At 39.8% G+C, this 280,568-nt stretch overlaps 13 protein-coding genes and 1 long non-coding RNA gene across 25 annotated transcripts in view; 3 read left to right on the top strand and 11 right to left on the bottom strand.

The window, feature by feature from the left end:
- The window catches only part of rorb (RAR-related orphan receptor B), a 30,043-nt gene extending 16,272 nt beyond the window's left edge, over nt 1-13,771 (top strand). For both annotated transcript variants that reach the window (XM_046841893.1, XM_046841892.1), the window contains exons 2-10: nt 1,548-1,633; nt 2,268-2,409; nt 3,019-3,408; nt 3,529-3,650; nt 4,257-4,389; nt 6,136-6,243; nt 6,348-6,458; nt 6,792-6,904; nt 7,686-13,771. In XM_046841893.1, coding sequence (XP_046697849.1) covers nt 1,548-1,633; nt 2,268-2,409; nt 3,019-3,408; nt 3,529-3,650; nt 4,257-4,389; nt 6,136-6,243; nt 6,348-6,458; nt 6,792-6,904; nt 7,686-7,844 — 1,364 coding nt within the window. In that variant the 3' untranslated portion in view covers nt 7,845-13,771. The remainder of the gene's footprint in view (nt 1-1,547; nt 1,634-2,267; nt 2,410-3,018; nt 3,409-3,528; nt 3,651-4,256; nt 4,390-6,135; nt 6,244-6,347; nt 6,459-6,791; nt 6,905-7,685) is intronic.
- Nucleotides 13,772-14,098: 327 nt separating this feature from the next.
- Nucleotides 14,099-45,288, bottom strand: trpm6 (transient receptor potential cation channel, subfamily M, member 6). 7 transcript variants are annotated; one of them, XM_046841888.1, is made up of 40 exons: nt 44,740-45,288; nt 42,155-42,404; nt 39,860-39,930; nt 39,727-39,783; nt 38,960-39,134; nt 38,660-38,873; nt 38,466-38,590; nt 38,182-38,353; nt 37,486-37,660; nt 36,032-36,155; nt 32,429-32,501; nt 32,219-32,310; nt 31,996-32,130; nt 31,370-31,426; nt 31,078-31,218; nt 29,075-29,167; nt 27,743-27,999; nt 27,413-27,641; nt 27,116-27,271; nt 26,847-26,978; nt 26,479-26,607; nt 25,520-25,771; nt 25,170-25,344; nt 24,973-25,087; nt 24,509-24,702; nt 22,915-23,047; nt 20,975-21,837; nt 20,722-20,798; nt 20,494-20,593; nt 20,338-20,384; nt 19,309-19,373; nt 19,183-19,208; nt 19,044-19,094; nt 18,845-18,910; nt 18,338-18,627; nt 16,683-16,765; nt 16,346-16,551; nt 16,194-16,245; nt 15,125-15,234; nt 14,099-14,563 (listed from the first exon to the last, which is right to left on the bottom strand). In XM_046841888.1, exons 2-40 carry the CDS (start codon nt 42,158-42,160, stop codon nt 14,502-14,504), a joined length of 5,580 nt encoding a protein of 1,859 aa, XP_046697844.1. In that variant the 5' UTR covers nt 42,161-42,404; nt 44,740-45,288; the 3' UTR covers nt 14,099-14,501. The 7 variants fall into 7 exon arrangements, 6 of the variants coding, with proteins under 6 accessions (XP_046697844.1, XP_046697842.1, XP_046697843.1 ...); XM_046841886.1 differs by lacking the exon at nt 44,740-45,288 and having other exon boundaries at nt 42,155-44,717; XM_046841887.1 differs by lacking the exon at nt 44,740-45,288 and having other exon boundaries at nt 39,727-39,765; nt 42,155-44,717.
- A 187-nt stretch (nt 45,289-45,475) lies between these two features.
- On the bottom strand, nt 45,476-50,592 carry wu:fa19b12 (uncharacterized protein LOC560551 homolog). The gene is made up of 2 exons (XM_046841896.1): nt 49,978-50,592; nt 45,476-46,712 (listed from the first exon to the last, which is right to left on the bottom strand). The coding sequence occupies exons 1-2, from the start codon at nt 50,386-50,388 to the stop codon at nt 46,545-46,547; spliced, it is 579 nt and encodes a 192-aa protein (XP_046697852.1). The 5' UTR covers nt 50,389-50,592; the 3' UTR covers nt 45,476-46,544.
- A 3,049-nt stretch (nt 50,593-53,641) lies between these two features.
- LOC124380345 (adenylate cyclase type 10-like) lies at nt 53,642-63,153 on the bottom strand. Of its 2 annotated transcripts, XM_046841225.1 has the most exons (19): nt 62,558-63,136; nt 61,149-61,196; nt 61,027-61,065; nt 60,787-60,930; nt 60,484-60,689; nt 60,319-60,394; nt 60,140-60,222; nt 59,792-59,977; nt 59,443-59,561; nt 59,269-59,342; nt 59,012-59,180; nt 58,561-58,613; nt 58,042-58,275; nt 55,960-56,278; nt 55,632-55,845; nt 55,406-55,537; nt 54,532-54,698; nt 54,262-54,409; nt 53,642-54,083 (listed from the first exon to the last, which is right to left on the bottom strand). In XM_046841225.1, exons 1-19 carry the CDS (start codon nt 62,676-62,678, stop codon nt 53,799-53,801), a joined length of 2,817 nt encoding a protein of 938 aa, XP_046697181.1. In that variant the 5' UTR covers nt 62,679-63,136; the 3' UTR covers nt 53,642-53,798. The 2 variants fall into 2 exon arrangements, 1 of the variants encoding a protein (XP_046697181.1); XR_006924666.1 differs by lacking the exons at nt 53,642-54,083; nt 54,262-54,409 and adding an exon at nt 54,862-55,001 and having other exon boundaries at nt 54,636-54,698; nt 62,558-63,153.
- A 1,189-nt stretch (nt 63,154-64,342) lies between these two features.
- Nucleotides 64,343-70,386, bottom strand: carnmt1 (carnosine N-methyltransferase 1). The gene is made up of 8 exons (XM_046841233.1): nt 70,199-70,386; nt 68,358-68,553; nt 68,011-68,177; nt 66,701-66,841; nt 66,243-66,421; nt 65,949-66,062; nt 65,771-65,874; nt 64,343-65,620 (listed from the first exon to the last, which is right to left on the bottom strand). Exons 1-8 carry the CDS (start codon nt 70,348-70,350, stop codon nt 65,462-65,464), a joined length of 1,212 nt encoding a protein of 403 aa, XP_046697189.1. The 5' UTR covers nt 70,351-70,386; the 3' UTR covers nt 64,343-65,461.
- Nucleotides 70,387-84,796: 14,410 nt separating this feature from the next.
- Nucleotides 84,797-150,101, top strand: wscd2 (WSC domain containing 2). Of its 2 annotated transcripts, none has more exons than XM_046841230.1 (9): nt 84,797-85,189; nt 117,469-118,065; nt 131,303-131,417; nt 136,040-136,224; nt 139,417-139,538; nt 140,879-141,053; nt 142,061-142,225; nt 143,074-143,274; nt 148,673-150,101. In XM_046841230.1, exons 2-9 carry the CDS (start codon nt 117,768-117,770, stop codon nt 149,023-149,025), a joined length of 1,614 nt encoding a protein of 537 aa, XP_046697186.1. In that variant the 5' UTR covers nt 84,797-85,189; nt 117,469-117,767; the 3' UTR covers nt 149,026-150,101. The 2 variants fall into 2 exon arrangements, with proteins under 2 accessions (XP_046697186.1, XP_046697187.1); XM_046841231.1 differs by lacking the exon at nt 84,797-85,189 and adding an exon at nt 111,728-111,845.
- Nucleotides 150,102-178,200, bottom strand: LOC124380352 (chemerin-like receptor 1). 2 transcript variants are annotated; one of them, XM_046841236.1, is made up of 2 exons: nt 178,146-178,200; nt 150,102-158,389 (listed from the first exon to the last, which is right to left on the bottom strand). In XM_046841236.1, the coding sequence occupies exon 2, from the start codon at nt 158,373-158,375 to the stop codon at nt 157,335-157,337; it is 1,041 nt and encodes a 346-aa protein (XP_046697192.1). In that variant the 5' UTR covers nt 158,376-158,389; nt 178,146-178,200; the 3' UTR covers nt 150,102-157,334. The 2 variants fall into 2 exon arrangements, with proteins under 2 accessions (XP_046697192.1, XP_046697191.1); XM_046841235.1 differs by lacking the exon at nt 178,146-178,200 and adding an exon at nt 162,555-162,825.
- LOC124380351 (chemerin-like receptor 1) lies at nt 163,147-166,550 on the bottom strand. Its single transcript, XM_046841234.1, has 2 exons — nt 166,220-166,550; nt 163,147-165,260 (listed from the first exon to the last, which is right to left on the bottom strand). Exon 2 carries the CDS (start codon nt 165,228-165,230, stop codon nt 164,184-164,186), a length of 1,047 nt encoding a protein of 348 aa, XP_046697190.1. The 5' UTR covers nt 165,231-165,260; nt 166,220-166,550; the 3' UTR covers nt 163,147-164,183.
- A 4,799-nt stretch (nt 178,201-182,999) lies between the features above and the next one.
- On the bottom strand, nt 183,000-187,745 carry LOC124380354 (chemerin-like receptor 1). The gene is made up of 2 exons (XM_046841238.1): nt 187,610-187,745; nt 183,000-185,407 (listed from the first exon to the last, which is right to left on the bottom strand). The coding sequence occupies exon 2, from the start codon at nt 185,375-185,377 to the stop codon at nt 184,346-184,348; it is 1,032 nt and encodes a 343-aa protein (XP_046697194.1). The 5' UTR covers nt 185,378-185,407; nt 187,610-187,745; the 3' UTR covers nt 183,000-184,345.
- Nucleotides 187,746-192,645: 4,900 nt separating this feature from the next.
- LOC124380353 (chemerin-like receptor 1) lies at nt 192,646-201,210 on the bottom strand. Its single transcript, XM_046841237.1, has 2 exons — nt 200,888-201,210; nt 192,646-194,329 (listed from the first exon to the last, which is right to left on the bottom strand). The coding sequence occupies exon 2, from the start codon at nt 194,313-194,315 to the stop codon at nt 193,275-193,277; it is 1,041 nt and encodes a 346-aa protein (XP_046697193.1). The 5' UTR covers nt 194,316-194,329; nt 200,888-201,210; the 3' UTR covers nt 192,646-193,274.
- Nucleotides 201,211-211,123: 9,913 nt separating this feature from the next.
- On the bottom strand, nt 211,124-272,029 carry LOC124380355 (C3a anaphylatoxin chemotactic receptor-like). Of its 2 annotated transcripts, none has more exons than XM_046841240.1 (2): nt 271,768-272,029; nt 211,124-212,351 (listed from the first exon to the last, which is right to left on the bottom strand). In XM_046841240.1, the coding sequence occupies exon 2, from the start codon at nt 212,335-212,337 to the stop codon at nt 211,345-211,347; it is 993 nt and encodes a 330-aa protein (XP_046697196.1). In that variant the 5' UTR covers nt 212,338-212,351; nt 271,768-272,029; the 3' UTR covers nt 211,124-211,344. The 2 variants fall into 2 exon arrangements, with proteins under 2 accessions (XP_046697196.1, XP_046697195.1); XM_046841239.1 differs by lacking the exon at nt 271,768-272,029 and adding an exon at nt 213,181-213,344.
- On the bottom strand, nt 248,071-250,408 carry LOC124380356 (chemerin-like receptor 1). The gene is made up of 2 exons (XM_046841242.1): nt 250,213-250,408; nt 248,071-249,432 (listed from the first exon to the last, which is right to left on the bottom strand). Exons 1-2 carry the CDS (start codon nt 250,245-250,247, stop codon nt 248,523-248,525), a joined length of 945 nt encoding a protein of 314 aa, XP_046697198.1. The 5' UTR covers nt 250,248-250,408; the 3' UTR covers nt 248,071-248,522.
- On the top strand, nt 254,175-255,273 carry LOC124380358. Its single transcript, XR_006924667.1, has 3 exons — nt 254,175-254,461; nt 254,635-254,838; nt 255,164-255,273. It is a non-coding gene; the product is annotated as an uncharacterized LOC124380358 (long non-coding RNA).
- LOC124380357 (chemerin-like receptor 1) lies at nt 257,976-260,352 on the bottom strand. Its single transcript, XM_046841243.1, has 2 exons — nt 260,235-260,352; nt 257,976-259,888 (listed from the first exon to the last, which is right to left on the bottom strand). Exon 2 carries the CDS (start codon nt 259,876-259,878, stop codon nt 258,958-258,960), a length of 921 nt encoding a protein of 306 aa, XP_046697199.1. The 5' UTR covers nt 259,879-259,888; nt 260,235-260,352; the 3' UTR covers nt 257,976-258,957.
- Nucleotides 272,030-280,568: the final 8,539 nt, after the last annotated feature.

The following is a 280,568-nucleotide window of genomic DNA, read 5'->3' as shown; positions in this document are numbered from 1 at the left end:
AGTTTTGTATCTTGTTATTTATCTATTGAATAAATTATTTTGGGAAATTTTTTGCAGTGCAACAGAATGTGCAGGGAAATTAATTGAGAGTCGCTGCATCAGATAAGCCTGTGTAGAAGAACGTGTGTAAGAATGATTTAGGATTAGAATGGGTCGCTAATCTCTTTATAGTGAGCGTGCAGCCACAGCATGCATCCCTTACTTTGTCTTTGTCTCTCTCTCTCTCTCTCTCTCTCTCTCTCTCTCTCTCTCTCTCTCTCTCTCTTATTCCTCTTTGATTTAATTTCCATTTTCCTGTCTCAGATAAGGTATTGTGTGTCTCTTTGTCATCGCAAGAGCCTGTCCTATTTCCTGTAGTTTTTAATATTTCCTCTTACTGATACGAATCATAAAAAATATATAATTTATTTAAAAAAATTTCAACCATCCATAGTGTAGATTGTGATTGATCATGATCAAATATTCATTTTGCAGACCTGACAGTTTTGGCATAATTTTACTCCAAAAAACCCCCCAAAAAAACAAGCTATGTATCTGTATTTATTAGTGTTAAACAATAAACAGCAGATGAATCATTAAACGGAATTAATCAAGAGCCATTGTGTCTAATAGCAGACTGGAACAGCTGTGAATCTTCCCATTTGCCCAGGAAATCACAACAGAACAAAACATTTCTGATGTTAGAAAGAAAGTGAGTAAGAATTCAATCTGGGTAGACCCACAAGGCAAAATCCAGTGATAATTAGAAAGAACATTGAACCCAAAAAGCTTACATTTGCCTTTCAAAAACACCTTGATGGCCTTTAAGGATGGTTAATATTTGGACTGAAAGGAAACTGCAACCTTTTGGAAGATCTTTTGTAAAGCCAAAAACAAGAATAATATTCCCATTAAGAACATAATACTAACAGGGAAACATGTGGTGGTAGTGTGATGATGTGGGGATGCTTTGCCACTTCATGGCTTGGGTAAATTGTATTCAACACAGCCTTGAGTTCTACAGTCCATGACCTGAAGCTCAGGCACAATTGGCTGATACGGGGGGGTTAATGTCATGGTAATGATTTGAAAAAAAGAAATTTTTGTTTTAACCAAGAAATTTCCTGTCCTTCCTGTCTTTAAATAAGGTCTGTCGTTCATAAGTACTGTACTCCATTAAATAACAAGTGAAGAGGTTTCTCTCTGTTCAATTTCTTTTAACAAAGACGGCCAACCGCGGCACCAAACAAGGAGGTGATCTTTGTATTTCCTGTAGCTTTTCTTTTTTTTTTTCACGGAACATTCTGTTCCAGGCGCGTGCTAGAGTGCTCGGCGTATACATGTGCAGGAAAAGCGAGGCGCCTTTTTATATTCTTCCCTGTCCTCGCAGGTTTAACGTCGACAGCTTTTTGTGAAATGGGCCACCCGTGTCAAAATTATTAGCGCAGCAGAGTCTCGGGTGTGAAGTGGCCCTTCATTATGTCAGTCTTTATCTAACCGCCGAGCGCTTGCGCAACACGTTTTTTTTACGTTGTTCTTTTTCTCTCTTTCTTTTTTTTCCCCTGCAGCCCAAATCGAAGTTATACCATGCAAAATCTGTGGAGACAAGTCCTCAGGGATCCATTATGGGGTCATCACGTGTGAAGGTTGTAAGGTGAGAAAGCATCGTTTTTGTATTGACGCGGTTTATGTCGCTTTATTGTGTTGTGTGTAGTGCATACACACCTGTATTTTGTACTTGCTCCGTTATTCAATAAGCCAGTCATGTAGCAGGATCACAACGCATCCAATCGGGTGGATACATCAGAATGAAGAAATAATGTGACTTTAGGGACTTTGACTATGGTTGTTGGTGGTCTGAATATTTCAGAAACTACTCATCTCCAATGGGTTTTTGCACACGGGTTCACTCCAAATGGCTTTCCTCCAGACTGAGAGCTGTCTTGGAGTGAAAGCTCAAAGCAAAATGACCATGTTGGGGTAACTCAAATAATCATTCTTTGCAAACAGTTTGAGCAGAAAAGCACCTACGAACACATTGAACCCTGTCCTGGATGAGCTACAAAAACACACCAACTCCAGATCACCATGAACAAGAAGCTGAGACTTAATCGGATGCTCTTGACATGAATCTGCACGGTTTGATGCCTTGCGCTGCTGCCACACGATTGGCTGATTGGCTAGATATGTGGACTATTTATTTCTTTTTGTTATAGTGTTGTTTTTATTGAACATTTCTTATTGCTGTTCTACCAATGACGCCTTTATTGTACTATGTGGCACCACAGGGTTTTTTCAGGAGAAGTCAACAGAACAACGCCTCATACTCGTGCCCTCGGCAGCGCAACTGCCTGATTGATAGAACCAACCGAAACCGCTGCCAGCACTGCCGCCTGCAAAAGTGTCTGGCTCTGGGCATGTCCCGGGATGGTAAGGCAGCCGCTTCTATCACTAAAACCTGCAATATTAATTGTACACAATAAAAATTATTTCTTTGCAAAACCCAAGAAATGTTAGCAAACTGGGGTAGGGCTCAGGTACAGCCATGATACAGCACCCCTGGAGGACAGAAGGTTAAAGGCTTTGCTTAAGTGGTCGTTGGTGATACTGGAGCTTGAACCCCTGATTTTCCGATCAGTAACTCAGAGGGTTCCAATGTATATTACTTAAGAGGTGTATATTACTAAAATAATGTTAGCCCACTGGTCAAAAATTAGGCACATGTCATTTCTTAACTTATACCCTGCTATAATAATGCTAATTGACTCCCTTCAAATCTTACAAGTATACTTTCGAGTTAAAATCCAGTGATTTGTTCATTCATGTCAAACAGATTTGAACCCTAAATTTCTACCACAGACTAAAGGAATCTACAACCCTAGAATCTAGGGTTCTTCTTAGAAAAAGCACAAAAAAGCTACATTTGGCCACCAAATAAATGCATTTCATGCAAAAAATTTTTTGGGAAAAAACAACCTTTTTAACCTTGTCTGGTGGGTGCATTCTTACTTTCTTTATCCTTTATTTTATCCTCTCCAGCGGTCAAGTTCGGCCGCATGTCGAAAAAGCAGCGTGACTCGCTGTATGCTGAGGTACAAAAACACCAGCAGAGGCTTCAGGAACAGCGCCAGCAGCAGACGGCCGATGTGTACTCATCCAGCCTGAGCACTCTTGGACACGACTTGGCCGGTGCCTACACCAATGGACACGTTATTGACATGGCCAAGACGCATGCCAACGGCACACCGGCTGCCTACTACAGCATGGACTCCACTCAGCCGAGCCCTGACCAGTCCGGACTGGACATGGCAGGCATGAAGCCCATCAAACAGGAGCCTGTGTACGACCTGACACCCGTGCCTGACCTTTTTCCCTACAACTCGTACCAGGACAGCCAGCTAGCCCCTGGAGTGCCCATGGGGGAGCTCGGTATGACAAAACCTCCCTGATTCTAACTTTTACAGTTGAATGAATGGTTTGGATGTTTTTTTTCAATTTGTCATCATTTTGTGCCCCCAAATGAGTGGTATGTTTCGCTCCTTTCTGCAGACCGAATTGCACAGAATATTATCAAGTCACATCTGGAGACATGCCAGTACACGGGCGAGGAGCTGCAGCAGTTGTCCTGGCAGACCCACTCGTACGAGGAGGTCAAAATGTACCAAAGCAAGGTGAGGTTTGATTTTTTGCATGCATAGGTGGGGCCACCAGAGGGCGTTGCACAAAGTGTATCAATTATGAATGGTCAGAAGGTGGTTTGGAAGATTTATTGACTATACCAGGGGATTTTTACAGTTCCACAGAGACTAATAGTAAATGGATTAAAAAAGATCAGGTATGGAAAGGAGTCTCCAGTGTCAGCATTTCTGTTTACCCCTAAGGACAAAGACATGCAATTTGTACCACCAACAAGACATTAAGTGTTTACAGCTAAAGAAATCGCAGCTTTGTTTGCAGCTCTCTTTTCCTCTTCCTGTCTCTCTTTCTCTCTCACTTTGTCTTGTACTTACTTTCTGTTTCTCCCCGTTCTGTCACACACTATTACTCTCTGTCTCTCTTTCTCTCTCAATCGTTCTCTCCCTTTCACACTCTTTCCCTCACTCTCAATTATTCCTTCTCTCTTCCACTCTCTTTTATTCTCTCACTCTATCTCTCTCCCCCTTACTCTCACTCTCTCTTTCTCACTCATACCTCTGTCTGTCTCGAAGTTCCCTTTCTCACTCTATTACTCTTTCTAAGATAATAACCAGTGCATGTGTGTATATGTGTGTGTGCAGTCACGGGAGGCGCTGTGGCAGCAGTGTGCAATTCAGATCACTCATGCCATTCAGTACGTGGTGGAGTTCGCCAAGCGCATCACAGGATTCATGGAGCTCTGTCAGAATGACCAGATCCTGCTGCTCAAATCAGGTCTGAACCCTCACCTTCAAGCCCACCAAAGACCACATATCTGTGTATCGTTTTTTTTTTTGTTTTTTTTATACCACTAACACAATGCTACAGCTGTTTGGGTGGAACATCTGGTAAATGTCCTTGTCTTAAATACTAGAGAGAAATGAAGTCAAAGCAGAAATCAGACAATAAATCAACCTACCTCTAGATTCAAAGCTGATTATTCTGCAACTGCAGTAAACAAGGAAGGTTGATATTTGTGAGGATGAGGGATGCTAGTCTGGGTCTGCCCATAGTTAATCCAGAAATGCTAGGACTAGATTAAACCTTTTTTTGCCCACGTTGCCAGGAAAGTGTTAGCCTGGTGGTTATGACCTTTAGACTTATGATCGGAAGGTTGCGAGTTCAAATCCTCACACCAGTAAACTTGGGCCTTTATACAAAACCCTTACTGTTCAGCTGCTGCTAGTTAGTGGTATAAATGAGTCGTTCTGGACAACAGTGTCCAGTATAAATAAATAAAAAACTGCAGATGTGCATGCTTGCTACATTAACTAGTGCTCTAATTAGAAGTTAATTATGTACTGTATTTACTATGTGGATTGCTTGCTACATTGTCTTGGGGTTTCAATCACCTTGAATAGATATTTTCCTTAAAGTTCCCATTAGTGAACAGTTGATACCTTAACAATGATGGAACTATAATAAAATAAATGGTGTCCCCCAGATTAGAATGGATTTTCTTTTGAGTCTGGTTCAAATCACGGATTCTTCTTAATGCTGACATCATGAAGTTTTCTCTAGACACTGTCACCACTGTCATTTCTATAGCTGAGCAGTTGTGGGGTAACGGCATTGCTAAAGATTCCAAAAAATGGCAGCTTGGTGTTTTGAACCTTTACCACTCTTATTCCACAGCAACGATCCAACTGTTTAGTTAAAAAAAAAACATAATTGGTCCCATTAATGTGGAATATCTGGAATATCAGGAATATTTGACAATTGATTTGCATGTGCAAAAAATCTCTCATATATTCTTCGCATGACTCGAGTATGTTGGTAGGAAGGCTAGACAGAAGCCATTTCTACACAATTAACATCCAGACTTAACTAAATCACCTCAGACTATGTGGCAAAATGTGTTGCCAATTCCAAATGGTACACGCTACAGCCGAAGGTTTGTGGCCACCTGACTATAAGATTCATATATTTTTATTTCCACACATAGTCCCCATTTGTTGTTATAGAAACCTCCACCTTTTCTGGGATAATGTTCCACTAGATTTTGAAATGAGGTTGTGGAGATTCATTTAGCTGAAAGGGCATTAGGAAAATCCGGTACCGATGAAGGGTGAGGAGGCACACACACTTGATCTTGCACTCCAACCCATGTTAAGCATATACTCATTGAGCTAGCTTTTAGTTTAAGTGAAAGAAAAATGTGATCATATCCAAAGACATCCAGAGGAACCACATATGGCTGTAAAAGTAAAAAAAAAAAAAAAGATTTTTGCCCATAAAGTTTATGTTTGGAGAAGAAAAAAAAGAGAACAATTGCCAGAAGAACAACCTAGGTTAGTGGCGGCATTATGCTTTAAGAGTTTTCTTCAGCCAGAACTGAGGCTTTTGGAAAATTGAATGGAATCATGAATAGCTACAATATGATGTGATATGGAGTTATACTAAATATTGATATCAAAAATATAAAAAAAAAAAATTAAGTAACCCTAAAGAGTAATAAACTATAATCTGTGTCTCTTTTAGGTTGTCTGGAGGTGGTGCTGGTAAGAATGTGCAGAGCCTTTAACCCTCTTAACAACACTGTTCTGTTCGAGGGCAAATACGGCAGCATTCAGATATTCAAAGCGCTCGGTATGTCTGGTTGCTTTTTTGTTGTTGTTGTAGTTGTTGTTGTTTATTTTACATTTCGCCCCTGCATGTGTCTGACCTTAGCATTTGGTTTCTCTCTCCTGTAGGCTGCGACGATCTGGTCGGCGCCATGTTCGACTTTGCCAAGAGTCTGTGCTCTCTGCAGCTGACCGAAGAGGAGATCGCACTGTTCTCTGCAGCCGTCCTCATCTCCACAGGTTCGTTTTCCTGCTTAAAAAAAGTTTGAAGATCAGTTTTGAGTGGATAAGGAAACTATCTTGGACTGGGCTAGCCAATGTCAGGATCATCAGTGGTGGAACCTATAGTGGAGAAGTTACTACCTTTGAATTCCAGATTCTCTGGATCAATCCTTAGCTTAGCTCTGCCTGGGTTTCCTCAGGGTTCTCTGGTATTCTCCTACCTCCCAAATACAATTCAGATGATTGATCGGCTCTGCTAACATCTCCTGAAGTTCACAGACTATGCGTACTGTTAAAACTACTTTATGAAGGAATATAATGCTGACACAGCTGGGTGTTTTTTCCACTTAGATCGGCCCTGGTTAATGGAACCAAGGAAAGTCCAGAAGCTTCAAGAGAAAATCTACTTGGCTCTCCAGCACATTATGCAAAAGAACCACATAGATGAGGACGCACTCACAAAGGTACCACTGCGCTTCACCTTTTTAAACCAACAAATTTCATACAGTACACAATTTATTTTATTTTTTTGCTAAATGTGTAATTGACATTTACTGTTCCATGTAGTCACGTAAACGGAAAATCACAAAAAGTCTTTAATATCAAAACAGACAAATCCAAATTTAAAGGCAAAACCAAATTACAAATGAACAAAAGGTCAGGCGCCATGTGGTCAGGCACTCTGTACATACAGAGACCAGAGGGTCTTATAAAATCCTACAAAAAATCTATTGGCACCCCATCCATGTTCATAATGTTGAAAACTTTGGAAAAAGTAAACCTCAAATTGTCCAAAATTAAAGAATGTTAATGGCATTGATTATTAACTGGAATAATTAACCAATGTATAACTGACCTCAACCTGAACACCTTTGGGATGAATTGGAATTCCTCACTTCACCTACACCAGTACCTGACATTACTAACACCCTTGTAGGGGTAATTGAAATCTCACAAATCCCCACAAGCACACACTATAATCCAATGGAACATCTCAATAGAAAAGTGGAGCTTTTTATAATAATAGATATTGGGATCAAAATGTGGAATTGGATGTTCAAAAGCCATAGCAATCTTATAGCCAGGTCCACACAGTTGCCAGATTTGACCATTTAGCTTTTCGAAAAGATTTTTGTTGTGAATTCATGGTTCACCCAAAACACATTCCATTCCTTACACTGTGTGCACCAACATTGAGTTCTATTTGTTGTGAAAGCAGCTAACCCTGTCGCACCTTCTTTCCAGCTGATCAGTCGAATCCCCACACTAGCAGCACTGTGCACCCTCCACACAGAGGAGCTTCAGGCTTTCCAGCAGTTACACCCCGAAACGGTTAACATGCTCTTCCCTCCGCTCTACAAAGAGCTTTTCAACCCCGATGCGGCCGGCGTCATGTCCAAGTGACAAACATTGTTTTATAGGAAGGGCTGGGCATGAGGGGATGAAGGGTAAACTTCCAGGTAGTCAAGTCACTGATCCCGAAAAGGTGGAGCTACCCATGACACGCGGCGATGTTTAACGTCCAGACTGCTGAGGCGACAACATGATGAGAAAAACATCAGGAACGTCCAGCACTGCGAAACTTTCACCGATTCAGTCAAACGAATGTACATATACATGCCTGTTAGTGAGGATCCGAGCAGAAATGTACAGACTTTAGAGCAATCATTTTAAAAAGCTGTCATTTATATGGGTAAGTCTTTTTTTGTCTTTACTTTTTTCTTAGTTTTCATTGTGATATGAAAACAGGGGTGGGGGCAAGGGTCAGACCAAGAGGAGCACATAGTAATTCCCTTAGTTCTGATATATTCCAGTATTAAACCACATTCTGTTTATGTTCTAGTCATAATTTATAAGCGGGAACAACAGGCGTTATCTTTTTTTTCTTGTTTAGTTTGTTTTGGAGTATTCACATGTACATAATTGGAGTATAGTAAAACTATACCAGAGACGATTTCACTTTTTGGGTACATTTAAAAATAAATAAATAAAAAAGCCTTGTCTGGGCCATGTAGATATGTATAGATGGTACAACAATGTTTTCGAAACGACGTAAATGTAAATGATTTTCTAAGAGAAAAACAATAATTGCTAATTGATCTTTTTTCCATAAGAAGTTATAGAGATATATATCTATATATCTATATTTTGCAAAGGCTTATGGTTGATCGTCACGTCATCAGTCAACGCTGCAATAAATGTCCATTAGCACTAGTGATTCAGTCGAAATTCCGTTTATGAAAGGCGTATGATTTTTTTTTTTTCCCTCTGAGGCGCAAGAAAACACTAAATTGGGATGTTATGCTGGTCCTCCATCACATGTAAGGCTGCTTTAACCTTTGTAAAAGTTCCCTTTAAAGATGCACTGCGGTGTTCTCCCACAAATGATGCCCAAACTGTGAGCGATTTCAATAAAAAAACTAAAATTGTCCAATTTAAGTTTAAAACAATTCTCAAATTAAACACTAGGTGTCACTGTTGACACCTGATCTCAGACATAAATGTAGGACTTCTTTTGCATGAGGAAACACCAAAACACAAATACAAGCAGACCAATATGACCAAAAGGTCTCTATAATCTGTTTAATATAAACCTTATCTCAAAGTATTACATCACAAATGCTATCAGGAGACAACCAAAAGTATACTATTGCCTTCTGTATTAACATTCTCAACTGGCTAACTAGCTGTCTATGTGCTAGTACCCCACCAGTTAGGGTTTCAGTCAACCAAATCAGAAGACTGGGTGACCCCTGGGTCTTTAACTTGCCCAGTAGTCTAGATAATGGCTTTAATATTTTATAATTTGTCCTACAATTAGATTTCCAACCACCAAGTGCACCAAATGTCTCAGGCTCTCAATGGACGTTTTGCCAATCAAACGGTGTAATGAAGGACAAATGATACCTGTAAAAACCTTTACACAAGTTTATCCACACAGCTTAAGGTTGACACAGGCCAATTACGCTGTGAATTACAATTAAAATGACAGTGATGCAGATCAATAAATAATTTCATTAATTTTGTATTATTGCGTTATTATTTTAGTCAAATTCGGACCCACGTTGTCGAGGAAAATCTGAAACATAGGTGTAAATAATGGATGCCTTTTAAAAAAAAAAAAAAAAAAAAAAGGGCTCCATAGATAAATATGTAGTAGCCATATGTAATCGGATTGATTCGATTAGATTGATTGGATTAAAATTGTACTAGAAAATGGAGCTGAATGAATAATGAATAATCCATTTATACGGGGGGGGAAAAATTCCACCATCTTGACTTGCAGTGACAGTGACAGCTTTGGAAACCTCATTATTTTAAACGAAAACCAAACACCATGTTTTCTTTCAAACGATATTCTGTAAATCTGGTCATCCACTGGAGTGGCAATATTGTAGCTCTGACAATCATGTACTGTAGCTTTTCTATTATTCTAGTACTACAAAACTGAGAGGGTCCATGTTGTCCTATTTTTCTCAGGCAAAAATGCAATTTTACAACAACCACCCATTTATTCAAAGTATATCTCATCAGATCATCAGGAAATATAAAGAAAAAAAAAAAGGAATCTCGCAGCACTCAATGGCAATTCCATCTTTTCCCCACATATACAGTCAGGTTTAACCTGAGGCAAACCGAAAAGCCATAACATTTCCAATAATTTCAAATAATTATCCAGGTTGTGTTTTGCTATTCGGTTCAATCTGTTTTCCGAACAGGCCACAAAGCCATAGTATCGATTTTCCAGGTTTTGGCGTCTGAAACTCTGCTCTGTTCACACCATAAGCAGATACTAGAGAACTAGTGCGTCGTGCAATCAGCAAATCTTGATTATAAAAAAAGATATGAAGGACTGAGGATAAGAAAGCACTTATATGAAGGCGATACACATTGAAGTGCTGAGTGTGTATGTATATACAGTACGGTATCTTACAAAAGTGAGTGCACCCCTCACATTTCAGCAATGATTTTAGCATATATTCATAAGGGACAATACTATAAAAAAATGAATCCTGGGTATAATTTAGAGTAGTCAAAGTGTCAATATTTTGTGTAAAGCACCATTGTTATCTAGCACTGCCTTAATCCTCCTGGGCATGGAATTCACCAGATTTGCACCAGTTGTTGCTGGTACCCTCTTTCACTCCTCCATAATGACATCACGGAGCTGCTGGACGTTAGACACATGGCGCTTCACCACCTTCCGCTTGAGGATCACCACAGGCGCTCAGTAGGGTTGAGCTGGATAGGTCTGGAGACGTACTTGTCCATTCCATCAGACTTCAGCAAGGCAGTTGTCAACTTGGCGGTGTGTTTGGGGTTGTTATTATGTTGGAAAACTGTTGTTCGACCCAGTTTCTAAAGGGAAGGCATCATTTTCTGCTTCAGAATGTCACAGAACATGTTGGAATTTATTTTTCCTCATTGAACCACAGCTCCCCAGTACCAGCAGCACTCATGCAGCCCCAGACCATGATTCTACCACCACTCTGGACACCATTTGAGCCAAACAAGTTTATCTTAGTCTCATTAGACCACAGGACATGGTTCCAGTAATTAATGCTCTTGGACAGGTATATTGACAATAATGGCTGAACGTAGAGTTATTTTCAGAAGCTATACAATCTGCACATTGACTACACTAAAATGTATCCAAGTTTCATTTCTATAGAATTGTCCCTTTAGAAGATAGACTAAAACGACTGCTGAAATGTGAGGGGTGCACTAATTTTTCACTGTGAGATGCTGTATTTATACATGATACACACACACACACACACACACACACACACCACTAACAACTTCTGAAACGTCCTGCATTAGATAGCAGGGGGGGTTTATTTTCCTTAAAAACAATTGAAGACAATCAACTTCCGGGTGCAGCAGCAAAGCATCCATCTCAGGGACTAAACCTTTTGTTAGTTTCAATAAAAAAAAAACTCCTATTTAAAAAAAAAAAAAAAGAAAAAAAAAGAAGAAAAAAAAAGGGAAAAATTTCGGAGACACACAAAAACAAAATAAAAATCATTATAATCTTTAAAATTTCTGAAATATTACCTGCAATGAGAACTACCCAGACAAGGCTTTGGTGTGTTTGTCTATATGCATACTGCTGACAGGTTTAATAATTATTAGGCCCTACTCGTGAAAGGCCTGCAGGCCTGTAAATACTGATAAATGTGATTAAAAAAATAGAATACTGTTTTATTATTATTGTTTTTCCTACGATCTTGATGTAAATTAGTTTATTTATAGAATGTATGATTATGCTGAATAAGCTCCAGATCCTTTTCCGTGCTCAATAAATGTGGCGACGAAAGTTTTTTTTTTAATTATTATTATTATAATATATATATATATTTCACGGTTTGAGACTGTGGACTGTAGGTGAGGACTGCAAGCGATCACACTGTTTTAGGTAACTGTAGCAATAACCGGACAATTACTGACTTTCTGTCCAATTTTGCATTGTAAGATTCTTTTTTTATTATTATAATAATTATTATTATTTTGTTATGATCCTGATTTTGATATTCTATTAACTCCTGTAGCCTGTTGTTCAGTTGTCCTTGCATGCTGTTTCACGGCGATGGGACAGGAAAAAAAAAATTGGGGTATATGTTTGTTTGGTCACGTGATACTGTCTGGGTGAGGGGTGTGCGTTTTTTTGTTGTTGTGATTGTTCTGTAGTAAGATTGAATACGTTACCCTGCTCAGTGTACTGTCACGCACACATGAACTGAAGAGCACAACAGGCACTTGTGTACGTTTATGAAGGATTTTTTTTTTCTTTAATGAATTGTAGTGTACACCAGGGGCCGGTTCTTCGTACGTGGATTAGCTACTTAGCTGGATTTTATGGCTGACAATTTGACATGATCCAGGATTGTTTGGGAGCTCATCCTGAAGTTATCATAGCAACAAGACCTTTGAGCAATATCTCTGACCGCTCTTTGGTCGTTGTACCGTTGGATAACCGATTGTAGTGTCGCTGTCCATGGTATCTAGTATCAATATATATAACCTTCTCAAGCAACATGCAATTATCTCAAAATCCTGCTACAGGATATATGAAACGTAAGATTAACGGGCCCCAGGAACCAAAAGTCATAATGCATTCCCAAGAACTGTTTCATCATACTCAATTGATGCGTGTTTTTTATTTAGTTTTCAAATGTTTTTTTTTTTTTTAATCAAGGCACCAATAATTTTGTCCCTGTTTCTACTGTAACATGGGTATGAATCTTAACCTTAATGGTTATTTATTTTCCAACACTCATGTGGCGGACAATTACTCCGCACTCATTGAAGGAATCTCCAGTTCAAATGCTTTCCATAAGTAAAGCTCTGGGGCTGCATTTTGTTCTCTATTATTATTCACTTTCAAAAAGAAATAATCAAATCAGGATCAGTGATTATTTTTCTATAGCAGCACAGCTGCCTTTATGTATTTCTTATATACAGTATATGACTTATTATTGGGCTCTGCCTTGATAGAACGATGTAAGCGTATCTGTAACTGCTGTAAAGATAAGTGGAGTCTTCAGTAACAGTTTATATGACATTTATCTGGCTGCTCCACTAACCGAATGCAAAGGGTACATGCACTTTAAACGGACCAGTGTTTCAACCATGAGAATATCACATTTATTTGAAATCTTATTTACTCACATTCAATTGATTGTGACAATTGATTTATCTCGAAGGATTACTAACTGCTGAAACCCCCCTCCAGGTTTTAATAATGCATTCTTGGATATTACTATTTCATTTATTAATATACAAACAGTTCTTAAACATTGACTTTTGGAGTCCACTCGAGTTCATTTTTAGCACAAATCAAAGTGACTGTAGTGTTTTAGTTTTTTTTTTACTGTTGTATAACTATTAAGATACTACAGAAGTATGTTATTCACTTCTATAGTGTAAATATATACATGTAAAGGCACACTCTATGGACAAAAGTACTGGAATATTGGACCTTTCCAGCAATATGTGCTTCTTTTGAAAACTGTTACCACAAATTTTTAAGGCACACAATTATTTAGCTTGACGATGTGCACAAATCCATCCAAATAAAGATATGGTTGGAGTGGAAGATCTCCTGACACATACCAATATTCAGTCAAATATCCACCAACTTTTGTCCATATAGTTTATATTGCACGCATATATTTATATCAGTTTACGAGGTAGAAAATGTTGCTCATCAGATTTTTTTTTTCCTTTAAAGTGCCATAAGTGTGGTACAACAAAGCAATGGCACTTATGGGGCGAATATAAAGAATGCATCGTTTACTTGTGAACCAATAAAAAAATTGTGTTTCTAAGAACGACACACGTCCTTGATGACACAATGCTGCAGAGACAGAAGGATGGCCGAGGACAGGGTAACTTGCCAAGTGTACGTGTGTGTGTTTGTGTGCTTGAAGTTTAAGATAAGAATCGTAAGTGCAAAACAGCGGATTATTCGTTCGCTGAGGTCTGTGGAATAAGGTTGTGCTGCAAATGTAGTCGAGTTCTTGAATTGTCTTCTCCGAGTTGTACATAGCAGGCAAAGGACTTTTTTTTTTGTTAAAGGATATTTTATCGCTTTTGTAGACAATTTTTTTTGTGTGGGGGGAAGAATTAAAGAATTTTACGGACAAATTTCTGTCTCGTTTTTTATTTTTTTTATTATTCACCCATGGCATTGTGTTTGGTGTTGGTTGACAAGTAATCAATGAAAAAGAATAATATAATACTACTTTTTTTGATTTGTACATCCTGGCCAATTTAATAGGAACACCTTCAAAACATGCTGATGCACACAGTTCTCTGTTTCAGCCAATCACGTAGCAGTGACACAGTTTCCAAACAATCATATGTTCAAGGTAGTCCACATTGCCACACCATTGTCCTTCAAGATTTCAAAACGGGCAGAAGATCAATCATAGATTTGGTGCTTGGTGAAAGGGGCAATGTGCTAGTGGGTTACTTTTTTTTGTGTGTGTGTTTTTTTATTTTAAATAATAATAATATTCAGCATAAACATAAAAAAAAACACTTCTGAGGCAAAGGTCAACCTGTGCTGATAGTCTCTTCATAGGCTTGCTTGTGAAGATTGTTGCTCTTCTGCAAATCTGATGAGACACACACACACACACACACACACACACACACACACACAAACATAATGGGCATGAATAAATGAACACCTCGAAACAAGATGCAATGCAAAGATTTATAATGAATAATTTGTTTTGATTCAGAGTGCTTCTCGAGAAAGAAAAAAAAAAAAACAGAAAAAGGAAAAAGCGTGAACAAGAACTGTGGCGTTTTTTTTTTTTTTTTGGTGTTCGTATATTTTTTCCAGGCACTTCTGAACAGAGTGCGCTCTCTTGATACGAGAGCGTCGAGTCGTCTCATTTTCGAGAGAATGATTAATAACTAATCAAAGCGAACGCACAAAGCCCTATTAAATATGTAATCAAAGAAGGCTCTTGACATGCCAAACATCGGAAGCCCCGCCTTTGCGTTGCGTTTGTATTCATGCTGATGCAATGATTTCCTGCTCATTAAGTTGTTTTTTTTGTGTTGTTGTTGTTGTTGATTCTCAACTTCTGGCTTGAACATTTTTACTTATTTGATTCAAAGTTTGCTGTTTCTTAGAAGTCTGAGACAAAGAGATAGAGAGAGCTCACCTGTAAGACCAAGTTTCCTGCAGCATGAGTTGCATGTGTGTCTGAGGACGAATCTCCGGATCGCATTGTCTCCCATATTGGCAGAGCCGAACGCCAAATTTCTGTATGAGCTACAAAAACAAAGGTCATGCTCATCCATCATAACCATACACATACAAAAATCAATTATATTTTTCTATTTATCAAATATAACCCCTGGACAGTTCGGGCAGTTCCCTGCCTAACCACCAGAGGCCACCATTGCAGTGTTATATACAGAGTATATATACCCCCTGCCTTGCCTGATTTATGCCTCCTAACTAGTCTTTATTGGATTTGGAATCCAAATTTTGATACCTGGTTGTTTTACCCTTGTGACTGTTTCTTAGCTCGTTCTTTGGATGTTCCAAGTCATGTAAGCTATATACAATATACGGATCAAAGTTTGTGGACATCTGACCAAAAGATTGTGTGCTTTTTAAACATCGGATTCCCCATTTTTGCTATAATAACCTTTATTCTTCTGGGAAGATGTTGCATAAGATAAGATTTTGATTGTGGAGATTTGTGTAGAGATTCATTCAGCCACAAGGGTGCTAGTCAAGTCAGGTACTGATGTAGTTGTGTTGAGGAGGCCTGAAGTGGATTTAGCATTCACTTTCTTCCCAAAAGACTTCAATAAGATTGAGATCAGAGCTCTATAGCTTGAGATCTTCCAGGCCAAATCATGTAAATCTTATCTTCATGGAGATATGGCTTTGTACACAAGGGAATGGTCATACTGTAACAGGTTTGGGTGTCCTAGTTTAAAAGACAAAAAATGTCATGCTAGGGACATCTGATACAGTTGTGTGCCACTAAGTTTGTGGTAACAGTTTTGGAAAGATCTAAGTTATTGGAAAAGTCAGGTGTCCCAATACTTTTCAATTTAATCTACATCTGGAATAGTCCCTTCAAGATCAAGGTGCTATATAAAACAACACATAAAGGACATGAATGTAGAGTGTATGTTGTAAAAAATTGAATACTAAATAAAGGACATGTAGCTTATTGCAAGAAAACTAAAATGAACATCTTTTGAAACACAAACCCTCTATCAAGCGTTCTGATCACAGCGGGGTCTGTCAGCTCCACCCCAACACCTGCGAGAACAGTAACAGTAACGTTCAGCATCGTTCGACATGTATATTCGACTTACATTGAAAAATGTGCTGGACATATAAATAAAGCTGGTGTATATACCTTGCAGGTCAAGTACCAGGAGCTCTCTGCCTGTATACTCGTATGTCCAGTGTGAGAAAGAAAGCACTGTCTCTTCTATGCCACAAGAGGGTGCGATTTCCTCTCCTGTGTTATTGTTGTATTTCCTGAACTCGCCGTTCATGCTCCTCTCTATGGTAAGCCACTGGCCTTTAGCCTGCCAGTACAACAGTGAGACATCCAGAAATCTGAGGAAGTGGCAGACACAAAGAGAAAGAGAAAAGAGAGAGAGAGTGAGAGAGAGGGAAAAAAAAAGAGTCTGAACTGTCAGAATGTGTCAGTACTTTTTCCAAAGCACTTCTGCTAGATTTGAACGAACCTGGGGGAATGAGGAATAGAGCTGGGTTTGACTTCGTTAAAGACTTGCATGAGCTTCTGGGCTGCTCTCTGCTGCTGGATTTCCTGCACGAATAGAATAATAATATATGATATGAACAATATTACAGATCAAAACAGATGTTATGGAAGAAAACTAAAGACAACAGAAAAAAGCAATAAAAGGACAACTGTACATACAAAAAAAATATAGAATACATAATTATGACAATGTAGGAGAAAATAACAATCAAAAACATGTTGCGCATTATTATATAATGAAGAGTTTTCGTTTTTCTGCCTGAGGAAAGAAGAAGGAGTGTGCTAGTACCAATTTTTAGGAGAATAGGGGAGATGTGCAGACCTGCAGTAACTACAGGGGAATAAAGTTGAATAGTCACACCCTAAAGTTATGGGAAAGAGTAGTGGAAGCCAGGCTGAGAGAAGAGGTGACCATCTGTCATCATCTTGCTTTGAGAATGTTGATGGAGAAGTATAGAGAAGGTCAGAAGGAGTTGCATTCTGTGTTTGTGGTATTATATATGAGGAAGTCAGGTGTGTCAGAGAAGTATGTGAGGGTGGTGCAGGACATGTATGAGAACAGTGTGATGGCAGTGAAGTGTGCTGTAGGAACGACTGGTTCAAGGTGGATATTCGACTGCATCAAGGGTCAGCTCTAAGCTCTTTGCTGTTTGCACTGGTGATGGACAGATTGACGGACAAGGTCAGGCAGGAGTCTTTGTGAACTTTGATGTTTGCAGATGATATTGTGATTTGTGGTGAGAGTAGGGAGCAGATGGAGAAGAGCCTGGAGAGGTGGAGGTACATGCTGGAGAAAAGGGGAATGAAAGTCAGTAGGAGTAAGACAGATGTTTGTGTGAATGAGAGGGAGGGCAGTGGAGTGGTGCAGTTGCAGGGAGAAGAGGTGAAGAAGGTGGAGGAGATTAGGTACCTGGGTCCACAGTGCAAGGTAATGAAGAGTGTGTTAGAGAAGTAAAGAAAAGAGTGCAGGCAGGGTGGAGTGGGTGGAGAAGAGTGACAGGAGTGATTTGTGATAGAAGAGTATTTGCAAGAGTGAAAGGGAAAGTTTATAAGACTGTGGTGAGACCTGAGATGTTGTATAGTTTAGAGACAGTGGCATTTAGGAAAAGACAGGAGGTGGAGCTGGAGATAGCAGAGCTGAAGATTTTGAGGTTTTTGTTGGGAGTAACGACGATGGACAGGATTAGAAACTAGTTTATTAGAGGGACAGCGCATGTAGGCCGTTTTAGGGAAAAGGCGAGATTGAGATGGTTTGGACATGTGCAGAGGAGGGACATGGGGTATATCGGTAGGAGAATGCTGAGGATAGAGCCACCATGAAAAAGGAAAAGAAGAAAACCAAGAAGGAGGTTTATGGATGTGGTGAGGGAAGACATGCAGGTAGTCGGTTTGAAATAGGCAGATGTAAAGGACAGGGGGATATAGAGATGGATGATCCGCTGTGGCGACCCCTAACGGGAGAAGCCAAAAGATGAAGAAGATGATGAAGTCAAGTCAAGAAAAGTTTTAGTTTTTCCTCAGGACGAAACCTGAAGCAGAGCCGTACAAAGAACACACATTGTGTGTGTCAGATGACATGATGAATTGATATCCTTATATTATTTACAGTAGTATTACCCTTAAACAGAGATGAAGCGTTGTGCTGTTGGGGAACTCTGTCTGCCACATGTGCACCACGTCCTCGTGGAAGGACTTGATGACGTACACACAGCCGGGCCTAAGCACGTCTTCTTCGGCCCAGGTGCACAGCACCCACTGTGCGCGTCGCAGCCCGCCGTCCAGCACTCCCAGCTCCGAAACGGGCTGCAGCACAGCCGCCTGACCTTTCTGACACCATGAGGAAACGCTGGAGAGCATGGAGTCTGGCTCGGCCTCCTCCAGGGTGTAGATGTACACTTCCTCTCCTCCTAGACAACGCAGACACCATTTGAACATTGATATCCACCAAAGACACAAATGAATAAAGCAGAGAAGCAGCTTCTCTTTAGATCTCGAGTGCAATCGGGTCAAGTAGACCCGCCAAAATGTAAAAAAAAAATATAGATTGGTATTTTTTTTGTTGTAATATTTGTATTCTCAATTCTACAGTGCATTTTCTCAGATAAACAGTATAGTGTGACTCACCCAGCAGGGACACTGGTGTGAACGGTATCGTATGTGCTAATCTCATCAGGTTGTTCCTCTCCATAGCTGCGGAATCAAATCACAGAAATGTTGGTCTATATGACACACTAAGCCCATAAGAGTCACATGAGGCCTCATTTGACTGACAGCCAGGAATGAAAAAATAAAATAAACACAACGTAATCCAAGCCAAACTTGCCCGAGTAATGTGGGTCCAAATCTTCACTCGACTTAAACACGGAGGCTCGAGCTGAAACAGAATAAAGACGAAAAGGGGGTGACTTTCAAAGTGGAGGGTTTTAGAAACAATTATGCTGAAGAATGGCATAAATACTTACATTCAACTGCTACCCAGCTCTGTACACTGCACAAGAATACAAAAAAAATTAGCAAGTGTGTTGTATTAAACAAAACTCTTAAATAGGTTTTTTTTGCTTTGTTTTAGTTGGCAATGTGCAACTTACGAAGAACGCCGGCTGACTGAGCGCGCCCAACTGTTCCAAACTGATTGGTTGGGGCTTCTTGTGTTCTAGTAAAGAAAAACTTTACTTTTCACTAATAAAATTTATAACTGCACTTTTATAAATCCTTTTGAGCAGAGGAGTAAAGAGAACTTGAAAATCTTAAAGATACCTTACTCCAATACTGAGAAAGTCACCAAGTCCAATATGATTTGAGTTACAGTACTTAACAGCACTTGAATATTTGACTCAATTAAAAATAGGCTCAAAGATGAACTAGTCCTCAACACCAAGACACACGTTAGTGCAAAGCCAAAACCAGTTGATTTGTAAGGTTTGATTTGCTAAAATACAATTCAAATTGTACACCTCAATACCGCATGAACCAAGACCAGAATTCAACATTCCAGAATGAAACAAAGATAAAAAGAGGAGGTTAAAAAAAAAAAAAGACAAAGTAGTAAAGCAAACCGTTTAAAAACATATCTTCAATTACCAAAATAAAATGACAGCATCACGTCACAAAGTAGAAGAACCGCTAGTATTTAATGAATAAATCAAATGAAAGTAAATAATTGTAGATAAAATAAAACTAAATATTCAGAGCTGACTAGGATTTAATGCAGCTCTCAGTCTCAGAGAGATTTTTATTCGACTTCAACAAAAGCAGGTTCTTAAAGTTTTTGGACTGAAAATGAGGCCAGAGGTGCTAAAAAATCGCTCACAGGCAGCAGATAAGTTGTCGGGGCGTGTTGAGACTTAATGACGTCCAACGAAGGAGCAAAATGTAATTGGTAACACTGATTTTCAGTTAAGATATAGTGGAGTAAAATATACATATATTGAATCATAAACAAGTTGAATGCAGAGTAAAAGTCTTTCGCAAAAAAATTGCTTAGGTACAGTATCGAAGTGCATTTACTCAAATACTTTACACCACTGCTTTTTAGTCTCATATCAAAACCATCTTGACCAAATCATTGTTTATGGTACGCATAAAGTACCGCAAATGAGGGAAAAAGAAAATCTCACCTGGCCCAATGTGAATGACTTCTGTAAGAGATCCACATGATCAGAATCTGAAAACAAAAGCATTGACATTTAAACGCCGTGCATCTCATGACTGGATTAGTTCAAATATTGGCATCATAGAAGAAGAAGAAGTACACAAATTTTTTATTGGCGTACTGAGCTGAGAAAGACTGACAGATGATCGGAATTTACGTCCGGCCATTCCCTTCCCTTTCCGTCGGCTCCTTCGGCTTAAATCTCTTTCCAGTCTCCTGACCTACATAGCCAACATTATGAAAGTTCATAATACATTACAGTTCATAATACAGCACGGAATAAAAGGTGTGATAAGGCAAAAAAATTAATAAAAAATTGCCATGTATCATACAAAATGTCTGTTCTTACATCAGCTGCTTCTCCTTCTTTGATTTTAACACACTTCCTGCCAAACGATCGCTTTCTTTCTAAGATCCTGTAGAGCTCTGTCAATGCCGAGACAAAGACACGTCAGTTAATGTTTGCTTTATCCCTATCCAATCTTATGGTAGGGTGTCTTCAAACTTTTGTCCATATAATGTATTTTGTAAGGATTAGAATTAAATTATGCTAATCATCACGCTTAATAGGAGAATACAGAGCTGTCAAATAGACACAATACCTCTATCCTTCTGGACTGGATGAAGTGGTACAGGTTCTCCAGATACACTGTGCCTTTTTGTAGGCGTGGCCAATGTCTCCACACTAGCAGACAGTGAGCGGCTATGCCCCAGCTCACTCTCTACAGCAAACGGCCACTTCCTGCCCAAACGTCCTTGTCTGGGCATGGCTATCTCACTGTCACCGCAGAAAGCCGGATTTACAATGCCCAGCACGCTGTTCCTTTTGGCTCTAGTGTCAATAAAGACATCATCGTCCTCGTCCTCCTCCTCCATAGACTCTTCCTGGCTGTGCAGATGTTGTGGTTCACGATCCCAGACGGTAGTGAGGGAGCTGGCACATGACTGTCCAGGTGACCCGTGCAGGTCTGACCACAAATTAGACAGAGATCCGTGCGAGAGACGGAATCCTACAGATGAGTCTCCTCCGAGTCTCTGTCTTGGTCCGATATGCTCCGCTTCCAAATTTCCCAGCACCCACTTGAGCTTGCTGTCAAAAAAGCTGCCCGTACCCACTGGTGAATGCTGTAAAGAGCTGCAGGACCTGCCATGGCCAAGGACACTTGGCATGGAGGGTGGATTGCTGTAGTAAGCCTTAGGAGACAGTGAGATGTGGCTTGCAGTGGTGTTTCCACCAATAGGAGATATCTGCGAGTAGGACTTAACTGTGATTCGGGGGCTGGGACACAGGTGGACAGCTTCCTGTTGCCTGATATCAGATGCTGAAAGGAGGTTAAGAGTGTCCACTGCAAGAGCAGACATGTCCTGCAGCTGACCGAGGTGGGCGTCCAGGGTCTGCAGGTTCTCCTGGATAAACTGCACCTTCTCAGATACCTCAGCTAATGTACCCATCATCTCCTCAGTCCTGATGGACACATACACAAGTTTATTCATTTTTGGCTGCTACCTAAATACATGCTTTGTTAATAATTAATAATTGGTGTTAAGACAAAACTGGAAAGAAATCTTGAAATGCGATTTTCTGGTGGATCACATTTTCCTAATGTATGTGTAGAAGAAAATGTCAAATTTGGAAAGTTGTAATGATTGTGCAGACACCCATATCCAAAGTGACTTATATTTTATCTCGTTCATACAACTGCGCAGCTACGGGGTTAAGGATCTTGTTTAAGGGCCCTGCAGTGGCAGCTTGGTGGTGCTGGGATTTGAACCCATTACCTTCCCTTCAGAAATCTACAACCTTATCCACTAAGCTTCCAGGATTTGAACCTATGACCTTCAGTTCCAAAGTCCATTGCCTTAACCAAAAAAAAATACAATATTCGAACAAAAGATTGAGGACACCAGACCATAAGATTCGAATGTGCTTTTTGAACATCCCATTCCACACTTTGGTCACAATTGGCTCTTCAAATAAGCTACACTCAACTAGAAAGATGTTCCACAAGATTTTGTGGTGATTTGTGGAGAGTCATTCAGCCACAAGGGTGTTAGTGAAGTCAGGTACTGTAGATGAGTTGAGGAGGCCTGGGGTGCAGTCAGAGTTCCAAATCAACCCAAAGGTGTTCAGAAGTCAGAGCTATGTAGCAGGCCACTCAATACTTTCTTACTTCAACCTATGTAAACAACTCCAACCCATGAACCATAAATGTCTGGAAAATTCAAATGTTCCAAAAAATGTGTCCCTATAGTGTATCTATCGTCTGTGTGGTTCATGCAAATACTAAAAAACTGTTTTAGCTTTTAATGTCGATTAGTGAGCTAGAGTGCCACATGTTCATTGACCTACAGCTCTCTTCGCAGACTCTTCTCTACCCTTGAGGTCAGACCTCCTGTCTCGGAGTCCTCTGTAAGTTAACCGTTTATGTGTTAAGTAAAGATCTGTATGTCTGTATGTTTAAGGTAAATACTCAAAATGAGTCAAGTCAGTGCCGAATGGCCGGGGAGGTTGGAGGGTGGGGCAGCTGGGCAGAATACATACTTGTCGGCAGCGAGGCGAATCCGGTTTAGCTGGCTGCAGTGCTGACTCTCATGTTTGTCACAGAAATAGCCAGCCACACATTTTTCCTCAAATTCAAGCAGCTTCTTCAGATCATCAGGAGCCAAGAATAGTTCTGCAAGAGAAATTCAATTCAGTCCAATTTGTATAGCACTTTTAACAATGGACATTAAGGCAAAGCAGTTTTGCAGAGATAAAAAGATTTAGGAATAAGTTTTAAAAGGTATTCCTAATAAGCCAACTAATGACAAAACTCAAAAAGATACAGTGGAACCCGGTTATGTCGATGTCCTAGGGGGTCGCCAAAAAGCATCGAGGTAACCGATGATCGAGATAAACGAAAATCAATATGGCGGCAATATATTAACGTGCTTGAAATTTCTTTATGTACATGATGTGCGTTAATAAAGGAGAATGTGCATGCACGTGTTTTTGGAGGGGTTTTTACACGACAGCGTTGCCGCGATTTGTTTGATGAAGGCATGCTATAAAAATGTACATACAGTACATGTTTGTTAACTGTCAGGAATCCCCCTGCCACGCCCCCTTCGGCGTGGCAGGTGCTTTCTCGGCCGCTTTCTCTGAAGCTCCCAGCTTCAATCGCGCACATATGGTGCTCGTTTAGCATCATCACCAGATCCTATTTAAACTTCCACACTCTCACTGTCCGTTATTGTTGGTATATGTTGGTTCACGGCGGTCGTTGTTATCGCTCATGTATCCCGCACGTGCCTTCCCACCGGCACTCTCTCAACGGCTGCTCTTTTCTTCCCAAAGCGCATCGCGGATTCCCCCCTCCCGATCCTGCCGTTATTCATTCTATGCTTTTGCTGCTCATCCCACGTTCTCCCGTGTGCTGTTCAGCGCCGCGCTTCTACTTTCGCCTCCCGTTCATCGCATAACATTTAACAACAAAAGGCATATGTGCACTAACTAACAGCAGAGATTCACCAGTATACAATACAACACCTGTAGCAGCTGTAAGCCTTGATTTTTCCGCCACTTTCGCGAGTTAATCTGCGGCTGCACCGAGATAACTGACGTTAAATGGCAAATTTTTCCCCCTCTTGTGCTCGAGATATCAGGGTTCGGCGACATAAAAAAGTCGACATAACCGATAAAAAAATGCTTAGAAAAAGCGAGAATTTGGCGGTTCCACTTCAAAAACGTCGACTTAATAGGGTTGTCGAGGTAACCGAGGTCGAGATAACCAGGTTCCACTGTATTAAGAGATATTCAATACGTACAAGAATGGCTCATTAGGCACTTTTAAAGGAGCTGTCTGTTGACATTGTGATGACCTTCTTATATTACTTTCTCATTACTCATGAACATTTTTTTTATTGATTTTTGTCTTCAAGAGGACCTTCTACTGGCATTATTACTTAAGCAGACAATTCATGCTGTGCCTACACCTAAATATAAGTTTAACCTTAGCCTCGGCAACCAAAAGGGAACACTTTGGCATGTTTCATTCCTTATTTTGACCACAAGGTAAATATTTTTGGATGTTTCTATTTCTAAAACATTATTTTCAAAAGGTTCAAATGCGCCCCCCTAACTACCCCACACTCACTAAGGCCAGAGCCGCTGTCATGTGTGGATGTCCGTCTGTATTTCTGCCAGACTGCTTTCACCCACAAGGCCAAATGACTCAGGATGATCAAAGGCGGTGGCAGGAACGGCTTTTTGTGATAGGTCATGATGTAACGATAGCGGTTGCACCTCCACAGCTGGTTCGATATGGTCTTCATGTGGATGTAAACATTACTGCCGGGCGAAAAGAGATGACGATGCTGTTTCAACTCTTTTTTTTTTTTTAAGCATTTTTAGTACAAAAAAAAACAGAATACTGAAATCTTATGATCTGGTTAATTCAGATGAAGAGTATTTTCAGGCTTTTATAGTTGTAGCCAAATCTTCTTTCTCCAGAGCCTCCAGGAAATAATGGTTTGAATAATTCTGCAAGCAGCATTTTTTGATCAATTCCAGGGGGTTTGAACGCTTTCCCAAACCACAGTATTCACAGCTGGCACATACTTGTAGAAAGCGATAAGGAGGTTGACCATGATGATGTACTGCATGAAGAGGTAGACAGCCTGCAGGAGGGGGTTGAGGAAGGAACCGGGAGGACAGTCTGGATTTTCCTCGCATGCTGTAACAACAGGAAAAAAAAAGCATAAAGTAATATAATCAACTCAGTTCTGGAAGCTTATATCTTTATTTTTGTTACCCACGATTAATCTCTGTAGCATAGACCTCCCCGAACATCATGAAGTAGGGCTGGAAGAGCACTTGCTTCAGCAAATTCCAAGACGGCTCCTCGTGTGGATTCAGGATGGACCATCGAGGTGTGCCGAAACTTACCAGCACAATGCCCATGATGACCACAATGTAGAACATGTTCTTCATCTGGAACATACACACAACCAGACATGTATTATTCTGAATTAGATTTCAAATGAACTGCTTTGACTATTTACTTTGAAATAATACTGGCATTGATTCATCCTTACAAAAACATATAGATTGTGTCTTTTGGTGTGTTTAAAAAATGGCCTTTTGGATGACGAAAATTCAAACATACCATGTTGGCGATAATGGTAAGGTAGGGTCCGGCTTGCTGGTTAATGGCTAACAGGTCTAGCAGACGCACAAACCAAAAAATGATGTCCAGGCAGTAAATGATGCGGCCCGATGTATGGATTAAACCTGTGTACCAGCGCAGAGCCATGCCCGTGAAGAAGAGGACGATGGCGACAAAGTCGTTCATGTTCCAGTATTCGCTGAACCACACTTTTAGCTTTTTGCCAAACTGTCTAGGCTCAGACACGCACACCTAGATAAGAATTATCACATGGTAGAATATATTTAGCAATTAAGGGCACAGCTTGGTGTGGAAAAGTGTGATATCTTCTTTTTTCCCTCTGTTGGTCACTAGTGTCTATGCTACGGGATGAAAAAAATGTCATCAAACATTGACAACCAGCTTGAAATTTTGCTAAACTGTGCCAGACAACCAGATCAATGTTTCATTTTCTTGTTACTTCTCACGGCTTTTCTCTCTACAAATTCAGACAGACGCATATTTAAGTTTAAACAGTCTCGGCATTCGTCACGTTTGAAGCGTACTGTAAACAGTTGCATTGGGTGAATTATTAGCAACACTTCGAAGATAATTTACACCTACGAGATGAACAGGCACAAGAAGAAAATGGTCCTGTTTGAGAAAACTGGTATAGAGATAAGAAAAGACCTTTGATTCCAGTCAAACAGATAAAGTGTGCCTATGGTTTATTTTTTAACAGCTATGGATATGAAAGGAATCCTGAATAGTCAAACCAAGTTAATTTACATGTAGCACTCAAAACACTATTTATTATGAATACCACTGATATATTCATATCATCAACACCGTTGTCATATCGGTCTACGTTCTCTTGCAGAATATGTGCAGAATATATATTGTGCATGTGAATTGCAAAATGAAAAGTAATAATCTCAGGCATCTAAAGGTAAAAACTGGTCAACTTTCTTCAGATTCACCTCCCTGATCTTGTCTATCGTCGTGGAGGAGATGTAGGCAATGACCAGCCATTCTGGGACGCTGGGTCTCGGCTCCATCCGGACCAACACCGTGTAGGAGAACAGTGCAAGGAATGTCAAGTAGGACATCTACAATGAACACACATGAGACACACTGCTTCTCAGAGATCAAGGAAAAGAAAGTAGAGAGAGATCTTGACAAAGAAAGGGACACAGATCAACAGTGTGGGTCAGAAAGTAAAGGAAAATAGACAAAAGGTGAATGAGAGAAACATTGGAATAAGTAACAGCTAAATGGACAGAGAGTTACAGAAAGAATGTAAGCAAAACAGACAGGCTGAGAGGAATACAGTATCTAAGAGACTTACGGTATGAGCCCAGAATTTGACCACAGGTGCATTATAAAATTCTAAAACCTTCCTAGACCAGGGTAACCACCATGCAACAAGGCCTGATCTGTGTGTCACATTGCTCCTCCCTCTCTCTGCATCACACTTATCCTTCAGAAAGAAAAAAAATGACGAAACATACATATTATGGTATATATTGTACAGCAAAGGCTTGTTAGCATAGCTTTATGTAATGAATCAGCTGTACATAAGAAGCAAGGCAATACTGAGTAACATAATTTGCTCACTGGTTGCATCACGTCCTCAGTTTCTGGCTCTTCTAAGCTTCCGGTATAACTCCCAAACTGCAGGGCCTCCTGACTCTGAGGCACGTGGGACATCTCGGCTTTGCTCTTAAACTCTAGCAGCTGGATGCCAACAGGAAGCAGGATACTCACAATGATCTGTGTGTGGAAATTTTGGGCTCTGACTTTGTATGTCACATCAACTTAATGATACCACTAATCAATAATTGTGCTAATAACACTAATCATATTGTGAACCTTATAGTCTTATAGAACCTTATAGAACACTATAGTCAACACCTTTAACCAGGAGTTCTTTCTCATGTTCAAGCGGCCCATCCACAGATCAGTGAGGAGCATCTGGGTGCAAGAGTGGGCCACAAGGGGCCTGTGGCCAGAGGCCACTGCCATTTGCAGGCAGGTGAAGTTGCTCCAATCTGTCATCTCCCAGGTCAGCAGCTTCATGGCCATGCGTTCATTCTCCTTGAAAGCCTTGTCCAGAAGATCCACAGCAATCTGGCCAAACTCTCTTGAAGAAAAGACACACACAAACATTGTACTTTGAATTTTACTCACACTTCCTGTGTTTAAAGTTTGTATTGTTGTATAGCCCCAAAAAGGGATACTGACAAAGAATATTTCTTCAGTTCATCAGTAATGCTGTCATCCATGTTGCTTTCTTTGGCTTCACTGGCCATGGCCTGGTACAACCTGCATGCCACCACAGCTCTGGCCATGGCCTGCATGCCATGCTGCCACAGGAAAAGGGCCAACTGCTGCCGCCGCTTTAATACTGCCCACACAAACAGGTCATTGAAACTGTAGACAAACAGGGATGAGTCGCTCTGCTCTGCCTCCACATTATTAGCCACAGATTCAGATTTCATCTAGAGCATAAAATAAAATAAAAAAGAAGTTTTATTTGCCTCAATTGGCATATTACTGATGACCTCTGAGAATCCTGCCCATCAGATAAAAGCCCCACTCAGTGCTGTTTTGTAATTTCTGTCAATTTCCCAGCATCCAAAACCGGACATTCTAACCCCTCTGCAGAAACACACTCTGATTTGGTTTGCAAGATCTCAAGTTGCCTGTGCAGATCTCAATCCCACTGATCACTTTTTGAAAGAGTTGCAATGGTGAATTCACCCTAGGCATCCTTATATGACATCAATGTCTGACCTTACTAAGTCTAATGCAAAAGCTTCCCAGAACAGTGGAAATGTATTAGAACAGCAAAGTTGGAGTAAATCCAAAATAGAAACAAGTACACATGAGTTTCATTGGCTAGGCACACACAAACCTTCATAGGATCATCGGATAGGATAGTTGTTGTTACCTACAAATGATCTATGGAACTTGTAATGTTGCCTCTGTAGACAAGAACTTGCCACTTAATAGCTGTAGAAAACTAGCATAAAATATTGATGTTGTAAACCTACAAACTTCAGATGCTGCACACTTCAGTCATACTGCAATCTCAAATGCAGTAATGTCTCAAACCTCTGTTCTGGTGTCTCGTTTAGCTTCTGCTTCAGTCTATGCTTTTTGCCTATAGTCAAAATAAGTGTCAAAATCTCCCAACAGCACCTTATTCTGTGATATATATTAGTCTCTGTTCCACCTCCTGGATTGATGTTCCCAATTCCTGATCTGTTGCTAGTGCTAAGTCATGTTCCTTCCAGTGTTTAAGCCCTGGCCCTCAGCCCATTTGTTTGGTGTCCCCAACCCTGTCTATATGTTAACCCTAACCAATCCTGTCTATATATAATCCCATTAGGTTATTCTAGTTCGAGGTTCTCTTGGTCCTACTCAGGTTGTAGTATTTTCTATTTTCTCAGTCAGACATATCATGTTTTATGTTTTTCATTAAACCAGGAAGGTAAATTATTAAATGTTTAACTAAATAAAAAAAAAATGTAATTTGATTTACAGTGAGGATTTATTTTTTATTCAACTCACCTTGCATCTGTATGGATCTGCAGTTCTGTAGAATTGTGAATTTGTTTCCGACTGCTCCGTTCTTCTGGATGCTGAACGCTTCTGACTGCCTTCCTAGCCAGCATCGCAAAAGCTCAATAAATCAGTTCTATTAAATCTACATCATGTTTTAAATCATTTGACCGGGGTGACTATATGACCCTGTTCGTAATATGTAAAAAAATCTAGATATGTGGTAATTAAAACAGACAACCGTGTGACTACAAACTTGATGTATGCTATTTTTTTTTAAGTCAGTTGAGAACAAATATGTAATGATCAAAGGGGTCAGATTCCTGAAAAGTCACAGCAGTCTAGAGTTTGATAATTTTTCTGTTTGAAGTTTATTAAGATCTGGACTTCTAACTTAAGTACAAAAGATTTAACAATAATTATTCAGGAAAGTTTGGACATATTTAAAGTTACGTTATGCTAATGAGTGTTTTCTGGGCTTTCCTTTTAAATGACATGCAATTTACTTGCTTGAAGTTCAAACTTTACCCCATCTGCATAACTCGTGTAACTGTTAGGAGTGATATTTTAACATCTGCATACCTTCTTCTATGTGTGCATGCACATGCAAGACCCTTTGACACTGGTGACAAGTGACATTCTGACCATACTATGAAAAACCACGTAGTGTGTTCCTCTTCTTGCTTTGTACATGTGTTACTGTTTGATTCTGCAATACAGCTTGTGAGGACGGTCTGAGATTGTGGGGACCACCTACAGCTTCATACTTTTTATTCTGCATTAGCCCTATTTCTGCTTTTCTGTCCCTGAATGGACTTGACCAATTTCCATGCACTAGCGAACTCTTTACTAAAGACCTGCCAAGCAATCTTTTCAAACTACTGCTCATGCTGGACATGGGCAATATGATGGAGAGAATGATAAATTCTGCTCTTTCGATATCCTAGCCAGTGACTGATATGGCATTATCAGTATACGAACTTGCAGTCTCTGGTAGTTATGGGGGATCCTTTTTAATTGCGATATTTGGAGTCCGATTAAACTTGTTTCTAATGAGCTATACCTTTTTTTTCTGGTTTGCAGGCTAAGAGCTCTTTAGCCAGCTACAAGAATAAGTTTAGTCTATTCAATATTTGCCCTGTAATTATATCCAACAACATGTCTCTCACAAGGTGTGGTGGGTTGGCACTGCCCTGGAAATTTTGATGATCATACAACTGAGTCACAATGCATGGTTGAGTACTAAGTTCACTATTATAAACTCATTAATGGTGGTATTGTCCTAGTAATCCTGCAACCATAAAGTCAGTAAGCCTTCAAATCATTGCCAATATGCTCCAACCACAGCCAGCTAAGTGAAGTGACTTCAGGTGTTGAATCAAGGAGCATTCACCATTTGGTCTCCAGACAAGAGCATGATTATATAGGGCTCACTTTTCTGGTCACTTGGAATGCACAGAATGCTGCACATAGAATATGCTAAAAGTTCAGACAGGAAGACACCAAGCTGTAAACGTGCAGGTATAATCAGAATTGAGGGTGAGGATAAATTGCCAAAATAGTATCCCTTGAGCTTCCTGAGCATCAGGTGTTTGAAATGATAGGAAGTGGAAGCTAAGTGGATAAGATGGTGGACTTCTGATCAGAAGGCCATGGGTTAAAATCCCAGAACCACCAAGCTATGTGCCCTTGAGCAAGGCCCTTAACCCTCAATTGCTCAGTTGTAGAACTTGAGATTACTAAGTCGGTCTGGATAAGGGCATCTGCCAAATGCATCAGATGTAAATGACTGGAATGGTGGAGCATAAAAAATTTGTAGTAAATTTAACACTTTCACTTATAAACCAGAACCTATTAGAGCTCTTGAGATGGTTCCAAAGTGGAATATCTGCCATTACAGGTGTTTTTAAATGTAAAAGTTAAAATATGTCCATGTGATGTAAAGGTGTAAATAGTGATCTGTGGAATTTCAGTATTAACTCCTAAGTGTCATGTGGTGTTTATGGATAGACCTTTGGTTCACCATGGATTCGGTTATATACAGCTTTGAAGCTCTTGCTCCTGTATGTGCTCCGATAAGCTCCTCCTATTAAATATTCAATCACCATGCCAATATCGATCAGAGAAATCTTATAGCTCCCAGGCAGACGACACTGGAGAAACAAAAGGATGACACGTTGAACAATACTTTCTGAACAAAAAAAACAAATGGCTTTCAACTCCATTCCTTATACATCACACATTGGTATCACAATAATACAATTACAGCATTGCTATTTTATTACTGTTTAATTTAACTCCTACCTGCTTGGCATCCTCAACTATATGGCGTAAGAAGTGATCTGTGCAACCTTGGTGCTGCTGTGAAGGGAGAAAGACAGTTCATCAAACAAATTTAATTTCCAGTTATAAACAACAATTAGATTTATTTATCTAATTTAGAGCAGCTTTACATGTAAACAGCTCTATTTTCTGTTTTCATTTTTAATTGAAAAAAGTAAGAGATTAGTTTTAGAGTCCTATGCAAGCAATGCAGCTACAATATCCTGTGAAATCTAAATATAATTTTATATATATTTTTATTTAATATTTTTATTTAAATAATATATAAGTAAATTATATATACATTTATAATGAATTCTGAAAATGAGAGTACACAACATGGCCTTCCTTAGATTTACATGGTGTGTCTACAGTAGTGTCAGTTCTTTTCAAACCGATAAATCATTCGATTTGTGAATTACCATGATCGAGTCTGGCATGAGTAGCATCTAAAAATGGAAATACATTTTCATCAGACACCATTTATCACTTTATACTAGTTAATCCAATTCTACAGCGATGCAATAACCCTGAACTGTCACTATTTACGTCTAGATAAACAGTCTATGGAGCCTATACAGACTAATTAACTGTAGCAAATGCGTTACCATGTTATAGAGCTCCTCCAGGCGAGACACTGTCAGGAAGTGCTTCATAGTCACGCCTTTCTCAATGAGCAGCTTTACAAAACTGACACGGTCCATCAGCAAAGCGTTCAGCATGGCATGTTCCAGGGCCCCCACCTTCAAATCCACCACACCGGCATTATATAAGTACAACCCTTATCACATGACGCTATTATTACATCATATGCTGTGTATCATACTGCACCTTCCAGTGGTGTCCGTAGACCAGTACATGTTGCTGAGCAATGTCAGCTCGGTCCCAGGCCAACGTTACACTCAATTGCTCTTCCGGGGTGCCTAGAAACAAAATGCATTATGAGATAACATCAGGATGAGTAGGTAAACCAGATAAAAGGCTGTTTGCATAGTTTTGCCAATAATGGTATAATGGTATAAGAAACTATGTTTCTTATACCTCTTAGTGAAGCCGTCAAAATAGCCACATCTGCTTCCACATGGTCCTCTGATTCTGAGTCAAAAATGGTGATCTAAAAACAAACAAACAAACAAAAAAGTTAAATTATATGTCAACCAAATCTTTTATCATTAACATTATTGCAGTGCAACTGTTAATGTTTATTTTTTCCAAGAGGACTTTGTTTAAAACAAATTGTGTTATTGCATATACACCGACGATTCACTTTATTAAAAAGATCTAGAAATCTGCTTGTTTGTGCAGATTTCCAGCCAATCGTGTGGAGCTTCAGTAACTCCTCACATTAAACATCAAAATTCATACCTCTGTGAGTTTAATGAATCGTGCCAAATGGGCTGTATTGGGTATTTTAGAATCTCTTGGAAATTTCTAAAGTTCAAATCTCTAGAGTTTACATACAACAATCCAATGATTGGACGGTCTGCAGCCTAATTTTTTACTAATGAGAAAAAAAAGAAAATTTTTATTCTAAATGAGAAGAAAACTAATGCCACAATTTCAGGTAGGTGACCTACAACAGTAGAATGTTAGATCACTACTAGACAGCTAATGACTGAAGAAAGAACCTAGGATTTTGTTTTCTTCATAAGATGGTAAAAGTACAGCAGTTTCTTGAGTGAAATACTCAAACCAATCCTGACACCACCAACCATGCCACAAAATCTGTCTCTATTCTAAAGAATTTAACCTGTATCTTCAAAATCGAATGTCTAGTGGTGCTGCAAAACGATTGGCTGATAAAAAAAAGCACGGGTTCCTAATAAAATAGATAGCAAGTGCAGTCAATGAAATAAATGCAATTGGTGCTTTTTTGTTCCATTTCAGCCATTTTTCTGTTCATGACTCTTATGACTGGATGGATAGTATAACAAAAACTCACAGAGACATTAATATACAGCGTTTTTTCTAACGGTTGCTGAAAACTCAGCAAGTTTCTTGAAACCAGGTATTCTGCTATGATGTATATGTAGACACCTGCATTCATAACTGAACCAGATACACATCAGGCATCCCCAACAACAGCTACTATTTACCAACACACACAGATTCGCTATCAAAAGGTAAGGGGTGGGGCAAGCAAAAACAATGATAAAGCACGAGAAACAGTGAATCTGAGAAGTGTGTGATGAAACATGAGACGTGTTGATCTGTTGCTTCAGTACATACGTTTTCAAGTCACTCATTACAGATATGAAATCAAAATTTGTATTCACATCGACATTAGTATTGAGAATCAATGTGATTTTCTGAACAACCCTGGAATATTTGAACCTGTAGCACTGGTAGGAACGACAGGGGAGAAAAAAGGACACGGTATGACAGAGATACGACCTTGTAGAGAAGTCAGACACGCAGACACAACAAGTGTTGCATATTAATAAACAAAATAAGAAAAGAAAGAAAGAAAGCAGACAGGAAACAATAGAAGGTAAACAGATAAAGAGAAGTGGTAGACGCAAGGTTGTAATAAGATGTCTGGGCATTTATACACGTAAACAGAAATGATTCAAAGCCTTGAAGCTAGAAAAGTAAAAAAAAAAGAGTCAAAACACTAAACCCATGTGTTTCAGGATGTGACATCAGCATATCACAATTGTTAATGAAACTAAAAAGTGCTTTTGTAATCATTTTCTAGTATCTGTCTGTTTACCCTCATTTATAAGATGAAAGATAATTTGGATTATTTCAAATTACTGGGATTGTGTCAGAAATATTCCTCACTAACTTTATGGTCAAATCGTCAATCTGATCTACTTTCGCGGTTAGGGTCAGAGAGAGTGATGCTGCCCGATTGAGAAAAAAGAATTGCAGTAAATTAAGTCCAATTTGAGAAAACTAATGTTAGAATTACAGGAAAAAGTTGCAAAAAAAACATTTTTATGTGATGAAAATGGTCTTCCATACAAACCTATACTCAAGAAGAAAGTGAAAAAAATATATACACATTTAATTTCTATACGTTTAATGGTGCAAAAGTCAATGTGTATTATTTCTTTCTTGGCAGATATCCTGGGAAATATGTAGATCATGAGATCAGATGTAGAACAGTTCATGTAGAACAGTTCAAACCTGAACCTGATCTTGCAATATCCCTGCCAAAATCTCTGATCTCCCCTTCAACCACTGCTTGCAACCTCGGAGTAACGACGGATAATCAGCTGTCCTTACATGTTGCTAACTCTTGCAGGTTTCTTCTCTACAACATCAGAAGGATTTAGCCATTTTTGTTCACACAACCTGCTCGGGTGCTCATGTGGAGTTTGGACACTGGAACTTTTTGAGTGTTTAAAGGCTCTAGCATGGAGAAGCTGATGTTGGATCTATGAGGATCGCAAGTGTTGGGCTATTTTATGAGTTGTTTAGTAGCTCCTGGTTCCATAATCTCAAATTACTTTATAAGACTGTAGAGTTAGTTCTCACTCTCCAGAGTTCTGTATTGTTTATAAGAGTACTGTAAGACTATAATCACACTCTTGATGTCACCCAAATGAGGATGGGTTCCTCTTTTGAGTCTGGTTCCTCTCAAGGTTTTTTCCTCAAAAAATCGAAGAGAGTTTTTGACTGTCACAGTCGCCATGGCTGCTCATCAGGGATAAACACACCGTTCACCTTAAACGTTAAATTCTGTAAAGCTGCTTTAAGATGTCTGCTGTGAAAAGCGGTATAGAAATAGACTTGACTCGACTCGACTCTTTCAGGCTCTTGTCATCTTGAGACTGGACTGCTGCAACTGAATGCACTTCTCTAAATGCAATTCATTCTCTGCAAATGATCGAAAACACAGCTGTGTGACTTGTGTTTAACTTTCCCAAGTTCTGCCACAGAGGTGGTGGAATTAATTTCTGAGTTGCTGAACAGCTGAGTCACTGCCTATCTTTAAATGATGAGTGAAGACCTACCTCTTCCTGTAACACCTAAATAAGCACTTATTTCCCTTTTTGTTTTATGTCTTTTTTTAAAATGTGCTATAATTCCTCCCAACAGAGTTTTAGGCTATTGGTACACTACGTTTGTAACCAGTAAACCAGTGGAAACCCTGACTATCTTCAAGCGACGACTGAAGACCTACCTCTTCCTGAAACACTTAAATTAGCACTTTCCAAGTTTGCTTTGTAAAATTCAAGCATTATACTTATATTAAATTTGTGATCTTGCGTACCAGTGATTTATTCATTGCTAGAGATTAAAAGCACTTTTTGTACGTCGCTCTGTATAAGCGCGTTTGTTAAATGCCGTAAATGTAAATGCAAAAGTTAACATATATATATATATATAAAACTGAAAATATAGCCTCAGTGTTAGTGTCTGAATGTGACTGAGAAAACACATTTGAACAATTGTGCTACAGTATGGGAATGTACAGTATGTTGATGTTTGGATGAGCCTTTAGTCATTTTTTAGACACCCCTATCATAATGTGTTTATGGTGATAAAACTTCAACCATACTGTTCGCAACAAGCCAGGTTATCTCCAAGGGTGGAGTTTTGTTGAGAATGGGGACACAATGAGCCCAAATGCTAAACTGAGTAAAAATTAATAGTTTAAAAACCAAAAGGTGCTTTGAGTAGGTCCATACTCACCGCCTCTCTGTGCTGCATGCAATGTTTAAGCAGAGTGAAGAGCTGATATGCCTTCGCTCTTGCTGCACCAAATACGTTCTCGATGCGCTGCAGGAAATCCTCCTTCATATTCGCATCAAGCTCCCTATAGGACAAAAAAGAACAAACACAAATAAAACCACGCTTTATCCAGTTCAGTGATGGTCAGGGATTCTCATTGTGCTGTTTTCATTTATTAGGCTGGCGTAGTGTGTTTCTCTTAAAAGCAGTTCAAATGTGGAAAAATGAAAATGTGGGTTGAGAACGGTTTATCTAATAAACGTGTAAATCTAAAGTTCTCAATGTTAAAAAGGCAGAAGTCAATTATTTAACAACCAACACTTATAGGCAAAATTATAACGTAAAAACTAAAAACAAGACCAAAATCTACAAAGAAGAACAAACAAAGGAGAGTATTAGTGTGTGGGAAATTAGAGAGAAACAAAATAATTTTCAGGATGAATGAAAACAAGTTTGGATACTAGAACGGAGGACGGAATAGACCAATGACAAAACAGAGCTGGAGACAAGACATAATGGATACGCATAAAAACATTGACATCAATGTGGACTAAGGGGTTAATCTTTAAAGAACAAGAAGAAGAATAGCCTTTATTTGTCACATATACATTACAGCACAGTGAAATTTTTTCTACATATTCCAGCTTGCTCAGATGCTGGGGTCAGAGCGCAGGGTCAGCCATGATATGGTGCCCCTGGAGCACAGAGGATTAAGGGCCTTGCTCAAGGGCCCAAGAGTGGCAGCTTGGCAATACAGTGGCTTGAACCCCCAACCTTCCAATCAGTAACCCAACACCTTATCCACTGAGCTACCACTCCCCTTCTCTGGTATAACTCCCTCAAATGCCTGCAAAAACGTCCCTTCCCACTCGTCTATCCCTCATGGGCCACACATCCACACTAGACCCTGGGTTTAGAGGCAGGCATTGTTTTTTTTTGTGAGACTGGGGTCCAGTTGCTAAAACAAGTGGTAGGAGCCCAGGCACCGAACCCTGGCAAGAGCAGTTAGTAAATGAGACCAAGTCACTGCTGCCCCGTGAGATGAGTAGATCATGGACAGTTAGACTGGAGGGGCACGCTCTAGGCCCTCATGCTTAGATTGATTCTGGGAGGCCACCACCAGCTGCCCTTATCCAGAGCGACTTACAACTGAGCAACTAAGGATTGCACAAGGGCCCAGAAATGGTAGCTTGGTGGTGCTGCCATTTAAACTCATGACCTTCTTTCTTAAAGTCTGATGCCTTAACCACTGAGCTACCACCTCCATTACAACATCTCTAACATTGCAACCTGAAACCAAGAAGGCTTTAAGCTCCACCCACTTTCGAATCCACCCAAATTTGATTCATACCACGTGAAACTGCAATTATTTATTTATTTTTATTTAAGGTGACATTTTCTTTTTCAAACCACACCTGTCCGCTGCAGTCTGCTTGTGGATGAGAGACAGCAGGTCTGCGGCACGGCCGGTGCCCTCGAACACGATGACTGGAACGGGAGGAGACCTGCTCACGTACTCCAACACTGTGGAGAGCACTGCAGGACCTCCCTCAACCACCACACACACCAGTGGAACTCTTTGACCCAGCCCTGAAATACACACCCACACGAAATTTACATCAGAAATCGCATACATTTGTAACAATCCTGCATTCGTGTCAGATGAATTTTATCAACATAACGTGAAGAAGATTACGATAAAGTGAGTTTAACTTGATAAAAATCATTTTTAATAAATGTAATCATATCACACTACTATGTATGATTTGCAGTGGAGAGAATTCTAGGTACAACAAACCATATATAAAAGAACTACTAAAAATGTACTATTATTTTTCTTTTTAGATCAAATTCGGTGACACAAACATCGATGGTAGCTCATAAATGCTCGCGCGTGATTATGGTATTTATGGGAACAATAGGAAAAAGCTCTTTATGTCGGGTGGTCATACCATCATGCATTAAAATCCTGTAATGCACCTGTAGTCATGGACTATCTTTAACTTATAGAATAGTACAACAGAGTGTTGTACTTTACGAGTGTTAAACCCTTAGGCAACCTGCATAGAGAGAAGATTTCTGTTTATACACCTGCACACAAACACACTCACTGGGGTGGATCCTCTGTCGGTGGATATGCCTCTCCACCTTTCTCCTCAGCTCCTGCTGACCTCCAGCTTTACCCAGAGTTCCATCATCCACTAACAGGAAGTGCGAGTGCATGCCGTTAAGACTAGAGCGCTTACTTAGTGGATTCCCCAAAGTCTGGTAGTGCCTCAGGACCTGGTGCACCGGAGGGGTATAAATAATACACAAGAGTGATTCTACGTCACGTATCATTTCTCAGGATTATTGTTATGAGGTAAATATTGTAAGGTTGGAATAAAAAGCTCACGTCTAGTCCGATGAGGTCAGTGTGGTTCTCAATTAGCCCCCATGGTGTAATCCCTATCACGGTTCTCTTTCTACGCTCGTATGTACCATAGGCTTTCACAGCATCTCCAACATACATCGAGACACCTAATTCAAGGAAAAGTGAAAATGAACCCAATTACATGCACGCATAAACGAAAGTCAGTAGACGCACACCTGTATTAAAGCCATCGGTGAAGATCCAGGCTCCTGCAGTCTCTGCAGCTTTAATGAGACCCTTGCAAAATGCTTGCCCCACTCTTGGGGGTAAGGCAAAGTTGTCTGTCCCTCCATGCACTGATATTAGCAGCTTGGGGTGTGCCATATTCCATTCTCTCAACATTAAACAGCAAAGCTCCTCGGGTTTGGCATCACATGACAGACGCACATACTGTAAAAATAAAAAAGTTATGTACAGTAGAACGTCTGTGTTTGAAGATAGCAAACAAACAACATCCATTCCTGTCCTTAGCGAACCTTAGCACGACAAGAACACTTGTTGCTGCCTTGGAAGTCGATGGATCCGAATGCATCAGTGGGGCTGGTTTTGGTGTGCTGAACAACACACCACACCTCTTCTTCCTCAGACAGAGGGAGCCAAGAACTGGAGTCGAGCTCTGAATGCTCGCCAATCAGTCTCCCGCAGCAGCACCTGAGAGAACGACAGATGGAAATCTGTACATAAATACTGCTTTTGTTTTATCTACTATCTTTATGATTTATCCAACAGCATATAAATAGAATTTAAAAAAACAACATATGCAATAAATAAAACTGCACTTGTATATTAAAGCATAGAAATCACCAGATTCTTTTAGTGTTTGTGAAGATTCTCAATCATCCAGGTGTGGATATCTGGAAGTTGAGTCATGTCAACTGGTTGAATAAAAATTTCTCCCTAATCTTATGCAGCTTCTTCAGTCTGAGGGAAGCTAGCAGGATTCCATAAAGTTGTATGCTCGAGGGTCGGCGATCATCCCCTCCCTGTATAAGCTCATTAAGGGACAAGGGGGAGTCAGGAGTAAGGGGAGTCATTAGGCTGTAACGAGCCCAGAGACAGAGAGTAAGGGGAGAGTGTATAGACCCTGGGGCATACAAATTTGTGGAATTCCCTCAGACTGAAGAAGCTGCTCGAATAAGTAGTGAAATATTTCGATCCAATCAGATAGAAGACAGTTGACATGGCTCAACCTCCAGACAGATTGTACTAGGAATTAAAAAAAGAAATATTAAAGGGTTCATACCGGACTAGGTTTTGGCAAACATGGCAAACAGGAAAACACCTGAAAATACAGGAAAGGCTTCCATTAAAATGTAATACAATTTCAACAAACTCTAAATGACTTGCCAGATATAGTGCACAACCAAGAAACCTACCTGTGATGTTCTCTTGATGCTGGTAAAAACTTTACACACTCCCGCTTATTAAAGGTTGTCTGGATCCATGACTAGAATAATGAGAAAAACGCAAGAATAACTAGAAAAAATGATGGCACTACTTTATTACCTTTATGGACTATATGGGCAAAGTTAGTATATGTGACCATCTGACCAATAACACCCATTGATGCTTGTTGAACATGGCATTACCATGACAGTCCCTCTTTGCTGTAATAATAACCTACTGAGCAAAAGACTCAAATTCTTCTACTCCAATCTTGAAAGACGATGTGTTCTGGAAGACTGCATTGTGTACAAGAAAATTGTCATGATAAAACAGGTTTGAGCTCTTAGTTCCAGTGAAGGAAAAATTGCAAATACACAGAAAACTCTTTGCGGCATCTGTTTAAGGAAGAACGACTTGTTTGGGAACGTACTTTTGACCATATATCAAAACAGCATTTTTGTACATTACAGCACAGGAAAATTAGGAAGCTGGGGTCAGACAGGATACAGTACCCCTGGAACCTTTCTCAAGAGCCCAACAGTTGAAGCTTTTGGGTTTCAGTTGAAGCTGATACTGGGCTTGAACCCCCAACCTTGCAATCAATAAAACCCTTTTGGCTGTCTTCCTTCTCTCATACAGCTTTCATTTATGTATGTTTATGGAACAGCTCTGAAGAGGTAGACTTCCCACATGCTGGCAATTTGTACAAACACCAAACTTGGCCTCATAGCTTTAGTTTATAGAATGTTCTGCCCTGAGTCTTAGACTCAAAAGAAAACAAAAATTCACTGTATACAAGACTCACTGTAATTATTAATACCAACAGCAGCAAATAATTATAAGAATTACATGCAAATCAATGTTGGCATACACTGATTGCTCAGAATCAGAATCTACAAAAAAAAATGTTTTAAAAAGAGATATTGCCACGTCAGAATCCACGGTGGCACAGAATCAGCACTAGGGACAGCAGCAGCGAGACTTTCTAGCCAGGTCTGTAACAAGTAGACATGTACCAAGATAAGGTCAGGGTTGGTCTGAGAAGGCAAAAACTAAAATCAAATTGGATAGATTATTCAGCATAAGAATAATCTATGACTACAGCTTGATATTTAGCCGAAAACCCCACAAAATATCACTATCCTTATTACATCCGGTTCTCAACCTTGAATAGTATGCAGTGCAGTGTGGTAGCTGAGGATGTGCGGAAAAGTGCCTTGGACTCTCTTAAATAATTCAACCAAATCTTCAGATTAAGCAGCTTTGACTGCTTGACATATAAAAAGAGGTCCACAATTGGAAAAATTCAGCTTGGAGATCTGGTCATGATCCACATGTAAGTCGTTGCTGACCTGGGTGACCATTACACCATTACTGGGTCTGGTGACCTACCAGTAAACTCCGACTGACCAACAGATAAGCACACACATATTGTTGAACCAATGTCTGCTTAGGACAATGTGGCTACTTCTTCATCTTCAGGAGGTCTTCATTGCCACCTTTAATTGTGGCTTACCATTTATCATTCTCTTTCACCTCTTTAACTATTGCACCATCAGTCAGTTTTAACCACTGGTCTTAAAAGCCAGTCTATAAGGTGCTTATTCAGTCTATTGTCCTCTTGGCATTGGACTACTAAACTTTACTACTGAAAAACACATCATCAGATCTCTGTAACTGATCCAGAATAAAGATGAACACATTTTTAGCAATTTAACTGACTTTGAAGAACCCACCAATTTATGAAAAATTCATAAATCATAAATAACTAAAACAAAACAATAATAATAATAATAATAATAATAATAAAATAATAATAATAAATATTATAATAATAAAAGGAAGAGGAATAAGAAGAATTTAATGTCATTTACAATATTTAAGAACATGATTTTGATTTTATACCTTTAAACATGTAAATAATAACTTTCTCAATGTCTCAACAGAAATGCAAGCACAATTAAATAACAAATTAACATTCATATTATACAAAAAGTGTCTAATATTAACATTAAGTGGTTAAGAGGTTCGTTTAAAAAACCTGCTGGAGAACTCAAAGGGAAACTCAAAAGATTTTTTTTTTATTCCCTTCTCCTTTAGATGTCTCAAGCAGCAAATCTGAGCTAGAAAATACATTATATATTAAATAATAATAATAATAATATGACATTATATATATATATATATATATATATATATATATATATATATATATATATATATATATATATATATATATATAAATTATTATTATTATTATACAAATTTTACATTAAATTTCTCACCTTCATCTTGTCAGGACACACGTGTGTGTGTGTGTGTGTGTGTGTGTGTGTGTGTGTGTGTGTGTGTGTGTTCAGTAGGTCATCTCTCCGGCCACAGCGCTGGCGATCTGCCTTCCCACAAGAGCTCGCTCTGCAGGGAGCAGGGAAGGAATAGTGGGTGTGGCTCTGAACCTCTGGTTGAAGGAAGCAGGAACTCTGCTGGAGTGTGTGTTCTGAAGTGGATCCTAAAATCTGGGAATTAGTGTCACATCTAATACAAAAGAAAATTAACATTTCACAATCACTACGTAGTTGCCATCTTAACACCTTTGCAAGCTTTTAACACGGTTTTTCAAGAAAACAAAACCCTTTCCTGCTTGACTGACTGCTCTATTGACAGTAGATGACTTGGGGTCAAAAGGACAAGTGGTGGAAAGGTGAAGATGTGCAATAAAGCATGACTGTAAACAAACCTTCTCGTAAGCTGATCCCAATATTACAGTGGTGATCATGAATATTTATCCAAAATAGAAAAAAAAAATGTAAAAAAAATTACAGCACTATTGTGGCTGGTGGTGATACTGATATGTACTTATATTTATCAATAGCTAAACTGTCAACCAATTAAAATTGAGCAATGAATTGTCAATGACTAGATAACTCTCAGACACACACATATACACATTAAACAATCAAACACCTGCGTACCTGTTTCAATGTATGTTTGTCATCCTCTCCTAAAAAAAAATACTTTAAAAACGCTAAACTTACAACGGTGTCTTCCCATTCGGATCTTTTTTGTTTTGATTGTATATTTGATGTTTGCTAATTCTATGTAGTTTCTCATTCAATGCAAATTTGGGGGGGGGGTCAGGATGAAAGCTATTTGTCCGAATGAAAATCGAATCTAGTTAACCGTATTTGTTCTGTGTAATCACTGTGTATTTAGCTAGTCTACAGCCTGGGCTAGAAAGAATTCAGTCCCATACTCAATTCTTCAAGTCTATAAGTCAACAGTTCCATTTTCAATACTTGAAATCTATAAGTCTATAGTTTTGGATAGAATGAAATCAGTTCAAGACTATAAGTCAACACTCTGGGCTAGAAAGAAATCAGTCCCATACTCACTACTTAAAGGTAAGCTATGTTTTTCATAGTTCCACATAAATACAAAATTAATATCTAGACAATTGTCAACTTCATATAATCTTCCAATAACTGAAATTATATGAATGATTTCATGTTCTTTCACTTATCCCTTAGCTTTTTAAAACTAGCCAACCTGTTGCTACTACTGAGGATACGTTCAGTTTGACCAGAAATTGGAACACTATCAACTGCTCGAATCTGCAACAAGCTCCAGATTCACATTCTCCACATTCCGAAAAATCCAATGTCTGAAGAAACCGTTTCGGCAAACGTCGAACATTTTGTATTGCGCGTTCTATTTGTACGGAAATCTAACAGTTAATGGTTCACCGACTAGTTGAACAAGTTAGCGATTAGCTAGCATATCAGATTCAAAATGCTTTGAAAAAGAAAAAAACTACTTTGTGGCAACTGGTGAAAGTTAAAAAAAAGAATTATACCCATGTTTTAGCACAGAAAATGCTACGACTGATGCAAACACTGTACAACATGCAAGTTCTTCATTGAGTGATGAAGTAATATAGCTAATCGCACATAATGAATTAGTTACAACTGATATCATTTGAACCTGTTATTTTTTAAACTTTTTATTGCCTGATATGGACTTAGATGTTTTCCGTTTACTTTTCATAAATAAAGAATTACCATTATGTGTCCAAAAATTTGACCATTAGTGTATTTTATAGATAACATTTGTCAAATATGACTATGTACCACAATGTCCCTTTTGGCGAATTGGGATTGGGATGTAAAAAAACCCCACCAAAAAGATGTTTGTTTGCAATCTATATCGTACTCTGCATTGCAGACTGAGCCTAATTTTTTTTTTTTACCATGGGCTACAGGATATGCAGAACCTTTTTTCAACGGCCCAACTAGGAATGTTCACCAATACAATTTTTGGAATTCAGTTTGAATCGACAAAAGTGTTAATGCCTATTGATATTTTCCCCTCATGAGAATAGAATTTTGTACATGAATGCTTTCCAAATAAATGATGTAACGCAGTCTATGCTTATATACGGCTACCTCATCTAAAATTGCTCAACATTTCATGAATTATTGGTAACTCGTTGGTCAAGCTGTTGAACTTCTCATGAGAAAATCATAAGTTTAAATCCCAGCACTACCAATCTGCCATTTCTGGGTCTTTTTAAGCAACTTGTATATATAATTTTAAGTTGCCTCTGCCAAATGGATATAATTACGGATAGTAACAATGAGCATATTTGTTGAAGATGTTGATGTTCTTTGCGTAATTGCACAATCAACACCAACTTCTCAACGTTATCTCTCATGTACTATTTTCATGTTTACCCTACACGTATGTATAACACCCGTACACACATGTGTGATAGGGTAAGCATTGAAAATGTTTACATCTATTACACCTCAGTACACACAATTTTAGCATTAACCTACAAGTCAAAATAACAAATAAAAGGAATTCAGCTTACCTGATCAATTTACTAAGGAGGTTTGTTCCGACAGTGTGACAGTCTCTATTGCCTGGTTTATCACTGGCTGTGCCTCATAAATGGAGGAAAAAAAAAAACATAAAATCTTGCACTTCGTTTTCCTGCTTTGCTCAGCTCAAAGGTCGTTGTGCTGCCTATTGTAGTAAACAGCTGTATGAATAAATCTGTAAAAGCCTTCACAGAACTATTCAGGAACCCACAATATTTACAAAAGTTTGTAGACAATTGACCATGTAGTCCCCATTTGTGGTTAAATAAGCTCCACTATTTGGGAAGATGTTTCACTAGATTTTGATGGAGATTTTGTGGAGATTTGTTCCATAAAATGTCATTCACCCACAAGAGTGTTAGAAAAACCAGGTACTGATGTAGGTACTGAACCTTCCCCTCTAGCCATACCTTCACAGAGCAGGCTGGAACATGTTTGGATCTGCCATTTCAAATGAATGAAAAAGTACATGCTACCACATCTATACATATCCTACACAATAGTGTGCCTCCAAATTTATGCTAACAGTTTTGGGGGAAGAACCGAATATTGCTGGAGTCAAGTACCCTCAATATTTTGTTTTATATAGTGTGTGTGGGTGTGTGTATATATTATATCTCAATAGCTGATTGGTGCTCCAGTCATGACCAGCAGGCGAAACGTTAAATCACTGTGAAACGTCTTTAAGATAATAATAAAAAAAAGAAAAAGGCAACGAAAATGGAATGAAGCTCACAAATTTATTGCAAAACAAGATCAGTAATGTGAGTCAGTAGGCTATAAAATGGAGAGAGAAAAAAACAATTAATACAAGAACTACAATATTTACAATTAACTGTTACATATCCAAGTGATAAAGAAAGTCTAAAACCAGGCTTTACTGAAAGAAAAAAAAAACCCAAACGTACACAAATCTGATTTCCTAACATCCAGAATTCCCAGCGCTCAGCAATCTGGACGTGAGGCAGGATCCGTGTAGAGCCGAGCCTCTGGAAACTGAAGCAACAGTGTTATGAAAAACCTTCCCTCGATCTCAAACATTTTGAGAAATTACAAAAAAAAAAAATTTAGAAAAGGAAAAAGAAAAACCGCACAAAAAAATAAACCCTAATCCCTTGAAGGCAGACTTTCCATTAAGGAAAGGATAATGTCGTTTGGAAATAATAGGATTGTGTACAAACAGTTCTGGGTTACTGTTCATGTGGAGGGCAGTGTGGGTTTCCTCCAAGGTCTTTGGTTTCCTGATACCACAATGTGGTTTAAAATAAAAACTGCCCCTAAATTGAAAAAAGAAAAAAGAAAGAAAAAAAAGTGTGTAAATGTGTTCAAGGTGCCCTCAAAAGGACTGGTGTGCCCCATCCAGTGTACTCCTGACTAATGCCCAGCATTTCTCCAATAAGTTCTTGGAGAATATGAAACTGTGATTCTCTGGGAGTTCTGGGAATTGACTGGGAATTGATCCGCTCATAAATCTGTGACCTTAGAATTATTCGAACAGAAATTCTAAGACAACAGAAACAATCAAGAAGTTGTAATCAGGTTTGTCCTGCAACAATTCCCCCGAATTCTAGAACACTTCATTATGCATTATTATGCAAACTCATAAAAGAGCTCAGAAATACGCAATGTTCGTGGGGAAAAGGGAAAAAGCAGTCATGCCGTATGACTTCTTCATTAGACAATATTTGAAAGCAGAACTGGCAACGTGGTATTGGTATTTCCTCTACATTTCTTCCCCCATCTACAGGATCTCGAATCCAAATACACCGTCAGTTTCTAATGATATATTGCTGCATCAGGTCTCCATATCCTCCGTGGCCTCTTTCGAAGAGCTGTCCTCGGTGAGCTCAGCTGTGTACGGACTGTCCAGGAGCGACAGATCTAACTGTGGCAGGGGAGTTCTCCAGAACTGAAAGGAGTTAAAGGCACAAAGGTCATCCTCAATGTCGTCAGGATGGGTCACCTGTAACGGCACAGGCGAAATGTAAATAGTCACCATAGAGGCTCACATACAACCCACCATCGTGTCATGTTTAAAGTTAAAGCGTCACACCATGGTCTGGAAGAATACTCAATTGTGATTGGCTTTACAGAGATCTAGTCAGCTTAATTAGGAGGATTTCAACCAGGGGTGCCCAATCTTTTTCCCCTAACAAGGCCAATTTGGGTGCAGGTTTTCATTCCAACCAGGAAAGCCCACACCAAATTCTCACTACTTTCAATGACTAGTGTAGCCCTTTATTGGTTGGAATGAAAACCTGCACCCACACCGGCCCTTTGGGGAAAAGATTTCACTGTTGTCTAATCGGACAGTCTCGAATGGTTTACATTTTACCCCTAAGAGCGTTCTAATTGGGTTCATTCGCCATTAAAGTTTGACCCTGGTTCACTTTGGATGAAAATAAATCCACATCGCAGAACTAGCCGAACAATGTGTAACTACCTTGCACGCTAGGGAACATGTTGCACAACGCAGAGTGGGAACCAAACCGACTGCAATCCTACCGCTGACTTAATGCCATTGTGTTTTCCCACCTTATTACACATAGTTGTGATTGCACGGTACATTTGTTTTACAGCTGCATCACATTGATTTGTACATTCAAGTGAAAGGGCCTTCTGGTAAACTCGGCACCATTTTCTTACCGGACTAATGAGATTTAATATTTTCAGCTAAAAGTTATGTACCCAAAAGTATTGTTTGTCACGAATACTGGTGTGAAAAGTGGCTACAGAAAATATAGGTGCGCTTTTCCAAACAAATCAGATTAATGGACTGGAACAAGCTGCTGTTTAACCCTAGAACTTCCCCATTGGTTGTGCTGCATTTAACCCAATTTTGACTTGTAGGATCAGTGGGAAAAGCTTGGAACTCATATGGGTTGAAAAGTAAAATCTGGGGTCAAACATGGGACATTAAGTAGCACTGAAGTTTTTTACCATTTCAATTGTTTTTGAGATAAGATCAAATCAACCATAATCTAACTACTGTTCATAAACTAATTAAAATAATGAACGATAAAGATAAAAGTAGAGATACTTTCCTGAGGTAACTAAACCCAGTGTATACAGGAAAGTCCAACGAAGAAGCACAACACAAGCAGATTATACGAACGTTTTAAACTTAAACTCCAGCACCACCACAAGGTCAAAGTGTGAACTGAAATATACAAAACCTCAGATTGGTTCATTATTTAATTCTTCTTCTTCTTCTTTATTAGGGGTCACCACAGCGGATCATCCGTCTCCATACCCCCCCTGTCCTCTACATCTGCCTCTTTCACACAAACTACCTGCATGTCTTCCCTCACCACATCCATGAACCTCCTCCTTGGCCTTCCTCTTTTCCTCCTACCTGGTGGCTCCATCCATCCATTCTTCTACCAATCTAACTCACATCCCTCCTCTGCACATGTTCATACCATCTCAATCTCGTCTCCCTCACCTTGTCACCAAAACATCCTACATGGTCTGTCTCTCTAATAAACTCATTTCTAATCTTGTCCATCCTCGTCACTCCCAACGAACATCTCAACATCTTCAGCTCTGCTACCTCCAGCTCCACCTCCTGTCTTTTACTCAATGCCACTGCCGCTAAACCATACAACATCTCAGGTTTTACCACAGTCCTATAAACGTTTCCTTTCATTCTTGCAGATACTCTTCTATCACAAATCACTCTTGCTATCACTCTTCTCCACCCACTCCACTCTGCCTGCACTCTTTTCTTCACTTCTCTAACACACTCTCCATTACTTTGCACTGTTGACTCCAGGTACCTGAACACCTCTACCTTCTCCACCTCTTCTCCCTGCAACCGCACCAGTCCACTGCCCTCCCCCTCATTCACACAATGTACTCTGGTCTTACTCCTACTCTGACTTTCATTTCCTTTCTCTCCAGCGCATACCTCCACCTCTCCAGGCTCTTCTCAACCTGTTCCCTAATCTCACCACAAATCTCAATATCATCTGCAAACATCATAGTCCAGGGAGGCTCCTGTCTGACCTCGTCCGTCAACCTGTCCATCACCACTGCAAACAGGAAAGGGCTCAGGGCCGATCCTTGATGCAGTCACACCTTCACCTTGAACCAGTCTATCGTTCCTATTGCACACTTCACTGCTGTCACACTGTCCTCATACATGTCCTGCACCACCCTCACATACTTCTCTGACACACCTGAATTCCTCATACAATACCACAACTCCTCTCTTGGCACCCTGACATACGCTTTCTCTAAATCCACAAACATGCAATGCAATTCCTTCTGTTCTTCTCTATACTTCTCCATCAACATTCTCCAAGAAAATAAGGCATCTGTGGTGCTCTTCCTCGGCATGAAACCATACTGTTGCTCACAGATGGTCACCTCTTCTCTCAGCCTGGCTTCCACTACTCTTTCCCATAACTTTATGGTGTTTGATCAACTTAATTCCCCTGTAGTTACTGCAGGTCTGCACATCTCCCTTATGCTTAAAGATTAGTACCAGCACACTCCTTCTCCATTCCTCAGGCATCTTCTCACCTTCCAAAGTCTTGTTAAACAATCTGGTTAAAAACTCCACTGCCATCTCTCCTAAACATCTCCATGCTTCTACCGGTATGTCATCTGGTCCAACCGACTTTCCACTCTTCATCCTCTTAATCGCTGCTCTCACTTCCTTACTAATCCTATCCACATCCTGCTTCACCAACTCCACATCATCCAACCTTCTCTCTCTCTGATTTTCCTCATTCATCATGGTTCATTATTTGATTGATTGAATTAATTAATTGACCAGTTGATTAATCGTTTGAATGACAATTCGATTAAATAATTAACTGACAGGTTGATTTATATATATATATATATATATATATATATATATATATATATATATATATATATATATACATTAATGGACTGTTCGGTTGATTAACTGGTTAATTTAGTTGATCGACTTAAATTATTTTGAACGATTGATGTAATTATTAACTGACTGCATGTGACTGATCGTTCAATTGATTAACTGGCTGATTAATTTATTTAATTAACTGGTCGATCGACCGACTGGTTGATTTAATTATTTGGTTTAATGTATAAGAAAATTGCTTGAGAGCGGTAGATGCAGAAGACTGTAGTATAGACACAAATGTAAGGGAGCAGCTGAAAGAAGATAATTGACTGTTTCACTACATGGTGGTTTAAATCAAATAAATAAATAAATAAATAAATAAATAACACACATTTGCGTGCACTTCCTGTCTGGACCCGCACGCGCTTTCTCCCGACGCGGTCCCGCGCGTGCAGACAAACTTTCCAGACGCGCGCACGTCCGCCGCGTTCACGCCGTTGGCGTGATCCTCGCAGTATCTCGGCCTCTTCCTGCGACCCTCACCGACTGGAGCGGAGAAGAGGGCAGTAGGAGCGCTGGCGGTGTCGGGGTCGGTGCGCGGTGTCGGTTCGGTGCGCGGCTCCGGCTCTCCATCCTCGAGCCAGTGCTCTGCATCCTTGAGCCCGGCCTCTGCATCCTCGAGCCCGTGCTCTGCATCCTCGAGCACGGCCTCTGCATCACCCCCCGGCCCACATTTCTTTTTCTTCTTCCTTTCGGGCGAACACTCGTGAAGTGATGGGCTCTCGGTTCTCCTCTTTCTCATCACGCTCTTACACACCTCGTGTTAGTTCCGGTGATCTCCAGAAATCCCAGTAAACACGAACACGCTGCGACTCCAACTTCGCACCAACTTCTACACACACACAAATGGCACGTCAGAAGTCCGAGCAGCGCCCCCGTGTGTCCGGAAGACCAAATAACCACAACAACATTGCGAACAGCAAAAATAAACGCCTCTTACAAATACTTTACAATTATTAAAATGAAGATATTCATCATTTGATAAATCTGTTTTATTGGTGCTGCACTTCGTTCATTCACTTATACGTGCTGTCAAGCAGCAGTGGCAGATTGATGGTGCTGGGATTTGAACTCATGACCTGATCAACTTCATGACCATACACTTGTAGTTTGAAAATCCCTGATTTTTTTTGTTTGTTTTGTTTTTGGCTGATTGGAATGATGGTGGAGCATTTGAAGATCTGCATGAAGATTCAGGACGTGCTGGCCAGCGCAGACATTCAGACAGGCACATAAAGCACCGCTTGAACCTAAAGCAAATTAAGTTGGCTTTTATTGTCATTCCAACCATATACAGTAAAGTACTCAATGAAACTAAACAACATTTTAGGGACCAAAGTGCAACATCAGACAACATGAGTAAACAACAGTAACACAAAACCAACTAGTTTACCAAAGCATGCTTTGCGTTGTTTAAGAGAACCCAAGGAATCAGAAATTAGTTTTAACAGACTCATGATTTTAATATGATGGTTATTCTTCTTAATAAAGATGTGACAGGTACAAATTTGGAGATAAGAAATAGTTTACTGAAGCTTCAAGTCCATACCTGGTTGTTATACCCATGTAAGGTTTCAGTTCTCAACTGCACTCATTCACAAACCATTTCTTACCCAAGGTACTAACATCCACTAGGTTCTGGCATTCCAGTAATGGCAAACCCATGACTTTTCTACAAATATGAACCAACACTATTAGACATATCTAGCCCATCTCCCGTTGTCGCCAGCAGTACCTAATGACCAAATTTCACGTTGTTATGACCGACAGATTGGCTGTAATATTTAGTTAAGGCAGCAAAATAGTGATTTGAAAAAAAGTTAAATCATAAAATAGACTGCAGTGTTTCATTGTCGCCATTTCAAGGTTTCTCTAGTCTTAAAAACAAAACAAAAAAAGTCTAAAATCTAAAAAGCCTTAAATTCGCTGTTCTGTGTCTTAAATATTTGTAAACAGGTCTTCATATTCTGATGTTTCTGTGGTGTTCCAAATATATTTCACTGTTTTACGACTACAAATCAGACCAATCAGCTTTCAATCCGCTTGAATCAGCCAATCAGCTTTCTAATTATTGGTGCAAATCTGTCTTGGATTGTACCACAGATGTGAAACAGATTTTATTTTTCAGCTATAGCTAAGTGTAAGTTTAGTAATGCTTAATTTGAAAAAAAAGAATTCAAAGCTTGGTTAAGGCCAGTTGCTACAGTAACAACGAATTTGTGTGTGTGTGTGTGTGTTTGATGTTTTGATATAGGTCTTATATTTCATTCTTAATGGTCTTAAAAAGTTATAAATTTGACCTTTGCACAACCCTGAAGTTACACACAATGCTAAAGCAACCCTTGATGAACTGTTCAGGTTTGACATTGCTGTCAGGTGTTTGCCCCAAACTGATTGGCTGATAGCAGTAACGGTTTTGAACTACTTTGAGTAGTACAACGATGCACCTGTAATAAAGTTCAGCTTGTTTGAACTTTTGGTGCTTGAAAAACTTGAAATGAACCTCTATTACATCTAATATTGTTAGGTTCCCTTCATGCTGCCAAAATGCCATTTGCACGTCGAGATATGGGCTCCACAAGACTTCTGAGAGTGTTCTAAGGTGTCTGGCACCAAACATATCCTTGTCTAGCACATCCTACAGATATCTAATGAATTGAAATCTAGGGAAGTGTTCTGTGTATGCAAGATCATTTCAATGCGCTTCTTCCAGACCTTGTCTGCGGAAACTCATATAACTGATAATCTACGTAACCCTGATATTTTTACTGAATGAAAGATAATTAATTGTCAATGATGAATTGAAATCTTCGGTGCTACCCAGATGCGGATGGGTTCACTTCTGAGTCTGGGTCCTCTCAAGGTTTCTTCCTCATGCCATTCCATGGAGTTTTTCCTTACCACTGTTGCCACTGGCTTGCTCATTAGAAATAAACTTAAAATTTTAAGGAACAAATGTATAGACACTAAACTTATACATTATTTACTCAAACTTTATATCGACTTTAAGCTGCTTTGAGACAACCTGCCTTGATAAAAACACTATACAAATAAAAATGTACTGAAATAAATTGAATTGGTGCCATTCATTGCTCCATAGTGCTGTAGGCACTTCAGTGGTGGACAGGATTCAACACAGGCACTTTGAAGCTCCCCACACACATCACTTAGCCTTGAGGACCTGTGACACTGGTTCATTAGTTGTCCTTCGTTTTGGTAGGTACTAACCACTGTATAACAGAAACACCGAACAAAACCTGCTATTATGGAGATGCCCTGACCCAGTCATCAAGCCAGTTATACACATAGCTGAATGTTACATTTGCACCCCAAATGGTTTCAGATTTTTTAAGGAACATTATACACTTAAAAAAAAAAGCTAGAACACAGATCATACAGGGGATCATTGTTGGAACCGTAGGCCAGACTCTGTTTATTGGAAAATGATCCTGTACAGGGCAAGTTTAGGAAGAATTGTTTATTTTCCAGGAGGCCAAAGCCCATACATCGAGTTCAGTTTCATAGACACGTATTTTCAGGGGACCTGTGAAAAAGGATGCAGGCAAACAGAATGGGAAGATTTACAAAATATTTCCGATCCAAGGGTTTATTGTGATATGTACAGGAAACAATGTTACAACATACAATGAAATTCTTACTCTGACTCCCCCAAGCCGCCTATGATATAAATAAACGCATAAAAAGACACAGGTAACAAATGTACAAAGTTCCGTGCAATTATAGTGCAAATACAAGAAGCAGGAGTATGCGCGTTTAGTGTGTATAAAGCATGTATAAAGTCCTGCAGAGGTAGATTGGGTCTATGTTGGTATTCCTGTTGTAAATATATTTGCAATGGATTTTTTTTAATCATCATATTCAAATTCGGCAAAAATCTGATTTAAATGAAATTGTTGTTGATACAGATGTTGATATTTTTCAAACCATACCTTTTTCTGTGCATTACTGCAAAAATTTGACTGAAACATTTGTTATAACTTTTGTAACTTTTATTGGAGTGATAACAGAATCAATAACAGAATTTTGTTATAATTGTGGGAAAATCTCTGATTATGTATTACATCAAGTCGAATGTGGCTGGGGTTTTGTAACTCGTGCATGCACACACATCGACAGCCCACTGACAGCTTACTAAGCAAGTGTATCTGAACACTTCAGCTGGAAGCTTTCGCTTGTAGAATACTTTGGGTTATTTATGTAACTTTCTTTTATGGACCCCAATTCTGTGATGGGTTCTCTGCACACAGCTAACCGAGAGCAAGTTTTTTGGGACAAGTAGCTGAGCAGCTTCTGTCCGTCAGGGTGGCCTGATAGGCTGGTACAAGTCCTGCACAGGAAGTCTTCAAGATGCCTGGTCCTGTTTGTCTCTCCTGTAATCTGATTGTACTGGAGGTAATCAATAGCAGAGTGGAGGATCTGCAGATAAACAATTAGACTTGTTACTCTTATGTCACAGGGGTTCAAAATCAAGTGATGAATGTCCACAAGATCAGAGTCACATCTGGTAATAGTGATTACCTTTGTTCGTATTTTAAAGGTATAAGAAGTGATTGTGACTCAATTTGTCTTTATCCTGTTAAACTTTGTCACTGACCTTGAACGGATCGCCACTCTGGATGGCCAGGTTAATCTCCATGATGACGGCCAGCGATGCGTTTTGGAACTGGCCAGAGATGCAGTCGATTTGGAACAGGTAAGACAGGCAAACTATACATTCCTGCATATGGGTTAGCTTTTCCTTCCTACACACACACACACACACACACACACAGAGACAAAATCGTCTTATAAAAATGCTCTGCATTTTAACACTCTTCATTTCTCATTTAATAAGAACATGAACTGTAGAAAAATGGACTCATACTCTGGGATCTTGAACATTCTTGACTGGTACGAGACTTTCTTAATCTTCTCTTGTACAAGCTTTAGGGATCGTGGCAAAAGTTTGTGAGGGAATTTGCACTTCAGGATCTTCAGAACTTTCATAAAGTTTTCCTCTGCCTCCGAATATTTCCCTTCTTTAAACAGAATCTGGGGAGGAAAAAAAAAAAAAAAAAAGGCATAATGGCGACCTGGTTGTCATCGCCAAGATCGGTTCTATTTGCATTCAATTACAAATTAATTTTGCTTTGTTTAGTCCATTTAACTAAATACAGAGCCGTGTGTTTCCCACGGACCATTATAACTGACGCACCAACCCGCTAAACTCTGGAGCGCTCTGGACAGGTAACACAGAAGAAGCAGCAGAGTAAAAAAATGGCAGGACGGAAAGGAAACAGCGATTCAGGCCAAAGTAAACGTCAGAAAATTTCCAAAGTTTGGGATCATTTCAAACTAAAACATAAAAAAGACACCATACAGTGCGGTTGCCATTTTTAAAGCCATTTAAAATCGATTTTTATTTACAGTATATACTGTGAATAATTGAGTTTCATTAAACGAATAGTTTCCCATAACCTGCTCTATGCGGCCACTGCAGCGGGACTTTTTAAACGCAACTGTATTTGTATTTTGATGTAATATTGCAATTAAATGCACTAAATGGGTTTAGATTTTTACCGATATTCTTGTATGCAATCTCAGCAATCAAAATGTACATTTTTGTAAAATGAAAAACAAATGACTTGTTCATTTAAAGAAAAAAGTGCTTCTTATCCGATTACTCAATTAATAGATGAAATAATCGTTAGAATACTTAACAAACAATCTCGATAGCAGCAGCCCTAGTCTTGACCTACCTCTCCTGTAAGCCGATACAGAAATACTTGCTGAGATTCATCAATCTGTACAGGTTTAGCTGATGGAAATGCAGGCATCACTTGTTCGAGATTTTCCAGAATGAACCTAGCTTCATTTAAAAACTCCAGTGCCTGCAACAGAAGAGAGCAGTTTCTCACAGTCATGCGCAAAGCTCACACCAAGGTCAGTTCCACATTTAAGTATGCGTTTACAATAAAAACCAACCCTTGCATTATTCTGAAGGTATACAAAGGCAGCTGCACACTCTAAAAGGTAGTAAAATGCCCTTCCAATGTCTCCTGCGAGTTTCCAGTGTGTCAGTCTGGGAATGAGCACTGTCTCCACTAGCTGCGCACACTGGCAGCTGTCTGCAGTCCTGCCATTACGCACTTTCGTCTGGGCCAGCATCACTATGGTCTGGAAGTTCTCCGTGTTGTTACTGTAGACATACATGCAAGCAGTGTTACTTCCTATATACTTTTGTATAGAATTGCAAATCCTATCTCTCTCCTAAACGTTCCATCTCTAGGAAAAGGGAATATTGCATACTTACCCATTTTGCTCCTTCTGAGTTCTCATTCTCAGACCTTCGCTCCAAAAGGCCTCAAAAGGACGTAACGTGTTGTAGATCTGGCGGAGGTTCTCGACGTTGTCCTCTGTAGCCGCTCGCTGTTCGAATATGAACGTTCTGGCTCTGCATTTACCGCAGCGGTAGCGTTTGCTCTCTAGGTACTTAGCACATCGCTTGTGGATCACCTGGAATGTCTTCGGGTCGGTCTGTGTCAGCTCGCGCACCATTTGAAATTCTTCTGCGTCGCAGAAACTCATCAGCCGACAGTCCCACACGGGATCCATCGAGACGATCGTGTACCCTGAGGGAGAAACATGTCTCAGTATCACTCAAAGCGGTACTCTTAGGGATGCTCTTAAACAATTCCAAGTACGTGGATTCCGTGCTGCTAATCGGGAATTTTCTTTCTTTCATAAATTAACTAAAGTACAGTATTGTTCAAAATAATAGCAGTACAATCTGACTAACCAGAATAATCCAGGTTTTTAGTATATTTTTTATTGCTACATGGCAAACAAGTTACCAGTAGGTGCAGTAGATTCTCAGAAAACAAACAAGACCCAGCATTCATGATATGCATGCTCGTAAGGCTGTGCAATTGGGCAATTAGTTGAAATGGGTGTGTTAAAAAAAATAGCAGTGTGGCATTCAATCACTGAGGTCATCAATTTTGTGAAAAAACAGGTGTGAATCAGGTGGCCCCTATCTAAGGATGAAGCCAGCACTTGTTGAACATGAATTTGAAAGCCTGAGGAAAATGGGTCGTTTGTTCAGGAGAACAGCGTACTTTGATTAAAAAGTTGATTGGAGAGGGGAAAACCTATAAAGAGGTGCAAAAAATTATAGGCTGTTCAGCTAAAATGATCTCCAATGCCTTAAAATGGAGAGCAAAACCAGAGAGACGTGGAAGAAAAACGGAAGACAACCATCAAAATGGATCGAAGAAGCAGAATGGCAAAGGCTCAGCCAATGATCAGCTCCAAGACAGTCTGGGGTTACCTGTAAGTACTGTGACAGTTAGAAGACGTCTGTGTGAAGCTAATCTATTTTCAAGAATCCCCCGCAAACTCCCTCTGTTAAAAAAAAGGAATGTGCAGAAGAGGTTACAATTTGCCAAAGAACACATCCACTGGCCTAAAGAGAAATGGAGGAACATTTTTGTGGACTGATGAGAGTAAAATTGTTCTTTTTGGGTCCAAGGGCCACAGACAGTTTGTGAGACGACCCCCAAACTCTGAATTCAAGCCACAGTACACAGTGAAGACAGTGAAGCATGGTGGTGCAAGCATCATGATATGGGCATGTTTCTCCTACTATGGTGTTGGGCCTATTTATCGCATACCAGGGATCATGGATCAGTTTGCATATGTCAAAATACTTGAAGAGGTCATGTTGCCTTATGCTGAAGAGGACATGCCCTTGAAATGGTTGTTTCATCAAGACAATGACCCCAAACACACTAGTAAACGAGCAAAGTCTTGGTTCCAAACCAACAAAATGAATGTTATGGAGTGGCCAGCCCAATCCCCGGATCTTAATCCAATCGAGAACTTGTGGGGTGATATCAAAAATGCTGTTTCTGAAGCAAAACCAAGAAATGTAAATGAATTGTGGAATGTTGTTAAAGAATCATGGAGTGGAATAACAGCTGAGAGGTGCCACAAGTTGGTTGACTCCATGCCACACAGATGTGAAGCAGTTTTAAAAAACTGTGGTCATACAACTAAATATTAGTTTAGTGATTCACAGGATTGCTAAATCCTAGAAACAAAAATCTTTGTACAAAATAGTTTTGAGTTTGTACAGTCAACGGCATACACTGCTATTTTTTTTAACACACCCCTTTCAACTAATTGCCCAATTGCACAGCCTTAAGAGCGTGCATATCATGAAGGCTGGGTCTTGTTTGTTTTCTGAGAATCTACTGCACCAACTGGTAACTTGTTTGCCATGTAGCAATAAAAAATATACTAAAAACCTGGATTATTCTGGTTAGTCACATTGTACTGCTATTATTTTAAACAATACTGTATATTATCAAAGAGAGACGTGTGATCTCCTAACCTTTGTAGTTCGCCTTGCAGTAACAGGTCTTGTCTGATGAGCTGTTGTCAGGCTTAAACGCACACTTAAAGATGCCCTCTCTGACCAGTACTTCCAGGGGGACTGCAAGATCCCGTTCACTTATAAAAGACATGATGTTCTGCAGCATCTCATATGTGAACGTGTGGCCAATAGCAGAGGCATATTTCACCACCAGCCGCTCATCTATCCGCATTGTCTGGATATGAACTAGAGCTAAACATAAGGCAAAGGTAAGTAAGGCCTGTTTTAAGACAGGGGCAAGGTCTTAAATTGATTTTACATTAACAGCATTTGGCAGACGCCCTAATCCAGAGTGACTTACATTTATTTATTTCATACAACTGAGCTACTATGGAGTTAAGGGCCTTATTCACGGGCCCACCAATGGCAGTTTGGTGTGGCTAGGATTTGAACTTAAAGGCCAATTCAAATTCAAAGGCCAATGCTTTAACCATTAACCTACAACCTCACACACACTGAGGAAAGTTAACCACTTACCCAATCGCCTTCTCTCCATCTGGCTGGATAAAGCTGCAGCATCAACAGCAAGCCTGTAATACAGTTCCAGTTTCTTAGTCTTTTTTTATATAATTATTTATGTCAATCAAAACCGTGTCCTGACGATTTATGTCATTTAAAACAAAAACGTAATTACTTCAAAACATTTACAAGAGTATTTTGTCTTCGTGCTCTATGTTGAGTACGGTTGCCCATGCCCGTGTCGATTAGATTATTAAAAACTTAAAAATTATTAATTTAAGGTACATTTGGAACAGATACAACAAATGTGCGATTAAGTTGCGATTAATCACAAGTTATTTCATGTTACGAATCGATTGACAGCCATAATATAATAATAATAATATTAATACATATATATATATATATATATATATATATATATATATATAATAAATATATATGTGTGTATTTTTCATAAAATATTTACATCTTATTGAAGGCGCACTGATAATGCACTTCCTCATACTCGTAGATCCCTTGGGGCATTAACTGTGACAGAGGCAGCATAGAGTAAAGTTTGGTCGGCACGTCACATGAGACAATCCCCGGATAGTCCATCGCCAACTTTGCAGCCAGATTCACTCTCTCTCCGTACACTGTTACAGAGAAAAGGTCAGTTTTCAACACATTTTTCGAGAACACTAAAGTCAAAGAAAGTCAGCTTTGCTGGAAAACACTCCTTACCTGCGTAATTTCCGAAAGTAGCCAGCTCTGTATCGTACATAACCCTTCCTGTAGTTACGCCCACAGAGATGCTCCTATAAGGCACAAACACGGCTAGACAAAATGCTGCTCCAAATGGGTGTAAAGTGTGTAAAAAAAGATGTTTGAGTTCGAATGCCCTGTGCCACAACTTACAAAATGCCTCTGACTTGGAGGCACATCTCATGTATCCTGTAGGCAGCCTGCAGTGCACGGATAGTCTTATCTGAGCTCCTATCCCCAGGTAATCCAATGATGCACAGGTATACACAGCCCTAAAATCACACAACACATCCATAGTAATGAGTTTGATCAATGTTTTGGGTTGAGCCTCACAGCAAGGGGGTGGATTTGGAGGTTGGGTGGCTCGGGTTAATAAGAGTTGTCTCTGGACATTGTTATTTGAGACTTTATCCATTCAATTCAATTACAATCACCTGTGTATCCAAGAAGCAAAGGGTTCTGTTTTACTCTTAGGGTAGCAACCAAGACCTGGAAAAATTACCTCTTTAAAATAAAAGTCGTTGCAGATTACCCCACGGCATCCAGCCACCTGCTTTGTAATAATTTGCCGGGTTTCTTGACGAGTGTAACACTGATCCATCTCAGAGGACCCGTATTGCAGATTTACACACAAGATTGTAGCAAGCCATAGCTGTGGCAGGTCTCGCATTTGCCAGGCTTCGTTTATCTAAAGAAGAGCAAAACGAAGGACTTTGTGAACATTTCTGGTGCTAGAGCAGTTGGAACAAAAGGTACTGTAAGCGCCTGCTTAATGAAAAACCAAGGACAAATCTGACTAAGAATAGTACGATAGCGAATCTGAGAGATTATTGACTCATGTAGTACTTACCTTGTCCAGGGATGTTTGCAGCATATATTTATTAAGGATCTTCATTTTCTCCACGCTTGTTATCAAGTATACTCTTCGTGTCGCTAAAAGAAATTAGACATTCGAATCAGTTTATGTAGAAACGTACTGTACATGAATAAAAGCTGAGTGAAATTGAAAAAAAGGAAAATGCTCCTTACTGGTCTTAATATTGTCAGGTATACACAGGCATGGGTCTGCTATTGAGACACTTTGCTGTTGCCTGAGGTACTGCACCTGATGGATCAACATTGACATCATTAAAACTTTTTTAAAAAAGTCAATTCGGACTTTGCCGTTCTGTGAAGATGAGCTTCGTGACTAACCTTGAAAGCTTGCTCATTTTCAAGAAGTTTAAAGGTAAGATTTTCTTTGTTGCAGAGACGGTGCGCTTCGGGAGACAGAAGGACGTCGCCGTGTTTCGCCAGTGCCTCGGCCGACCGTATCTCGTCCACAACCGAGCCAGTGATGAAGCAAACCTGACTGTCTTCGTCACCTAGTCTCATTTTGGAAAACCTCCCAGCTGATATTGCTACGACAAACAACAACAACAGCATATAAATCCGGTAATATGAGCCGCATCAAATATAAAGTCAATTAAATTACACACAAAAGCAATAAATGCTCACTTATTCTGATGGGCTCCATCTTGCCATGTTCTTTCCTTTGGTTTTTGCACACATCTATCAGTTGGAGAGCACAATTTACAGCCTGCCATACAATATCGCTCAGCTGCACTTTATCCATCAACCACTCGGCCACGATCGTGTCGCCTGCATGCAAGATTGTGTAGCATTCGTAAGTCCTGTCTTACCCCTGTACATATTTCCTAACAAATACATTTCAAGTAGGGAATGAAAAATAAATACCTGCAGCATGCAAGACGTAACCCCCTCCTGCATTAACACCTGTAGTAATGTAGATGTAAGTATCTGCTCAGGTTTAGAATGTACAATAAAGCTAGCACAACGGGGAGAAATCAATATCTTACATGCAACTCTTCTGTTCCAGCAATGACTGCATCGGTACCTCCAGAATCCTGAGGCAAAACAAAAGGAATAACAAAAGTTTAGCAGAATATATGAAAACTGCTTGAGTCAAATATCAAGGGATCATTTAAATGAGCATTGTAGCATGGTCCAGTGTTATATTAATATATACACCAATTTGTAGTCAACTTGTGTTCTTTATCAGCCAATCCTATTTCGTCCACAAGCGGACCAATGACACTGTTTAATGATTAAAGTGTGGAAATGACTAAAAGCAGTATTTCGAATACACAAACAATTGCAGTGTATAACTCTTATTATTTGACTGACACTTTACAAACACACGCTGAGTAAACTGCCAATTCAGAGGCTCAGTAAGAGTTTGATGGTTTCCAGTCCTGTAAGGATGTAAACAAGGCCATGATTTTGTACCAATTTGAGATAGTTAGTGTTCTGGAAGCAACCCAGCCATTAGGGTTGCACAAGCCAGTGCACTCTTAGTGCCGGTCCCAAGCCAGGATAAATGGGGATGGTTGTGTTAGGAAGGGCATCCAGCGTAAAAACGAACATGCGGATCACGAATAAGAATGGATGATCCGCTGTGGCGACCCCTAATAGGAGAAGCCAAAAGAAGAAGAAGTGTTCTGGAAACGTTAAAAATAGAGACATCCAGATAATTTCTGCCAGATGGTGGCGACAGAATGATGTGTTTTTGGGGTAATTCATGGACTGACCTGGTTTTGTTAGCTAAATAAAGTCTCATCGCCACCTAATGCCTTATAAGGGGTCCCGGACCCCCTAGCCAGCCCTCAATTTGAGCACTGTATGTAATATTACAATAAAGGGGAGGGGGGGGGGGGTCCCCTTATGCAGAATCTACTATCAACTAAACGTTTGTTAGTGTTATAAGGATAAATGGACATTGATAAGTTAGTATAAACTTTCTTTCGGCTTCTTCCATTAGGGGTCGCCACAGCGGACCATCTGCATGTTTTACGCTGGATGCCCTTCCTAACGCAACCCTCCCCATTTATATAAAAAAAAAATTATTTAGTATATTTATTTTTTTATTTATTTTTTTATTCACTTTCTATGAACGATCCATAAGTCATACACAAAACACACGTGACTACAACGGAAGCCTATGGCCACATATCTAACAGAAAAGAGATAGGATTTCAATATAGTCCAGAATTTTAAATGAAAATATCAGCTCTTTCGCCATCTACAGGCGAAAGGTCGCAAGTGCAAGGAGCTCGGAATAAAGCGTGGGTTTATGGACTGGCAGCGATCGCAAAACAAGACTTGTTGATGCTGGGAAACCAGTTTAGCGTAAATCCCCCAGCATAAATGTGCAGAAGTGTTTTGGTGCATTTTTCTCGAACCTTCTACTCCCCTGAACTTCACTCACCGGGTGAACACAAATACAGCAAAACACCAGTCTTCACTTCTTCCCTGTGAATTCCTTCTGACGATAAATACTTGTATATCTCATGAAGAGGGATTTCCGAATTCAAAATACTCGGAATCATTTTTGCTTATACAGAGAGGCTATTTTTCTCACTCTTCTCTCTTTCCGTACAGCTTAATTGTTAAAGTTCAGCAGCGCGGCTTTTATAGCTTCGGAAAACGCGTCATCAAGAGCTTTGACGCACTGTGACGTCACCGACCTGTGCGTTGTTTTTTTTGTAATGTTTTTTTTTTTTTTGCGATCGCACGCTTTAAACCGATCTCCGTGTACTTGCGCCCTTCCGCCTGCAGATGACAGTAGAACGCTGATATGTTGTTATTTCTCTATAGCATTGAGGGGTTTTTTGTTTTTGTTTTTTTTTACTTCAAATTCTACATCAAAACTTAAAAAAATGCCGCGCTGAAAATAATCGCATACACCCTTTTCTCTAACAACAATGTTTGCAAATATATTGCAGAAAATAGTGATAAAGACTAATTATCGGGGTGAACAGGAAAAAATCGGTCACTGGGCTGTATGGAGGGGATAATAAATAAATAAATAACAATTATAAGGGTTTTGCCTTATAGATATGTACAGTATATACTCACCTTCCTTAAAATTGGTTATCTCATTTATAATGCTTTCGAGACGTGATTTGAGATGTCATATGGCTGGCAGAATATCAGATGGGGTCTTGTATCGACTAGATTTACTTCACAATCTTATGTTGCAGCCTGATACTAGAATGGGTTCCCCTTTGAGTCTGGTTCCTCTCAGGGTTTCTTTCTCATAACATCTAAGGGAGTTTTTCCTTGCCAAAGTCACCATGGCTGGTCATCAGGGGTAAACACACTTCGTTCACCCTCACTGTTAAACTTGACTTGATACTACAATCTTTTTGATTTTTTCATCTCATTTATCTACACTCAGTAACCCATAATGACATTTAAAACATAATTTTATTAATGTCTTTAAATATAAAAAATATATATATATATATATATATATATATATATATATATATATATATATATATATATATATAAAAGAACGGCAGAAAATCACCCTATACAGGTGTGCAAAGCTTAAAAGGCTTTCCTATTCCTTATAATCAGTCCCTCACATTGTCTTCTGAGTCCACTTGTTATTCCTTCCAATCTTTCTGTACTACAAAAGCACATTTCCAGAACCTTAGCAACTGGAAACTGCTTTGCTGCTTGCCATGTTCACAACAGTGGAAGTAAAAGTTTATCTGTAGACCACACAGTAGTATGAACAGTCATGCTTTCAACCAAGCTGATTAAAAAAAGTTAAGTACGACTGTCTAGCTCTTCTTATATGTGATTTTATGTATTAAAAATCCTACCATTATGTCATGAAATCCTCTATAATTTCCCAATGGATTTCACGACATACTGGTTTTATTACAAATTTCATAAGTTTTATAAAATAGAAAAATTTCAAAGATATTTTTGGAGGAAATCATAACAATGGATTTAGCAATAAAATGTTCAGAAAATCATTAAAATTCATAGAAATTCTAAAAGGATTTTTTTGGTTTGATTCTCAAACCAAAAACCTCGTTGGCTTTGCGGAAAATACATTCAGATTCACGGTGTATATCGTTTCTAACAAGTCCCTCAACGTGCTCAAGAACCCCCTCTAGAACGGTTGTGTGCAGATTAAGACCAAAGTTGTAGTAACCAAATCATTTTATTAAAATATATCTTGAAAGAAAAAAAAAAAAAGAACTTTATTACAATAAAAAAAAGAATGGCGCACACACGTGATTGTACATGAAGTTTAAAACAACTTATTTCCTTTGAGCTGTGTGAACTGTTTCGCATTTAGCCAGCCAAAATGTTCTCAAGACAGCCATCACACAGTACCAGGTCAAACAGAGGAGTGAAGAATAAATAATAAAAAATGCAAACGAGTTGCCTGTTGCAGCGCTGAACACGACTGAGAAAATCAGATACTTCTGGATCTGAAAGCGAACAAATCGCTGAGGATATACTGAGGTATAATACGTGGATATTCAAAGGGTTGAGATGACCGTTCTTGTCTCTGAGCATTGCCGGCATTCACAATCTTTAGTCTGTTTGTTTGGAGCCTTGAATAGGTTTTCCGTTGAGAACACACTCGCGGAACGAACCAATAATCCTCTGAAAACTTTGTGACCCGACAGGTGTGATTGAATTTGATCGAAACCATTAAATAATCTTTCATACACTGGTCAGAAATGGAGCATTGGAAAATACCCCAGTGAGCAAAGTGAGCTCCGTGAAGACGTGGTTTGTCAACAATGGAGTTGAATGAAGAAAAACTCGAGTGTCCTGCACAGAACTTATCCCCCAAACCGTCTCACCAAATATATATAGGGGAAGGTGTGGATAATCACTTCCTGTGTTGATGGGTAAAGTCTTAACTCTCAGGTCTGCTGCTGGCCAAATGTTGATTGGTTGACTGGTATATTTAACCCATGCTGACTTACCGTAACCCTAGATCAACATTATCCTTGCGCAATGTACCCAAGTACCAAGTACGAATTTTGGCATTAGAGCTGTCCTCCAGGTTTTCTTTACCTGACCTTACCAGTTCTGCTCGATCCCCTTCAAATGAGTTCAGCAGTCAGGCAGTCAATTAGGACATCTCCCATCACCAGACGTTCAATTCCAAAACATTTAAAACAACAGGTCACATAGGTTGTTGAGATCAATGGCCACAAGAACCCTCTATCCTGAGGCAAAGTCGTGAAAAGGTGTGCGTTCTTTTTTTTTTTTTCTTTTTAACTACTGATACACAAAGAAGTGTGCAGAAACGTAATAAAATTGGCTAAACTTTAAAGTTCGTGGTCTGAGGTCATGTCATCGGAGCTTTTAGCTCGCCACCTTTACAGTTTTGGGAGTTGGAGATCAGCGCTGCGGGTTTCCGCACCACGAAAAAAACACAGTCGTACAAGTACTTGAGCATGGAGCGCTCGTTCTCTGTGTAGGTACTGAGCACGGACTCTCTCTCCGCCTAGTGTGACGGGGAAAGAAAAAAAAAATATATATATATATATATATATATATATATATATATATATATATATATATATATCACAAACATTTTATTCATGCAAAGAACCGTAAATCGCATTTTTCGTCACAATTTGTATCGTCGTCGTACCTCGAGCTGAAAGCCACATTTCAAAATGGTGCCCTTTATTTCTTCGTAGCTCAGCTCGATGGAGAGTTCATTCGCCATGTTCTCGAAGTGGTACAGTAGAGGCCCTGCTCAAGAACATGCTTTTTTAGCTTCGGCGTGTCGATATTACCATAAAACACTGAGGTAAACTGGAACTCACCCAGATTGATCCACACTCCACCAGGCTTGAGAATATTCCAGATTGTGTCTATGTAGTCAAGCACGTTGTGGGCGGTATCGATGAAGAAGCAGGTGGCAACACAATCCCACGTGTCTGATTGAAACAAACAAATAAAGAAAAATAAAGAAAATGAACAATTTAATCCAGCAAGACTGACCCCTATAAATAAATGCAATTATCGGTATCAGGATCACGAACAAAATCCTACTTGATTCCGAAAAATGTTGAAATGTTACATTTGAAAAACGCGGAGAGTTCGAGTTCACGACTCACTCGGATCGGTATACACCTCCAGGAAATCTCCGGCTGTCATGGAGAAGTCGGAATCGAGCGGGAGACTTTGCGGGTTGACGTCTGGGAAGGTCACGGCTCTCATCTGGTCTCCGGAGAGCTTGTTGTTGCTGAACTGGTGAATCCAAGGATACAACGTCAGACAGTTCTCCTTTTCGCACCTGAGCAGACGGGAGGAGTGCTCAGGGTCAGCCTTGCTTCAAAACGACAAACATCCTCATTTTTGCCTTGGCAATAGGGAACGACTCTTTCCGATATGAATGGGCACCCTCTGTCCAATCAAAATCGAGAATCCACATTTTGCTAGAACATGTTTAAGAGGTCCTCAGACTCATTTTAGATGATTCAGTCGATTGGTCAGGTTTCAGGAAAGAAAAGAAAAAAATAATAATAATGAAATAAAATAAAAAGAAAAACAAGCTTTGTGCAATGGTTGTTACCTGTTAAGGACGAAGTTGGAGCAGAAAAGCATAAAGAAGCTCCACTCGTTGCCCTGGCAGGAGTAACCGAGGCTGGCGATTTCCCATGCCAGGCGGCCCAGACCGGCTCCTGGAACTAGCACCTTCACCTCAGAGACGTCACTGCGATTCAGAAATCCGACATGATTCGTCAGCTTGTCGGTTATTACCTTCCACACCAGAAGACAGCACAAGTGAATACTCATGAGGAGAACGTCTAAGTAGTGCTTTTGATGATTGTTATAAATTGTGAATGTTTTTCCCCCAAAACAATGACAAGTTTTCGACTATAATCCATGTGTATCGTGTCTTTGCGTCACACGTCAACAAACTGGCAGCCGCGTGTGACAGATTCTTCACTAGCACTGCTGAAATCTAATCTCCTAACCACGGCTGTAGGGGTTGATGGCCGTTCAGCCACAAGGGCATACGAGGACAGTCACTAGTGGCAGGAAGGCCTGCCATGATGAATCATTGCGTTTCAGTTAATCTTAAATTATTTCCACTGGGGTTCTGTGAAAAGACGCTCAAGTTAACCCGCTCCAACATACACCGACCAGGCATTACATTATGACATTATGAGCAGTGAAGGACACTGATTATCTCTTCATCATGGCACCTGTTAGTGGGTGGGATTTATCTATTAGGCAGCAAGTGAACATTTTGTCCTCAAAGTTGACGTGTTAAAAGCAGGAAAAATGGGCAAGCGTAGGGATTTGAGTGAGTTTGAGCTCTGGTGGGATGTTTCCGGGTTTGCAGTGGGCAGTATCTATGAAAAGTGGTCCAAGGAAGGAACAGTGGTGAACCAACAGCATGTGGGGAGTGAAGAACAGACGAGCTGCTGAAGAAGTTCATGCTGTTGATGCTCGACAGGTCAGGACTGTTTTAACAGCAAAAGAGGGACCAACACAATATCATGCAGGTGGTCATAATATTATGCACTGATCGGTAGACGTCTTCATGGAGCTGGCTTTGTGCACGGTCATGCTGGAACAGGTTTGGGCTGTAAAATTACAACCACGACTGCAGCATGCAAAGACGTTCTATACAATTTCAGCTTTATGGCAACGGTTTGGAGAAGAATCACATACGGATGGGTGTCCACAAACTTTTGTTTTTGAACTTGTCGATACATACGAGTGTGGAGGAAGGTACCTGTATAAGAACCGTGAAAGGCTAATTGAACGTAGCGCATTGTGATACACCGCGTCATGGAGTGTGTAAAGTGGTAAAAGCTGCAGCAAGAACTACCCTCCGATGCGGCGCGGGCGCATACAGCATCATATACGCACCGCTTTTCAGGAGGAAACTGTATCTGTATCTCCCTAATGATAGGAGCGTAGCAGGAATCTCTCTCCCCTTTGCCCGTCTCACTCCAGTCCCGCACAAACTGCTTAATGGTGGACTTCAGCTTGTCCATGTCGAAAGTTGAAGACGGCCCGGCTCTCCTCATGTTCTCCTTCCAAAGGGGAAAAAATAAAAAATAAATAAAAAAGTGGTTTAGCACAACAACAAAAAAACCAACACAACCATCCCATTGCTGTAACATGCATAAGAGCAGCGGAGAACATTTGCTTGTTGAGGTGTCTCGCCACTTATAACTCATATCTTACTTAACCCCCGATTCTTGTTCACCTACATCCTCGTCATACTCCATGTTTTCAAACATGTGCGTGCAGCTGTGGACGATGGCCTGCAGGACCTCGTGGTTGCACTCCATGCAGCGTCGGATCTCGGCAAGCTTATCTAGGAAGCCGGAGAGGAGCTGCTGATGACGGCGAGGAAGACTGAGGAAGTGCCTCTCGCACCGCTTCAGCCGCTCCTCGAAATGGGTCCTGGTCCGGAGAGAGACACGGAGACGGTACAAGAGGGTTTGCTTCTGTAGATTTGCACTGATATGAGATACGTCGCTAATAACAAACGGCGCACGGTGGTTACACGATCGCCTCGAAACACATACGATCAATGCTATGTTGTAAATATGAGCAAATAGGGATGTGAACATGACCACAAAATCAAGGTCCCGATATGGCTATTCCAGTCCCCTGTCCTGAACCGACGAGGACAGTCCACCAGCACGGACCCCAACCATTGCAAAGCATTGACTAAAAGGGTGCCAATTGTGCCACCAATATAATATTACTTATAAAATAATATTTAATTAAACAAACAATTTCTCACAGACTTCTTTGCTCATATTTACCAACAGTGCCCATATTGGAGGAAGGCACTGTACCATTTCCATCCCACATCCACAGGGGGTGCTGTTATAAGAAAACAAATACAAGTAGTGTGATGAGGACACACACAAGTTGGGACAACCTCCAAAGTTGATTAATTTCCTGTGCACTGCTTTATTCCTTCATTAACGAAAGCCATTCCATGCGTTATAGCTCCTGTGGCGTGTTCGCAAGACAAGTTAGACCTCATACCTTGGGGGCACAAAACTCGATAATGCGATTCTCCTTGCTGAGACAAGCGATTCGATACGTCACATAAGCCACGTTTGCTGTGCTTTTATGAGCGGCCGTGGTCCACTGCGCCACATAACGGCAATAATTGACACAGCAATCAACTGTCTTCACTGCGCTGAATGTTTCGACACGTCACATGCCAGTGTTGCCGGACTTTTCGGATTTTGCACGCTTCCCAAAAAAAACGTATTCAGGCCGTGAAACTGAAGACTTTGATTTTAGCAAATGTGTGCGATAGTTGGTTAACGCGCCCGTGATGTCACGCACTACTAATAAATAAAAGAACATCCCAATTAATGAAACCTCAAATGTTAATAATGGAGGTCTACTTTGCTAAACACGGGAGGGGGGGGGTTGGTTGTATGTTGGTTTGTTTAAATGTTTGCTTATTAAGCGGATGGATATAAACCTGTGATCCGCCATGCAGCCGGAACTACTTTTAAAAGATGCCGGTAAGGCAGTTGTGGCCAATCAGAAAACTCAAATGCACCATTCTTTTGACTATATTACAACTTTTATTTTCGCCAAATTCTTTATTTGATTACCTTTTTGTAGCCTATTAAAAATAGGATATTATATAAAATATATAATTTTTCGTAACCTATAATACGTATTAAAGTTCTTTCTCACTAGTTTAAAAGCAAGCTTGAACTAAACCGTGTTACAAATCAAACACTGTCCCTCATGTAGTACACTAGGGAAGCTGCCTAGGTCATTCGTTTGTAAGTCTAAGTAGGGCACCTATAGAGGGACAATAGCGCTTTTGGGGATTCAGCCTGAAGAAATGAGTATCTGAGCATTTTCTCCCCTATATTGTATGCGAGTCTGGGCATTTCATGCGGTTTAAAATATTCAGCAACATTCAAAACATTTGCTAATCAAATATATATTCATATTTTTTATAAATGATATAAATAGAAAGAAAGAATCCTTTTCTTTTGTTTAGCATGCCACCTATAACAGTACCGAAAACATGAGGGGTTAATAAAATGGCGACTGCACTAACCTGTAATATCTAAACGCGTTGATGATTTTCCAGAAATGTTGTCTCTCCAGTCTCGCTTCTTCCTCCGGGGAATGTTTGGGTCTCCCTCGGTAAAAACAGGGTTCCTCTTGGTTCGGCTCGGCAGATTCAGTGCCCATGTCGCTGTCGGCCATTTGCGCACAGAGCAATCGAGCAGGTTTATGTAATCGATAGCAGAGCGAATCGATGTGCCCTGATCTCGATTGACACCTGGCTACCAAGTATCGCCGATATTTAATCCGATATCAATACCGAATATTTTTTATAAAGAAAAAAAAAAGAACCACCATATTTTATTATAAATAGCCTACTATGGACAAGATTTATTTTTTGTTAAATGTATTAAAAAAATATTAGACAAAAAAAATGATATATCTTTAATGTCGTTGCATATTACCAGAAGTGCAAATAATAGGTATATATATATATATATATATATATAGATATAGATATAGATATATATAGATAGATAGATAGATAGATAGATAGATAGATAGATAGATAGATAGATAGATAGATAGATAAAAATATGTAAATAAATAAAAAAATATGAAGGCAATGGGAAAATGTGCTGTTGTAGAAATTGTACGTATGTGTACATATTGCACAAGTTTGAAATGGATGGCTTGGCTTCACTTGATTTCGAGCACGAGTCACTTTTTGCTTATTCCACCTAATGTCACATCTGGGAGTTTTTGTCACCTCTGGCTTGACCATTACATCATCTATATCTGGAGGTAGGTTGCAATGACCTGTATCTGTGTGGACCACTAGATGTCAGCATTGTACATCTGTGGAAATTAGGTTCTTTCATGCTCATGCTGCAGTGCAGGCAACTTTTTAATCTGACCTAAAACAATATTGTGATATGCCGTTTGAAACATTAAAATAAAGAAAACACTAATAGTGAGAAACTGAATGTGGCTGATGATCAAGATAGAGGTCAAGTCAATTCAAGAGGCTTTTATTGTCATTTCTACTATACACAGTGGTACACAGTACATAGTAAAAACGAGACAATGTTCCCCCAGAAACAACAGAAAGGTGAAAATGGTGAGAAAATAAAAAAGCATTGAGAAAGACTCAAAAGAAAGCGAAACCGGCGAGTGGGATTATAAACGATTACAATATACAGGTGTAAAGCAAAAGGGTGTTAACTAAAGACGCCTGGCAGGCAGGTGCAAGGTCAGAGATGAGGTAAGAGGACACGGTATGACTTACCTTACCTTTTTTATGACCCCGGCCCTACTGACAAAAAGACCTCCCCAGTTTCCTGTGGAAAACGAACCTTATATGACTTGTGTAATTTACGTTCAGGTGTATAATATCAGGTCAGGCAGGGGGCAGGATCTGGTTCACTGCCTCTATAAAGGAAGCTTAGACAACACACACATAGACGTGCACAGTGTCAGTTTACATACCACTGAACTATAGTGTAGTTAAACAATCACATGCCTACACCTAAACCATGACCTTGACCTATTGTACCACTAACCATTCGGCTGTTTTACATTCTTTTCTTCACACCAGTTGGTTTCCATAAAGGTAGCAAAATAAAGCATGTGGTGATATAACGCAGCTGTAAATATTATATAAGCTCTTAAGCTCATTTACAGAATTTGGCAAAATTGGGTGGCCCTTACCCAGAGCGACTTACAATTATCTCAGTTTTACATCTTAGCAGCGGAGGGTTCGGGCCTTGCTCCAAAAGTTTCCAATCAAATGAACCACTGACTTCATTTAAATTATTGCCATTTGGCAGAAGCCATTATTCAGTGCAGCTTGCGATTATCTCATTTACACAACTGAGCAGATGAGGGTTAAGAGCCTTGCTCAAAGGCCCAGAAGTGCTAGTTCGGTGGTGCTGGGATTGGAACTCACTACCCACTGATTCGAAGTCCAACATCTTGGACGTCCACTAATCTAACACAAGCTACAATGGAAATTTTTCTGTCTTAATAAAGATACTAAAACATACATTTTCGGAAATTTGAACTCTGAGAAAAGCGGGGCACTTCCGTAAGTTCAAAGTTAGAAAAATTTCTCAAATGGAATTAAGTTTATGGGACACCTCCAATTAAAAATTCTTAAAATGCGTTGTCTCAGGATCTTTATGAAGACATAAACCTCATTCCATTGTCATAGTTATTGTTGGACATCATGGGAGCCAACCAAGATTGACAAATACAGATGTTTCCACCTTTGGCGCAGCTGCAAGCAGCGGTCTGACGTATCTACACTGTGCACTGAATTTGTGCTGTTGCCAGTGTTTAACTGTTTTTTTTTTGTCTTGTATTTAATGCAGGTAACGAAGATGAGCTAAACGAACATGATCGAAATGCAGACAAAGGTTAGGCTATCATAAAACAGCACTGCCTAGGGCAGGCAAGAGCAACAACAAGATCAAAATTCAGGATTGCAACATTATTCGAAGGCACGGGAAACACTGTTGAAGATAAACAAGGTTTTGTAGGCTGCATTCTGGCATTACCCCAAAGTTGTGCATTGTGTCCAAAGTTTAGAATAGGTAACCATGTCAAAAATTGAAGCACCTTATAACCTTCTGACCAACCAGGGTGCAGCTCAATGGCAAGAATGTTACAATAGAAATATTCTGAAATCAGGAGTAACATTAATGTGACATCTGTCATACAAGCAGCTGAAATCTTCTTGATATTTTTTTCTCCAAAGCAACATGGAAGGCTACCCCCCCGGGTTGCCATACCTTTATGTAATCTTTAATACTGCAGCTAATAATAAAAGTTAATATAGATTTGAGCTAAAGTAGAAGTTTGCTAGTTAGTTACTGTTCCGTGTCAGTCTATATCCTGCACATTTTCATGCTAATTCACACCTACTAGCCAGCTCTTCCTTATCATTCACCACCAACTAAACATAGAAGGAAGAAGGTTGACACATACTTCCTCTGAGATATGTAAGGCCAAACAACTGCTTTTTTTTTTTTTTGCAAACTGTATATTTTTTAAAAAGATTAACTAGTTGCCCTTCCACCCACCAACTATGACTCCCTTGTTTTCTGGTCAAAGATCGCTGTGGCATCGGCAGGAGCATTAAGCCAGAAAAAAATAAAGAAATAAATCGAAACACCAGCACCATTAGTGTTGTTTTTAATTTTAAAAGCAGCGGCGCCCGATTTGTACCCGCAATAGGAACATAAAACTGGCCCAAATGTCTAGTTGTAGTGCATGCTTATTTGAGAAATTGACTTTGTGTGGAAGGTTTGAGAGTCCATAAGACTGGAATATTTGTGTGGTAACTGCAGTAGGAACTAACTAGAAATGGTCAGTTCTGCTTACATATAATTGTGTGCATCAATGAGTTTAATGGTCACTCAAATGAAGGTACACTCAGGGTTCCTGTTCAAACAGCACTGCTGAAATCACACACAGACTGATTCAGGTTTTGTGTGTAGGTGCCAGGTCGTTTGTCTCCAGCTTCCTGTTCCACCTCAGCAGAGTAAATATTTTCCGTGTGCCACAGCAATCTCAAGAGCTTTCTATCTCTATCCCTGTTACCTCATGCAAACCTTTTGTTCGCCTTCAATAGATTAGCTTTTGTTCACTGCTTTATTTGATGCATCAGCCAAATTGGCCTTGTCTCCTCTGCCTCCTACAATCTAAGTCATTGTGATGCTCATACAAGTGGAGTCTCTTTTCTTTTCTTCTGTTCTTTTCTTCTCTTTTTTTTTTTGTCTTCTCTGCTCAGAATGTGTTGATAAGGAGAAGATGCCGTAACAGTGACAAGCAAACTTTGCATAATATCATGAAATCTTACCCTATTCACTATTTTGTGCATGGTCATGGGAGTCTAAAATCACAATGGACAATATCCATAGCACGTCTTTCTGTTCAACAGGTTAGTGTCCAAGTTCTGTACCCTTGAGGATACAGAATACCAATAATGCCCTTTGTATTTGGTTGTGAATAAAGGGCAAGGCACCTTTGTTGACACAAAATCAGTCTCTCTTGGACCTTGTGGTTGGCTGGCAAAGATGATATTTGATGAAGATGACCATATGATATGTTGTTGTTGCACCTCTTTATAATACTAATACTGAGCAGGAATATGGGTGATGGGCATAGGATCCATTAAAATAGGGGGTAACACAGGAGCTTTTGAGGATGGATTTGGACTTAATGTCAACAGTCTTCTACACTGACTCAGGATTAAAGTTTGCATTTGATCACCATCACTGCACACCTCAATATCGTTTAGCTGTAATAAGTAGACATTCGGTGCCTCCCAGATGAGGATGGGTTCCCTTTTAAATCTGGTTCCTCTCAAGGTTTTCTTCTTATGCCGTCTCATGGGGTTTTTCCTTGCCACGGTCGCCAGTGGCTCACTCATTAGGGACAAACGTACACTTATAAAGAACATTAATTTTTATTACCACATTATCTGTGTAAAGCTGACAATGTCCTTTGTTATAAGTTCAATACAAATTAAAATGCATTGAATCGGACGCAATTCATTTCCTCGCTCTAATTCTTTTAAATGTTCTCTTTAAAATGAGTGAAATAGTGTATCTCATTTCTCTCTCTACACAATCACAGCTCACGTGTAGACCATTCTTTCTCGCAATTCCAAAACACTGTTCTCACAGTAGTTTCTTTAGATATTCTTGAAAGTTGTAGTACTCCATTTATAACCATAATCCCTCTGTGCCAGCGGTGAGCGAGCAGAGGGTGGAGCTGGACGGAACGAGCGGTAAGCAATACCTTCAGCTGATGAGAGAAATCAGTGCTCCCTGTTTCAGTCCGGCGACGCCAATTAAGAGGAGCGAGACACCGGCATTTTTTGGCATTTTGGCAATTTTTAAATGGGAACACATTACTGTAAATAAATCGTTTTTTACCGATGTAAAAAAAAAAAAAAAATTTATTTAAATGTAATTTTTTTAAATTTATGCATCACATTTTGTCCACATTCTTCGTATTGTGGACAAAAGTTTATATATATTTTTTGATTATATCATCATAATTGACCATCCATTGTGGTTACTCATATAAAGAAAGGACCGGAACTGCCAACTGAAAACCACTTGGTGGTGAATTTGATTAATTCATTGGCCAGAATTAACTCAGCCTTTTAGGTTGCTCTTTTTAGGTTAGTCTTTTAGATCAGACTTAGGATTCTTTATAAAGATTTTATCATACGTTGGCTTGGGAATATCTGGAACTCCTACCGGAATAGCTTTGTGGTTGAGGAAAGTTTGTTGCCTCCAACAATGTCCAGAAGATATGTTTCTTTTCTTACCATGGTATAAACTGTATAAGCATGGTTTACCCTCTGTAGAAAGTCATGTACAATGTTTTACTAATCATATTTGCCATATATGAATACTCTGAGAGTAAAAGTAAGATAGGAAAGGCTCAATGATACTGTCAACCTCTTGAGAAAATTGACATGTACCTACATGACCAATGCTCTTATCCAGAGCGATTTACAATTATCTAATTTATACATGTGAGTAATTGAGGGTTAAGGCATTGCTCAAGGGCTCAGCAGTGGCAGCTTGGTGGGATTTGAACTCACAGCCTTCCAATCGGAACGCCAACATTTTGGTGGGATTTGAACTCACAACCTTCCAACCGGAACGCCAACATTTTAACCATTGGGGTACCACTTCCACCTACACAAAATCGTACACAGCTACACAAAAGGATCATTGCTAATACATTCTAATGACATTGCAACATTTCGGATTGAACCTGGTGAAGATCTAATGCTCAATTCCTTAACTGTCCCTTGAAAGTTCTCGATGACAGATAAAAACTAAAAGAAATTTAAGAACTAGACAGGGGAAAGGAAGTGCAGATGCTACTGTAAAATATAAAAACGAGTGCAGCATTTTGAGCTCAGCATTTTAATCCTTGTCCAGCTCTCCAATACAGGAATGTCTAACAATAACTTGTTCTCCAGGCTTTAAGCCATGACTACACCAAACATTTTAGGTTTTCTAGATTCCCTGGACAACGTGGACTAATAATAATAATGTTCAATTACAGGAGTATTGATGTGAGTTCTACAGTGTGATACATCAATATCACAAAAAAAAATTAATTCATTCATAAAAAATTATATGTCTTTGATAGATATGTTTTTGTTGATTGCTGAAGAGCTAGAGCAGCAGATTACTGGAGAGCCCTTAAAAATAATTTCATTGTTTTTTATTCATGCTACTAATTAATTCTGCATGCGTCTTCAATAATTCACTGGGAATTTTTTTTTTTCCTTTTGTAGTTTTCGGCAAGAGCAGCTATGAATAATTTATTCCGACAGCCCAATCACACTCTGATGGATGTGGATTGCTATTTCCATAAAGTCCACAGGCCACATTTCTCTCTCTCTTTTTCTCTCTCTCTCTCTCTCTCTCTCTCACTCTCTCGCTCTTTTTTCTTTGACTATCTTCGGCAGCACAGAAGGTGTTAGAAGGACTTGCTTAGACGCTTTGATTCTTCAAAGAGCTTTGGAAACATGTTCAATCTTGAGGGAGTCGAATGTTTACGACTTCAAATTAGAGGTTCTCCTTGATAGATGTGATAGAAAAAAACGCCTGGAATATACAATTCTTCACTATTCTTTAGCTGTCGAAAAAGGCCTGGAGGTTTTATGCTAGAATGCTAAATTGTTCTTTAGATCTATCTACTTCATGATTCCTTCTAATGAGGGTCATGATTCTGCCTTTTAGCATGATGTTGCCTCCACCGTGCTTCACCAACGGTATGGTGTTCTTTTGGTGATTTTGGTTTGTATGTATTTTTCTTATCTCAGGCACAGTTTGAGCTAATTGTTTGTATACATGCGAGAAAAGGTTTCCATCCAGCCGCCCTGCCCAAAGAATACAATATTTCAGTACCGGTGCCAGATATTCCTGCAGTTCCTTCAAAGTTTCTTAGATTCCTCTGCAATAAGTTCTTTTGGTCCCTAATTTTTGTAAGAAACTTCCTGTTCTTGGTCATGTCATTGTGGTGCCCCTTTTTTTTCACTTGTTAATAATCATCTTTGTTGTGTTCCATGGTACATCTAATGTTTTGAAATGTATCTTGTAGCCCTGTCCTAGTAGATACTGTACAAGCTTTGTTAGCCCTTTGCAACACTGGCTTTTTTAGATTAAGAATATAAATAAAAAAATCATCTTAATTTGATCAGAACTGTTGTTTGGTTGAATTTTGTTGGTTGGTTATCTCACATAAAAGGTGGGTATTCATATTATATTTATATTTACTGCATATGCTTTGGGTAACATGAGAATATACCTAGCACATGAAGATATAACATACACACATCTGTTTGTGTTGGATTGGAGGGGAAAAGAATGTCACTTTGGAAATTACCTCATGCATAGATTCCTGAAAATCCTGAAATTACAGGTGATTTGCAATGAGAAAATCATATTTAGTTAGCAACGTACCTGTTTTAACAAGAACCTGTTTTAGACTAAAAGTTTCTTATAGCATCAGACATTCAATGACCTGCGTCTGACTATCATAAAATAAAAATTATGGCAATATTAACAATTTCAATAAAAGAATATTTTTTAAGCATTTTGTTCAAATATATTTCAGGCTTTTTAGCATATGTTTTCTTATCGTTTTTTGTCCATTTTTAAAATCAAATTTGATCAAAACCTAGTTTTTCACTTTTATTTTAAAAAAGGTATATAGACATCCGTCCCCTTACAATTATACATGGTTCTTTCTCAAACAGTTGCCACACATTTGGAAGCACACAGTTTTACACAATGTACTTCTATGTAATCACTTTATTACAGTTTCCACTCACTAGAATTAAGAGGCCCAAACATCAACCAACTGAACCCAGACCCCATCAGTACCTGATCTAATAGCTGAATTGTAGCTGAATTGAGACAAATTCCCACAGTCATGACCCATGATTTGGTGAAAAGCTTTAGCCAGGTCTCCAAAAACTTTCAAGGTTTGGTAACAGATAACATTTCCCTTATGGCTGATATTAGCTTGTTAGCATCAACTGTAATACACATATTTGTGTGATCTCACAGAGTCACATAAAACAAATACCAGTACTTTTATTTAAGTAGGTTTAACCAAAAAATGGTCCCAGATGGTATTTCAAAACTTTTCATATACATTACAGTTCATAGAATGAAATTTGCATTGTCTCCTTTCTATCTGCAGAACCTCCTTTTTTTTTTAATTCATCAAGATATTTAGCTTTGTTTTCATGAAATTCAATAGCCAGGCTTTCATGGACAGGGAGTTTTTATTTTTGCTTGTGAGAAGTGGTAACATTAGCCTTTCGTCTTCACTTGCGGAAGGTAACTGAATCCACAAGTCTTCTGATCTGTCTAGATTACTTTCTCTTTCCTTGAAACAAGAATAGGCTAGTTCAAATTACAGTGAAGTGAAATGTTCTGAAAAGTGTGCAAACAATAAGACCTGCTTTTTGTTTGCTTTTGGAGCTGTTGATCAGTGCTCAACCATGCCTCCCACCTCCACTTAATACCTCATGCACAGACCAGGAGAACCAGGAACATTTGTCTATTCAGTCAACCAAGAGGAATTAACCAAATGACCCATCATTACACCCATTACACCCATTTTTGCCACACAACTGACTTATTTCAAATGTGCGTTAAGTACCTGTGCTCTATTTTCCCCTGGAATGGTAACACAATTGACCTCTCCATTGACCTCTCAGTCACTCAGTAACTGGGTTCAACTTCTTTCTTCATCTGCTGCTCATGTTACATCATAGGGTAGCGCAATACAGTTGGAGGAACGCAATATCTCTTTTGACCTACGTGCACTCACAGACATTCATGATTGGCTAGTTTCACTGTGATTGCAGGGCAGAGAATGAATAGCCTCCTATAAAAAAGGTCGGTCCTCTGGCCCAAAGAGGAGTTTGCCATTGTCAGGGTTAAAATTTTTTATCTACCAATGATGTGGGAGGGTTAACATTATTCTATTGGTGTATAAACCTTTCTGCCACAAAGAAGACAGAGAAGCATTGCCACTTCTTTTTGTTCATGCTCTTGATCCATGAGCAACTGAATGTATGAATCGAAACCACCTCAGCTTACATTTTTAAGGAGACCTAAGAAGAAACTGGGCCAAAGGTCATGACATCATTACCCATACCTAAAGTGTTTGACCTTCATTCTTTGATAACAAGAACTCCATTTCCCAGCCAGATCCAGAGCCAGCCAACAGAATATAAGCCAAGTCGACTGCTTTGACCTGTATCCCTGTACACCTGTTCCCAGTCACACCGATCTCTTTAAACAGCTTGGACATTCTCCTGCCTACTTTCTGCAATCTTCTGGAGCATATCCTGGGTGCAATGTTGGCACACATCTTATACAGCTAGTTATATTTGTATGTTAGATAGATCATTTTGTTAAAATATATTTAGGGCTTCTTAACTAGTATGTTTCCATTTTTTTTTTAAATCAAATGAGATCAAAACCTCACCTTTTTTTAAAAGTATGTAGACATCGGTCCCCTTACAATTATACGTGGTTCTTTCTCAAACAGTTGGTATCTTACTCTTCCAAGTCTACCACCTCCCCCTATTGTCAAAAAAAGGAAATTATGTGTACATTTAGCAAAACTTAAAGTCACAAGGAACCATAATCATATTGACACATTATCACAAATGACAAGAAATGTTTAAAAAAGTCATTTCAAAAGTCCTCGGGTTACAAGTAACTTTGAATACGAGTAAATTGAAATACGAGCATACATTTTTACAAAATTTTGTATTGGGTTACGAGTGTTGCATCGGCCTGCGAGCAAAAATTTCGCGCCATATGGGCATTTTCCATGGATAAGTACGACAGGAGACTTTCAAGCGATGCGCAGAAAGCAGAGTCACCTGTTGCCTCAGTCTCCAAGCGGCACTCGTAGAAGCCGTGTCTCGTGCGAGCGTCTTCGGAACTGTTATTTGTTGAGTCGCAACCTCATGTTCTGTGCAATGTGAGCAGAGAGGTGGCAAATCATCCAGCAAACAAATATGTCTACCTCTGTCCTGCCAAACCTACTCCAGACCTGGGAAAGCATTTCTGGATTCACACACTGCTAACCTGGGCATTTGTGATATGTGGATAATTTGTCTGCTCTACCCTTCTGCCATTCCTAGAAAGTGCTTAAACTTGCAGAGGTTGTATGCATCTGGCCACTACAATGGATCGTATGTGTTATGCCTCAGAACCAGGAATAGGAAAGTGTAAGGTCAAGACAGACACAGAAAGCTCTTAGTTCCTCGGGTTACAAGTTTTATTCGTTCTGGGAGTGAGCTCGCAACCCAAAACGCTTGTATCCTAAAATAATTTTTCCAATAAGAAATAAAAGAAATTCACTCGATGCGTTCCACACGTCCATAAATACACATATACACTCATTTTTAAAGGTTTTATAATAGTAATTATTGTACAAATTATAACCCCTAACATCAAAAATAAATAAAAATAAATCATTGACAATAAAAAATAGAAATAATTGACAAATTAACTCGCACTTTACCTTTGAGTAGAGCCGTAGCTGGTGTTAGAAAGAGGAGAGAGGAGGAGGAGTGGGTTACTTCTTGGAAATCGTAGATGTTGTACGATTGTACAGTTTTGCAAGGTTTGCCACACACATACCTTGTTCACGCTTCGCGATAATTTCATTTTTCTTTTCTATGGTAATCATCTCCTTCTTCCCGTCTTTCTCAATCATCTTTGGGGCCATTGTGACGATACTATACAGCACTGTTAACTTTACAATGCAGCGCAAAATGTCTATGAATGAACAATAGCAGTCACAACTTGACAAAGAACTCAGTGATCAGGCCACAGAGAAAAGATACACAGAACTACTTTGGTAGTGGATTGTGTGGGTAGGTACACTTATAGGTGAGCCAGACACCAAGTGGCATGAATGCAATGGACTTCATATGCTACCATTCAACTGGTCTGTTCCTTGGGCATTTGTTAATTAATCTTTTTTATTTTTGTCTCCCACAGTGACCTGTAATGATACTTTGTCAGAGTGCCTAGAAACATATTCCAATTTAATTATATTCAGCTCAGTCACATTTGTATAGCACCTTTAAAGGTAAATTCGTTTTCCAGATATCCAGATTTACTCAATGAGTTTCCTCAGAAAGTCAAGACCATAAAAAAAAGTTTCAAAAATAACAAGTCCCTGCAACCTTCATCTGCTTAATTAATGGTTTATACAAAGTATTATAAGAGGTTTTCTATATCCTTCTAGAGGTTTGGAAGAAATTTTCAGAATCACTAAAAAAGTGATAATCAGAGGAGATCAGGTATTTGTTGTTTGACTTGGCAAAGAAAATGTATTCTCTGTTTATCATCTGAAAAGATGATATCCATACACATATTGCCCATGTCCAAGCCAGGTAGCATCTGGCTGATTTTGTGAATAGTTGTAATTACCATAGTTTCCTGTCATTTAGAACCATTGCCAAATGAAATGGCAGTGAGGTAGCAATTATATCAGTTGCTATGCCATATGGTCATGTTGTGACACTGTTATAAGACTCGTGCAGAGAAAGGTACCCAAATGATTCTCAGTGGACCACAGTGGATGCAGGGTCATATGCACAGAATGTTTGATAGAAATTTTTATACTTAATTGTTTTTTTTTTTGCCCCTAATATATATTGAATGACCTTAAGCAAGTATACAGAGGGTTATAGCAATAGGTTGTAAGGCCATTCTTCCATGCAGTTAATGTTGGTCTGCAGTCCCCTGCCTCAATGCAAACCCATATTGCTGTTGCTCAGAATTGGCATCCAATGTGATAACCTTGAAATTAAGAGACTGGTACTAAGCTAATAAATAAAATAATAAAAATAATCATACATTTTATTTGAAGGCACTTTTAATGGAACAGTCTCAATAATCAATAATCGTAGGAAAGCCTGTGTAATAGCACATGCTGGCTCAGTTTTCTTCTCAGTATCTTTGATCAGTCTGGGACGATTTTTCCCAACTTTGTCTTCAGGAGATTCAGTGATGTATGACCTTGCTTTTAGATTTCAAGTGCAGCGACTCTGTGATAACCACTTTATTGTTTTTTCCTCAGCCTAAGGTGTTTTGTTGATTTGCTTTCAGAGACTGCCCTGCAATTACCTAGCCTACTTGTGTTTGCGTTAAGGAATCATAGTTTGTATCATAGTTTGTGTGTGTTGTAGTTGTAGCAGTTTTGCAGCAGGGTGCCATACATGAATTTCTTTACCGCATCATGTATTGTACACCTATCAGCCTTTACATTATATCCACTGGCTGGTAAAGTGAATAATATTGATTATCTTGTTATAGTGGCACATGTCACGGGGTGGGAGGTGAATAGGCAGTTTTTAAAGTTGAAAAATTGGCGAATGTAAGGATCAGATCCACTTTGACGAGGGCCAAATCCTGCTGGCTATTCAACTGGGTAAAAGCAACTCTGAAACACCAGGTCCCAAGAAAGTGGCCCAAGGAAAGACAACTGGTATACAGAAAAGATATAATTGAACAAACTGGTAAAAAGTTTTTGTAGGCTGTGATAAAATGATGTAATAACAATAAGAATAGGGCTTCACAGCTGACTGGGCAGGGTGTCCATGCAAAATCGTGTCTACTGCCAAAAGCACCTGTAAACATCAGAACTGGAGCAGTGGATAAAGGTGGCCTGGTCTGATGAATGGTTTGAGAAACAAGAGCTCAAGGTGTTGAATTCACCATACCTCAATCCAGTCGAGGATCTGTGGGATCAGTTCGACCAAAAAAAAGTTTAGTTAGTCATTGAAAACAAAGCTTTGCAATTTAGTGGGTATTGACATTTTGCTAATCACATTAGTCTTAAATAGATTTGAATATTTGTTTTAGGGCGTTTTTTTTTCTAGCCAGACACACTTACTTCCTCTGCATATTTACTGAAATCGTATGCTGCAAAATTTCTACTTGTGTCCATGGGAATTTTGGGGAGCATGATCAATCTCACATCTTCTATAAACAAAGAGGCCAATTTACTAGGTAAATGTAGCCTCTAGCTGCTACCACAAACTTTTATGTGTACACTTACTAACAGGAAACCATCTGTTGGTCTACACAGTTTGTCACTTGTCCACCTCTTCCATCAGTGAAAGGTTGGAGCACTACTTTGAAAAGATGTTATCAGTTGAACAGTGTCGCTGATGTGGTACTGAATGTGGCAATAACAGTGGATCAGTTTACAGCAGTGCATGAGAAGTAATTGCTGCTGTTATACTGAATAACATAATTATATGCATTTAGCAGTGGTGCTACAATGGAGATAGATTTGTATTATCAAATTGTCCCATCGAGGTACACCATAAAAGTTAAAGTTGGAAATCAATGAAGTGTAGATTCTAAACATACATAAAACTCCTTCTTGGCCTTCCGATTTTCCTCCTTCCTGGTGGCTTCATCCTCAGCATTCTCCTACTGATATACCCCATGTCCCTCCTCTGCACATGTCCAAACCATCTCAATCTCGCTTCCCTCACCTTGTCTCCAAAACGTCCTACATGTGCTGTCCCTCTAATAAACTCATTTCTAATCCTGTCTATCGTCGTCACTCCAAACAAAAACCTCAACATCTTCAGCTCTGCTACCTCCAGCTCCACCTCCTACTTTTACTCAATGCCACTGTCACTAATCCATACAACATCGCAGGTCTCACCACAGTCCTATAAACTTTCCCTTTCACTCTCACAGATACTCTTCTATTACAAATCACTCCTGCTATCACTCTTCTCCTCCCACTCCACCCTGCCTGCACTCTTTTCTTCAATTCTCTAACACACATTTTCCATTACTTTGCACTGCTGACCCCAGGAACCTGAACTCCTTCACTCTCACCACCTCTTCTCCCTGCAACCGCTTCTTTGACACACCTAACTTCCTTATACAGCACCCTGTCGTACGTTTTCTCTAAATCTGATCCACCAAAGTCCAAAATAATCCACTCAAAGACAAACAGCAAAAAAATGTCTTCTTACCATTGGAAGACATGCTGGACCTATTCTCAAGAGTTCATACTGTTCCAATTTTATTCTTCTAAATTCACTTCAAGGTTTGTAAATAGACATCGGATTGTTTGTACTTTTATTGTCAGTCCTGAACATTTTTGCTCTTATAGGAACTCTTTAGACATGATGAATTGTGGGATGACCCCCCAAAGAAAAAAAACAAAAACAGGCGGGTGAAGTGTTAGGTGTACACTGCTGTGTTGTGCCTCTTTAAAATCTGTAGGCAGTGCTGTGGGGCTGCGGAGCAGGGTGACACACAAACACACACTAGTTATACTATCCATATGAGGACCTCAGTAATCATGAAACTTTTTACTCTCCTAAAAATGAAAGCTGCATGTTTTGTGGGGACCAGAACAAATTCCTGCCAGTTGTTTAAATATTTAAGGGGCTATGAGTCCCTATTAAGACATCAGAACACACAGACACAGACACACAGACACAGACACACGAGAGAGAAAGAGAGAGGTGTGTGTGTGTGTGTGTGTGTGTGTGTGTTGGGGTGGGGTGGGGGGTAGGGTTGACGGGTCCTCACATGGTAGTGTGTGTCTTGCTGTCTAACGTTTTACCAGGACCTGAGCAATGCAGCGGTGAACCTGGGACCACAAACACGTATATACACACACACGCGCGCGCTCACACACACACATGCACACACACCCGCGCGCTCTGCGGCAGTAATCATCGGAGATAACGGGGTTTGTAGGCGTGCACTTGAGCGCGCACCAGACCCGATGGTCGAAACGCGACGTTTATTTGTCCTCATTGTTGCCTCGAAGCGCCGGAACTGAACAAGAAAACGGAAAACAAAAAAATATATATAAAAAGATTTTTTTTTTTTTTTTTTTTTACAAAGAATTCACACCGAGACGGCTCGCGCGAGTTGAGCGAGCCAGCGTCTTTTCGCTCGAGCCCTCACTTCAGGTAAATCAGTGCAAACACGCGCATTATAAGCAAACACACACTGACACGCATCCTGAACTCACACACACACACACACACACACACACACACACACACACACACTGAACTGCTTGCTATCATTTATTATTGCACATTGTGTTCATAGACCTTCTCGCGCATACGCACTTAAATATGAATTGCCTGGCGGTTTGTTACGTCATAATTTCTATTTATATCATGGTGTTTTTTTTGGGGTTTTTTTTTGGCTACTTCGGGGCACAACATTTTGGGGGACTGTTTATGGGGACTTGAATGTACATGAAGAGCATTGATGCTCCTCTGTGGTTCAGTGCATTGCAGTGCAGGACTTCCGAGTCTCACTGCACATTTTGTGCTTTTTCCTTTTGCAACAGTTTTTGATTCAACTCTTGAAGCGTATGGTGATATATTTATAGAGCATAGAAATGCAATCTTGTTAAATAAAAAAGAAAAGAAAGAAAGGCATTGGAGTGCTAGAAAAGTCCTAACAGTTTTTCCTAAACTAGTTTAAAGGCATAATAATTGCATACTTGGATTTTTTTTTTTAATGTCATTTTGGTGCCGTTTGTGAACGAGAAACTCCAGGTGGACCTGTGGACGAGTCGGTGCAAGCTGAATTTGTTTGGACAGGCCATCTAAAGACAGGATTTGGGATCTGTGTAAGAAACCTGTTGGAAGAACATTGACTGTTGAATTGACTCATGCTGGTGCTTGACAAGTCCAAAATTCTGCTGTGTCATCATTATTCTATAAAGCCTGAATTTCAAACTGCAGAGGTCGGCAACCTTTTGTGCACCATGTAGCAGTTTCTTAATCTTGTGTGTGTGTGTGTGTATATATATACACATTTCAAGCTATATGCACCAAACTTCTCCCAGATTCCCAGCTCTTCCTTCCCTAGTAGGGCTTTCACGTTTTTCAACCTCTCAAGCCATATTTCCCGAACTCTCTCTGTTCAAAACTATTGTAAGAGTCCCAGAAATTCATGGAGGCCGATGCATCTGAAGCCCAGCTTTTGACATTTGGACCGAAATATTAGACAAAAACAGGAAGATTTGAGTCTGGATTTGAGGCTGCAGATTGTGGGGTTGTTATAAATGCTGCTGAAATTTATCTCACAATTCTGATCTCTTATATTCTCTACATTTTTCTCCACTCCCAAAGAAACTTTTTTCTCCGTCGCTGTGTTAAAGCACTCTGTGGAAATGTGATTATCCACTTTTAATGTTTTACTCATAGTCTGGTAATGAGGGTGCTTATGCATGCTCACGCTCGTGCTCTTTCTCTTGGTGTTCCAAATGCATGCCAGGTCACGATTTATACAGCGATGCAACGAACCGACTAAAATCTTCCTGAACCTGTAATACAGTGCCTTTTTTGACTTTATGCTAAACAACTCGGGGCAAAATTAAAACAGAAATGCCAGTAGGTAAAATGTGTACTGCATGAATACTTGCCCAATGGATTGCTATTAAAGTTAGTCCTTTCTAGTAGTTTGGATTGTTATTTAATTGGACATTAGAATGTTGAAAAACTGTTAAAAAAATGCAAGCTGAAAATAAATACAGACACAAGTACTAAGCAGCAGCAGCAGTGCAATGCGGAAAAAAAAGAATCGTTTAGATACAGGTCAAGTGTGTTAATCAATAACAACACGACAGAAGATCAGACAGAATGGCGCAGAAAACAAAAAACATCAAGCGAGTTCTGGCAGTTCTGTGGGTGGAAAAGCGCCCACAAAGATACAGTAACCCATTTATACATCTGTGGTAAGCGGAAAAGCATCTTAGCATGCACTTTGCATGAACATGGAGGTTTAATGAGCAGCACATAAGGTTCCATTCTTGTCAGTCAAAAAGCAGGAATTTGAGGTTATCGTGTGCAAATTGGAAAGTTGGAGAGTAGGAAAAAAAGCCTTTCATTCTGGAGCCTTTTAATATGAGAGCTGAAGCGTGATGAATGTCTCTGTCTTTCTCTCGCTATTTCTCTCTGTCTATCATTGTATATATGTCTAATCACAGTTTACTTAAGCAAGTACTAGGAGGAAACTTCAGACACTGTTGGAAAATGATTCCGGATATGGCTGAATCATTGTTTCTGTGTGAATTGTACTTAAATAGCTAACCAGCTATACTTGATTTTATTGCAGCCGTTTTTCCATTTTATGAATTGCCAACTCCTGAAAATGAAATTGTAACAAACAGTCTTCGAGGCGAACACATGAGTTAACACATGCAGAATGAATGCATTTTAAAACTCAGCAGTTTGTTGACTGGTGGTTCGTGCGTACAATTGAATTCAGTATTTTTGATAGCGTTTTTTTTAACAATGCCCATTTTTCCAAAGCTGGAAGGGTGTACGGCACGGCGCCTGCTTCACCAGGCTCAAACTCAGTTCTGGATAAATCAGCAATCCCATTAAATCTCTTCTTTCTGAGGCGGACGAGCCGACGCTTGCTCAGGATGTTGTTGTTCGTAGCCGCAATGACAAAAGCTAGCGATGTCATGGGACACGTAGTGGGACTCGGTTTTTAAAGTTCAACAGTTTCTAACTGAATAATCATCACTGAGTGTCACAAATCCAATGCGACAGCATTTCCGCCAATTTGAAGATCACTGCTCACAGTTTTGAGAAATGCAAGTTATTCGCCCACTAATTGGCACTTTCTCTCATTCACCCTCAGCATGCCTGTAGGATGTTGGTCAGCTTGCTAAGGCTGAGTTTATGCTTCATTAGACAGACTGATGACTTCTGATCTGTTCCAGGACACCACAGATTGCTTTTTTTTTATTAATATTTGCCAAAAAAAAGATACACAATAAATGAAATCTAAGAATACAATACTCAGTATCCGAGTATATTAATAATTATTAACAATATCAATAACTGACTAAAAAAAATGCAAGTTGAATTTTCATTAAGAACAATTTAATTAACATACTATAAAAAAATTATATATAACCTGTTCAAATTGCTATGATGTGCAGCATGTGTGTCAATGTATCTACAGAATATCCTAAAGTATGTGTATATAAACCACCATATGATTTTTTTTCATTACAAATTGATATACTTGTTTTTTTTTGTATATAAAATGATAATTATATAAAAAGTTATCACGGCGCATGTGGTATTTCTCCAAAATATCTAGCATAACATATAATGTACTGTTTTCACCCATTTGCACAATCTATTACAGTATATACAGTCCAATTCATATACAATTTATTAGCCAGTACAATGGATTGAATAGGAAAAGTGTGTTACAGGAATGCAGTGTATTCGTCTGGATCTACCGATCCATTAATCTATTATACCTTCCTGTATTGAACCCTTTAAGGATTGAGTAAAGGGCAGGATAATGATATTATACTCTCAGTCTGTACTATACTGAAAGGAGTTCGGAATTCTGGGAATGGACATGGTTTGTAGGCGATAATTAGTTTGTGTATGTTCATGTAAGCGTGAATATTATTTGGTCGATGTTTATTCAATTGATCATTTCACCTGGAGAGAATTCACACAAGTATGTCTGTTCTTTCAAGTCAGAAACGCGAACCCCTCTCAAGACTCACGTGACTCTCGTGACGGCAAGAATTTGCTCTGGAGCTCTGCGGTATAAAGGACGAGGGGAGTGGTGGAGCACAGTGGTGGTGGTGGAAAATCTATTCTGTATTGAACCCAAGATCGAAGACAGCCCAGCCCGTGAAACACACATGGGTCATCACAGCTTGAGGCATTCAATTAGTGGAAAAAGGAAGCGAGGTTAAACGTGCCGCTTCATTGTAGAGCTTTGATGGTTTATTGTTGACTTGTCGCTCCAGTTAATGTCCTCAAGTGAGGTTTTGTGGTTGATATTTATAGCAGAGCGAACAACGGATTTCATTTTATCAACGAGCCAGGCAGCGCGGCCGACATGTTATATTGCGATTCGTGTTTTCCAGTAAAGCCGTATTCATGGATTACTCTATGGATTTCTTTCAACATTTTAACATTGAAATGTAGGGGAAATTAAAAGATTAGTGCACACGTACATTTTTATTTACGTCCTGCTAGGATGCTTTCACATCTGACCAATCAGGTAGCAAATTGGAGGCAAGCGAGAAATGTAGAATTAAAGTCGTATGCAATTAATGTAACGAGTACTAATAATATGTAATTGCTAATATTATCTTGCGATCTATCCAACATACAAACCTGGCTATTTTTCATTATCATGTTTTTATTACATAGCGTGTGTCAAAAGTGTGGAAACACCAGTCAAACATGGAGGTTGAAGTTTAATGGTTTGGGGTTGTTTTGGTGCAGGGAAGGTTGGCTACTACATCTCTAACTAGCAAGAAACACCTTTAGCAGATTTTACAAGAGACGTAGCTTTCATGCTAAGGGAGGATTTGTTATGGAGTAACATTTATGTTACCAAGTTTGTTGCATAGAAACATGTCTCAGAACCAATATGAGTCTAGGTGTTTCCAAAATATCTGACAGGCACTATACATATTTATTTATCTTTATTTTAATCTTTATTACTGATAATAATTGTGTTTGTCATTGCAAAGTGGGCCTCATTGGGGGAAAAAGGTATGGAATGTACATCTAGCTCACATGATTCATTTATACTGTTCTTTTGGTTCCACAAAACATTCATGTTATGAAACATCTTCTGATCTTTAACCGTGAATGAGTAGTTTTATAACCAGTATATATATATATATATATATATATATATATATATATATATATATATATATATATATATATATATATATAGAGAGAGAGAGAGAGAGAGAGAGAGAGAGAGAGAAAAGAATGAGAGAGAGAGATTCCATCTAGGATCAAAGGTAGACAGATACTATAACCCGTGATATTACATGCATTTGTCAAAACGCGACCATAAAATGTTCAAACAAAAACAGATTTTTTTTTTTTTTACCAGGTAGAGTTTCTTCCCCCTGCGCTCTTCGCATTAACCACCAAATGACCCAAAAGATTAAACCGCCATGGAACTCGGAAGCGAGAAAAACATCTGCAAGCTCCGAGAGCTAATTTCAGTCATCACATCAAATATTTACGGAGATGAAAAATGACTCTGCTGTAATCGGAGGAAACCCGCGGGTTATATGCCGTCCCTTAGAACTCCTCGCATATTAACCAGTCCAAAGTCCACTGATCAAAATTGTCAACTAGAAGTTCATGACTTGATGGCTCATTGAATATCCATGTGAAGAATCAGGTTAAACTTGAAGGGTTTTCTATATTATTTTGAAATATATGGACTAGGTCAGATTAGAAAACACGAAGACACTGATATCTCATCTTTACTTCCTGTAATCATTATGCAGTTCTGCTCCATTCTGTGTATTCTGAATGATCTCTATATAATTAGAACTGTATGTCCTAGTTTTTTCTTATACATCTGAATATACATTGTGTATCATCTTTGTTTATAATGTATATGTATATGTTCGTACAGTCATCTATGTACTCGTATTTTATTGCCCATAGCCTATTTATTTATTCGTTGCACATGCGTTTACATATTTAGCTGCACTTCGTTTTTTTTTTCACACTGCTACTGTTTGCACTTCTGGTCGATGCTAAATTGCATTTCGTTGCTGTTTACCCTGTGCTACGCAGTTGACAATTAAGTTGCGTCTATATTGTGAGTACATTGTGAAGAGAAAATATTGTTTCTTGGGTGTCTCTTTTTTTTTTTTTTTGGTGTTCAATTCCTGTCACGTGATCGACTCTAAGATAAAGACCTGCCTAATTAACTATATTTCTACCATGGTACAGTTGAATTCTCAAATCACATTGGTCATTTTTTATGCATTCATATCGATGGTAGTGTCCCTGTAATAATAAAAATGTAAAAATAAAAAAGCATGGCATGCCATTGTTAGTTACTCAAAAAAACATTGTAAATGGTGGCAAAGATAAATAATACTTAGAGTTATAGGAAAATAATCCGCTTCTGCGTTTCTGAAAGCAACTGATGCCAGGTTTTTGAAACCTCCATGTATCTTTTGTCCCAAACACAGACATATGTTGAGAAGCCTCCATGTATTGCATTCAATTTGATAAAACCAAGTTTTGTTGGACGTCCTGTAATCTTGTCCTGTAATCACCGAGCTGTTATATGTGGTCAATGATTCAGCAAAATTAGCAACAATGGAAAGGTGATGGTTGAGAGCGAAGATATCAACATTCTGGTAATCAAATAGTTTGGGGCCTTTCAGTTAATAGAGACATAATAAATTAAATATAGTATAACGAAGAGTCCAATTGTCACTTATAACCAGAGTTAAAGTTTATTTCTATAGCGCTTTTCACAATGGACGTTGTCTCAAAGCCAAAGGTCTTGACTGGCTAGGGGTCTGTGGGAGCATAATTGTTGGTTCTATGAGGGTGGAAAAAATGCTATTACACCCACACTAGCTAATATTTCAAAAAATGATACAAAAATAGATAGAAAATAGTGGAAAAGTAATCATTAAAGCATTTTTTTTTTTTTTATTATAGTGTATTGTCTTGAATTAAAGATCGAATGAGTCTACCTTAACAGCCGTGTATGCATTATTAGCAAAAAAGTCAAAAGCATTTTATGGTTTATACGTCATTTTGTATCTCTAGCGGCCTTTTTAGCTCGTATGGGAAAACGATATTACTTGACATTGTAAAAAACGAAATTGATACAGGGTGAAGTGTGTGCGTGTGCTTGTGCTTGTGCTAGAATTTGCAGAAAAATACAGATGTGGAAACAAGGCCAGAGTCTATAATAATAAAAAAAAAAAATTTGAGGAAAGGATAATGGAGGATAAAAAAAAACTATTTGCCCTAGTCACATATGAACTCAAAATGAAAACAACTTTGTCCCTATTCATATTTAATATACTATGTAATAAGACCGTAAAGAACACGATACATTTAATTACACATCAGATTTATTCAAATCAAGCAACAGCGCTGACCCCAGGACTCGCCTTCAAGCCCCAGGCTCACAAACAGACTGAACCTGAAATCAGACATTGAAAATACGTTGCTGTGGAATGTTACACTGATCAATATTTAAAGCAGTTACTATTATATAAGTGGATGTTAAGGCGGAGCTTTTAGCAAGTCCGCACATATAATACGTCTCAGTCTTTGGATTTAAACCATATTAAAGAAATCTCGACATTTAATTAGCTGGCTTTTCTGTTGATATACAGCTAATGGCGCTTTAAGCCTTCTTATTAATATTAACCTCACGGCTGCTGAAAACCTCAAAACGCTTCACTTTCGCAAATTAACTTCCATATCGGAGTAATTAATATGCTCTCTCTTTCTCTCTCTACTTGTAGTATATTTGATATTTATTGTACGTCCCTAATTGCATTCAAGTGCCACAAGGTGAAAGCCAAAATGCAGATCGTTTTGTTTTTACATAAATTACAATATTTGTACATAACTGTTGTCGACAGTGAGAGTTCCTTCCTTGTATAAGGTTCATACATCGAGAATATATTGAGCACCTAAGGTAAAGTAGTTACTTTTTTCCTCAGTTGCTCGTCCCACAGTGCGATGACGGTGAATGTACTCATGTATAATGAAATATGTGGTAAAAAAATCATGCGGTAAAAATAGAATAGGCTAAATATATAGTGAGTCGGGGGAATATATTATTAAAAAAAATACGTCGCAGTAGAAAATATCGCTAATGAGTCTGTGTGTGAGGTATCAGTTTTTTCAAAATATGTAGATTCTTTAAGTGTCCTTGGTAAGTAAATGGATTGCCAGAGAGTAGAAACTCCTCCTGAGTCTCTTTTGGTCCTAAGGTTCAGTTAGTGCTTTCCTCAGGATTAGGTGGTGCTTTGGTTGGATCTGGGGGGATGGAGGCATATGGGGGGGCACTGATTGTGCCAATGTGGTGAAAGTCCTTGATTCTTGGTCTAGTTCTAGATTATGTTCCTCTGTGTTTTGGCTCCTACATGGTTACACATTTGTTTAGCAAAGAGTTGGAAATAACCCTTTCTTAGGCTTTTCATAATACATGTACCAGCCTCTGTTTTTATTAATTTGAAGTGGTAGCTCAGTGGTCAAGACGTTAGCCTACTATAAGGATAGGTTATTAGGAGGTTGAGAGTTCCTAGCAGCCACTGCTGGGTACTTGATTCTCCAAGCCCTGGTCCTGCATCACTGGGTGTCCATGTTTGTGAAGCAGGAGACAGAATTTCAGACAGTGTTCTCCGCTATCCTGAACTCTCTGGAGACCGCTTTTTAGGCCACGTTGAACGCTCGTGTGAATGTGCGATTTCTTGTTTTTAAATTGAAATCTCCCTTTGTAAACAACTGACTGATGTGGCTCTGATTTCTCCTCTGCCACAATAAAACTTTCACTTTAACAGCAGCTCCACTTTGTGATTTTGCTCTGGTGAAAAATGTCTGCTGAAATGTCAAATTCTTCTTTAACTTTTCTACTTTCTGTATCTTTTGCTCTGCATTCAGGTTTTTCAGCTTCTACTGATGTTTTGTCTTGTAGTGCCCTAAACATATACTCAGCCTCTAATTGGTTTTAATCAACATTTCTCTTCGCCTTTGTGAGGGGCTAGCTTCACAATAACTTTACAATAGGGTTAAATACATCAACAGAAGCTTGACTTGATTGACGCTGGAATGTTCCCAGGTAGCCTAGCGTTCGGCAAGGCAGCTGAAGCGCTGCATTATGGGATCTTTAGTTTGTGTTATCATCGCTTCATATCGCCGATCCATTAATAACAATAATAATAGATCTATATAAAATGATCTTGCGGTCCAGATATAATTGTATGTCGGGCCCGATGTGACCCGCGGGCCTTGAGTTTGACACATATGCTCTAAGGATTTGAGAATTAGAATTGTTTCTCTACAGATAGCCTAGGCTATAAGATCGGTAACACCTTGAAACTGAGTTACAGTACAGTAGTCAGGGTCATACAGAGGTTTTCCAAGACGGTTGCCACTCGGAACAGACCTCGCAAGGGTCCATCAATGAAGTTGAGTTCTCGTGCTGTGCGTCAAAAAATAGACACATGAGTGCTGCAGCATTGCTTTAGAGGTTGCAGTAGCGAAAGGCCCGTTTGTCAGTGCTTAGACCATACGCATCACACTGCAACAAGTCGATTTGCATGTTCATAGTACCAGATGGAAGCCTCTTCTGAAGCTGGCTCACAAGAAAGCCTGTTAACAGATTACTGAAGACGACCTGTCCAAGAGCATGAATTACTGAAATCATGTCCTGTGGTCTGATGCGACTAAGATAAACTTGTTTGGCTCAGATGGTGTCCAGCATGTGTGGTGATGCCCTGGTGAGGAGAACCAAGAAAACTGTGTCTTGCCTACAGTCAGGCATGATGGTGGTGGTACTGTGGAGCTGTGGAAAACATGGATTCATTGAGGAAAACATGGATTCCAACATATACTGTGACATTCTGAAGCAGAACATAATGCCCTCTATTCAGAAACTGGGCCAAAGGGCAGTTTTCGAACATGAAAACTACCCCAAAAACACCACCAAAATACGGCTTGTAACTAAACAGTAGCCTACCAAGAAAGTCATTGGTCACTGTCTTCCTCTTTTCTTCCACAACAATTTCTCTCAGGAGTTTTTCTTTTGGCATCATTGTACGCTTAAAAATCACTATCAATCACCACAATCTCCCGATGCCGTGCAGCTAAGAACATGAAGTGCATTTTTTCATGCCCGGTTGTTTTCAGCATGACGAATGATTCGCCTTTCCTGTTGACAGTCCGAGTGAGAGGCAGGTCAAACATCAGAGGAACCTCATACTTATTTATGATGTGGTGCGGCCCGATTCAGTGGGAGCGCATCTGATTTAATATATAGAGTTTCATTAGTTCACCTGAACCCGTTCGCCAATTTCATTGGTCTAATGTTACGGGGCTCAGTTTTTTGGTGGCATGGAGCTTGTGAAACTGGGAAAAACCTGGGAAAAATCCATAAATTAGCCGCTTCATTGTTTGCGGCTTAAACAATGAAGCGGCTAATTTATGGATTTTTCCAGGGTTTTTCCCAGGGTTCAAAACGTGGGAAAAAAGTAGCGGCTTATAGTTTACCGCTCATTCAAAGGAATAATGTAGGGATAAAAAGAATGTTACTTAACAACAAATATGAAAATGAGAAATGGAAATTTAACTGTGACCTGGCATAACCCTGTTTACAGAAATTGTGCAGTCTGGTCTGCTGTCGATGATAATACACTGTTTATATTTAGACTGCTGTAGATACTTACTGTTAATTAACTGACAGTTCTTTGTGTTTTTGCTAGCAGTCCATTATTTTAGTCCCTCTCGCTTTCTTTTACCTCATTAAAAACTGGTGCTGACACATGAACTCTGAGGTAAAAGTTCACCTAAAGTGCATGGCAAGTAAAAAATAAAAGCAGGGTGTGTTGCAAGAAAAGTAAGCCAATGTCTCAGGCTTTATCTTGCTTTCTAGGTGATTAATAATGACCTGTAACACAATGACATCTCCATGAGTATGTTCTTGAACATGTAATCCTGTCAAATAGGCATTTAGAAGCAAAAGGAATTTTTAAAAGCCCTATTACCTTAATGCATTATTATTATTATTTTTTTTTTGATCTTCTGACAAAAAAAAAAAAACGGATGAAACTTGCAGATGATGCCAGTCCACACCTGTATTAGACATTCCTCATGGCTCTAGCACAGCTTCTTCTGAGATGAACTCATCAAATATCAGGGTCAGCCAAGTTTTGTCCGTTTTTTTCAGGGAGTGTAGTAACCAGCGTTTAATGAATGATAAATGGGTACATTTGAGTTTTATTATAGTTACAGAAAAATCTGCCTGTTTAGTGGAGTAGCTACAGGAGTTCATGGTCCACAGACATGTTTCTGTGAGAGAAGGGTATAGTATCCCTGCTCCCTTTGTTGTGCCAGCTAAAGAACAGGCGGACAATGACAGGGATAATCCTCTTTAAGCAGTTTTTAAGAATTACTGTGTGTGTGTGTGTGTGTGTGTGTGTGTGTGTGTGTGTGTGTGTGTGTGTGCGTGTGTGTTTTGTGTGCAGATGGTGCACCAATGAAAAGACGTGGAGCAAATCATTCTCGGTTTTTCTCTCGTTATTTATTTGTCTTCCGTTATCGCTTTTCCCCCCCACATGTTTTATAGGGTAAAGAGGGTCAAAAATCTCTCTCTCTCTCTCTCTCTCTCTCTCTCTCTCTCTCTCCTTCTCTCATCCCTTTGTCTGTATTCTTAGTTTGACTTTGACTTTCTCTCTTTCTCTCAGCTAGTGTTGTGTGTCTGCACAGCTCATATTTAATTCATGTGTAGAAAGGTTCCCGATTTGAGGTTTGGCAGTGCCTGCAAGCACACACACTCTCTCTCACACACACACACACACACACACACACACACACACACACACGTGTGAGTATGCGCGCACACTCTCACACACACACACACACACACACACACACACACACATACTCATTCTCGTGACTTCCTGAGTGCCATGCTTTTTCAAGTGAGCGCACATACACACGTGCACACACGTACACACACTACGTAAACAACCATAAAAAGACTCCTAGCCACCTGTCATTAGTTTTCTCAGCTCTGCCTTGTGCTTTCTCTTTTTTCTCGCTTGCTACCTTTCTATCTATCCCCCATGCACGCTGTCTATCTATCACTGTTTCTGTGCCTTCTTCTCTCTCCCGCCCTCTCCTTCCATTACATAACCTATAATTAGCTGTTCCGGCCGCTCTGATATCCACAGTGCCCTTCAGCGCATGACACACAAATGATGACCAGCCAATGTCCCCTGTGTCCATGACTATGCTGAGCGAGTTTTCTGCATGAACCCAATCCTTTCCGAAAATCCTTCAAACGGACAAGCTGACGAACCCGTTAACATTTAACAAAGCCCCAGCTGTGGAGGCCGGGCTACGCGGCTCTGCATACAATCACAATCTAGCGGGAGTTTAGTTTTTTGATTTACGTCAAAGATTATCCAAAGTTGGACAGGAAATATACAGCGCCTTTATGGAGACAGGACGTTCTCGACAGGGAAAAGATAAGAAGCAAGAAATGTGACATCGGAGCCGCAGAGAGGAAGCAGAAATGTTCTTGAAAAGCGAGAGGCGAATAGAATCGAGAGGAAATTGTGAACAGGCAAAACAGCAAATAGGAAAAGCTAAGCAAAAAAAATAGACAAGGACAAATCTTAGAATGGGTAGAAGGTTATTAGTTTATACATGAGTCCCCAAACTAATGGTGGCATGTTGTCAGAAAATAATCAGTTAAATGTATTTGTATTTGTATCACACTTTTAAGAATGGACACTGTCTCTAAGCAGCTTAGCAAAGATAAAGCTGTAATAAAGGGACACGAAAGTTTGTGCACAACAAGCGTTTGCTGTAAAAGCCTTTTATAAGAGTGGCGCTATTGTAAATGCTGCTCAAAGGGAATTTCTGCATCATTACCACTTATGACATCATGATTGATAGCTAGTAATAGCTAATAAAGTAGATGTTGGACTTCTGATTGAAAGGTCAAGAATTCTAATCCTACCACCATCTGGCAGCCATTGCCAGGCTAAACACTAAAATCACAGCATTAGATGTGACTGGAGAACGGCAAAAAAAAGCCTCTGCATTTAGCGAACATTTCATTTGTTACTATAGAAACGATGAGGTATTGTGCACGTGCACTGTGTCTTCTCTTATCAGACATAATTATAAGATTAATCGCCACATTCTGACCAATGACAAAAGACCGTTTTCTAATTGGTTGGAGAAGATTTACCTCAGTTTTTTCGCCGAAATCCAGCTTTAAAAGGAAATTTTTTCATTTGACAAGTGCTTCACAAATAAAACCGAATTCAACAAACAATCCAACAAATAATAAGTAAAAAATGGAAAAATTTAGTATACTAATTGCACCCTGTTGCACAGCAACTGTTGCAGAAAAAGATACAAGAATAGAAGTAAAAGCGTGGGTTCGAGTATGACTAAATCACACATCATTTTCAGAGAAACAAGTATCAAGAAAAGTCACACACTGCAACAGTGAGCACAAATAAAAGCCTGACACTGCTCAGGAGATGAGCGAGGCATGTTGAACATAAAGGGCAATTCGGAGGGGTAGAGATGAAAGAGATATCAGCGATGTGAAAACAGGAGGTAGAGGTATGAGAGGTGTGAGAGGTGTGAGAGATTAAAGAGTCTTTTTTTTTTTGCACTGTTTCACTTCCTTTTGCAGGACTGTTGCAGTTGCATGGTTATGAACATGATCAATATATATTCCGCAACTGATTGTTATTTAAGATTGCATTGCAATAGCATGCTGGAAATATGTCGTGTTACCCAATCACATCACATGAGCGTTCATAGAGCGGCGGAAGAAAGAAAGCACGCAAGATTTTGAAAAAGAAGAAGTAGAATGCGGAATATGAGTGGAGGTGAAGCAATTCACTTCAAGTATTTAAAGAGGGTGCTCTGGAAACCTTATTAATATTGTAGTAAATAAAACCCTGATGTAGAAATGGCAGAAATTCTGTTTCGATTCTTCCTCAATCCTTATCCTAGTTCATACATGTTCTCACCTAGACGTTTCCTCACACAAGATTCAGTTTTGTTTGCACCTGCTTGCCGTATAATTTCAACAAACGAAAAGCAGCGGACAAAACAAGCAGGAAAAATTGTTTCATGGAAGGACATAAAAGACATGTTTTCATGGTATTTTTTTACTTGCCATGCATTTTTGGTGAACTTTGCCCTCAGAGTTCATGTGTCAAACCAGTTTTTATGAGGTAAAAGAAAGCAAGAGGGACTAAAATAATGGACTGCTAGCAAAAAGAAGCACAAAGAACTGTCAGTTAATTAACAGTAAGCATCTAAAGCATATACATTTTTCATTTGCAATATGCATTTGGCTTTTTTTTTGGTTATATCATTGTTAGTTATAGCAGTTCCAATTAAACCACCATTTACTTTATTTAAACGAATCCCATGAGTGATGGACAAGGTTCCATCTACAACCTGGTTCCAAAATTAGGCCAATTTAGGGGTAATAACCATGACCATGGCAACCCTACTTGTCACACCTGTATAAAATAAGCATATTAGTTGTCTAGTTTATAATACTGTACATTATTATACATGATTTGTTTTTGCCATTAACACTGATCTAACCCATCCAACATATGCTAATGGTTTTGTGGTAAAATCTCAGCCTGCTAGTCACCTCCAGTCTACCAAACTCATTTTCAAATCGCAACAGGGCACCATCAATGTGTTTTTGTCAATGGTAGGCAAGTAGGGTAGAGTATAATTTTCAAGCAATGTCCAACACACAAAGACCTTTGATGAAAGTTCTGGGTTTCAAAACATTCACATGGCAACATTCGGCTGCTATTTCATTACAGCAAATCGAATGAGGACGCTGAAAACACGTGTTTCGTTTGAGGTCAAATCGAATCTGTGGCCTGTGGTGTTTGGGTAAGGCTTGCCAAGGGAAGACGGTTCGGTTTTTGGCCAAACTAATCCCGCTGCCAGTGCGCGTTTCTCACTCAGTTGAATGTTGGAGCACGTCCAGTTGACAGTTGGAGATTTCATCGCCGATTGTACCATAAGGTGAGATGATATGGGATAAGTTATTGCTTTAGGACCTCTCAGAATGCCTACTGTTCACTATACCATTACCTGCCCAGTCAGGAATCTTTTATTGTTGAACCTGGTGTTGGTGGGAAAATGTGGGAAAACATTGCAAATTTTACATCAGCTATGACATCACAAGCCAGTGTTTAAATATACCATGTGCACCAGTGTTCTTTAACACAAACCAGGATGTTATAAAGCTGTATTACAGTATATGAAACAGGATGGTGCGAAACCACTATAATCCTCCATCTTGTATTTTTCAGAAGAGTTAAGGTCATGACATGTGGATCTTCTATCGCTCAGTTTTCTTCATGTGATACGAATTTGCAGGTAGCCAAACATGAACTTGAGCTCAGCGAAATGTGAAACCTCTTCACATATTGCTTCTGGTCTCCAGGTTTTACATCCAGGTTTTTCATTCCATTGAGTGTGTGCCATTTCTCAATAGTCACTCCTTTACTTTTATCTAATATGTCTGTATTGATCATCTTCCTTTTATTCAATTTGTCCATATGGAATCTATGTGGGGTTTTTTCGGACACTCTTTGCTATCCTAGTGAGACGACTGATCTCTGTCCAATCCAATTATTGACAAATCATCTCGTTTCCCAGGTCCACATCTCTCCTGATGACGAATCGGATATACAGCTGGTCATGAGATACAATTGGATAAAGAGGGAAATGAATGGAACTGAATGGAGTTTCAGCACATGGCATTACTAAAAAAAAAAGAAAACCGCCTCAAAAATTCTAATGGTTTCAACTACAAATGCCATTAAACACAATCAGCTGTTATCCATTAAAACCATTACACGTTATTTAGCTACAAAATAATTATTCTCTATTGGTCTGTGATATCCACTAGACATAAAATATTACTAGTAGAGACTATAGGTATTATTAGAGTATTACAAATGACAGAATATAAAAATTCAAGCCACACTGTATACAATATACCAATAGAGGTTCCATTATATCAATATAAACAGGGCTTTTTCAGCAGGGTTTATAGCACTGCATTATTAATTATTATTAATTCATCGCTCATCATTCATGTTTTATGAGCCGTTAAAGTTCCTAAACGTTTCAATCTTTATTTTTTTTTACACAAAATACACGATGCCATAATAAAAAGCTGAATACATTAACATGTGCCTGTCACAATAGTTACATAAGAAAATGGTTTGCAATTATCTTAATGGACTCTAAGCCAAGCTTATCCAATCACAGATATTGTTTTCATGTTGGCGCATTTTATGCTCATCATCCTGATCAGAACAGAACAAATAGTAAAAAAAATGTTTATTAAAGCAAATGTGCCAAAAGGTTTTCTCTGGCACTACAAATGTGTACAAATTTTGATAATAAAAAAGGCTCAAAAAGCAGTTTTAAAAATGTCAGAAGTTCTCTGTACTGTTGCTATAGTAACGCATGGAACAACAGGACTTGTACGGTGTATCCTTCATATAAAGGTGTTTAAATAGCGTGAGTAATTGGTGATATGATTTTCCGTCTTGGAATATATTCAGGATTGAGGATTTGGGAGAATTGAGAGAAACTATTACTATAGAGTAACTATTAATGAATGTTATGTAATTGAACAAATACAAATAAATAATGGCTACCATAAAACATCGTATTTCAAGGGGTGTTTGCTGCAAACTATGTGTGGATCATTCCTAAGAGCGAACGTGTTAGCTCAAAATCTTAAAATCAACTATTACTAGAATTTTATGTGCATTATTACACTGTGGAGTTTACAATTAGTCTATTATTTGTTTTCCATTTCAAGCACTTGGTCACATCACACTGATGATTTGAGATTCTGAGATCTATAAATGAAGCCTAATGGAAGATTTCCCACTGAGCAAGTTTGCTGCAGTTTGAATTTGAATATGATTGTTCTCTGCGTCCCCGCAGTGCTGGTCTGGTTTCAGACTCATTTGATTCAAACGCACCCTACGCCTCTGTGTTGATCTCGTGCCATTATGTCTCAAATTACATTATTATTTTGGTGCTGTTATATGCAGAAGAGTGAACAATATATATATATATATATATATATATATATATATATATATATATATATATATATATATATATATATATATATATATATATATATATATATATATATATACACATACATACATATATATACAGTGGAACCCGCTTATCTCGACCTCGGTTATCTCGACAACCCTATTAAATCGACATTTTTGAAGTGGAACCGCCAAATTTTTGTTTTGTATTAGCATTTTTTATCGGTTATGTCGATTCTTTTATGTCGCCGAACCCTGATATCTCGAGCACAAGGGGGGAAAAATTTGACATTTTAACGTCGGTTATCTCGGTGCAGCCGCAGAAGAACTCGGCCGAGAAAGCACCTGACACGCTGAAGGGGGCCGAAGGGGGCATGGCAGGTGGATTCCTGACAGATAAACATGTACTGTATGTATTTTTATAGCATGCCTTCATCAAACAAATCGCGGCAACGATGTTGTGTAAAAAACCCCTCCAAAAACACGTGCATGCACATTTTCATTTATTAACGCACATCATGTACATAAAGAAATTTCAAGCACGTTTATATCGATGCTTTTTGGCGACCCCCTAGGACATCGACATAACCGGGTTCCACTGTGTATATATATATATATATATATATACACACACACACACACACACACACACACAATGCAACCTCAATTTCCGTGGGGTTCGTTCCCCATTGAGTAAAAGACATGAGGTAGAGCTGGAGGTGGCAGAGCTGAAGATGTTAAGGTTTTCGTTGGGAGTGACGAGGATGGACAAGATTAGAAATGAGTTTATTAGAGGGACAGCGCATGTAGGATGTTTTGGTGACAAGGTGAGGGAGGCGAGATTGAGATGGTTTGGACATGTGCAGAGGAGGGACATGAATTATATTGGTAGAAGAATGCTGAGGATGGAGCCACCAGGTAGGAGGAAAAAAAGAAGGCCAAGGAGGAGGTTAATGGATATGGTGAGGGAAGACATGCAGGTAGTTGGTGTGAAAGAGGCAGATGTAGAGGACAGGGTGGTATGGAGACGGATGATCCGCTGTGGTGACCCCTAATGGGAGCAGCCGAAAGAAGAAGAAGAAGAAGAGGTGGACCAGGAAATGTAGCATGGAAGCACCAAACCCTTCCTGTAGGAGTTGGTAGGTTTTTGTTGGAACCGTTCCACAATTCCCTCAAATGTAACGTTTAGGAAATGATGTTTTGAGTTCACACAGAACATTGAATTCCTTGCAGTCTTTTAAATAGGGACTCCTATCGTATATATTTCTTGTACATTTATCACTGATGAGTTAACATGGCGACAGTGGTGAGACAAAACTCCCCAAGATGGTATGAGGAAGAATCATTGAGAGAAACCCAGACTCAAAAGGGAACCCATCCTCATCTGGGTGACCCCAATCTGAATGTCCATTAATTACAGTTCCATCATTGTTCCAACTGTTTACTGATGGAGACTTAAACGTGAACTCTGTTTATGTTTTTTAAGTCATGTTATGACGAATCAGGTAGGTCCATAAAGAAGAAAATGGCCGACAGCTGTATCCTCAAAAATCTACTTTCTTCTGTATACTAGATGAATTACACCGTTTTTTTATTTATATATATATATATACTCTCCACTCCACCCTGCCTGCACTCTTTTCTTTATTTCTCTAACACACTCTCCATTACTTTGCACTGTTGACCCCAGGTACCTGAACTCCTCCACCTTTTCCAGCTCTTCTCCCTGCAACCGCATCACTCCACTGCCCTCCCTCTCTTTCACACGCATGTACTCGGTCTTTCGCCACATCCCTTTTTACCTGCTGCCGCATCTCCTTGTACTCCTGCCTACTTTTCTCATCACTCTGTCTATCCCACTTCTCTTTTGCCAACCTCTTTCTCCTTATGCTCTCCTGCACTTCCTCATTCCACCACCACGTCTCCTTGTCTTGCTTTCTATTTCCAGATGTCACACCAAGTACTTTTCTAGCTGCCTCCCTCATCACTTCTGCAGTAGTTGCCCAATCACCCAACACCTCTTCAACACCACTGAGCCCCTGTCTAACCTCTTTCCTGAACCTCACAGTACACTTTTCCTCCTTAAGTTTCTACCATCTTATTCTTCTTTCAGTCTTCACTCTCATCCTCTTCTTCTTCACCTCCAAAACCATCCTACAGACCACCATCCGATGCTGTCTAGCTACACTGTCCCCTGCCAACACCTTACAGTCTCCAATCTCCTTCAGGTTGCATCTCCTGCATAGCACATAATCCACCTGTGTGCGCCTTCCTTCACTCCTATAGGTCACCCTATGATCCTCCTTCTTCTTAAAATACGTGTTCACCACTGCCATTTCCATCCTTTTAGCAAAATCTACCACCATCTGCCCTTCCACATTCCTCTCCTTAAAACCATACCTACCCATCACCTCCTCATCACCTCTGTTCCCTTCACCTACATGCCCATTAAAGTCTGCCCCAATCACCTATCGTTCTTTCCTAGGTACACCATCCACCACTTCATCTAATTCACTCCAGAATTTTTTCTTCTCCTCCATCTCACAGCCAACTTGTGGAGCATAGGCACTGATGACATTTATCCTCATCCCTTCAACTTCCAGCTTCACGATCATCACCCTATCAGAAACTCTCTTCTCCTCCACTACACTCTTACTGTACTCTTCCTTCAGAATCACCCCTACACCATTTCTCTTTCCATCCACACCATGATAAAACAGTTTAAATCCACCTCCAATGTTCCTGGCCTTACTCCCTTTCCACTTGGTCTCCTGAACACACAGCATATCTACCTTTCTCCTCTCCATCATATCAGCTACCTCTCTCCCTTTACACGTCATAGTACCAACATTTAAAGTACCAACCCGAACCTCCACTCTCCTACACTGCTCCTTTCCCTGCCGTCTCTGTAGACGTCTTCTTCCTCTCCTTCTCCTCCTTCGGCCAACAGTAGCCCAATTTTCACCGGTACCCTGTCGGCTAACGATACCTGTGACGGTCGTTGTTAACCCGGGCCTCGACCGATCCGGTATGAAATTCTCATTTGTGATCCGCATATTTGATTTGGCACGTTTTTACGCTGGATGCCCTTCCTAACGCAACCCTCCCCATTTACCCGGGCTTGGGACCGGCACTAAGAGTGCACTGGCTTGTGCATCCATAATAGCTGACAGCTTTTATTTATAAGAATCTTTCACTATTTCAAAATAGACTGCCTCTAGATTAAAAAGGCTTTCACCACTTAGTAGCCCTTGTGTGAGTTTTGCCTTTTATGGAGACTTGCAAGCGTAAATCAAGTTGTCCATGAACATGCTTTACAATTTTTCTGATATATTAGCATTTATCAACAAAAATAAGTGCCAAAAAGCATTACTGAAATTGTTCTAAATCTGCAGAAAGGTTTGATTTCATTGGGCCTGCCCTCTGCTAAAATGTTAGTATCCTGATCATTCCTCTCACTTTAACTTCTGAACTAATATCCTGTTATATTAGTGAACATGCTGAAATGAAAGGCATTGGGTTGCTGATTTAATAAAAAAAGATTTCTGGTGGTGCATTCAGAATTTAAAATCCCTAAAGCAGCCTAGAAGGAAACAGCCGAAGGTTTCGACACGTCTACGCGAACACTTTTTTCCAAATGCGCACTTGAATGCCTTCTTTTTGTAATAAATGTTTGTCCTCCCTCAGGGTACTGCAAGGGCTTGATTGGGCAATGGTATATACAGCGCTCTCTATTGACACCATGTCACCTGGAAATCTGGAAAACCGGGATGGATTCACCATGAAGCAGTTCTTTTTTTTCCTTTACCCTAGACTCAAAGGCGGTCTTTGTTCTTTGTGGTAGCTTGAGGACATCAGCTGACCTCTGGCTGACAGATTGGCTTCTATTCACTGGCCATTGAAGATAATTAGCTCAAATTGAGCACCAGTAAGAAAGAGTTGGCTTTTTTTTTTTTTTTTTTTCTTCCTCTTTCTTGAACGATGTGCACGACCCTTGAGGTACTTTTGACAATGCATCTGTTAACGTTACAGTACAGAAATCGTTGGTTTAAAATTGGAAACACATTGAATTCCTGTTCCTAGTATCATAACATATTTGACTCCAAGAACTAGTTGAATGAATTGCTACATAATAATACTCCCCATATACACTGCTAGTACAACAACTTTTATCACTGCAGGACTTCCCCCTCTGAGAAAACAGAAAACCCCAAAGTGTTGCCACTCATTAGGTTTCTACTAATACTAGAGCAGTGATCTAGAACTAAAACGAGACTAGTAACACGATTACTAATTCTTATATACCAAAAGATTTGACCACGTGTTGGCACAGAACATGGGTGGGATTCAGGTCTCTTATTGGACACTGGATTCGTTGACCTACTTTCTGAATCTTCTGTCTCACATTCTCAGAACAGATGAGGCTCAGGAAAAGTCAGCATTTTTATTCTGTGATTCATTTCTTATTATGTTGGCGGTCAATTGGATATTAAAAGCCTTTTATGCAGTTCCCGATGTGATAGAAAAAGATTTCTTGGTTCTGGGCTTCCCTGTACCAAAAGAAACTAATTAAAAAATATATAATATAATATATTAAACTGAACACTGTACTTTATTTTGCAGATGTAACTACTCACAGAAAAAATAAACCAACGGCTTCCGGCCGGTCCTTATTAAATACCTATTATTAATGACAATCGCTGAAAAACACATTTCCAGAAGACCTTCTTGGAAAAACTAGAAAGCCCAGAAATCCGGGTACCTTTTTGTTATCCTTCCATCACATCTACGGGTTTCGGATGAGCTTTCTGGTTCAAGTTTAAGTTCACTTAGCTTTCTGACAGCATACACTGAAATCGTGGGATATTGAGATATGGATTAGCAGATTAGAGTCTTTTTTTTTTTAAAACCTACCTCTCTCTCTCTCTCTCTCTGGACTGAATAAAGGCAGAGGTACTTAATGGACTGTGAAGTATTACACAGATTACAATGGGATGCTCCTGCTGATCCCTTCGCTTTGCTTTCAGAGTCATTGCGTTTATAAACTCGAGTAGGATGGCTGTGGGGGTGGAAGCTTTTTCCTTTTGTTGGTTGTTTATCTTAAAGTTTTAAGTCATTGTTTTCTTGCTTTTTGTGAATATTATTATCACTTGTAATAGTATTTACAGTGTCCGACCTAACACGATGGTGATACATGATCAGTTCAGTCAGATCCTTGATTGGGAAAGGGCACCAGATGAGGTCATTGGCACACTTGCATAGTAATAAAATACAGGATGGCGAAGGGAAACGGAAAATCTCAGAACTAGGAGTTGTTTGGAATCAGTTTCAGCTTGTTTAGAATCCTTTAAGGTTTCCTAAAATGTCAAAAAAAAAATGTTTAATCTAAATTTTAGGCTTTAAAAAGCCTTAAATCATTTTCAACAGGTCTTCATTTTCTGATGTCCATGTAACGCTACCTCTAATGCTCATTCAAGCACTTTAGATGTTTTTTGTTTGTTAGTTTCTATGTGGTTGTAGTTCTTTCTTTCGCTAATCCAAATATATTTCGCTGTATTACGACTACAAATGAGACCCACATGCAACAGTCATTCAGCTTTCTGTTATTGGCACAACTCTCTTGTACTGTACCACAGACATAAAAAATGGATTTTATATTTTAGCTATGTGGAAATGCAACTTTAGCGAAACTTGTCTTAAAAATAAAAAGAATTTAGGGTTCGGTTAAGTTTAGTTGATAACATGTTTGTTTCTAATGTTGTGATATAAGTTTTAATCTCATTCTTAATTGTCCTAAAGGGGACTTAAATGTCTAAAATTTGACTTAGTGAAACCTGCAGAAACACTGTAGTTATAATGGAGCAGTGGTGTGCAACGAGATGTAAAGCCTTTTTTAAGCTCCACTTCTCCATTATAACTAACAGCAAGGGGTTCTAAATCCTAGTTCCAAAACTTTCAGTTTCCCTGTGAAATAATATATAATATAATATAACCCAAGTAAATGACACGACATAAGGAACTTATTATTTATGTATTTCTTTGCTTTGATTTAACCAGATAAACTCTCATTTAGTTTCAAAACGTTGACCTGGGAAATAGGTACAATCGATTTAGCATAACTTTGTAGAAAGATTGGAGAACTACGGTTCCTTTAAAATTTATAAAAAAAATTGCCAATTCAGCTAGTTTTCAGATATAAAGGTTGGCTCTTTACTGTACATTTACTGAAAAGTACGCGCTGGTTCCGGAAACACAGACGACGCATTTGAATTTAGATTTGAATCTAGTTACAGCTCAGATTCTGAAACTTCTCAGGCAGGCTGCTTGTAAGATTGCTACAGAGCTTTAATCACTGCAGGACTTCCCCATCGGAGCAAAAAAAAAAAAAAAAAAAAAAAACCCAAGTGTTGCCACATTAGTTTACTACATCTTGAACTAAAACTGCAGCGTGGCACGTGGGTAGATTCAGATGTCTTGCTGGATACTTGCTAGGTTTGCTGACACCAAATCACACCAATTCTACCTCATCATAAATAAGACAACAAGACAGCTCGGTCCAAAATATGCACAACTTGTATTTTCGATAATGAGATGGTTATGGTTAAAAAACATTAGCAAAGCTTTAAAACCATCCCCCAATCCCAGTTGAAATACGTACCTAAAAGGATTTAATTCAAACTTTCATTTAAGCTTGGATTCATGGTGACATTGGGAAGCATGTAGCAACCAGACCAAGGTTTATATCAGGTCAATGAGTGGTGTTTGAATTGATTTTGAGTTTAGGAGGTTAAAGTAGAATTTTTATCCTTTAATACATAACTCTTATTTGCAACATCTTGTTAAAAATACATTTGCTATGCCAGATCTCAGACACAACACTAATATCAGGATCACAAGTTGGTGCCCACAAAATGGTGCTTTATGTCAATTCTAATGAATTTGCTCCCATGGGACCCACTAGAAGCAACACCGTATTTTTTCAAGCAGCAATTTTATCTCAGTTCATGCCAGTGCTGCCAAATCTCTGAACATTGCTGACGTTCTGGCAGATAATCATCTGGCTTCCGGCCTGGAGTCATTTAGCTGCTAATTTTGGGACCATCGTTCTGTTCTGCCAAATATAATTAAAGCATGAGTGAAAAACTTTTCTATCTGCGAAGCCACCGAAGCGCAGACGATTGAGTTATACAACAGCAAATGTAATATCGTCTTACGTTTCATTCAATCGCCAAATGCCTTCGCCGTGTCCAGCAACTTAGGTGAGTCCATTCCAGGATTAGGACTGAGCCATGCTGGTTCTTTCAAGCACCATCTGATCACACCACTGTCCATTATTTAAATGTAGTTTTCTTCAAACTGGATTTCCATCACCCAGATAAAGCTTTTATATATAAATTATATTTAGCCTGCTGGCAAAAGGTTTTGTTTAAGAAACGTTGAAGGGAACCAGACACAGAGGAGAACTCATCCACTTCTGGGTGTCAGTGTGATTTATGAATCAAACAAACAAGCTGTACTAAGTGTTTTAAAAAGATGATTATGTGACTTATGAGTTAGAGACCTGGGTAGAGCAGCAACTCTGGCAGAGCAGGCAAAACTGGGAATGCTCTGTTTTTAAGGCGGTCTGTGCAAGCATCTTTGATTTAACACCACAGGACGTCTCAGCAACGGAAAGAACCTGGGGAGATGGAAAACAAGGATTGCAGCTGCATTGTAGATCACTTGCAGATGTCTGATGGTGATAGCTCAGTCTTGAGATGATAAGAGATTGAACAAGCACCTCACTGGCTTGAATAAATAATTCAATTCTTCCGTAAACCTTTGGGCCCTGAGCCAGGACCTGAACCCTAAACTGCTACAGGGGTGATGGATCTTGTGCTCTGGCTTTTCCAAAATGCTTCAGTGGTTTAATGAGTTAAAGTTAAATCAGACCATCCAATCAAATATCAAAATCAAATACTCCAGTAATAATTCTATAATGGACAAGAATCGTAGGATATCTGGATTTGTTGCACATTGATTTTGCCTTTCAGTTGCCAGCACCACAAATATTTTTGCTAACGTTTAAACAATGTTCACAGTACTAGTTTTCTACAGGTTCTCTAGTTTCCTTCCACCTCTGGACATATGGACCAGCAATCATAAGAACTAAAACTGTACACTAAAATGGGAAGTGGTTGCCCAGTGGTTAACATTTGTGGCATTTGATAGACACCCGTATCTAAAGCGAATTACAATTATCCCATGGTTAAGACTATGGACTTCTGGTTGAAAGGTTGTGTCTGACCTTCCGCTCTCACCCCAGCTCTCGAACAAATGTGGGGTATGGGAAGAGAATATTTTATAGTCCTTTTGACAATAAATTGACCCGGACAAGCAGGTTAGCAACATGAGCAGAGAATAATAAAGGGCTGGACCAGAAATCCACCAAGGTCAAAGAGCGATCATGACGAAGATTTTGACATCTCGAGTGAAACGAAGACAGCATGACGCCAACAACAAAGAATTTCGAGAGAAAAAGTAGCAAAATAGAACTGCTAATGTGAGACCATACACTGAAACCTTCTCCTCTATAAGAGCTTAATGAGCATTTTATAGAAAAAACAGCACAGAATGTTTATTTTGCTATGTAGATAGAAAGGAAAGGGTTTAACATTGTATAGTAGAGGATATTCAGGGATGTAGAGTGAAGTGGAACAGATTTGATCAGGAAAGGCCGGCTATAAGCTAAATTCACTGGGAGCAAAGACACACACACATGGTTAGAAGCTGCTGGGGCAGTAAAATCTAATGTAAACACTGTGCTAAGAGTTTATTTGATTTAATCTGATATGAAAGCTGCACTGCTGAACAGACTCTGGAAACGGTAGAATGATTTTGAAGAGAAAGGGAGAAAGAGAGAGTGAGTTGCTGACAAAGATATCTTTATAGATGCGCAGAAAAAGAGTAAAGAGCTAGACTTATACATATGATGGCATCGTTTCATGAAATATTGCGTCCTACTTCAGTAATTAGGTCAGACACGGTGTGTTTTTCCTTCACTGAAAAGATCGACATTAAGAGTATATCATTTAGAAAGGAAATCAAGTTTTTTGGAGTGTGCACGCGCACAATTCGTTTGGTCCAAATGTAACCGCAGGATCCAGTGTGGTTGAATGCTGTGCCGACTGGTACCACGGAAACTTCGTCTAGGTTGCCAAATTGTATAAAGATTGGTCGTAAATTGTCTAATCTAATTACGTAGCAGTTGGAATCATAGAGTACAGGGATGCCTGGACACACGGTTCAAACACTCTAACCATAAACGCAATTCCCAAATTAGACTGAAATTTGAGCTACAGCAGTGGCAGCACTTTACCCAGATTTGATCAGAATTTGTTCCCCAGTCTTCCCCATTTTGATTTTTTATTCAGGTCTATGGGCTGCCTTTGACAGCCTAGGCAGGACAAGAATAGACAAAATAACAATAGGGAGCGTTCACAATTTTGGTGCATGGCTTGTAATGATAATTTAATTATGCGTTTTAAATTTTCCTACATGGCAACCTGGTATATTTGCTCTTTAATGTGTTTGTCTCTATTTTACATTTAGAATATATAAAAAAACAAACTGATATATCTTTTCCCTCATGCATATTTTGAAAACTTTGTCAGAGGGAGAAAATAATTGATCTCAAAGTATTTTAGTTTATCGTAGAAGTATATTTTGCAAGTTTGAAAGTCAGAAATGAAAAAATATGGTGATTGTAAAGTGGTCTGACTGTGGAAAAACGAAAAAAGGAAGGGTGACTTCTAAACATCTAGCAAGCTTAGAGCAAGTGTAAGGTTTCAGCTACACTAAGATAAGGCGCACGGGCAGTCGGATTAACCGAATCCACGTGCCTTCACAGGAAACCATGGGTGGAAAAGGTCTCCTGCGGTAACGCTCTGACAGAGGTAGGAAAGCGTGAAATGAATCGAGGGACAATTGAAACCACGCGCATGTGAAACGCGTTAGCTACATGAATTACCTCAGGTGGTGTTTTTCTTTCACCAAACCAATATATTACACAAATTTCCCTGATTTCTCCCTTTTTTTGCTTTTAATTATGTTCTTTGTCGTCTCAAGTCTCGGAGGTCAGGTTGCCTTTGCTTTTTTTGTTATGCACCCGAGACTGAAAGAGTGGTACGTTATGACTTGTGTGAAAATGTTTTTTAAACATGGGGGAAGTGCAGGAAACTGATCAGTTCTGTCAAAATATCATGGTTTGTGGTTTTGTTTGAAAAAAACATGCAAAGCACCAACTACACCACATGTGAATGCAGTCTGATTAGTCAGTGAGCAAAAGCATGTGAACCAAAATAATGATGTCTTTATATGCTGTATGTTTAATGAAAACAACCCTTGGCAAAAAAAACATTTCAAAAATGCGTCAGGCTGTTTTTTAGCTGCTAACATACGTGATAACAGGAAGTCACATTAAAACGTCACTAAATTTGTTAAAACGTGCCAGGTTTTTTTTTTTTTTGTTACTTCTGGTATTCACGCTGTACAACAATGCACAGTCTGAGGATTACCTCATATTTGAGCTTGACCAGTGGTGGACGAAGAACACAAACCATGTAGTTAAGTTAAAATATGACTCCAGTACAAGTGCTAAAAGTATTTGCCTTCAAATATACTTGATTATCCAAAGTACTATAATTTATAATTAACAACATGTTTTTATTGTTTCTATTATAATTTTTGTCACGTTTTTTGCTTTAATCCCCTCAGTTTATGTAAACAGACTCTAATGTTACTTTTAGCACATCGATCTCTTAATAGAATGATGCTAATAAGTCAAACACTACCTTAAAGAAACCTTGAAGCTAAACTATTTCCTTAATTACTAAATAAAATAACAGGATTTGAGAGCAGGCAGTTTTGGTTTAAGGTTTATTTGTAATGTAAGTAACAAGTTAAGGTTGAATATATTCCACTAAAAAGTGTTAACATCGATTGATTGTCATTTCAGTGTTACCAATCAGATTAGCCTACTGACATCACGTGTATTTGAACAACATACAACTGTTAGATCACGCAATTAATACTGACACCTCTACATGTTTACTTAGATTGGAAGGAGAATTATTGTAAAAAGGAATAGTACAAGGCCAAGGCACTTGAAAATAAACCACACGTTCTTCATTTCAACTACTATAAACAAAATCGAGCAAATAAGTCTTTATTCTTTATTCTACTCAATATGTTCTGCTTGCTGTTGAACTGATGCTGAACCTTATGCTCATGCTAAGTGGATAAGTGCTAAGTGAACAGAGCACGTGTTCTACCTTGATTGGTGGCTCGTTGAGTGCTTGACCAGTTAAGTTTTTATTCACTTCTAAATAAAAATGACAGATTTCGCAAAATGTAGTCGAGTAAAAAGTTATTTGACTTGTGAAATGTTGTGAAATTTAAGTAAAAGTCTCCCCCAATTGAAATACTTCGATAAAGTACAGATACGCAAAAAAAGCTACTTAAATACAGTAACAAATCTATTCATCCATCCATCCATCCATGCATCCATCCATCCATCCATCCATCCATCTAATGAGTACAAATAAATAAACTTCAGCCCTAAGTGTTCAATGATAAACATTTTCTATTAAGTAATTTATAGTTAAAAGAGAAATTGAATATCATTCTCCAAATAATTTTTTTAATTCATTTTGTTATATGTACCTTATTTCTAAATAGGCAACTGATTTCTAACTTGAATCGAAATGACTATGAGAACTAGTTTAGGTGACCACATAATATATTTACACATGGCCTTTTGTACCAGTTTCCCACAATGCATGGCTGCATGCCCAGTCATAATAAATATGTGTATGAATAAATACAAGATAATTAAGGACAGTAGCTTGAAATTTATTTTTCTTTGACCTCTCTCCTACTGACTTGCCTTGTACTACAAACGCCCACTTCCTCAGACCATTGTGTATTAGACCCCGCTGACCCTCTTTTCCTTTCGGTGAGCAAAAGAAATTCACTTGTAAGTCTGTAATATGCTATTTATTTTTATATTTTTTTATTTTTTTAAACCCACTGCTCTGATATTGGATGATATCATACATTTTTGATTAACCGGATAAAAAAATATATTTGTTTAATTGGATGTTTTGCTTATTATAACTATATAAAACCCTAATTCAGGGTATTTATGTATAAAAGTGTACTTTAAAACATGCAAAACATGCAAAACAGCTTCTTTCAAACAAACTGCCTGCATGTCTTCCCTCACCACATCTATAAACCTCTTGCTTGGCCTTCCTCTTTTCTTCCTTCCTGGCGGCTCCATCCTCAGCATTCTCCCACCGATATACCCCATGTCCCTCCTCTGCACATGTCCAAACCATCTCAATCATGCCTCCCTCACCTTGTCTGCAAGAACTCTTTTCTAATCATGTCCATCCTCATCACTCCCAATGAAAATCTCAACATCTTCAGCTCTGCTACCTCCAGCTCCACCTCCTGTCTTTTACTCAATGCCACTGTCTCTAAACCATACAACATTGCAGGTCCCAACACAGTCCTATAAACCTTTTCCTCATTCATCAGCTGCTCAAAATACTCTCTCCCTCTTCTCAACACACTCTCCTCACTAGTCAACACATTTCCGTCTCCATTCTTTATTGCTCTAAATTGTAGCACATCTTTCCCAGCTCGGTCCCTCTGCCTGGCCAATTGCTACAAATCCTTTTCTCCTTTCTTAGTGTCCAACTTCTCATACAGCTCCTCATATGCCTTTTCCCTTGCTTTTGCCACATCCCTCTTCAGCTGCTGCCGCATCTCCTGGTACTACTAATCGCACAATCTTATGTGTCTTAAATGTAGCTTAGTTTTGAATACTTTAATCATCAAAGGCATAGACAAATATGGATGGTTTATGCAAATGTCTGTTTATTAGTAGTGAAACCAAACTCAATATAAAGCATGAAGATAAAATTATCTTGGAAATGTTTATAGTAATTATAATGCTTTAAATTAAGCTATGTTTAAAATTTTGCTATGTTTCCACACGGACCGTTTTAATTGCCGGATGTGTGCATCATGGCAGATTTCAGTGCTTGATTTGAGACTTGCCGCAAATGCTTAGTAATTAAAATGTGTATTTATATATGGTATGAGATCGTGAAACCTCGTACCATCTCAGCGAGGGTTCCTCGCTACTGTCTTCACTGGCTCGCTCCTTAGAATTTATATATCTTCAATGTATTTTTTTCTGAGAAGCTGCTTCGGGACAATGTCCATTGTTGTAAGCGCTATAGAAATACAAATTTAATTAGGGAAGTGGTAGCTCAGTGGTTAAGATGTTGGACTCCTGTTAAGAAGGTCATGTTTTCAAATCTAAACACCACAAAGCTACCACTATTGGGAGCTTGAACAAGGCGTTAACTTTCAATTTCTCAGTTATATGAATGTAGGAAATAATTGAAAAATTTGCTTTGGATCAGGGCATCTGCCAAATGCTGTAAAAGGAATTGATATATATTATAACACATCTCAGACCTTCTCATAATGTAAAAAAAAGTTGTAAAGTTGGCTTTATATTTGGCAGTTACCTGTGATTCATTGATTTATTATAGTATATAGATTTGCCTGAGGTACAATTTCTTGCCGTTTACCAGAATATACACAAATACGCACCTTGTGTTTGGGTTGTCGGTAAATCAGTGCCTCGGTTGCTTAAGCAAACAGAGAGAGAGAGAGAGAGAGAGAGAGAGAGAGAGAGAGAGGTTATGGTTATGGAAAATTCCTCAGTCCTTGCAGCAGTGGAGTCTGATTAAGTAGTTTATACCCACTCTCTAAGAGCCACTCATGGTGCCTGTGTGTGTGTGTGTGTGTGTGTGTGTGTGTCGGTTTAAACCATCTCCACACACTGCAGCCTTTGAGAGAAGGAGAGCATGAAGGATAAATCTTTATCTCTATCTCCACTCAAACCGACCTGCCCATTTTGGTGGGGGCCATCTCGCACAAAAGACACACACAAGACAGACAGGTATAAGTGAGTGAAAGAGTTCCGCATAGAATCGAGTGAGTTCGACTTCATAATAGCAGGCTGTAAGTTTTAGGTCCGGTAATGCACTTCATTGTAGCTCACACAAACAGTTCCCTGAGTCCTCCAAATAAAAGATTTGAATCAAACGGAGTTGAAACAAGTTTTTAGGCTTTAAGTAAACGAGTGAGCGTACTCAAGGCTAATCCGAAACGGGCGGATCGTTTCGAAGAGTAAAAGCCGAGGTGAGATCTCGTTACACGGCGCACAGAGCTGATGAGATCTTTTAATTAACAAACGAGTGCTATGTGATTAAGTGAAATAATAGAGTGAATCCAAATCCCTCAGGGTTAGACCACTTTCTTTTTCCACTGTCTTCTTTTTTTTTTTTTTTTTTTTTTGTTAAAACCAAGACGGCTTTGTTTAAAACCCATCCATAAACACTCCAAGGGAACCCTTTCCAATTGTAGACCACTCTGTGCAGCTGGAGTTGGTTCCACATCAACAGGCTAAAGCGCCATGAAATTACCAAGCAACCCAAGAACTTTGAGGATGGATTTGGGCTGTAATTAATATCAACAGTCTGCTACAGTGAATCAGGACCACAGGTTGCAGCTTAACAATGATGGAACTGTAATGACATGTACATTCGGCGTCACCTATGTGAGGACGGGTTCCCTTTTGAGTCTGGTTAACCTTTTATGGTTTCTTTCCTCATGCCATCTCAGTTAGTTTTTCCTTGCCATAGTTGCCATTGGTTAACTCAGTAGGGACAAATTTACAAATAAAATTATTTTATAATCATTTTATCTATAAAAGCTGCTTTGAGACAATTTCCATTTGTTAAAAGTGCGATACAAATAAAAATGAATTGGACAAATCTAATGTCTTTTGGTTTGTGTAATGGTTTATCATCTAAAAGAAAAAGGAAGTGCATGTCAAAATGTGATCGTCCAAAATCATTTGTTTTTTTTGGGGTTTTTTTTCCATCAGATTCTAACATTTAGGGTTCTAATAATGTTTAGCAAACAGAGGCACTGTACCGAATTGAGTCTATATTCAGGTTAGTTATTATTATGAACTGGAATGAACACTTGTATCAGTCAGACTGGTTTTTTTTTCATGTAAATGCATAAGAAAATAAATGAGTGAGCCAACAAAGTAATTTCCATCATATTCAAATTGATATCGCTTCATGAGAATTTGAACAAATGTTCTCTTTCCACTGTAAATTTTCCGCTACTGATCACCCCCCTTTTATTTGGGACACAGGAGTCATGTGGATTGTTCTAGATTGGTGTCTGGTCATTTGCTTAACCTTGCCCTAAATGTCTGAAAGAAGCTGTAAAAGAAATCTAGGGCTTTTATTCGCTCTTTAGATTTCCTTGTAGAAAATCAGATATCTCTATGTGAAAAAGGAATCTGAATGAACTGCCTTTGGCAAAGCGACCAGACAAATGCACTCCACAGCACTTGACTGTGCTTACTTATTCTCTTTTTTTTCTCGTCTTCTTCTGTCTGTTTCTTTCTCTTTTCAGTCTGACTTGGGCTTGATTGACAGGAGGCTTCGGTGGGAACGAGACCTCGAGAGAAAGATAGCGCCGTGGAAAGTGCTATCGTCTTTCGTCTCGTCTTTCACAACACGCCGTCCACACACACCCACACAATGGCAGAGGAAAAGTGCTGGAGTTGACTTTTTGTTCTTCAGCACATCGCCTCCGATGTTCTCCGTGCAGCATCACTCCTTGGAGCCACGGAGGAAACTGTCGCGGCACCTATTTTTAGAGGAAGAACGGCTCGCAGAACTTTTTCATGTCTGTACGTGAGCCCGGAGGCCATGGCTCGGCCCTTGCTGAAGATCCAGCGCTATTTCCGCCGCAAGCCCGTGCGCTTTTTCTCCTTCATCCTTCTCTACCTCACAGCCGGCAGTCTCGTCTTCCTCCACTCTGGCTTCTCGGGAGATTCGGGATCCAGGGGTGGACACGGCCCTCTAGCATCAGTTGAGGCGGGAACGACTCTGTCCTCTGAGAGCACGGGCCTCGTTAGGAGGGCTTTCAAGGAGACGCGAACCACACGAAGGTTCGGGCTCACCTGGGCGAAGCCAAGGAACAGCAAAGAAACGGAGGAGGCTAGAGGTACAGTCCATCTTCTCACCAGTACACCAATACATTTAACACTTTATGACTTTGCAGTGATTTTACCATTGACCCAGTAGTGCTACTGGCACATGGTATCTACTGATCTATAATAAATTTGTGTGTAACACCAGGTTTAAAATACATATTATATCTTAATTTCTTGGTAATAAATAGTCCTTTCCTATATTTGAGGCTCCATCATATGTCAGTATTGTAATTTTTGCGGCTTTCTATTACTAAAATGTAATGTTTTAAATGCTCTCTCTCTTTAAATTTATTCTAGTACTTACATACTTAGAATATTATTTTGCCCAATACAGGCCACTGTGAATTTGATCATATAGTGCCATATTTGACTCTTGAAAAGATCAAAAGCTTTAAAAATATTCAAATTTCTCTATATTTGAATCTGAACACATGCAATTTACATTAAGGCATTCGGCAGGCGCTCATTTATACACCTGAGCAGTTAAGGTTTTCGCTCAAAAGCCGTGGCAACTTGGTGGTGCTGGGATTTAAAGTCACGACCTTCCGAATAATAAACCCAAAATTTTAACTATTGACCTACAAATTCCCAAAATTATTTGGTGTATTATGTTTGTTGCAACTTTGCCAACAATGATTTATAACCTTATCATTTCTATGTCTCAATGTATTGCTTAAGTTGTACTTGACATTTCGACACTGAAAAAAAAAAAAAACAAGGATCTCAAACCTTTGACTTGCCCTTTTATAAACGCCTGACCGAAAGACAAAATGTTTGGTGTGCGTCAGAGAAGTAAGTAAGTAATTGTTTGAAGGTAAAGAGTTCATGAGCTCCCTAACGGCGTGAACGGTGAGGTCGCATATCGTTCGGCGGTTGCTTCGGCAGCAGTAATGACTTCGGCACAGACTTGGTAATTGCCGCTCACTCCTCGGTGTCTGGGGAGAAAACAGAACATAGCTCTCTTTCACTGGGTTTAATGGAAAGAGTCGTGTGTTTGCACCAGCCTCTGTGGAACAAACCTAATTGCCAGAACGAGGTCGGCCTCATGCCAGACAATATACAAACAGGCACAGGTAACAAAAAGAATCTTGAAGGCTTTATAGGGTCACAATGTTCTCGTGTCACCAAATAGGCTTTGAAACGGGGTGAAGAATTTCTGGCTTGGCCAATATTTTCTTAAAGTTTTACTATGATTTCTAATGCATTAGTCATGACCAAAATGATGAGGCTACTCCACCCAAGGAGGGGTTTCAGACACTAATTGACCTGAAGTACATGAAATCAAGAACTTAGGCATAGACAAGTACAGGCAGTACAATGTGTCCTTTCCAACAAGTCAGTTTTGGAAATTTCTGCCTTGCTTGAAGCATCCAGCTCAGCCACCTTGCTCAGTAAGGCTGCAGAGAACATGAAAACGACGTATTCTTTACTGTCTAACTCACCACAGAGTTGCTCTGGAAGATTGGCACAAGAAGTATGCATCATGGAACGGCCTTCTATGGCCGATCGGCTACACACGAGCCTACGATCACTATGGCAAGTGTGAAGTTGTATTAAAATGCAGAGTGGTGTAAAGCACAGTGCCAAGAGTGCAAAGTTGTTCTCTAGAGTGATGAATCATACGTTACTGGCTGCCAGTCTGATAGATGACTCTGCCGAGGAGCACACTATTTACCAGAATTTGTTAGAATACACACTTTACCATTAGTTAAACTTGGTGTAGGAGGATTGATGTTCTAGTCTGGTTTTCAGGGTTTGAGCAAGGGCTACGCAATATATCAAAATAATATTTATATCATGATAAACGATTACATGATACAGTGGAACCTCTGGATACTATTATAATTATACGTTCCAGAATACTTATAATTCAGAATAAGAGTCGCCAAAATCTTCGTATGGGTTCAGGATACGAATCGTTTGAAACTAGCGGCTGAAATTTGCCGGAGACGTTGGTTCTTCTGTCATGGAACCCGCTCGCTTTCCGCCTCAGAAATTTTAGTTAGCGTCTTGAATTCATTGCAGTGGCACCGTCTTAGTGCTGTTTCTCACAGTAAACACAACGTCTTCGTGGACCTAGAGACATCTTTTACAATTTTGTTGGAACAGACTCTGGCTCAGATATACAGTGAGGAAAATAAGTATTTGAACACCCTGCTATTTTGCAAGTTCTCCCACTTAGAAATCATGGAGGGGTCTGAAATTGTCATCGTAGGTGCATGTTCACTGTGAGAGACATAATCTAAAAAAAAATCCAGAAATCACAATGTATGATTTTTTAACTATTTATTTGTATGATACAGCTGCAAATAATTATTTGAACACCTGAGAAAGTCAATGTTAATATTTGGTACAGTAGCCTTTGTTTGCAATTACAGAGGTGAAACGTTTCCTGTAGTTTTTCACCAGGTTTGCACACACTGCAGGAGGGATTTTGGCCCACTCCTCCACACAGATCTTCTCTACACCAGTCAGGTTTCTGGCCTGTCGCTAAGAAACACGGAGTTTGAGCTCCCTCCAAAGATTCTCTATTGGGTTTAGGTCTGGGGACTGGCTAGGCCACGCCAGAAGCATGATATGCTTCTTACAGCGCCACTCCTTGGTTATTCTAGCTGTGTTCTTCGGGTCATTGTCATGTTGGAAGACCCAGCCTCGACCCATCTTCAATGCTCTAACTAAGGGAAGGAGGTTGTTCCCCGAAATCTCGTAATACATGGCCCTGGTCATCCTCTCCTTAATACAGTGCAGTTGCCCTGTCCCATGTGCAGAAAAACACCCCCAAAGCATGATGCTACCACCCCCATGCTTCACAGTAGGGATGGTGTTCTTGGGATGGTACTCATCATTCTTCTTTCTCCAAACACGTTTAGAGGAATTATGACCCAAAAGTTCTATTCTGGTCTCATCTGACTACATGACTTTCTCCCATGACTCCTCTGGATCATCCAATAGTGTGTACTATCCTACCCGTGAGAAGATTTCTGTTCCATGCATTGCTTTTATTTCTGGTTCTGTATTTGCTTGTGTCCTTCCATTGGCTTGTATCCTAACTGTGTCCACCTGTTTTATGTTAGTTCAAATTTTTTCCTGGCTGTCTGTATTTACCCTGTTGTTTCTTTGTTTTGTCTACTAAACTGTTAGTGTGCATATTTTGTTTCCCTTGAAGTCTCATGTTCTTGTTTGCAGGTGTTAATTCTTTTTTTTGCTACACTTTTGCCTGTTTTAATTGCCTGTTTTTCGTTTCAACTTTGGGTGGGTGGGAATATATACTTGATTATATAATTGAATGACCAAAACGATAAGGTTTAATAACGTCCCAAAGTTCAATTCAATTCAATTTCAAATCATTTTTATTTGTATAGCGCTTATAACAATGAACATTGTCTCAAAGCAGCTTTACACAGATAATGTGGTGATTAAATGTAAATATGTTCTTTGTAAGTAAGTTTGTCCCTGATGAGCAACTGTGGCAAGGAAAAACTCCCCGAGATGGCATAAGGAAGAAACCTTGAAAGGAACCAGACTCAAGAGGAAACCCATCCTCATCTGGGTTGCACCAAATGTCCATTTGAAGCATATATACAAAGTTGCGGGGTACAGTGATGACGATCAGAAGCAAACTGCACTCCCGAGTCAGTGCAGCAGACCGCCAAAACCAACTACAGTCCAATCCGTCCTCAAAAGCACCCGTTCTACTCCGGAATTATATGGAACCACCCAAGGTGTTGATGAGATACCGTCCCAAGCTGCACAGAAGTGTGAAGATCCACGGAGGGGAGAGGGGCAGGAACAGTGGTCACTGGAGCCTCAGGAGCATGTTTAACTCGACAGAGAGAGAGAGAGAGAGAGAGAGAGAGAGAGGGTGACGGCAAGAGAAGGATATGGATTATTAAGTGTAACTATTGGTGTATGAAAGTTAATGTCACTGTGCAGTTTGGACTCCAGCAAGACTCGCTATGGCAGCATAACTAAAAGGGAGAACCAGAAGGTAACACAGACATGAGGGATCTCTGGGATAAGAGACGACCCACCACACCACCCTCAACAAACCTGAGTGAGCGTGTGAATGTGAGGGGCGACAGCATACAAATATACCAGTTCACCAAACACTCTATATCCATGCTCCCTCCAGATCTGAGCCTTTACCTAAGAAAAAAATCTACTGATAAAAGGCTAAATAAATAAGTTTTCAACCTCGACTTGAACACTGAGACTGTGTCCGAGTCCCGAACACTGATTGGAAGGCTGTTCCATAACTGTGGGGCTTTATAAGAAAGATCTGCCCCTGCTGTAGTCTTCATTATTTGAGGAACCAACAGATAGCCAGCACCTTTTGATCTAAGTAGGCGTGGAGGATCATACTGGTACAGAAGTTCACTCAGATACTGCGGTGCGAGACCGTTAAGTGCTTTATACGTCAGTAGTAATATTTTATAATCAATGCGAGATTTGATTGGGAGTCAGTGTAGACTAATTAAAACAGGGGTGATGTGGTCATATTTCCTAGATCTAGTGAGGACCCTTGCTGCTGCATTCTGGACTAACTGAAGCTTATTTATGCACTTACTCGCACACCCAGACAGTACAGCGTTACAGTAGTCTAATCTAGAAGTAACAAAAGCATGAACTAGTTTTTCTGCATCCTGTAACGACATCATATTTCTAATTTTAGCAATATTTCTAAGGTGAAAGAAGGCGATCCTGGTGATATTATTCACGTGAGACTCAAAGGAAAGACTCGGGTCAATAATCACACCAAGGTCTTTGACAGCCGTACACGCTGAAACAGAAACACCATCCAGAGATGCTACGTAATCGGAAAGTTTATTTCTAGCTGCATGTGGTCCTAGTAAAAGTACTTCCGTCTTATCTGAGTTGAGCAGAAGAAAGTTATTAAGCATCCACTGTCTAATGTCCTTTACACACTTCTCAACATTGTTAAGCTGATCTAGCTCATCTGGCTTTGCTGAAATATACAGCTGTGTGTCATCAGCATAGCAATGGAAGCGAATCCCATGTTTATGAATGATTTCACCAAGAGGCAGCATATATAAAGAGAAAAGTGAGCTAATCTTGGCTGTAACTACTCTGTAGCCTTGGCAATGCTTAGGAACTGACTGATCCTGTTGGTGTTTCCACCGTGTTAATTGATGAGATTAGAGATCACACGCCTCTCCATGTTTTTATTCAATTATCTCGGAGCTTATGATTAGAATCCATAGTGGATGGTGGGGAGTGGGGACAGATAATGATATTATTATTTTGAACCAAACTGCTGTGCACAGCTGGGCTTCTTTCTAGCGGTAAAAAACAAACAAAAAAACCCGACATTTTATTGATTTACATTATCTTGCGTATGAAGATGGATGAGGGTGCTTGATCATTTGTGAGCCCTTTTTTCGAATAAATTTGCATAAATATAGCCTAAATATTCCCACATGTTATAAAGGTAGGCAAATTGAACTTTTAGGCAAAAGAGATCAAATGTATTCATTTGTTAAGTAAAAACAGATCCAAATCCTTTATTGAGAAAAAAAAAGATCCCATATTACACGTCTGTGAGTGACAAATTATTTTTCACAATAAATTATCGACCAAGTATAACATTTTTTGAAATTCAAACGATGTTTTGGGTGATATTTATGCCGTAATTCGAAATGTTTCACAGACCTTTCACAAACTTTTAAGTACCGTTAAGTGCTTTTAAGTATGGCTTCTGTGATCTTAGAGCTAGCAGTTGTTATTTTGCTGTAGCTTTAGCTATTGGCTTAATTGTTCTGTCAATACCAGTGAAACGTTTGAGCACACCTTCATTAATTTTATTATTATTTTTACATTGTACATTAATTCCAAAGACATCCATGCTATAAAAGAGCTTGTATGGAATTATCAAGTGAACGAAAACATGTAAAACACCCCTGAAATTTTTGTATATTTTAGATTGTCCAAAGTTGATGAATGAAATGACAGCTTTGAACACTCCTACCATTTTCTCTGCCATCTTCATGAGAAAGTACCTGGAATGGTGGAATGGTTGACCAACAATCTTGGTCGATCTTTCCAGAGGTGTTTGCTCGTCGGCTGCGTTTTTCATTATCGTTGCATTACAACGAAGCAAAACATCTCACCATGATATCAACAAGAAAAAAGAGACAGACTCTAAAAATAACTAATTATAATAAATGCATTATTGATTCAATTATAAACACTTTATGGATTTGTTTTCATCTGGCTTTCGGCGCATCTGCTAAAATCAGCATCACGCTGATGAAAACGTCATTACTTATGATCTGCGTTGTTTATTAAATCAAGGCCGTATGCTGTCTTTCAGACGAACGGCGCTCCCTATAGCCAGGGTCATGTGATGCAGCCCCTGACAGTGAAATTATAAAGATTATCCCAAACATGATTATTTTCCAATTGCAGCAATTCATGTTTTATTCCTTTAAGCCTCAACCATTTTAATTTTCCTCTCATGATCCTAATAAGACAAACAACAATCCAACTTGGCATGAAAAACTGATTTTTGTCCCAGTTTAAAACAGCTATACCTTTTATTGTTACAAACTGCTGACACGTTTAGTGAGAAGAATCAGAAGTTTGGGAAAAACCCAATAATCCATGTTAGATCAAATCCGCTGCCGTGTTGTCGGACCACAGTTTTGTGGACACCATTGTGCTTTTTGTCCATCTTATTCAGTCTCCATTTGCTTTTATAATAACCAACACTAGATTTAGGAGGGTAGTTGTGGAGCTTTGGGCTCATACACCCGAAGGTGTAATGCATTGTGGAAAAACCACATACGGCTGAGAAAGTCATGTGTCCAAATAGCAGCTGTTAGGCTCAGAATCTAACCAAGTTTGTATATAAAAAGCAGCTAATTTGGGTTTTTTTTGTTATTAAAAAAGCTTTTGGCTTTATGTTTTAAAAAAAGAGGGACAAATTCAATATTCCCTACATAATCCAATTTTGGTTTGGTTGAGGGAGCATTTTTTTTTTTCTTGCCGTCTTGCTGTTTTACTTACTGTCCTGTTCTGTTCGAGGACCTTTATGCCACTCTTTGGAGTGCTGCCATCAAAATCCATTTTCTAATTCATCCAGATTGGCTCCTAAAAATCCATGAGTGCAACAGTCAGAAGATAGAAGCCAAAAGGTAAACAAAATAGAACAGGGAGTTGTGGCCATCTCGTCTCATTAATATAATCGTCAATAAGGTTTGAAGCCGGATGAACAGATGGCTGTGGATGGTAAACTTTAGTCTCTTACCACCGGCTCTCCCCAGCCATATGTAAGATGTCGTCTACAATTAACCTCTGATAAAAAAAAAAATAAACAGGATGCACCGTCAGCTTTAGGATTTGACTTGAGTTAATGCTCACAGCTATTATATTCAGACAAACACACACACACACACACACACACACACACACACACACACACACACACACACACACACACACGCACTAATAATCATTTTTAATTACATTTAAATCCATGACCCGGGATCTGGATTCAGTTCCTTGAAATGCTGCAACGCTGAACAAATCAAATCTGAAAACAGGAACAATAGTCACTTTGTTCAGCCCAGCGTTCCCAAAACACTATAATATGATTATGCAAAGCAAGATTCTGAACTGCCTCGTGTTCTCGCCACGCTCACAGAATTCATCAACAAGCCCAAGAAAGGTCATGCAGTTTCCTATTCAGAGTAGAAGGAAATGTTGGATCTCGGATCGAAATGCTTTTGAAGAGCAAATTTTTCTGAGTTATAGAAATTTGTCATTGTAAGTAATATTTCAGAGCAACGAAATGCAGTTTAGCATCCACCAAGAGATATTAGCATTGTGCAAAGTGAAAAGTACAGATAACTATTTCAATATTTGTAGGCTATGGGCAGTGAAAAGGTGTTGGGACACCTGACTTTTCCTGTCATATGTGGTTCTTGTCCAAACTGTTACCACAAAGTTGGAGGCACACAATCTTCTTTGGATGAGGTTTAATACAATTTTGCAAACCCAAACCTGTGCACAAAGCGAGCTCTATGAACATGAACGGTTTCCATGGTTCTGGAGTACCTGACTTTACTAACACCGATGTGGCTGATGAACACAATGGTCCACAAGCACCCTCCGAAATCTAGTGGAGCATCTTTTCAGAAAAGTGGAGGGAATTATTAGAGCAAATTGGGACGTGAAATGCGATACTCAAAAAGCACTTACCGTTCCACGATGATACCAGATGGCTGCTAACTTTTAGCAATATACAGTAGTATATACAATTTCAGCAAATATATGAATTGTATGAGAAATTACACAAAGATGTATGTAAGGCACAATACACTGTATGCAGAGAGGCCATCAGAGTTTTCCTATATCTGTGTTTATATTATATCTGAATTTTCTCCTCCATTCTGCCTCCTTGTGGTCTATCACAGCTTTTGATGAGTGACTGTGTTAATACACAGCATGGGAACAACTGTTTTATGTCTCACTTCCTGAAGAGTAAACCTGAAAGACAGGGCAGGAGCTGGTTGTAGATCGGCATTACATTGTTTTTCTTGAAATGCATGATAGAAACACAATATGAGCTGTCGTAGTCGCATAGTCTGGCATAGTCTTGGTACTTTAGGCTTAAATATGTATGAGCGTGTGATTCATTGTAATGTGCAACGTGGCGAATTTTAATTTGGACGCTTTTTTCTTCGTTTTTTCTTATACGTGTATCGTTCCGTTATGTAAGTCTGTTTATGATTTTGCACTCTATGGTTTTTCAGCCACATGACAATCTGCTTTTTTTTTGGAGAGTGAAAAAAAAAAAATCAATGCTGGTGAGGAAATGAAAGTTCGTATACAGACAATAACAAACGCGATAACAAGAACTAGCCAGTCTCTATATGTGGGCCTAGTAGTCTTTGATGATTAGTCTTTAAAGAAAGAAACACCAGTTTTCCTGTACAGTGCCTATCATAACTTTGGAAACACTGAGTATATTATCATTTTTTACCTATTTATTTTGAAAAAATGAAATTTTTTATTGAAAAATCCTCCTTTAGCATGAATAAGAGCTTTTTTACACTCTGGGCAGTTTGTTTCTCCAAACGTTCAGCTGAAATACTTTGTTATTCCTCGTAAAACTTTCCAAAAACTTTCTTCACTTGTTGAAGATTTCTTTCTACACTTGAGATCCAGTTCATCCCAGAGCAGTTCAATAGGCTTTACGAGCGGTGACTGGGCAGGCCGTTCCAAGCTATAGATCACTCCAGCCGACATCTCCAAAAGAGATCTGAGTCTCCAGATCTTTAGGTCATTGTCTTGTTGTGTGGTGCAGTTGGTTCCAATGAGTCGCAGTCCAGACAGAATTGTATGGTTTTGAATTATGGAACGGTAGCCATGTTGGGTCGGGTTTTCTTTCACCCAGTATGCTAACATCTCTCCTGGTCTCCGTCTTACAAAAGTTTTGTTAGAGACAAAAAATATCCCATTTGGACTCATCTGTCCACAGAAACATTTTCCTGTTTTTGCCATTAAAAGACGATGTTTTTAAACTTTAGGCTCCAGGCACTGTTTCATAAGAGTCCATTTGTTAACATAATAATTTCAAGAACAATAATTGGCCCAGGATTATGATGGTGTTAGAACTAATGGATAGAGGAATAGATCTGGAGGACAATCACAATGCCAGGCAAAAGAGGAAACACAAAAGATGTCTTGTTCAAATGATAAACCAGAAGGCACGTAAAAAAGAAAGCATGGCAGAGAACCTACAGATGATACATAGTATAGTATGTCATAGTATAGTCATAGTAAGACACATAGTGCTTGAACAGGAAGTGACTGTGTTAAATAATGACGTGTTCTTGTATCAGAGTTTGATTCAATTAATACACTTTGGAGCGGTAATGGATCACATTGTATGTCTCAGATCATTTTTTTATAACCGCACGCTCCGTCTTGTATTATCCCCGACTTGTAATACAATATGTAGAATGTTGGCTGAGGGCTGAAAATACCCTGCTTCAGTTTGCAGATTCTACAGCGAAACGAATAAAAGTGGGCCAGTGGAACAAGGGCGCACCATTGGAGGAAGAGGAAGAGGAAAAAAAAACTCTGTCCTTGCAGAACATCACAAGACCAAAATATGGTCAGGTTTAGCTTGAGTTGTGAAATGTAGTAGAAATGTGGTAGAAGTACAAAAAAAGTAAAAAAATAAGCATTCATGATTCATTCACGTGGATTGCGTACCCAGATTAGGACGTACCGTTTGTATTTCTTCCAACCTGGCACCGCAATGTAACATTATTTTCCACCGTTACCTTCCCATACTTTACATTACTCTCCTGGCGGTCTAAGCCAACGTATCCTTCCGAGAAATGTCAGGGATGAAGAACATTTGAGTCGATGCTTGGTGCTTGAGCCAAGATTCATCAGCATGTGCAAAGAAGATCGAGTCGAACTCACAACCTCTTGGGTCAGAGCTAAAGTCTGACTACGGGGATATCGGCTGTACGCAGTGTCTAATTTGAGAGCCTTGCAGTCCTTTCTGGAACGTTCCTCCTTCGTCTCAGCGGGAAAATACTGTATAGATCCAATGTATAGAAAATAGATAAATATGGCAAGTGTCATGGGGGGCATCCAAAGCCTATTCCAGGTAGCTTGAGGCACAGGGTATACAGGCATACACATTACGGACATGTCTTTGAGCTAGTGGAGGAAACACTATTGCCCAGAGGAAAACCCAATAAGGTTGACTTCTGATTGAAAGGTCATTAGTACAAATCCCACCACCACCAAACTTTGACTGCTGGGCCCTTGAGCAAAGCCCATAGCCCACAACTGCTTAGTTGTATAAAAATGATCAAAATGTATGTCACTCTGGATGGGTTTAAATGTGTAAGGCAGACATGTTAAACAGTAGGTCACCGAAAATGGGGGCACAATGATGTAGTGGTCATCAAATGTGTCAGCGAGTTTTTGCCCAACGAATCGTTCCCAAAAGGAATCAATCTCTAATACCGGTTTGTACTTCCTCAAACAGAATGATGTCATTGAATTCTCAGTTTTGTTCAAGCCCCAGTATCACCAAGCTGCCACTGTTGGGCACTTGAGCAAGCCCCTTAACCTTCTCTGCCCTGGGGGTTGAATTGAATTGAATTGAATTGAAAATAAATGCATCTGTCTGTCTGTCTGTCTCTGTATCATTGCTTCTGGCTTGGCTTGCATTACTCCGGTGACGAGGAGGCTGTTTCACCGGTTGGTGTTTTTTTGAAGGCAGAAAATGAATTGGATTTATTGGATAGTTGCAATTTAGCATCTCTCACTAACAAGAACATCGTTTTCACGGTAGTTCATGTTTCTTCTGTGTTTTTTGTTGATCGTTTAGGCAATACTTCGTCTCCATGTGCATGTTGATTTCAGGCTGTAGAACTTTTCTAAAAAAGCAGCCACATTACACTTGTTTTCCATGGAGTTTAATGTAAAACATGCCCTGGCACTTGAGGGAAAAAAAAAGCTGGCATTTCTATCACAAAGTCAAAGCTAGACTAGACATTATGATAGTCTTCAGACTTTTCTGGTGTTTGATTAATCCTGGTTCTTGGATTGCTAGTTTTATGACTTTCCTCACTTCTGCTGAGAGCCACATTTTTACTTCCTTCATTTCTTTAATTTGTGTATTATTTATTTAAAGTTTCTTTCTTTTCTTTCTTTTTTTAACACTTTTTTTTTCAGTTGCTTTGGAGCGTTTCTCGAAACATCCTTAATATTTGCAAACCAGGAAGTGCATTTTTTAAAAACAATGTCTGCAAACAGCACAATACATTGGATTTCTTGCAAAAGCCTGTGCTTTTCTCGAAAATGCCTTAGTTCATCTTTCATAAGTAAGTATTTGTGCCAATGAACAGCTCATTTATATCATTTCTTGATATAAACTACGGTTGGGATCACAGTGACTGAAAATGCACAACATTGGACTTTTATGGCATTAATGAATTTCAGCAGCACAAATTTATTTATTAGACTGGATATTTGATTTATATCGATTGCAAGAGACCGAACAGGATTCACACTTTTACTTTTCATTCACACCATGTTTTTCCACCAATTCCTACAATGTATAATTCTATGTTTTGCTCTGTCTGTATACACAAGATTCACCTTTGACCTGTTTTAGAGAACTGGTTGATTATTGGTTGATCTGATGACGTTCATCGCCTTCATTAGTGACAGTAATTTCTGCTGTGAGAAACCCTTCAAAGCAACTAAAAAAAACTGTAATACAAAGCAGTTTAGCGATCTTGTGAAGATATGATTCTCTCGGCAGCATGGGATCCTAGGCCGCTCCCGGGTTTTTAGGCAACTGTAATTATCAAAGTGCTCATGGCTTATAATAAAAGCCAACTCTTTTTTTTTCTAGACGGCTATTCGGAAAGGCATTAAGGTCTAATACAGATGGCACAGATGGATGATTGTATTAGAGCGTGAGATTCAATTTCTTTTTTTTTATGCTGTATGAACAACTGTAGATATATGAACCTGTATTGATGCAACTATATACATGGTCATCTTTGGGCTTTTTCCAAAATTGAATTGTCAGGGTCATGTCTCGAGTCGGTTTTAACTGCATGTGGGTCAGGAGGGACAGATGTGAACCCGAATGCAGAGACAAACTTCAGTCAAAACACAATATCAGACCAAAATCTTCTCAGGAACTCAAAAAAGTCTCACAGGAACAAAATGCCTAAAATCTCTACAAAAAAAAGAGACTAAGGAGAGGTGGGGGAGAAAAAAAACTTAGAAACTAGACCACACAGCATCAACCGTAAAAGCACCAGACTACCAAAAAAGGTGATACACATAGAGCTGATAGGATACTGGTTTTAACAATAGGAACTAATTACACAGGGGCACAATGGCGACATCTGGTGGAAGAAAAAAACAGGAAAAAGAAGGAAGAGGCTAGAGGCCTAACAGGACCCTTCAGAGCCTGACAATTGTTTCTATAATAAATACCTAATAACTTCACATAAATGAGTTCCAAACCCTTCATTCCAAAATGTCAATTGTGTTTAACATGTACACATATAAGAAAAATATTCTACTTGGTAGAGACAAAGGATTTATTATTTTCCAATTATAACTCGGCCTTGGTGTAATCAATATTAATACATCTTTTTGCTCCCTATAATTAACTCTCTGGTATTTACTTCTGAATCCACTTTCTCTCTCTCTTTTTTTTTTTTCATTCTCAAGCAAAGTACATCGGCTGCTATGCAGATGACACTCACAAGAGGGCGCTCAGAGGCATCTCGTTTTTTGACTACAAAAGGATGACTGTGTTCCGCTGTCAGGACAACTGTGCTGAGAGGTTTGACTTTTGACTACAGTTTTCATAACACACACACACACACACACACGCACACACACACACACAACGTGTGTAACACTATAAGCTTTTGGTATCCTGCTTGTTCTCCCAAATCCTGCTTTATAAGCGAATTGTAAAGGGATTATTTGCATCACGTTAATTATTCGGATCATTTATCAGGATGGAAAAAAGTTGTAGATATATTATTAACCGACGCACAAACACAAATGTGCAGAAGATCTACAAGTTCTTCGCGAACGCTATATTGCATATCAGTGATCTTGGGTCATGTGACTTTTTCTGCAGGATTGCCATCACATTTACGTATGCCAGACCTCTAAGATCTAAGACGAATTCAAACCGCTTTAAATAGTGCGATTTAGATGTTGGATATTAGTTGAAACACCTAAAGATCTTACTTCAGACTCGACGTTCTGCTTTTTCTTTTTTGTTTTCTCCGTTTCGCTTTTGCATGTTCTGCTGTCAGCAGTTTCATGTAACACGTTTTTTTTTTCTTCACACGAAGAGCATGTGTCGAAAATGCACAAATGGACGAAATGTTGCCTGGCTAGAGCAAAGAAACAACAACATAGGAGATTGAAAACAAAAACTGCAGAAAGTTCACACTATTCATGCTGCATTTGTGGTTTTGGGGTGTTTGGCATGTACGGTTAAGGGTCATGTGACTTATGTCCAAGGTATCTGACCAGATGAAGCAATTAAAGAATTTCAAATATCTCATTTATTTATATTATATATATTAACGCAGTTTATTATTTGTAACATTTGCGATCAACATTTAAACAGTTTGAAAACATTTTTTTATTAATTTGTAATAAAATGCCTGCATGGTTAAATATTGTATAATTTTCTTTTTTTTATATATATATAATTTATCAAAACAAAAATGTATAAATCATATTAATTAAACTGATTTAAATAAGTAATCAATTAAATTGACACAAAGCAAAATGAATAAATACAATTAAATATATGGAAAGCTTCAATTAAATAGTTTACATTTGTTGTACCCCATTTTGGTAATATATGTAGATGTGTATGTAAGTGTGTGTGTGTGTGTGTGTGTGTGTGTGTGTGTGAGTGTGTGTGTTTGTTTTACATTGATTATTACGTTTTCCACTTAAATGTTTTTTTCAGCACACTAAAACAAATGTCTTCATTCCTTCCATCCTTTATTCGTTCACTCTCTCGAAATGTGGAATTGCTCTTTTAAGGGAAATCCTTGAAGCTGGACAAGTTTTAGCCTCTGGCCACTTCCTGGTTAGCGGCTATCACTAGCTCAAAACAAATTGTGTTTCGAATCGCTCACAGTGTGAGGCAGAGGATAAACAAATTTGCGGTCCGCCACTTAAAACGTTCATGAGGGAACTCAGATTTGAACAACGTGAAAAGGATTGCATTCGGTGCACACGTATCAAACCAAAAAACTGTACCAAAAACTTACACATGTAGATATAGATACACACACATACACACACACACACACACTATACATTGAACCAAGTGTGAAAACCAAGTGTCTGTACAAAGGTATCGACTTTCAGTCTACCGTCTCGATGCTGAGTCAGCGTTCAGTACAGCGAGCCCAGCGTTAAATAGTTTTTTATCAGAAACAATGAATGCATGCAAGAAAACGCTGTACTTCGATTTTGTTTTACAGGGTTTGCAAAGGGAGCATCACTACTGTTATCTCAGATATTTATTATTATTATTATTATTATTATTATTATTAGAAGAAGAAGAACCCAGCCATTAAGGTTGCACAAGTTAGTGCACTCTTAGTGCGGGTCCCAAGCTAGGATAAATGGGGAGGGTTGCGTTAGGAAGGGCATCCAGCGTAAAACATGTGCCAAATCAAATATGCGGATCACGAAAGAGAAATTCATACTGGATCGGTCGAGGCCCGGGTTACCAACGACCGCCACAGGTATCGTTAGCCAACAGGGTACCGGTGGAAATTGGGCTACAGTTGGCCGAAGGAGGAGAAGGAAGCAGGACTCCCCCTGTCCTAAATCTGCTTCGTCCTTTCTTTGGCCAACAGTAGCCCAATATTCACCGGCCATTTTCCCAAAGCAGCTTTCCAGAATTAAATACAATGCAATAAAAATAATTTGATCCCTAATGAGCAAGCCAGTGGCAACAGCGATAAGGAAAATCTCCCTGGGTTGGTATGAGGAAGAAACCTTGAGAAGAACCAGACTCGTCTCGGTGACTCCGAATGTCCATTCTTTACAGTTCCATCATTGTCGAGGTTACTGTTCGTGGCTGTAAAATAATATTCATGGCTTCATGGTTCTCCAGCAACCTCATGATTCTTTAGGCTGTTCATGTGGCGCCATCCCTTCCTCAATTGGAGTTTTAAAGGCGAAACTTACAATATTCGAACGGACAGCAAAACAATGCACGTTTTCATCCGACAGAGAATTAAATAAAGAATAAAAAAAGGGGTTTTCACGGCTTGAATGTCGTTCAGCTGACATGCTTACATCATATACCATCTTCTCTTACGTGTTTGGGTGTAGACCTGGCATACATTCTGTCACAATTCACAATACAATACATCTTCTGTGGGAAAAGTCCAGTAAATGGCTTTCTGCTCTCCCTGTAGACACCACCAGTGACAACAACATCCACTGTCATATTCACCTTTTTCCAGAGAGTCAGGAAATATGGGAATTGATCTCACATGAACGCCACGCGTAATACCATGTGTCTTCCAATATACACTGATTTTGAATGTGTCTAGATAAGCAGAGACTTTGATTTCATTGCCGATTCCGATGGAAAAGGTTCAGCATAGGCAGCATGTTGACGCCACAACTATAGAAACTGTCATTATCATACTGCGACACAGTATAACAGGAATCTCATACAATGGGAATGAATGCCATTGCTAAAGCTAGAAACCCAGTGAAAACAATTTAACAAGTCTCCTTTCACTGCAGCCACAACTGCACCTCACGCATGCAATGCGGGGTGTCCTGAGGATTTGAAACAAAGGCAAATTTATTCTGTTTTTGTGCAAATTCTACAGCAATAAGTATTATAATGATTAGTTTTGCCCAACATTTCCTCGCAATTCCAGCTTTTCTTGACACGTCCGTCTTGTAAATGTCCCTGTAAGTGGATCTGGGACCAAATTAATTTCTTCTCCTCTGTGGAATACAAAAAAAAAGAAAAACATATTAATTTGACGAATATATTTGCGCTTGTGCAGTTTGCTACAGATGCGGTTTGTGAGTTTCTGGATTCTATGCTTGCTAAAGGACTCCTGTGTGGAGACACTTGAAATCCGATTGCTATAAGAAACAGCCTTCACACCACAGAGCGGATTGGATAGAAACTCCAATAATTAAATATGGAAATAATCATTTGATGGAAATAATTTAATACATATTCATGGACAAAAACAATATTAAAACCTAAGTTAATGATTCTGAAAGAGTTTAGGCCTTGCTAGCCCTGAAGGCCCATTACTCATCAAATCTAGTCAGAACTCATTCCAGGGCTAGTTAAAGTAGTATGTGTCTCAGAGTCCATGACTCTAGTCCAAATTGATGATGTGAAACAAGACATAAAACATTAAGATTGTCTCGTGTCTCATTATGTCTCAAGTCCAGTTGTGTTAGCTGTACATAAATGCTTTTGTTAGCTAGAAAATTTGCTGGACCTTTTAAAAATGTTGTTGATCTGTATTCTACTATACTACAGGCCACTCCTTTATAGGCTACACCTTCATTCTCCTATCTCCTATATGCAGCATACATGCTACCACGCGTTGTAACTCGCAATATATTTCGACCCCCTTGTCTGCAAAAAGCCATGCATTATATTTCCACCGCATCGATTGTAGCAGTAAAAGCAAAGTTGATGAGTCATCAGCAAGACCTCAAACGCTGAACATCTGCTCGGAATCAAAACATGCAATACCATGTTAGCGGTTTGAGCTCTATCCAAACCTGCGCTTCGCTTAATGTTATGCTGGTCTGTGGTAAGAGAAAGGAAAAGATAAAAATAGCTGCCCTTATTGATTGCTAACCTGTCAGCGCTTTATCAAAACAGCCTTTTCTGGTATATATTTATAAATATTCGGATTATCAATAAGTACAGAAATCATGGCAATGGAGATCTGAGCGACGTATTTTTTAGCATCACTCTATAGATGACCACATGCACTACAAATAGTAAAGGCAAGTGGATGCATTTAAAGAAAATACATTGTGTACACTAAGTGGGAACTGAGAATTGAGCCAAATAAATACTAATGAACTAACAGGTTGAACTTTAAACTCTACTAGAAATGAGCCGACTCAAAGAGTCAACTCTTTTGGCTCCTGAATCGTTTATTACCATCCCACATTTTTTACCACACCGCTAAGAGCCAAACAACATAACGCAACCATTTATGCTGAACATAGACCACAGCTACTTTAAAAAGGTGTTTCCATTAATGCAAAATAAATATTTTTATTTAAATAAAATTAAAGAGAAATTGAGGTTTAATACATTCAATACATTGTTATTATTTTGTATTACAAATAGCGGTAGTAGTAGTACATGAATGTTCAACATCTGTCTCGAATCCTTCCCTCCATTTCAAGAGGGTACTTGTACGCTGGCCTGGAGTTCGGTGCCGAGTGTTACTGCGGCCACAAGATCCAGGCGGCGAACGCGTCGGACAGCGAGTGCAACATGCAATGTAAAGGTGAAAAAAGCAAGCAGTGTGGAGGACCCAACCGACTGTCCATTTACAGACTGGAACTAAGCCAAGAGTCAGCACGGAGATGTGAGTAATCACACACAATCACACATTCTCACGTGTACAAACACATATTTAAACAAGAATGTATAATGTATACACTATATTGCCCAAAGTATTGGGTCACCTGACCTTTCCTGCTCAATGTGGTTCTTTTCCAAACTGTTACCACAAAGCTGAAGGCACTCAATTGTACAGGATGTCTTTGGAAACCCGAACCTGTTCCAGCATGGTGATTCCCCTGTGCACAAAGTGAGCTCCTTGAAGATCTTGTTTACATGCTTTTGGGGAGGAAGATCTTGCTGCTATAGAGCTCTGATCTCATCCCTACTGAACGCCTTAGGGATGAACGCTGACTGAACCCCAGGTCTAGCCAGATGTGGTTCTTCCCTAAACTGTTTGAGGCACATATTTCTGTGTTCAGGATCATTTTGGATGCGGTATCATGACATTTTCTCAATGTCCCTGTGCGCAAAGCCAGCTCCATGAAGATATGCATAACGTGTTTGGAGTAGAAGATCTCCTGCTCTAGAGTTCTGAACTAGAACTTTGACTGCACCCCAGGTCTCCTCACATCAACTGCATCGGTCGTAGCTAAATCTACACATGTACACACACACACACACACACACACACACACTCTCACACAGATCACCACAATAACCAAAATAGTAACACAAAGAAGTGTGAAACTGAACTAGAAAAACTCAGCAGCTCAGAAATCTTAAAAACCATCAGGAGAAGGAAAACCACAAGTCTGCTGGCTTCACGAAAGCCTGAAAAAAAAAGTAGAAAAAGTGGACTCGCGAAGAAAACGATAACATAAAGAAAACTGGAAACATAAATCACACTGCCAACGAAATCACACCATCGCATGCAGAGACAAATAGCGCGCGTGATCGAATATTAATTGCGTTTGATGCGCAATTGTGGAAGCTTGTGAAAAGGAACAGAAACCATAACGCACTCCAGATAGTCAAACGGGCCAAATAGCTCAGTGAACAGCCACGTGGAGATCGTTAAATACGCTTATTTGAAGCTTGTGGTAAGTGCAGCAGGGCAACTTGGCAAGCAGAATGGAGGTAGAGGCAAATTCGGCTGAAACAGCAAGCAGGCAAGCCAGCAAGGTCAAAGTCGAAGTAGGAAGTCAAAGTAGACGCCAAGTCGTGCCATGGCTGCTTGTATAACACTATGTATAGTATATACGATGCTGCAGGATAGATGCTAAAAGGTCCAGGTACTTTATTCGTAACCTGAAAAGTTCGTATCCCGATACAAATTTCCCCATAATAATGAACAGAAACTTCGGTAATTCGTTCTGGACAACCAAATATATTACTTAAATAAAAATAAAGCCAATATTCACTAATATTATTTACTTTTAACATGTTATATTAAAATCATACCACATAAAAACATACAAAAGAGGAAAAGATCTTTACCGGTACTTTCCTTTGAGAAGACTCGCTGCAGGAGACGACGTCAGAGAAGGGGAGGAGGGAGAGTTATTGTTTGAAGGAGAATCTTATTATATTATATTATTTATATATTATTATATATTATATTATAGAATATTAAATACAGTGTTATTAACACGAACGCTGAGACAATTGTTGCATTAGAGGAAAATGAGAGCTGTTTCTTTAAGGCTACTATCAGTTGGTATTGAAGTCCAGAGTGAAATTCATTATGGGTATTGTACTGGAAAAGACTGTAACCCTGCTAATCTATCTTCATAAAAACAAGTAAAGTGGTTATGCATCGGCTAATGTTGTCCATCTCATCATTCCACGAGCATCAACTAACGAGTTGTTACGCTGCTGCCGGGAAAAGTTCAAGCGGATAAGTAACACGATGCTCTCGCTAGGGACACAGGACGCTAACTGATGTGACGAGCTGCGTGGATAGAGCAAAAACAACCAACTTGCCTGCGATTTTTTGGTGAGCGACGTTCGTATCCCGATATATTGTTCGTAACCAGGGGCAAAAACTTTGATGAACTGCGATTCGTAACCTCAATTATACGTATGCCGGGGCGTTCGTAACCCGAGGTTCCACTGTATATATATGTGAGATACACATACATGAATGTAAAATGTTGGGCAGAATGTACAGTAGCGATAAAAAGATACATAAAAATATCCGAGATAAATAAATAGTGCAGATGTAATGAGGATTAAAAAAGATATACTATGTAATATGTACATGTACATGTAGTACAGAGGTTATATACAGTGTTTTGTTTTGTGTTTGTTTTACAGTTAACTAGCGGTGTAGTGTAGAGTTCAATAGTGTTATGGTGGATGGAAAAAAGCCGTCTCTGAACTGGTTCTGGTGCTGGAGTTCTTGTATCTCCTTCTTGATGGAAGGAGGTTTAACAGTTTGTGACTGGGATGTGAAGAGTCCTTGCCACATCTGCTGTGGTGAAGGTGATCAATGGCAGGTAGTTGGGTGCCAGTGATGCGTTGGGCAGTTTTGACCAACCATTTGCTGGGCTTTACGTTCACACACAGTGGAGCCTTCTTACCATAGAGTGATGGAGTTGGTCAGGATGCTTTAAATGATGCAGCGGTAGAAACTCGTTAAAATCCCTGGGGATGGATGAGCTTTCTTGAGACTTCTCAAAAAGTACAGGTGTTGTGCTTTTTTAACCATGGCTGAAGTGTTCTGCTGCCATGACAGATCCTCAGAGATGTGAACTCCCAGGAACTTAAAGCTGGAGACTCGCTCTACCTCAGTTCCATTGATGTTGACTGGTAGATGTCTCCTGCTCCATATAAATGGAGCCACCAGATTGGAGATCTGTGAAGATTCATTCAGCAACAAGGGTATTGGTAGAGTCAAGTACTGATGCAGGTGAAGGTGATGAGGCCTGTGTTGCGGTGATCATCAAAAATTCATCCCAACGATGTTCAATAGGGTTGAGGTCAGAGCTCTATAGCAAGAGATTCTTCACTCCAACTGAAGCAAATCTTCCATTCCGTTTAAACCACATCTTCATGGAGCTGGCTTTGTACACAGGAGCACTGTCATGCTGGAACAGGTTTGTGTCTCCTAGTTCGTAAGGGGAACCTTTTTCAATTTCCAAAAGACATCCTATGCAATTCAGTGTCTCCAACTCTGTGGTAACAGTATAGGCGGGAAAAAAAAACAAATATGGCTGGTCTTTCCAATACTTTTTTCCATACCATGTACATTTGTGTTGTGCTTGCGTTGCAGATGGGAGTGCCATCTTTAAAGGATGTTTCAGGAGACCGGACAACGTCACACTAGCCCTTCCTGTCTCCGGCGTCATTAAGAACATGTCTGTGGACAAATGTGTAGACATGTGTACAGCGAAGGTATGTGGGTGTAATATTTCTACAAATATCTAACAACTGGAAATTGCCTACGTAAGCAGAAAAATCTCATGTTAAATCAGAAAGCTGTTGTTATGGGTCACCTTTTTACTGGTAAAACCTTTAGAGAAAAGATTCCTGACAAAGAAAGACATCTGCCTCGAACCACATACTTGCTGATGGCAACTTAGTTCCGCTTTCAGGCAGGATTGTGGAAAAACAAAATGTGACTGCAGACTCAGGAACACCAAGGACACGGGGGTTGGGGGTGTTGCTAGGGGATGTCGGGTTTGCACATGAGCTCATGTGCTACATAAAGAAAACAACAAGAAGAAAATAGCATTTTGGAGGGAAAAAAGCTTTGGTGCTTTCTTTCTGTTTCACACTTCCTTTCCTACACTTTCTTTTAAGCGAAAAACAACATTTGCTTAATTTTTTTTAACTCACATAAGGAAGTGACTTTAAATGAAGAAAAAAGGAAAAAACATATTCAGCAAGATTAACACCTAGACCTTCATTCAAAAAATGGACTAGCATGAGATAGAATCAAAAATCCTAACAAATCCAAACTTAAAACCTAAAACCAATTACTGTATTCTTCTGTAAAACTGATTCTTTGGTTGTTGTTGTTGTTTTTGCTAACTTCTGAAAAACCAAAAAGGCTTTCATTTGGTTACTGAGATTAGAACTAAGGTTTTAATGTGTGGTGAGATTACAAATACCAAACAAAAGCAAGTGTGTTTTGAAATAACAATCCACTGTTCTATGAAACAATTTTTAGGTCCATACCAACTTCTATAAAACCACAATGTCAACAATCAAAACACAACAGATTATTTCCCTCAAAAAAAGAAAAACCAAAATGTAGAAATTAGTTGTGGTTCAAAAAAAAAGTACACACTTCCTGCTTTGTTTATTTCAGACATAAAGAGAGTATTAGTTAATCATTAAGAAGTGTGACTTCTTGCATGAAAGCAGAACTATAGGTTGTTCTGGAGCACCCAGTTTTGTGTAAACATCAAGGCATCTCTCAGAAAAGCAATCGTAACTGTTAATCGGCCTGTTAGGGGTTATAAGGCCATTTCCAAAAAATTTTTAAAACCCTAAAAAACAATTGCATTTTTTCTCCACAAGAGTATCCCATTTGCTTGGCATCCAAGCATCCTACATTTTTTAATGAGATATGAACCCAAAAGCTACATCATGTGCTTTGTGTTTAGTCATTATATCGCTATATGTATAATTATGTCAAATGAATTATGCTCAGGAAAATGTCAATGTTCTGGCTTATAAGGAATGTAAGACGAATGTGTGTGTGTGTGGGGATTCATTTGTTTGTGCAGGAGTTTTCTCTGGCTGTTTTGGCGGGTATTAAATGCCACTGTGGTTTCCCCACCACCCTATTTACCCTGCAAGAGCCCGAGGAAGAGGATTTGTGCCTTAATCGCTGTGTAGCCGAGGACTTTGAGAGCTGCGGGAATGATGAATACTTTGTAGTTTACCAAACACAAGTGCAAGGTAATGGCGAAAAGGAAATGCTTTCTCAACCACCATTTATTTTACCATCTAGCACAGTACTTCCCTTTTTTTTTTTTTTTTTTCGTTTAGAGTTAAGACTGGTTTGTACCATCGCCTGGTCCATTGTTTTAGCTTTGCTAGCATTTAAGGAATTGATTTCTTCACAACCAAAAGCAAGAAACCAATCAATGCATGCTATATGGAAAAACAAACCAGCATGCAGTAAAACAAACCAGGACGATCCCAATTCAATTGAGATTAAAACCACATTATTTAAAAAAAACTATATTTTCACAGACACATACAGCATGTGTATGTAGAATATATAGGCTTTAGTTCTCTATAGTGACAATGTTTTTTTAAAAATATATGATGACTCATGTTTTGAGGAGGTTTATTGCATAAATGCACCTTTCACTTCCCTGTTCATGGACGATGACGTTATAGCGATAAACACATGATTTTACACCCCACCTTCAATTCCTTTGACGTGTCCCCCCCCAAAAAAAACAACAAAAATGCTGCCTATGCAGATTCATAGTTAGCCCATTGTTAGCATTGTTTTCCTCTCATTTAGACTTGAACGGCACAGCTGATAGCATATCTACTCACTTCATGTATATGTAAAATGAAGCAAAGATTCCTCAGAATATGCAAGTAGCCCTGGTAAAAGAATGCGACCAGAATTGGGGAAATGTTGGGACGTTTTTTGTTTTTTTTAGATAAATAAGATGATCGCTAAAAGACAAATCACATGAGTGAATTACTAATAAGTGAACATTTCTACTGAGAAATTTGACAATTTTATGCACAAAATGAGCTCATTTCAAATGTCATGCCTGCTACAAGGAAACCAAAACAAGAAAGTGAATGACCTTGTTCACATTTATTACAACTGCAATTCTACTGTATTTCAATTGCACCCTGTTCAAAATGTCCAATTACAAAAATACACATGACTGGAATGAGCAGGGACATTTCACTTACAGTGTTGTCCAATTCCCTAGACAATCGGTGTATGGACAGGCGGTTCCTTCCCACGCGTTCGAAAAGACTGACGGCTTTAGCGAGCTTTCCTGGAGCTGGAAACACTTGGGCTCGCCATCTCATTGAGTTGGCCACCGGCTATTATACAGGGAGTTACTACTTCGATGGTTCACTATACAACAAGGGTGAGTGTCTACATCCTGGTCTTTTTGTCTTTAGACTTATTCTAGGTAGGGGACGATGAAATGATACAGGAAGCAAGTATTGAAAAAAACAGTACACCAAGGCAAGGCAGGAAGTTCTACCAATACGGCTTCTATGAATGCTCATTGCTAACAAAAAGGCACGTTGAAGCTCGTTTGAAGTTACACATTTGCTACATTTGGAACTTCAACATGCCTTGGAGGCCATTGGCTTTCTCAATGACAACTGTACCTGCTGTGTCCCAGACTTTCTGGAGTTTTTTTCCAAGTGGTCCTTGGCTATTAGGCAAATCTTCTAAAAACCCTTCTGACTCCATGATTAAAAAGGTTTGTATTTTTTTATTAGAAAAATTCTGTATAATGGTTCCCAATAGTGCTAAGAGGAACACATACGATTTGCAAAATCAGCACCCAGTGCCGTTGTTATGTACCTTGTCTTGTAGGTCTCTTTGCTCAATTCTCTAATCATCATGAGATGTATGTATTCTTGCATTCAGAGATACATAAGCGTTCTTTCACCTGATCAAAACTTGCACTTCCAATAACTTAGCTGATTCTAATCATGAGGAACTGTAGGAGGTAGAAGGTACAGTAGAACAAGGTTTTCTTGGTGAACTGCTTTTTCTTAGTGTTCATTTTCTGTGTAATTCCACAGTTTTTCAATAGAGCCTTTTTTGTGAATGGGTTAATATGATTTGTTTTGATCACTATAGATCTTTTGGAGCTAATGAAAATGTCTTAGTCAAACTTTCATGTGAACTGTTGCACTGGAAAAAATGTGCTTCATTTTCACTCAGAATATATAAGCATTGAAATGTCTGAATTTTTAGGTTTCAAAGGAGAGAGGGACCACTGGCGCAATGGTAGGACGGTTTGCATTAAAACGCACGAGAGCGGGAAGAAGGAAATCGAGGCCTTCGACTCCAGCATCCTGATGATTCGCAACCCCTACAAGGCCCTCATGGCGGAATTTAATCGCAAGTACGGCGGCCATATTGGATTTGCATCACAGGCTCACTGGAAAGGAAAAGGTGAGCTTACAGAAGCGATTCTTAGGAAATCTGAAGGATTTCTATTTTTTAAGCTTTTCCAAAAGGCCAATATGACGGGTCAATCATAGGAGACCTGTATGATAGAGTTCTAACCATTTTAAACTTTGTGCAAAAGCCTGGACTTTTTTCAAGAAAGCTAGATCAACGATTGCTTCAAACTGTGTGCCGACGTTTCTCTCGACTCTTTTGTAGACGATCACAGTTTTGTTTCCTCTTTTTATCTCCTTCTTGTTTTTCATCTTAGTTTTCTTATTTGCAAACAAGTTCCGTTCCACCATGTAAAGAATATACTTCAGTTCCATAAACTTAGTTAGTATGCGAGCGTTAGAGGGGTATGGGGGGGGGGGGGTGTCGGAGGGTCTTTTTGGGTCAATTTGTTGTAAATTGCATTTTTGTTCTCACTGCCTTCACTACTCATATTGCTGCTGAGTGGTGGGAAAAAAGTATGATTTCTTCTCAGGGTGTGTTTTACACTATGCAACTATGAGATGCGTCACCTCTCTTTGATCTCTCCATCTTTCACTTTCTCTTGCCGCCTCCCTCTTTCACACAACTTTCCCTTATTTCTTAATCCCAAGTGATTTACTTACAGTATATATAATATGACATTAAACATGCAGCCACCATACTGTTTGGCTCTTTATGACCAGTGGTGTTAAACCCAGTTTCAACTGAATTCAATTATATTTTATTTGTATAAGTGCTTTTAATAATAACATTGTCCAAAAGTAGCAACTAACGATTATTACGATTAATTGGATAAAAACATTTTTTCAATGGATTTTTTTTATTATAACAATATAAAATCAATATAAAATATAATCTATATATAAATATAATATATAATTAATATAAAATAAGTTTTGTGACAATTTTTGAAAATATACAAAAAATGTTGACATTTTGTGCAGTTGTGAAGATTTAAGCATTTAGACTATATAATTAATTTAATGTATAAATAATTAAATGATAAATTAAATATACAAACATTGAAAACAAGCATTTGAACGCAGTAAAGCCGCAGTAAACCACGTTTAAAAACAGATGAGTACTGCTGTAGTAGACAAATGCTATAAAAAGAGAATGGAACAAAATGCAGCAAGGTGACAGACTTGATAAGATAAAAAAAAATGGAACGAAATAAGCATTGGTGTGCAAATGCACAAGTATTCGCTGAAAACCACAAGAGCGACTAAAAATTTAATCGTTTACTGCTGCTGTTATTTGCTGCATTTGGATTCAGTGTTTGTTCGCACAGTTTAAATTGAATCCATCATGCGATTATTGCGCCACATGGCGCTTGCGAGTCACGACAGAACAGATCCAGTGCGACTTTCCCGAAGTTAGCGAACAAACAGTTTACACAATAGCGCTTTATCAAACATCAGTGTGTTTCCGTGCATCACTGTTGTGCTCACAAGCTACACAAGCTACACTTTGAATACCTTGCAAGTTAAAGTTTTCTTTGTTGCGTTTTAATATAAAATTCTCCCATGGATGACTTCGGACGGACACTTTTTCTTTCTGCCCGTTGACCCTGTGCTGTCCTCCATTTTGCACGCGGCTGTGTTATCTTGCCCTCACGCTCAACCCTAACCTGAGCAGCTCAACTAATCAATAAAGGCATTCGTTGACAACGGATTTCATTACTGATTATTATCAATTTTATTGATTAGATGTTGTAGCCCTAGTTTCAACTGTTGGAGTACTGATGAAGACTTCATCGTAATTGCAACCCTAAACCATTGTAGCACACTGTTTATATTAATTGCGTTTCAAAGTAATGTTTATAGCTCTTAAGTTTAACCTTCCACAGGAACCTCAAAGATCTTTAGACTGTTCATGGGGAACCATCTTCAGCTGCAAAATTTATTTACAATTGAATAAATCCAAATTTAAGGTGTCAGCAGGTGTCAGAAAGGAACTGGATCAGGAGCATGTGTAGCTTGACAGAGAGAGAGAGAGAGAGAGAGAGAGAGAGAGAGAGAGAGAGAGAGAGAGAGAGAGGAGAAAAGCGAGAGACATTAGGTGACCTAATGGTTATATAATTATTACAGCCACTGTACAGCCCTAAATAAACCAGGATTCATATAGATTTTTCTGCCAAATTTGGTTCAGAACTTCACTGCACAGTGAAAGTGAGGGACGATCAATTTAAATTCCAAAAGTTCTCAATATATTGTTGTCGCTTTTAAGACTGATGAGTCAATCCAAATGATCTGATTGTTCCCCCCTGTACAGTGGGGCAAATAAGTATTTATAGCCGATTTTTCAAGTTTTCCTATTTACAAAGAATGAAGAGATCTGTAATTTTCATCGTAGGTACACCTGTATAAAAAGACACCTGTCCACACACTCAGTCAATCAGACTCCAACCTCTCCAATATGGGCAAGACCAAAGGATTAGGAACAAATTGTAGACCTGTACAAGGCTGGGATGGGCTACAGGACAATAGGCAAACAGCTTGGTGGAAAGGCAACAACTGTTGGCGCAATTATTAGAAAATGTAAGAAATTCAGGATGACTGTTAATCTCCCTCAGACTGGGGCTTCATTGCAAGATCTCATCTCATGGAATATCAATGATCCTGATAAAGGTGAGGGATCAGCCTATAACTACATGAAAGGACCTGGTCAATGACCTGAAGAGAGTTGGTAACATTGTCTCAACGGTTACTATTAATAACACACTACACCATCATGGATTAAAGCCAGCACACGTCCAGGCCTGAAGTTTGCCAAAGACCATTTGGATGATCCAGAGGAGGCAAATCTAACACCATCTGCCCTTCCACATTTCTCTCCTTAAAGCCATACCTACCATCACCTCCTCATCACCTCTGTTCCCTTCACCTACATGCACATTTAAAGTCTGCCCCATCAACAATCATTCTTAACTAGGTACACTTTCCACCAATTCATCTAACTCACTCCAGAATGTTTCCTTCTCACAACATACTTGTGGAGCATAAGCACTGATGACATTTATCATCGCCCCTTCAACTTCCAGCTTCACGGTCATCACCCTATCAGAAATCTCTTCACCTCCACTACACCCTTACTGTACTCTTCCTTTAAAATCACCCCTACACCATTTCTCTGTCCATCCACACCATGATAGAACAGTTCAAACCCTCCTCCAATGTTCTTGTCCTTACCCCCTTTCCACTTGGTCTCCTGAACACACAACATATCTACCTTTCTCCTCTCCATCATATCAGCTACCCCTCTCCCTTTACCAGTCATAGTACCAACATTTAAATGACCAACTCTAACCTCCACTCTTCTTCACTTCTTTCCCTGCTGTAGACGTCTTCCTCCTCTCCTTCTCTTCCTTCGGCCAACAGTAGCCCAATTTCCACCGGTACCCTTTTGTCTAGCGATACCTGTGACAGTCGTTGGTAACCCGGGCCTCGACCGATCCGGTATGAAATTCTGATTCGTGATCCGCATATTTGATTTGGCACATTTTTCACTGGATGCCTTTCCTAACGCAACCCTCCCAATTTATCCAAGCTTGGGACCGGCACTGAAAGTGCACCGGCTTGTGCAACCCTAATGGCTTGCTTCGTTAATAGCGTGAACAATGATGGAAAATGGACATTCGGTGTCACACAGAATAGGATGGGTTCGCTTCTGAGGGAGTTTTTAACTGGTTTACTCATTAGGGATAAAGATATAATCTATAATCTATAATCATATTTATAGGACATTGTTAAAAGTGCTATACCAATAAAATGTAATTGAATTTTTGCATACTGTATAACCAGTACCAATGACTGTACAGTAAATGAACCTTGGTTCCCATGCTTTCTGAACAGTTTCGTGGTGAAAGTTGCATAATGACTCGATTTCTGTAGTACTGCTTTGAGAAATCCTGTAGTTTTGTGACCTGACCGTAGAAAAGCAATCGTTCTTGAAATAACCCCAGATGCCTTATTCTTAAAACAAAGATATTACATTATTTCATTGTTTTGCTCCTTAATGCTATTCACGAGACATGCTAAATGGCAGCAACAGATGGCCAATTCAACAGAGACCCATTGTGAACATTGTATTTCTATTGAAGCCATTGCAATTTTTAATGAGCGTTTCTATTTCACTTATGGATATTTTAAGCAATGGTAAAAGCCTTGAAAACAGGTATTGTTTCAGATAAATAACATTTAAACAGCATTTACTTGAATAGAATTCCATTTTACCTCACAAAGACTTCCAAAAGTCGTCCACTATAGGTTATGAAAAAACAAATCCGCAAAACCACAAATGATTGATTTATAGAAATTGATAGAAAAAAAATTACAAACATTTATAGCATGGATCACCAAAAGGAAATTTAAACATTAAAGGTTCAAATTGCCTTCTATATTTTTAATGTTTAATTTTCCTTACTCTCACATTTTACATTGTGTTTTGTCCACTGTGTCTGATTCATACTAACTCAGAGAGTTTCATATTACTGCAGTTGTTAAAACAGACATCTGAGACAGATAAAAAAAAAAAAAAAGGCGAGTCCAATTGTTTCCACAAGACTCACCACAATAGAGTGTGAAAACCTTTTTGACTCATTACTGCCTTGGTGTCAACCGGTAAATGTGTTGCTTTACGATGAAAGGGTGTGACTTTATTTGAGTTTATAATAAATGATCTTCAAGGCTGCATGGGGTTTGTTTTGTTTGCTGGTTTGTTTTAAATCGGTGATCCGTTTCCTCATCTTCAGACAATGCTTGCCACACACTTACTTTTTCACATTTTGGCTTGGGCTGTAACTCCAAAATGAAGTGGCTGTGGAGTTTTTCTTGTGGATAAAAGATTGGGGACACTGAAGGTCCATCATTCTTAAGGCATGCAGTGATGTTAGTTAAATAGAAAAACTGTTCATGCATACTGTGGTCCTGAGCCATCGTAGTAGACAACTCAGTGTTCAACTCCAACCATGGCAAACTATGCTGGAACAGGTTGCAACCTCTTATTGAAAACATTTTCAATTACATTTACAGCATTTGGCAGACTTACAATGATCTAATTTATATGCTGAGTAGTTGTTTGTTGAGGGCCTTGCTCAGAGGCCCAGCAGTGGAAGGTGCAGGTATGGGTGCCATGATCTTTTTTGGGAAAAATATCTTAAAAATGTAGTTCTTTTGGATAAGCGAGAACTCAGAAGAGAATCAGATTACCAGGATAGAACTGTAAGGTGGCAGTGCTACCCTCTGTACCCCTATACTGCCCGGTTTCATTGCTGGTTCAATCTTAATCCCATGCTAACCATCTTATTAACTACCCAAAAAGGTTTTCGAATCAAGGTTTTATAATCCAAGATTGATTCTTATTGTAGAAAAGGTTTTTCAAGTTCTTTCTCTTCCCCCTTCTGTTTCAGAATGGCCCGAGTTCGTAAAGAACTACGCACCATGGTGGGCATCGCACACGCTCGACTGGCTCCAGCACGGTAAAAACGTACACCTGGTTCACTTTGAGGAGCTGAAGCGAGACCTTTTTACCCATCTAAAACGCATCGTCCTCTTCCTGGGCCTGGAAGTTTCGGAGGATCGGCTGCTGTGCGTCGTGGCGCAAAAAGACGGAAACTTCAAGCGCTCAGGCCTCAGGAAGCTCGAGTACGACCCGTACACGCCGGAGATGCGGGAAAAGATCGACGGACTCATACGCAGTGTGGAAGTTGTGCTCAAACAGCGAAACCTTCCAGGGATTCCAGATGATTATAGACCAAGATGATACAACCTCACACTTTTTCCCTCCCCCTTTTTTTTTTTGTTTTCGTTGTTGTTCTGTTCGGGATTGAAAAACAAAAGAAAACAATAGTCTCCTTATTTTTTGTGGCTCAACCAAAAAAAAAAAAAAACACTTGACAAGAAGGAGGAACATTAAGAACACTAAACCAGCACTTTCAGTAAGCAGAGAGAAAAGAGAGGAAAAGTTCTGAAAAGTCACATGATTTGATGATTACAAAGGAAGACAATCTGATGACTATAGGCAACTTACTATGAGGGCTGTAGTGAGTGACGCACTTTTTTATGTCTTGTCTCATTTGTGTGCATGCGTATAAGTATGTATGGTTGTGTGTGTTTGTGTGTGTGTGTGTGTGTGTGTGTTTGGCACTACACTCTGAAATCATCGGGATATGCGATATTGGTCAAAGTACGCTGGCAGTTTAGCACTAGGTGATGTAATGAAGTACGCATCAGACATAATATAATCTAGGGTCTTTTTTATTTCCTGTTTATTTAGCAAAAGGATGTGGCTTCAAAGTTTTATTTTTACACTTTACACAAGAACACTCCAGCTGCAATATGAAAATTCAGAACCTGGCTACATGCCAATGACAGAAGATACAATAATCGTGTTCTATTTTACTTATTTAGCACACAAACACGTATCATGTAGTAAAAACACTGCCTATTAATGGCCGTGATGAAAATGTTGTGTCCTAAAGATAGAACTGGAGCTTATAATATTAAATACACTGTACGGACAAACGTTTGTGGACACCCAACCATCAAATTTGCATAGCGTTTCAACCTCCCAGTCCACATTTGTTATTATAATAACTTCCACTCTTCTGGGAAGACTCTCAACTAGAGTTTAAAGTGTGCTTGGGGAGATTTGTGCTTATTCTGACACAAGGGCGTTAGCAAAGTAATGTAGGGTGAGATGGACTGGGATGCCATTCATCCCAAAGGTGTTTAAAACTGTTCAAAGAACTATAGCAGGCCACTTAAGCTCTTCCACACACTTCCATCTCATGTAAAGCACATCTTCATAGCACAGGATTATTGTCACGCTGGAACAGGTTTGGGTCTCCTAATTCAAGTGAAGGGAAAGTTTGACGCTACCACACCTAAAGACATCCTATACAATTGTTCGTCTCCTGGTTTGTGTTAACAGTTTGAGGAGGAATCAAAAATGGCTGAAAAAAGTCAAGCATCCCAATCCTTTGGTCCGTATAATGGATATTTAACTAGTATTTCATGTATTCCACATACCCGGAGGCAATGACTTCATAAAGAGTGCATGTCACTGATACATTGGCCTTTGGTTCATTGTTCGGAAAAAGGAACTTGTGGTAAAAGTCTTATTCACATTGAGAATCTGTCCAAAAGTGATGCAGGCTGATGATATATCGATTTCACAACACCAATAACTTTATGCATGCATCATTCTAATGTTGAGTAATTTTTAAACATAATCTTATTTCAGTGCAGTTTTAGGTTACTGTGACTTCAATGGTCACATCTCTCTCTGTTTCTTTTTTACAGAGGTTAAGCATTTGGTATTTCTTGGCCACAAAACAGGTTCTGGTGTTGGCGTGAAAAACAACCAACATATTTTTCCAATTGACAAATCTCACCGATTTGTGTCAAGTATACATTACACTACAAGGTTACATTAACCAGCTGTTCATTATTTCCCTGTTACCATGACAGCGTGTGCCTTTGACGTTAACGTTTTTTGGAGATACAACAAATACTGTAGATTGTCATAAACTTAGAACTGGAGGTTATAATATTCTAAATACACTGTACGGACAAACGTTTGTGGACACCCAACCATCAAATTTGCGTTTAAACCTCAAATTTCACATTTAGTCCACATTTGTTGTTATATTAACTTCCATTCTTCTGGGAAGACTCTCAACTAGAGTTTAGAGTGTGCTTGGGGAGATTTGTGCTTATTCTGACACCAGAGCGTTAGTAAATTAATGTAGGGTGAGGAGGCCTGGGGTGCAATTCATCCCAAAGGTGTTTAAAACTGTTCAAAGAACTATAGCAGGCCACTTAAGATCTCCCACACACTTCCATCTTATGTAAAGCACATCTTCATAGCACAGGAGTATTCTCACACTGGAACAGGATTGGGTCTTCTAATTCAAGTGAAGGGAAAGTTTGACACTACCACACCTAAAGACATCCTATACAATTGTTTGACTCCTGGTTTTTGTTAACAGCTTGGGGAGGAACCAAAAATGGCAGAAAAAATATTTAACTAGTATTTCACATATTGTACATACCCTGAGGCGATGACTTCATAAAGAGTGCATGTCACTAAAACATTGGCCTTTGGTTCATTGTTCTGAAAAGGAACTTGTGGTAAAAGTCTTATTCATATTGAGAATCTGTCCAAAAGTGATGCAGGCTGATGATATATCGATTTCACAACACCAATAATTTTAGCATGCATCATGCTAATGTTGAGTAATAGTCAAACATAATCTTATTTCAGTGCAGTTTTAGGTTCCTGTGACGTCAATGGTCACATCTCTCTTTTTTTCTTTATACAGAGGTTAAGCATTTGGTATTTCTTGGCCACAAAACAGGTTCTGGTGTTGGCGTGAAAAACAAGTGAAAGACTCGATAAAAAGTGAGCTGTATGTTTTAGCAGTATATAAACAGCTGTCAAGCTGAAAGCGATTAAGTGTTAAATAAGAATCAAAATGCTCAAATTCTTTAGAACTTACTCTGTTTTTCTGAAATTTTTTTTCTTTCGCTCTCATTTCTCTAATGCGTTCGTGCAAGATTTGTGGGAAACAAGACTTTTGCCATTAAAACGATTAATTATGTAAAAGAAATTTCAAAAGAACACCACCACCGACACCACACACTGGAAAACTACAACCTGCAATATTCATAGAGATTTATTCATGTCAACAACAGCACCACTTATATCATCACCAACATATTTTTCCGATTTACACAAATCTCACCGATTTGTGTCACGTATACATTACACTACCAGGTTACATTACCCAGCTGTTCATCATTTCCCTGTTACCATGACAGCGTGTGCCTTTGACATGAAAGTTTTTTTGAAAATACAACAAATACTGTACATTGTCCTAAACATAGAACTGGTTATAATATTCTAAATACACTGTACGGACAAACGGACACCCAACCATCAAATTTGCATAGCGTTTGAACCTCAAATTTCACATTTAGCCCACATTTGTTATTATAATAACTTCTTCTGGGAAGACTCTCAACTAGAGTTTAAAGTGTGCTTGGGGAGATTTGTGCTCATCCTGACACAATGGCGTTAGTAAAGTATAGTAGGGTGAGGAGGCCTGGGGTGCAATTCATCCCAAAGGTGTTTAAAACTGTTCAAAGAACTATAGCAGGCCACTTAAGGTCTTCCTCACCTAAAGGAACTTGTGGTAAAAGTCGTATTCACATTTGTGAGAAAACAAGACTGTTGCTATTTAAACAACTGTATTAATTATGGAAAGGAAATTTCAAAAGCACTTACACGCTTAACCACCACCACGGACATGACACAGTGGAAAACTACAGCCAGCCAGCACGACTTATATGATTACCAACATCTTTTTTCGCCTCATCTCACTGATTTGTGTATACATTATGCTACCAGGTTACATAAACCAGCTGTTCATCATTTCCCTGTGACCATGACAGCATGTGCCTTTGACATTACAGGCCTCATTTAACACTTGGATACGAACTAATGTATTTGCAAATGGTTTGTAGGAACCATGTTCAGGAAGTGATGTCTGTAAAAAAAAAAACATTCTGTCTGATTTTCCTGACTTTGTGTACATTTACTTTGTAAGGGGACTCGGAATAAAACTCATAAAACCCTTGTACCGCTTCACGTTGTGACGCAAATTTGTGTGTAGATTGTGCTGTCGAAAACGGCAAATTCGTAGCGAAATCCTTTTAATGACTCGTTAAGGAAGAAAATCCGAGACAATGCAATTATGACCAAAATAATAGCACCCTATAATAGAAGTTGGCAGATGCAGTGGCTGAGCTGCATTACTGGATAAACATGCTTTCACTGTTTGGGTGTGAATTTGGTTATTTTAAGTCATTTTTGCAGGTCATGTGGGCGGCAGGACATATAAATCGGCTGATTCTGTGGCTTTCCTGAGCCACTTTTTGAATGCCATGCCTTGCTAGCTTTCTGTACATGTACCACCATCTCATGACTTTATGGGAGCCAGGTTGGTACAGATTGGTGTGCTGTATGTCAGTGACACGCTGTGTTTTGAGCTTTCCTTGTTTTTCCTGAAGGACCAGGATATCATTCCAGTCCAGCATGGAAATGATTGTGTTGTGTTCAACCTGATTACCGGGACACTTCCTAAACTTGAATATTTATATCATCCATTTGTTTTTCTTTTAAAGGTGAAAAACATATATTGATTTTTGTTCTTATGCAAAAATCTTTCTTTTATCTAAAGTATTAACTCTACTGTACATTATATATCTGCCCCTTTTCTTTGCATTTTTGTTAGCTAGCCACAAAAGCAACTAGACGGGAACTGCGAAATAATATTTACAATTGTATTTAAAACTGTTTAAGGGTGAAAATTTCAGATGACCTGCACGAAATGTCACATACTCATCTGTCTGTAGGCTGAGACTGAACAAGACATAAATAAGAGACTATTATATTTTTTCGACCGAACCCCAAAGACCCAGTCTATCTGAATGTATTTTCAATGGGATGAATGTAACAATGATATCAAATGATGAAAACAAGCTGTGTGCTATTGATTTGTTATTCTTTTCACTGTAACCAGTCACTATAGACAGACCTGGCGTACTACGACGGACTATTTTTGTACTTGCCTGATCGAGGCCGATACTGTACAATCCTCGATAATAAACAGCTCTAAATGCAGTTGTGTTCTTTACTGGCATGAATGCTGTAATATAGAATATATAATCCATAGTGTATATGTTATAAAAAAGTATACAGATGTGTATACAGGGGTATACAGATGTGTTACAATAAATAAACATGAAAACTGCTAAGGAAAAATAAAATATTGCCATGTATTACATTTTCTTTTAAATATGGTAGCCATTTTTTAAATCTTATTACTTTATACGTAGCTGGATTAGTGTAATAGAGTCACATAAAATATTTTGTAAAGCAAAAATGTATTGCGATTAATAATAAAAATCAGTCAAAGGAGAAAGAAAGAGGCTATTGTCATATATACATTACAGCATTGTGAAATTCTGTCTTTGCATATCTATCTATCTTTGATAGAGATGGGGTCTGAGTGCAGGGTCAGCCAAGTTACAGCCCCCCTGAATCAAGGAGCTTCAGGTCAAAAGGTCAAAAGGATAAAATGGTGTCCATACAATAATAATTTGTATATATACACAGTACCAAGTCCCCTTCAGGAACTCTAACTGCACATGGGAACAAACATGGAGTGAAAGCGGCGCTAGCTTCTGTTTGTTCGTGAAGCGCTCTATGTGTGTATTTGTCTATGGTAAGTGATAAATGTACAAAGAAAAATGATAAAAAAAGGAAATTAAAGCAATAATGAAGAGTAAGCACTCTTTCCAGTTGCATGTTCCTCCTTGCCCCCGCTATTTCACAGGGGGATACACACAGCCTTTGTATTGCTTGCTTGAGAGCGGAGAATGCTAGGTCGGTTCTCGAGGGAGCCGAATGCATAGATTGAGCTTGCATGTCGTTGTTAATGCACCGCTCCTGATGAGTGCTCTTTAAGGAGGGTGCTCCTGCTCCTTGTAGTATTGGCGCCGCTTTTGCTGAGGCGAAGCGGCATTCAAGGACCTGGGGCTCGCAAATGAACCTGGCACAGACAAACGCTTTCTGCAAAACCTCCATGCCGGGGTCTGCCCTTTTTCTTGGACCTGCACACCAAGAGGTCCAGGTCTTGGGCTAAGCTATATTTGGCCTGCCTCTTCAGTCCTAAGATGTCGCTATATGCTAATATAGTTGGATTGAAAAAATGGGGTTATTAGACGCTGGCTAGCCATCTCTGCCGGGTACTGCATCGTCCCTAAAAACCACAGGGGCTTGGTGGGCAGTGCTGAGGCTTATGCCAGGTCAAGCTGCATGCTGTCTACACACCTGTTACGGGAGCTAAATGTGGGAGACATGTGGGATGGTCAGGAAATCCGAGAGCTCCAATGTGCGACAGACCTAGCTTTCAGGGCACCTAAAGAGACCCTCCAAGACATCTGCAATGCTGCATCCACCCCGTTGATCTTTGTCAGGTTTTATAGCCTTGACCTTAGTGCCACTCCTGGCCCCTCTGTCCTTCAACCTAGCTGTGTCTATCTACACTAGGCAGGGATTAATTAGTCCGGCGTTATTGGCCTCTCGTGCCCAAATCGTTGTTGACGCAGCTGAAGTTCCTGAACGGGATGCCACACTGCCGGCATCCCTGCAGCGCTTCCTTTCCTTTTCAGAAGCTAGCGCCGGTTTCACTTCATGTCCGTTTTATAGTTTCCTCTTTGTGCCTTCACCCGGCGAAGCCTCTCTTTCCATTTGACAGATTACACACATGATTCAGAGCGTGGATGACGCTATTCTCACAAAAACTCGCTATTATGGAGATGCCCTGACCCAGTCATCCAGCCAGTTAAACTCATACAGTAGCTGTATAGATTTGCACTCCAAATGGTTTCAGATTTTTTTTCAGGAACATTATAATAAAGCTATAACACAGACCATACAGGGGATCATTGTTTGAACCTAAGGCCAAATTATTTTAAACCCTTTACAGGGCAAGACACAAGACATCGGTAACAAATATTGCAAAGGATTGCAAAGTTCTGTGCAATTATAGTGCAAATGTAAGAATCAGGAGTATGCATGTATAGCGTGTATAAAGTGTATAAGTGTGTATAAAGCACGTATAAACTCCCACAGAGGTAGATTGGGTATATGTTGGTATTCCCATTGTAAATATATATATATTTTATCATCATCATCACATACAAATTCTGCAAAACTGATTTAAATGAAATTGTCACAGATGTTGATATTCTTCAAACCATTCCAAAATTACTTTTTTTTATTTTTATTTCATGTATAACTTTCATACTTCTATCTTGCATAAGGTATACCACAGATTTATTTATTTTGTGCACAATATTCTGTGCGTTAGTGCAAAAATCAGACTTGAATTATTTGTTGTAACTTTTGTAACCTTTATTGGAATGATTAAAAAAAAAAAACAAGAATCATTTTGTTATAATTGTGATGCAGTGGCTGATGGGATATATGGATTATTTGGAAATATACACAATCAAAAATTTGATATGAAATACAGGTATATGATTCATTTATGAAATTTGTAATACATAAACATAATGAACTAGAGGTAAAGAAGAAATATAAAGAAAACAAGATAATATCAAAACATTTTTAAATAAATATAAAAGAAACAAAGGGAAAAAATGCAAATTCACATTTTTCAGGAGTTAATGCCAAAACGGAAAATATAAGCTTCAAAGTGAATATTAAATATAACCAAACATTTTCTCTTTTTTCTCTTTCATTTTTTTCATCAGGTTTTATTGCTTACTTAATAAAAAATAAAAAAAGAACTTTAAATGCTGAGCGCTTAGTACATTGTTTCATAACTTGAAGTACATGCAATACTTTTACTTTTAATATTATTATTATTATTATTAGTATTATTATTATTATTATACCTTTTATTAAATATATTGAACATCTGGACAAAATTGTTGGGACACCTGCCTTTACCAGACAAATGTGGTTCTACACAAACACAAAGCTAGAGGTACACAATTGTTTAGGATGTCTTTGGATATCATTTAAAAAAATTTCTAGGAGACCCATACCTGTTCCAGCATGACAATGCCTTTATATGCAAAGCCAGCACCAGGAAGATATGCTTTACATGGGTTGTAATTGAAGATCTCCTGCTATAGAGCTCTGACATCAACAATATGGAAAACCTCCGGGATAAATTCAAACATTGACGGTGCCCCAGGCGTCCTCACCTGATCATCAGTACCTGGGTTTACACAAATCTTCACAAGCACTTTCCAGAATCTAGTGGAACATCTTCTCAAAACAGCAAATGGGCACTAAATGTGGAATGGGATGTTCAAAAAGCATATTTGAATCTTATTGTCAGGTGTCCCCACATTTTTGTCCATAGTTTGTATATTTATTTACTTTTCCTTTAGTTGCACTTATTAAGCTAGGCGTTATGAAAGTCATCCAGTGGTTTTAATGACAGAAGCAAATCTGAATTCTTCTATTCAAACAGCGCTTGAATGTACTCCTGAGTTAGTAATAGACGTTGCTCGGAGCGTACTCCGGGCTTCCTCCTCGAAAGTGCTCTCAATCTTGGACCAAAGTGCATAAAATTTCCTCTTAAAATCCTTTCCCATGAAAGCATAAAGGAAGGGGTTCATAAAACTGTTGGCACTTGCAAGCGTGGTTCCAAATTGTTGCCCGATCTGAATGATGCTATTTTTTACATTTATTTCCAATAAGTTAAAAATGTGATACGGCAGCCAGCAAATGAAGAAAGCGGCTATCAGTGCGGTCATGACCTTAAACGGCTTATTGGACCTCCCCGTCTGGTTATATTTCAGCTTCTGGATGATGAAGGCATAACAGATGATGATGACCAGGAGGGGGATCGCAAATCCAAAAATGAATCGGCATAGAACTATGGCAATGTGTTGTTCGTCGTATGCGTAGTTGTAATAACAGATCGTCTCAGAGTGTCTATGGTACGTGGTATGTACATCTCGGAAATGGGCCGCTGGTGAGCTAAGCATCGCTGAGACAATCCAGGCTGCTAGAACCATCACCCAGGCCAGGCGTATGGTGCGCTTGTTTTGTGCCCATACAGGAAACATGACTGCAACACAGCGATCCAAGCTGATGATGACGAGGAGGAAGATGCTGCTGAACATGTTGAGGAACAAGATAAAGGAAGTTAACTTACACATAAAGAGACCAAAGCTCCATTCGCTTTTAACCATGTAGGTGATGTTGAAAGGCAGGAAGACACAGAAGAGGAAGTCTGACACAGCGAGGCTGAGGTACCAGACAGTGTTGACTGTTTTCTTAATTTTAAACCCTGCGATCCAGATCACCAGACCGTTTCCAGTGATGCCAAGAAGCATCATAATCACATTGACTGTTGCCAGGAAAACACACATCGCATCAGTGCAAGTATGTGTTGGAGCCGCTGGCACTGACGGTGTCATTGAAGAATCATAATCAGGGTAATCAGGGTAATCAGGGTAGTTATGTTCAGAGTTGTAACCTTTTTCAGATGAATTCATGCTGCCGTGTGAATCTGTAGAGAAAACAAACAGAATCGTGTTTTGTTAGCAAAAGAATTTTCAGTATAAAGGAGGGGTACAGTATTATACATTATACATTATTCTGCTCTGATTTTTACGCTGAAAAAACTTTTTGTACATGATCTGAACTAATACATTAATTTTTTTACCTTGCCCTTGTATAAACTTGAATTAGTTAAATTCTCTGTAGGTAAAACGGAGATTTGTTGATGTAATATAAACTATTTGCTTTAAATCAAATAAAAATTTTACGTTTTCCATTCAAACCATGTGACTACCGTCATCACCAAGGCTTGGCCTTTGAATTTTCTGATCGTGCGTCATTTTGTTTTGGCAGCCGCCATTACGTGCAAGTAACCTTGAGAATTTAATGATACAAAAAAAGAAGAATCTAATAGCACTGTTGACATCCTTTTGTGGGGCACAAAAGTTATTGTTAACTGATTAATGTAAGTGTTTGTCAAATGTCTTAGCCTGAGTGTAGCGAATTGAAATCTTGCATGGCAGATAGCTTTTAACTGATTAAAAACACATTATTCATATTCATAATAACTGCTTCTTTTTTTCTCCTTTATTGTTTAATGTATTCTGGCAAACTCATGAAGCACAGTTTTTTTTTTGGGAAAAAAAAAAAAAAGAAGAAGATTAATGTATAGTCTTTGTTTATACTATAAAATACCTTTTGAATCTTATTATATATTATATATAATTGTATTAATTGTGGTCACGTTCCAAAACGAAAAAACACAATAAAATGGACCCTACCCCAATAATGCAATTTTGTGTATACAGTACTGTACTGTACTAACATTTCACTGTAATTTATAATTAATAATTAGATTTTTATTAATTAATTCCATTATTTCCACATAAAACTCAATAAAAACTATTTCCTATCCGTGAGAGACCAGGAAAATCAGCCAAATTAATTAGTTATGTGGCAAATGCAATAAACTGGGGGCATGAGATTCGAACCACCGTAAAGCGGGGGATTACCGTATATGTTTTAGGCCTGTCATTTCTTTTTCTTTTTTTTAGCGTTGTAATTTTTTTCTTTTTTTCTTTAATTCAGTTGCTAATTGCTGTCATTATCTGTTGCTTATCATCATTATCTGAATGACCACAGTTTGGAGGCATCATCACCCAGTCACAACATAACTGTAGGTAAGTTATCACTATTTGATAAAACCAAGTAGATGCTTGAATTTATCACTCTTCTGAATTTAGTCCTTGAGGTTTAAGAATTTGGTTTTATATATATTACATTGCTTATGCCACTTTATGCCACTTTCAGTGCCGGTCCCAAGCCCGGATAAATGGGAAGGGTTGCATTAGGAAGGGCATCCAGCGTGTGCCAAAACATGTGCCAAATCAAACGTGCAGAGGATCCTGCTGTGGCAAACCCTAACGGGAGAAGCTGAAAGAAAGTTTTTTATTCAGATCTTAAATTTTAACATGCAAAGACTGTGGTGTCACCAAATCGAAGAAACCTGAACTTCTCACATTTTATACTCGATCATAGACATTTTGGACATCGTTCTTACCCTTGCACTTATTCAAGCTGCCACTGTTGTTTTAAAAGCTGGAATGCCCTTAAGAGCCATTTGTCAGGAAGCTATGATTGTCATGATTTTCAAAAAGATTTTAAAACATTTCAATGCACATTATGTGGATACAAACACACCTCATACTTTAAGATTTTCATTATCACATTGGCCAACATCTAAAAAAATCACAAATCTGTTTCCTGTATCGTTTAAAGGGTCTGGAAAATGAAAATGGAAAATCCTTGTACAAATTTGAAAGTCCTTGGTAAATTCTCTCAAAATCAAAACTACAAGTGACTTGTTTCCAGTAAAAAATGTAAAAACGGCCTAAACGTAGTGAACCTAATCACATGCCATCGTTTCCAGCTGGAGAGACAGCAGAGCATCTTGAAATGTAGCGCTTGGTGCTTTTAAAGGAGGTGAAAAAAAAGGAACAATATGAGTGTTATCAGAGTAAAAAACCAGCTAGGATATTTGTCTTACGAAGGCAAGCCGTTGTGAAGAAACAGCCAAGTGTTGAGGAATTGCAAGTGTTTGAGTGTATGTTTATACAGATACCACACACAGTAATTGCTGTGAGAAGTCATTTAAAGATTTCAGTCACTACATTTCAGTCTATTTAAGAAACTCATGTTCATCAAAATGCTGCTGTGTATCTGTGAAATTGCTTCTCACAGAGATGCTTTTGATGGTCTCTGGTTTGCATCTTTTCCAAAGATAAAGGCAGAATTCTTGTGCATCAAGCAATATTTTTGGCTGCATTGGATAAACTGTGTAGTCCACATCTTCAAGAAATTCGAGGCATTGTGGTTCTCAGTCTGTAGTCTGCTTTGTCCATGTTGTCCCTAGTTTACTAGAAATTAAGCAAAAGATCTTGGAAACCACTGATTTGTTTTAAACATTGTAAGTATTGTTTTGTCGCATTGACAACTTTAAATCTTATGCTTTGCACAGTCTAGATGTAGATCTCAGGAGAAAATGCATCTTGAAGTGCCTCATCGTGTATCTGGGTGAAGATGTGTGCGGCATAATCAAAGAACACCCGATGAGGTTGGAAACTTGAAAAACACTGATGCTTGGATGTGCAGTCTCTCAACTTCTCTCTGCTTGTATGCATTTTAGATTGGCCAGAAGGATAAAGCACAGAGGGAAATTGCACAAACCACTGTGGCCATTTTTGTGCTTCGTGAAGGTGCTGGTCTAAGTACACCATTGGGCATCAGCATAAAGTTGAGGTTTTAGGCGAGTTGCCTTCCGTTGCATCTGCTTGTGCAATGATGTTTGGCATTACTTACATGTTAAACTTGAGGTATTATGATAGACTTAAATAATACATAATTTGAGACCTTTGAAAAAAATGATTATGAATATAGAATCAGGCAAATGTCCAGAAAAGTGCAGAACCTCTCCTCAAAGCTACAAGAGTGAAATGCATGTATACTGTATTTCTAAATCAGTGGCAGTTGGTCACAAAAAATGTTTGTGTTACTTTTTAAATCTACGCTTTATCAGAAAACTGTTTTTCTTTGATTTGTGAAGGACGTTTTATCTACAGCACCGAATCAGGCAAAAACATTGCATTGGCCAATTGCTAAGCATGTTTTTGCTTTTATTATTCTATTTCTATGAATATATTATTTTTTTCATTTGTGGGTTTTCATTGTTCGCATCTATTCCAGCTATGGTTTGATCTTGACATTTTATTTGCCAAAATAAGTAAATGAATGGTAATAAATATGGTTACATTTTTGACTGTGTAAAAGGAGTCATTTTTTTTATTTTATCATTCCAACTATTTGGATTTGTAATTATTTGGAAAAATTAAGTTCATCCAAATGTAATCTAATAATATTGTATGTATTAATCAGATGTTTAAAAACTATTTGGTAAAAAAGTGTTTTTTTTTTTTGTTTTAATACATACAGAAAATTGATTTGTATGAATAGATTTCTATTTAGTCGAGGAAATTGATTGCTTGTAACAAGTTGAAGTAATTTTGGATCCGACTTTTTTTTCCCCCAGTGTAAAAGTGACTCAATGATCCATATCTAAACTCGAATAAACTGCTGCCACCCAACTATTTGTATCCATATGTACTGCCATTTAATGCCACTTCATTCCACCCAAACATTGCTGTTTACACACAACTGCACTTTTAAGCTCTTTGCAAAATTACAGTCTTAGAATCTGGAACTTAATGCAGTGAAAGTAAAAGTTTAAAGAAAGACAAAATAAGTTGTGCACTTGTAAATAATATGCATGAAAAACACTTGTGAACTTTGTTTTATCCCTTTTTTTAAATGTTTTCTTTCTTTCCTTCTTTCTTCATATATAAAATTCTTCAATGCATATGCAATACTTGTAATGCATTCCATTAGGTGCTTTTAGACTCTTCGCCAAACTCTATAAATTGTCACTATAGCAATTCCAACAAAACGATTGAATAAAGAGAGAAGCACATTTTTTTAAAAGAACAGCGCAGCAGCTACTGTAAAACAAACGGCTTGATAGGCATGTCTTCTAAATTCTTGACAGCCACATGTACATGTACTGTAAAGCTCACGCTTTCACTCGTATCGTGGGTGTATTTATATCAGGAGCAATAACTCACCGTTTCAAATGCCTCCTTCTGAACAGTATTTCTGCCAAAAGATTTCCTCTTTATGGTGCAGGACTTTTTTTAAACAATGTCATTTTTCTCAGTTCTCATTTTTCTCAGAGCGGAGGCAATTCTAAGAAACAAACATGCTTAGATAACCACAAAATTTGTTTTCTCCCCACCCTCCTGCACCCTCACTGTAGGTCACCCAGCTGTTGTTGCACTGCAGTGGTCATGTAGGAAGAAAGTTTAGATAAAAAATTTTTTTCATTGGTTGGTTTTTTCATTGGTTGGTTTTGACAAAACTAATCAGACTTATCTGGTAAACACTATATCTTGACATGCACATCATACACACATACACTCTGCATGATGGCACCCCTATGTACAGTAAGCTACTGTACAAAAAAAACAAACATTTTGCATGTGAATATGGACAATGTGTTAATTGATCTAAAAATAGATTTTTTAACAAATGCATTTACAGGGCGATCATCAGATCAGAATGGGACTAAAACATTGGGTTTGAAAATGCACTAAAAATAAATGATATAATTATTATTAATATAAGCAAAAGAAGATGGCATGAAAAATCATTCACATATTACCAGTGGAAAAAACAATGACCATTTATTGAACCTTGTTTATTACATTTTGTCATGGACACAATCAAGAACATAGTAAAAAAGAAAGATAAGTGGCTTTTACATGTGCATTACAACATAATTAAAATCTTTCCTTGCATATCCCAGCTTGTTAGGAAGTTCAGGTTTGAGGGCCCAATTTGAACCCCCAACCTTCTGATCAGTAACCCTGAACCTTAATTGGCTAGTAAGACAATACACTGCCCACAGTACAATTAAAAAAACAAATGTACAAGAGTACAGATCCTACTGATTACCTGTTAGCAGGATAAACACATCACATCACATCCACATCCATATATTCTCTTTAAAATATTAATCCAATCAATTTATTTTTATTTGTATGGCGTTTTTAACAATGGACATTGTTTCAAAGCAGCTTTAAAGAATTTATAAATTTGCTCCTCATGATTCTAAATTTGTCCCTAATGAGCAAGCCAGTGGTGACTGTGGTGGCATGAGATGCCATGAAGAAGAAACATGAGAGGAACCAATCTTCAATCCTCATCTGGATGGCATTGAACGTCCATATATCATCGTTGTGAGGTGTGAAGTGACAGGTGATTAAAATGGACCCTGTGGTGCAAAATACATACGGTGCAATTTTCTTCTCAGAAATGTGTTGAATCTCTCCAAAGAAGGGTTTTTTTGCCCATTTTTTTAAACACTCTATTGTTATACACTTCCACTGCACCAAATTTTGACTGGAAATCCATGTCGAGTTCTTGTGCAAATCCAACCAGCTACATAATCCTGTCATCTGGGGTGTTTTCCAAAGAGGAAAAAGCTTCTTCATGTGGTCTTTTGATTGCCCCTCAATCAACTTTTTGACTTTATTGTAATATATTGTCGAAAGTGCTATGCAATTCAAATCAAAGTGAATCGTTCAAATCGAAGTGAACGCAACGGATTATTCTTCTCACAGTCAGGAACATGACTATACACTATATACAAAGGAATCAGAACCCTGATTTTCGATCAGCTTCCTAGTTTATCCTCAGATGTGAGTCGAAGCTCTGGCGTCCATAGAACTGGAACGGGATAAGTAGCGGCTCATGGTGCGTCCTTCTTCTCCTATCGCGTTCTCGATCTTAGACAGGATGGAGTTCTTAAACTTCTGCCTGAAATCGTTGCCCATGAAGACGTAGAGGATGGGGTTAAGGAAGCTGTTGGCTGAAGCCATGGAGGTTCCGATGCTGAGCCCGTAGATGATGATCTTGGTGGGAAAGCTTTGGTTCAGTTCAGCCAGCACAAAAGTGTGGTAAGGCACCCAGCAGAAGAAGAAGGTCACAATAAGAGCTGTCATGATTTTGAACGGCTTTGTGGATTTCGCCATCTGGTTGCTTCGCAGTTTACAGATAATGACCGAGTAGCAGACCATGATAAACAGGAACGGGATCAGGAACCCAAAAATAAACCGGCAAATGGTTATATATTTGTGGCTGTCTACGATAAAGTAATTATTGTGACACCTGGTCCTGCCTAGATGGTGCTGAACATCACGGAAAATGGCAGACGGCATACTCAAGGACACCGATAAAACCCATGCGATGAGAACAATCAATGAAGCCTTCTTTATCGTACGCTGGTTCTGTGCCCACACAGGAAACATGACAGCTATGCAACGATCCATGCTGATGATGACAAGAAGAAAGATGCTGCTGAACATGTTGAGGAACATCACAAAGGAAGTCAACCTGCACATGAAATGTCCGAAGATCCAGTCTTCCGTGGCTATATAAAAAGTGTTGAAGGGCAAGGTGGCACAAAATATGAAGTCGGAAATGGCCAGGCTGAGGTACCAGGTGGTGTTGATAGTCTTCTTCATCTTAAAACCTGCGATCCAGATCACCACACCATTTCCCACCACCCCCAGCACAATGATGATCACATTTGCGGCCAGGAGCAACATGCACAGAATTTCTCCCTTACAAATGTGATGTCCGTGGTCATTGTAAACAGAGTCTACATCTGTCTCGTTATCATTTGTGTAGTTTGCATAGTCCATAGAAAAGAATTCGAGCATGAAATCTGTTGTTTCCATGGTAAAATTGGTAACGTTCCTTCTGTTCCCCTGTAGAAAACATGAACACAGCTTTAGGCTCTTCGGCATGTTCCAGCATGGTAAAATTTAGGCAAAATTGTATTATACATTGCTTATTATTACTTTTATCATTTACACAGTAGTTCTGTGCCAAAATGCACTGCATCTGGCTTTTATTTTACTGCAATCAAACTAGTACATCACGGTTATTAGACTAACATGTTATTGAAACAGATGAAAATAATTCGAGCATAAAAACAACTGGCCTCGTAATAACAAGAGGCTGAAAAGACAGACTTGGGGGACATAAAACGAGAGAACCAAACAATCCTTTATTTTTTTTGTATACATTGACATTTAAATGCAACCTGCTGATATTAGAAAATAATTTAATTGGACAAGTCTGTACCACACCAAATCATTGCTAATTATCTTCCTATTACAGCATGCCCCCAAGTGATTAATACATTATATGTCTGCTGTCCAAACATCTGCCATTTCTTAAGATCACATTAGATTAACTTTATTCATCAAGAACAATTTTATGAAATGAATAATTTGTGAAATAAAAAAAGATGCTATGAATAACACTACTAGATACTTGCTCGTTTTCATTTATCTATTTTTTATTTTTTTTTGCAAAAAAAAGCTAAACTGCTTAGAATTTGCCTTGCTGTCAATCAACAAATGTTCAACTCGAAGTGAAAAACTTAGGAATACTCTAATTAAACATGTTCTTTTTTTAACAATCAAACAGACTAATAAAAACTAAATAAAAAAATAAGTCATGCAGCTAATAGTCATTTTCCATTTAAATGGCCACTGTGGGAAAATTGTAAAAAAAAATCTTACGTGAAATTAAAAAATGAAAAGAACCAAATTCTGACTAAATCCACTGAAATATTTTAAATAGTTTATTTTATTTTTTTTTGTTGTATAGTTTTCTAGTAAAAAACAATAACCCTATAGCAATAAAAAAAAGCTCTTACCTTTTGAAGGAAATCAGCTTGTGTGTGTCATGCTGGTTTTGACAGCTGTATTCTGTGGGCTGCTTTTATGCTGCTACAGAGTCAGGTGCCACTTCTTATGAAACAGCTTCCGCAGGAATGACTTCCGCAAACACCCTTTCACAATGCATTTTCCACATAAATGTCTGAATTTCACTTCTGTTTAAGTCCTAGACAATAATTAACAAAATACTGTGTGTCCTGTTTTTTTTCCATCACAGTCCAGATGAACAGATCCTTAATCCAGTTTAGTACGTCATGGAATTCAAGATATTTTTTTTCTTTAGTCTGATGTTCTAACACACACACACACACACACACACACACACACACACACACACACACACACACACACACACACACTATTGTTAAGATCTTCTATCACTCATATATTCATAATGTACAAAGCAATATTATGTTTGTAACATAGTAATATAAAAACACAGTACAACACACCCGATTTCCTCCTAAGATGTATTTACCTTCAATTTAAAAACTTTACAGTTGATGAGATAAAATGAATGTCTAAACCAATTTGTTTTACACATAGGGGTTCTATACTGAATGCCAGAATAGAGGAGGTGAAACTCACCTAAAAAAAATGCTCTGGGCGTTACCCAAAACCTATGAGATAACTGGGCCATATTTATCTGCTTCCTCGCTGTAAATTCTAGTTGCCTGGTTTCCTCTCAAAACCAATTTTGTTTTCCACATTTAAAGAATTAAACCACCACAGAAAGTTAACAGCGACTCATGTAGGATCTGTAGAACATACACATAAACATTTTATCTACATTCAATTACCGTAGTTTCTGCAAGCAACACAATGTCAGAGCGACAATGTCAGTCTTTTATCTCCTTCTGTATTGTCACGGAAATCTGCAGTAATATGAGGGGACGGATGTCCACACTAACCAAATAAAGCAAATAAAAATTTCACTTCTACTTTTGACTTTATTTCTTTCTAACTTAGGTCTTAGGTATATCTACCTATAAAAGACTGGGTTATATATGTAAGGGGAACAAAGGTTTGTGCAGATACTGCAGTGTGAGACCATTCAGTGCGAGAAGTATTTTATAATGAACGTGAAATTATTCATATTCCAACCTAGACATAACGAAAACTAGTTTTTCCTGCATACATAACAACACAGACTCAGGCAGGTTGGAATCCATATGCAGATTTAATGAAACCGAACAGATTGATCTAATACACAATTCCAAAACAAAATAGTAGTTGCAGACACTAGGTTCAGAGCACAATAAGAACAGTCCACAAAACAAACAGATCTAAATAACAAAACAGTACTTACAGATGTAAAGAGGTAGCCAAGATTGGTACACAGTGGCAAAATAGATAATGGGCAACGAAACCGCTTTTTTCAATAGGAATTATAATACTTTGCACTGTATTTAGCAAAAAATGTTTTCTTTTTGTGGAAATTTGCGGGTTCTCGTTTGAAACCTAACTAACAGCAAGTTGCGGCACAGAAAACCTTGCTGGCCCTGACAGTTAGGAAGAAACATTGAGAGGAACCCATTCTCATGTGGGTGAGACATTGTTTATTTGTTACAGTTTCATCATTGTTGAGGTTATCAACCGCTCACTGATCATGGGAACTGCAGCTTTTGTAGCAAACTGTAATTACAGTCCCAAATTTGTCTTCATGCTTGTTGAGTTTAACTCTCCACAGTAACCCCATGTAGCTTGACAGATAGCTAGAAAGAGGAAATTTTTCTATGTATTTTCATTGTTAGATACTAAGGACACGATTCCTCCAGACCTGCTCCTTCACCTAAAAACACCTATTCAAAAAAGGCTTGACTAAACCAATATGTTTTCAAATTAAAACAGAGTCTGAGATATCTGAATCTTGGTTCCTCTGCATCTTTTAGCATAGCCAGTTAAATTTTTGATATAGAAGAATGGCTGATGCATGAATGCTTTATCATGAGCGATGAAAGAATAAGCTTTTTTTTCTTTCATGTCACCAGTCACACAATTCTCTAACACACTCTCCATTACTTTGCACTGCTGACCCCAGGTACCTGAACTACTCGACCTTCTCCACCTCTTCTCCCTGCAACCGCACCATTTCACTGCCCCCCATTTCCCCCCCCCACACACACACACACACATTGTAACGAGATAAAGTGAACAGTAGGAAAAATGTAAACAAAATATTGTACACAAGGGCAAAAAGCAGCAATCCAGAAAGATTGCAAAAACTACATGTAAACAAGTTATTGGTAATGAAGTGAGTCCGGGTTGTGCAGATCAGTCATGCTTTCGGAACCGCTTTCCTGATGGTAGGAGAGTGAAAAGTGTGTGTGACGGGTGTGTGTGGTCGTCCACAATGCTGTTGGCTTTGCGGATGCAGCGTGTGGTGTAAATGTCCATGATAGAAGGGAGAGAGACTCTGATGATCTTCTCAGCTGTCCTCACTTTCCTCTGTAGGGTCTTGCGATCCAAGACCATGCAGTTCCCAAAACAGGCAGTGATGCAGCTGCTTAAGATGCTCTCAATGGTCCCTCTGTAGAACGTGGTCAGGATGGGGGGAGGGAGATGGGTTTTCCTTAGCCTTCTCAGAAAGTAGAGATGCTGCTGGGCTTTTTTGGTGATGAAGCTGGTGTTAAGTGACCAGGTCAGGTTATCCGCCAAATGAACACCAAGGAATTTGGTGCTCTTGACGATCTTCACTGAGGATCCATCGATCAGTGGAGAATGGTCACTCTGTGTTCTCCTGAAGTCAAAAACCATCTCTTTAGTTTTGTCAATGTTCAGAGACAGGTTGTTGGGTCCACACCAGGCTGTTAACCTTTGCACCTCCTCTCTATATGCTGACTCATCGTTCTTGCTGATGAGACCCACCATGGCCGTGTCATCTGTGAACTTGATGATGTGATTCGAGCTGTGCATTGGTACACAGTCGTAAGTCAGCAGAGTGAACAGCAGTGGACTGAGCACACAGCCCTGAGGTGCCCCAGTGCTCAGTGTGGTGGTGCTGGAGATGCTGTTTCTGATCTGGACTGACTGAGGTCTCCCAGTCAGGAAGTCCAGGATCCAGTTACTGAGGGAGATGCTCAGGCTCAACTTCTCAATCAGTTGCTGAGATAATTGTGTTGAATGCTGAGCTGAAGTCTATGAACAGCATTCGTATATAAGATGTGGGTGGGTGAGGGCCAGATGAAGGGTCGTGCACCTTCCTCCACTCTTTTACGTCACCCTATACTCCTCCTTCTTCTTAAAATACGTATTTACCACTGCCATTTCCATTCTTTTAGAAAAATCTACCACCATCTGCCCTTTCACATTCCTCTTCTTAAGGCCTACCCATTACCTCCTTATCACCTCTGTTCCTTTCACCTACATGCCCATTAAAGTCTGCCCCAATCACCACTCGTACATTCCTAGGTTTCTTCTCCTCCATCTCCCAACCCACTTCAAATTAAGCACTTCAAATTTCAGCTACACATTCATAACCCTATCAAAAACTCTTTCAGAAACTTCACCTCCACTACACGTGATCTGCATAATTGATTTGACATGTTTTACGCTGGATGCCCTTCCTAACGCAACCCTCTCCATTTATCCGGGCTTGGGACAGTCACTGAACGTGCACTGGCTTGTGCAACCATAATGGCTGGGTTGCCAGTCACACAAAGGACAAAAATGTTTATAATTTCTTTAATTTCGTGTTTAATTTCTGAAAATTAGGGGAATCTGCAGCAGAACCGAATGTTCAGAAACATTAGGAATAAGATTTTAAACTATGTATTTGGTCAAATACTGTACACTATTACATTTATAATGTGACATAATTGTCTAGATGAATTCACTAAGGTACCATAGGGGCTGCGGGGGTGCGTCCAAAAACACGGATTTCCGGAAGTCGAAGGGGGTTTTAGAACGTAACTCCCACATGTTCGGGGGGACCATTAAATGCTAAAACCAGGAAGGCTCATAGAAGGACTTCCTCGGTTTAGCAGGGAGAGGGTGAAGATGCAGTAGGAACTGCATCGTGTAATGATATTATCTTAACGTGATTTTTTCTTATGAGATGAAAGAAGGCCAGCTTAGTCAGAGTATCTACATGAGCTACGGAAGAAAGACTGAAGTCCATGATCACACCAAGGTCTTTTACTGCTGCACTGGATGAAACAATTTGTAGCAATTTGTACAAATTACGCATAATGCTTGTGGACAGTGTTGGGGGTAACGTGTTACAATTAACGTGCGTTATGTAATAATATTACTTTTCTGGAGTAACGAGTAAAGTAGCGCGTTACTTTATAAATTTATACATTAATATCTGAGTTACTTTTTTAAAAAAGTAATGCGAGTTACTTTTCAGTTAAATTATTTTGCATAAAAAAATAAATACTGAATTAAAATGAACGTAGTCAAGTAGAATCGCACACTCATACGTGCAAGCCGCGGGAACAGAAGCTGGTCAGAAGCGGAGATGGCAAACCAGAGCATTACATTACTGTGATGGAAGTATTCTTATTATTTTGAAATAGTCAAGGAAAAGGAGAAAGGAATAATGGTTAAGTGTAGATTATGTGTCGGTGAAAAGCTCTTGTCAACTGCAAAAAATACCACTTCAAAAAAAAAAAAAAAACATGTGCATGCAAAGCACAGCACTACAGATGTGTGTGTGTTTGTGTGTGTGTGTGTGTGTGTGTGTGTGTGTGTGTGTGTGTGTGTGTGTGTGTGTGTGTGTGTGTGTATATAATGTTGCATACATGGAAATGGAGACAGAAATATAGAAAACCTTTGCCGACTTTCCACCACTGCAGATCTATGGACTGCTCAGAATAAAAGTTTTCCGTGGGAGACACATGTACGATGCCATCACAGCGGAGATAGAGAGCAAATTCACAGCTCATTTGCTCTTTGTGGGAAGATAAACTGCCACGGTGAACTTTGTAAAAGCGTTCAGAATGTTTCAAGCTGATGATAAAGCAGAGAATGATGTAGACGAGGACGAGGTCATATTTACGGAATTGCACGATGTTTTACGTGATGACAGCGAAAGGTATGTTCTCCCTCCCCACACTCTTAACCTCATATACACGAACGATAGTTACATTCCTGACGGCGAAGGCAGATTGCAAAGCAGTGTACAGAAGTGTGACTGGAAAGTGTTCAGCCTTGTGGTTAAAATTTAGTCCATCATTTTATTATTCTCTAAGAAGTTATTAAGCATTTTAAATGTTTAAGAAATATCTTTTGCCCTAATATAACTTATTTCTTAATGGCAATTATCTATATTACACCTGTTACACCTGTAAGGCGTGAAAGAGATACAAGTAACGCAAAAGTAACACAAAAGTAATATAACGCATTAACTTCCATAAAAAGTAACTAAGTAACGTAATTACTTTTTTGGGGAGTAACTCAATATTGTAATGCATTACTTTTAAAACGTTGCCCAACACTGCTTGTGGAACACCACCTTTTATTTTAGGCAGTGTCGAGATGTTACTATTTACATCTATGATCGAACTGTTGATATAACCCAAATGAGGATGGGTTCCCCTTTTGAATCTGGTTCCTCTCAAGGTTTCTTCCTCATAACATCTAAGGGTGTTTTTTCCTTGGCACAGTTGCCACGGCTGCTCATCAGGGATAAATACACACCATTCACCTTGACTATTGATTTCTGTAAAGCTGCTTTGAGACAATGTCTTTGTGAAAAGCGCTATAGAAATAAACTTGACTTGATGTCTACAAACTTCAAACTACATAAAAGAGCTGAGCCATGGGAGGGCTGTTCCCTTAACTCCATTAACATTTTTTAGCACATCAAGATCAAGAGACATTCAATGTTGTCAAAAAGCTGAACTATAGCAAAGCAAGTCAGGAGACACAACTCTCAACAGAGGCCAGTAGAGGGTCATTTACCACTTTAACCAGCACTGTGCCTGTGCTGTGATGAGTCCTAAATCCTGACTGATACAGTTTGTGAATGTCATTGCTATAGAGGGTATGAGCATGACTGCTATCCTACAATTATATTAAACTATATACACACAGCTGACAGGGACAGAGGTCTGGTTTTCTGATTAGAAGCTTTATAAATGCTAGCAAAAATATTTGACACACAGCCAGTGATAAAAGCATTGAAATATGTTTTAAGAAACATGTCAGTTAATGATCTAGTACATATGTTAATAATTTTAATTAGGAAAAAAAGACATTTCTTTAGTCTCTTGAATGGGAGGCTAATCGCTGGCCTGATATAGTTATATTTATGTATACAGGGTCATTTATCAAATTTATCTGGTTTTAAATTAGGTCTGGATTCTTTTAGTTTTTTGCAATTTTTTTGTCTTTAAAATAATATTTTTAAATAAGGAATTATTTGCTACATAATAGTGGCATGTATACTTCTGTGGTGTTCTTATTCAGGGTGAAGAGATTTGATGATCTAGTAGCATTATGAGCGTTCCCCAGACAATTCTACCAATATTGATGCCATTTACACTTTAATTTTTGAATGGTCTGTTGTACGGTGGGTGTGCAATCCTTATAACACGGCATTATTTTGTAGTTGCAGGCACTAGGTTCAGAACACAAGAAGAACAGTCCACAAAGCAAACAGATCTAAATAACAAAACAGTAATTATAGACATAAAGAGGTAGGCAAGGTTGGTACACAGTGGCACAATAGATAATGGGCAATGAAACCGCTTTTTAAAATAGAAATTACAACACCTTGCACAGTACTTAGCAAGAACATGGTTTATATATACAGGCAACCACCGATAATTAGCGTTTCGGAAAAGGTTCTTATTTTAAACATAACTAACAGCAAGTTGCTGCAGAAAAAACCTTGATGGCCCTGACAGTTAGAAAGAAACATTGACATGTGGGTGAGATCATGTTTATTTGTTTTAGTTTCATCATTGTTGAGGTTATTAACTGATCATGAGTCATGATCCTTTACCTGAAAAGACCTTTTCAAAAAAGGCTTGACTTGACCAATATGTTTTCAGATTAAAACAGAAACTGCAATATCTGAAGCAGGTCACTTAATATCTTCCACTCTAATCCATGTAAACCATATCTGACAACTACTGGAGGTGCAAAATTTTATTTATTTTAAAGTGTAAAATAATCAAGTAATGGTAGTCAATGGTAAGGCATCAACAAAAGCTGGTGCTGATTAACAAGAAACAGGTGTGCATTGTTCGTGACATGTGACATGCAGGGGCTGCTGGGAAGTGTAGTTCCTGTGCTTTTCCTACTACTCAGAAAGTATGGCTTTGTGCACATGGAAATGGTCATGCTGGAACAGGTTTGGGTCTCCTAGTTCAATTGAAGGGAAATAATCCTTGCTAACACATTTAAAAACACCCTATAAAATGTTCTACCTCCAATTTTTTGGTAACAGTTTGGAGAAGAATCACATATGGCTGGAAAAGTCAGGTGTCCGAATTCCTTTGTCCATATTATGTGTATATTTAACACTAAATTATAATGATATATATATATATATATATATATATATATATATATATATATATATATATATATATATATATATTTATTTATTTATTTATTTATTTATTTTTTTCCGCTAAATCCTAGTTTTAAAAGAGATCAGATAATTATCTAAAATAACATTGGACTATATTTGATCTAGTATTTTAGTATTAAATCAAGGGTGTTTCCATCATTATGATTGCGTCCTATCACGTTCTGATTAATCCCGATTACCTTAAGAATGGACAACTGTTGTCTTCCAGAGTATCACAATGAATATTAAAATCCCCAAAAATGAATGCTTTTTTAAAGTAATTAACAGATTTGAAATTCACAAATCTAGAAAAAAATAAATAAATAAATAAATAAAATTAATGAAATAGACTGGGTAGATTTATTTTTAGTTACTACATAGTCAGTATAAACAAAACCTTTTTTGATACTTAAATTTCAATAAAATGTACTATTACATCTCCTGCTCTGATAATAAGATGAAGCCGATGTGTATAAAAAGTTCCCCTTCGGGAACTCGAGCTGCATCACAATGCAATGCTCTGAATCACACGTGAAACCCAGCCAACAGCAAGCGAACAAGAAAGCTACCATATGCGCAAGCAATAGAGCGACTCTAGCTTCTGTTTGTTCAGGGAGGCGCTTTGTGTGTGAATCTCTGCAGGCATGAATTTTAAAAGCAAGCAGAATTACGACTGTGTGCTCCTTCTTGCCCACGCTCCATTCGGGGGGATACACACGGCCGATGTGTTGTTTGCTAAGGTTAGAAGCATGCTCAGTTGGCTCTCGAGGGAGTCAACTGTTAGCATTGTAGTCGTGTGGCTATGCGCTCCCGGAGAGTGCTCTCTGAGAAGAGCCCTCTCCCTTGTGGCTCAGGTCCCGCTTTTGCCGAGGCGTGGGGCTCGCAAGGCACGAAAACGGATGAGTTCTCTCTGGCCTCTCCTGCCGGGTCGAGTGTTCATTCCCCGCAGAAGCACACCCTTTTCTTCTCCCGGCGTAAGTATCGCGGTGTTCCATATTTTTTCCTCAGGAGGAAAATATTTTGGAGGCTAGCGAGCCCACGGACTCCTCACGGACGCCTGTGCTGTATGAGGAGCTCCTGGAGGTAGTGGCGCCGGCCGTGTCTAAGCTAGAATTAGCTTGCCGGATGAAAAGTGGAAGCAGGCCTTAGTCAGAGAGTCGGGCTCTACAGTTCCAAAGAAGGATGGGGAGTCCATCTCCTTCAGGTGGCTCCTCGTTGGACATAGCAGACCATAGTTCACGGACGTGGTGTACCTCCTTGAGGGCCCTCCCCTGCCTAGAGTTATCGAAGCTATGGCTGTGGCCCCTGAGAGGGCACAGTTTCTAGCAGCTGGTCTCTCTACTGAGTGTAGTGGAGACATCCTCCATTCCAGAGTTCCCTCCACAAGGAGGTCGTATGCTCCTAAATGGCACCTGTTCTCCATGTTGTGAACACCACCAGTTAGACCCAGTCAACTGCCCGGTCGGTTCAGTTCTGGATTTCTGGCAGGAACAGTTTGCCACAGGGTTGGCTCCGTCAACCCTATCGCGGCTTATTTTACCCAGCTTGTTTTTTATTTTTTTTATTTAACCTTTATTTTTACAGGCAAGTCATTAAGAACAGGTTCTTATTTACAATGGCGGCCTGACAAGTGGAATAACCACTTAGGGAAAGGGAAGTAGGGCTAAAATAAATACAAAACATAAAAAAATACATACAAAATTAACAATTACATAAATACATTTTAAAACAAAATTATGGAGAAAAACAACTGCATATATCCGTGAACAAATATGATATCATATTTTTAAAGGTTGAAATTGGAATGAATTTATCCAGTTTGAGGGTATTTTGCAAAGCATTCCAGTCGCGAGCGGCAGCAGATTGAAAAGATGCATGACCAAACGCAGAGTTGGTTTTAGGAATGCTTAATTGAAAGTGAAGTGAGGACCGGGTGTTATATGTGACAGGCTTTAGCTGCAGCAAGTGACCTAAGTAAGGAGGTGAGTGGCCGAGAAGGGTCTTATAAATGAAGGTGAACCAGTGTATTTTACGGCGATTGTGAAGGGAGGGCCAGTTAACAGATGAATATAAAGCACAGTGGTGTGTATTGAAAGGAGCATTTGTGGCAAACCTGATAGCAGAATGGTAAAGAGCATTAAGTTTTGATAGGGTGGACTTGCAAGCAACCCTATATATAGTGTCTCCATAATCTAACATGGGTAGAATGGTCATTTGAATAAGAATAAGTTTGGCAGAAGTGGTGAAGGAAGAGCGGTTTCTGTAAAAGAAACCAAGCTTGGCTTTGACCTTAGATTGCAGCTTTGATATGTGGATAGAGAAAGAAAGTGAAGTTTCCAACCAGATGCCCAAGTAGTTATAAGCAGTGACTTGTTTTACCCAGTTGATGGGTAAGCACTGTGGGTAAACACCTCTGGTCTTCCCACTTCTTTCGGAGACAAGGCTCATTCTACCCGGTGTATGGCAGCCTCTACGGCCTGGTCCACTGGAGTTTCTCTGGTCCACCTCTTCAGGCTCTTCTCCACCTGCTCCCTACTCTCACCACAAGTAAAAATATCATTCGCAAACACCACGGAGACTCCTGTCTGACCTCGTCTGTCAACCTGTCCATAACCACTGCAAACAGGAAAGGGCACAAAGCTGATCCTTGATGCAGTCCAACCTCCACCTCCACCTCCAGATTCTGATTTTCTCTATACTTCTCCATCAACATTCTCAAAGTGAATAATGCATCTGTAGTGCTCTTCCTCAGCATGAAACCATACTGTTCCTCACAGATGGTTACCTCTTCTTTCAGCCATGGTGAAAAGATAATGAGTGTTATTCAATCACTAGTCATAATGTTATGCCTACCCAGCCAACATGGTGGGTCCATGGGTTTTATCTGGGTTATATGGGCATATATAGGGACCTGACCTGACCTGACATGGAGCACCTGACCTCTCTGTCACAGTAAGAAATTATCTTTTGTTTTAAATTAATCACATTTTACTGTTGTTTTTATTTAATGTATACTTCTGAAAGATTTGTGGTAATTAAAGTTACAGGCACGATGTAACAAAGGTAAGTGTGGAGAGTGAACTGGTTTACCTCAGAGATAAACACCTGTGGAAAACTGAACATTCTTAACGATTAGCAGATAACTAGGAAATTGTCTACTAAAATGTGGAAATAACGACTTTTCAAACCATTTTCAACCGTGTTTTCTCCATACAGTGTCCTCATGATAACAGGAGGGTGAAACAGTAAAAGCACTGTGGAGTCTTTTTCTCTTTCACTACCTTTATAACATGTGTATATAAAATACACAGAGAAAAGTTTTAAAGAGATTGTGACAATACTTAACATTATTCTAATGTGATTTAGGTGAAATAGGTAGAGGTGATAAAAAAAAAACTTTCATATTTATATTATTTCTAAACATTACTAAAAAATATGATACGTTATGATTACGTTAAAGATAATAAACGTCATTTTGCGCCGTTCAGAAAGTCAGTCAGACCCCCCCAGGTCTCGGCTCAGAAGCTTCACGCATGCGCAGATCTGTTTGACTTGAAGCCGTGCAGTGCAGACCGACAAATCCGAGAGCAGAAAACTCCCTATTCTTCTGAATCACTTTCACTGTATTTTTATGTCAAGCACGCTTCTGTCTGTGCAGTAAAGTCGAACACTTGCTGTGTTAGCTCCACTAAGGCTTTTAAAGACAAAACATCGTTATAAGTAACTTAAACTAATGTTACAGTGGTCAGTTCAAATTCACTGTCCAAAGTGAACCAGTACGAATTCAATAATCGATCTGTGTTCAAGTCCCCATTAATTATTTAAAACATTAATCACAACAAAACCTAAAATTCACTGTATTGATGCATTTAACTTTTTGCATGGTATTGTGTCATTTTAACATCATTTACTCAGATCAGTTAACAGTTTGGGCAAATGGTGGATTAGAAGGTGCTTATGATTGTGATTGTCCTTTTTTTTATTTTTTAGTTCTGATAGTCTTATGCTCATGTAACTTGCATGTATACAAATAATGGATTATGCCCTGGTTGATACAGTAGCATGCTCTAGTTTATATTATTTTTTTTGCTTTACAGGAAGCCTGAAGCAGAACCTTTGCTGAAAACTGTCAGTAAGAAAGAGCTGGAGAAAGCACTTGGTAAATGGTTCACAAATGCAAGAGACAGAGAAGGCAACCGTGCTTTGAGAGCCCAGCGGGACCATGATCGGAGGGCAGTACAGCCAGAAGTGTAAGTCATATAACCATATAGCTAGGGCTGCACAATTAATAATATTTTATCCCGATCACTGTTTTTGCCTCTGTTTAATTAAAGGATTACTCCACCCTGAGTTGAAAAAATATCTTATAAATTACTTACCCTCAAGGTATCCTATACGGTGACTGAGAGAGCTCAACACGCTGCAACTGAAGAAAACACATGCAAATAGAAAAAAACACCAGCAAATAAAAAAAAACAACGTTATCAGTTTGACAACACATGTGCTGCAAACCCCCACCAGAAACACGCTGCAAATCCTCACAACACAACCAAACAGCACAGATCACAAAATAAATGTTTCAAGGGGACCACAACAAGTGACAAACCCATCTGGGACTGCTTATTGTTCAGTGTCTATTCGTCAGTGGTGTTGTCGATGACCTGAAAGGTGAGTTGTTTGTTTATTTTATCATTGTTTGTTTATGATTCCTTTGCCTTTTTGATATTAATATCCTAAATAATCTGATGAAATACACAATTAACTGTAAAACGTTATGTTAACTGGCAAAGCCAAGGAATCATGATCAGGATGTTAAAATAAACAAAAAACTCACCTTTCAGATCATCAACAACAATCAATGATTGTGTTGTGAGGATTTGCAGGACGTTTCTGTATTTGGTTGCATTGTGAGTATTGGCAGCACGTGGTGTTTAACTGATGAAGATGTTTTCTTGATTTGCTGGTGTTTTTTCTGTTTGCATATGTTTTTTTCAGTTGCAGTGCGTTGAACTTTCTGGCCCACCGTGATCCTAGGTGTGACTTACATCTTTCAGCTGATCAGAATCATTGTTCAATCACTGGCTTTTGGCAATAGCCAAATATTGGTTTAGGAGACAAGTTAAGATGCAAGGTTGATATTTTAATTGTTACATTCATAACATTTGGATTCCATGACTGGTCCCCCGGGCATAAGTTATTACTGTGCGAGGCAGAGGTGGGAACAATTCACTGATGAGATTCTAGGATATGTCTTAATTATATTATAGATGCATGTTTTTTTAGATGCTGCTGTGAATGGTAGTATTTTAAAATGTACTAAATTGCCTTTTCTGTCTTCTCTTTCCTTACTGAACTATTCTACATTAGTAATTCTGTTATTCCTGTTTACTGTTTTTTTACTTGAATTAATTTAAATTAAATGTGATTTACACATTCTGAGTTGAAGTCATTTATTTTTCACAGTTCAAATACTCAACCATGTAATTTTAAATATAGAGCAGCACATAAAATCAACTAATATTAGTTCTTTATTAGGTCAGGCACAGTTTTACATTGTAACTGAGGTTTGAAATGGTTTGACAGTGGATTTTCCATAGTAAGATTAAGTACACATTAAGTTCACCAACAGAAATTAATCATGAAATTAATAAATGGGGCCCAATTCTCACCCACTGTGGCCCCATAACAACCCCATAAAGGGGCCATTTGTGGGTTGACCCATGATTAAGTCATGTGGGTCCCATAAGGGTCCTTTTTGTAGCCCACTTTGGCCCCATTTTAACACCTGTTTGGGACCCAAATGGGCCCATATAAAGAACACCTATACAGGCCCCACTTAGAGCCCACCATGGACACATCAGTCGTCCTTCTGGGCTAACACGCATGGGGCCCATGTGGAGCCGATGGACAAATTTCTCTGGGCCCCATTGGGGTTGCCCATGCAGGGCCCAAGTGACAGCCCATCAAAAACCCACATGGGGCCCACATGAAAATGTTGTCTTGGTAGTCGGTGTATCTCACAAACATACCTCTTTCTTTTGTAGAGAAACATTTGTTTTACTGTGAGCTTCGTGAATACACTTTCCACTTCAGTGGAACAGAAGTTTTTCTTCTTCTATCATAAATGTAACATGGCTGCAGATTACCATTATCATAGTTTTATAGGGGTAAATAAGTGTATTTCAAAACAAATAAACAAATCCCATATTGGGCTTAGGTGTTTCCTTGCTATTACTTTGGGTACTTGTTCCTGACTGCAGTCTGTAGAATTGTTAAAATCTTGTTTCATTGAGAGGCATGTACACATTTTTGATAATTGATTTTTGAAAAGTAATTTGTGTAAATAATTTATTAAACATAGGTTTATTATAATCCATTAGAGCCGTTAGAGTTGCACAAGCCAGTGCACTTTTAGTGCCAGTCCCAAGCCCAGGTAAATGGGGACGGTTGTGTTAGGAAAGGCATCCAGTGTAAAACATGCGCCAAATCAAATATACAGATCACGAATAAGAATTTTATACTGGATCGGTCGAGGCCTGGGTTACCAACGACCGCCACAGATATCGTTAGCCAACAGGATACTGGTGGAAATTGGGTCACTGTTGGCCAAAGGAGGAGAAGGAGAGGAGGAAGACATCTACATAGATGACAGGGAAAGAAGAAGTGTAGGAGGGTGAAGGTTAGGGTGGGCACTTTAAATGTTGGTACTATGACTAGTAAAAGGAGAGAGGTAGCTGATATGATGAAGAGGAGAAAGGTATATATGTTGTGTGTTCAGTAGACCAAGAGGAAAGGGGTAAGGCCAGGAAGATTGGAGGTGCGTTTAAACTGTTCTATCATGGTGTGAATGGAAAGAGAAAATGGTGTAGGGGTGATTCTGAAGGAAAAGTACAGTAAGTGTGTAGTTGAGGTGAAGAGAGTTTCTGATAGGGCGATGATCCTGAAGCTGGAAGTTATCAGTGCTTATGCTCCACAGGTGGGTTGTGAGATGGAGGAGAAGGAAAAATTCTGGAGTGAGTTGGATGAAGTGGTAGAAGGTGTACCTAGGAATGAAAGATTGGTGATTGGGGCAGATTTCAATTGGCATGTAGGAGAAGGGAACAGAGGTGATGAGGAGGTGATGGGTAGGTATGGCTTTAAAGAGAGAAATGTGGAAGGGCAGATGGTGGTAGATTTTGCTAAAAAGATGGAAATAGCAATGATGCACACTTATTTTAAGAAGAAGGAGGATCATAGGGTGACACAGGTGGACTATGTTCTATGTAGGAGATGCAACCTGAACGAGATTGGGGACTGTAAGGTGTTGGCAGGGGACAGTGTAGCTAGACAGCATCGGATGGTGGTCTGTAGGATGGTTTTGGATTTGGTAAAGAAGAAGAGGAGGAAAGTGAGGACTGAAAGTAGAATAAGATGGTGAAAACTGGAGGAAGACTGTAGTGAGAGATTCAGGGAAGAGGTCAGACAGGGGCTCAGTGGTGGTAAAGAGGTGCTGGATGATTGGGAAACTACTGCAGAAGTGATCAGGGAGACAGCTAGAAAGTTACTTGGTGTGACATCTGGAAATAGAAAGGAAGACAAAGAGACGTGGTGGTGGAAGGAGGAAGTGCAGGGAAGCATTAGGAAAAAGAGGTTGGCAAAACAGAATTGGGATCAACAAAGTGATGAGAAAAGTACAGAGGAGTACAAGGAGATGTGGCAGCAGGTGAAGAGGGATGTTGCGACACTTAAGAAAGAGAAAAGGATTTGTACCAATTGGCCAGGCAGAGAGACCGAGTTGGGAAGGATGTGCTGCAAGTTAGAGCAATAAAGGATGGAGATGGAAATGTGTTGACTAGTGAGGAGAGTGTGTTGAGAAGGTGGAGAGGGTATTTTGAGCAGCTGATAAATGAGGAAAATGAGAGAGAGAGAGAAGGTTGGATAGTGTGGAGATGGTGAAGCAGGAAGTGGATAGGATTAGAAGGAGGAAGTGAGAACAGCGATAAGGGGAAAAAGAGTGGAAAGTTGGTTGAACCGGATGCCATACCAGTAGAAGCATGGAGATGTTTAGGTGAGGTGGCAGTGGAGTAACGAGATTGTTTAACAGGATTTTGGAAGGTGAGAAGATGCCTGAGGAATGGAGAAGAAGTGTGCTGGTACCGATCTTTAAGAATAAGGGAGCTGTGCAGACCTGCAGTAACTACAGGGGAATAAAGTTGATCAGTCACACAATAAATTTATGGGAAAGAGTAGTGGAAGCCAGGCTGAGAGAAGAGGTGACCATCTGTGAGCAACAGTATGGTTTTATGCTGAGGAAGAGCACCACAGACGCATTATTTGCTTTAAGAATGTTGATGAAAAAGTATAGAGAAGGTCAGAAGGAGTTGCATTGTGTGTTTCTGGATTTAGAGAAAGCGTACGACAGAGTGCCAAGAGAGAAGTTGTGGTATTGTATGAGGAGGTCAGGTGTGTCAGAGAAGTATGTGAGGGTGGTGCAGGACATGAGGACAGTGTGACAGCAGTGAAGTGTGCAGTAGAAACAACAGACTGCATCAAGGATCGGCTCTGAGCCCTTTCCTGTTTGCAGTGGTGATGGACAGATTGATGGACGAGGTCAGACAAGAGTCTCAATGGACTATGATGTTTGCGGATGATATTGTTTTTTGTGCTGAGAGTAGGGAGCAGGTTGAGAAGAGCCTGGAGAGGTGGAGGTACGCACTGGAGAGAAGGGGAATGAAAATCAGTAGGAGTAAGACAGTGTACGTGTGTGAATGAGAGGGAGGGCAGTGGAGTGGTGCGGTTGAGGGAGAAGAGGTGGAGAAGGTGGAGAAGTTCAGGTAGCGGGAGTCAACAGTGCAAAGTAATGGACAGTGTGTTAGAGAAGTGAAGAAAAGAGTGCAGGCAGGTTGGAGTGGGTGGAGAAGAGTGGCAGAAGTGATTTGTAAAGGGAAAGTTTATAGCACTGTGGTGAGACCTGCGATGTTGTATGGTTTAGATACATGGTTTCGTTGGGAGTGACGAGGATGGACAGGATTAGAAACTAGTTTATTAGAGGGACAGCGCATGTAGGACGTTTTGGAGGTGAGATTGAGATGGTTTGGACATGTTCAGAGGAGGGACATGGGGTATATTGGTAGAAGAATGCTGAGGATGGAGCCCCCAGGAAGGAGGAAAAGAGGAAGACCAAAGAGGAGGTTTATGGATGTGGTGAGGGAAGACATTCAGGTAGTTGGGTTGAAAGAGGCAGATGTAGAGGACAGGGGGGTGTGGAGACGGATGATCCGCTGTGGCGACCCCTAATGGAAAAGGTCGAAAGAAGAAAACAATTTAATCAGTCAAAAGCTAAGTAAATGAATATGGCTCAAATTTAATAAACCAATATGGTTTTAATTCTAAAATTGTTGACATTGATTGTATTTTATTTAATCTGAAGCTGTTTATTCATCATGGTTGAAAAACTTTGCCCTTAGTTCACCTGTTAAGCCACACTGTACAGCGCTACATTATGACTGTTAATGTATTTGAGCACTTTCCCATAACAGGTTCAAAGTACAAAGCCATGCAACATGCATTTCAGACGTTGACTGTAGGGTCGTACTGAAGCACTTAGTGACTTTAAACATTAAACTTTAAACAAATAACATTTCAACATTTGTCACAATTTAGTTCATAGATTCTCTTCACTGTTAAATCTGGAAAAGAAATATTTAACCTCCTATACATGTAGTTCAAATATACAAAATTCATATATATATACAGTATATATATTTTATATCTTTCAAGCTCCATAAATATACATTGACTATGACAGCTGAATATAGTCAATGTATATTTATGGAGCTTGAAAGATATAAAATTGGGCATTAACAGCAACACCTAGATTCTTTCATTAACTTCCTGGGCCTCATTTCAGAAGATCAAATGCTGTGCATGGGCCTTAGCAGGCTTAAATATGACCGGTGCATTTCAGAGATGAGAATCTCGATGGCTTCTCTAATTTCTCGACAACCACATGTACTGTCAAGCTCAGGCTTTCACTCATACCGTGGGTGTATTTTTGTTAGGAGCAATAACACCGTTTTGAATGCCCAATTCCAAAAAGTCTTTTAGTATCATAGTTATGGGTCCGGTCAGACTTTTTTAAGCAATGTCATTTTTCTCAGTTCTTCTTTAAGAGCTGCCCCCCCATACACACACACGTAAGGTACTGTAAAAAAATATATACAGTATATATTATGCATGTGAATATGGACAATTGACAATGCATGTGTTGACAATCTATCTATCAATAGCTTTTTTTTACCAAATGCATTTATAGTGCGATCATCAGATCACTTGTGCAAATCCAAACGCTACATAAACCTGTCATCTGGGGTGCTTTCCCAAGAGGAAAAAAGCTTCTTCGTGTGGTCATTTGATTGCCCCCTCAATCCAAATTTCTGCTTTGAAATTCGACTTTGTTACTTTATCTATTGTCGAACATGCTATGCAATTCAAATCGAAGTGAATTGTTTTTAAAAGCAACGGATTATTCTTCTCACAGTCAGGAACATGACTTACTGAAACACACTATATACAAATGAATCAGAACCCTGATTTTTGATCAGCTTCCCAGTTTATACTCAGATGTGAGTCGAAGCTCTGGCATCCATAGTCCTTCCTCTCCTATCGCGTTCTCGATCTTAGACAGGATGGAGATCTTAAACTTCTGCCTGAAATCGTTGCCCATGAAGACGTAGAGGATGGGGTTGAGAAAGCTGTTGGCTGAAGCCATGGAGGTTCCGATCCTGAGCCCGTAGATGATGATCTTGGTGGGAAGGCTTTGGTTCAGTTCAGCCAGCACAAAAGTGTGGTAAGGCAGCCAGCAGAAGAAGAAGGTCACAATAAGAGCTGTCATGATTTTGAACGGCTTTGTGGATTTCGCCATCTGGTTGCTTCTCAGTTTGAAGATAATGAACAAGTAGCAGACCATGATGAACAGGAACGGGATCAGGAACCCAGAAATAAACCGGCAAATAGCTATATATTTGTGGCTGTCTATGATAAAATAATTGTTGTGACACCTGGTCCTGTCTAGATGGTGCTGAACATCACGGAAAATGGCAGACGGCATACTCAAGGACACCGATAAAACCCATGCGAGGAGGACAATCAATGAAGCCTTCTTTATCGTACGCTGGTTCTGTGCCCACACAGGAAACATGACAGCTATGCAACGATCCATGCTGATGATGACAAGAAGAAAGATGCTGCTGAACATGTTGAGGAACATCACAAAGGAAGTCAACCTGCACATGAAATGTCCGAAGATCCAGTCTTCCGTGGCTATATAAAAAGTGTTGAAGGGCAAGGTGGCACAAAATATGAAGTCGGAAATGGCCAGGCTGAGGTACCAGGTGGTGTTGATAGTCTTCTTCATCTTAAAACCTGCGATCCAGATCACCACACCATTTCCCACCACCCCCAGCACAATGATGATCACATTTGCAGCCAGTAGCAACATGCACAGAATTTCTCCCAAGCAAATGTGATGTCCTTGGTCATTGTAAACAAAGTCTAAATCTGTCTCGTTATCATTTGTGTAGTTTGCATAGTCCATAGAATTGCTTTCGAGCATGAAATCTGATGTTTCCATGGTAAAATTGGTAACGTTCCTCCTGTTCCCCTGTAAAAAAACAAGAACACAGCTTTAGGTTCTTCGGCATGTTCCAGCATGGTGAAATTCAGGCAAAATTGTATTATACATTGCTTAATATTATTTTTATCAAATGTTCTAAAATAAAATCTTTAATAGTAGTTCTGTGCCTAAATGCACTGCGGTCTGGCTTTTATTTTACTGCGATCAAACCACAAACCCGATTCCAAAAAAGTTGGAACACTGAACAAATTGTGAAAAAAAAAGGAATGCAATAATTTACAAATCTCATAAACATATTTTATTCACAATAGAATTTAGATACCATATCAAATGTTGAAAGTGAGACATTCTGAAATGTCATGCCAATTATTGGCTCATTTTGGATTTCATGAGAGCTACACATTCCAAAAAAGTTGGGACAGGTAGCAATTAGAGGCCGGAAAAGTTAAATGTACATATAAGGAACAGCTGGAGGACCAATTTGCAACTTATTAAGTCAATTGGCAACATGATTGGGTAAAAAAAGAACCTCCCAGAGTGGCAGTGTCTCTCAGAAGTCAAGATAGGCAGAGGATCACCAATCCCCTCAATGCTGCGTCGAAAAATAGTGGAGCAATATCAGAAAGGACTTTCTCAGAGAAAAATTGCAAAGAGTTTAAAGTCATTGTCATCTACAGTGCATAATATTATCCAAAGATTCAGAGAAACTGGAACAATATCTGTGCGTAAGGGTCAAGGCCGGAAAAGCCGGAAAACCCTACTGGATGCCCGTGATCTTCGGGTCCTTAGACGGCTCTGCATGAAATACAGGAATGTAATTGAAATCACAACATGGGCTCAGGAATGCTTCCAGAAAACATTGTCGGTGAACACAATCCACAGTGCCATTCGCCGTTGCCGGCTAAAAGTCTATAGGTCAAAAACAAAGCCATATCTAAACATGATCCAGAAACGCAGGCGTTTTCTCTGGGTCAAGGCTAATTTAAAATGGACTGCTCATTTAAAGTGGAAAACTGTTCTGTGGTCAGACGAATCAAAATTTGAAGTTCTTTTTGGAAAACTGGGACACCATGTCATCTGGACTAAAGAGGATAAGGACAACCCAAGTTGTTATCAGCGCTCAGTTCAGAAGCCTGCATCTCTGATGGTATGGGGTTGCATTAATGCGTGTGGCATGGGCAGTTTACACATCTGGAAAGGCTCCATCAATGCTGAAAGGTATATCCAAGTTCTAGAACAACATATGCTCCCATCCAGACGTCGTCTCTTTCAGGGAAGAAATTGCATTTTCCAACATGGCAATGCCAGACCACTTACTGCATCAATTACAACATCATAGCTGTGTAGAAGAAGGATCCGGGTACTGAAATGGCCAGCCTGCAGTCCAGATCTTTCACCCATAGAAAACATTTGGCGCATCCTAAAGATGAAGATTCGACAAAGAAGATCTAAAACAGTTGAGCAACTAGAAGCCTGTATTAGACAAGAATGGGACAACATTCTTATTCCTAAACTTGAACAACTACGAGAGAACCAAACAATCCTTTTTTTGTTTTTTTTGTATACATTCACAATTAAATGCGTAAGAAGGCTACAGCATGCTGACATGAAGAAATAATTACATTGGACAAGTCTGTACCACACCAAATCATTGCTGAATATCTTCCTATTACAGCATGCCGACAAGTGGTTAATACATTATATGACTGCTGTCCAAACATGTGCCATTTCTTAAGATCACATTAGATTAAATATATTCATCAAGAGAAATGATATAAAAAGAATCATTTGTGAAATAAAAAGATGCTATAAATAAATAATAATAAATAATAAATAAAAACTAAAAACTACTACTAGATACTTGGTCTTTTTTACAAAAATGCAAAACTGTTTGCTGAAAATTTGCCTTGCTGTCAATTAACAAAAGTTCAGCTCGAAGTGAAAAAGTTAGGAATACTCTAATTAAACATGTTCAAGTTTATCAATCTAACACACTTTAGTAAAAACGAAATAAAAAAATCATGCAGTTAATAGTCATCGAGCACTTGTTTAACATTTTCCATTTAATTGGCCACTGTGTAAAAAAAATAAAAATAATTATTTAGTGAAATTAAAAAAAGATAAGAACCAATTTCTAAATAAATCCACTGAAATATTTTAAATAGTTTATTTTAGTTTTTTGTTTTTCCAGTAATGAAAAAAAAACTTATAACGATAGAAAGCACTTACCGTTCACGGAAATCAGCTTGTGTGTGTCATGCTGGTTTTGACAGCTGTATTCTGTGGGCTGCTTTTATGCTGCTACAGAGTCAGGTGCCACTTCTTATGAAACAGCTTCCGCAGGAATGACTTCCGCAAACACCCTTTCACAATGCATTTTCCACATAAATGTCTAAATTTCACTTCTGTTTAAGTCCTAGACAACAAATAACAAAATACTGTATGTCCTGTTTTTTTTTCCCATCACAGTCCAGATGAACAGATCCTTGATCCAGTTTTTTTTCAACTCACACACTATTATTAAGACCTTCTATCACTCATATATTCATAATGTAAAGCATGTTAATATTATGCTTGTAACATAGTAATATAAAAACACAGTACAACACACCCGATTTCCTCCTATGATTTAGTTACCTTTAATTTAAAAACTTTACAGTTTATGAGATGAAATGAATGTCTAAACCAATTTGTTTTACAAATAGGAGTTCTATACTGAATGTCAGAATTGAGGAGGTGAAACTCATCGAGTTGTTCAGTAGCTCCTGGTTCCACAACATCAACTGACTGTATAAGACTGTAGAAAGGACTTTATTCACAATCACACAGACTCCGGAGTTCATGTTAGTTCTCACTCTCCAGTGTTTCTATTGTTTTTAGATTTATAATCATGCCCTTGATATCACCCAAATAAGGATGGGTTCCCCTTTTGAGTCTGGTTCCTGTCAAGGTTTCTTCCTCATTCATGTAGGGAGTTTTTCCTTGTCACGGTCGCCCCAGGCTGCTCACCAGAAATAAATACACATAATTCACTTTATTTCTTATGTTTTGTAAAGCTGCTTCGAGACAATGTCCATTGTGAAAAGCACTGTAGTGATAATAAAACTTGAACTTAAAACATTTTATCTACAATAAATGACAAGGAAGCAACACAATAATGTCAGAGTGACAATGTCAGTGTTTCGTCTCCTTCTGTATTGTCACGGAAATCTGCAGTAATATGAGGGGACCGGATGTCCACACTAACCAAATAAGGCAAATAAAAATTTAACTTCTACTTTTGACATTTCTCCTTTCTAACTTAGGTCAGGTTATACCTACCTATAAAAGACTGGGTTATATATGTAAGGGGAACAAAGGTTTGTGCAGATGTGTGCAGTGTGAGACCATTCAGTGCGAAAAGTATTTTATAATGAACGTGAAATTATTCATATTCCAACCTAGACATAACGAAAACTAGTTTTTCCTGCATACATAAGAACAAAGATTTAGGCAGTTTGGAATCAGATTGATCTAATACACAATTCCAAAACAAAATAGTAGTTGCAGGCACTAGGTTCAGAACACAAGAAGAACAGTCCACAAAACAAACAGATCTAAATAACAAAACAGTAATTATAGACATAAAGAGGTAGGCAAGGTTGGTACACAGTGGCACAAAAGATGATGGGCAATGAAGGGGCTTTTTTTAATAGGAATTACAATACTTTGCACCGTATGTAACAAGAACATGGTTTATATATATACAATCAACCGCTGATAATTCCTGTTCTAAAATCGCAGGTTCTCATTTGGAACCTAACTAACAGCAAGTTGCTTCAGAAAAAAACATTGCTGGCCCTGACAGTTAGGAAGAAACATTGACAGGAATGTCTCTAGGTTATGGATGTAACCCTAGTTCCCTGAAGGAACGATAAGCTGTGTCGAAACGCTTTGGGAACGGCCAGCGTTGTCCATGCTCTGAATCACGTGTAAAATCCGGCCAAAAGGCAACTCATGACATCATCGGCGGGTGACGTCACGTAAACCAGGAAGCTACAAAATGGCGGAGCTATGGTAGCAGCATTAGCTTCTGAGAAAGGTGAAGGTAAATGCTTGCAGGGATGCAGGAAGTATGGCCCAAGACGCAGCGTTTCATTCCCTCAGAAACACTTCCTATCACCTCCACCTGCTCCCTACTCTCACCACAAATAACAAGATCATCCGCAAACATCATAGTCCATGGAGACTCTTGTCTGACCTTGTCCGTCAACCTGTCCATCACCACTGCAAACAGGAAAGGGCTCAAAGCTGATCCTTGATGCAGTCCAACCTCCACCCTAAACTAGTCTGTCATTCCTACTGCACACTTCACTGCTGTCACACTGTCCTCATAAATGTCCTGCACCACTCTCACATACTTCTCTGACACACCAGACTTCCTCATACAATACCACAACTCCTCTCTCCACCCTGTTGTACGCTTTCTCTAAATCCACAAACACACTATGCAGCTCATTCTGACCTTTTCTATACTTCTCCATCAACATTCTCAAAGCGAATAATGCATCTGTAGTGCTCTTCCTCCGCGTAAACCATACTGTTTCTCACAGATGGTTATCTCTTCTTTCAGCCATGATGACAATATAATGAGTGTTATTCACTCACTAGTCATAAAGTTATGCCTAGTCGTTGTATATCACATACAAAACTCTTTACCTCTTTTGGAGAGAAACATTTGTTTCACTGTGAGCTTCTTGAATACATTTTCCACTTCAGTGGAAAAGAAGTTCTTCTTCTTCTATCAGAAATTATTCCATGGCTGCCGATTACCATTAGCATACTTTTATCAGGAAAAAGAAGTGTATTCCAAAACAAACAAACAAATCCCATATTGAGCTTAGGTTTTTCCTTGCTATTACTTTGTGTACTTGTGTAAGAGTTCCTGACTGCAGTCTGTAGAATTGTTAAAATCTTGTTACAATTAGAGGCATGTACACATTTTTGATAATTGATTTTTGAAAACTTATTGGTGTAAATAATTTAATAAACATTGGTTAGAAAACAATTGACTCCTTTTGTCCCCAGTCAAAAGCTAAGTGAATGAATATGGCTCAAATCAAATAAAAAAATATTGTTTTAATTCTAAAATTGTTGACATTGAGTGTATTTTTTTTTTTCATCTGGAGCTGTTTATTGTTCATGGTTGTACAACTCTGCCCTTAGTTCACCTGTTAAGCCACACTGTACAGCGCTACATAATGACTTAATGTATGTGGACACTAAACCATAATGGGTTTAAAGTACAAAGCCATGCAACATGCATTTCCACCGTTGACTGTAGAGTCGTACTGAAGCGCTTAGTAACTTTAAACATTAAACAAAAAACATGTCAGCATTTGTTATCATTTTATTAATAAATTCAAAAATATTTAACCTTCTATGCATGTACTTCAAATATACAAAATTCATAATTTCTTCTCCATAAATTTACATTGACCATATGCAGCTATGTCGCCATCTACTGGGCATTAACAGCAACACCTAGACTCTTTCATTAACTTCCTGGACCTCGTTTTAGAAGATCAAATCCATCACAGCATAGAAGGCTCAAATATGACCGGTGCATTTCGGAGATGAGAATCTCGATGGCTTCAGACTCCTTGTGGGCGCTGAGCTCAAACAGGAATTTTTCAGGTGTTCTGTGTGAGTCTAGACCAATATGATAAACCTCATACTTTTCCCTATGGTTCTTTTTGTTGTGTAGTATTCCTGAGTTTTTTCCTAATGGAAAAAACTAACACCAAACCAGCACTTTGAGTGATCAGACAATGAAGGAGGAAAGGTTTCTGAAAGTCACATGCTGATGAAAAAGCAAGACAATCTGTTGAATGCAGATAGGCAACTTACAGTATTATGAAGGCTATAGTGAGTGAAGCATTATTTTATGTTTTGTCTCCATATATGGCTGTGTACATGGTTTTTGCATTGGTTACTGCACCAAGGTCATAAGGACACGTGGTATCGATCACCAACCCAATATTGTTAAACTAGGTGACGTAATGAAGTGTACATCTGATATTTATAACCTGACATCATAATCTGTTTCACAGTTCTGCCAAAAGAAAAGAGTAAATTATTAAAAAAAAAAATTGTAGTAGAGCAGACAATGAGGGGAAATATAATGCTTAGTTATTTATTTGATACAGTGGAACCCGGTTATCTCGACCTCGGTTACCTCGACAACCCTATTAAGTCGACGTTTTTGAAGTGGAACCGCCAAATTTGCCATTTAACGTCGGTTATCTCGGTGCAGCCGCAGAAGAACTCGCGGAAGTGGCGGAAAAATCAAGGCTTACAGCTGCTACAGGTGTTGTATTGTATACTGGTGAATCTCTGCTGTTAGTTAGTGCACATATGCCTTTTGTTGTTAAATGTTATGCGATGAACGGCACGCGAAAGCCGCGCCGAACGTGTGATGACCATCCAAAATCATAGAATAAACACCGGCAGGATCGGGGGGAATCCGCGGTGTGCTTTGGGAAGAAAAGCGCAGCCGTTAAGAGAGAGCCGGTGGGAAGGCACATACCGGAATACGCATGAGCAATAACAACGACCGCCGTGAACCAACATATACCAACAATACCGGACAGTGAGAGTGTGGAAGTTTAAATAGGAGCTGGTGATGATGCTAAACGAGCACCATATTTGCGCGACTGAAGCGGAGCTTCAGAGAGAGCGGCCGAGAAAACACCTGCCACGCTGAAGGGGGCCGAAGGGGGCGTGGCAGGTGGATTCCTGACAGATAAACATGTACTGTATGTATTTTTATAGCATGCCTTCATCAAACAAATCGCAGCAACGCTGTTGTGTAAAAAAAACCCTCCAAAAACACAGGCATGCACATTCTTATTTATTAACGCACATCATGTACATAAAGAAATTTCAAGCACGTTAATATATTGCCGCGATTTTGATTTTTGTTTATCTCGATCATCGGTTACCTCGATGCTTTTTGGCGACCCCCTAGGACATCGACATAACCGGGTTCCACTGTATTTGCATATTGCATGCATATTAATTCAGGTGCCTGAAATGAGTCCTTTAAAAAAGAGAAAACGTGTACTAGAATGGACCATTTCTTTTGAAGCTCATAGTAGCAGTCCTTGATAATAAAAATCTCTAAATGGAGTTGGGTTCTTTACAGAAATAGAATATATAAACCATACAATATCTTCATTACAATAAACAAAATGTTAAAATATCTAGGCTGATAGTTTTTTTATTGTTTTTATTTGTAATTTTTTAAGGCTGTCAAAATGAGTAATATATAAAAAGAGGCAAAATTTAAACATTCAATGCCACACAATAATTAATTTAATCACTAAATAATAGTTTTATTGATGTTGAAGTCTGAAATCAAGCACCATGATGCACACATCCGGCAATTAAAACCGTCCGTGTGGAAACGTGGCAAAAGTTCAGTTTGGTGTCCTGATGATTGACTTTATTTAAAACACTACGATTACTTTAAAACATTTACAAAAATATTTTGTCTTGATGCTCCATGTTGACTTGGGTTTCACTATTAATAAACATACATTTGCATAAAGCATCAATATTCGTCCATACCAATGTATAAAAACTTGAAAAGTATTATCTAAGATACATTTAGAACGGGAAAATGTGCAATTAAGCTGTGATTAATTACAAGTTAGCTCATGGCAATCATGCGATTAATTGCGTTTCGATATTTTCATCGATTGACAGCCATGTTTTTTTTTTCACATAGCTGTGTAATTCATTTATCATTTTTAACATGGTACATACATCGTTAACACTGCCCATTTTCCATAAGATAAAATTGATGAATAATAAAGGAAAAAAAATACATTTTTGTCAGAATAGGATAACTTTAGACAACACTTGAATGTACTCCTGAGTTAGTATTAGTTGTTTCTTGGGGTGTACACTGAACTTCCTCCTCAAAAGTGCTCTGAATATTGGTCCAAAATGCATAACATTTCCTCTTAAAATCCTTTCCCATGAAAGCATAAAGGAAGGGGTTCATAAAACTGTTGGCACTTGCAAGCGTGGTTCCAAATTGTTGCCCGATCTGAATGATGTTATTTTTTATATTTATTTCCAATAAGTTAAAAATGTGATACGGCAGCCAGCAAATGAAGAAAGCGGCTATCAGTGCGGTCATGACCTTAAACGGCTTATTGGACCTCCCCGTCTGGTTATATTTCAGCTTCTGGATGATGAAGGCATAACAGATGATGATGACCAGGAGGGGGATCGCAAATCCAAAAATGAATCGGCATAGAACTACGGCAATGTGTTGTTCGTCGTATGCGTAGTTGTAATAACAGATCGTCTCAGAGTGTCTATGGTTTGTGGTATGTAAGTCTCGGAAATGGGCCGCTGGTGAGCTAAGCATCGCTGAGACAATCCAAGCTGCTAGAACCATCACCCAGGCCAGGCGTATGGTGCGCTTGTTTTGCGCCCATACAGGAAACATGACGGCAACGCAGCGATCCAAGCTGATGATGACGAGAAGTAAGATGCTGCTGAACATCTTGAGGCACAAGATAAAGGAAGTTAACTTACACATAAAGAGACCAAAGCTCCATTTGCTTTTAACCATGTAGGTGATGTTGAAAGGCAGGAAGACACAGAAGAGGAAATCTGACACAGCGAGGCTGAGGTACCAGACAGTGTTGACTGTTTTCTTCATTTTAAACCCTGCGATCCAGATCACCAGACCGTTTCCAGTGATGCCAAGAAGCATAATAATCACATTGACTGTTGCCAGGAAAACACACATCGCATCAGTGCAAGTATGTGTTGGAGCCACTGGTACTGACGGTGTCATTGAAGAATCATAATCAGGGTAATCAGGGTAATCAGGGTAGTTATGTTCAGAGTCGTAACTTTTTTCAGATGAATTCATAATGCCGTGTGAATCTGTAGAGAAAACAAAAAGAATCGTGTTTTTTAAAAGAATTTTCAGTACAAAGGAGTGGTACAGTATTTGTAAAACCATGCATCACTGTACTGGAACATTTTTCTCCTCTGATTCTGATGCTGAAAAATGTACACATGCCTTGTCTTTATTTCAAGAAACTTTTTGTACATGATCTGAATTAATACATTTATTTTTTTGCCTTGCCATTGGATTAACTTGAATTTATTAATTCTCAGTAAAACTGAGATCTGTTGATGTAATTTAAACTATTTGCTTTAAATCAAATGCCAATTTTAAGTTTTTCTATTTAGCTCTCGGGAGAAAACATGTCGACAGCAATGGCACCTGTCAACTTTCGCATGCAAATGCTTAGATAAAAAAAAATAATAATAATAATTTTTTTTTATCTGACACCTAGTGAAATGTACAAATTTTCTCTGTCACATCCTTACCAATTTACATACACCAATAATTTTTACGCATACTATGTTTACCTCCATACAATTCAAATTTACACGTACAAATCCTTTCTTAAGGAAGTCCTATGATCGTGCACTTATGCAAATAGCAATGCAACAGAATCATCAACCGCAATTTTCGCACATTTGTTTGCTTGTGTTTTTTCTCTGTCTGCAAATCATCCTTTGTTTTGTTTACACCTTTTCTAGAAAGTGGATCTTTTTTTCAAACTTTCAAATGCTTTCCCTATTTTTCATAGCTTTTACTTAGTTTTGTTTTGCAATTATTGTAGCAGACACCAGCACAGAGAACCAAAATGTCAGACATGTTCTTTATTTCTGCACTTGCCCCGCCCCAATCCCCACAACACATGATAGTGCATCAGGCTGGTAATTCGCTGGTAATAAGTTTTTCTTGAAAGCTTCTCAAAATATATTTCTTATGCCATAATCCTTCTTTATATGGAATTTCCTGTCTTACTCTCATCCTGCCTGTGCCGTCAATTCACTCTTTCATAGAAACATTTTACTTCCTGTGTGTTTTGGGCATTCAATTTCTTGCAGCTATTCTCTTAAGTTCTTTATTATCTGACTATTTGTTGCACCTATTACTCATTTTTTATATTTTATATTTTTTTTAATATGAGTTTCTGTCAGGAAGTTCCCTGCTCCGTCTCCCGTGCGTGCCCCGCCCGCACGGAGCTCTTCGCCCAACTACTGATTTGGATCACCTGCGGCTCATTCAACCACTGATCACCTGCCTATTTAAACCCCTCACCTTCACACACTCACCGTTCGTTATTGCTCGTACATGTGTTTTGTTTTCCTGCTGTGGTTTTCGCTATACGCTTCCCCGTTGCGCTCTGCTCTGCACTTCCCTTCGCGCACCTTGGGGATTTATCATCACGAACCGCCTTGCATTGCGGTTCGGGACTCTGTGGGCCACGCTCCAGTTAGCGCACCACTGGATATAACCTTTTGCATGTGTTCTGTGTTGGCATCGCCTCTATTCTGACATTAAACATTGCTTTGTTTCACTTCGGCTTCCGCCTCAGCTTCTCGCATTACAAAATAACGGACCTTGTACAAAACGAAGAAAGGAACAAGGAGCGTTTTTCACCGCGCTTACCTGGAAATGGAAGCCCGACCCAGCACCGCTTCTGACCCGGTTCAGGACCTCATCGTCGCTCTCCGGGCAGCGTTTCCAGCCGCCGCTGCTTGTCCCACGCCCCCCGTGAACACCAGCAGTCCCATGGCACTCCCAGCGGCATTTACAGGCGAAGCGTCTGAATGGCGTGGTTTTTTGCTGCAGGTGAATCTATACATCGAGATGCAGGCGCAAAGTTTTTCCACCGAACGAGCCAAGGTAGCGTTTCTCATTTCTCTCCTCTCCGGTAGAGTGCTGGCTTGGGCACAATCGCTGTGGGAAGCCGCCAGCCCCGTGATGGGCACGTACGCCGCGTTTACCGCGCACTTACTGGAAGTCTTTAGCGCCGCCTCTGGGGTTCTCTTTACTGCTGACCAGCTGCTTCACATACGTCAGGGCAAGGATGACATCACCCAATACAGCCTCCGTTTCCGCACCCTGACGGCATCTAGTGGTTGGAGCGAGAATGCGCTCCTCAGTGTGTATCGGCTGGGTTTAGCTGCAGACATCAGACAGGCTATGGCCGTGCATGATGACAACATTGGTTTGGAGCTGTTTATCCGGAAGTCGATTGGGCTCTCTCAGCGTCTGGCTGCATGTCATTCACCCCAGCATGTGAGTACTCAACCCGGTACTGCGGCGGAACCCGACACTGAACCGATGCAATTAGGAGTACAACGGCTATCCCGCAGAGAGCGAAACAACCGCCTAGCCACCGGGAAGTGTCTGTACTGTGGCACTCCTTGCCACACCCTCGCCAGGTGTCCCACTCGCCTGGATCGCGCAGCGGTGAGTACAGTGGATTTCCCGTCTGATATTTCACCTTTATCCAAACTCACCGTAATGCTTCTAACCCCCTCTCTCTCTCTCTCTGTACATGCCCTGGTCGACTCTGGCTCGGCAGACAACTTCATCTCCCAAGCCTGCCTCGACCGCCTACAGCTCCCCCGAGAGAGGGGCTCCCAGGACTTAGCGGTTCAGACCATCCAGGGGCATCCACTGGGGAAGGGCTGGGTGAAGTTCTGTGCCCCAGTGATCACCCTACAGGTGGGACTGTTCCATCAGAAGAAAATCTGGTTCATGGTTCTCGACAGTTCCACCGTTAGTGTGATCCTAGGGAGGCCCTGGCTGCAACAACACTCTCCAAGATGCTCCTGGGACCCCTGCGACATCCTGCAATGGAGTCCTCACTGCCACGCCACATCCCTTACCCAGCTCCCGAAACGGGTTGTTGTTGCCTCCTCTACCCTGGTTGCTCCTATAGTGACCTGGGGGGGTCACTATAGGAGCAACCAGGTTAGAGGAGGCAACAACAACGACCCAGGGGGAAATCCCACAGGAGTACCTGGCCTTCAGGGACGTTTTTTGTGCCCAGGCCGCCACACGTCTCCCTCCGCACCGGCCAGGGGATTGTTGCATCGACCTGCTCCCAGGGGCCAAGCTGCCTAAAGGCCGGATCTATCCTCCGTCCGCACCCGAACACCATGCTATGGAGGAATACATCCAGCAAGCACAAAGCCAGGGTTTTATCGCCGCTTCCTCCTCGCCGGCCACTTCGAGCTTTTTCTTCGTGGGAAAGAAGGACGGTGGCCTTCGTCCCTGCATTGACTACCGTCAGCTTAACGCCCAGATCGCTCCTCTCCCTTACCCCCTGCCACTGGAGGACCTGAGGGAGGCGAGGGTGTTCTCCAAACTCGACCTCAGGAGCGCATACAACCTGGTGCGCATCAGGAAAGGCGATGAATGGAAGACCGCCTTCGTTACACCTACCGGACATTACAAGTATCGGGTCATGCCGTATGGCCTTTCCATCACGCCGGCGGTCTTCCAGGGGTTCATGAAGGAAGTGCTCCGGCCCTACCTCCAGAGGTTCGTCATTGTCTACATCGATGATATCCTCATCTACTCCCGGAACCTGGAGGAACACCACAGCCACGTGCGTGACGTCCTGGGAGCCCTTCGTTCACACAAACTATACCTGAACCTCTCAAAGTGTGAGTTCCATCGTCAGGAGGTTTGCTTCCTGGGGTACGTGATCAGTGCGCAGGGTATCCAGATGGACGAGGGTAAGGTGAAGGCGGTGAGGTACTGGCCTGTCCCGGGTACTATCAAGGAGCTTCAACGCTTCCTGGGCTTCGCGAACTTCTACCGCAGGTTCATTCAGGGTTACAGCGGAAGATCAACTGCGAGATCCGCAGGGCCTCCCTACGAGAAACCGCCCCCGTTGGATGTCACACGGGGCGTGTCTTTTGTCCCTGTGTCTTGCCGGCAGAAGCTTATCCAGTCAGTGCACGGGACATCCGGGGGAAAAGCGGACAGTCCAGCTGGTCCAGGCACGGTACTGGTGGCCTAGGATGACCGAGGAAATCACACGCTACGTTCAGGGCTGTTCCACTTGCGCTATGGCCAAGGTTCCACGACACCTCCCGGTGGGCAAGCTGGTGCCGCTGCCCATTCCTCAGCGTCCTTGGTCGTATTTGGGGATTGACTTCGTCACAGACCTACCCCAGTCTGGAGGCAGCACATGCGTTCTGGTGGTGGTGGACCGCTTCTCGAAGGCCTGCCGCTTCATTCCCCTGAAGGGGTTACCCACGGCCCTCAAAACGGCCGAGGCCCTGTTTCACCATGTTTTTGGGTGCTTTGGTTTACCGGAGGAGATCGTCTCGGACTGTGGCCCGCAGTTTACATAGCGGGTTTGGAAGGCCTTCTTCCAGTTCTTGGGGGTGTCAGTAAACCTGTCGTCTGGTTACCACCCGCAGTCGAACGGCCAGGCGGAAAGGAAGATACAGGAGCTGAGCAGGTACCTCCGCACCTATTGCAGCCAGCAGTCGGGTCTGGGAGTCCGCGCACACGCAGTTGCGTAGGGCCCTCCGTAACACCCCCTAGCTTTATTCCAGGAGATCGGGTGTGGCTGTCGACGAGGGACCTGAGGTTGAGGCTCCCCTGCCGTAAGCTAAGCCCTCGGTACATTGGGCCTTTCAGGGTCGTCAGGCGGGTCAGCGACGTGGCTTACAGGCTGGAACTACCACCGAGGTACCGCATATACCCTACGTTTCACGTGTCCCTGCTCAAACCCTGTGTGTCCTTTGAGGGTTACTGTCCGGAGGAGCGGTCTTGGGTGCTCAGGCAGAACGTGCTGGATCCCGCACTGCTGGCTGAATTTCACGCCTCACATCCACTTCGCCCGGCGCCCCGGGCTTGGGGTCAGCCTCGTCACAGGGTCCGGGCGTCCGGTGCCGCCCCTGGGGGAGGGGTTGGTGTCAGGGAGTTCCCTGCTACGTCTCCCGTGATCCAAATCAGTAGTTGGGCGAAGAGCTCCGTGCGCCCAACTACTGATTTGGATCACCTGCCTATTTAAACCCCTCACCTTCACACACTCACCGTCTGTTATTGCTCGTACATGTGTTTTGTTTCCCTGCTGTGGTTTTCGCTATACGCTTCCCCGTTGCGCTCTGCTCTGCGCTTCCCTTCGCGCACCTTGGGGATTTATCATCACGAACCGCCTTGCATTGCGGTTCGGGACTCTGTGGGCCGCGCTCCAGTTAGCGCACCACTGGATATAACCTTTTGCATGTGTTCTGTGTTGGCATCGCCTCTATTCTGACATTAAACATTGCTTTGTTTCACTTCGGCTTCCGCCTCAGCTTCTCGCATTACACTTTCGACTTAAGTTTTTACTTGTGCTTTAATATATTTGCATATATACTGTTTGAGTATAGTTAATGGGTGTTGCCTGCGTGCTTCTAGCTTATTATTTTTTTAATTTCCTATTATATTGTCTCTTTTGTGCATTCCGGCCGATGCCCTTTGCATGGCGCATCATGGTGATCGTCAATTTCGACTACCCTATATGACTATGGCACATATTCGTTTCCTGGAGCGACTTTTTGATTCTCGTATGCATCGGTATTTTCCACTTCGAACAAAACATATTATTTACATTTACATTTGCGCCATTTAGCAGACGCCTCATCCAGAGCGACGTACAAAAGTGCTTTGAGTCTCTAGTAATGAATAAATCTACACTGGTACGCCAGATTACAAACTTAATATAAATATAACCCTAGAATTCTACAAACCTGGGAAGTTCTAATTTAAGTATTTCAGGAAGAGGTAGGTCTTCAACTGTCGCTTGAAGACAGTTAGGGACTCTGCTGTACATACATCTAGGGGAAGTTCAGTCCACCACCTCGGTGCCAGAACAGAGAAGAGCCTTAAAGTGTACTTACCTCTCATCTGAGAGAAGGTGGTACCAGTTGAGCAGTGCTGGTGGATCTCAGACAGCGTGGTGCAGTGCAAGATGTGATGAGGTCACTGAGGTAAGATGGCGCTGGTCCATTTTTGGCCTTGTTATTTTTAAATGTTACGATATACTCTAATTGATAGCTGAAGCTGGCTTAAGCTGAACTTACATGGGTGAGCTTTTTATGCAAGATGAGTCAAGATTTCATGCATTCTTGCAGTTTTCTCCACATAGCCAAGGTGTTTAACCACATAGGGAGCAGATGCGTATCTATACCTTGTCTGACATTACTCTAATTTTTGAATATGTTCCATACACACTCTGACTGAATTTTTTTTTTTCACAGTGCATGATGCACTTGCCTATTCTCTGGCTGCACAATGCTGCTGCCAATCACCAATAAACCTATAATTTATTTACCCTACTAATAAACCCACTTTTCTAATATTATTGCTGTTCTTCTTCTTCTTATTATTATATATTATTATATTTATCATTATATTATAAACCAAATGAGCAAAACTTCTTTACCCTCACCAGCTACAGCTTTCATAAGCAAATTGTACAGCTTGAATTATAGAAAAAAGTGTGTGAAAAAGACCAGAGCAGAAGCTAACAAATTACCAAATCTTCTCAGCAATATCATGCCCAATAACACTCAGACTTTTACTCATATCTTGGTTGCTTTTAGTCATGAGCAATAACTTACCTCTTTGAACAGCTCTTCAGAACAGTATTTCCAAGAGAGTGCAGGCAGTTCTAAGGAAACAATGGTATGTTTGTGCCACCCTCCTGCATACGTCACTAAAGCAGCAAGTCTTTATGGAGAACTTCTTTTCAGTTAACAAATCGTTTGCTATGATTTTTTTTCCTTTTGCCTCTGTCTTAATCTTTTCTACTTTTTCCCCCCATTAATATTCTCATTCTATGAGTTTCACACTTCCTTTACTGCATTCTTTATTCCTTTTTTCCACCCCAAAGAACAGCCATCCATAGTAGATCTGTGCAAAAATAGGACACTCCCTAAATGGAGTAATGCTGCAGTTTTTTTTTCCCATGTGGAATGATTTCTGGACATGAAAAACTGCATTATTTCAGTATATGCGAATCGAATAAAAAAGATAGATTAGAACAGATGTGAATAATGTCCTGCAGTGTCACTCAAATACAGCTGAAATAGTATGAAAATGCAGCTGCGGTTTCGGAAATCTACAAAAAAAACAATGAAAAAGGGCTGACAATTCAATGTGCAAGTGTTCCCTATGTTATGTATTTTCCCCAGCTTTACTCTTAATGTCAGAAGCACTACAGGAGCCAATAAAATTTAAGAACAAGCTAAACTAAAAATCCAAGAACATGATACAAAGGAAGGCAGAAATATGTCCTCAGTAGGGCTTGAAAAAAGTGCAACATTCACAGAAGGACAGAGAGGCAGAGTGACCAGGGGTGAGAGAGTGGGGCATGGCTGTTACAAGGTTGCCTTTCCTCCACTGTTGTTTCCAAAGTTTGTGGCTCGACTCATGGAGGGCATGAGCTAAACCAAAAACAACAGCCATGAAAGTCAAGAAAAGGTGTTAGTGATCAGAGACATGTGATCGAGCCAAGTGAGGCTGATGGGAATCGTAGTCCAGGGCCATAATCCTGACAACTGTGAGCTTTAGAATTATAAGCAATGCACAATTACATAAGCTACATGACTGAGCTGAATTATATTTGGCCATAAAAACAAAAAACCTCAGAACTATTCTTTATCAATAAAAAAAGCTAATTCGTACCCAATATTTTTCAAATCATGAAAATGATCAACTCCCACAAAGGCATCCTGTGGCTTAGCCCAGCTAGGCCCCAATGTAGGGTCGCAAAACCTTTATTTTCAGGGCTGTGGTGGACTTGCAGTATATTGGTATTGTGGGTACGAGTAAATACACCCTGGATGCAATACCAGTCTATGAAAGGATATGTACAGTCATTCACACAAATTAGTGGCAGCATGGCACCTTTCAGTCCCTGTGTGTGTGTGTATGTGTGTGTGTGTGTGTGTGTGTGTGTGTGTATGCACATTTTAAAGACGTTTGGAGGGAAAGTGGGAGTTGGAGGTGCTTGGAGGAAGAGCCTGTGCAGGAGGTACAGTGAGGTGGCCAGTCGGTCACCTTTCCTCCACCTATACTGATGATGGAGACTCTTTGTCTTCTGTTCCCAGCTTGTGGTTTTGTTCGGTTCTTTAAGGGAAAAAAACTAAACAAAACCCCAGTAAAAGGTCGTACGTGAACTTTATGTCCACAATTTCTTTACTGAAGATCAATTTGTGAAACTGTAACATATATTAACACAAATTATGTCAAGTTTTCTCTTACAGACACTAACAGACTTGAGGATAAGATGTACTTTATACATTTGTACTTAGACATATTAAGATAATTATGCAAATACAATCTAGCATCAATATTTAATTCCATGAACTGTATTTTAACACAGCATATGTAAATAGTTCTGTTACTCTTCATGAATTAGGTCTTCAAACTTACAGATTTGGGGCATGGATGCACCTCTATACTCCCTTTAGCTCTGAAAATTCAAAAAGGGCTGATGTGTTACTAAGGGGTTTGAGTACTCTATAGTGGCCACTAGTTGTCAGTATTGACAGGATGAACTATAATATAACTAAGGCAAGGATCATTTGTGATCTTTTATTTATTTTTTTTTTTGTTGATATTATCTGAAATGCAACCGCAAGTGACACAAATATAAGATCATTCTGTCATTGTAGCAAAAACAAATATCAAATCAAAAAAAGAAAAAAAAAAAAATACAGAAAAACAACACCAGGACAGACAAAATACCAAAATCAAAAACTATAGCAAAACTAGAAAGTCAGGAACAGAATAGGGATTTTGAATAGGCATTAAGATCAAGACAAGGAAACACAAATATTTTGCATTGAGTGAGTGGTGTGTGCAGGTGTATCATCAGTACGTGGCTTTTTGGACACGTGTTCATAAATGTACATAATGGAAGTTAGAGTCCAAATTGGCCATGGCTGTATAAGGTGATGTGCACTAATGTACAAGAAGTTTATTTCAAGAAGTTTATTGCAACAATTTGGTAGTTTGCAAAACGAACAAGCAACATAATCCACAGGCATTATGCAAAGCCTCAAATCAAAATCAAATCAATTGCTTAAATATATCTGATAGCTTATATTAGGCTCATGGAAAATTAATGTTGTTTTACTTTCTATTAAGTCAGTGGAAGGATGTGGTTTTAACACATGTTTAGTGTGTGTGGTTTTTTTTGTTTTTTTTAAAGCATTAACATCAAACCAATACAATATATCAGCCAGACAATAAAAAGACACCTGCATACACTTATTTTTAAATAATACACTACCCACAAGTGACACTGACCTTAAAAAGGTCAAATATTCTTCTAACAGAACCATTGAAAATCTTTGAAACAGTGCTGCTGGTGCATAACAAATTCCCACACCTGCTATTTTTTTTTTCTTTTTTGCAGAAAGATGCTTGCAAGACCAACTGCCTTTGATCAGCATTGTGACATAAAATTGTAAGAGGTTGGAAAGATAAGACCACACACACACATACACACACACACATATTGCATTGGCCCAAATTAATAGCCTTTTATGGTATTGTATGAATCTAGCTGAAAAACTGACAGGAGACCACACATGCACACAGTATACAACCAAACATCCTTTCACTACATCTCTCCCTTTTAGCTAAAGAACTCCTCAAATAACATGAAATGCCATTGCCAATAACATATATTTTCTATCTTTTTTTTCCCACATGTACACTCAACATAACATTACCTGACATTCCTTTTTACCACCCTCTTTGAGGAATTTGTTTTGGTGTCAGGTGCAAACATATACACAGATACAAAATGTGTACACAATTTTTTAAATATTTAGTTTTAATAATAATAATAATAATAATAATAATAATAATAATAATAATAACAATAATAATAATAATAAAACAATCATAATAAATAAATTAAATAAATACTGTATACAGAAAGTGGCAGTAGTGCAACTTAGAATGTAAAGGTGAAATTCACAGTGACTGTCCGAACATATACAGACATGAAGTAGGTACACAATCTAGAATGAAATAAATACTGTATAAAGAAGGCATCTGGTGGTAAGTGGGGCACACATGTGAAGGATTTGACCATTTTTGTCCACACAGGCTGCCCAAGTGCTTGTTCAGTCTCTTGTCATTTCGAGACTGGACTACTGCAACTCTCTGCTGGCAGGTCCACCTCTGAACGTTATTCGTTCACTGCAAATGTTCCAAAACGCAGCTGCGCAACTTGTTTTCAATCTGCCCAAGTTCTCCCACACCACCCCACTGCTGTGACCCCTTTACTGGCTTCCCGTAGCTGCATATATCAGATTCAAAACACTGATGCTTGCCTACAAGGCCAAAAATGGACCAGCACCATTGTCCCTAGGTTACGTATGTAACCCTAGGAACCAGTGTCATGCCATATTGACCAGTCCCTGCCTAGTGTGTGTAAGCACAACCAGAACGCAGGACAGAGGAGCCTGGAGTGGTTTTGATTTTGAGGTCATAAAACCTGACAAAGGTCAGTGGGGTGGACCAGCCTGCAGTGTTGCAGATGTCTTGGAGAGATACTGGAGAGACGAGGCCACAGAAAGAGCCTGTAGGTCCCCAACCCTCTTCAGGAAAGATATTGCCAGAAGGAAAGCCGTCTTTACAGACAGGTACCTAAGGTCCACCTCGGCCAAGGGGTCGAAGGGGGCTCAGATAGAGCCGCCAACACAATGGTAAAATCCCACTCCAGAACTGAACCGACTGGGCAGTTGACTGGGTCTAACTGGTGTTGCTTACACCACATGGTGAACAGGTGCCATCTAGCAGCATATGACCTCCTCGTAGAGGGAGCTCTGGAATGGAGGATGGTCTCCACTACCTCAGTAGAGAGAGCAGCTGCTAGAAACTAGATGCCTCCTGGGAGGGATTTCCCAAGGAGGTTCCCGGAGGAGGGACACCAGGTCCCAGCCAACGTTTGCCCAGCCAACGAGGTGCCACCAGGAGGAGACGGGCTCCTTCCCAGCAAACTCTCTTCAGAGCTCCGGGGAGCAGCACGATGGGGAAAAGGCATACAGGCATAGCCTCAGTCAGCATTATGGCATCCAGCCCCAGTTGGGCTAGGTAAGAGAGAGAGAACCAATGGGAACAGGGTGAAGTCTCCTGAGTCGTACACAGACCCACCTGTACTCTGAAAACCTCTGCCATATCTGCTCCACCACCTCAAATAGAGCCTCCATTCCCCTAGGCCTCGGCCCTGCGGAGAATGGGCGACTGCTCTACGAGACCACCGATGTGTTGACTGTACAGACCAGCACATGGCGATCCCTCAGGTCTAGGAGGAAGTGTTTTGAGATTTAACTTATTAGCCTCCTGTATATCTGTCTTTATCATCTGGTCAGTGTTTCTTCCATGGTCAATGATGGCTCTCATCTTGCTCCACACTTCTCTTAAGTTGTTTTGGCTCTTAAGCTTTCTCCTGTTGCACTTTTTACCCTCCTTAATTTTCTCTCTCAGCTCTGTCCGTGTCCTTTTCATCTCCTCCTTGTCACCTCTCCTGAACGCAGCCTTTTTCCTGTTCAGTGATACCTTGATGTCCTTAGTCACCCATGGTTTATTGTTCGGAAAGCAGCATAATGTCTTGGTGGGTATTATGCTGTCCATGCAAAAATTAACAGTCAGTTATACAGTCTGTAAGCACATCAATATCATGTGACCATCTTTATACAGTTTTAGTGATTACAGGTATATATATTGGCTTGAGGTGGACTAGGTTATGATCCGATTTTACCCAAAGCAGGGAGAGCTGTAGAGCTGTATGCTTCATTTACATTAGCATACGACCAGTCCAGAGTTTTATTTTCCCCTTGTCTTGAAGTGCACAAACTGTTTACATTTGAGACAAAATAGACCTCAAGGTGACATGGTTAAATTGATAACTGATAATTGATAACTAATTGATAAATCGTTACGTTACACTCTAGATGATGTAGCTCCCCTTAAGACCAAAATGATCAGGGAGAAAAAATTAGCACAGTGGTATAATGATCAAACGCGCACCTTAAATCAGACCACTCGAAAATTAGAATGTAAATGGCGTCAAACAAAATTAACAGTATTTCAAATTGCATGGAAGGAGAGCCTCTTAAATTATAGAAAATCTCTTAGTGCTGCTAGAACAGCATATTTCTCCACCCTCATAGAAAATAACAAGCATAATCCTAGATTTTTATTCAGCACGGTAGCAAAATTAACAGGGAATAAAAGCACTGCACTAACAGGCACACCATCAATAGGTAGTAATGATTTCATGAACTTTTTTAATAATAAAATTGAAAACATCAGGCAAGAAATCCAGACGGTTAATGTAAATCCAAATTATTTTACAAGTAACCCTGTAGACAGCAGCATAATTATAGCAGACAATCAACTGCAAAGCTTCACTCCTATTCATGAGAATGACTTAATTTCATTAATCTCCTCATCAAAATCATCAACCTGCATTCTCGATCCCTTGCCTACAAGTTTCTTTAAACAGATAACTCCAGAGGTAATTGAACCTGTTTTAAAAATAATAAACTCTTCCATTAGCACTCCTTATGTACCTAAATCCTTTAAACTGGCAGTTATCCACCCCCTTATTAAGAAACCTGACCTTGACCCATGTCAGTTGTCCAACTACAGACCAATATCAAATCTCCCCTTTATATCCAAAATTTTAGAAAAGGTTGTAGCACAGCAGTTATGCTCACACCTAATTATGAATAACATTTTTGAAATGTATCAGTCAGGTTTTCTGCCCCATCATAGCACAGAGACGGCGCTAGTTAAGGTGGTAAATGACCTGTTATTGGCCTCTGATCAGGGTTTTGTCTCCTTACTTGTTTTGCTCGACCTTAGTGCAGCTTTTGACACCATTGATCACACTATACTGCTTGCTAGACTTGAGAACGTTGTTGGAATAAAGGGAACAGCTCTCTCTTGGCTCAGGTCTTATTTGACTGATCGCTATCAGTTTGTTGATGTAAATGGTGAGTTCTCCACACTCTATGATTTAAAGTTTGGTGTTCCTCAGGGATCTGTCTTAGGCCCACTGCTTTTCTCTTTATATATGCTGCCTCTTGGTGAAATCATTCATAAACATGGGATTCGCTTCCATTGCTATGCTGATGACACACAGTTGTATATTTCAGCAAAGCCAGATGAGCGAGATCAGCTAAACAATGTTGAGAAGTGTGTAAAGGACATTAGACAGTGGATGCTTAATAACTTTCTTCTGCTCAACTCAGATAAGACGGAAGTACTTTTACTAGGAACACATGCAGCTAGAAGTAAACTTTCCGATTACGTAGCATCTCTGGATGGTGTTTCTGTTTCAGCGTGTACGGCTGTCAAAGACCTTGGTGTGATTATTGACCCGAGTCTTTCCTTTGAGTCTCACGTGAATAATATCACCAGGATCACCTTCTTTCACCTTAGAAATATTGCTAAAATTAGAAATATGATGTCGTTACAGGATGCAGAAAAACTCGTTCATGCTTTTGTTACTTCTAGATTAGACTACTGAAATGCTTTACTGTCTGGGTGTGCAAATAAGTGCATAAATAAGCTTCAGTTAGTTCAGAATGCAGCAGCAGGAGTCCTCACTAAATCTAGGACGTATGACCACATCACCCCTGTTTTAATCAGTCTACACTGGCTCCCAATTAAATCTCGCATTGATTATAAAATACTACTACTGACGTATAAAGCACTTAACGGTCTCGCACCGCAGTATCTGAGTGAACTTCTGTACCAGTATGATCCTCCATGCCTACTTAGATCAAAAGGTGCTGGTTATCTGTTGGTTCCTCAAATAATAAAGACTACAGCAGGGGGCAGATCTTTCTCTTATAAAGCCCCACAGTTATGGAACAGCCTTCCAACCAGTGTTCGGGACTCAGACACAGTCTCAGTGTTCAAGTCGAGGTTGAAAACTTATTTATTTAGTCAAGCCTTTGATCAGTAGATTTTTTTTAGGTAAAGGCTCAGATCTAGAGGGAGCATGGATATAGAGTGTTTGGTGAACTGGTATATTTGTATGCTGTCGTCCCCTCACATTTACACGTTCACTCGGGTTTGTTGACGGTGGTGTGGTGGGTCGTCTCTTATCCCAGAGATCCCTCATGTCTGTGTTACCTTCTGGTTCTCCCTTTTAGTTATGCTGCCATAGCGAGTCTTGCCGGAGTCCAAACTGCACAGTGACATTAACATTCATACACCAATAAGGACACTTAATAATCCATATCCTTCTCTTCCCGTCACCCTCTTCTCTCTCTCTCTCTCTCTCTCTCTCTCTCTCTCTCTCTCTCTCTCTCTCTCGGTCGAGTTAAACATGCTCCTGAGGCTCCAGTGACCACTGTTCCTGCCCCTCTCCCCTCCGTGGATCTTTACACTTCTGTGCAGCTTGGGACGGTCTATCATCAACAACTTGGGTGGTTCCATGTAATTCCGGAGTAGAACGGGTGTTTTGAGGATGGATTGGACTGTAGTTAATGTCAACAGTCTGCTACACTGACTCAGGAATACAGTTTGCTTCTGATCATTATCACTGTACCCTACAACATTGTATATCTGCTTCAAATGGACATTTGGTGCAACCCAGATGAGGATGGGTAAAACTCTCTGGGCAAAAAGTATAGCTGTAGACTTACTACTAACAGTTCGATATCTGGGCTACACATGCTGCCCATCACTGTTATGTGATTAGTATTACACCATCTGCTGTTTACATCAATCGCAACTCCCCCACATTTCTTCCTGCCATTCTCGTTGCGTTTTTTTTTTTCCCCCAGTTGCACGCACCAACTGAAAGCCTGCTAAGATCAAAATAGTCCTATATGCTGTCATTCAGCCATATTTCAAAGCACATAACAAAAGCTTTGTGAAACCCACTTTCACTCTTTGGAAGTGATGTTGGCTTGTCCATCTTATTAACCAGTGATCTTGACAATGACAATAATAGGAAGAAACGGTCTGTCGGCATGACGATAACAAGGAGTAACTTGTTTAAAAGATGCATTGTCGCATTAGCAAACCGAACCTTATTACAGTGATTGATGTTTAAAAATATAAACACAAAAATAGACAAAAGAAAAACACTCAATAAACACAGAGCAACACTGGTAGGCAGCGGCCTGAGGCAGCGCCGGAAGATAGTAGTCTATGATGAGCAAATCATTGCCATTGATCTATTGGAGGAGCTGAGTCAATTTAGCCATTTCAGAAATGTACATGTGTACATGTGTGTGAATGAGAGAGAGGGCAGTGGAGGGGTGCGGTTGCCATGAGAAGAGGTGGAGAAGGTGGAGGAGATCAGGTACCTGGGGTCAACAGTGCAAAGTAATGGAGAGTGTGTTAGAGAAGTAAAGAAAAGAGTGCAGGCAGGGTGGAGTGGGTGGAGAAGAGTGGCAGGAGTGATTTGTGATAGAAGATTATCTGCAAGAGTGAAAGGGAAAGTTTATTTCCATTCTTCCACTACATAGTCTTTAATCATTTTTTACTTGGGAGTAAGTACACGACATCAAGAAACATCTGACCGTGATTAGTATTTAAGTAATAGTTTAACTCAGGCCATTGCGCAGATCTTAGATGAACCCAATATATTTTACTTATTTTTTACTGTTACAACACACTTTGTTGTCATCTTCTCTACTGAGAACTTTTCCTGAAACTGCATTTAAAGAACTAATAAATGGTAAAAGTGTTAATATTTTCTGCATTTGGCTTTTCAAAGGACACATTGTAGTACTCTTCTACCTATACTGATGATGGACACTCTTTGTCTTTTGCTCCCTGCTTTTGTTTTTGTGCAGTGCTTTGGCAAAAAGCTAAACAAAACCCCAGTAAAGGTCGTAGGTAAAGTTTACCTCCACAATCTCACAATGAATTTGAACCTGTAACATATATTAACACAAATGATGTAAAGATATTTTCTACTGTCTACTGTTCTACTGTTACTTTACACAGCACTGTACTTAACACTGTAACAGACTTAAGGATAAGATGTACCTTATACATTTGAACAATATGTACATAGACATGTTAAGATAATTAGGCAAATACAATTTAGCACTTCAACACATCATATGTAAATAGTTCTGTCACTCTTCATGAATTAGGTCTTTAAACTAAACAGATTTGGGGCATGGATGGACCTTTACACTTGCATTAGCTCTGAAAGTTCAAAATGGCTGATACTAAGGTTTTGAGTTCTCTATAGTGGCCACTAGTTGTCAGTATTGACAGCATGAACTATAATATAACTAAGGCCAGGATCATTTGTGAGCGTTCAATTTGATACTATCTGAAATGCAACCGCAAGTGACACAAATATAAGATCATTCTGTCATAGTAGCAAAAGCAAAATGGTGTTTCCGATTCTAGAACATGATTTCTTTTTTAACTGCTATAATCATAATAATCATAATAATCATAATAATCAAAAAACAGACACCAAGACAGACAGAATACCAAAAATAAAATCTATAGCAAAACTGGATTGTCAGGAACAGAATAGGGATTTAGAATATGTATTTAAGTTCACAACAAAGAACACAACTAAAAATATAATATATAAAATATATAACTATATAACTATATATATATATATATATATATATATATATATATATATATATATATATATATATATATATATCACAGGTGAAGCTCATATGACAAGGCAACAACACTTATGTCTTTGCAAAAATTGATTTAATGGGCTTTACCAAGCTGTGAATATTAGAATACTTTTTGACAGTGTCGTTTTGCACTGAAACATTATTACAAAAGCTGTTAGGATCAAAATGAGCCATTTCTTGTTAAAAAAAAAAAAAAAAAAAATCTTGATTAGAAATATATTTCAGCGGCACTTCGGTTCAATTTGTACACAAGCGACAAGACTTTTGTCAGGGACTGTATCTATATCTATATATATCTATATCTATACATATACATATACACACACGCACGCACGCACGCACGCACGCACACACACACACACACACATATATACATTATATATGCACACTTATTTACAGGAAATTTACACCGGTTTGCTTTCTCCTGAATGAGAAAAACGTCCCACTGAGTGTATTCTGGTATTTCTCTTTAGTGGTTCTCTCAGTCTTCGACAGAAGTCCTTTCCCATGAAAGCATACAGTATTGGGTTTATGAAGCTGTTGGCGCCTGCAAGAGTGATTCCAATTTTTCGTCCGATCCGGTTGATACTGGCGCCTTCTAGATTTATTTCCAATAAGTAAAATATGTGATAAGGCATCCAACAAATAAAGAAAGCAGCTATCAGTGCTGTCATGACCTTAAATGGCTTTTTGGACCTCTCCATGCTGTTATATTTCAGTTTTCGGATGATGAGGGCATAACAGCTGACGATGATCAGAAAGGGGATTGCAAATAATAAAATGAACCGGCATAGCACAATAGCATTCTCATGCTCGTGCTCGCAAATACAGTGGCTAGATGAGTTGTTGTTTGTAATTTTATAGAAAATGGTGGCTGGCCAGCTAAGCAATGCTGAAACAATCCAGGCTGCTAGAACCAATGCCCAGGCCTTGTGTATAGTGCGCTTGTTTTGTGCCCATACAGGAAAGATGACCACAATACAACGATCCACGCTGATGAGGAGGAGGACAAAGATGCTGTTGAACCAGTTAAGGTACAGGAAGAAGGGCAAAGATTTGCACATGAAGCTCCCAAAGATCCAGTCTTCTTTAACAACATAGACAATGGACAAAGGAAGGAATGCACAGTAAAGAATGTCAGACACAGCAAGGCTGAGGTACCATACAGTGTTGATTGTTTTCTTCATCCTAAACCCTGCGATCCAGATCACCAAACCATTTCCAATGATTCCAAGAACCATAATGATCACATTGAACATTGCCAACAAAACACACATTACATCTGTGCATGTATGATTTGGAGCCACTTTTTGAGCCACTGAAGAGACAGGAGTGGAGAAGCCATTATGTCCTGTTGTTTCATATTCAGTAGAATTAGAGTCTATTACTGAATTCATGATGCTATTTGAATCTGTAAAACAGACACAAACAAAATAGCTTGGTTTGGTTAGCAGAAGCAGGCAGATGTTTTCAACAAAACATGCTCAGTGAGTATTCAGAATGAACAGGTTATGAATTCTGTGGTTTGTTAAAAAATTGCTTTGTATTTTAAACTATTTAAATGCACAAGATCAAAATATGAATCAGGTGCATATGAACAATAATTATGAGGAAAAGAAAGTAGTAACTCCTTTGTTTCCATTATAATATGTGGTATTTAGTCCTCAAACAGTAAAAAACAAATTAGACACTACTGTGTAAAACCCTTCGAAAGAAAGCAAAAATTTAATATGGTTCAAATAAAATTAAATCATGTGCAAGTAAAAAAATATATATATTTTTACATTGAAAAGATTGGCTGCAAACCATTAACGAAAAATAATGTAGTGAGAAAAATTCATAATAAATTTTTTTTCCTCTGTACAATTCTTATTCTTCCTTATTCAAATAAAAACTATATAAAATGTTGCATGCAGAGGTTTTTCCCCTTTATTGTTGCTGGAATTTTAACATTTTGTTTAGTTTTTTAAACTACTATCAAAGTCTACAATAAACATTCTTTATCTTTCTTTAGGTGGTTTGAAATGCTCACCAGATATACATTTTAATATAAAAAAAATTTTAATTAATTAAATGTAGCTGAAATAAAAGTGCAGCAAATACTGAAATAAAAATTGTTTCATAATATACAGCATTTATTAATACTTTCAAAACATGTGCAGCTTTGAAATGTCTCGATATCTAACTCACTACATTTAGGCTTTTATTGATAGATTTATGTATTATGAGCAGAAACTCACCTTTGAGATGCCTCCTTTAGAAGTGGATTTCAAAACTATGGGTTTCTCTTTAGAAATTAAAATTGCAGCATTAGTTCAAACTCTATTGGCGGATGCACTGCTAAGAAAACAAACATGAGTTGCTAACCACAAATCAATCTTCACTTGAAAGATCAACCTGCGGGTGCAATGCTGGCTAGCATTTTTAAAGTAGATCAAATAAAGATCAGTGAGATTATATCAAATATCAACTGACTGATGAATGTTAAAAAAATAAAATCATATAAATATTTTAATTCATATGAAAACTCATTTAATATGTAATGCATTCTTCCGCAATGCAAAGCAAAATACAAAACACGAGTTGTGACTGTTTATCTTTGTATCTGCACTACATTGGAACCCCACGCCCCTAAATCTATTCAAAAATGTTTCATAAATGTGGTGAACTTTTTTTTTCCACTGTGGAGAATGCTGAAGTGAACACACACCACCGTCTGAAATATACATGTTCTTGTCAAAAATTCTCATTTCTCAAAGTACAAATTAGGCACTATGACACAAAACTAAACTTCATAAACCTGTACACGGGACCACACTAAGTGATAAACAACAGAGAAGGAATGAAGAGGTCTCTTGAAAAAATCTTGATCAGGCAGGCCACAATCTGAGACTATGCTGATGGCCTTTACTAACAACCACCAAACTGTTAAGGTGCAGATAGTTTCTCTGGAGCTTGAAGATGGACACACATTGTCCATGATAAGCTTTAAGCCATAAAAATCCAGGGCTTTATCCAGTTACAACAAACAGAAGACAATGGTGCATGGAAATCCATAATCCATACCAATTTTTAATTGTTCATTACCGATCAACAGAGCAGGGCAGGAATAATCCAAAGTCCAAAAATCCAAAAATATACAATCCATAAATTCAGTACCGATAGGATAGCAATTCAGGGCAGGATAATCAGGGGCAGGCCTGGATGGGTGATGCAGAGTCCTGTCTCCAGCTCTTAATTGAGTTGTTTTATCTGGTTGTTGGTCTCAAGCCGATCAATATCCCCAGGAGCCAACAGGACTCCCTCCAAAAGTTGTATATGAACTGGGGGCCTTGGTCTGATACAATGTTGTGTGAAAGACCATGTATACAAAAAAAAAACTCCTGGACCAGGAGCATAGCCATCTCCTTGGCAGAAAGTACTTATTAAGATATTTTGGCAAAATGGAGTGAAAGCATATCGCAAGTAGATAATTTTCCTAGAGATTTAGATACCACTGGAGGTTTCTAATCTGTTCCAGGTTTTGTTAACCCGCTATACTCTTTACTGAAACAAGAAGTGGTGCATTCCAGCCTCAGCACAAATCCCAAGGAGGAGGTCGTATAGGAAAGGGGAATTTGTTTTTTATTTCCTACAAATTTCCTAAGAATTCACCCTCTGCCTGTTGTGACTTGGACTGGTACAAGCTTTTAATCATAGGATTACAATAGTTTCAAATTAAACTTTTTACCTTCTAGGAAGAGATATGATACATAAAATAAATTGATAAAATGATACATGCAATAAAATATGATGTGTTTAGTTTTTTTTAAACCTGTGTCTTTCCCTTCTGTTCTTATGCTCGCAACTGAGCCACAGCCTCATCGGGAATATTTATTTCTCGATAGTACAAGTCTACAGGGGGTGAAGTGAAAGGTCACATAACTGGAAGGCCAGAAGGCCATCACAAGATTGAGACTGAGTACAGCTTGTGACTAGGTTCTAAAGACCTTAGACTGGGAAAACAGATTCAGAGTTTCTTGGGACTGATTAACTACTGCCGAGTCTGGATCCCTGACTGGACCCTATCAACCATTGTTTAAAATTAATGATCAAACTCTTGATGTCATCCAAATGAGGATAGGTTCCTCTTTTGAGTCTGGTTCCTCTCAAGGTTTCTTCCTCATAACATCTAAGGGAGTTTTTCCTTGCCACAGTCACCACGTCTTGCTCATCAGGGATAAATGCACACCATTCACCTTGTTGACTGTTGATTTCTGCAAAGCTGCTTTGAGACAATGTCTGCTGTGAAAAGCGCTATAGAAATAAACTTGACTTGACCTCTAGGAAATTGCGACACCAATTGGTTATAATTGACAGATTCAGTAAGTGGCCAGAAGCATTCATATGCATGACAGAGAATGCCAAAACATTTGTAAAAATATGAACAAGAGATCATTCCTAGGTTTGGTGATTGAAAGTGACAACAGCAAACATTTTGCTTCTAAAGCAACACAGCTATTGGTCAAAATCTTAGTAATTGATTGCAATTTAAATATTTTCTATAAACCACAGTTTTCTGGAATGGTACAGACAACAAACAGAACCAAAATGGAAAGCATTACTATAAGCTGTATTGATGCAAGCCGAAATTGGACTGATGTTTACCCAGCAGTACTTGTAGAAATGAGAATAACCCATTTTTAAGTGAAGGTAGACGACTATGTTTTCGCCCTGGATGAAAAATGTATTCTATTATTGCTGACGTCTCACAAAATCACTCTCTGCCCACAAATAAGCAAATGCACCCTTTTGCATCTAATAAGCAGGTCCTGATATGAAGCCTGAAACCTACCAAGATCTGGAGTTCTGACCAATTATCAGCCACAGTGGATTCACTTAAGTAGTAAAAAAGCCGCACCCTCTTAAGCTGTGCACAAAATTGGTCTGTTGGCCTAAGAAGCCTACCTAAGTAAGGGCAGAAACAGCAGAGAGCCAATGGAAAGATCCTTTTTTTTATAGTAGAAAGGGGGCCACCTCCAAGGTGAAGATCTAACTCACTCGACTGTTTTCTTTTGATTACCTATTTACCTGCTCTAGCTCTAAATTTCATATGTGCACGGTTGTAATTAGACTTCTAATGCTCCTTATCCATTTTGCAAGGAGAATAGACTTGGCTAGAGCATCCAGACCCACCTCAGGCATATGTGCTGAATTAAAACTTAACCCTAGCAAAACAAAACTGCTGCTCATCCCAGGTGATTTATCTCCAGGTCAAGATATCTGAATAACTCTTCAAGAAATTTCCCCACTGTGGGACGAATAAAGGTATATCTTATCTTATCTTAAGACTCTCTGCTCTCCCCTTCAGCCACTACTCGCAACCTTGGGGTAACTATGGACTATCAACTGTCCTTCTTACATGTTGCTAATATGGCTAGTTCTTGTCAATTTCTACTCTACAACATCCGAAGGATTCGACCATTTCTGTCCACACAGTCTGCCCAGGTGCTTGTTCAGTCTCTTGTCATTTCAAGACTGGACTACTGCAACTCTCTGCTGTCAGGTCTTCCCCTGAACGCTATTCGTCCACTGCAAATGATCCAAAACACAGCTGCACAATTTGTGTTTAATCTGCCCAAGTTCTCCCACCCCACCCCACTGCTGTGCTCCCTTCACTGGCTTCCAGTGGCTGCATGTATCAAATTCAAAACACTGATGCTTGCCTACATGGCCAAAACTGGATCAGCACTATATTACCTCAGAGACCTCATCACTCCTCACACTGCACCACACTGTCTGAGATCCCCCAGCATTGCTCGACTCATACCACCCTCTCGCAGAATGACAATAAAGTATCAGTCTACAATAGTACTACAGAAACTTAAACCCTTAATTATTCTGATAGGGGCATATATGCATATTTGCCCAACAAAAAGGAAGGCAGGCTCTAGCAGGACACCAAGGCGAACTGCCAGAGTAACTGTATGCATAAACTCAGTTTCACAGGGGATGCTGCCAGTCAAAGATTGGTATTGGATATGCGGACATACTATATATAATGTATACGGCACTTCAAAGTGACTGGTCTGGATTGTGTGCACTGATTCAGCTACAAAATGCTGCCTTGATCAAGGCCTGTCACAAGTCATAATAGGCCTAAAAGGAGCTTAGGAAAAAGATCAACATACAGTTCAATATCTAGCGATAAACCCGTCCCCAAAGAACATAAGTGCAGAAAAATGTCTTGAATCGCTTTGTCAACCTGTTGGCATGGTCAATGTAATAAAAGAAGTTGAGTTAACCCAGGATTACAATCTCTTTCATTAATGCCAACACAGCTATGATGCAAGGAAGTAGAGAGGAACGTGGTTTGAGTAACTGCCCAACAAAATCATTCAGATTTAAATCAACACTGCTATGCAAAGTGGAGTATGTGCTGTTGCATGTGCATATCTATTAAGGATGCTGATAGACATATTGACACAATTGCCACAATTTTTCTATTTGTCTGTCATATATTGTTTCCCCCTTTTTTCTATTTATATTATCAGTTTCACTCTTCCTATAGTGCATTAATATATTCTTTCTTTTTTTGAAGAAGAGCCATCCACGGTGGTCCAGTTTTTGATAGATTTAGATTTATTTTTTGACATATACTGCAATAATGGAGCTTTTTATGTGAATAGATTTGAATACAGTTCTACTAAAGTACTGCAGTCACTCCAATACAGCTAAAATAGTACTAAAATTCAGCTGCAGTGTCTGAATGCTGCAAAAACAAGGAAAGGGGCCGGCAATTAAATGTGCAACATTCCTCTTGTTGTGTATTTTTCCATCTTATATTTTTAATGGGAGAGACACCAAAGGACCCACTAGAACTTAACAAGTAAGAGTAAACTACAAAAATATTCCACAAAGGAAGGCAAAGAGGCAGAGTAACCACCTCTACAGGGGAGGGGGAGTAGGGCATGGCCGTTACAGGGTAACAGGTCAGGCAGCCTTTTTTCTAAAAAGATTTATAAATATCTGCATAGAATCGAGCCACTTTTTGGTAGTTCTAATCAAGCCTTTCATCTGTTGCTACTAAAGTTTGTGGTTCCAATCATGGAAAGCAGAAATAAAATTTGTGCTGCCTCCATAGTATGTTTAGTGTTGTACTGCCTCTTTAAGAAATTACGTTCCCGGCATTGATTGTTGTTGTGTTCATGAACAGAGAGCATGTAGTGTTGCTAAGTGAAGTATGCAGTAAACCTCCTTGTGAAGCACACGTCTCAGGTGTTGTCTCGGTCATTACAATGGCGAAGAGTGAGTAAAAGGCAAATTAACGCGAAAATCAACCGGAACCACAGAGAGAGTAGAAAGAAGAGTTCAAACAACAGCATCCTTTTTACGACCGGCAAAAAAAAAATAAGACACAGGGAAAGCCTGAGACGCAGCATGGAAAAAAAAGCTACCATCGTTTGTCTTGTGAGTAAAACTACACAGAAACGATCGAAAAAGAAACTAAACCAAAGTAACCAAAACACAGAAAAGCATAAAGTGGATGTCACACACGTGTGTAAATTTCATACAGCTTCACACGCTCTGCCAATGCCTGAATAAACGTTAAAAGCTAAAGAACTAAGCTACCATTATCCGATAAAAAAAAAATGGATGCTGCTGCTGTATTACCACATTTTCCAAGATTTGACATTGACTCAGATCAAGGCTCTCTTGCAGTAAAATGGAAGAAGTGGTTATCGAGATTTGGAACATTTCTAACAGTTGCAGGTGTAACGGACAAGACCAGGCAAAGAGCGATGTTACTTTCAACACAATTCCAGAAAATGATGATTATGATAAAGCAGCACAAGTTCTGACTAATAGTTTCAGCCCAAGCCGTAATACAGAGTATGAAGTATATGTGTTCAGACAGGCTAAACAAAAACCAGGAGAAACCATCAATGCATTTCACACAAGATTAAGACAGCTTGCAACGACTTGTGAATTTGCAAATACGGACAGAGAAATAAAATCTCAGATCATACTCACATGCACATCATCTCAATTGCAAAGAAGAGCATTGAGGGATAGTAATCTCACATTAAAACAATTGCTAGACTTTGCCAGAGCCTTTGAAACTTCAGAGCAACAGGCAGCTGAAATTTAAAATGTCACACAGGCTAATAACTTTGAAAGTGTTGCAGCGATACCGAAAACAAACCTCAATAAGAGAGCACATACAAATCACCAACAGAAAATAACACAGAGAAAACAACATACGACATGCAGGAACTGTGGTGGCCCTTTCCGCATCCTGGAGGACAGTTAACATGCCCAGCTAAAGGAGCATCATGCAAATTATGTGGTAAACCAAATCACTTTGCCATTGTTGTTTCAGCAGACTACAGACGGAGCAGGACAACAGAAGATACACAAAACCTCGACAAAGACAGGACATCACACAAAAGGTGAGAGCAGTAAAGCTAAGTGAAAACAGCCCACCAACAAAAACAGTAGAGTCAGATACAACTTCAAGCACAGATGATGAATATGTCTATGTCACACAAGAACCTGCAAATGTCAAACAACCAATGACAAAAGTCTGGATAGCTCAACAACCTCTAGACATACTAATAGACACAGGTGCTACAGTCAACCTGCTAGACAAAAACGCACACAACAAAATCAAAATGTCAACAAAACTACAACCAACCAACAAGAAAGTACTGCCATATGGTAAACAACAACCACTTCCATTACTAGGAAAGCTAACTACAAACGTCTCAGCTCATGGAAAAACCACTGAGGCAACGTTCTATGTAGTTGAAGGAGATCATGGATCTCTGCTCAGTCACAAACGGCTATTGAACTTGGACTCATTCACATTGTCCTTTCTACTGACATACTTCAGCCTACACCTTCTGTTGCTGACCAGCTCTTGTCAAAGTACCCAAACATCACAAATGGCATAGGAAAGGGACCCAATGCCTTGGGTCTCACCTATTGTTGCCATGCCAAAACCAAAAAATCCTGAGAAAATACGAATTTGTCTTGAAATGAGATTACCAAATCAAGCTGTATTGAGAGAGAGAGACACATTTCTCCAAACGTTGATGACATTATTCATGGCCTAAATGGCGTGGTAATGTTCTCCAAACTGGATCTCAATTCAGGATATCACCAACTCGAATTAGCACCTGAATCCAGATACATCACAATATTTCCACACGTCGGGTTACGAAGATACCCATGACTCATTTTTGGTATCTCATCAGCTGCTGAAGTCTTCCAAAACACCATCCAACAGGATCCCTGGAGTTCGAAATTTCAGTGACGACATTCTGGTATATGGTACCACAGCTGATGCACACAACAGATCCCTGGAAGCAGTCTTCCAACGGCTACACAAAAACAACCTGACAATCAACAAAGGCAAATGTGACTTCCACAAAACGTCCCAAAACATCACAAAATATAAATAGAAAAAAGGGGGAAACAATATATGACAGACAAATAGAAAAATTGTGGCAATTGTGTCAATATGTCTATCAGCATCCTTATCAGATATGCACATACAACAGGTGGATCCTGCAACAGCACATACTCCAATTTGAATAGCAGTGTTGATTTAAATCTGAATGATTTTGTTGGGCAGTTACTCAAACCACGTTCCTCTCTACTTCCTTGCATCATAGCTGTGTTGGCATTAATGAAAGAGATTGTAATCCTGGGTTAACTCAACTTCTTTTATTACATTGACCATGCCAACAGGTTGACAAAGGGATTCAAGACATTTTTCTGCACTTATGTTCCTTGGGGACGGGTTTATTGCTAGATATTGAACTGTATGTTGATCTTTCTCCTAAGCTCCTTTTAGGCCTATTATGACTTGTGACAGGCCTTGATCAAGGCAGCATTTTGTAGCTGAATCAGTGCACACAATCCAGACCAGTCGCTTTGAAGTGCCGTATACATTATATATAGTATGTCCGCATATCCAATACCAATCTTTGACTGGCAGCATCCCCTGTGAAACTGAGTTTATGCATACAGTTACTCTGGCAGTTCGCCTTGGTGTCCTGCTAGAGCCTGCCTTCCTTTTTGTTGGGCAAATATGCATACATGCCCCTATCAGAATAATTAAGGGTTTAAGTTTCTGTAGTACTATTGTAGACTGATACTTTATTGTCATTCTGCGAGTGGGTGGTAAAAAAATTGAGGCGATCACAGACATGCCACCCCCACAAAACCAAAGTGAGATGAGAAGTTTACTAGGTATGGCCAACTACAGTGCAAGATTCATTCCTAACTATTCTTCAACAACTCAACCTCAGAGAGCTCACAAAGAAAGACTCAAAGTGGATATGGGGAAAAGAAAAAAGAGATGCACTGAAATCACTCAAACACAACCTGGTGAATGCTCCTGTAATGAGTTACTTCCATCCTGACAGAGAAACCAACGTCATTGTCGATGCTAGTCCCGTTGGCCTAGGAGGCATATTAGCTCAGAGAGATAAAACCACAGATCACACCTACGTTGTTGCTTATGCTAGTAGAGCACTAACCCCAGTTGAACAAAGATATTTACAGACAGAGAGAGAAGCCCTTGCCATCGTCTGGAACTGTGAAGACTTCCATCTATATCTCTACGGTGCAGAATTTAACATGATCACAGATCACAAACCCCTTGAGCTGATCTTCAACAACCCTAAGTCAAAACCCCCTGCAAGAATTGAGAGATGGGCACTAAGATTACAACCCTACAAATACAAGGTTATTTACAAAGCAGGAAAAACAAATCCGGCAGACTATATGTCCCACCATCCACAAAAACTTCACAAATCTACAATTACTGATGACGTTGACACTGAGATACACATCAGATTAATTGCTGACAATGCAGTCCCCAAAGCCATGACACTAGAAGAAGCAAAAGCCAAAACAGCCAATGACAACGTTCTTCAATGTGTTATCAACACTATGCACAACGGCGAATGGCACACACTTCAGAACGTGATCAGGCAGACCTGAGGTAATTCCACAATGTAAAAGAGGAATTTACTGTTCTGGATGACAGAAGTATTCTTCTAAGAGGAGATCGTATTGTTATGCCAAAAACCTTACAGCAAAGAGCACTTGAACTTGCCCACGAAGGTCATCAAGGCCTAGTGAAGACAAAACAACTACTCAGGGAAAAAGTTTGGTTTCCGAGAATCAACAAACAAGCAGAACATTTACTTTTGGACTGTATACCATGCCAGGCATCCTCAACGCAGATCAAACACTCACCACTTCAAATGTCTGAACTACCTGAGGGTCCATGGCAAAATGTTTCCGTGGACTTTTGCGGTCCGTTCCCATCAGGCGACTATCTTTTAGTTATCCTGGACGAATACTCCAGATTTCCTTTTGTAGAGATAACACCATCAACATCAGCAAACAAAGTCTTTCCATTTCTAGACAAAGTCTTCATCGCAGGGATTCCCAAAATAATGAAATCTGACAATGGCCCCCCTTTCTTCAGCCAAGAAATGGCTAACTTCACTACACACCTAGGTATACACCATCGCAAGATCACTCCGTACTGGCCTCAAGCCAATGGTGAAGTTGAAAGATTCATGAGAACGATAAAAAAAGCCACGTCAACAGCTTTTGCTGAAGGAAAACCTTTGAAACAAGAATTGTACAAGTTTATGAGGAACTACAGAGCAACCCCCATCAGACCACTGGAATATCCACTGCCGAATTGTTGTTCGGTAGACCTATGCACATCAAATTACCGACCCAGTACACGACGCCCAGTACACGACGATGCACTTAGGCAAGCTGATTGCCACAAAAAGGAGAAGATGAAACAATACTCGGACAAGAACAAAAGAGTTTCAACATCTGAACTCACAACAGGAGATTCTGTACTCGTTCGTGAAAAGACAAAAGGAAAACTCAAAACACCATATAATCCAAAACCTTATGAAGTGCTAAAAATAAAAGGCACAATGATAACAGCACAAAGAGTACAACACATCATTACAAGAAACACCTAACACTTTAAACCCCTGAAACGGAGAGTACATGTAACACTCAGTGATCCCTCTGATGATGAAATGGATGAACTTAACTATGGAGACAGACCTCGAGAACAAAGACAACATCCAAATGTTCCTGAAAATCCTGAGCAACAAGAACGAGGTTATCCTAGAAGAGAGAACAGGAAAAGACCTTGAAAGCTAATGGATTACACTTGATGAACTAAGATTAAAGCACTATGAGGAATAGTTATATCACTAAAAAAAAAAGAAAGTTAATATGTTCTAAGTTTTCTAGTCACAGTAAGTTAATGTGTCTACAATGCTGAATGTACTATAATTTTATTGAGGATTTAAGCTAACACAAATTTTGAGAAAATGCATTCCCAGTTCTCTCGAGTCTCATCAATAATGAACATGCCTAGGATATTGTTATTGTTGTCATGTTTTGACTTCTTTCTTCTAAAACAAAGGGAGGGATGTAGTGTTGTACTGCCTCTTTAAGAAATTACGTTCCCGGCATTGATTGTTGTTGTGTTCATGAACAGAGAGCATGTAGTGTTGCTAAATGAAGTATGCAGTAAACCTCTTGTGAAGCACACGTCTCAGGTGTTGTCTCAGTCATTACAGTATGTGCAAATTATTTTCAGCGCTAATCTAGAAAACAAAGAAACTAAAACTATGAGAAGAAAAAAAAACAATAAACAACATGAACTATCAACCTGGGCATGATCTAAACCAAAAACAACAGCCATTAAAGTCATGAGACAAAGAGTGCTATTAGAGAGACATGTGACCGAGCCAAGTGAGGCTGATGGGAATTGTAGTCCAGGACCATAATCCTGACAACTGTGAGCTTTTGAATAAAGCACAATTACATAAGCTACATGACTGAGCTGAACTATATGCTGCCAATAAAAACCAAAAAAATAAACTATTCTTTATCAATAAAGAAGCTAATTCGTACCCAGTATTTGTCAAATCATGGATATGATCAGATTTGCTGTATATGTGCTTATTTAAGCACAATTCTTCTGCATGCTCACACCAATCAGTTATGTGAGTATACATTTGACAGTCACTTTTGGATATTGGATACTGCACAAACTCTGTTTCGGACTTCATTTTCACTTTTATCCCAACCGGAACTGTAAACAGAGACGAGGAAAACACGGCAGGTCTAAGCTAAAGCTAAACCCACATTGACCAGCGCTTCCTAGTATTTTTCTCGGCAGTGGGACCGAACCGCTGGCAAACAAACTGGATGAGCTCAGGATCTGGACCCTCACACACAGACTGAATACGGACTGGAATATTATGTTCTTCTCGGAAACTTGGCTCAACATCGAGATCCCATACAACGTGCTGGAGCTCAAGGGGCGCACCATTTTCAGGACTCATAGAGAAGCAGCATGCATGGGTAAGAACAGAGGAGGAGGCTTATGCATTTATGTAAGCAAAAAAATTGGTGCATTATATCTGTCACTGTTTTTTCTCACCGCTCTGCTGATCTTGAATACCTTATCATTAAGTGCAGATCATTTTACCATGTGAATTTGCATGCATTGATGTGATTGCAGTGAATGTTCCCCCGCCTGCTAAGGCTAGAACAGCCGTAAAAAAAGTATAGCTCTGCTATCAACAAACTGCATACAGTGCGTCCTGATGGAGCCTTTATCGTCACTGGGGATTTTAATCACTGCATTTTAAGATCTATTCTGTCAAGATTGCAACAGCGTGACTTCTGTTTCGCTAGGGACAACAAAACCCTGGATCATGTATATACAAGTGTGGCTGATCCTTACAGTGTCACACCCCTCCCCCACATTCTCTCATTGTTCTTGCTGCCCAAGTACTTTCCAGTCATCAAGTGTGTGAAACCCACAATCAGGACTGTTAAAGTCTATCTGGATGGGGCTGAAACCACTCTCTATTAGCAGTTCTCACATACAGACTGGAGTGAATTTGCTGCACAGGCCACCACTGGTTTGGACCCCAACATCAACACCTACACCAACTCTGTTTTTGATCACATTAACAGGACATGGTTTTCCCCAATCAGGGCCCTGAATAAACCGGGAGGTCCATGTTCTACTCAAAGTATGCAACACAACCTCAAAGTATGCAACACAGCCTTCATGTCTGGAGACCAGGAGGCCTACAGCATCACCAGAGCCAATCTGAGGAGGGGAATATGCAAAGCCAAACACGAATACAAACAGTTTATTGCTGACCCCCCAACGCATGTGGCAAGGAACTTAGGCTATCACTAACCTCGAACCACCCAGCGGGGCACCTTCAACCAGTTCTGCCTCACTCTTCTACACTCTATTTGAAAAGGGGAACATAGAGCCCATGCTTAAAACAGAGCTATTACTGGGTGAGCATCCACTTACACATTCCACCTCTGAAGTGTGTGCTACCCTGAGCAGGGTGAATGCACGGAATGACACGGACACCACAGATGACACCACTGTGGTAGGCCTGATCAGAGGTGACGATGAGACGGCTTATAGGGAGGAGATCCAGCACCTAATAGCATGGTGTGAGGACAATACCTGGGAACTCAAAACCAAGAAGACGAAGGAGGTCAATGTGGATTTTATATGAGCTGGCAATCCCACTCACGCTTCCATTTACATCAATGGAGCATCTACCCAGCTTTAAGTTTCTTTGAGTCCACATCTCGGAGGATCTGAACTGGTTTTTGAACTCTTCTATCCCGATCAGGAAGGCACAATGGTGGCTATATTTTCTGAGGACACTTAAAAAGTCCCATCTGTGCTACAGGATATTGGAGAACTTCACTGGAGCATCTTCACTGAATGCATCTCATTGTCTCAATTGCTAAGGGCCAAAGGGCATTATCAAATACTATAAACTATTCACCCTTGTCCTATGGGCAGACACTACAGTAAACAGACTGAACATAGCTTTTTCCCCTGTGGCTGTTACTTTACTGTACAGCTGATCATCATAAATGGTAACAACACACTACTGCATTGTGACTTTCTGTTTTTGCACTGCTTTATCCACTATGCATCTTTGCCCCATCAACAACTTATGTTTATCATTGCACTACTGTATATTTCACCCATATGTATACTGTATATACTGTATCATACATATATTTATACTGGTACATATCTTTATCATGCCATTTGAGCATGTTATCTTCTGACATAAAAGACATATCTTCTCACAAAATTGAGTACACCCCTCGCATTTCATCAACCATTTTAGTATATCTTCTCAATGGACAATACCATAGAAATGAAACTTGGATATATTTTAGATCAGTTAATATGCAGCTTGTAAAGTAGTTTAGATGTATTGTCCTCTGGCAATAACTTAACATACAGCCAGTATTATCAAAATAGCTGGCAACAGAAGTGAGTACACCCTAAGTGATAAAATCTGTAAGTTGTTTAACATTGAACAGCCACATATCCTATTCATCATGTTCATGTTTTTGTCTGCTTGACAGGACCATACAAATTTGTGTTTCTTGTATTAAGCAGTTCAAAATTTGGAGTTGTGAGTACAATTTTCTCAAACTGACCACTGGATGTTCAACATGGTACCTCATGGCAAAGACTCTCTAAGGATTTGAGAACTTGAAATGTTGCTCTCCACAAAGATATGGATGTCTTCACTGACATCTTCAGTATCACCCTGAGCAGAGCTGTTGTTCCTACATGCCTCAACACAATGACCATCAGCCCCATGCTAAAGTCTAAAAGGAAAGAAGTCTAAAGTCTCCTTCCTCAATGACTATTGTTCCATCGCACTTTCACCCATTATAATAAAGTGCTTCAAGAGGCTCATCATGAGGCACACCAAGACCCAGCTACCACCCTCACTAGACCCCATGCAGTTTGCTGCAATTCTTCACTGAACATTGATGGCACCGCTGTGAAAATGTGGAAAGTGAGGACAGCTGAGAAGATCATTCCCTCTCTTCCCTCTATCACAGACATTTACACCACATGCTGCATCTGCAAAGCCAACAGCGTTGTGGACGACCAAACACACCCCTCACACACACTTTTCACTCTCCTACCATTCAGAAAAGAGGCTCCAAAGCATTCGGCCCTCACAACCCGACTGTGTAACAGTTACTTTATTTGAGCTTTATTTAAGTTTCTTTATTTTGCTACAAGATACTCTTAATGACATTGCCTGGGACATGTTTTGGGCTAGTTCTAATGACATAAATACGTTTTATGGATGTAGTGATCAACTTTAACATGCTGGCTGAAGAAGCAGCACATACCACATTTATCAAGACATTTCCCAATCAGAAACCATGGGCTGACAATACCATCCGAATTGCAGTGAACACACATTGCATTTAATGGACTACTTCTGTTGGGTGATGCATGCCTCGATCCTAATTGCACAAGTGCTAGCTCATCGAAAACCATAGCTAAAGTAAGCAAACATGCCCACAATCTTTTCAGGCAAGTAATTACTGTTTCGACCAGAGGAGGTTTGGAAGGCCCTGAAGCGAGTGTACATCAGAAGAGCAGCTGGCAATAATAGTTTTCCAGGTCATGTTCAGACATCCTGTGCTTATCAGCTTGCCGGTTTGTTTACTTGCATCTTCAACTAATCACTTGCAACATCTGTGGTCCCCTCTTGTGTTGAAGAAACTGTAATTATCCCTGCACCAATAAAGAAGAAACCCACCTGCTTGAATGACTATCGGCCCATTGCCCTCTTCAGTTTGCCTATCGTCCTAATTGGTGTACTGAGGATGCCATTTCTCATCCTGCACTATAGGCAATTATGTAAGGCTGCCATTTAATGGCTATAGCTCAGCCTTTAATACCATAGTTCCAGGCAATGATTTCGCTGTCTGATGGCCAAATCTGAAAATCTTAAGAGGAACATCTTTCCACAAGCTATTAGACGATCCTATAAGCCTCTTATGCTCAGTTCTCTCTTAGAACCATACTCATGTTAATATTGCATTTGCACACAACACCTTACATTGTCACTGTTACTGTTTTTTGGTTTGTTATCTTCATACCATTTTGTACTTCCCTTTTGCACATCTAAATATATTTAGACTTTTTTAACTACCACTTTGTCTTTATTTGATGTATTTTCTCATATCTTTTCTTCTTTTCTTTTCTTTTCTTTTCTCATATTTTATATTTATTGTCTCTTTACCTAAAGCACAAATATCCGAGCAGCCAATCAGGTTTACATTTCACTGCAGGTTGTATTCTGTATATAACTTTGTTTGTTACTAATAAAAATCATTACATTTCTCATTATTTTTTGTTCATATGAAATTATATGAAATACATTATGCAGAAAAATACCTGGGGTCAACAGTGCAAAGTAATGGAGAGTGTGTTAGAGAAGTAAAGAAAAGATTGCAGGCAGGGTGGAGTGGGTGGAGAAGAGTGACAGGAGTGATTTGTGATAGTAGGGTATCTGCAAGAATGAAAGGGAAAGTTTATAGGACTGTGGTGAGACCTGAGATGTTGTATGGATTAGAGACAGTGGCATTGAGTAAAAGGCAGGAGGCAGAGCTGGAGGTAGCATAGCTGAAGATGTTAAGGTTTTCGTTGGGAGTGACGAGGATGGACAAGATTAGAAATGAGTTTATTAGAGGGACAGCGCATGTAGGATGTTTTGGTGACAAGGTGAGGGAGGCGAGATTGAGATGGTTTGGACATGTGCAGAGGAAGGACATGAATTATATTGGACGAAGAATGCTGAGGATGGAGCCACCAGGTAGGAGGAAAAGAGGAAGGCCAAGGAGGAGGTTCATGGATGTGGTGAGGGAAGACATGCAGGTAGTTGGTGTGAAAGAGGCAGATGTAGAGGACAGGGTGGTATGGAGACGGAAGATCCGCTGTGGCGACCCCTAATGGGAGCAGCCGAAAGAAGAAGAAGAAGACATTATGCAGAAAAAGAATCTCCCCTTTATTGTTGCTGGAATAATACTATTTTGCATTTCATTATTATAAATGTCTAAAATATACAGGCTTTATCTTTTGTTAGCTGGTTTATATAAATATCACAAACTATTTACTCAGTTGAATTAGGAGGATGAAAAAAGCAGAGCAGTGATTGCTGAAATAACAAATGGACTAATTTGAGCATTGAGCATTTGATACTACTTTCAAACTATCTGCAGCTTTGAAATGTCTTGATACATGTCTTCTTTTATACTTTAACAATTAGGCTTTCATTGATATCTTGGGTTTAAGTATCATGCCTTCTTCAGAACTGGATTTCCAAGCTATTGGTTTTGCTCTTTGTGGTGTGGGGCATGTTTCTTATTAGATAATGATTGAAGTTTATCAGATTAAACTTGAAAATGCAATTCCTAGAAAACCAACATGAGTTGCTGACCACACATCAGTCTGCATTCACTTGAAAGAGAAACATGTGGAACAGTACTAATGTACTGAGGTTTTTGAAGCAGAACTAAGATCAGTCAGATCAGATCAAATAACCACTAATTGATAAATGTTAAAGAAACATTTCAGACTTTAATTCAAACAAAATCACAGATAATATGTAAAGATAAACAGTGTAGGACATTTTAATGTATTATGTACTCTGTACTGCAAAGAAAATTCATCTGTAATGCAAAGGATAATAGAAAACATTAGTTGACTGTGTATCTCTGCCTATCTACTACCTATCATCACCATGCTCTGAATGTACCTTAAAAGTTGTATGACTGTGACAGAGGAAGAGGATGATCAGTAGTTGGTCTAAAAACAAAACCAAACTGAGGCTCTCTATGATCAGATTGAGTGGAGTTCATGATTACTCAGGCAAAAAAGGTCCTTCAGTAAAAGTAGTTGAGGGAAGTAAAAGTCTCCCAGGCTAACATTTTAAGTGCAAACTAGGAGAAAATGGAAGGTGCAGGATGCAGTAGACAAGGTTGTGTCACAGCTTTATCACAAGGCAATATGTCTAAATCCAGGGCAAGGACAGGTGCCAATGGACTAAGTGTAGGCAAGAGCTGCGGTTGAGAAACTCTTTTCCCACAGCATTAGTTCCCACAGCATTAGTCACTAGTAAAGCATGCACAATGAATCTTTAAGTAACTGTGCCAGTGGTTGCCTTAGTGACTACAGTGTAAAATAATTTGTGGTTCTGGTTGGTTTAGACATGTTGGAAAGGCTGTAGGAGGAGTAGGGCCAATTATTCTTACCTTCCCTACTTAAGAATTATCCCCATATTGACCAGCCCAAAGCAACTCTACAAAATGAAATACATTGCGAATATGAATGTTAACATCATAAATTAATTTCTATTCTAATATCCCCCAATAAACAAACTAGCAGTAGATGAGGCTTTGAAGAACTCAATGAGATAATCGGAAGTAATTATAAGAGAAACCAGACTACATGTGTACACTGATGGTAGCAAGTGCAAACACAATTCCAAAAATGTTAATGTTAAATAAAGCTGGCTCAAGCTAAATTTCCTAAAAGTTACTCCACAGAGGTGATTGTCTTTTGTCCCCTTCTGGGACAAGATGGCCCCCACCCCCCGTTTCAATGATGAATTGGCATGACGGCTCGGGCAGGGCCAGCACAGGGGCAGATGTGAAGAGTCCTTGAGTCTCTATAACACCCATTCAGCATCGGAATTCCATGAGAATGCCCGGTGTGTGGAGGTAAGTTGTTGGAGAGGTTGAACTTTAACCCCAGATAAACCTTCTCTTAAAGTTAGAGAACCCAAAGGGGTACATTTTCACAAACGCCTGGAATACCTCTGGAGTGTTGGTGAGGCCAAATGGCATTACCAAGTACTCGTTGTAAACTGAGAATCCCTTTGCCAGATGTGAACTAGATGTAGGCTTTGCATAGGTCCAGCTTAAATGGCCCCTTGTAGGAGTTTGAAGGCTGATGAAATAAGTGGAAATGGGCACCTATGCTTACGGCGGCCAAGAAGTGCAAAACACATTAACAAATTGGAAAACAAATTAGAAAACAAATGAACAAATCCAAAAACAAAATAACATCCAAAAACACATTAACAAATCTGAAAACACAACAACAATTCAGACAAACCGGAAAAGGTAGGTATAGTTTGTGAATGGTCCACCGATCATTGGACGAGACACCTGTCATTCAAGATATACAGGAAGTATGAACGCTTATCACTTTGTTTCTTGTACATGTGTAAAGTTCTCTGTTTACTTTAAACTGTTATTTTGATTAGTGCACCTTAAAATATAAGAAAACATAGTGATACATAGTGATTATCTTTATTTGGTCACAGTGGTGTAAGTCTCTTAAAAATCATAACCACGGTTGTAATGTACTTTATTACGAAAGTACTGTAACACTGCATTGCTAATGCTAAAAGTGATAAATAAAATGGGTCAGATAAGAAACATGCTAGAAACTTTAAAAACAAATGCTGCTGGTGCCTCCCCATTCAATTTCTAGATTTATATCTTTCTCTGAAAGGTCTTTGTAAAGCATTGTGACATGCAAACGTGGGAGGTTTTCCGTTTTCCACTGGCATTAATTTATTACAATTAATTAAACAGTAAGTCTGATGGTAATTAGGAATGGCAACATTTGCATTCAGCAAATAGTTTGCAGGGTTTTTTCTTTTTGCATGGGAGGAAGAACGGGAATCAAGGACCGTCTCGGACCATCTGTGTACATGGCCATGATTAGCATTAAAACAATAGTATCATTCAGGCCATTCACTAAATTTTGATACTCATTTTGCAATTAAAGTTAAATTCTATTAACATTACAAATGAGAGGAATTGTGTAATATGTTTGCACTGGAATCATCCCAGGTTATTTTTTTACTCCAATAAACCCTCTTTTTTCTTTGACACTGCATTTAGAGAACAAATTATTAGTAAATGTGTATGGGGTTAATATTTTCTCCCATTTCATAAAAACACACAGTACTAACATAATTTAGACAAATAAGAAACACATAAGGAGGGGAGAAACTCATTAAATACACCTGATGAAATGACTGTTGTTTTAGAACAACACTAAGACATGTGAGAACTTTTCTACTAAAGCATATTTAAATAAAGCATGTCATTCATTTCCTATTTAACTTGTAATTCCTGTAAAGCTGCTTTGAGACAATGTCTGTTGTGAAAACCGCTACAGAAATAAACTAGACCTGACTTGACTTGACTTGACTATCAGTTCCTACAGCTACATTTAATACAGTGGAAGTTTTTAAAACAGTTTTACACACTTGTTTACCACAGGCTCTTTCTCTCTAGAGACACATGAATGTTCCATTTTTGTTCATAAGCAACAAACTAGGTCATGGAATGGTATGAAGATTTACTTTGACCGAACAAATGTACAGATGTAATACATTATTTACATGAATAGCATTTACACTTAGCATGAAGAACATGTATGGCATTTGGTAGATGCCCTTATCCAGACGGACCTACAGTTATCTTATTCATACAACTGAGCAGTTGAGGGTTAAGGGCCTCAAAGGACCATAAGTTGGTGGTGGAATTTAAACTTATGATATCCTGGTCAGAAGTCTAAAATCTTGACAGATGTTCAGACAGTTTGTTTCTTTAACCCTTCAGCTGAAATACTTTGCCAAGCTTCTTGTAAAACCTGCCAAAGTTGTTTTCATGGGTTGATGGTTTCTTTCTGATCTTGTGATCCAGTTCATTTGCGGTCAATCTAAGTTTATCCTTAGTTCATGAACCTTAGTTCATCCCAGTTACATGGTGTTGAAGTAATCATATCCATGTTGGTTCAGTATTCCTTTCACCCTTTATCCTACATTTACCTACATGTACTGTAAATAGAGTTAGCATGTTCTCCAAATATAAACAGCAGACTTGTGATGTGGAACATGACCTAGCTACATGTTTGATGAACATAATTATCATTAAATAAACTAGTTACATATAAACAAAAGAAAAATGCATGTGAGTCCCAAAAATGATAAAAAAAGGAAAAAATTGTTTATTATTAAAAATATAATAAACTGTATTTCTTAAATAAAACATGCATTCTCAAATTTTTGAACGGAAAATACTTGTTTACAGGAAATTTAAACCGGTTTGCATTTTCCTGAAAGAGTAATAAATTTTCCTGAGTGTACTCTGGCCTTTCTCCTTTATTGTTCTCTCAAGCTTCGGTTTGGGTTTGGCTTCCACGAAAGCATACGGTATTGCATTCATGAATCTGTGGGCACGTGCAATAGTGATTGCAATGGCTCCAGAAAGGGGGATCACAAATCCAAAAGTGAAAAAAAGGCACAGTAAAAGAAAGTCAGACACAGCAAGGCTGAGGTACCAAACACTGTTGACTGTTTTCTTCATCTTATACCCTGTAATCCAGATCACAAACCATATCCAGTGATTCCAAGAACCAAAATAATCGCATTGAATGTTGTGAACAAAACACACAATACATCTGTGCACATATGTTTTGGGGGCACTGAAGAGTCAGGAGTGGAGAAGCCATTATGTCCTGTTGTTTTATATACTTAGAGTGTTTAAAAAAAGACACAAACAAAATAGCTGAAGAAAAAGGGATTATTCAGAATGAATAGGCCATGAAATCTGGGGTTTATTACACATTTTTTTTTGTATTTTATACTTTTTTGTATTTATAGTGATGAGGAAAAATAAGTATTCCCTCTTTCAGTCCTATTATCATTTCAATATTTGGAAATTGTTTCCAAAAAACTTATTCGCTACAGTATTCGCTACAGTGTAAAATCCTTAAAACCATCTGAAAGAAGCTCATTGTAACATGGCTTTAATCAAATTAAATCATGTGCAATAAATATTTTTTGGATTTTACTTTACATTTAAAAGACAGGCTGCAAATTCCTTATGCAGAAGAGTATTGTTGCTCAAATTTTATTAGATTATTATTGCAGTCTTCTAGTTCAAATTGTATTGGTAGATCTCAGATCAAAAAGGTTTTATGTGCCACCTTCTGGTAAGGAACTCTATCAACGTATAAATCATCTGAAATCTGAATTCACCATCATCTGAACTGCACATGTGCTTGTCAAAGACTTTTTCACCACTCAATCTACAAATTGGGTCCAATGACTCAAAACTAAACTTCCTAAACTTGTGAACATGATGGCCAAATCTACAAAGATAGAATTGGTCAGGTCAGGTAGGCACATTACAGAGCCCAGAGTGAGAAGTTCATGGTTACTCATTTAGAAAAGGTGCTTCAGGATAGTGAGTTGAGAGACATATGGTCTTCCGGGCTGGCACTGGAAGTGCAAACTAGGAACAAATGAAAACAAATGGAGTTCTGTTGGGGACAGCAACATCCAGATTGTATTAGTGAATGCAGTTCTAAGAAACCAAACTTGGTAACCACACATAAGTCTCCATTCATTTAAAAAAGGAACCTATGAGTGGAGTGCTGGGTAGCATTTTTAAAGCAGGACTCGGAGCAAACAACTACTGATTGATGAACATTATAGAAACATAAATGATATATAATTTAATAATGCAAAGAAAAATGCAAAACAACAAAACAAAGTAGTGATTGTGTATTGCTGCAAAGAATCTACTACCTACTGTTTTATCACCATGCCCTAAATGTATCCAAAAAGGTTTTATGACTGTGCCACCTTCTGGTGAAAAGCTTTAACAACATATATTTGTTTCTTACATCATTTGTAGTGTTCATGTGTCACAACTCGCACAGCGGTATAGAAAATCAGAATACCTCACCACCTGAGTATCTAGCAGAGCTTCTGAGATTGCAATCTGTCATCATCTACCAGGGGGAAATGCTCAAATCTGACTGCAAACAAGCTTTGCGTGTAATGTCTACTGGCAACCCCAAATTACTGGTAGACGGCTGTGCTGACCTTGGACTTGATAAAACACAGTGGACCAACACCAGCAGATGACATGACTCACCAAACCACCACTGACTGTATAAACTTTACACTGGACCTCAAGCAACTTGGATTCTGTGCCTCTCATCTCTTTATCCAGACTCTGGGACCTTGATTTCCAAGTGAAATGCTAAATTTTCTTTCCTTTCATCTGAAAATACGTTTCTGGCCCACTGAGCAACAGTCCAGTCCTTTTTGTCTATTTCCCAGGTAAGACACCTCTGATGTTGTCTCCGGTTCAGGAGTGGCTTGACACAAGTCTGCTGTAGCCCATGGATACGTCTGTGTGTGGTGGACCTTGAAGCACTGACACCAGCTGCAGTCCACGCTTTGTGAATCTCCCCCAAATTCTTGAATGGGCTTCCTTTCACCTTTTTCTACCACATTTCCTTCCATTCAACTTTTCATTAATGTGCTTGGATACAGCACTCTGTGACCAGCAGCTTCTTTAGTGATGACCTTTTGTGTCTTAACCTCTATGTGCAGGGTGTCAATGGTGTTCTGCTGGACAACTGTCAAGTCAGAAGTCTTCCCCCATGATTGTGTAGCCTGAACCAGATTGAGACACCATTTAAAGGCTCAGAAAACCTTTGCAGGGGTTTACATTTTAATTAGCTGATTAGAGTGACACCACAAGTCTTTTATCTTTTCACAACTTTTTCACAATATTTACTTTTTCTGAGAACTTTTCTGTTTTAGGTTTTCATTAGCTGTAAGCCAAAATCATCAAAATAAAAATAAATAATCACTTGAAATATATCAGTCTGTGTGTGATGAATCTATAAATTATACGAGTTTCACTTTTGTATTGCATTACTAAAATAAACCAACTTTTTAAAATTATTATTCTAATTTATTAGATGCACCTGTAATTAGATACCCCACTTAAAATCAGAGCTACTTAATACATTTAACTATGCCAGTAAAACGACAGCGTTAGACTTCAGTTTTATGTGAAGGAGGTAAATTTTTTTGTCATTTCTTCTCCAACCAACCCTATTATCCTTGGGTTCCCTTGGCTCCAAGCCAATGACCCAGTGATCTCCTGGGAGAGTGACAAGGAACAAATACAATTGTCCTCTAAATGTATCCAGAACTGAATTAAGAACTTTAATCTGCAATGTCGATCTACCTCAGTGGATAGCCCCGAACACAATTTACCTGAAAGATGGTAAATTTTTTTTAAAGAAAAAATTTTTTTCTTTATTTAAAAGAAAGATGGGGGACTAAGACCATGCATTGACTACTGAGGGTTAAACATGGGCACGGTTCAACATTAGAACAGCTGTGTGAGGTGTAGTTAATCACCAAGCTGGACCTCCACAGCACGTAAAACTTCATACAGATAAAGGAAGGAGATGAGTGGAAAACTGCCTTTCATAGCACTGGGGAACACTATGCAAAATGGCTTAACAAACACACCTGTGGTATTCCAAGGATGTATGAACGAGGTCTTTAGGGACCTACTGAACTCATGTGTCCTGGTCTACATTGATGACATCTTGGTATATATTCCCTGATGTATAATCTCCATGTGTGTCATGTTTGATATCCTATCCCACCTGCTGCAGCACCAACTTGTGGTAAAGGTGGGGAAATGTGAATTTCTTAAAGCATCCACCACATTCCTTGGGTATGCTATCAGCCAACAAGGTGTCACGATTGACAACGTAAAAGCAAAGTAATAGCTGTGATATCATGGCCAGCCCTGTCCACCATCAAGGAGCTAAAAATGTTCCTGAGCTTCATAAATTTATACTGATGGTTCATCCGCAACTACAGCATGGTGGCAGCTCCACTCACAAAACTCTACTACAAGCGAAACCCAAGAAGCTTCAGTGGATGGCCAAAGCACAAAGAGCATGAGTTGAAACAGCAGTTTACCACAGCTCCAATCCTGAGACAACCAGACCCAAGCGCACCCTTTAAGGTAGTTGACCGCGTAGAAGAACACCTGGAAGGGTTACCAAAAGGGGGTTCCGTCAAATCTTCCACAGCAGTGTCCCCATCATTCCACCAGAGAAAGTTGTCGCTTGAATTCTAAACATCTCCAGGCCATGGGTTACTTCCTATGTTTAGCCCTTTTATTTCATGCTAATGCTATGCTACTCCTAAAAGTCTTTTATCTCTTGCACATTCCAAGCCTTTAATCTGTTTTATGTTCTAATTTGTGCCCCGACTATTGCCACATTTCTGACTATTCTCCTTGCTTGTGTGTTTTGGTTTTGTTTAGTTTTCGTTATTTTCTTTGTACCGGACATTTACACTTGTTTTTAAAAAACAAATAAAATCAACTCAGATCAGAACCCAAAAAGGTTTCATGACTGTGCCACCTTCTGGTGAGGAACCTTAACAACAATAACTTATATATGCTTATATCATTTAAAGAGTTTGTGCTAGGTTCACAGTCTTTTTCCTCCATGCAGGATTCTGAAGTAAACATACACCACCATCTGAAATTCACCTGTACGTGCCAAAGCCTTTTTTTGTTTTTCCTTAACGGTTTTGGTTTGTTTAGACATGTTGGTGAGGCTGAAGGATGAGTGGGGCTGACTCCGGCACTATGGCTAACCCATTAGGAATTGTTTGATTGTGTACTTAAATGAAGTACACTGCCTCACTATTATTCCAGGCATGTAATTTGAAAGATGTATTGTATTCTAGAGATGAAATACTAATGCTTAAGATATGCATCACTGTTCCAAGGGAGCTTAGATTACAAATATTCAAGAAGTCACTAGAGGTCATGTCAGAGTGGGTCTCAGCAATAATCAAGTCCAATGTCAAAAGTCAAATTTTTTACTGTAACTACATAGTGTCCGTAAGAATGAAATGCTGAGAACAGTATAGTATTTAATAGGAAAAATATGATGGATTAGAGTTTACTGAGTAGTGTAGCAGGAAGGTCACAGTAACACTGGTAGCATTGAAGTATGAATGTGAGCGGAAAACTGTGGTGGGCTGTGCATTTCACATCTAGGCCTTCAGTGGTGTCCTGCCTTTTAATACAATCATTATGACACCATATGATATAAAAACCATGTAACAGAGCACTGCATCACAGGCAAGAAACCCAAAGAACACAATTCAACAAGTCTTCTTTCACTGTAGCCACAGCTGCACCACCTGCATATATCATCTCTAGCAGAAGAATCTTATTTTCATTAAATGACCCCAAGTTTTCCCATGAATTTCTGTGCATTACTACAGTTTTCCTAGGGATTGAAAATAAAGGCATATTGTGTATTTATGTGCAAATTCTAGAAGAAAGAAAATTCAAAAATATAAATGGTTCAAGAAAAAACTTGAACCACGATGTCCAGCTTTCCTTTAAAAGTCTTGTCTTGTAAATATCCTTGTAAGTGTTTCTGCGACCAGATAAGTTTATACTCCTCAGTCATCCATTGTGGAATGAGAAAACAGCTATTAAATCCACACAAATATGTTTGAGCTTATGGAGTTTGCACCAGATACAGTTTGCAAACTCTCACTAGTGCTGACCTGAGAGAAATGCTATGTAAATTAATACTATTTCGAAAAATTTGATACATATTAATGGACAAATATATAATTAAAGGCAAGCAAAGAAAGCCTTATTGGCCATGACGGCCATCACTGACACAAAATGTGTTTATATATAATATTGGGTCACCTGTTCATAAGTATAGTATGTGATTTTTGAGCATTGCATTCCACATTTAGTCCCAATTTGCTCTTGGGTCAATGACGTGATGCCCCCTTTTTCTGTCCGGGTTAATTTTATTTTGCAGAAAAAACAAAAAAATACATAAAAATTTCTCATCTACTTGTTATACCTTCTTCACCTACTAAACCACTCTAACTTCTCCAAATTTTTAATTTTTTCATCATTTTTCTGCTATCCAAAGTGCCAAAACATCATATGGGGCGACCGTCCAGCCTTGACTTTTGTTAGGACAACTGGTTTAAAAACAGTTTAAATGAACTTAAATATATCCCTTTTCCTAGTTGGCATAATTTCAAACATGTTTTACATCCATTGACAAAACTATAAAGCATTTGCACATATATTTCTATCATGATATACAAACGAATGTTGTCAGAATTAAGTTGATTCTATCCATATCATCCGGGGCGACCATCAACAAACCACAATTTTGGGACCTTTATTTTCAAAAACATCTCAAGGATGGGATATTGCATCAGCCAGACACAAGTGAAGACCCCCTGGAAACAACTGTAAGGTAAATCAGTCTCTCTCATATAGTAAGAAAAAGCTGTAATGTCGTAGTCACTTTTGGTCATCATGTGGGGCGACCATCCCAAAACTGTGAATTATAATTTTTTTCCCACAAATCTTTATTTTGATGATAAATTTGATAGTGCTTTGTCACTAGAAAAAGCTAGTTTGGTTTCTGAGGCTAACTGTTAGCCTGTTATACTTGAGTGAACTTGAAAACATCATATGGGGCGACCGAGTATCATGTGGGGCGACCACTGCTGAGTGTTTTAAATGATAGATACATGTCCTATATTTGTAGTTTTCATATTCTATACATCAATTATATACATAGAGTTAATTGTTTAAGCATAATTATTTGTATTTTTTTATCTTTTTTTTTTAAATTCAGCCATTTTCCATTCCTTTTATAGGGATAAACATTTTTTTTTTGTTGAAGTACAATCCTACAGGAAAAATGTAAAAAATAAATAAATAAATAAATAAAAAAACTACACAATGACATTCTATTTATGTGACTATACATGTATTAGTCATTAGAGAGAAGAAAGATGGAGAAGGCAATGTTGGACCTTACACCTCAATCCATAGAGAACACTCTGCCAGATCCAGCAGGTGTAGAAGGAGTGGAGGGGCAGCAAGAGAGTCCAGGGGGGTGTGTGGTGGTGGATGCTCCACCTCAAAATGAGGATTTCCATCCACATATGTCCTCCACACCAGAGAGAAAAGATAGAGAAAAGAAAGCTGAGTAACGTTGTAAACGACTGCAGGCTGAGAAGCATGAATTAAGAAAGCTAAACATAAATCTGAGGAAACAACTTGCAAAGATGAGAAAAGAAAAGGAAAGGGCCAGAAAAGGTGAGACAAGGGGAAAGGATCCTATGCAACACTCTCTGACAGCCTGCGCCATGACGTGCGGGCGGTGTGGGCACATCTAGAGCCCATCTTAGGAGAGCTTCGTGAAACCTTCCCGCAGATCACAACCCTCCACATTCAGAGTGATGGGCCGGTTACACAGTACCGGAATAAAAACAACTTCTACCTCCTCAGTACTGTCCCTTTCCTTTCTGGGTTCACTAAGGTGACCTGGAATTATTCGGAAAAGTCTCATGGGAAAGGGGCCCCAGATGGGATTGGTGGGGCAATAAAAAGAGAAGCAGATCGCTTTGTCCAAAGAGGTGGTGAACTTCAGACACCACAGCAACTCTATGAGATGCTGAACACAAGATTAGGCTCAAGCATTACACACTATTGGGTAAACAGAGAAAGCATTGAAAAGTGTGATGAGCTAACTCCTGACAACTTGGAGGCTGTGAAGGGCACCTTTAAAATACACCAGGTTTGGTCTACCCAGCCTTCACAGATCACTCACAGGACTGTGTCATGCTTCTGTAGGAAAACAGAGAGGAGTCCATGCCCTTGTTACAAGCCCGTAACAGTAGACCTGAGAGTGAGACGCACTGTGTGCAACACTGAGAATCCCCCAAGCTCTCCTCCTCAACCACCTAGGGAAAAAGAAAATCTAGATCTTTGTGGCAAGTTTGTTATTGTCATTTATGATGAAAAGCCTTATGTTGGCCAAGTGCTTGAGGTTGTGGGAAAAGAAGTGCAGGTCAATTGTATGCTACAATCTGGTGACAGAAACCTCTTCATGTGGCCACAAACTGTAGATTAAACTTTCTACTACAGAAAAGATGTGCATGCTGTGATCTCAGAGCCTGAGCCAGCAACATCACGCTTCTCAAAGCTGACTCTCCAAGATTGGGTGAAGTTCAGAAATACCTCAGCTTAGATAAATGCAAGTCGTGTTCATCACTGCCTTATGTGGCTAAATGGGTCCAGAAAAAGAAACTTATTATTTGTGATATTTGAATGTTGAAAGGTTAATTGAGATGCAAGTAGTGTTCATCCCTGTCCAATGAATCAAAAAGGTTCCAAAAAAGAGATTCTTTACTCAGCTTCTTAAGTTCTTGAAGCATTTAATGTGTGTTGCAATAAAAATTATATAATTTTAAATGTTAATGTCCTTCTGATTTGTTATATTTAAATGTTGAAATGTTATTTGAATAAAAAGAGTTAAATTTTTTTTCGTCTTGAACTCTTTTGTGTACATTTTAACTGAAATTTTTATACCTGTGGTTTTCTTATCATTTGGGGCGACCATATGTCATGTGGGGTAACCAACAAATGAATGAATAAATGAATAAATTCATAACCAAATATCCATCAGTTTAGCCTCAAATATTAATCAGTGGTATGCTATTGTTGAATGTGTAATATCTGTATAAATGCTAATTCAGTTTTTTTGCTTTTAAAGTAAAAATCAGTATTGTAACTGGATTATGAGGGAGACTCTGATATTATAGAATAAACATGTGAAATAATGGTTTTCATAAAATGAAAGGGCACTAAAGTTTATCTTTCTTCATCAGTTTATCTACTTACTGATATGAGTTCAACTAGTCTTAATGATACATAAAAATGTGAATTTTGAGATAAATTACAGTTGCCCCAGATGACTTTTTTAAGGCTATGTATTATTAACTTATGTGTAAAAACACTAAAATGTAAATTTTTTTATTTTTCTTTATAAAGGCATGTGTATACTACATTCCAAATGTTTAGAAAATGGCCAAACATATCCATATTTCTGGTATTTTAAAATTGGCCTATTAAAAAGTCTTTGTCAGGGATTCCCCTGCCACGCCCCCCTCAGTAGCTGTCAGGGATTCCCCTGCCACGCCCCCCTCGGCCGCTGTCAGAGATGCACCCTGCCACGCCTTCCTCGGCCGCTGTCAGAGATGCACCCTGCCACGCCCCCCTCAGTAGCTCTCACGGTGCCTCATTATCCCGTGCCTGCCCGATCACCGACAGCTGTGACTCGTTAGGATTCAGACTATATAGACTCACGTTCTCGAGTCACAGGCTGTCGGTTCTTGTATTGTCATGCTGGTGATACCCGTGGCTGCTCGACCGCCAGCATTCCCGCTGGTTCCGTTTTCCCATGGATTACTCTTAGCCGCTGCCGTTTACTTTCGTTTGGACTCAGGTTTTGGTTTGGATTGCTCGTCTCGGCGGACATTCTTGTTTGTTTTCTCGCCTCGGCAGCAGTGAGTGTTTTGCTTGTTGAACTGTTTTGTTTGAAATAAATCGACTATGACTGACTTGCTTCCGCTTCCGCGTCCTGTTCATCAGCCTGACAGAAGAACCGACCAAAACCGGCGGAATCGCCCTCCAGCGATTTCGGCGCGATGGGCGGCAGCGAACCCGCCTCGGTTTTCGCCGGGAATTCCAAGCTGCTTCTCGCGGCTCAAAGCCACAGAAGCCGGAGCATGAAAGCGAGGCCGCGCCCTCGCCAGCGGCGCGAGGATTTCCGGCTCGCTTCTCCGGAAAGGAGAAGAATTGGGCGGGTTTCTGAGGAACATCGGCGAGTATGTGGAGGAAAATTCTTCCCAGTTTTCCTCCGAAAGAGCCAAGATCGCCTTCTGCGTCTCTCTCCTGTCTGGTGATGCTCTCTCTAAAACCAGCAGGATATGGAGCGCCAATGGGGGCAATTTCGGCTCACTCGCCGAATTTTGCGAGCTTCTTCTTGGGATGTGTGGGATGGAGGTGGCGGATCTCCACGACAGTCCCTTTGAGGAGGAAGGAGCTTCGTTCCGTGGTTCTTCAGAGCGCGCGGCTCCGTACCAGGACTCTCCAAGGTGCTCGGCTTCATTTCGTGGTTCTTCAGAGCGCGGGGCTCCGTTCCAGGATTCTCCGAGGTGCTCGGCTTCGTTCCACGGTGCTTCAGAGCGCGCAGCTCCGTTCCAGGATTCTCACTGGTGCTCGGTTCCATCCCTGGGCATCCAAGAACGCGAGGCTCAGTTCCTGGGTTTCCACGGACACATGGCCCTGCCCCTGGGTCAGTACAAGCGCGCTGCTGTGTTCCGGGGTTCTCGTGGACGCTCTGCACCATCTCCGAGCGTCTGCGAGCGCGCCCTGGCATCCCAGCATTCCCATGAGCTGTCCGTGCCGCCACAGAACATCTACAAGCGTGCTGCCCTGTTTCGAGGTTCCCGTGGGCGTGCCTCTCCGCCACAGTGTCTCCAGGAGCGCGCCTCTACGTCACAGACCCGTCACGAGAGCGCCGAGCCGCCACAGACCCGTCACGAGAGTGCCGAGCCCCCACAGACCCGTCACGAGAGAGCCGAGCCGCCACAGACCCGTCACGAAAGAGCCAAGCTGCCACAGACCCGTCACGAGCGCGCCTCTACGCCACAGTGTCTCCACGAGCGCGCCTCTACGCCACAGTGTTTCCACGAGAGAGCCGAGGCGCCACAGACCCGTCACGAGAGAGCCGAGGCGCCACAGACCCGTCACGAGAGAGCCGAGGCGCCACAGACCCGTCACGAGAGAGCCGGGCCGCCACAGACCCGTCACGAGAGAGCCGGGCCGCCACAGACCCGTCACGAGAGGCGGGCCGCCACAGACCCGTCACGAGGCGCGGGCCGCCACAGAGCCATCACGAGGCGCCGGGCGCCACAGAGCCGTCACGAGGCGCGGGCCGCCACAGAGTAAATCACGAGGCGCGGGCCGCCACAGAGTCGTCACGAGAGTGCCGGGCCGCCACAGAGTCCCACAGAGAGCTCGCTCCCGGTCCAGAGTCCCACAGAGAGCTCGCTCCCGGTCCAGAGTCCCACAGAGAGCTCGCTCCCGGTCCAGAGTCCCACAGAGAGCTCGCTCGGTCCAGAGTCCCACAGAGAGCTCAGGCCGCGAAGGGGTCGTCGTACCGCCGCCTGGCGCGAAGGGGTCGTCGTACCGCCGCCTGGCCGCGAAGGGGTCGTCGTACCGCCGCCTGGCCGCGAAGGGGTCGTCGTACCGCCGCCTGGCCGCGAAGGGGACGTCGTACCGCCGCCTGGCAGCGAGGGCGTCTTACAGCCGCAGCGCAAAAGGCGGCGACGGCTCGCCCCCGGGCTCCACAGAAGGCGAAGGCTCGCCCCCAAGTTCTCCTCAGGGCGAAGGCTCGCTCCCAAGTTCTCCTCAGGGCGAAGGCTCGCCCCCAAGTTCTCCTCAGGGCGAAGGCTCGCCCCCAGGTTCTCCTCAGGGCGAAGGCTCGCCCCCAGGTCCTCCTCAGGGCGAAGGCTCACCCCAGGTCCTCCTCAGGCGGCGGCTGCCCCAGGTCCTCCTCAGGCGGCGGCTGCCCCAGGTCCTCCTCAGGTCGACGGATCGCCTCCAGGTCCTCTTCAGGTCGACGTCGGGCCTCCAGGTCCTCTTCAGGTCGACGTCGGGCCTGCAGATCCTCCTCAGGGCGACGTCGGGCCTCCAGGGTCCCCGCAGGCGGCGTCGGGCCTCAGGGTCCCGCAGGCGACGTCGGGCCTCAGGGTCCCGCAGGCGGCGTCGGGCCTCCAGGGTCCCCGCAGAGCAACGTGGGACCTCCAGGTCCCCCTAACGCCGGCAGAGCTCTCCAGAGGCCCTCCGAGGGTGTCGTTCCGGTTCAACGTCCGAGCTCTCCAGAGGCCCTCCGAGGGGGTCGTTCCGGGTCAACGCCAGAGCGCTCCAGCGGCCCTCCGAGGGTGTCATTCCGGATCAACGTCAAGGCTCTCCAGAGGCCCTACGAGGGTGTCGTTGCGGTTCAACGTCCTGCCGAGGGTGCCTCTGTGTTCCTGGTCTCCGTGGAGGACGTCTCTCCGCTCCAGGTCTCCAGGGAGGTTGTCTCTCCGCCTCCTGTCTCCGCCAAGGTCGTCGCTCGGCCTCCTGTCTCCGTCGAGGGCGTCGCTCGGCCTCCTGTCTCCGTCGAGGGCGTCGCTCGGCCTCCTGTCTCCGTCGAGGGCGTCGCTCGGCCCCTTGTCTCCGCCGTGGACGTCGCTCGGCCCCTTGTCTCCGCCGTGGACGTCGCTCGGCCCCTGGTCTCCGCCGTGGACGTCGCTCGCCCCCTGGTCTCCGCCGTGGACGTCGCTCGGCCCCTGGTCTCCGCCGTGGACGTCGCTCGGCCCCTGGTCTCCGCCGTGGACGTCGCTCGGCCCCTGGTCTCCGCCAAGGGCTTGGCTCAGCTTCCGGTCTTTTCAAGGGTCGCTGGCCCGTTCCTGATCCCGGCCAAGAAGGCTGCTGTGCCCTGGGCCCCTTCCGATCCTCCCCTGCTCTGCTGCGATGCTCACAGGGCCTCCTTTGTCCCGGGTCGGTTGGGGAGGCCTTCCTCAGAGTGCCCCGGCCCGCCTGGCGTTGGTGGGTTTTGGGGCGTCGGGTGCCGCCCCTGGAGGGGGGGGTTATGTCAGGGATTCCCCTGCCACGCCCCCCTCAGTAGCTGTCAGGGATTCCCCTGCCACGCCCCCCTCGGCCGCTGTCAGAGATGCACCCTGCCATGCCTTCCTCGGCCGCTGTCAGAGATGCACCCTGCCACGCCCCCCTCAGTAGCTCTCACGGTGCCTCATTATCCCGTGCCTGCCCGATCACCGACAGCTGTGACTCGTTAGGATTCAGACTATATAGACTCACGTTCTCGAGTCACAGGCTGTCGGTTCTTGTATTGTCATGCTGGTGATACCCGTGGCTGCTCGACCGCCAGCATTCCCCGCTGGTTCCGTTTTCCCCATGGATTACTCTTAGCCGCTGCCGTTTACTTTCGTTTCGGACTCCAGGTTTTGGTTTGGATTGCTCGTCTCGAGCGGACATTCTTTGTTTGTTTTCTCGCCTCGGCAGCAGTGAGTGTTTTGCTTGTTGAACTGTTTTGTTTGAAATAAATCGACTATGATTGACTTGCTTCCGCTTCCGCGTCCTGTTCGTCAGCCTGACAGTCTTATCCGTCAATGACCTCTTATAATTCCCTCCACTCTTCTGGGAAAGATGTTCCACTAGATTTTGGAGTGTGCTTATGGATATTTGTATATCAGCCACAATAGGAGTAGGAAAGGCAGGTACTGATGAGGAGACCTGTGGTGCAGGTCATTCTTGGAGCACACAGGGACAGAATTCTTGGCACATTGAAGAAAACTGTAATAACATTTGCAAGTGATTAGAATAAACTCAACATCTACAGATTGCCATCGCTATCTAAATGCAGACTTGGTCTCGAAAACTCATTGAGTTGATCTTTAGGTTAAAATCTGGAATGACACATTTGGATCTTTGCCCTCATAAAAAATAAACATAGAGCAGTTCCTTATACTCCCAGTCCCAGTTTACTCTGGTTAGTTAACTGAGGTAATCCAGTCAATTATTGAAGGGGTGAACATCAGAAAAAGAAATAAAATGTTATGCTTGGATAAATTTGGTAGCAATTTTATTACCTATTAGGTAATGTAACACGTATTCATACCGAAATATTTCAGTACAGGGCTTTCAGTTCAGTATACACGTACTGAACGTAATCCTTTTTACGTGCACCACATAGTTAAAATCTGAGTTCCCTCAGGAACGTATTGTGGTGGACAGCAAGTTTGTTTAGTCTCCGCCTTGCATTTTGAGTGCACTTTTAAAATAATTATTATAATTAAACTTGAAAACATGAACAACAATGCCAAGGGTATATATATATAAAAAAAAAAAAAAAGAAACTAAAAGAAACGCTAAGAAAAATACATAGTCCTAGCGTTAACAGCTAACCAGGAAGTGACTAGCGGCTAAATCTAGCACTATGGAATCTTTAACATTTTATGTCCAACTTCAAGAATTTCTCTTAAAAGGTGAAAATCCTGACAATTCTTGAAGTAAATGAATAAATTAGGGGAGGAATTAGGTTAAAGTTATGTTTGTTAAAATAAGTAGATCATTAGAAAATTCAATATTACACACAAATACACACACACACACACACACACCTAGTTACATACACGTGTATTACCCAAATGGGGTCTAACAAATGTATTATCTATTTGTTGAATTTTATTTAATCAATTTAATCCGTGCCAATTTAATTGAATTTTGTGTACCATTACACCTCCATCAACCACATTATTATTTTATAATTTTATGATTTTTGTATCCTTTATATATATATATATATATATATATATATATATATATATATATATATATATATATATATATATATATATTTTTTTTTTATCCTAAGCAACTCAAAAACATCCCAGATTGGACTCCAAGATGTTACAAAATGGTGGAGCCAGATGATTAGAGTTTAGCCTGGCTCAGATGCCCACTTGCTTTCTGCATTTCTGCTTCCTCAAACATCATATCTAACACACTTTGAATGAAGCTGGTCATTGTACATAATAATTCAACGTGTATGTGAATATTCAAGGTGCTGCATATTAACAAAACAACAGATGTGCAGTATGTAAATCAAAAGTAATGTTATTAATGTGTAATTTAATTATTAAATATATATAAAAAAAGGAAATACTGTATATGAAGGAGGTTAGATGAAGTATATACAACTGATATGTGCATTATAACCAGTAGGTGTGAGTAGAGGGTTGCAAACTCCTTCTAGAGTAACCTTTTAAATACAGTATAAGTAATTCATTAAAAGCAACACCAATTTAAAGAAAGAATAAAAAATGTATCTAGTTTTAAACTAATCACACAAATTTTGGAAACACCTTGTATTTTTTGAGAGACACATGCATGTTCCTTTTGTTTCCATGCAATATACTGTTATTTAAGGGTATTTATTTTCATCAAACTGTCACCTTAGGTACAGTAGATTTTGAATAAAATACCATCCAAAGGTTAATATTTGAAGAGCATGCTAACTTTTCTATGCTTGTAGGTTAAATGTATATGGTTATTTATATATGCTATCTCTGGGAGAAACATTCGTAAGCATGGCATTAGATTCTATTATTAGCTGACGATACACATTTGTATATTTCAGCAAAGCCAGATGAGAGATGTTGAGGAAGATGTAAAAAAAAAATTTTGAGACACCGGGAAATAAAAAATAACCTTAAATAAAAACAGAATGCAATGATTTGCAAATTTCATAAATCCATATCCGAATTTTGCCTCTAATCCCAGATGTGCCTCCAGTATTTCAGTTTTGCAACTCTTTACCCTTTAGCATACAAGAATAAAGAAGTAAAACATTGATAGTATTCTTCAAATATTGTTCATTCAAATTTATTTCGTGCACTATCCGGTTACCACAACAAGCATATTTGGGCACAAATACTAAACCAGATCTAAAATGAAATCTGAAAGGAAGTGCAATCTGATTCCCACCAGCTCATTTATTTGCCCTATGTAGCAGGATTATAAAAACATTATGTAAAAGAGAAGTAAAAATTGTGTCATGATATAAAAAAAAAGTAAAATACATGATTACATTTTGTTTAAAGTCAGACTGACATGTACAATCACATAGTTAAGAACAAAGCTACATTCATGTAAGCTTGATTGAATAATGAATAAAGTATAAATGTACCAACATACGAGTCTTATCGATAGAACACAAAGTATACATCTTTTACTTTGCAATGTATGAATACACAATCAATGAATAAAGAAAAGCACTGTTTTGTTAGTCCTTTAAAAAATATTCATTTCGATTGATCAGTCAGATGACTGTCTGTGGCTGTGTCATCCACTTCATTTTCAAGTCCTGACTCACCAAAAAATAAATTACTGGGTTAACACAGCAGTGAGCTGCAGCAAGAACAGTGGCTATAGGTAATCCATATGACTGACCCTCAAAATTTTGAAATGCCTGTAGAAGCCCCATGAATAGCAGGGGAGTCCAGCAGACAAAATACACCATTTTTATCAAACATGTGATTTGGTTCAAAATTTTCCCCATCCTTTGACGCCGACAACATGAACAGATGGCAGTCAGAAATGCAGGTATCAGAATTCCAAGTAAAAACCTATAAAAAACTACAACCCTCAGGTATCTTTTACCATCTTCAGTCATTACTTCATCAAAAAGATCATAGTCATCGATGCACTCCTGTCCTAGGGTTGTGTACCGAAGCTCTCGGGAGTACAAAGACGGAATGCCAAGGACCGCTGCAAATGTCCAGGAGCACAGAATCATGATCATGACTACTGATGAATGCTGGAATGAAAACCATTTGCATTTGATTTTCCCAATGCCGTCAATGGCGCTCCATAGAGAGAGTATACCAGCTGTGGAGAACAAGCTGACGTAAAATATATAGGATAAGACTTTGCACAAAATTGCTCCATAGTGCCAGTTGAAGTGGTACCAACTATAGAGAATCTGCAAAGGCAGGAATCCTGAGCAGATCAAGTGGGTCACAGCTAATGCAATGACCCATTTTGCTGTGTCAGACTTGTGGTGGTACAACATGCCTGCAACAATGACTAAAAAGTTGAGAACCAGCCCAAGGCTGCAGATGATGAGAAATCCAATAAAGTATAGCATTCTGATTGTAATCAGGTACTTATTCCTCTCAGTCCCACTTTCGTAGTCATTGTCTGTAGTATTGTTGGACATCTTGGCAAGTCTAATAAAAGAAATTGAAATAAAGACGGGTAAATATGTGATGTTTTTTTTCTTATTGCTCTTCCAAGCCATTTAACAAACTCTCATTGATGTCAGAGGAAAGAAAGAGAACACTTCTGTATTGGTATCTAGGCATGACTCCTGTAATCATTATGCAGTCTGCATTTGATCAATTTAATTGATTGAAAAATGCTCAATAAAATCCACAACAGAACAAAAAAAGATTTTTTGCACATCTTCACTCTCTTGCTTGCTTTTCATTTGAATGTCATGCAAAGTAATCTCAAATATTCTTACCTGGGACAAATAAAGCCTGTCAGAAGTGCTTAGCAATGGTGTGTCTCCAAAACTGAAAGTGAACTGTTTCACAGTTCGCATGAAGAATAGTAAACTTTCTACTCTTCCCTCCCCCTTCTCTCTTCCATAAAAACTTTCATGAAAGGACTGAGCCAAGCAACATTCCACTCACCAGTTTCAAAAAGGAAGGTTTTTTTGCATCAAAAAAATAAAGTATGGGATAAGGCACACTCTTTAGGCTTTATAGATCATTTTATCTGCTGTCGAAATGTATTTAGGTACATTTTAACTTATTTTTTCTGACTTTCTAAAATTAAACCAGATGCATCCGATTTTGGAGTTTCAATCATTGATTTCTCTCATCCATTTTAGTTGAGATTTGTTCAATAGCTTTCAGAAGTAAAGAAATCTGTGTGCATTTGGATGAAATGAATAAAGAGCATGCAGAACTCCCCCCACACAGTAACATGAGCGTAGGACTTACCCGAAGTGATCCTGGCTGTTTTGCTCTGTGAACATGCTAATTCCCAAAACTCTAGAGCACGGTTTATATAAACTCAAAAACACGTTTTACACACATAAAGGAACATTTAACGTCCTGCGTGAAAGAGACCCTGTTTGGTCTTGACATCTTTTTGTGTTTCTAAAAAAAAACTAATAAAACAATAAAACTTAAATAAGACTACATCAATGTCATGTAAAACAAGGTTATGGGTGTTTAAAATGCTATTCGAATAAAAATGGAATTGAATTGAATTGAATTTAATGAACTTTAAACGTTGAAAACATAGAATAGCTAACAAAATTACCCTAACACTAACCAAACATAAAAGAAAAACATAAAGGAACAAGAATCATAACTAAAAACATGGAGCATGAAGTGGGATAAAAAAACATGGCACCACAACAATTGTGAGATGATGGGGAAAAAAGCAAAGAGAATGAGAAATGTGTGCAAACAAATCTAATGATTTCGATGATTTGGGAAACGTAAACCAGGAAAGAGACACTCCTCTGATGCACAGATCACAACACAAACAAACCCTTCCTAGGGGGTCCTGGCCACCTGAAAAATGTTCCCTGCACTGTATAAGTCATTGCATGCGTTGCCCAATGGTAAGGCATATCTGCTCCTTGAAGCTATTGGGACATGCAACATAAGGAGTGAAACATGTGAAAGAAAAACAACATCCTCACCCGAGTTTAATGGTGGCGTTAAATCTTTACCAGAGCTAGATGGCAGTATGAGGTCCTGACCCAGGCACAGAGGAAGGGCAAGTCAGGGAGGTTGCATGAAGTTCTGGTTTCATGGATAAGTGACATCCTCATTAGGACAACAAACCTGATCAACATATGCAGCTGGGCAGGGAAGCAAAGCAGAAGGTGGCACACCATCATCACTCAATCAAGAGGCCAAGAGATGTCCTCAATAGGTCAAACAGGGAAAGTGACCCCCTCAGCAAGACAGAAAGCCTGAGTGACACTCTTGGTAGTGCACTTCTTATTCTTCCTTCGGCTTCTCCCATTAGGGGTCGCCACAGCGGATCATCCGTCTCCATACCCCCCTGTTCTCTACATCTGCCTCTTTCAAACCAACTACCTGCATGTCTTCCCTTACCACATCCATAAACCTCCTACTTGGTCTTCCTCTTTTCCTCCTTCCTGGTTGCTCCATCCTCAGCATTCTTTCACCGATATACCCCATGTTCCTCCTCTGCACATGTCCAAACGATCTCAATCTCGCCTCCCTCACCTTGTCTCCAAAACGTCCCACATGCGCTGTCCCCCTAATAAACTCTAATCCTGTCCATCCTCCTCACTCCCAACGAAAACCTCAACATCTTCGGCTCTGCTACCTCCAGCTCCACCTCCTGTCTTTTACTCAATGCCATTGTTTGCTGAACCATACAATATTGCAGGTCTCTCCACAGTCCTAATATTAGAAATACATGTTATACTTATTAACTGTTTCTCTAAATTCCTTCCGTACATTTTGTAAAGGCCATTTTTATTCCTTTCACGTGTGACACAAAGGCAGGGGACACCAAGGGAGATGTGGTAGGATGTAGCAACATGTGCATTAACATTTGAGTAGGAGGGCAAGGAATTTGAGTGGTTGTTTTGCAGTTTGCCTTCAAATCTGGGTTTCAGCACCACTGCAGAACTCCCAAGACGTGCAGGTGTGGATGAAGATTTATTAAACAACAGACTGTTAACTATGGATCTAAAAAAAAAAAACATCAACACATTCAAATGAACAAAACAGAAACAAAGTAGCAGTTCTTAAGACAGAAACATTAGATTTTAGCTTCTGGTTTGTCTGCCAGCTGATTTTCCCTCACAGGAAATACAGTATTCCAACTTCTACTAATGCTCTTAATCGTTTCATTGCGAACACCAAACTTCATTGTCAAGCCAAACTGGTGAATCCAATGAAGAAGCGAATACTTCTTCACCAACCCAGCCAACATGTCCATGTAGGCCCCACATGGGTTTTATCTGGGTTATATGGGCATCATGTGGGCATGGGGTCAGAGTGGGCAATTTAATGGGCTGAATGTGGGCCCCAGCTTAGTCAGGGTTGTGGGCCCCAGTTAGGTTGCCCATTTTGTTTATTTGAGGGTCCTGTATGGGCCACATTTGGGCTATATTTATCTATATTATTCATGATAAATTCAATTAATATGTTTTTTTTGCGTGTTTTATATCATCGAAACAATTTTCTTTTATATATATTAACAATAACATAGTTAAAATGTGACCTTTAGTTTAAAAAATTAAATTAAATTAAATAAATAAAGAAAGAAAGAATCGGTTGTGCAGCTCACAGAGTCTCCCATTGGCTCCTGTGTTCCCGCCTTCTGATTCTGAAGAAACGGTCGTCACTCACTACTACTGGAGCACCTGACCTGACCTGAATAACCTGACCTGACCTGACCTGACCTGACCTGACCTGACCTCTGTCATGGTAAGAAATGATCTTTTGTTTTAAATTAATCACATTTTCTGTTTGCTTTTATTTAATTTTATACTTCTGAAAGCTCAGTGGTTAAGGCATTGGGCTTTGGATCAGAAGATCACAGGTTTAAATCCCACCACCACCAAGCTGCCACTGCTGGGCCTTTGAGCAAAAGCCCTAAAAAACCCTCCCCTGCTCAGTTGTAAGTCACTCTGGATAAGGGCGTCTGCCAAATGCCGCAAATGTAAATGTAAATGTAAATTAATGTTACAGGCACGATATAACGAAGGTAAGTGTGGAGAGTGAACTGGTTTACCTCAGAGATAAACACCTGTGGAGAACTGAATATTCTTAACAGTTAGCAGATAACTAGGACATTGTCTACTAAAATGTGGAAATAACGACTTTTCAAACCATTTTCACCCGTGTTTTCTCCATATAGTGTCCTCATGATAACAGGAGGGTGAATACAATACACAAAGGGAAAACTGCTCTGAGGAAACTGTGACAATACTTAACATTATTCTAATGTGATTTAGGTGAAATAGGTTGAGGTGATGATAAAAAAAAAAAAAAAAAAAACGTTCATATTTGTATCATTTCTAAACATTACTAAAAAATCACGCATGCGCAGATGTGTTTGACTTGAAGCCGTGCAGTGCAGACCGACAAATTTGAGAGCAGAAAACTCCGAATTCTTCCAAATCGCTTTATTTTTATGTCAAGCACGCTTCTGTCTGTGCAGTAAAGTCGAACACTTGCTGTGTTAGCTCCTCTAAGGCTTTTAAAGACAAAACATCGATATAAGAAACTTAAACTACTGTTACAGTGGTCAGTTCAAATTCACGGTCCAAAGTGAACCAATACAAATTTAATAATCGATCTGTGTTCAAGACCCCATTAATTATTATAAAAATTATTCACAACAAAGCCTGAAATTCACCATATTTATGCATTTAACTTTTTGCATTGTATTGTGTAATTTTAACATCATTTACTGAACTTATTATTTACTTATCATTTAACAACAGTTTGGGCAAATGGTGGATTAGAAGGTGCTTATGATTGTGATTTTTTGTCTTTTTTTTTTAGTTCTGATAGTCTTATGCTCATGTAACTTGCATGTATACAAATAATGGATTATGCCCTGGTTGATACAGTAGCATGCTCTAGTTTATATAAATGTTTTTGCTTTACAGGAAGCCTGAAGCAGATCCTTTGCTAAAAACTGTCAGTAAGGAAGAGCTGGAGAAAGCGCTTGGTAAATGGTTCACAAATGCAAGAGACAGAGAAGGCAACCGTGCTTTGAGAGCCCAGCGGGACCATGATCGGAGGGCAGTACAGCCAGAAGTGTAAGTCATATAACCATATAGCTAGGGCTGCACAATTAATAATATTTTATCCCGATCACTGTTTTTGCCTCTGTTTAATTAAAGGATTACTCCACCCTGAGATAAAAAAATATCTTATAAATTACTTACCCTCAAGGTATCCTATACAGTGACTGAGAGCTCAACATGCTGCAACTGAAGAAAACACATGCAAATAGAAAAAAACCACCAGCAAATTAAAAAAACAACGTTATCAGTTTGACAACACATGTGCTGCAAACCCCCACCAGAAACACGCTGCAATCCTCACAACACAACCAAACAGCACAGATCACAAAATAAATGTTTCAAGGGGACCACAACAAGTGACAAACCTGTCTGGGACTGCTTATTGTTCAGTGTCTATTCGTCAGTGGTGTTGATGTGTGTCGATGACCTGAAAGGTGAGTTGTTTGTTTATTTTATCATTGTTTGTTTATGATTCCTTGGCCTTTTGGATATTCTTATCATAAATAATCTTATGAACTACACAATTAACTGTAAAATGTTATGTTAACTGGGAAAGCCAAGGAATCATGATCAGGATGTTAAAATAAACAAAAAACTCACCTTTCAGATCATCAACACCACCACTGATGAATAGACACTGAACAAGCAGTCCCGGGATCGTCACTTGTTGGGATCCCCATGAAACATTTATTTGGATTTGCAGCACGTGGTGTTTAACTGATGAAGATGTTTTCTTGATTTGCTGGTGTTTTTTCTATTTGCATATGTTTTCTTCAGTTGGAGTGCGTTGAACTTTCCAGCATGATCCTAGGTGTGACTTACATCTTTCAGCTGATCAGAATCATTGTTTAATCACTGGCTTTTGGCAATAGCCAAATATTCGTTTAAGAGTCAAGTTCAGACACAAGCTCGATATTTTAATTGTTACATTCATAACTTTTGGACTCCATGACTGGTCCACCGGGCATAAGTTATTACTGTGCAAGGCAGAGGTGGGAACAATTCACTGATGAGATTCTAGGATATGTCTTAATTATATTATAGATGCATGTTTTTTTAGATGCTGCTGTGAATGGTAGTATTTTAAAATGTATTAAATTGCCTTTTCTGTCTTCTATTTCTTTACTGTTTTGTAGGTGTGCAGCCGAGGAATCTGCAATGACCCACCAGTAAACTATTTTACTTTAGTAATTCTGTTATTCCTGTTTCCTGTTTTTTTTACTTGAATTAATTTAAATTAAATGTGATTTACACATTCTGTGTTGAAGTCATTTATTTTTCACAGTTTAAATACTTAACCATGTAATTTTAAACATAGTGCAGCACATAAAATCAGCTAATATTAGTTCTTTGTTTGGTCAGGCACAGTTTTACATTGTAAATGAGGTTTGAAATGGTTTGACAGTGGATTTTCCATAGTAAGATTAAGTACACATTAAGTTCACCAACAGAAATTAATCATGAAATTAATAAATGGGACCCAATTCTCACCCACTGTGGTCCCATAACAACCCCATAAAGGGGCCATTTGTGGGTTGACCCATGATTAAGTCATGTGGGTCCCATAAGGGTCCTTTTTGTAGCCAACTTTGGCCCCATTTTTAACACCTATTTGGGACCCAAATAGGCCCATATAAAGAACACCTATACAGGCCCCACTTAGAGCCCACCATGGACCCATCAGTCACCCCTCTGGGCTAACACACATGGGGCCCATGTCGAGCCGATGGATACATTTCTCTGGGCCCTATTGGGGTTGCCCATGCAGGGCCCAAGTGACAACCCATCAAAAACCCACATGGGGCCCACATGAAAATGTTGGCTGGGAAGCTACCTATAACTTCAGCTGGTTGACTCTTTGGGATGTTGATGACATCAGAGGTTGGTTAATCATTTGCAGGGTACATTGTGGATGAGCATGACTCTCCTTAATTTTATGATTCAAATAATTCTGTGGGGAGTCTACTGGCATTTAGTTTAGTTTAATTTCGTTAAATATTAAATGAGACCCCACTCCCTCTTCATAGTTGGCTGCTCTATGTTCTGATCTAATGAACTGAATGTGTGTGTGTTTGTGTTGACCTCTGCTGCCTAGTATCTTCTCTTCCTATGTCTTCTTCTTAGATATCAGAAATGTAATTAAAAATTCAAGTTATTATACAGCCATGTGTGTGTATATTTCTGTGTCATCACCTCCTCTAGATGTAGTACAGACCAGACTACTGAAAGAGGTTTTCAGTTACATGGGTCCCTGCTTTGTAGCCTTTTATGTCTTAGGTTGAGGTATGTGCCAGATGTTTTTGAACACGCTGTTGTCACTCCACTCTTAAAAACCCCATCCTGACCCTTCTGTTTTACTTTTTGACCCATTTCACACTTACCTATCCTCTCTTAAATACTAAAGAAGCTTGTATTTTATCAGTTAAAGCAATTTTTTAATGAAAATTCAATACTGGTGAAATTTTAATCTGGTTTCAGAACACGTCATTGCACCGAGTGTGCCCTATTAAAGATTCACAACGATATAATGCTTGCAAGAAATAGCGGCTTCCCAGTTGTGTTAACCCTCTTAGACCTCACAGCAGCTACTACAGAAATGTAAACATTGCTAAAAATATAAACCTTACCAGAGCAGGTAAGCCAGAAGGGGAAAAGAGATCTTCAGAGTTGTAAGTGACCATGACATTGCCTGATTTAGTCATCATTATAAAACGTATGATTTATAATAAAAATGTTGGGATGAAAAAAATAGCATCAAGATTTTTCTTGATGCATTTTTTTAATATCTCTTTCTGATCCCTGCCTTCGATTTACATTTATATTTATGAATTTCTAGCATTCGTGCACATACTTTGTTTGGCACTTTGTCATTGTGACCTGTTGTAAACTTTTTCCAGCTAAGACTTGGAAATCTTTCAGCAGTAGTCTTTATTGCAGATGAGCCTACACCTCAGAGCGTCCTGCTTTGGTGCTGCAGTCATAAAGACCAACTTTAAAAACTTAGCATTGTGGTTTTATACACATTTTGCAGTCCCTCCGAAGGATAAGTAAAACAAAACATGCAAGGGAAGTAGCTGTCCCGGCTCAGATAACGATCTCTCTCTCTCAGACCACTTCATTATCATAGGAATACCGAAAGGGTCACACCTTAGTTTTGGCATTCACTAAGATCATTGATAAAAAATCACAAGCAAATGGTCACAACAGAGCAATAAAGCATTGCATAGGCCTCTGGTCTAGTTACTGAATTCTATGCAAAATGGGAATCCGTGGAAGAAATATAAATAAAAAGCATTCAAAAGTTTTTGAGTAAGCTATGGTTCTCTATGGACCACCATGAACTTTTATAAACCATGTGCTCTCCCATGGTATAGAAAAGGGTAGATGTGTCCTAAATATTTAGCTCAATGATGTGTGCTCATAGCAAAATACAGCAGTTACTGGATGACCCTGATCTCAGATTTTGGCTCTGTAGAAAGAGGCAGGAAAGTAGGTCCCCTGGTGGTCTAGTGGGTAGGATGTGGCGCTCTCACCGATGTGACCGGGGAGGGTTGCGTTAGGAAGGGCATCCAGCGTAAAAACACGTGCCAAATCAAAACAGGCGGCTGATCCGCTGTGGCGACCCCTGATGGGAGATGCCGAAAGAAAGTTTTTAGAAAGAGGCAGGAAAGTAGAAGTTTGAATTGGAGTGCATGGAAGCCAAATCTCAGATAGTACCTACAGTATGAATATTTTTCTTTTCAACAAAGGTCTCAGAAGTGGTTCATGCAATATGTACTGTATGTATTTCCATTTTGGAACCGTTTGCCCAGTTAGCATTAGTGTATGTGATGTGATGTTATATATACACTAATAGTCAAACATTGATAGTATTATTAGATGTTGTTTACCACACAAAAATAAGGAATAAAAACTACACCAAATCTGTGATGAAAAGAAGCTAAACACTGTATGTTAGATCATTTATTTCATTCATGAACCATAGAACATTTATAAACAATAATAAATGCGTTTTAATAGTTCCTGTCAAATGTGTGAAAACATCTTGGACAGTAAATGACTGTTGGCTGTGAGATGGAAAAACAGGAGAGAACATGTGCTCAGACTGTCTCACCCCCCAGTCAAACATGGAGGTGGAAGTGTAATAGTTTTGTTGTTTTGGAGCAGGAAAGGAGACTTATTCGGGGTAAAAGGACTCCTAAACCAACATGGCTCCAATTCCATATTTCAACACTATGCAATTTCATCTGTATCGCAGCTAATTGGAACCTTCTTCCCCATACAACAAGACAATGATCTAAAGTGTACGTCCAAACTCTCTAAACAGTCAGCTGGAGTGCTGTCCATCATGAAATGGTCTGCTTAGTCCCCGCACCTAAATCCTATTTAACTGCTTTGGGATGAACTGGATCGCAAAGTCAGAAAGAAAACTCCACCTAGAGGCAAGGCAAAGCATTCATTCAGCTGAAAATCTGGAGAAATGAACTGTCCGGATGCCAAGAGTGTGTAAAGCTGTTTTGTAAAGTTGTACTTTTTTTTTTGTTATGGTCATGGGTCTTAAAAAGACGATGTTTTCACACTTTTGGTAGGCACTGTATATAGTACATCAGTTACAAGTGCAACATGATATAAAAGTGCAAACTGATACATGGTTACATTTGGTTTCGAGTCAGTCTGAGATGTTTAACATCAAAAGGCTAAAGCTATAGTCCGGTCACCTTTCGTGATCAAATAACGAATTAGTCAAAACATACCACATTATAAATGAGGGTATGTTTTCTTTTGTGATGCTACTGATAGAACAAACAAAATATACATTATATCTTAATATGTAATATGGATATAGATAAAATGAATATGGAATGTTTCCAAAAACAGTTACGATAGGGTGCTGTTAATCTTTAAATCTTTTATTATAAATTTTGGTTGATCAGTCCATTTCTTGTTGTTTCATCCACTTCATTTTAATGTCATGACTCACCAAAAGATAGATCATTGGGTTAATACAGCAGTGAGCTGTAGCCAGCACAGTAGCTACAGGTAATCCATATGGGTAACCAAAGGTTGAAAATGCCTGTAGAAGCACCATTAATAGAAGGGGAGTCCAGCAGACAATGTGAGCCATTTTTATCAAACATGTGATTTGCTTACATTTTCTTTCCATGCTTTGACGCTGACAACATGGACAAATTGCGATCAAAAAAGCCGGGATTAAAATCCCAAGTACAAACCTATAAGAAGTGACCATTTCTTGGTTTCTTTTGCCGTATTCTGTCATTGAATCATCATTGAGATCATAGTCATCGATGCACTGCTCCCCCAGGTCTGAGTATCGAAGCTCTCGGGAGTATAAAGATGGGATGCTTAGAATCGCTGCAAGTGTCCAGGAGCATAGAATCAGGATCAGGACTACTGTCGAATGCTTAAATGTAAGGCAGCACTTTCGTTTGCATTTGAACCTCTCAATGGTGCCTTTGACAGTCCAAAAAGAGAGTATACCAGCTGTGGAGAACAAGCTGGCATAAAATACATAGGAGGAGACTTTGCACAAAATTGCTCCATAGTGCCAGTTGAAGTGGTACCAACTGTAAAGGATCTGCAATGGCAGAAACGCTGAGAAGATCAAGTGGGTCACAGCTAATGCCAGCACCCATTTGGCAGTGTCAGACTTGAGGTGGTTCCAGCTGCATGCAATAATGACAAAGAGGTTGAGAACCAGGCCAAGGGTGCAGATGATCAGAAATCCAGTGAAGTATAGTATTCTGATTGTATTCAGGTACTCATGCTTCTCATGCCAGTTTTTTAGCTCAGACGGCAAATTGTAGTCATAATCTGTAGTTTGGTTGGACATCTTGGCAAGCCTAATAAAAGAAAATAATATGACATTAGATATAACTTTTTTTTATTGAGCATTTTTGTATGATAAATAAAGGAGACACAGATACGGTTTTAAAGGGGACTGGCAGTATAGATCTTCCCTGTTATGTAACCTGATGACTTTACTGAGGATCAAGTCAGCAGGTTACATAACAGGAAAGATGTTTACTGCCAGTCTCCTTTCAAAACCAGTATCCGTGTCTCTTGTAATCATCATACAAAAATGCTCAGTTAAAAAGAAAAACGATTGACTGTTCTTCTTTATCTCTACTCTGTTGCTTTTTCCTATAAATACAATGCAAACAAAAATGCAAGCTCAAAGATCCTTACCTCAGATAAACAAAGCCAGTCAGAAGGACGTATCAAGCAAAGTGTGTAAAAATGAAACTGATCTGTAGAGATGTTTGTAGTTATTATCGTGAAGCTTCCGGTTTCCCCCCTCCTTTTTAAAAGGCTGTGCAAGCATTCCAATTCCATGCTTCCTTCTGCACAGTTGTACATACAGTGTACATATTGCATATTGTAGAGATATATACCCTCATTCTCTACACATATTGTGCCTTACATACAGCTGCAATAATATCTTTTATATGTATTTGTATCTGTATATACCTTACATACTGTACATCTTGCCTAATATTTCACATATACAGTGCCTGCACTTTTTTCAAGAATGTAGACTTTATATTTATTTACTGTACTGTACATCTGTTTACATACACACATATATATATATATATATATATATATATATATATATATATATATATATATATATATATATATATATATATATATATATTGTCCACTTCTAATTAAAAAAATAGATCATGCTTTAAAAAAATATAGCAAATAGATCGAAAAGTCTTAGAACAGAGTCTAAAGACTGATTGTGCAGAATGTATCCTGCTCGAAAATATTAATCAGCTTGTCGAGCTCTGTTGAAGAAGTCTGCTCTTCCTTTTTTGAACAATTGTAGGAAACTGTATTTTTTAATTTATTTATTTTCAAGTGAAGCACAGTAAACTGGCTACATGCCTAATGCGTATGAGTGACACACCCTCAGCCAATATCTATTTCAGTCCACAGTAATTTTACAATTTCAATTCCCAAAAAGTTGAGATGCTGTGCAAAAAAGTAAATAAAAAAAGATTTGCAAATCTCAAAAATCCATATTCTAGTCCACATTCTATATCAAACTGAGGGAATGTACCATTTGTAGAAAAAATAAGGTCATTTAAAAATTGGTGCAACACGTCTCAAAAAAATTGGGACAGGGAGTATACCAGGTTCTTTTAACAACAGTCCATATTGCATTGGAACAGTGAAGACCAGTTTTGGGAAAGGAATGTCTTATTCGTGTCTGATACAGGATTCCAGCTGCTTGACAGTCCTGGGTCTTCTTTGTTGTATTTTTTTTGTTTGTTTCATGATCTGCCAAATGTTTTCAATTGGTAATTGTTCTGGCCTGCAAGCAGGGATTTTAGCATTGTTTTGCTGCAATATGCAAAGGCCTTTGCTAAAAAAAGACATCTAAATGAAAGTATTTGTTGCTCCAATAGTTTTCAGTATTGACAGTGCTTTTCAGATGTGCAAGTTGCCAATTCCATGCTGAATGGCCCTAATTCTTTTTAGAGAATGGTTTCCAAAAAGAGTTTAAAATTTCAGTTCATCTGACCACAGAACAGTTTTTCACTTTGCCTCAGTTCTACTTTCTTCTTTCTCCGTCTACATGTACCGACAAGTGTGTTTCTGGCTATGACACTTTCATGTTCTGTCCTGTTATCGAATTTCTGGAAGTGCTGTTCAGTATGCAACAAATCTGTCAGTTTCAGTCCTGATTCAATAAAAACAATAACGGCTTATATATACACACTAAATATTTAATTCACATATGCTTATTCCTCTTTCTGCACTTTCTGATTTCATGCATCATTATAATAGTGAGAAACAAACCGATGAGGCTTTGAAGGTATGAATAAACCTACCAAATACATTGATTTGCTTTTTTGCAATGCCAGTTGAACAACACCAGCTTAGATCATTATACACCCACGATTTCTGTAGAGCTGCTATGTGACACAATCTATAATTACGAGTGAAGAGTGAATAATAATTATAAGTTTGAGTAGGTTCGGTTTTTTCCCAGCCTAGCCTCATAAGTTTATTATGTGTATAAGTACTAGTCCCCGGAGGTAGGATACAGCAAAAAAAAAAACACTTTGAAAGGACACAACAAAAGTGTGTGATTGGTTATACAGTAATGCTCAAATCAACATCAGCAGATAACACTTTTCATTCATTAACACTAAAATCGTGACACTGGTTATAGAGCCGGCTTCATTGTGCATTGACAATTTTGCCCCCAAGTCACCATTCATTTCCAACCCTGGTGCTAACTAACATTATCAATGTCGCACACCGATGCAACGCAACAGTACAACAATTAGGTAAACCAGATTAAAGTATTATTCATTTTCCTTGTGCAGGTTTGACGTCAAGTTTTTAAAGGCTGCCAGTTAATTCACTTTGGGCAAACACAATTCACAAAGAATAATAAAGCTGTTGCCTTTCTTGCATTTGAATTCAAAGTGTCTGGTACGGTTTATTTTTTTTTACTCAGTAATGAATATGATTTAAAATGTACAATATGTACAATATGTACAATATTTCAAACAAACATACTTAAGTAAAAAAATCTTTAAAAAGTAGAAGTACACAATAAAACTACTCATTTACATTACCCACCACCTCTGCATATGCCCACATAGCAATTTTTCTCTGGTCCAGCTCTGGCCCACACAACAAGCTTTTGCTTGGCCCACATACCGCAATGAATTACAGTCCTAGTGTGGACCATGTGTTATGGCCCATGTGTGGCAATGGTGTTCGGGTGTTGTCTTTGGACAGAGCGTGTATTGTCTGTGAATTTTTATTCATTTCGATAAACCCAGACGAGAACAGCGAGTGAATCTATTCTAGGTTCAGTCAGAAATTAATCACATGTCACACTGAAAATAGTGGACGTACCCTTGATTTATACTAGCATTTATGATAAATATAGAAACTAAGAGGAAAGAGTGAATAATAATTCAAGCCTCAGAAGTTGTTTCCGCTGAAAATGCCAGTGGAATTTTATAATGTGTCTACTTGTCCCAGAGGTAAGTTGCAGTGTGTGTACATTAGAAAGATTCACTGGTTGGCTGTTTACAAACTGATAACCAGATAACATTTGAGCCATGAGAGACCTTTAATTTGGATATTTTCTAGATAATTTGGGTATCATGGGAAAAAAGCTAGACAAAATTCAATCAGCAAATGCAAGGAGACAAAATCTAGATCAGATTAAGATATCTACATGGGCGGTCTATGATCCCTTTAACTGTATAATAATGATAAAGATCAGTATTGTTTACAGTTAAAGGGGAAGAACAGCTGCGCACAAGTTGTATTTATTTTCATAAAAGGAAAAGATAAAAGTGTAAGGAAATGCCTTGCTTGAACAAGTTCTGCATTTGATCCTCTAACAGGACATTTCCTATTTGTTTTTGACACATTTTAAAAAACTTTATTTTTTTCTCTCACCTAAGAAAAATAATTTAACAAAAAAATACAATAAAATTCAAAAAACAGACTCTTGGGGCTAAAGTAGGCACAGGATCATCAAACTTGACCAAAGATTTGAAAAACAAGTGTTTTTTTTTTCCTAATCTTTAACCGAATTGCTGCTCACCTGATGTTACTTGCTTTGCATACCTTTCTAAGGCATGGAAATGGCAGAAATAATAAACAAACAAAAGACGTTTTTTGCCTGTTTTGATAGCTGATACGAACATTTCCCAAGCCTTCTGTCCTGCAAGACCAGATTTTTAAAATGATCACGTTATAAAGACAATTAAGTTATTGAGTTACATTTATTAGCTATTTATTCATTTCAGAAGTGGTAGCTCGGCGGTCAAGATGTTGGACTTGTGATTGGAAGGTCATGAAATCTACATCAGACTTCTGAATGGAAGATTGTGAGTTCACGTCCCAGCACCAAGGTGCCACTTTTGAATCGTTCAGCAAGCCCTTAACCCTCAACTGCTCATTTGTATAAATGAGATAAATAATTGTTAGTCTAGATAAGGGCGTCTCACTTAATTCACAACAAATATGATGACAAAAAATTCAATGCAAACGAAAAATGACTTGGAAAGGTACAGTTGAGAGGGAATGCAGCTACAAAAGCTTAAACAAACATAAAAACACCTGTACAGAAACTGGAAACCATGCAAAAATTACCACACATAGAACCACTTGTCAGCACTTTCCACATTTGAGAAAGGAATCTGAGGCCTCTTATACCAGTGCCTGCATAAAAACATTCAAATCCAGTTACCCAAGCAACAGTTTTCCCTACAGAAAGGAACTTCACTGGCTGCATGTAGCAGACAACCACATTTTGAGTTATGCCAAGAATATGCCATGGTAAAAGGTAATATAATCCAAACAAAATCTCATTAACAACAGTAATATTATTCTAAACCGAACAGTCTTATCAGGTGTGTTTTCAGGTGTACCCAGAGGGTTGATTCCTTACACATTGCAATCTTTTGGTTCTGTTTTGTTCAAAATAAAGAAACATAACAAACTATATAAGTGGAAAATAAATATGATTCTTCTGGAACTTTTATTGTCAGAGTAATCAGAGAAAGGTTACCACTCGATTTATGAGCATAGCTTTTGGATTTGCTATCATTCAGCTAAAGCTACTGAGGTTTATTCAGCGTTCCAGATGATTCCAAAGAAATTCTAAGAAAATAGGGTAAAGTTTCACAAAAATGTGTTTTTTAGGTGGCCAAAAGAATGTTGGCGATCTAGTATCTTTCGTCAGACATTTGAATTTAATTAGAAATAAGCTTGAATTTCGAATTAATGCCAGATATCTTACTACTGAGGGCCAATATTATTAATAAATGTTTTGGAGAACATTTCTTTGTATAGAGCATGAATTGACTTAGAATTTGATATCTTTATTTATATTACCCAGACAAGAAAAGCAGGTGTGCCCATTCTAGATTCATTCAGGGATTAATCAGAACATGATTTGATCAGTGGATTTTTTTTTCTTAGGTAAAGGCTCAGATCTGGAGGGATCATGGATATCGAGTGTTTGGTGAACTGGGATATTTGTATGCTGTCGTCCCCTCACATTCACACGTTCACTCGGGTTTCTTGGCGGTGGTGTGGTGGGTCGTCTCTTATCCCAGAGATCCCTAATGTCTGTGTTACCTTCTGGTTCTCCCTTTTAGTTATGCTGCCATAGCGAGTCTTGCCGGACTCCAAACTGCACAGTGACATTAACTGTCATACAATAATAAGGACACTTAATAATCCATATCCTTTTCTTCCTGTCACCCTCTTCTCTCTCTCTCTCTCTCTCTCTCTCTCTCTCTCTCTCTCTCTCTCTCGGTCGAGTTAAACATGCTCCTGAGGCTTCAGTGACCACTGTTCCTGCCCCTCTCCCCTCTATGGATCTTCCCACTTCGTCCAGGCCTGCCTCTGGATAGTGTTTTCTTCGACTGGAGGCCACTCTGTGCAGCTTGGGACGGTTTCTCATCAATGCCTTGGGTGGTTCCATGAAATTCCGAAGTAAGAACGGGCGCTTTGAGGATAGATTGGACTGTAGTTAATGTCAACAGTCTGCTACACTGACTCAGGAATACAGTTCGCTTCTGATCATCATCACTGTACCCCGCAACATTGTATATCTGCTTCAAATGGACATTCTGTGCAACCCAGATGAGGATGGGTTCTCTCTTGAGTCTGGTTCCTCTCAAGGTTTCCTCCTTATGCCATCTCGGGGAGTTTTTCCTTGCCACAGTTGCTTATCAGGGACAAACTTACTTATAAAGAAAATATTTACTTTTAATCACCACATTATCTGTGTAAAGCTGCTTTGAGACAATGTTCATTGTTAAAAACTTTATTTTTTCTCTCACCTAAGAAAAATAATTTAACAAAAAATACAATAAAATTCAAAAACAGACTCTTGGGGCTAAAGTAGGCACAGGATCATCAAACTTGACCAAAGATTTGAAAACAAGTGTTTTTTTCCTAATCTTTAACCGAATTGCTGCTCACCTGATGTTACTTGCTTTGCATACCTTTCTAAGGCATGGAAATGGCAGAAATAATAAACAAACAAAAGACGTTTTTTGCCTGTTTTGATAGCTGATACGAACATTTCCCAAGCCTTCTGTCCTGCAAGACCAGATTTTTAAAATGATCACGTTATAAAGACAATTAAGTTATTGAGTTACATTTATTAGCTATTTATTCATTTCAGAAGTGGTAGCTCGGCGGTCAAGATGTTGGACTTGTGATTGGAAGGTCATGAAATCTACATCAGACTTCTGAATGGAAGATTGTGAGTTCACGTCCCAGCACCAAGGTGCCACTTTTGAATCGTTCAGCAAGCCCTTAACCCTCAACTGCTCATTTGTATAAATGAGATAAATAATTGTTAGTCTAGATAAGGGCGTCTCACTTAATTCACAACAAATATGATGACAAAAAATTCAATGCAAACGAAAAATGACTTGGAAAGGTACAGTTGAGAGGGAATGCAGCTACAAAAGCTTAAACAAACATAAAAACACCTGTACAGAAACTGGAAACCATGCAAAAATTACCACACATAGAACCACTTGTCAGCACTTTCCACATTTGAGAAAGGAATCTGGAGGCCTCTTATACCAGTGCCTGCATAAAAAACATTCAAATCCAGTTACCCAAGCAACAGTTTTCCCTACAGAAAGGAACTTCACTGGCTGCATGTAGCAGACAACCACATTTTGAGTTATGCCAAGAATATGCCATGGTAAAAGGTAATATAATCCAAACAAAATCTCATTAACAACAGTAATATTATTCTAAACCGAACAGTCTTATCAGGTGTGTTTTCAGGTGTACCCAGAGGGTTGATTCCTTACACATTGCAATCTTTTGGTTCTGTTTTGTTCAAAATAAAGAAACATAACAAACTATATAAGTGGAAAATAAATATGATTCTTCTGGAACTTTTATTGTCAGAGTAATCAGAGAAAGGTTACCACTCGATTTATGAGCATAGCTTTTCGGATTTGCTATCATTCAGCTAAAGCTACTGAGGTTTATTCAGCGTTCCAGATGATTCCAAAGAAATTCTAAGAAAATAGGGTAAAGTTTCACAAAAATGTGTTTTTTAGGTGGCCAAAAGAATGTTGGCGATCTAGTATCTTTCGTCAGACATTTGAATTTAATTAGAAATAAGCTTGAATTTCGAATTAATGCCAGATATCTTACTACTGAGGGCCAATATTATTAATAAATGTTTTGGAGAACATTTCTTTGTATAGAGCATGAATTGACTTAGAATTTGATATCTTTATTTATATTACCCAGACAAGAAAAGCAGGTGTGCCCATTCTAGATTCATTCAGGGATTAATCAGAACATGATTTGATCAGTGGATTTTTTTTTCTTAGGTAAAGGCTCAGATCTGGAGGGATCATGGATATCGAGTGTTTGGTGAACTGGGATATTTGTATGCTGTCGTCCCCTCACATTCACACGTTCACTCGGGTTTCTTGGCGGTGGTGTGGTGGGTCGTCTCTTATCCCATAGATCCCTAATGTCTGTGTTACCTTCTGGTTCTCCCTTTTAGTTATGCTGCCATAGCGAGTCTTGCCGGACTCCAAACTGCACAGTGACATTAACTGTCATACAATAATAAGGACACTTAATAATCCATATCCTTTTCTTCCTGTCACCCTCTCTCTCTCTCTCTCTCTCTCTCTCTCTCTCTCTCTCTCTCTCTCTCTCTCTCGGTCGAGTTAAACATGCTCCTGAGGCTTCAGTGACCACTGTTCCTGCCCCTCTCCCCTCTATGGATCTTCCCACTTCGTCCAGGCCTGCCTCTGGATAGTGTTTTCTTCGACTGGAGGCCACTCTGTGCAGCTTGGGACGGTTTCTCATCAATGCCTTGGGTGGTTCCATGAAATTCCGAAGTAAGAACGGGCGCTTTGAGGATAGATTGGACTGTAGTTAATGTCAACAGTCTGCTACACTGACTCAGGAATACAGTTCGCTTCTGATCATCATCACTGTACCCCGCAACATTGTATATCTGCTTCAAATGGACATTCTGTGCAACCCAGATGAGGATGGGTTCTCTCTTGAGTCTGGTTCCTCTCAAGGTTTCCTCCTTATGCCATCTCGGGGAGTTTTTCCTTGCCACAGTTGCTTATCAGGGACAAACTTACTTATAAAGAAAATATTTACTTTTAATCACCACATTATCTGTGTAAAGCTGCTTTGAGACAATGTTCATTGTTAAAAGCGTTACACAAATAAAAATGAATTAAATTGAATTTAACATAATATGACACTTTAAATGGTAGACACACCCTTGATTTATATTAGCAGTAATGTTAAATATAGAATATATCGTCATAGTTCCAGTTTGAAGAGATTTGAGGTCATTTTAACTACACCTCTTGAAATTCTAACTCAATGGTTGTATTTAAACTAGCATTTAAGGTTTCCTAAGATATAGAAAAGCTCTTAGTACCGCTAGATCAATGTATGTTGGATCAAAACTGCGACTAGGCAAAAGACCACCACAGAAAAATGCCCATTGATTTTGTACTTGTATTCAAATCCCAACACTGCCAATCTTCCACAGCTTTCTTGGGCAAGACCTTCACCCTTTGGAAAACTGGTAATTGCAAGTCATTCTAGTTCCATTTCAAATACCAAAAAAAGATAATCTTTTGAAATTGCTACCTAAAAATCCTGACCTCATATCACAATGACAGCTCTGGATAAAGTGATAAATTACCCTTTCCTGTTGACTAATCAGGTATCTTTTTGACTGTATTGACTGAAGTTTGTTGACACCATTGATCATGCTATTCTCATTGATTAAATGTTGTTTAAGTTAGGGGAATTGCCTTATCCTGGCTCAGTTCCCACATTTGATATATTTTCTAGGTTCTATAATGAATAAAATGTGGGTTTATAAGATCATTGCATCTGTTTTTAATTCCATTTTACACAGCATTTCAACTACAACTTGGGGTTGTAGTTAATATCCATAATCCTGACAGCACTTTGGGGAACTTAAGGTCTATTATAATCACCGCCCCACTCCACCTGAAAGCATAATAATTTAGCCAAGGCTATTGTTGAGTACAACTGGGAGGTTTGAAAAATGTCATCCACCCTACTATCATTCTCACTGGCTGGCTCCTCTCTGTCTCATGGCGCCCTCATGTCTGTTAACATTTTACTTTTAGTTATGCTATTTTTTCAGAGTTCCTGCTTGGACAATGTACATTGTTCTTAAAAATTATTTGACAATATGCGCACCTAATAATCTCTCGGTCTGTCTGTTGAGTTTCACAAGCTTCTGAGAAATCAGTGTGCAGCTGAACCAGCATATGGACAGCATTAAGAAACTTGAATGATATCACTTAGCAACAATGAAGACAAATTTAACCTGCAATTAACTTTGGATTAACTACAAATGGCACAAACACATTTGCACTCAAGTCTTCATCTGTACCTTCAACAATTACAAAACTATAGGGAATAGACATCTGGTGTCACCAAAATGAGGATGGGTTCTTTTTTGAGTTCCTCTCAAGGTTTTTACCCACATTTGTCATACAAATACAATGGAATGGATTCAAATTAAATATCTAATAGTAAAGATACAACAATCTGATTGAACAAAAATATGGCATAAGAATGCTTTATAAAAAAGACTATACTTAATTATACTACAGTGAAATACATTTTGTGCAACAACAAAATCACATGTGATTGTACAGGATGTTTTATACACACTGATTTCATTGTTTTTGGTGCAGATATCTGGAGAAATACAACACCTTTGAGAATTTTGAGGACAAAAAGAAACAGGAAAAGGCAGTCTCTAATGCAACCCATGTCTTACATAAAAAGACAGACCCACTCTTTCAACTGGTTCAAAGTCTCACAGTCAAAATAAACATAATGACAATGAAATGAAATGAAAATACCACTATGATCATCAAAATCATCAAAACATTTGCATGTTTTTGTCATTAATTCTTGGATTCTAGGACTGCAAGGACATTTAAAAAGAAACAAAGTAGTAGTTTTTGTAGATATTCCTATCAAAGACAGCCACCACATACACTGCCTACTAGGGATGGTAAGATTCACCGATTCACATCTGTGCATCGGCATAAAAATCTTTTTTTACCAACGCAAATATGTTCAAAATGATGCATCACGAGAGAAATGTCAACTTGCACACAATCCACATATCTCATATGTAGATTATATGTAGACTCGCTAAACTGTTTCTTAAGCGCGTTCTCTCAGAACCACTGCTTCACAACGCTACGACGTTTCACAAGACTACAGAGACCGAGGCGTGTCCCGAGAGTCGCACAGATTAACAGACAGACACAGTAGACAGATTAACATTGCAGAGGTAGAGCTGCATCTTACTGGAGACAGAACAGCAAAAAAAGGGGTGCTCCTCCTCATTCTCTCCGTGTTTGCTTTCAAGGAGCGAAAGCAACAGAGAAAAGAGTCCATTGTTGGGATGGCTGAGGTCCTTCAAAATCTTCCTGGCCCTGGTCCAGCACTGCGTGCTGTAGATGTCCTGCAGGTCTGGGAGCTCAGTGCGGATGGTACGTTCAGCTACCGCACCACCCTCTGGAGGGCTCACCTGCCCTGCATGGTGCTGTTCCCGAACCAGGAAGTGATGCTATCCAACAGGACGCTCTCAATGGTGCAGGTGTAAAAAGTTCTTAGCACCTTAGAGGGTAGTTTAAAGTCTCAGATGGTACAGACGCTGCCGGGCCTTCTTCACCAAGGTGATAATGTGACAGGACCAGGAAAGGTCTTGTGTGATGTGAACAACTAGGTACTGGGGTCCTGTTGATGTTTAGCAGTTGGTATGAGATATTCAAGATGCGAATCGCATTGGCCTGAGGTATGGAGACGCACATCACCACCGCCTTCAGATAATCAGAGTATAGAAAGTATAATCACCTCTTAGCCAACCATGGTCTACTATCTGGCAAGCTGGAGTTTTTACTGTCACATTAACAAACTCAAAAAAAAAATTTTTCTCCCATCAGCTATCTTCTTCTTCCGGCTTTTCCCATTAGGGGGCACCACAGCGGATCATCCGTCTCCATACCCCCCTGTCCTCTACATCTGCCTCTTTCAAACCAATTACCTGCATGTCTTCCCTCATCACATCTATAAACCTTCTCCTTGGCCTTCCTCTTTTCCTCCTTCCTGGAGGCTCCATCCTCAGCATTGTCCTACTGATATACCCCATGTTCCTCCTCTGCAGATGTCCAAACCATCTCAGTCTCGCCTCCCTTCATCTTGTCTCCAAAACGTTCTACAGGCGCTGTCCCTCTAATAAACCTCCCTTCAGCTATCAGCCTTCTAAATTCTAAACTCAGATGCTAAAGAGTAAATCGTCATTATGATCCTAATCTCAGACACTCGACTCTTCATTTCCACTTTGACCTCTGTTTAAAAAAAAAAAAAAAAAACTGTCCTTAACATCATTAATTTTGTTCACTCTCTGTTTTGGCCCCAACATGTTAGTTAACCTTATATTTTATTCTTTATCTTGCCACTTCATAATTTACTTAATAATTACTACACGATCTTTGTATAGTAACTGTCAGGAATCCGCCTGCCACGCCTCCTTCAGAGGCTGCCATTGCCGCTGCGCGCTCCCAAGCACGCAGCACAAATCGCACACAGCTGAAGCACATTATCCTCTCATTTCCTGCCACCATATAAACCACTCACTCACCCACATTCCGGGTCCGTTATTAGACGTTCATGCGTGGTCGTGCAAGTTCATGCTGAGTATTCGCTTATGTGCTTCTCCCGCTGCATGCCTTCTTCGCCCGGACTCCTCGCTCACTCCACGGCCGCGTTTGGCTTCCCCAGTGCACCTCGGACTACCGACGCTTCCCCGTCGCTTTCCGTACGTGCTGCGCTTCCTCCATAACGCACCGTGGGTAATATAATTGAACTGCCGTTTGCCGGATTGTCCCGAACTGCACGGGTGTTTTGTGTTGGCTCTGCCTTGGTTCTAATAAAGTTTCTGTTTGCCGTTACTCCGGCTTCCGCCTCCGTGCCCCGCCTAACAGAATAACGGACCTCCGAATAGGAATATCGGACAAAAAAAAAAAGGACAAAAAAAAGAAGGAGAAAAAGGAAAAGGACATGATCGGGTTAACGCCGTGGTCCCGGCGCGAGCCGTGTCTCGGAGGTCGGGTTCGTTCAGCCGCGATCAAGCGGCAGTCAAGCTCCACCCCCGGGAAAACCCGGAAGCTCGCAGCCGCTTCTCGGGCACGCTCGGCAGCGCCACGCCCCCTTCATGACGTCACAGGACTCCCAGCTCGCTTCTCCGGCAACAGAGCCGAATGGAGGGATTTTTTAAGGAGCGTGGATCGATATGTGGAGTTAAACCCAGCCAGTTATCCCACCGAAGAAGCGAAAATCGCCCTCCACATGTCTCTCCTGACCGAGGAGTCTCTCTCCCTTGCCAGAGAGCTGTGGAGCACGATGGCGGGTGAGATCAGCTCCTGCACCCGGTTCCTCCAGCTTCTCACCAGGGAACTCGGGATAACCACGGCTGATCTCCATCTCCTCTCCCCCGCTTCTGAGAATGCCGTTCCTCAGCAGAGTTTCCAGGAGGTCACCGCGTTGCTCCGGGCGCTCCAGGATAGCTCCGCTCCGCCAAAGGTCCTCCAAGGGATCTCCGCCGTGCTCCAGGAAATCCAGGCTGGCTCCGTTTCATTCCAGGACCTCCAGGAGCTCTCCATCCTGCTCCAGAGCCTTCGGGCTGGTCCAGCTCCGTTCCAGGTCCTCCAGGAGAGCTCAGCTTCGGTGCAGGTGTCCATACAGAGCTCCTCTTCCTCCCAGAGCGGCCCCGAGAGCTCCTCTCCGTTCCTGTGTCCCAAAGAGAGCTCCGTTCCGCCCAAGAACCTCCGTGACTGCTCGGCTCCGTCCCAAGACCTCCATGAATGCTCGGCTCCGTCCCAAGACCTCCGTGAGTGCTCGGCTCCGTACCTGGACCTCCAGGAGGGCTTTGCTGCGTCCCAGGTCTCCAAGGAGAGCCCAGTTCCGCTCCAGGTCTCCAAGGAGAGCCCAGCTCCACTCCAGGTCTCCAAGGAGAGCCCAGTTCCGCTCCAGGTCTCCAAGGAGAGCCCAGCTCCACTCCAGGTCTCCCAGGAGAGCCCAGCTCCGCTCCAGGTCTCCAAGGAGAGCCCAGCTCCGCTCCAGGTCTCCGAAGAGAGCCCAGCTCCGCTCCAGGTCTCCGAAGAGAGCCCAGCTCCGCTCCAGGTCTCCGAAGAGCTCCGTTCCGCCCAGGTCTCAAGGAGAGCCCAGTTCCGCTCAGGTCTCGAAGAGAGCTCCGCTCCGTCCCTGAGCGACCCCGTGAGCTCCTCTCTGTCCCTGAGCGACCCCGTGAGCTCCTCTCTGTCCCTGAGCGACCCCGTGAGCTCCTCTCTGTCCCTGAGCGACCCCGTGAGCTCCTCTCTGTCCCTGAGCGACCCCGTGAGCTCCTCTCTGTCCCTGAGCGACCTCGTGAGCTCCTCTCTGTCCCTGAGCGACCCCGTGAGCTCGGTCCCGCTCCAGAGAGTCCCCGAGAGCTCGGTCCCGCTCCAGAGAGTCCCCGAGAGCTCGGTCCCGCTCCAGAGAGTCCCCGAGAGCTCCGCCTCACCCAAGGGACCCCCAGAGCTCTCAACTCACCTCCAAGACTGCGAAAGGGAAGTCGTCCCGTTGCCCCCGGGCTCCACCGAAGGCGACGGTTCAGCCCACAGTCTCCCTGAGGGCGATGCCATCTCTCGTTCCCCAGAGCTCTCCACTCCACTCCAAGACTGCGAAAGGGAAGTCGTCCCGTTGCCCCCGGGCTCCACCGAAGACGACGGTTCGCCCCACAGTCTCTCTGAGGGCGATGCCATCTCTCGTTCCCCAGAGCTCTCAACTCTGCTCCGAGACTGCGAAAGGGACGTCGAGCCGCTGCCCCGGACTACATCCGAAGGCGACAGCTCGCCCCACAGTCTCCCAAGAAGTGACGGCTCGCCCCACGAGCACTCAGTAGGCGAAACTACGTCACAGACCGTCTCTCTTCCCAAGGGATTCCCAGAGCTCTCACCTCAGTTCCGGGACTGCGAAAGGGATGTCGAACCGCTGCTCCTGGCTTCATCCGAAGGTGACGGCTCGCCCCACAGTCTCTCACAAGGTGACGGCTCGCCTCGGGACCCCTCTCACGGTGACATCCTGTCTCCAAGCTCCCTGGACAAAGACAGGTCACTCCTGAGCTCCAAGGAGGTTGACGTCGCACCGACGAATCCTGACGAGGTCACGACTCAACTGCTGTACTCGGTCAGGGACATCGCTCCATCTCCGGGCTCCGTCCAGAAGGCCTTCCAGCTGGTAAGCCCCGTCGAGAGCTCTGCCCTGCTTCCAGTAGTCACCGAGGTTGTCTCTCCACTCCAGGTCCCCGTGGGTGATGAGGTCCCGTTCCTGTCCTTCCTGGGGAACGCCGATCCATTCCAAGTTGCTGCCAGGGATGTCAGGCCGTGTCGGGTCTCCAGGGCTACCGCCTTTCAGCTCCAGACCACCGCAGGGGAGGTCGCTCAGCAGCCGGGTTTCGCTGAGGGCATGGCTCCGCTCCTGGGCTCCGCTGAGGGCAGCACTCCACCTCCGGTCTCCGCTGTTGGTATCTCTCCGCATCCAGTCTCCGCCGATGGTGTCAGCCTGCTCCAGAGCTCCGCGGATGGAGTCTCTCCGCCTTCGGTCTCCACAGAGGGCGTCGTTCTGCTCCGGGTCTCCGCAGGGGTCGTCTCTCTGCCGCCTGTCTCCGCCGAGGACGTCGCTCCGCTCCGGGTCTCCGCAGGGGTCGTCTCTCCGCCTCCTGTCTCCGCCGAGGGCGTCGTTCCGCTCCGGGTCTCCGCAGGGGTCGTCGCTCCGCCTCCTGTCTCCGCCGAGGGCGTCGTTCCGCTCCGGGTCTCCGCAGGGGTCGTCGCTCCGCCTCCTGTCTCCGCCGAGGGCGTCGTTCCGCGGAGATTTTAATCACTCAAACTTAAAGACAGTTCTTCCAAAATTTCATCAGCATGTTTCATGTCACACCAGAGAGAACAAGACTTTAGACCATGTATACACAAACATGGCTGGAGCTTACGTTGCAACCCCCCTCCCCCACCTGGGACAGTCAGATCACCTTTCTTTGTTTCTCACCCCTAAATATGCACCCCTCATCAACCGGGTAAAGCCATCAGTGAGAACATCAAGGTGTGGCCCGCAGACGCAGATTTCACACTTCAGGAAAGGTTTCTACACACAGACTGGAGTACATTTGCTTCTCAGGCCACCAGTGACTCTCACACAGACATTGATTGCTACACCTCCTCTGTTCTGGATTACATCAGTTCCACCACAAACAGTGTTACCACCCAGAAACAGATCATTACATACCCTAATCAGAAGCCATGGATGAACAAGGAGGTGCGCCTCCTGCTGAAGGCACGCACTACTGCCTTCAGGTCAGGTGACGCTCAGGCCTACAGCACATCCAGAGCTAACCTGAAGAGGGGCATCAAAGAGGCCAAGCACTGCTACAAGCTGAAGATAGAGGAGCATTTTTCTAACTCTGACCCTCGACGCATGTGGCAAGGCATCCAGGCCATCAGTGATTACAAATCCTCCCACTCCACCCCCGCTGCCACTGATGTCCTCTTTCTGAATGAGCTTAATGACTTTTATGCTCGCTTTGAGAGAGACAACAAAGAAACTGCCACAAAGCTCAAACTCTCGGCTGATCACTCTCCAATCAAACTCTCCTCCACAGACATCCCTGGTCGCGTACTTAGGGCATGTGCTGAGCAGCTCGCTGGGGTCTTTACTGACATTTTCAACCTGTCTCTTGCCCAAGCAGCTGTTCCCACTTGCTTTAAATGTACCTCCATTGTGCCAGTGCCTAAACACTCTAACCCAACGTGCCTGAACGACTACCGCCCTGTAGCACTGACACCCATTGTCATGAAGTGCTTTGAGCGGCTGGTCCTGGCACACCTGAAGGACTCTCTGCCAACCACATTTGACTCTCACCAGTTTGCCTACCGAAGCAATAGAAGCACAGAAGATGCAGTTTCCATGGCATTGCACTCTGTGCTCACACACTTGGACAATAAGAACACCTATGCACGTATGCTGTTTGTTGACTTCAGCTCAGCATTCAATACCATCATTCCATCCAAGCTAATATGCAAACTCCTAGATCTGGGCATTAACACCTCCACCTGCAACTGGGTCATGGACTTTTTGACCAAAAGACCCCAGCAGGTTCGATCTGGCTCCATTTGCTCCAACACCATCACACTCAACACTGGTGTACCACAGGGCTGTGTGCTGAGCCCCTTCCTCTACTCCCTCTTCACCTCCGACTGCAGGCCTGTGAATGGATCTAACTCCATCATCAAGTTTGCAGATGACACTACCGTGATTGGTCTCATCACCAACAATGATGAGACTGCCTACAGGGAGGAGATCCAGCACCTAGCCACATGGTGCAACAACAATAACCTGCTCCTTAACACCTCCAAGACAAAGGAGCTTATTGTGGACTTCAGGAAGGAGGCAAGAGGCACACATGACACCACCCACATCAACGGGATGGCTGTTGAGCGTGTCTCCAGTTTCAAGTTCCTGGGGATCCACATCTCGGCGGACCTGTCCTGGAACATCAACACCTCCAGCCTGGTCAAGAAGGCTCACCAGCGTCTCTTTTTCCTGAGGACACTTAAAAAAAATCATCTCTCCTCGGATATCCTGGTGAACTTTTACCGCTGCGCAGTAGAGAGCATCCTGACCAGCTGTGCCACAGTCTGGTATGGGAGCTGCTCTGCTGCGGAGCGTAAGGCACTGCAGCGGCGGTGAAAACTGCCCAGCGCATCACAGGGACTCCACTCCCAGCCATGGAGGACATCCAAAGAAACGCTGTCTGCGCCGAGCTCGCAGCATTCTTAAGGACCTCTCATCCCGCCCACAGACTGTTCACTCTTCTGCCCTCTGGCAGGTGTTTCAGGTGCCTCCGGACCAGGACCAGCAGACTAAAGAACAGCTTTTTCCTAGAGCTGTCTCTTTAGTGAACTCTGACACTCACTGATACACTACTACATTCCCCACACCTCACACTCTTTGCTAATGGACTCTGATCAAAAACTTATGCTCACCAAGACACTGATCATTTCTCACCTCACACTTTGTTGTTGCACGGACTGTTTACACAAACCTTGCTCATTTGCACACTGCTCTTTTTATTGCTGCTCACCATAAACTTATCACCACTGTACATATACCTGTTCTCTGTTTATAGTTACTCTCTGTGTATAGTAATAGGCATCTGTATAGCATGTTCATAATACATATATATATATATATATATATATATATATATATATATATATATATATATATATATATATATATATATATTCATCTGTATATTATTGTTCATAGTACATATATACTCATCTGTAATTATATTTATATTTATAGTACATATATATATATACACTACTCTGTATATTGTGTTTTACATATAACATATATTCATCTGTATACTACATATTCATCTTTTAATTACTGTTTATAGTCTTTATTTTATTTAACTGTAAATTCATGTTAAATCTATATATCCTGCACTTGCTGTTATTGCACTCTGGTTAGACCCAAACTGCATTTCGTTGCATTGTACTTGTACATGTGTAATGACAATAAAGTTGAATCTAATCTAATCTAATCTAATAACGCACCGTGGGTAATATAATTGAACTGCCGTTTGCCGGATTGTCCCGAACTGCACGGGTGTTTTGTGTTGGCTCTGCCTTGGTTCTAATAAAGTTTCTGTTTGCCGTTACTCCGGCTTCCGCCTCCGTGCCACGCCTAACAGTAACTTGATGGTCACTGGACATTTTTTTTACCTGCCAAATGCACTTTTATATATGCACACTGTGCATTTTCTTATTATTTGCAGAATTTAATCTAATTTACCACACATTCCTACTTCACCATGTCCAGTACTGCAGCTCATTCTTTGGCTGTTGTATTACTGCTGCCACGTGTCCTTTGCTTCACAATCTGCTTTTCTCTTTAACTAGTTCAGACTAGTATTGTTGATAGAAAATATAAAATACTCAAATATCATTACAATTATGCTACCGATGTAAAAGCAGAAATGGACATTCCACATTTTGGATGAGGATTCCTACGAAAGAAAAGAAAAACAATTAAAAGCCTGTTCTTTTTAATGCCATGCTGGAGAATGGTGCAACTGAAAGTGAAAGAAATTTGATCCAGTAACGAGGGGAACAAAAAGGGGAAGAACAGCAGTGGGAAGAATAAGAAGCAGTGAGATCAGGGTCAAGCATGACAAAGTGCTTTAAACATGATTATAAGGCAAAAGGCTTTGTACAAACAGCCTTTGTGTAAGCAACTGTTGGCAAGAAAGTGGAGTTTATTTCATTTATAAGTTTTGAGAGCGGAACCTGACTCAACCAGGAACCTGTTACATATCTGAATCCCATTGTAGAAGCCTTGGCATTCGTGCAGAAGTCAGGGAATCTATTAAATGCCTAAGAGAAATGTGCCACAGCTGCAAGATTGTATTGTAAAATGAGTAACTTGAGAAAAAATAAAAAGGAGAGAAGAGCAGCTGCAAGCAAAAATGGCAATAAACAGCTGCCAGAGTGTTTTTAGACACGATGATACAACGACTTTGTTCTGACAATCTGTTGGTAATGATGTTTATTTTAGAGAATTTCATCTAGAGAAACCCCCAAAGATAAAATGAGATGGAAATCTTGGAAGGACCTACACTTAAATGGAAACCTACAGTGAGTTCATTTGTAATTATTTGTTTTTCTTGCATTGTTGAAGCATTAAGGCATCGCTAAAATCCACAGGAAAAGTGAGCCAATGTAAAATGTCTGATAGGGGGTACATTGGGAACAGAGTGCAAGAGGACATGCCACTTTAAGCATAGCCATAAGGCATGCATGCTTGCTTGGACATAAAGAATTTACACCAGTCCATCAATAAACTGCATTGAGCAGTTGATTCAAAAAGGGGCAGCTGCCTTACATACAGAGGAATTGCCAAAAAGATAAATGAATGTGGAGAAAAAATAATTTATCTGCACATCGTTCAGTTCAGACTGAGAATTTAATTTCAACCTGGAGAGCTTCCAAAACTAACATAACGCTCTTCCCTCAGTTGTTTGAGGTTTCCTATGATTTCTATTGACGGACAAGACCAGTACTTGAACCGACATGAAGAAGATTTATTACATAATTAGATTGGGAGGAAAGTATTTAACTTTGGACTTCCCATTTGGTGAAAAAAGCCCTGCAGCTTCATTGTATAATGTGTCTTTTTGCACAAATTTCTGCATGCTACCCACTGCACTGCACACAAGCTTTTTTTTTTTTTTTTTTTTATAAAAACAGGATACACGTCTTTTAAATTAAATACAGGTCTGGCTGGAAACAGGAAATTCCCACATAAAGCTCACAGGATTAAATTGCAGCCTTCACTGCTGCCCAGGTCTTATATAACTTCCCAGATCCAACTGTTGCACACTTTCTCAGTAAAAAAAAAAAACAGAATTATCTTCTACAGCACCTGTCAAAAATATTTTATGCTTTTTGAGACACGTGGCGTTTTTTCCATTATTTGTATTCAAAGTTAAAAGTCTATTAAAAGTCAAAAACACAAAAGAATTGGAAAGCGAATAACTGGAAGAAAGTTCTAGGGTGAGATGAGTCCACATCCATTTCTAGCTCTAACAGAAGAATGTATGGAAAACCGAGACCAAGAGACATGATGTTAGCAGACTGCCTCACCCCCACAGTTAAACATGGTTCAAGCTTAAGAGTTTGGGTTTGTCTTGGAGCAGCGAAGATTGGAAACTTATTTTATGTAAAAGGAATCCCAAACCAACATGGCTGCCATTCTATAATTTAACACCATTAAATTCCATTTTTAAACAGCAGATGTGCAGATCTCAACCCTACTGAGATGCAGTGGCAGGATCGTTCTCTAAGGAGTTCTTCAAAAGGATATGCGACAATGACATCTCAAAATATACATGCACTGGTGAAGCTTGAATGAATGAGACGAACCTGAAAATGCCTTTCTACAATTGTAGTAAATGTGCAAACCAAAACTGGGACAGTAATTAGAAAAGTTGACTGGTCTGGTCGAACCACATTAACAACAAAAACACAAAAAGGTTGTTTTTATTCTTTTTACAGTTGGAATTTTAATGTCGTTGTCATCAACAAACATGCTGGGTCTTGTAGCCATTGTCAAATTTGTTATACTGGAACACTTTTTTTAAACTGCTCACATATATTTTCCCAGCAATGGACAGTAAATGTGATACATGCTGTCAGTATCAACCAGAAGTCCCAAACTACCAGGTCGTGACCTAGTTCATGGCCATGACAAAGTTGCTAGTGGGTTGCATGAATATCCTGGAAAAACTGAAGCTATATAAATATGACACTAATGTTTTTTTAGCATTTTGCCTTTTATGCC

Source organism: Silurus meridionalis, chromosome 27 (assembly GCF_014805685.1).
Source record: "Silurus meridionalis isolate SWU-2019-XX chromosome 27, ASM1480568v1, whole genome shotgun sequence".
In the NCBI taxonomy this organism is placed as follows: Eukaryota; Metazoa; Chordata; class Actinopteri; order Siluriformes; family Siluridae; genus Silurus; species Silurus meridionalis.
Note: the sequence above shows the minus strand (reverse complement) of the source record. Positions and strands in the feature narration are given on the sequence as shown.

What these genes read in the sequence shown, in the direction of transcription:
- trpm6 (XM_046841886.1), bottom strand. Translation starts at nt 42,427, where the DNA reads ATGTTAATTTTCTTTTGTATTAGATGTGACACTAATTCCCAGATTTTA. An exon ending in CAGATCCATACAGATGCAAG is followed by an intron (nt 28,000 to 29,074) that starts GTGAGTTGAATA and finishes TTTATGCTCTAG; the next exon opens with ATGAAATCTGAATCTGTGGC. An exon ending in AAGAAGGAGAAGCAGCTGAT is followed by an intron (nt 20,594 to 20,721) that starts GTAAGAACAGAC and finishes TTGGCTATGTAG; the next exon opens with GTCAGGAGACTGGAAAGAGA.
- wu:fa19b12 (XM_046841896.1), bottom strand. Translation starts at nt 50,388, where the DNA reads ATGAGAAAGAGGAGAACCGAGAGCCCATCACTTCACGAGTGTTCGCCC. An exon ending in GACAGGAAGTGCACGCAAAT is followed by an intron (nt 46,713 to 49,977) that starts GTGTGTTATTTA and finishes GTGCCGTTACAG; the next exon opens with GTGACCCATCCTGACGACAT.
- LOC124380345 (XM_046841225.1), bottom strand. Translation starts at nt 62,678, where the DNA reads ATGATTCCGAGTATTTTGAATTCGGAAATCCCTCTTCATGAGATATAC. An exon ending in CTGGAACAGAAGAGTTGCAT is followed by an intron (nt 61,066 to 61,148) that starts GTAAGATATTGA and finishes ACATTACTACAG; the next exon opens with GTGTTAATGCAGGAGGGGGT. An exon ending in CTCCAAGTCAGAGGCATTTT is followed by an intron (nt 59,343 to 59,442) that starts GTAAGTTGTGGC and finishes TGTGCCTTATAG; the next exon opens with GAGCATCTCTGTGGGCGTAA.
- carnmt1 (XM_046841233.1), bottom strand. Translation starts at nt 70,350, where the DNA reads ATGGCCGACAGCGACATGGGCACTGAATCTGCCGAGCCGAACCAAGAG. An exon ending in TCCAACTTCGTCCTTAACAG is followed by an intron (nt 66,422 to 66,700) that starts GTAACAACCATT and finishes CCGTCTGCTCAG; the next exon opens with GTGCGAAAAGGAGAACTGTC. An exon ending in GGAGGTGTATACCGATCCGA is followed by an intron (nt 66,063 to 66,242) that starts GTGAGTCGTGAA and finishes TGTTTCAATCAG; the next exon opens with ACACGTGGGATTGTGTTGCC.
- wscd2 (XM_046841230.1), top strand. Translation starts at nt 117,768, where the DNA reads ATGGCTCGGCCCTTGCTGAAGATCCAGCGCTATTTCCGCCGCAAGCCC. An exon ending in AGAAACGGAGGAGGCTAGAG is followed by an intron (nt 118,066 to 131,302) that starts GTACAGTCCATC and finishes TTCATTCTCAAG; the next exon opens with CAAAGTACATCGGCTGCTAT. An exon ending in TAGACATGTGTACAGCGAAG is followed by an intron (nt 139,539 to 140,878) that starts GTATGTGGGTGT and finishes TTGTTTGTGCAG; the next exon opens with GAGTTTTCTCTGGCTGTTTT.
- LOC124380352 (XM_046841236.1), bottom strand. Translation starts at nt 158,375, where the DNA reads ATGAATTCATCTGAAAAAGGTTACAACTCTGAACATAACTACCCTGAT.
- LOC124380351 (XM_046841234.1), bottom strand. Translation starts at nt 165,230, where the DNA reads ATGGAAACAACAGATTTCATGCTCGAATTCTTTTCTATGGACTATGCA.
- LOC124380354 (XM_046841238.1), bottom strand. Translation starts at nt 185,377, where the DNA reads ATGGAAACATCAGATTTCATGCTCGAAAGCAATTCTATGGACTATGCA.
- LOC124380353 (XM_046841237.1), bottom strand. Translation starts at nt 194,315, where the DNA reads ATGAATTCATCTGAAAAAAGTTACGACTCTGAACATAACTACCCTGAT.
- LOC124380355 (XM_046841240.1), bottom strand. Translation starts at nt 212,337, where the DNA reads ATGAATTCAGTAATAGACTCTAATTCTACTGAATATGAAACAACAGGA.
- LOC124380356 (XM_046841242.1), bottom strand. Translation starts at nt 250,247, where the DNA reads ATGTTCACAGAGCAAAACAGCCAGGATCACTTCGG. An exon ending in AACAGCCAGGATCACTTCGG is followed by an intron (nt 249,433 to 250,212) that starts GTAAGTCCTACG and finishes TTCTTTTATTAG; the next exon opens with ACTTGCCAAGATGTCCAACA.
- LOC124380357 (XM_046841243.1), bottom strand. Translation starts at nt 259,878, where the DNA reads ATGTCCAACCAAACTACAGATTATGACTACAATTTGCCGTCTGAGCTA.